At 52.9% G+C, this 236,653-nt stretch overlaps 9 protein-coding genes, 1 long non-coding RNA gene and 1 other non-coding gene across 21 annotated transcripts; 5 read left to right on the top strand and 6 right to left on the bottom strand.

The window, feature by feature from the left end:
• Positions 1–8,285: 8,285 nt before the first annotated feature.
• On the top strand, positions 8,286–22,802 carry CCNF (cyclin F). Its single transcript, XM_042798644.1, has 17 exons — positions 8,286–8,364; positions 11,621–11,775; positions 12,201–12,307; positions 13,232–13,299; positions 14,085–14,278; positions 14,636–14,689; positions 15,221–15,325; positions 15,895–15,972; positions 16,358–16,509; positions 17,159–17,323; positions 17,976–18,099; positions 18,476–18,656; positions 19,113–19,200; positions 19,730–19,829; positions 20,144–20,274; positions 20,458–20,627; positions 21,189–22,802. The coding sequence occupies exons 1-17, from the start codon at positions 8,352–8,354 to the stop codon at positions 21,650–21,652; spliced, it is 2,349 nt and encodes a 782-aa protein (XP_042654578.1). The 5' UTR covers positions 8,286–8,351; the 3' UTR covers positions 21,653–22,802.
• Positions 22,803–23,076: 274 nt separating this feature from the next.
• VRK3 (VRK serine/threonine kinase 3) lies at positions 23,077–31,796 on the bottom strand. Of its 3 annotated transcripts, XM_042798645.1 has the most exons (13): positions 31,695–31,796; positions 31,289–31,611; positions 29,849–29,901; positions 27,978–28,044; positions 27,141–27,225; positions 26,546–26,648; positions 26,114–26,206; positions 25,791–25,923; positions 25,074–25,194; positions 24,723–24,781; positions 24,369–24,377; positions 24,106–24,254; positions 23,077–23,419 (listed from the first exon to the last, which is right to left on the bottom strand). In XM_042798645.1, the coding sequence occupies exons 1-12, from the start codon at positions 31,772–31,774 to the stop codon at positions 24,106–24,108; spliced, it is 1,275 nt and encodes a 424-aa protein (XP_042654579.1). In that variant the 5' UTR covers positions 31,775–31,796; the 3' UTR covers positions 23,077–23,419. The 3 variants fall into 3 exon arrangements, with proteins under 3 accessions (XP_042654579.1, XP_042654580.1, XP_042654581.1); XM_042798646.1 differs by lacking the exon at positions 24,369–24,377; XM_042798647.1 differs by lacking the exon at positions 29,849–29,901 and having other exon boundaries at positions 27,141–27,220.
• Positions 31,797–42,056: 10,260 nt separating this feature from the next.
• ABCA3 (ATP binding cassette subfamily A member 3) lies at positions 42,057–72,971 on the top strand. Of its 2 annotated transcripts, none has more exons than XM_042798649.1 (31): positions 42,057–42,108; positions 47,057–47,161; positions 50,853–51,117; positions 51,675–51,802; positions 51,916–52,081; positions 53,455–53,714; positions 54,464–54,580; positions 55,128–55,248; positions 55,812–55,985; positions 56,623–56,804; positions 57,991–58,137; positions 58,510–58,639; positions 59,499–59,653; positions 60,527–60,682; positions 61,020–61,230; positions 61,530–61,680; positions 62,193–62,291; positions 62,492–62,684; positions 63,531–63,834; positions 64,176–64,449; positions 65,045–65,249; positions 65,750–65,969; positions 66,215–66,373; positions 66,903–67,075; positions 67,378–67,512; positions 67,647–67,841; positions 68,757–68,944; positions 69,050–69,220; positions 69,479–69,666; positions 69,775–69,848; positions 71,252–72,971. In XM_042798649.1, the coding sequence occupies exons 2-31, from the start codon at positions 47,108–47,110 to the stop codon at positions 71,381–71,383; spliced, it is 5,127 nt and encodes a 1,708-aa protein (XP_042654583.1). In that variant the 5' UTR covers positions 42,057–42,108; positions 47,057–47,107; the 3' UTR covers positions 71,384–72,971. The 2 variants fall into 2 exon arrangements, with proteins under 2 accessions (XP_042654583.1, XP_042654582.1); XM_042798648.1 differs by having other exon boundaries at positions 64,173–64,449.
• Positions 72,972–74,580: 1,609 nt separating this feature from the next.
• On the bottom strand, positions 74,581–78,287 carry MCRIP2 (MAPK regulated corepressor interacting protein 2). The gene is made up of 5 exons (XM_042798677.1): positions 78,144–78,287; positions 77,939–78,020; positions 76,063–76,190; positions 75,710–75,811; positions 74,581–75,057 (listed from the first exon to the last, which is right to left on the bottom strand). Exons 1-5 carry the CDS (start codon positions 78,193–78,195, stop codon positions 74,987–74,989), a joined length of 435 nt encoding a protein of 144 aa, XP_042654611.1. The 5' UTR covers positions 78,196–78,287; the 3' UTR covers positions 74,581–74,986.
• Positions 78,288–79,712: 1,425 nt separating this feature from the next.
• On the top strand, positions 79,713–79,783 carry TRNAG-CCC. Its single transcript has one exon. It is a non-coding gene; the product is annotated as a tRNA-Gly (tRNA).
• An 80-nt stretch (positions 79,784–79,863) lies between these two features.
• Positions 79,864–83,857, top strand: METTL26 (methyltransferase like 26). Of its 2 annotated transcripts, none has more exons than XR_006165862.1 (6): positions 79,864–80,133; positions 82,475–82,637; positions 82,753–82,812; positions 83,239–83,328; positions 83,552–83,630; positions 83,714–83,751. XR_006165862.1 is itself a non-coding variant. In XM_042798693.1 (6 exons), exons 1-6 carry the CDS (start codon positions 79,925–79,927, stop codon positions 83,759–83,761), a joined length of 627 nt encoding a protein of 208 aa, XP_042654627.1. In that variant the 5' UTR covers positions 79,864–79,924; the 3' UTR covers positions 83,762–83,857. The 2 variants fall into 2 exon arrangements, 1 of the variants encoding a protein (XP_042654627.1); XM_042798693.1 differs by having other exon boundaries at positions 83,261–83,328; positions 83,714–83,857.
• Positions 83,858–84,361: 504 nt separating this feature from the next.
• On the bottom strand, positions 84,362–87,215 carry WFIKKN1 (WAP, follistatin/kazal, immunoglobulin, kunitz and netrin domain containing 1). The gene is made up of 2 exons (XM_042798905.1): positions 86,994–87,215; positions 84,362–86,124 (listed from the first exon to the last, which is right to left on the bottom strand). The coding sequence occupies exons 1-2, from the start codon at positions 87,213–87,215 to the stop codon at positions 84,634–84,636; spliced, it is 1,713 nt and encodes a 570-aa protein (XP_042654839.1). The 3' UTR covers positions 84,362–84,633.
• A 4,106-nt stretch (positions 87,216–91,321) lies between these two features.
• On the bottom strand, positions 91,322–128,775 carry RAB40C (RAB40C, member RAS oncogene family). Of its 4 annotated transcripts, none has more exons than XM_042798516.1 (8): positions 128,700–128,775; positions 128,135–128,447; positions 108,566–108,626; positions 106,297–106,357; positions 96,726–96,803; positions 96,106–96,328; positions 94,333–94,527; positions 91,322–93,061 (listed from the first exon to the last, which is right to left on the bottom strand). In XM_042798516.1, the coding sequence occupies exons 2-8, from the start codon at positions 128,286–128,288 to the stop codon at positions 92,931–92,933; spliced, it is 903 nt and encodes a 300-aa protein (XP_042654450.1). In that variant the 5' UTR covers positions 128,289–128,447; positions 128,700–128,775; the 3' UTR covers positions 91,322–92,930. The 4 variants fall into 4 exon arrangements, with proteins under 4 accessions (XP_042654450.1, XP_042654451.1, XP_042654453.1 ...); XM_042798517.1 differs by having other exon boundaries at positions 128,692–128,736; XM_042798519.1 differs by lacking the exon at positions 128,700–128,775 and adding an exon at positions 128,536–128,562 and having other exon boundaries at positions 128,135–128,487.
• A 4,021-nt stretch (positions 128,776–132,796) lies between these two features.
• On the bottom strand, positions 132,797–170,475 carry PIGQ (phosphatidylinositol glycan anchor biosynthesis class Q). Of its 4 annotated transcripts, XM_032998383.2 has the most exons (12): positions 170,174–170,389; positions 166,957–167,142; positions 165,500–166,200; positions 160,154–160,285; positions 158,850–158,970; positions 153,265–153,391; positions 152,099–152,252; positions 149,412–149,523; positions 147,484–147,564; positions 146,354–146,468; positions 142,478–142,539; positions 132,797–138,033 (listed from the first exon to the last, which is right to left on the bottom strand). In XM_032998383.2, exons 3-12 carry the CDS (start codon positions 166,171–166,173, stop codon positions 137,881–137,883), a joined length of 1,731 nt encoding a protein of 576 aa, XP_032854274.1. In that variant the 5' UTR covers positions 166,174–166,200; positions 166,957–167,142; positions 170,174–170,389; the 3' UTR covers positions 132,797–137,880. The 4 variants fall into 4 exon arrangements, with proteins under 4 accessions (XP_032854274.1, XP_032854275.1, XP_032854273.1 ...); XM_032998384.2 differs by lacking the exons at positions 166,957–167,142; positions 170,174–170,389 and adding an exon at positions 170,421–170,475; XM_032998382.2 differs by lacking the exon at positions 166,957–167,142.
• A 12,014-nt stretch (positions 170,476–182,489) lies between these two features.
• On the bottom strand, positions 182,490–206,565 carry PRR35 (proline rich 35). Its single transcript, XM_032998381.2, has 3 exons — positions 206,452–206,565; positions 187,312–189,023; positions 182,490–186,268 (listed from the first exon to the last, which is right to left on the bottom strand). The coding sequence occupies exons 2-3, from the start codon at positions 188,931–188,933 to the stop codon at positions 185,341–185,343; spliced, it is 2,550 nt and encodes an 849-aa protein (XP_032854272.2). The 5' UTR covers positions 188,934–189,023; positions 206,452–206,565; the 3' UTR covers positions 182,490–185,340.
• On the top strand, positions 199,293–203,628 carry LOC122153961. The gene is made up of 2 exons (XR_006165821.1): positions 199,293–199,512; positions 203,461–203,628. It is a non-coding gene; the product is annotated as an uncharacterized LOC122153961 (long non-coding RNA).
• Positions 206,566–236,653: the final 30,088 nt, after the last annotated feature.

Raw genomic sequence — 236,653 nt, 5'->3', positions numbered from 1 at the left:
GTGACTATCTATATCCTCCCCATGTGTCTGGCCGGGTAAGGGATAACACTGCCCGGGCACAGGTTAACACTCCTCAGAGAGGAGAGCAAATGTCAGACAACGTGCATGGCTGTGCCGGTGCCTAAGCTCCGCTCCAGCCTCTGCCTTGCTAGCGACTGCTTCTCTCCTTGCTCTGATATCGCAGCCTCCTTCCCCATGGCCACCTGAGACCTTCCGGGCTCCAGCACCCCTTGTCTGCCTTGTGCAGAGACACCATCTCATGATGCTCAGCCCCGGCTGAGTGCTTTTTCAGTTCCAGACTTCATCTACAGGGACTCTGCATGTATCTCCCCCACTTGTACTTCCTTTCACTCCTCGAGCCCTTGCAATGACTCTAGTTTTGCTAAGTCGGGAAAATGTCTGGTTTACAGCTTTCTTCACTACAGCTCTAGCCCTCCAGAATCGTCGTCATTTATCTCTCTGCATCATCAACTCTCCACCCATTTCAAACTCAATTGAAAGCACATTTTCTTCCTTGCCTGTGGTTCCTAAATTATACACCCAGCTCATTTCAAAATATCAATTCAGAAACTTGGCAAGGTGATTATTAATAACAGCTCTGTTCTTCTCCGGAGGAGAAATAATACTAGAAATATGTGAAATGTGTACACAGTTGTCATTCTCACTCTCCTCTTTTGCCAAACACTCTGTTCTTTACAGGAAATAAAAACAACCCTACACCCAGTATTAAGTGGCTGAGACTGTAATCAGCAAGGAACCACACAGAACTAGGGCAGTATTCCTTCACATGTTCTGAAACTCAGGGTGCAATGAATTAGTGCTTGGCTATATGTAGATCAGCAGCACATACAGCCAAGCTTGACGAGCTGTATACACAGCAATCTGGAGCCCAGCTGGACCCATGCAGTTTCTTCATTCACTTGTGTGGAGCAGCAAAGTACATGATAGATATAAATATGTGTAGCTAGTCATGGCAAATTGTGCTTCAGCTATAATGAAGCTCTTCATTATTTTATTCCAAGACTTCACATGGGAGGTGGGCCAGGGCTTCCCAAGGACCCAGAGCTGCTGGGAAGCACTGAGCTGTGGTCTGGCCTGGAAGCACTGGGCTGGCAATAGGCTAGCTACATGGTTTTTTCCTTTTTTCTTTTTCTACCTGTACTTATAAAGCATGCAATAGAGTACTGGAGACTTTTTCATTGCCCATAGTGCCACAGGATGTGCACTGAAGCAGCTCTGGGGTCTCTCCCGAAGCAAACCCACATGTATGGGTGCTGTGTACATGGGAGAGCTGAGCTGGGTGAGCCAGGCATCCCCCCTCATCCCAGGTTCCCGTGCCATCCCAGTAGGAACCAGGGTTGTGCTTCCCTGATGCACATCTGGGAGAGAAGGCAGCTTTCCCAGGTCCTTTGGAGGATGAGGAGAGAACAGAAAGATGGGGTACCTCTAACTCCTGTGAGGGGAGAACAGAAAGATGGGGTACCTCTAACTCCTGTGAGGGGAGAACAGAAAGATGGGGTACCTCTAACTCCTGTGAGGGAAGGACAACAACAAGGGCCTCCCTCCCAAGGAAGGGAGGGAGAGAGAAATCCTCCAGGGATAGATTCATGCACAGAAGAGGATCTATGTTTTTAGCTTTGTGTCCTGGGTTTGAGTGAGTGGTGGGGTTTTTTGGTAGCAGAGGAAGGGGCTATAGGGGTGCTAGCTCAAACCACAGCACTTTGCCAAATAAGGAAGACCCAGATAGCAATCAATTTGTTTTGAGAGGAGGATAAAGTGTAAAAGGAGCTATAGAGGAGCTTTTAACTCTGAAGATTTGCCCTTGGAATCATACAGGCCAGACCTCTCCAGTGGCGTTTAGGGACTTGTAGGGAAAGGAGTGCTCGCACAGACAAGAGCCAGCTAGCTGCTCACCCTACCCAGTAATGCCGGTGGCTTCAGCTATCATGGGGCCAGTGCAACAGCCCCTTGTGATGGACACACTCCACCCCTTAACCAAACTAGCCGTGGTTTGGTACAGGCTCCAAAGGAGGGAAATCACTGGGCCAAGAACTCGTCTAGTTTCAATCTGTTCTCCGAAAACCCCCAAAGGAGCAAAGTGACACAGTGAGCATGGGTTCGTGCGGGCTGGGAACAAAGACACATGGTGACTTTTCCGAGATTCATTTATCAAGGAACAAAGAAAATTGTGGGTACAAGGGATCTCATGCATACCTTTCCCATCGCATGTAACTTGACTATGAGCCAACAGCTTTATTCCATAAATATGACAGCCTAAAGTGAGCCTTCTTTGAGCCCTCCCTGCTAGGCAGCATGGCTGCGTGGCGGTGACCTCCCCTTGAGCTGGGACATGTCTCAAGGTTGCTCCTCGAGGCAGAGAGACCTTTTACCAGTGATAGATCTTTGGTAAGTGACCGATATCACGCGTAACCTTGCAGTATGGTAACATTGATTTGTGCCTTGGTAGTTTTGAATCATTGTTCAAATGATTGTGCCATACAGTAATAGAGTGAAACTTGCCATCAAACTTTGTTGAGCTTTTACATCATATTTAAACATCATATTAAAACTGCTTTTGCTAATAGCTTTGATGGTGATTCTTTAAGCGTTCTAAATCACCCATTTGTGACACCATTTCCTGGCACCTCAGCCTCTAGGGTACTGAGGATCTGTGTAAAGTATCTTGAAAACGTGGAGGTTTTTTTAAATAAAAAGATATAAATTGAATGTCTCATATCAGCAAGAGACTCCAGAGGAGAAAGTCTAGTCACGGTATGAGCCTTTGGCTCTGTGCTACCACAGCCTGTGCTTGTCTGGCAGATAAAAGTACTGCTCTCCCTGCCCGCGTTGTGCAATCAGTTTTCCCAATTACTGCTCACTGGCTCCACTCCAGGTACCTCCCTCCCACACGAGTGTGTTTTTTTTAAGAAGTGATACTCCTCAAGTGCTTAAAATGCAAGAGCTTAAAGGGAATCGGCTATAGTTTGGAAGAGGTTGGCCAAGTTCCTTGTTTTCTGCTGGGCAGCTAAGTTTCCACTTGAATGGCATGGGAGTAAAAGATGCCCCCTGAGAGCCCCTCAAAGCGAAGCCCTGCAACCACCCAGGGGATGGGAAAGGCACAGGCTGACAGTGAGCCCGTCCCCTGGAACCTCTGGAGAGCAGTCACTGCTCCACGGCCTTCCCTAGGGCTGCCTGTGCTGGGTCTGACCATCACAGGAGGTGGGTTGTTACTGGACCTTGGCTGAGCCAACGCACTCCTTTCACACATACCACCTCCGGGACACAGAGCTGTCAGGTCCCACGAGCCACGAGCATCACTCCTCGTGCTCCCTTTCCCGTGGGTTTCCTGCAGCATGACGGCACCTTTCCCACGCCCGGTCCCCCCACACTGCTCATCGCTGCCCAGAGCCTCTGCGCTGCGCCCAGCGTGGCCCCTGGCTTCTGCAGCACTTTCAGGAGCCCACCGAGGTCATCCTCCGCTTCCCACGCGGCGCGGTGGGCTCTGCCCTGTCACGCAGCCTGGCCTCTCGGAATGAGGGCCTCACGTGAGCCAACACACAGGCACACATCTGTTAGCTGATTCACTACATCAGATGCTTGTTTCACCTTGTGCACTGAGACTTCAGAGGCAGATGGCAAGATAGCACCAGCAGAAATCACAGCCCCCTTTTCCTTTTCCTGAAAAGGAAAATGACGCTGCGGACCTCTTTTGCCAGGTCATTTGCTGCTAAAAGCTGTGTTCACTCTTCCTCTGCCTTGGTGGGGGCAGACCTCGATTCTGGAAAGCACTGCATTAACCTACTTCATGCAGATAGTCTGATTCATGGTCATTGACTACCATGGAGTAGTACTACCCATGGAAGGCAGTGAAATTACACACAGCAGTTCTAAGAATGGAAAAGATTTGTAAAATGTAGAGCTTCTCCTTCTAAAATACCAGTGCACTCCTTTTTGGGTTAGGACTTCTGCACCGAGATGTCCTCAGAATTGGGGAAAAAAAACAACAGCTGAAGGTTTGATATCCCATCATATGGGTTTGATGCCACCGCGTGGTAGTTTCCTTATTTGCAATGAAAGGTTTTCACTCGGGATATTTCCCACTCGTGTTCCTTATGAAAGAGAAATACAATTTGGAGCAAGGATGAAGATATTACAGATGTCCTGCTCTGCCCTTGCCCTTCACTGATGATTTGGAGCGCTGCCTCCAAACAGCACTGTTAATAAATGTTAGTATGAACTTAAAATTCACGGATTGCAGATTATACTCGGTGACATTATGCAGCAATACCTACAGGATAGGGATGTGGCCATTAGAGAATAAGCTGAGATGTCCTGACATAAAACTTGAGCCATAGCTGGATCGTCATTTAAGGACCTCAGACAAACACTTCCACCCAATTTGCAGCTAGATTTGCAGATTTGGAGCAGCTCTTTACTCCTCAGGAGAGCAACTTCCTTCTCCAGCCCAGTCATTATTAAGTGGTGCTAGGAGTGTAATAAAGAGCTGAGCTACATCACCCTTTTAAAAACGGGACAGGAGAAGTTACAAAGACTGGTACCACTACTGCAATTGAGGATTGGCTCTTCCAAGGGAAAACTGGCTCTCCTACTCTGTCACTAACTTAGCCTTATGACAGCAGAGAATGATTTTCCAGGAAAATTCCGAGCATTTCAGCCTTTCATCCAATAAATGGCCTATACTGCTTTTGTTTGCCTTTTGAAGTGTGGAACAGATACCATTTTACAACCGACTGAACATGTTCTTCAGATGTTATAATATAAAACTATCATGTTTATTGATTGAATAAACACGGACTATGTAAAAATTGTAGCAAAATGACTCCCTGTTGCACGCCTTTTTCCTAGCCTCGGGCATCCTCATGTTTGCAATGGCATCACATCAGACCCTGCAGAAACACTAGATCCTGAAGGCAGTATAGCTTGGATGTTGCTGCAGTTGAGCTAATTACTCTTGGGTTTCAGCTTGGCTAATTAACTTCCATGTAGCCCTATAATATTGCAGTAATTTTGTTTTTAATTCTGGAACTATCTTGGACAGTGCTAGTCTGGGGGGGAAAGAGCCTCTACAAACCACGCAGCTCCACCATGCAGTGTAGACATATGTCATTTTACTGTATATCTAAATGAAATTACTTTTGCAACAGAATGTAATGCAACCATTAGTGTTTAGGTGCTTGTCTGCAACTTGTTCACCAGACTGAACACATTCTGAATGTCTAAATTAAGCTGTTTGTTAACCCATTTGTTAGCTGGAGACAGTAGATGGGATGCTACATTCATATTTGTTTATATCCTCTTCTGTTAAGTCCTATTTGGCTGAAATTCTTCATCTTTGCTCTTTCCTTAGAATCTGCACATTTGAATCTGATCACAATCCATGTACAATTTAGGGTGGAAAAACAGACTAGCTCTAGAAAGACTTTCACGAATGCCCATCTGAAAAGGCTTAAAAGGCTGAAGTTGCTAAGACAGTGAGTGAGCAATAATCTGTGTAGCAATTAATCCTCTTTCTCTCACAAATGGACTTGAAAAAGTGCAAGATGATATTTGCCTGTTAAAAGGTATTTTCAGCAAATTTTCTAGTTTTGACAGGGGAATGTTGCTGTTGGCTGTGGACGTATTGCTTAGATCCCATGGTCTCAGGCCCTTGAATCTCTTCATAAGAGGGATCAACCAACACCTTGACTGAAGCTTGAGCTAGTGTGGCAACATCTCTTGCTGCCAGAAGAATCACAGGCTTGGCAGTATGGTGAGACTAAGCATTACACATTTGTGGAGTTTTGTTTAAATCACAGCAATCAAGGCAAACAAAATACCTTTGTTGTATTTACCCTCACTTCCACAGCCAACAGATGTGCAGGGAGCAAAGAGGCTTTCTGATTAGGAGAAACAATCCTCTGGCTACTCTTCAGTGGAGAAAGAGTCATGATAAATAAGAGAAATCCAGCTCAGGAGCAGGCAACAGTGATTAAAACATGAGCTAATCAGCCTTTCCATCTGTAGAGACCGAGTCTTAACTGTGTAATGCCTTCCTGAAGGAGGTGCAGAAGTGTTTAGGATGCCATATCCAACCTGACATCCAGTTGCCCATTGGAGAGGGTACAGGTTCCACTCCAGTCCTACCTGCCAGCTCCGGGCAGGGGCTGCAGACACCACAGGCTTTTGAAGATCTCGCCAGATGGCCTTGTTTAGGCAATGTGAGTCCCACCGCACACCGGTCAGCCTCTGGTCTGGTTTGTCTGTCAGTGATAAAACCGTTTGGATGTTCTGCCATCTGATCCCAGAGAGGACAAAACAGGCCAAAGTTTACTGCTTCTGAAAGTCTCAACTCCCACCTCCCTGTGCCCACCCAGGTTTTGATTATAACCTGTCCCTCAAATATAACCTTCCCCATGCTCTGCCTTCCCCTGCTGCTGCAATGTCTGGAAAGAATGGGATCTACCTGAGGGGACTCTGCACCTATGACTCAAGGAGCATCTCCTGCTGGTATTTTAGCTCTCCATGGGTAACTGATTATTCATGTTTTGTTTGCTGGTTCAACTTATTTTTGGTTGACAGAACAGCTGTGAGGGGGAGAAGAAATAAGGAACAAAAGCCGATGGCATGATTAACTTTCTAACTCAAAACACTTTTCAGTTAAAAGAAGCTAAATATTCCCTGTGCTCCTGGTACCGCTTTTCCACGTCAGCTGCTGCTGTGCTCCCCAGGAACATTATGCAGTTTTATGGATGGAGGCGGAGGTAGATCTGCATGGGAGAAAGCCTGTGCACAGCAGCTCATCCCCCGTGGTCACTGCACAGGACAGTGGGTCAACGCGAGGGGCTGCCAGTCCCAGCACGGCCAGCATTGTGTGAGCTCAGAGGGGTCATCTAGCCGCCCATGTTCAGCTTCCCCAGGCATCAAATGAGATCAGTGGTGAGATTTCAGAGCTATCCCAACCCCTTGTAAGGGTGCACGCACAGAGAAGGATCCAGAAGTTTGTGTTCTACCAGCGATAAGGGCTTGTGAAATCTAGGGTTGCCCTTAAGTAAAACTCATACACACGCTACCAGGAAGAAACTGCAACTGCGCTGGGATTGTCAGTGTTTATTCAAGGTAGACAAAGTCAGCAAAGCTTCCTGCCGCCACAAATTGTGACAGTCATTTTGTGTTTCACGAAACAACAGCTCCTCTTTCCGCTCTTTTTCTAAAGTCTTCAGGTGAGCTAAAGCAGTGACTGATTTTCCCTGTGTCGCTTTGTTTGTCTGACAGCCTTTTCGATACACCTCTATCGCTCTCTGCTCTTTGCCTTCTGTGGATCAGGGCTTTCCTCTGAATCCTTGACTCGGGTTTGAACTTTGATTCCTCATTGTCTTCCTAATTCCCCCTCACCCTCACGAAAGGCCAGGAAAGGGCAGGAGCTATGTGCTATGGAGGTACGGGGCGATGCTGCTGCTCAGGATATTAAAAATGGACAGTGGGCAGCCTTCCTCCAGCAGACGTCCTCCCTGCTGCTCTTGCTCCAGCACGGGATGCTCAGGGTGGAAATTAACTAGGTTTATTAGCGTTCCCTCAGCAGGTGTCTGGTGTAGCTCCCTCGCTGGGCAAGCCTAGGTGCCAGCGCAAGTGGCTGGGGGTGAGTGGCACTGCCAGAGGCAGGGGAGACTGCAGGCGGCTCGGCTGGGACCCAGCTCGGGGAAGGGAATCCCGGCCCACGGGGCAGCCCGGGCCAGCGCTGTGCCCCGCTCCGCGCTCCCCGCGGGGCTGACAGGGCCGGCGGGAACATGGCCCCGGCCCTGAGGGGAACGTCCGCGCGCCCGCACCTGTTGTCATGGCAACGCCCCCACACCGGGGCGGGGGGGGTGTCTTTACCTCGTACGCATGCGCCGCAGCCGCCGTGCCCGCCAGGTGCTCGAACCGCCAACTGCCGCAATTCGAATTCGCATCCTCGACGCCCAATCACGGCCTGCGGGGCGGGGAAGGAACCGCCCCTCCTCGGCCTGCCGGCCAATCACAAGAGCTGCTGTGTTTTAAAAAAAAAAAAAAAAAAGAGTGCGCGCAGCCGGTAGGCGTCGCCCGGAGGAGCGGGGCCCGCTGGCAGGGCGGGGCCTGGGCGGGGCTCGCCGCCTGGGCGGGGCTCGCCGCCTGAGCCTGCCCTGACCCGAGCGGAGGACTTGAGGGGGCGTGGCCTGGCGCGGGGGCGTGTCCTCCCGCGTGGAAGCCTCGCCCCCCCACCCCGGCGGCCGGTTCGGCACCGCCCCCCCCCCCCCCCCCCCCCGGCGCCCCTCACTCGCAGCCGGGCTGGGCGCGGTGGCCGGCGCACCCCGATCGCTCCCTGGGGACGCGCCGCGATGAAGGCGGGCGGTGAGTGCGGGCCCGGCCGCGGGCTCCGGCGGGGTGCCGCGTCCTCCCTCAGCTTCGAGGGGCCCCGCGGCGGCTTCTCCCCCCGCCCCGCTCCGGGTCCCTCCTGAGGGGGCGACTCTGAGGGCGGAGGGACGCGCCCCGAGAGAGCGGGCGCTGCCCGGGCACCGCTGCGACTCCCGCCGGGGACAGCGCGGGCGGCTGCGCGCCGAAATTCAAACGGCGGCGGCGGGGGGCGGTGCGGGTCTCGGCCCGGGGAAGAGGCGGGGGGCGCGCTGCGGCCTCCCACCGCCTCCCGCTTCGCAAACGGCTCTGCCCGCCCCCGCGGCGGCGGGTCGGCGCCCCCCGGCCGCGCTCCTCCCGCTCCCCCGCCCGAGGGGCCGGTGCCGCGGCTGGCGGCGGCGCCCGAGCGCTCCTGCGCTCTAAGCCAAGCGTTGGGAAACGCAGGCTGGGTGCGGGATAACATATCAGGCGGCTTTGGATTTGTTGGGCGCGAGCTGGTACGCGGGAAACCCCCATTCAAACAGGAGAAAAAGCAGGTTTTTTGCTCAAGGGGGGGGGGCTGAACGGCGGCACGGGTTGCCCAGAGCAGTTGTGGTGCCTCCATCCCCGGAGGCTCCGCACAGCCTGCTGTAGCTGACCCTGCTTGGGCAGGGCAGTTGGACTGGATGGTCTCCAGAGCTCTCTTCCAGCCTTAAACCACTCTGATTTTGTGAAGCGACAAAGTGAAGATTTCCCTGTACGGCTTCCTGGCTTTTGAAATTGAATTTCCTCTTCCCTGAGTTGCTCAAGTGCTCCACAGTCGTTCAGGTGTTCATGCAGGTTTAATTGCCACACCAGTGTAGAAGTTAATTTCTTTTTCACGGCAATAATACTGCTGAAGATTTCTCCAGAGAGGGGAAGAGGATACCAGTATTTGGCCCTACATATGCCAAATAGTTTTTATTTTCATGGGAGTAACTTTTTAATCAAATGTGTGTAACAGACAAGGTGCATGCTACTAGTGAGACATTGGATGCTACTTTGTATCAGGCTGGTGGTTCATTTCATTAAACCTGAAATGCTAAGGATGTTAATAGCATATATGAACAGAAAAATGCACAGTGGTAGCCATGGCTCGTGGACCCCTTAGGAATCTGTAGGATCCTCTTCAGCATCCTGCTGAAAGTCCAGATAACCTTCCCTTTGCAAACTGAAAACCCTGTATTAAGCAACTGAGTGATACAGCAAGTTTGCTTTGAGCAAATTGTCTGTAAACTTTGCATTGGCTATGCAGTCTGTAAGTCTGGATGTTTCCCAGTTCTATGGACTGGCATGCTCAGAGGGAGATGAGCGTGTAACTGGCTAGTCCATACGTTTTTTCCATTTGCTGCATCTGCAGCTGGTAAGAGCTGTTGCTCTTATCTTCTAGAAGAGAAATGCGATGTATTGCTTCTCCAGTCTCTCACCGAAGTTCTGCGTGAAGGACTGGAGATTAGTATGAGATCACGAGGCTTTCTGTATGTTAGGTTATAACCAGGAGGTGTTAACCACCTAAAGTAGAAGAGCAGGCCAAGTTAGGTTATAACCAGGAGGTGTTAAACACCTAAAATTGAAGAGCAGGCCAAAGGGGAAAAAATATTAATGGAGAATAATATTTGCCTTGTTGAAATCCTCTATCTTCACCTTGACATTTCAGCAACTTTCTACTTTCATCGTAAAAAGAGAGCTTGAGGGTTGCATCATTCTCTAACTTTATGCCTTTGACCTTATTAACTGGTGAGACTACGTAACTCTGACTTGGTTTACTTAGTAGATAATATGGGGTGGTTCGGTATTTGTATTATACTACTACCATTACTCTACTGTTTTCATTTACATCAAAAAATATTTGAACTAATAATGAACTAGTGAAAATAGGGTAAGCGTTGCTTGTTGCACAGTATTGGGGTCTCTAGTGGAATCTGTGTCTTTTATTAAACTTTTTAGGAAAGTCAGTAAATAAATTTCCCAAATATAATATCTTTGAGACTTAAACCAGATTTGAAAAATACAACCAAGAAATCCTCTGTAATAAAGGCCCTTACGTGGTCCTTTACTTTGCGGGACTCAATCTTTCACTTCAGTATTGGTTTTTTTGACCCCTCATGTTGGCAAAGAAAATGTTCGGCCTTTTTTTTTTGCTCAGAAATGGGCCTGTGTTGCTTGTACAGACAGCTCCTGAGAACTATAAGAGCTGACAGGGAAACGAGCAGCGTTGGTGCCTCCACTGCTGCGTGGCCTGGCTCTGAAAGGTACGGCATGAGCCAGGATTGATTCAGGTCCTCCTGATTGATTCAGGCTGCTCTGTGAGGGTGATCCTTCGCTGCCACTCGTGGGCTGGAGGTGGGGAATATGTTTTTTTTTTTTTTTCCCCTCCTAGCACCTTTCATTGATTTGAATTTCTGCTGTTTGTTAGTCAAAGTGCTGTGGGTGTTGGGGCTCTGGCGCGCAGGCAGGGGCCAGGTTCTTGGTGGCAGCAATCGCTGCAGCACTGCGGTATCCCCAGGGGATGGGAAAGGGATTGGACTTTCTACCATGGAGTATGAGTCTCTACCAGCTGGCAGTACTCATGCTCTTCTTGGTTTTGCCTTCTCTGTTACATCATTTTCTTCTCTTGGAGAATGAAGTGAGGGTAAGATCTGTCTTAATGAGGAACCGAAGATGCAGGTGATGCCTTACTCTATGAATGCTACAAGGTGGTGAAACTTCAAAAAAGGGGTTCCTGGTTCTTGGGGATCTTCCATGAGCACCCATGGCAGCAACTGGCTGCTTAGAGAGATGGGCTTTTGGCTTGAGCTGGTTTGGTGGGTTTTAACTTCATAATCCCTCTGGTCACGTTCCAAGGAGTGCTACCAACTGAGAAGAAAAAGTTGGGACGTAGGGGAGGTAAATGAAGTTGTAGTAGTGGCAGTTTAGTTAAACACAGTCATATGATAGAGTTAGGGCATGGAGGGGCTCTCCTCAATGAAGAGGATTTGAGCACGAGCCATCTCTTCTGAACTTTTTGGCTTGATTAACTAAATTGAATGAGTCAATTCCTACTTTGTGACTTAGTCTTATGGCGTTATCTGGCACATGCTAAATTTCTCTATGATTAATAGGTTTGAATAAGTGTCCTCTGCTGCAGTAAACAGGTACTCGAGTAAACGCATGTTTATGTACGTGTATACTCCGTTGTGCCTTTTTTCCTTGTACTATTCCATCACAAACTGAGGTGTCCTGTGTTTTTGTTTTCCAGTGATTCACTGTAGATGTTCCAGGTGTTTTTCTTTCCCTTCAAAGCGAAGGATAAAAAAAAGACCTCGAGTCCTGACGTTGTTAAGTCTGCCTGAGGATGTTCTGTTCCATGTTCTGAAAGGCCTTCCTGCTGAGGACATCCTCTCAGTTAGAGCTGTGAGTCTGCTGCTGCTTCCCCTCTGTCACGCACCATGCCTTACCTCTGCCCTTAGGAGCCAGAACAGCACATGGAAAAGGCTGGCTTCTTGTGTCAGAGTAAACCTGAACAAAACCAAAGAATATATATAGTAATTAGATTTTTGCTATCCCCGTAGCAGTTTTATTTCTCAGTACTCAAGCTTAAGATGATTACTATTTGAGTGCTCTTTGTAAATTTTCTGCAAGAATTGTCCAGCTAGATTACTGTGGCTGAACAAATTAGTTTGGTTTGGCATCTCTTGCCTTAATGGTGATTAGGGAGGTAATGAGCTATGATTAACTTGTGATTAATTAGTTGACCATCTTAAATTAGATTGCAAAGAACTATTTTTCTGTTGGTCCGTTTACTTTCATAATTATTATTTTACTCTCCCCCCTCGCAGGTGCACTCACATCTTAAATACCTTGTGGATAATCATGCTAGTGTTTGGGCATGTGCAAGTTTCCAAGAAATATGGCCTTCTCCAAACAATCTGAAGATGTTTGAAAGGTAAGCTTTAAGAATCAAATTTGTCTGACATTGTAGAAGAGGATGTTTGAAAGTAGATGTACATTTTTAATCAGTCCTCACTGTAAGTGGGGATCTGACTTTCCCTTTTTGTAGAAGCCTTTGCTTAAGGTGATGAAGAATTGTTGATTTAATGTCTACGCTGCAGCTTATAACTGCTGTCTCTAACTGGAGCAGGGCCCATTGCATATATCAGAGTTATTTCTCTTTAAAGGCATTAATATTCCCTATTAGAACATAGCACACTAAGTAAAATCTGTTACTGGTGCTTCCATATGAATGTGCAAGTGAGATCAGAGGCTCAAGAGCATAACCATATTTGTAAGTCTGAGTTGGCTTGGTCACTCCTTATACAAACCAGTGTATTGAAAAATATGTAAAGTTCAGTGTTAAAATGAGTGAAGTTTGAAAGGATAATGATAAATCTGCTTAAAGAGATCAGAGAGTGTTTTTTTATCCATCTGATTTGAAGGGGATTCATCAGTTTGACAGGATAATTGCTTTGCTTCTGACTATTGCTTCTTTGATGCATGTATTATGTTCTTTCTGAAGACTACTATGAGCACATCAGTTTGGAAGGGAGGAGCACAAGGCCTCGATGCATGTCCTTGAGGGTACAAGTACCAAAACGTGTTATTGAACTCTGGCATTGGGGATGTTGCCTGGGAATGAGGAACGGTTCCTCTGAATTGTCAAATTTTTCTGGACCTTGGAGTACAAAAGGGCTGCAGCAAGGAAAACCTCGGCATAACTTGTGTCTAACTTACGTAGTAAAAGCATGTGTGCTTATGGTTGGTGCTCACCACGTTCACAGCCTGGCCCTCACTGAAGTAACTTGTTTGAGGATGTGGGCCAGGAAGCACCTACTGATTTCAACCTCGAATATCTTTTCTGTTTCCCATTCAGGGCTGCTGAAAGGGGTAACTTTGAAGCTGCTGTGAAGCTGGGGATAGCGTACCTGTACAATGAAGGCTGTAAGTGTGGAAGCTTGTACTCTGATCTTTGAGGAAGATGGCATGACAGAAGGAAAAGTACATGAGCTAAAGGCTTATTTATAGATACTAATCAGACTAATTGTCTCATCAAAAAGCTGGCGCTTTTACCGGCTGCTTACAAAGCTATTTCTCCTGTGTCTCCAACACTGATGCTTTTGTACCCAGGTTCTAGAGCAGAGAAGTGCAGAGCCAGCTTGCTGTCCTCAGTGGGTGGTTTGGTCTCATTTACTACAATGCATCTTCAGTTTTACCTCTCAGTGCAGCTTAAGCACTGACCACTAAACTGCTAGGTGTTAAATGATAGTACAGTGCACAGTTCTTTTAGAAAATAAATCGATGTATAGCTTATGAATTCATGTTCAGAAGTTATTCTTCGTAAACTTCTGATCAAGCTTGGCTGCTTACCTAGTGTGATAAAGGTAACAAAAGAGACTGACAGTTGACAGGAGGGGCTTCTCTGCAGAGAGTAGCAGCGAAGCAGGTGACTTGCATACCAATTTGTACAGACAGGAGTTAACATTGCTTTGAGTGGTGGTATTTGCAGAAACCCCCCTCCCCAACTTAGGGTTCTATATTCCTAAAACCAGACTGTAGTAAGATTTTACTACTTTTGCCATCTCCATGATTTTTAAGGCTCTAAAGGGAAGACACTGTTCAATCTTCTTCTGACTGTATCCTATTGTCTGTCTTGGCCTGACTAAATGCCAAGTACATGCTGTGAATAAAAGCTAAATGATTTCTGGCTTTTTTTTTTTTTTGTTCAGTGTCCATCTCCGATGAGGGTCGTGCAGAAGTGAATGGATTAAAGGCATCTCATTTCTTCAGTCTGGCAGAGCGTTTGAATGTGTGTGCAGCACCATTCATCTGGCTTTTTATCCGTCCTCCCTGGTCCTTGAGTGGAAGCTGTTGTAAAGCTGTGGTCTATGAGAGTCTCAAAGCAGAGTGTCAGTTGGAGAAAGTAAGATTTCTTTCTGCCCTCGTCTTTAACATGGGCTAGCAGCTGCATCTAGTTATTTTGGAAAAAATATTTTTGTTTCCCCAAGGTACTCCTATGCTTTTGCTACTTAAATGACTGTGGATCAATCATTTTAATGAATTTATTGCCCAACTAGACTTGGTATATCATGAGTGCCGGAGGCCTGTACTGTGTCTTCTGAGACATTCAGTACTGTCTCAAAGGTAACAAAACATTGAGAAAAGCAAGGGGGAAGGAATGACTGAAAGGCAAACAGAACTGTAGTCTGGAATTACTAGCAAAAATTGCTATTATTCGTTGTTCATCTTTAACAATGCTTTATCTTAATGCTTTCTTCAGGCTCAAAAAGGGTCTATTCTCCACTGCTTGGCTAAGGTCTTGAGTCTCTTTGAGGTGAGCAGTGTTTCTGATTTTATGTGTTTGGGTACTTTTTTTGGTGATGCTAATGCTGTTTACCTTGATTAAAAAAAAAAAAAAAAAAAAAATCAGCCAAATTGTCTGACATTCCTCAAGTGGCCTAGGAATTTCTGCTCTCCTGAGTTTAATTTATTATTTGTTTAATATCAACGTAGTTTATTAAATTTTACAAATTGTTAAATTAATTTTGGCTTGGTCATGGGTTTGCAGTGTGTTCAGGTCTCAAAGGAAACCTTCCAGTCATAATGCATATTAAAAAAAAAAAAAAAAAAAAAAATCCTTCAATGGCAAGCAAGCCAAAAAGCTTTTGTCTAGCTGAGGAAAACCACTGCTTCCTGAGCGTGTATCTTCAAATGGCAGCACCCCTCATAGTCTGAAGGGGACTTGCAAATGATTGATTCTGCTCTGTAGCTTTCAGTACAGAACTCTTCTCTAGCTTCTGAAGTATTGAGATCTGGCATCCAGTTGGCTGGACAGCAAAAATACCATCATGCCCTTTGTTCTTAGGATGAAGAAAAAAGAAAAGAATCCCTTGAAATGTTTGAAGAATCTTCAAAGCAGGGTTGTTTAAACAGCTCCTACCTCCTTTGGGAAAGTAACAGAAAGGCAGCTGTAAGTAGTATTTTTTTTTTTTTCTCTCAAAACAACTTTTCACTGTAACGTCTGGACCTCTGTTACGTGCAATGAATGTACACAGAAGGAAATCGCTGTTCCTTAGAGATTATCTCCTTCATAAATAAGGAGAACACTAAGAACTCTCTCAAATGAACTTTGGTGTCTGCCTTGGTGTTAAAAACAAGTGAGCCTACGAGCGGTTGTAGCTGAGGTGCAAGCAGAAGTTCCTTCACACTAACGGCTAAAGGCACCGGCACTGCTGTCTAGTGATCATATGGCTCACTTGTGAGCAGGAGCGGGGAGGCTGCCTGCGTTGCCGTTAATAAATCTGCCAAAGCTCTCGTGTTGGAATCCCCAGTGACCGGTCTCACTTCCTCTGAGGCCGGGGGCAAGAACTGAAGAAAGTTTCTTAAAAACAATGGTGTCGCGATGAGGAACAGACTGGTTGCTGAAATAATGGATGTACCCACAGGCGGTGTCTTTTTTCTAGGTATTAGTACTACAATCCTTCTGTTCATTGTGTAAAGGTAATGGGCTTTGAAATCTGTTTATGTTCCCCTCCGTAGATGTCAGATCCTGGCAGATACCTCCAAAGTCTCAGGAAACTACGAGACTATGCAGCAAAGGGCTGCTGGGAAGCACAGGTAAGACTGACTTTTCCCAGGAAAACGGTCTATTCGCTTATTTCGATGCTGCCATTGTAGATTTAGACTCTTCCCTTTAGAAGTGGGGTCAAAATTGCTGAATAATATCAATATATGCATGTGTATTTACTCTGAAGGTCCCCCTCTTTTGGACGATACTGCACATTTGTGTACCATCTGAGTAAAGAGGCATATTTTGATGGACTTAGAAACCTGCTCCCAAATAATGTGTGCATTCAGCATTTAAGCCAAGCTAAGAACTATTGATTCAAGTGGTTTATAATGTTCATTCTCTGTATTCAGCAGCAAAATTACAGGACCATCCTGTGCTACCTTAGTTTGCATTTGGTAAAAAAAATACTTTCTTTTGTGTTGTCTACTACAGATAGCTTTAGCCAAAGCTTGTGGGAATGGAAACCAACTAGGATTAGAAGCAAAATCTTCTAGTGAAATGGTGGCTCAAATCTTTCAAGCTTCCCTTCCAATCAGCAAGCAAAGTATCTTCACTGTGCAGAAAGGAATGAATGAAACAATGAGGTAAAAACTCAGATCCAGGAGTCAGGCCACACAGCAGAAACCATTGCCTATTTCCCTCTACATCTGTAGAAGGAAACAAATCTAGAATGCGATCTGTCGGAAGATGGAATTTTTTTGCTTTCCTCTTCTGTGATGCATTATGTACAATCAGAGAAACACATGACATTTCTCAGAGGAGGTGTCGGAGCCCTTATTTCACGCCCCGATGACGAACTGAAATGAGGTGTGCGAGGTTTTTCCTGGACTGTAAGTTCTTGCATTTGACAAGACTAAGTTCTTCAAGAACTGGAGGCACTGTTTGACTTTTTGAAACTGTAGTTACTCTCTAGTTATCTTAGGTGGCCTTTAGCCTCTTAATTGATATGCCCTACCCTTTCCTTGTGCAAGTGCCTACTGTAGGATAATTTCTAATTCCATTTCACAGACAATTTAAGACCACCCTTCACCTTTCAGAGAAAAACAGGCCTCTAGTTGCAAATCCTTATCTCAGTGCAACATACCATTTCTCTGGAAATTCTTTTGGTGAAATTTCTTGGCTTGGAACTTTTGAGTGGAGAAGGGACTTGGTAACTAGGTGTGGGGAGGGTGTTCAGCACGGGTTTGAATGGCTTCTAACTGCACAGATTTTGTCTCACTCTTTCCTGTCTAGGTACATCCTGATTGATTGGCTGGTAGAAGTGGCTACCATGAAAGACTTTTCTAGCCTGTGCCTTCACATGACAGTGGGATGCGTGGATCGTTATTTGAAGCTGAGACCTGTACCTCGGGCTCGACTCCAACTTTTGGGAATAGCCTGCATGGTGATTTGCACACGGTAGGGGTTACAACTGGTGGACAGACGTGGTTATTGTAATCATTCAAATGAATTTCTGCAGCATAAGCTTTTTCTACCCCCTTGCTAATAATAATACTAGAAAGAATCTTTGGCTTCCTTCTACATTGACTGCTGCTTGAACTGTGTTCATGTACAAACACAATCTCTGCAGACGAGAACAAGACACACAATGTAATTCCTTAAACACGTTTTTAAATACAAAAAACAACTCCGTAGTGGTGGGATTGGTCTAATGTGTTCCATCAGCAACTGAAGACTTTCATACCATGTTAGCATGAGTAAGGAACAGCTACAGTGGTGGTGTTACATGGTTTAGTCTGTTACACTCAGATGAACCACGTGGTGTGGTGGGAAACTATTCTTCTGTGTTACCTTCCTTAATATCTTGCACCTTAACCTAGGAGAGGTTTCATAAATGAGGAATCAGGAATGTTCTAGTAGGTGGTTCCAATTTAAAGGTGGAATAAATGAGCTGCTGTTTGTTCTTTCCTGTGCCTGGGAAATTACATAATGAAGTTGTTTAACTCTTTGGTTATCTTGGGTGCATTTATCTGCCACAAAAACATTAGTGCATAGGTGCACAAATTCTTTTTATTTTGGGGCTAACTGTTGATATTATTTAATATTGCAGTTTCATCAGCAAAGAGATCTTGACAATACGGGAAGCTGTGTGGCTAACAGACAACACATACAAATATGAAGACTTGGTCAGAATGATGGGTGAAATAATTTCTGCCCTGGAAGGAAAGATAAGGGTGAGTTTGGAAAGTGGGTGGAATATTTCACCCCTTGGGCTGGTATTGAAGTCAGGCTGTTGTAATTAACACTTCTTATTATCCAAGATATTGGGGTTTTATGTGAGTGTTCTCAATCAGCTGTGAACACCATGCCTATTTCAGAGCATGCAGATAGAAAAGCCTCTGCCTTTCTGTAGAGATTAGAACTTAAGTTTTAAGGGGCCATTTATTCTTTTACTGGAGAGTGTTCCAATGTCAGTGTAGTTAAAAAAAAAAAAAAAAAAAAAAGAAAAGAAACCCTAATGAAATGAAAACAGCATCTTCTGGAAACAGCTGTTCTAAATCCTTGGTGCTCATCTTGTTTTTCCAACCTCTGTTCTCCTTTCTGCACTAGATACCTACCATTGTGGACTACAAAGAAGTATTGTCAAATGTAATCTCGCTGGAGAGAAGAACTCTTCACCTTTACAGCTTCATTTGTGAACTGTCCCTCTTAAACACAAGCCTTTGTGTGTATTCCCCAGCTCGGCTGGCTGCCGCAGCACTGCTGCTGGCTAAGATACTACACAGGCAAGGTAAGGAACCTCACCTTAAGTGGGGCTGTAGCATGGTCTGTCAGTCTGCCTTGCCTTTTTAGGGAGCCTTTGGGGGGGGGGTTTTTTGGAGTTACTTTGTCTTTAGGCAAGATGTCCCAATCACTTGGCTGGAGGAGAGATGCAGGGGAAGAGGGGAACAGGTATAAGACTGCAAAATGAAGAGTCTGGTCTATTTTATCTCTTAATAGCTATGATTAACAAGAGTATTAGCATCAGACTATGCAAGCTGTGTGTTTAAATGAGACTGAAGATTTCTATACTTAGGTATAACTTCAGTTTGGCAGGTAAACCTATACTTGAAGCTAATTGTGAACTTGGACTATATACAGGCACAAGCTTGTAAAGATGATGATCTTTATCCCATAAAAAAAAAAATCTGTCTGATTACAGAACTACCAAGCTTCATGAAATGGTAATATGTATTCTCTTCTCCAGCACACCCCTGGACCAGCCAGCTGTCTGAGTGCACCGGCTTCTCTCTTGAAGACCTGTTGCCCTGTGTGCTAAGCCTCTACCAAAAGTGGTAATAGTTTTGGAACTCTGCTGGGAGGGCACGTGGGTACTTGGATTCCTATACAGTCAGCCATTCCTCATGAAGGAGGTTGCTTTGGGAAACTGCCTTGCTCTCTCCACCACAAAGCACTAAGGCCTCAGGGCCAGTTCAGGGACAACTATTCTATTTTTCCCAACTGGTGGTGGCCCCAAGTTACAGAAAATGTTATGCTCCTCAAGGCTTAAGGGATTTCAGCTTGCCAAACAGCACTGTTTTCAGAAGACTACAACTGGCTTATTGGTGAGCTTCAGAAGGAGTTCCAATAGCAAAAGTAGCTCACTTTTTAAAAAGTACAAGGCAAATATCGTGTTTACTTCAAGGAACAGAAAAGGAATTAGATGCACCATGTGTCCTGGCTAACTTAGCAGCTCTGCTGAAACACCAACGTCCTTAGCACAGAGCTAGGATGGAAAGAAGGAAGGTACTTAAATTGGCAGATTCTGTTACCGTTGTTTCATATAATCCATTCTAAGATTGGGGCTTTCACCTTTCTTTACAGTTTCCATGATGATGTCCCAAAGGATTATAGGCAGGTGTCCTTAACTGCAGTCAAACAACGATTTGAAGATGAGCGTTACGAAGAAATAGGCAAAGAAAAGGTGGGTGAGTTCTTCGTCTTCATTTGCTGATATCTGACACCCAGAGCAAAGCTAGCATGTGGCAGGATGTAGTAAACTTCAAATAATGGGAAGTGGGCTCTAACTTTAGACTTTTAGAGGAGAGACTATCTAAATAAAGTGGTAGTTTTAAACTTGATATGTGGGGACTCTAACTGCTCTGAGTTCATGTGGGAAGAACTCACCGGGATAGATTTCTCCTAGAAAATAAAGCTAAGTAGCCTCCTCCTGGCTGTTTATTCCTTCTGGGAATTTCGTGGTCTAATTCTTACTGGCTCTTTATATTTTTTTTTTAGATGATGAGTTACAGCCAGCTCTGTTCATTGTTGGGTGTGAAACAGGAGGACCCAGAGCCCAGCCCCGTGCACACAAATGTGGTGGAAATTCACACTTTCCTTAGTTCTCCTGCTGGAAAGAGAACCAAAAGGCCAGTATAGCTCATCACTGTAAATGTCTCTGAAGATTAGCATGAGCCTTTCCTCCTCTCTGGTATCCTGAGATTTCATTCTTAAATATGATCAATTTTTCTGTAATTACCTTGACGTACCTATTAAAAGAGCTGGAGAAGACCTGACTTTTAATGTGGGACTCCTTTATTTTCTTGCTACAGGAGGAGGGAAGACAGCATTCAGGACGACAGAGGCAGCTTTGTGACTACACCCACAGCAGAGCTATCCACCCAGGAAGAAAGTCTTCTAGATAACTTCCTAGACTGGAGTTTAGATTCCTGCTCTGGTTACGAAGGTGATCAGGAAAGTGAAGGCGAAAGAGATGGAGATGGTGAGGGTTTTATTTTCCTTATAAAAAGCAGACAAGGGAATTACAACTGTCTTTTCATCTTTGCCTAAAACTGTTTCTCAGGCACCAGAAGCCTGAACTTTCAACTGAAGACCAGTTGGAAAAACTCTCCCCCTTCCCCAGTGGTTATAATTGTTAAAACTATTTTAGAGGTATATATCTGTTCTCTGTCTCTATACAGCTCCAGAACATGATGAAGGGCTTTGTAGCTGCTTAGCATTTTCAAAGTGAGACTGTTTTCAGATACTGCTGATGGTGGACCAAATGTGTTTAGTGCCTCCCTACGTTAGAAACACTGTATTATGTTTGTTTTGCTGACTGGGACTGGCTGTTCATTTTCCAAACAGCTCTTACTATCTCTCAAAACAGTCTGAGTGGGGAAAAGTTACTGTTTTAAACAAGGGTGAGCTTAGTGCTCTACCCTCCCCTCCATGTGTAAGTAGACGTAAGGTTTACACTCTTGTTTTTTTTTCTGCTTGATTCTGTTCTGAATGCCTGCTTGGTGTTGCCCAAATCAAAACTAAGTTTTTTATCATTCCCCAGTGACAGGTCCCAGTGGGATCTTGGATGTGACAGTGGTCTATATGGATCCTGCAGAGCACTGCTGTCAGGACTCCAGTGATGAAGACAACCTAGCTGTGGAGTGGGCTGGGCACGCGGCACCACTGCGGGAGGCTCAGCTGCCCGATGACACTCGCAGCCTTCCAGCATATCTCACTCCAAGAAATCCTAACCTGGAAGGGAGCTCGGGCTATTCTTCCGTCAACAGTGCCAGTCCTACGTCTTCCGTAGAAGGCAGCCTTGGAGTACCTCTCAAACCTACCTCAGCACTGTCTCTTGGCAGTGCCATGAACAAGGAGCCATGCCTGCCTCGTTACCTGGAGTCATGTTTACAGTCAGTCGGTGCTAGGCCTAGAGATGGCAAGTGTGACAGAAGGCAAGTCAAGCGAAAAAATGTGGCAGAACACAGTGAAGAAAGGGTGAACTTGGGCTTCTTCAGCCTCTGATTCCTTCATGCTCTTTCCTTTTCTAGAATTTCTGGAAACAGTATTTCTGGTGTAGTCACACAGGGATATTAGTGAATAATTGCCAATACCTCCAAAAAGAGCCCTTCCCCTCAACTTTGCCTACGCCTATCTTGTAATTCTGTAGCTCACTTCTGAGCCATTTCTTTCCCTGATAGCTGCCAATTCTCTGCAAATTAAGATTCCTCTCCACATATGAAATTTTATAGCTCATTTTTGTTGTACCTCACCAGTTTACTCCTTGGTGATAAAAAGGAACTTGTCATGTCCCTTGCTTTGCTGTGAGGCCTGGCAGCATAAAAGAAAGGAATTAACTTTGGTTCTCAAGTTACTGGATGTAACACTATGCTTGAATTCTGCCACTTGAAAAACCTTTTTGAGGTTGTGCTGCCTTTCCCTTCTGGCCAGGTACTGTCTCACTCAGCTGGTGCTTCCCCCTTCTATGTAGATACCATTTGCTGCACTGATACAAGGTTTTTATGGATACAATCAGGAGGTAAATGAAGGCTCAGTTCAGGTCTGAGCTTTTTTACCTACCTCTCAGATGGTTTTAAATCCCATTTGCCTCTGGCTCTAGTTGCCATATTTCCCTTGCCTGAAAAATCCTCCTTCTGTGCCTTAATGCTTTGCTGCCCAGTACTACAGTAACGTGATCTCTGTGAACTGTTAGTCTCTGCTGGACAGCGTGGTTGAACTGCCACCTCCAGCCAGTGGCTGAATTTCATTTCTTGTCTTGCACAGTCTTCCTTGCTCTTTCCATTAACGTGTCCTCAAGAAAAGCACAAATCACTTGAACACTAGAAACAGGCAGCAATGCACCAAGGGCGGCATATGCTTTTCTTAACAAAAATGAAATGTGCTGCTTCAGTAACTGTTTGAAGAAACCACCTACCCTCACCTCAGCCTAGCAAGCCTAGGTTAAAGCTCCTTCAGCCTGTGAACATTAGGAAAACAGCCTTTACAAACAGGTAGTGAGCATTGAAATATCAAGGCACAAGACTTCCAGGAGACGTTGCTGAATTTAACACTGGAACTGGACTCCATGACTCTTCCTTTGAAGTTACTGTGGCAGATGGCAACAGTTCAGATACACACAGTGTAGTGATGTTTTTATAAAACTTTTTTTACTATAGATGGCTCCCTGTCTTACTTCAGTGACTGGTATCCCACTGACATGGGTCTTGGAAAACAGGGGATGTTTGGGGAGGAAGTCAGAGTTTAGCTCTGAGACAAGTTCTTTTGATTAAGTTGCAGGTGGGACCACCTCCTGGCTACTTACATTAACAGCATGAGCTGCTGGGAGAACAACCTGCACAAGTAGCATCAGGCTCAAATCACCCTCAGCCCTACAGTAGCCCCACAAAGGCCTTGAACATGGCAAATAACCACTAGAGGGCAGCCTTGGGTGCTTGTCCACAAAGTTTATTACAAAACTATGTTACACCACTGTAGTTAAAAAAAAAAAAAATAAATCTCTGATATAGTTTTTGTGTGCTAGGCTTTACCCTTCTGGTGGCTACACTGCAGTTCTCCAGCTACTGCTTACAATGACAGGCCATGCAGGAGCATCTTTACATTAACTTGTTACAGCAGCAGCTCAAAATTCATTGCATCACATTAAAATCAGAAGAAAACACTGATAAAAACCTCTTTCAGTTCTAAAACAGGTAGGTGAAAGTTAAATATCTCTGGGAAAGGCCTCACATTGCAAGAAAGATTTGAACTCCTTTCCTGTAACATTTTCTTGATCTGAAAGAAAAGGCACAAACCAGAAACATTAGTCAGTTCAGTTCCTTCCCAGGAAGAGTAAATTAGGTGATGAGGAGCTAGCTTCATGTTCCTGGGGCTTGGTGCTCAATCCAGCAACCTGGGCTGATGCAGCCCTGGACTAAAACCAGTTCTGTCTCTATCAAGCCTCAATTTTTGAGGCGCCTCATGGATAAAACAGCACCTGGGCCTGGAGAGCCACCGCTTACTGCCACAGGCCTGAAGCAATAAACCCAGACCTACAAGCTGCTTTCTGCAACGGAAATGCAAAAGATACAGCCAGGAGCCTCAGCTGTTTTGTTTTTTTAAATGAAAAAAGGACCAGAGAGCATGAGTCTGCATTTTGTTAACAGCTCCACACCCCTGCAGACCATTCTCCCTTTGTTTTATTAACCCTTACTGTATTCTTCCAAGGGCAGGTATTTCTAGAAAAAAAAGAGAGGAAACACATGCTCTTAACACGGGCTAAGCCTGGCTTTGTGTAGCACTGGGCTGGTCTCAGTAGGGAATGCTGAAGGGCCCTCTGCATGACAGAACTGGGTCTCAGCTGGAGAGACTTCCCAGCCCAGCCTGCTCTGTCCTCACCTCCTGCCTGCAGCACCCCAGGGCTGACGGAGCCAGTGAGCAGCACTGTGCTGCTCCTGTGCTCACAAACTACTGCCACTTACTCAGGGCACCATTTTGATATCCACAGAGTCATAAGCTGAAGCTTTCATCTTTTCCAGTGCCTTCTTGAAGAGCTGTCGCAGGGCCTCATAGTCAGGCTTCTCCTCATACTGCAGTGCCATTACTTGCTGCAGGTAGCTCTGCAGGGCATCTGCAAAGCAAGGAACATCACTGCATGGAGCAGCACAGCAACTCCAGTTGTCTTTACAAAACTGTCAAATGGCTGTCTCAGACTGCTCTCCCTGCAGACAGTTCACCCATGCACCTTGGCCAGCTGCAGAGAAGGAAAACAAAACCAATGAATGATATGAAGCTCAAATACGGGATGGGGAAATGACCACTAGCCCCAAATATTCCATTTTTAAAGCCAGCAGAACACTTGCCTCTTCAGCAAGGCTCATGAATACAGATAACAGGCAGCAGCCCTCCTTGTTTTGCTGTAAAGAGAACAAGGGATGTGTTCACAGCAGGAGCCTGTCAACCAGTCGGTGCAATGCTTGGTCACCATGGCCAGTGGAAGCCACCCTGGGCTAGCAGCCCAGCATAGAGAAGGTTCTAGCTTCAAGTACAGTCAATCCTCCTTCCCTAAGTCCCACTGTCACAGAGAGCAAGCCCATACCTGGAATGGATCTCTGCCTGAAGCACAGTCGGAGAAGGCATTTCACATCCCCTCTGTACCTGGAACAATCAGTGCAGAGCACTGTCAGCTGAGAAGCAATAGAACAGGCACCTGAACATCCTGTCTTTGGCAACACGGACAAAAAAATAAAAAGGGCTGAATTCAGACAGTCATGTTCTGAATGGAGCAGAAATCAGGGTTCATCGAACACCTCTGGCCAAGCTCAGCCTTTAGGACAGGGTTTACCCACATCCCAACAGTGTACTATGACTGAGTGCTGCCTCTTCAGTCACAAAACCTCCCTCACTGCTTTCTGCTGAGCATTTCCCAAGAGTAGATGATTTCTCCTACTTTTCCTTCTTTTCCACCACCGTTTCTACTTTGTCCAGATCATCAGACCAAGGTAAGAAGCCACAGAGCCATTTCAGAAGACAGTAGCCCAGAGATTCCAAGTCACTCCGGCGAGATGGTCCTGATGGGAAGAAATATTCACATGTGAAAAACAGAGTTTGGGAGCCATCCCAGAAGAGGCCCAGGCTAGCGCCTCTCCTCCAAAGACGAGTAAGGACTCCAGCACTCGCTGCACAACCTTGGAAGTCTCTGAGGTGCCCCTTCTGCAAAACAGGCAGCCTCGTGAAGGGGCACAAGTGTAAAGAGCAGAAGTAAAGCAATGCAAAAACTTCATTAAGATCTACTCTGGGATATCAGTACTTCTGGGAGTCTGCTAACTCACACAGCTGAAGAATCGCCTCCCAGCCTCTGGAGGAAGATTTGGCCAGTCTGAACACTGAGAGAGAACAGTCACATCCCAACCAGGAAAGGAACTGGCTAATTTAAATGCCTTTCCAGCTCTTCCTGCTTCAAGGTCAGAGCAGAGCCTGCTGCAAATCTGTTCTGGGCTGGGATCCAGTCTGGCTTGAAACAGATCCCTGCTAAGCCAGCATGAAGCAGCTCTGTTTCCTACTCCTCGCACGCCTGCAGCAGCCAAGGCTCCAGATGGGAGGAGGAACATCCCTGCACCTCTTGCTGCAGTCACCGAGTGACCTGGTGTTGTGGTTTGAGACTCACCCGCTCCTTTATGGCTGTCCAGACTGATAAACTCCATCGTGCCTTCATGAGGGGTCCTGCTGCCTTCGCGCTGAGCCACATGCTTCCCTCCTGGGCAGTAACGGAACGCATAGCAATAGCCTGCTAGGGTCACCTAGACATCAAGTACACAGCTGAGCGTATGTGTGGTGTGAATTCTGCCCACGACCCTCCCCCCACGGCACCTGTTTGGAGCACTGCGTGGTCTGCGCTGCTCCCCACCCAGCAGCAGGAACCTGGGTGTTGCTCCAGCCCATTTCACAAGCCCACCTTGGCTGCCATTTCCCCGCAGCGCTGCTCCCTACCTGTGTGAGATCTGTTGGGTTCAAATAGATGTTCTCAGCTGTGATGTCCCCGTGCACATACTCGTTTTCATGAATGTACTCCAGGCAGTCTAGCTAAGAGTAAACAGAAGAGGCAAGCATGTCAGAACCACACGGACTCCTCCAGCTGAGCTGACCCCCCCCCAGCTCCCCACAGCTGTGTGAAGGAGCACAAAAAGCACCACACCTCATAGCCTCTAATTTTCAAGTGGGAGATTTCTCTCATTCTCCTTAACCCAAATTCCCTCAAGGTGACATATTGCTCAAAAGATGCCACTCAAGTTTACAATAGGCTCAAGAGATGCTAGTTAGAGACCCCAGCCAACCCCCTGGATCAGCTCTGAAACACCTCTGGAAGAACGTTGTAGGTCTTTTCTGAAGAAGTGTCTTAGAAAGCATTGGTTCTCTACATACCAGCCGGACTACAATCTGAAAAGCTGCCTTCTCCCTCAGTAGTTGTAAGCCATCGTTCAAGACGGACTGAAGAGTTCGCCCTAAGTCAGAGAACACCAAAAACCTACAAGAGACAAGGGCTTAGCATGTAGCAGTACCTACCTGATTTGGAAACTCTGCAACAGACACTCATCAAGCGATCCACCGGGACTAGACCCTCCCCCCTTCAACTCCAGGTTGACCTGGGCAAACATCTTCTCAACTTTTCCTAACAGAAAACTTCTTGAAAAGGACAGACGTGCTGATCATGTGTTGCAGATATACAGCCTGAGCCTCCATTTTGTGTTAAGCTTAGAAGGCAGGAATTAGGTGTCCCCTAGACTGAGACACAGAAGCAGCAAAAGCAATGACTTCACCAGCAACACAAGGACTGAAGGAAACAGGATAATGAGGGGCAAATCATTTGTTAATAAATGAGATGGAAGTGCATAAAGTTAGGAGCCTAGGGGAAAACGAGAAAAGGAATAGTAAACAGCAAGGAGAGGAGAGGGGAAGTCCAAGATACAGCAGTTGCAGACAAAAGAGCTCAGCTGTGCCCTTTGCAGAGGCACCTCACCTGTAGCTATCGGCGTGCAGTCCAAAGCCGACACAATTGGGGATTCCCAGGAACGGCACAGAGTGCCACTTCTTCCACTTCTGCACTAGAAGGGGAGAGAAGAGGACAGAGTGTGGCAGACGCTGCCGAGGAGCTCCGGAACGAAGGAGCTCGGTCGGGGATGCCCTGTCTCTGAGGGCCTGCTCTGCCCGGGGCAGCTCACAGCTGGAAGCCTCCTACTCACTCTGCCCCAGAACGCCAGCTTAACGTGCTGGGGCACTGGCATACCAATGCATGTAGCACTGCCGAGCAAGAGTAAACAGTAAGGATGCTGGGAATACTGGAGCAGGCTAAGGCATGTTTGCTATACGTTGGCAAAGGGCTAGGTAAAACAAGAAGCGTGGGGAGACAGAGGGATAGACAAGGAGATTTTTACAGTCCTCCCAGAAGTGCGGGTTTGACGTGAATTCCCCCATCACCCCTGTCCATGTTCTCTGGTCAGCTTTGCTCTTGCTCAGGTTTTTGGGTCAGTGGAGTAAATACCAGACAGCAGCTGACAGAAACGCCCGTGGAGGGGGCGCAGAAGACAGAGGGAGCTAAGGCAGGTCAGGCTGCAAGGCTGAACAGCTACCAGTGAGATCAAGACAAAGCACGGGTAGAACAAGAAAGCTTTAAAATCCCTGTGGTGTCCTAAGATAGTACAGAGGCTCTTGACCAAACTTCTCAGCACTGTGGCACTAACCAAGCAGTGAATTTGTTTATTCTAGCCTGGCCTTCTGAGAGACTCACATAACTGATGAGAGAGGGATCCAGTTTTCCTAACAAGCACTAGTCCTTGCCCTTCCCAGAAGCACCAACCTGAGCCTGCCTTTGCAGCTCGCTGGAAGAAATTCTGTTCGTTGTAGATCTTGCCATCTTTGACATCCTAAAAGAAACAGGAAGGAGGAACATTACTTCAGTCACGCCCTGGTAGAAAAGGAAACTTGGCCAAGATTGCTACAAGACCTTCACTACTCATTTTAAATAAAGCAACAACCCTCCTCAGCTTCCCCCACCCCAAAAAAAAAAAAAAAAGAAATCAAATACCAAGTCAGGAACAGAGCTGAGAGCAGAGCTCTGCTCTTTTGGTTCACTATTAATGCTGTGCCTAACCACCACAGAAACTCTGAGCATCACCACGGAACGAAGGAACTGCTGTCTCAAGCTGGACATTTCAAGAACTACCACTGACAGCTATCTATGGTTTAAAAACAGCTGGACAATGCAGAGCATCTGGCAGACTGAAGCAAGCTCTGGCCCCAAAGCCAAAGAGCTGCAGCATTTTATTCTAGCAGCCAGAAAGCGACAAAAGAAAGTCTACATTTGTGACATTTAAGTGTCTGGGTAGCGTGCTAACATCTTCCAATCCACCTTTTTAAATCAGCAAGCATTACTGTGCTTTTACTGCTGCTGTTATCAAGTGACCTGAAATGCATATAGTTTACAGTCAATATGTGTTTGCCTACGTACATGTCTATAATTCAGCATACTGCAACCTAAGTTAGGACAGATGCTAGTATGCAAGGGAGGAAGCAGAAGTTTTATATCCTAGTTGGTTTGATACCAAAGGCCTTGCCCACAACTGGCCAAGGTAGTTAGAGGATCAGCAGGTTCCAGATAAGACAAACGAGGATCTTTTATTCTGCACCTTGCCTGGTAAGCCAATCTGAGTCATCCAACCCAGGAGCCAAAACGCTCTCGTGTGCCATATCATGCCCCCCAGCCCTCTGCAACGGCTGGGCTGTGCTGTCAGATGATCACCAAGCAAAGCACCAGAAGGTGCCAAAGGTGCAAAACGGAGGAGTTGGGAGCGATTAGAGTTTCCCACCTACTGGTTCTAGTTTTGTGGCATGTAGCTGTCTTTTCTCATTAACACGGTATTCTTTCTCCATCCTCTTAAATGTCTCTTCTGACAAAAAGGGAGAGATTTTTCAAGTGCCCACAAAAGTGGGCACTACCAGGTCCCACAGAGCCATTAGTCAGCACTGGTTTTCCCACAGACAAGCAACCCCCAAGAGCCAAGGCAAACAGGAAAACAGTCTCTCTGCTCTGGCTTGTGGGTTACTGAAAATCAATCGACTGAATTTCCATGGCAGAACAGCTATAACTGGAAATAGCACATTTCTGGAAAACCCAAGTTATTGGCAAGTGCCTAGAAAGCTGGCTCAGAACTCCAACGATAATTAGTTGGATTTTAAAACGTGCTCTGGCCTTACAGAGTCTCTCTGCTGGTTCATCACGCTATCTCAGCACAGCTACCAAGTTCTAACCTCTCCAGTTTCCCCAGACTTCAGCAGGGTATGCACATACTTGCCATATAGGGGGAAAAAACAAAACAAAACAAACAGGTCTTCTGACACTAATGAATCAGTATCTCTACCTTATACCACCAAATTCAGTTTGGGAGATTACTGAGCTTGGTGGATCGAAGAGCCAGCCTTCTGAGATGAAGGCTTTTCCTTTTTTTAATCCTCACACCTATTTTCTTCACACTTTTAGTGGAAGAGCCAACTTCTGAGATCCAAGCAGGACTCTCTCAGGAAGTTATATCCATCTCCTAAGCTGGAAGAGGCCCCTGGGACCACTTTCTCTGAATTCCTTGGACACTTTTAGCCATACAGGACAAATGGGCCAGGCCCTGGACACAGTACACTACGCACTATTCCTTACACAAACAGATCAAAACTCACAAGTTTGAGGGAGTATCTTTGCTTTTGAGGGCAGGTTCCCGATACCGACTGTGCTGTGGAAGGATGGAACAGATGTGGTTACAGGAGCACAGAAAAGAAGTACTTGCAGCATCAGCTGCATCATTAAACACAACCTGTGCAGCTGACCTTTACTCAACCTCTCCTTCTTTCACTTGGTCTTTGCAAAAGCATCCTCTGTGCCAGCATCTTCCCAGATTACTACAAAATAATTCTTACCTTGCTCCAGAAGCACAAGCACCCCTGACATGCTTTGAGTGCAGTTCTGCTTAAGTCACAGAAGCATCTAGGCACGGCTACAGTAGTGGGGTGCTTTGAAGGTGGTATGTAAAGAACAAATCATTAGTAGAATCTCAAAGGCACCCCCAAAATTCATCTGCTGAGCACTCCCTCCAGCTCACTTCATAGTTTGTCAATTCTGTAAGAGATGGCAAAGTCCCTTCTGCTCTGCATGGATGTTAGAGTTGTACGTGGCCTTCCCTCTCCAAAAAGACTGGCATCCATTACTCGCCCCTGGGGTAGTTGTTCTTCTCCTGCTCTTAGGCTGACTGCTATACACAGGTTATCTGCTACTTGTCACCCACCCAAAAGGTGTTTCTAGAAAAGCACCCTCTACTGTAACAATAACAACATTGATTTTTCTTTTTCTAACACCACATCTTTTTAAAGACATAGGCAAATCCTCTGGCCTTTTTATGCAACAGCATAAGTAACTAAAATAAAACTAAAACCAAGTAACACACAAAGCTTCCTAACGGAGAAAATTCTTCCTAAAGTGTTTCCAAGTTAACAACAGAGAATAAGATCAAAATGTTTTCTTTGGCAGTTTACATCTAGACTGAAGAGAAAAGAACATCAGTCACTAAACAGCTGAGAAGCAGCCCAGATGACTTAGCTGTTTTCTTTTGGCCGCAAAACCAGGTTGAGAATCCCAAATTGACATTTAGTCAATACTGTCACCACCTACAACATCGGAACTCCAGTATGGTGCTGGCAGCATCTACGTTTTGAACATAAAAAAAAAAAAACAAAACAAAAAAGAGGAAGCGTGGCCCCCCATGGTTTGCATTTTGTCACGTAACAGAGCAGCCCAGCCTCGGCTCGATCTTGTGCCAGGGCTAACACCCACGACGGCCGGGCTGCCACAGGGCAGGTGCCCAGCGTGGGAATCGCTGCCGTCCCGGAGGACGCCCACGGACTGTCACCGCCCCCACTCCACGCCGCCTGCTCGTGGCGGATGCCGCCCGTTTAAGGGACATCCGACGGCTGCCGCCAAATCCCCGCCAGCGGCTGCGGGCCCGCACCAGGCGCCCAGCCCCACGGCCGGGCACACGCGGTGCCCACGGCGGGGCCCGCTCCTCCCCGCACCCCCCCCCACCCGCGAAGGCCGGGCCGCCCCTCCCGCCGCAGCCCCCACAGCACCTTCGTACATCAGCCCGCAGCCGCCCTGCTCCAGCAGCCGGAGCAGCCTCCACTGCCCGCTGCCGCGGTCGGTGAGGACCGCCTCGGCCGGGAGCGGCACCGCCGGGCCGGGCCGCGCCTTGCGGGGCGAGCGGGAGCTGGGCCTCGCCGGGGCCGCGGGGCTCCGGGCCTGCTGCTGCTGCGGCGGCGGCGGGGCCGGGGCCGGCGCCGTCTGTCCCGTCCCCTCCTCCTGCGGCGGCGGGGGCAGCCTCTCGCCGCAGGCCGGGCAGAAGCGGAAGGCGGGCTCCACGCCGCGCCCGCACTGCGGGCAGAACCGGCTCACCCTGCGGGCACACCGGGGATCAGCCGTCAGCGCCCCTCCGCCCGCCCCGCTCCCCGCCCGGCCCACCGCCGCCGCCGCCACCACCTCGGGGAGGCACATTCCGGTTCCGGCTCCGGTTCCGCCGCCTGCCGCCGCCCCCGGCCCCGCCGCCCACCGCCCGGCATCGCCCCGACCCACTCCGTCCCGCCCCGCGCATGCGCCGCCGCTGCGCCCGCGCATGCGCAGAACGCCCCCCCCGTCCCCCGTCCCACCCCCTCTCACACAGACAGTCGCGGCGGCCCCGGGGATCGCGGGGTGCCTCGGACACGGGTGGCCGTGGGCCGGCGGAGCCGCGAGAGGCCTGGGCAGGAGCCTCCCGCGTGGAGTGCGGGCCGCTGGGGGGGGGGGGGGGGGGGGTGTCACCTCAGGCAGGGGCAGGCGGTTACCCCAGTGCTTCCCTCAGGGCTCCAGCTCTTCGTCTGTTGCTTAAGAAATTACCTCAGCGGGCTGCTCAAAAGCGACCTTAGGACTACAGAACAGGTTCTCAGAAGTTAATGAGTGCTAGAATTAATCGGTCACATCGGGCTGGGAGCAGTAGCTCTATATTCAGTGTATACACCACCCTTTATGTACACTGCACGCCTATAAACCTCAAGCGTGCGCCATAAAAGAAGCGTAGGTGAGCTTGGGCCTCTCCCTTCTGGAGGGCTGAGGGCCAGGTTTGCTTGGGGAAGGTGCCTGGAGGCCCCACGGCTCCAGGGCAGAGTGGGGCAGGTGAGGTGTGCGCATCGGGGTCGTGCGGTTCCTCTTCCCGGAGAACGTCTCACGTGTAAGGATGTTGCTTTTCAAAGCCTGTTCCAGTGAGCCATCCGAACACCACGGCCGTGGGGTGCGAGCAGGAGCAAAGGGGAACTGGGAGGCGACGGCTCATGCAATGGAAGAGCCAAGTGGCAAGAGCTGGTATCACAAAAGCCAAGTGGGGAACAAGGAATGAGCTTGGCGTACAGCCGATGGGGAGAGCGGCGGTGGGAGGTAGACTAAAATAACACACAGGGGATCAACCCCATGCCTGAGCCCACCACAGAGCTCTGGGGCTTGGGGGAAGCGTCTCCAGACAACGTATTCTGCACAGACCTCGTCCTGCTGCGGGCTGGTCGCCCCTTCCCAACCCTTCCAAGCACCAGAACCTGTTCCTAACATTCACGAAGCACACGGAGGAGTCCCAGCAAAGCCAAAACTCTGCTGAACGACACTGGGAGGCTTGACACATGTTCAGGTCTGGTTTTGCAGCCTGTTGCTGGGATTTTTCTTTGAAGCATGTGGACGCTGTCAGGAGTGACAGGGCGGGTTGGCCGGGTTCTCACATTCCTCCCTACCACATTCATCAGGACACTGTGCTCTACAATCACTTCTTCATTTTCCCCTGGCATGGTAGGCAGCAGCAGGGGTGCACTGAATTGGCTTACCTTCATCATCACCCCCCCACTGTACAACCACCTTTACAGGTGCAGATGGCAATTCCTTTGTTAACCAAAGCATCCCCTCAGAATTTTGACAGAAAAGACGTGGTCCTTCATCAGTCTGGTTTGAATTTACCTTTACAGGCTGATGTGTGGTATTTTGTCTTCTGCTACATCTTGAATCAAGATCAACGATCATTGTACTAAAGCCCTCCACGGTGTCTGATGGCACTGCTGTGAATGCCTTATTTCAGCAATGATTTATTAAGCCATGCAGTTACCGTTTTGGGAGGGGGGGTAACTTTGTAAAACTGTTAATTCATGATCATAGCTCTGTAATTTTGTCAGTGGTTGCCTAGGGAACAATGATCACGACCTGATTACATTCAATTTGGGCAGAGACTAATCCATTCAGTAAACCAAAATAAACGGTGCTTTAAAAAGTCAAACCCCATAAAGACAAGAAAAACTCTGAGAAAAAAACGGTAGTGGGAAAAGGCAGACAGGAAATTGTGGAAAACAATTCTTTAAAATTTAGTCCCAAGATCCACCAACCTAGCACCACAGAGGCAAACCCCACCCCCCACCCTGCTTCAGTGGCGTATTGAATGTAACAATTAGCAATGAAAGCCATAATGAATGGATGAAAGGGGAAATAGATAGCAATCTTCTCCACTTCATAAGCAGTAATTTGCACCAGCAGTGCGGCGGGGCGAGCTGGGTGCCTGCAGTTACACTGTAGAGGATTGTGTTCGTGGACATTGCACCTTCCGCCTGGTCTCAGCTCAGCAGGAATTTTCTCCCTCTTTCCTGCCTCAGACATTGAAAATCAGCCTGGATTTGGGGCTGCAGAGCGGGACCGGCTCCTGGAGAGGCTCTGGAGAGCAGGACAGAGCAGATTCTGAGGTCGAGCTTTGCTGCTTTGAAATTTGAGGCTCTCAAGCCTCACGAGTGAGTGCGGGAGGCCCCAGTCTGGAGCTGCTCAGGCGCTGCTGGTGTCCCGAAGGGCTACCAGAGCACACAGGAGAGGGGTGAGGAATTGGGGAGTGCCTGGGGCAGGTAACGGGCTCTGGACACTGGGGAAGTGCCACTGGGCTGGGCTGCCCAGCGCAGCCGCAGCGGGGCAAGGATGGAGTGGGGACACCTGGGACAGTTCAAAGGCTGCGTCAGAACAAGCACCAGGGATCTTGTCCTCGTCACCCAGGAGTGGCCTGGGAGCATCTTGGACTTGCTGCAGCCCCAGCAAACCAACCCTCTGTGCACTCTCCTGTTCCCTTTGGAATCCATTTGCATGCTTGATCTCCGCAGCAGAGGCAGCTTCCCACAGCACGGCAATCCAAGGTTTGAAAAGTGCTTCCTCTTGTTTTAAACCAGATCCAGCCCCGTGGCGTTCTGCAAAGCTCTGCTCAAGGAAATTAAAATACTCTTTCCCTTTTTTCCCCCTCTTAGTGACCCCTTACCAGGTCCCTTTCCCGCAGACCTGCCAGGCTGTGTCCTGCACTGAGTCTCTTCCCCCGTGGGAGCTGCTCCATCTCCCTGCTCGGCTGCTTCTCCACCTCACTGCCCTGTCCTCTGCGAGCTGCCCTAGCCATGCTTGCACATCCCAGCAATCCCAGCACTTCTTTCCTAATGCCCTTTTCCCTTGGTTACTGACGCAGAGCGTGCAGGTAAAGCACCCACAAGGACTCCAGCGCCTCTTTCCTGAATGACAAAGCTCATTTAGAGCCCATCGCCACGTACGCACAGGGTTACTTTTACATTGCCTTTAATTTAATTATATTTCATTGCATTTCATGTCTGTCTGCTCAGCCACTTGACATCGTGCGATCCCTTTCCAGCTCTTCACAGTCAGCTTTAGATTTGGCCACCGAAATACTGTATAGCATCAGCAAGATCTGCTCTCTATTATGCATGTACTGACTAGCACAGGTCTGGGACAGGTCCCATCCGTTTATTCCTACCCTTGTCGCCTGACTTTTAAGCAGCTAGTTTACAAGCGAAGCCTCGCTGTTAATCCACCTGAACATCCTGAAGAGCTTTTGTAGAGAGATTTTTGTTAAAGTTCTGCAAATATTGTTATTTATATATCATCTGATTCACCATTATTTACATCTTCCATGTAATTCTAGCAAGACTTCCCTCCTCAGATCCATGCTGGACATTGCCTCAGCATAGCATGTTTATCCACACACATTCTCATGCCATTTTTAATTCCACCTTTCAGCAAATTTGCCCGGTACCAAAGCCAGTTAAGATCCCAGAGTTTCCTAGATCCCTGTTTCCTAGAGTCATCCCTAAAAATTAGTCTGGCATTTGCCATCTCCCTCTCAGGTGCTGGGGAGGTCGGGGCCCTGCTGCCTCCGTCCGCTGCGGGTGCGGGCTCTGCCCCAAGCATGCAACCAGCCCAGTCCCCCGCCAGCCACAGCGGGTTTCCAGCAGGCTTCCTGCTTCTGATGGGCGTGCAAAAATATATGGGTGCAAATTTTTATGTGGTGAGCATCTTACGCTCAAAATATACTTTCATCTGTGTGAATGTGGTTTTTAACTTGCTGGTGTTTTTGCTTCTTGCTGTTTTCTTGCTTTGAAAAATAAAATGCCAGGTTTTGAAGAATTTGTATGTTCTTTTTCTTAATTTTAATTTTACTATTTATTTGTATTCTGGCTACCTTGCTTTGCTGTTAAACCATTCTCCTGCAGTTCCCCACGGCGCTGCATTAGAACCTCTTTAGCTAGGAGCCATACACCCACACCAGCCAGACAGTATTGCCTTTTGTTTGCAAGTATTTTCCTCTCCATTTGATTTTCACTTCTTCCTACCAGTTTCTTTATTTTATGTAGTTCCTTCTGGCAAGGACAGGTAAGCCTTCAGAGGTTTTTCAGCCTTGGCTACACCCGTTTTACAGCACGGCAGCTCCTGACAGGGATGCTGAGTTTGCCTAGGCGGTGGTCACTGGCAGGCTGGTGCTCCTTCAGGCTGTGAGCAAGGGTCTGCTTCTTGCTGAGAACTAAATCAAGAGTTGCTCAAGCACAAGCCTGGCCATACCAGGTCCCATTAAGGCTCTGTCTAGCCCAGGATCCTGCCATCAGTGGTGGCCAGTTCCCAGGAAACAGTGTCGAGGCTGGGGGAGAACACACAGTGAAACTTCCCAGTGTATTTTCCCAATTAATGGCCCTGGGGTTTCACCAATGCCTCATCCTTATCTAAAACAGGCTGCTCTCCTCTCCCCGCCAGGACCACAGCCATCACGCAGCATTTGATCTGGTCCTAGCAGCCTGCTTTTTAAATGTCCCTTTTTTCTGGCTTTCTCATTCCTTCATCAAAGGGACAGAGTTATGAATTTACCTCTGAATGGTTCCCCGCCCCACTGCCCACTCATCTCACCCACCGACCTCAATTTAAAACCCCTCCTACGATGGTTTTCATTTTAAGTGTTAGCATGCTGGCACTGTTTTCCTTTAGCCAGAGCTCATTTTTCCTGGAGATGCTCCCTCTATCCTGAAAGTTTCTCTATTTTTTTTTCTAAGATAAAATCCAACCCACATAGGGAGCAACCTGCCTGCCCTCTCTTGAGTCAGCAGCACTGCCTGCCCTGGATCCAGCTTCCTCTAAAGCAGAGTTTTAGGTGAATTTTTAACACTGCCTTGGGCTCGGAAGAGGGAAATGTCTAATCTTTTAGGACAAGACCTGTCTCCCTCTGGCCTTTGTGTGCTGAGGATGGTCCACACTGCTGTGCCCACCGGGAGTGTGCAGGCAGCTGGGGTGGCAACAGAAAGATCCCTATCTCCTCCCTTTAGGGATTTCCTTGGTGTGGCTCAGTTGTGCTGTCTCCCTTATCTCATCCCTGGCTTCCCAGCAGGGTTGCCAGCAGCCCGAGCGCATGACTTACCAGATTTATGTGCTGGCATTATCTATGAGCTTGACAGAGCACCCAAAGCTGCCAGTTCTTCAATTGCTCCTAATGAAAAGCGGCTATTCCTTTGCATTTACACACCAGTTTGATCCTGAAGTGAAGTGATGGCACTTGTGCAGTGGTGTTACAGTCCCGGGAGGGCCCTCAGGAGCCTATCAGCTCCCATCCAGCAGCCGTGAAAGGTCCTGGCTGTTGGCACAGGAGGGCTGCCTGCTCGCCTGTGGGAGGTGGCTGTGGGGACACTGGCTGCCTCTCTGGGGTGAAGGGACAACCGCCCTGCCCTCGGCCAGCAGCTGGGCAGTGCAGGCAGAGCCTGCCCGCACCGGCCCCGGGCCGTGCTGCCTCCCCGGCTCCATCCTCCACCTCTCTGACCGCAGTGGGATGCTCACCCAGGCATGTGGGAGCAGTGGTAGCAGAGCTTTCCAGCCACGTCTCCCCCGTGGCTGGTGGTGCACTGGGGTCTATCAAAGGCACTGAGCTCTGTAACCCCCGGCAGGGACATGGGGACAGAGCAGGGACACCCCAGGGACACACAGAAGGAGGCTGGTGCAGCCAGAGACTGCGCCAGCTCCCTGCGGAGCACTGCCAGGGAAATCACACTGTGAGGACAGCAGGGATTGGGAAGAGCAGCAGGGGATCCTGGAAAGCTTCCTCCCACGCCAACCTTCCCAGCTCACAGAAATCTTCCCTGTGTCTGAGCACTGCAAGGGGAGTCTGTCTTCCCTCCACATCTCCCCAGCACTCCCAGAGCAGAGGGACACACTGGGAGGCTCCAACCCGGCAGCCAAGGCTGTGGGGCTGTGAGCCAGCATGCCTTGGGGGGTAAGGGAGAATGGAATTCACCCCTGGGGGAGAGGACCCCAAGAGATCTGGTCCTTGCCTCAACAAGCACCCGCACCCCAGCAAGGCAGCAAGGCTGCTTCGTTCCCCCGGGGGCGTGGGGAACAGCCTCTTCTCCCCGAGCCTCCGCGCTGGTCCCGCAGGCACGCTAAGCTGAACCTCTTCACCACTGCACCAGCGCTGCAGGTAGCAGGGAGGACGAGCTGCGGCAGCCCTCGGGGTCCCGCTTGGGAAGTGACAAGCACACATCTTTCTCTGGAATCAGACCAGACGCGAACCCCACGCCCATCCCTTCTGCTTTTACGCAGCCAGCGTTCCCAAGAAAAATGGTTGTTGCCAGCCTGCCCGGCTGTGCGGAGCAGATCCCTCTGCCTTTGGCCAGCAAAGATAGGAGCATTTGTGCCTTCACACACACACAAGCTGCTCTCCGACAGCAGCAAACCCTTGGTGTGGCACTGCTCACAACACCCGGGAGGTTGTGTGGCTGTGCGTGCTACCGGCACTGGGAGTCAGGCAGGAGCAGGAGCTCTTCTAGTGAGTCTGGGGGAGCGGAAGGTGCTGGATCCGCTCCCCCGCTTTCATGGGAACCATCATCCTGGCATTTCACTCCTGGGTGGGGGCGCTTGAGGGTTAAAAATGCCGGTCCCAGGATTGCACCATCCAGCACTGCAGCAAAGTTAAGGAGTGGGGAGACACTAAGACAAGACAGGAAACGCTCTCAGCAGAAGTTGGGGTGTTTGTCCCTGGTGGCTCACAGGCTGTGGCGACCCAGGGAAGCTCTCGCTGCGTGTCCCCGAGCCACCAGCTGCCCTGGAGGAAGGTGCCACCAGGCATTATGGGGTGTCCGCCCTGCTCATGCTCCCTCCTGCCCTCTCAGGGAGCGGCAGGGCTGCGGGAGGCTAGATGGAGGGCAAGGAGCAACGCAGAGATGGTGGCACAAAGACAACGGTAATGAACACCAGGCAAAGTCCTTGCCCAGATACTGCCCTGGGGCGGCAGGGCCACGGGGAAAGCAGAGGAACCAAAGAATAAATTGTTTAGTAACGTTCCTCTTCCCAACATCTGCATTTTGCTGCTGGCTGCAGGAGGTGAGATGAGGAGCCAGTGCCCCCTGTGCTGGGTCCAGGCCATGTGGCAGAGCTGGCACGGAGGCACTGGGGACTCACCGGCACGGGCCCCCCCCCAGCACCTCTGCCAGCCTGTCCTGCGTTTTGGATGCTGTTTGGATGGTGAAGAGCAAGCATTGCCTCAACGGGCAATGATAAGATGGTTTCCTGATGCCAGCCAGCACCTTTAAAACAGATTTAACCCTGAAACCAGTTACAGGGTGGGCAGGGCTGGGGTTTCTGAACCAGGCAGGTGGTCTGTAAGAGTGTGGTGGGCATCACCGCTCCCGGTGATGGGTGGCCCAGCGGCTGCCCCCTGGGAATAACCCCTGGGGAGATGGGGAGTAACAACGGACAACAAGGGAAGGTGGTGAAGTACAGCTTGAGGCAGTGATCTCGGGGACACACTGGCCACCAGCAGGTAGCAGGGGTGGGGTTGGCAGGCTCGGCCTGCCAGCACAGAGGCAGGTGCTGATGAGAGAGTGATGGGACATCTGAGAGAGGAACATCCCATCAAACAAGCGCTCTTGAGTTGCCTGATCCCCCCTCTGCCCTTTTCTGGCAGCATCCCATGGGTACCTCCTGTGGCCCTGCTCAGTCTGCCACCGTGTCTCCTGCTTGCTCCCGGTCCCAGGTGCGAGCTGAGTCACTGCAATGCCACTGCGCCTCATTGCAACATCTCCTGTCTTCTGTGCTAGGAGCCATGGGGAGCCTGTAAATACTTTCTTTGGCAAGACTTTTGTTTTGATCTAATCGCTCAGCTTCCTTCAAAGGCAGGCAGAGAGAGGAATTGCATGAGGCAATAGGGAAGGTCACGGGGAGAAGTGAGGCGGCTGTAATTGGGGAGGATCAAACCTGGGCTCCAGCAGGGGCGTGGATGGGTGGCTCAGCCTGGGGCTGACACGAGGCTCTGGCATGTCACCGCGGGCACCGGCTGTCTCAGATCCTCCCCAGGACCACAGTCACCTTGTGACGATGCAGCTGGCTGCAGGCACCGAGATGGGGCCGGGGTCCCCACGCTGCGCTGAGCGCTGGGGCGCAGACCCGGGGTGAGACCTTCATCACGCCGTTCCCTTTGCGGCTGCAGCAGGACGCGGTGCCTCACCGGGACAAGCAGTGGGGGGAAGGCAAACGCCGAGGTGACGAGCCCTCAGCCAGGCCACGCTTGGTGGGAAGGCACGTGCCACCCCCACGCCCAGCCAGCCTGCATTATTCACATTTCGAAGTGCACAGGTGGCTCTGCTGAGGGATGGCAACTCAGTGAGCCGGGCTGGCTCCTCCCTGACGCTGAGCCAGAGCTTGGCTGGGTGCTGCGAAGGAGATGAGTGCGAGCAGGAAAGCTTTGCTGTGGTCTGGTGGCTGCTCGGTTGTCCCTGGCTTCAGCTCCGCTGTTGTCTGTTGAACGAGCCAGGGGAGTGCGGGGACGTGGGTCCCGGCTGCGGCTCTGCAGGTGGGTGCTGGGTCTGTGCATCTCCCAGTGAAACCCAGCAGGAGGTGAGACCTGAGCACAGGCCGGGGGGGGACACTCCTGCAGCCACCCCGTCCAGCGCAGCAGCAGCGCGCCCCAAGCGGAGCACGGCCAGCGGGGAGAAACCCCGTGGGCGACTGTTTTGGGGCCAGACCCGGAGCTGTGACTCCCTCCCGGTGTCCCAGGAAGCCAAACCTCAGCTTTTGCCAGCTGAGGAGCAAAGCCACTGAGGTGGTGATGGGTCCCGGCGGTGCAATCACGGGGTGCCACACTCCATTCGTACATGACTATTTTTAAAACTGATATTGCTACTTCCGTCTCTCCCTTACAGAGACGGCTTCACCCTTGCCCTGGTTCTGTTTCTTAGTTTATTTTCTCCTCTCCCAGGGGCCAGACAGGGCATGGTGGATGACTACAAAACCCCACAATGACCAAGATGAAAAGATTGCAGGCGAAAACCATCTCCAAAGCAGTCACGATCAAAGCCATCACTGCAGCGTTCACCTAAATGGAGACACCCCCCCCCCCCAAAAAAAAAAAAAAAAAAAATTGCTTCTCTTTATGGTGTGAAGAAAGGCAGCAGCTCGAGGCTGCCCTCCTCCCCTGCCTGCCAGGTCACCGTGGCACCCCAAATATCCCCAGGCACTTCATAGCACCAGGCAGCCGCCCAAGCGGGTGCCCACACCCCTTGTTTACCCAGCAGAGCTGTGCTTGTCCTTGTCCCCGTCCCCGCTCCCCACCCTCCTCTTCCTCCTCCCTCTCCCGTAACGTGCCCACAGCAAACTTTCCCCTCTTTGGTGTTCCCGGCACCAGCAGCCGGGCTCGCTCCTCCAGCCCCTCTCCTGCCCACTCGGCCGCGGGGAGCGCAAGGCCACCGGCCTCTGCAGCCCCCCCCTCGCCGCCAGCGCTTTCATCTTTATCTGGAAGGTGCCACTCGGCAGCCGGAGCGGCCGCGGGGCGCGGCGTTCCCACGCAGGCTGCCCAGCCGGACAGGCCCGGGGCTGCCGTGCGCTCCCAAAACCCGGGGCAGGGCACGGTGCGGAGCGCTGCCGCGCGGGACTGGGACGGACGGACAGGCGGACACACCGGCACAGACCGTGTATGGGGAACCGGGGGGGGGGGGCAGCCCACGGGTCCCGCCGCAGCGCAGCCGTGCACGGCTGCTCACGCTCGCGGCCCCCATCAGAGCACGGGAGCCCGTGTCACGGGCACGCGCAGCCCCTCGCACACGCACAGTCGCCCACGCGTGGGCCCCTGGCACACCCGCAGACCCTGGCACACACACAGCGGTGTTCCCGCAAGCGCTGCCAGGAACACGCGTGGCAGCTCTGCACCGGGAAACACGCTCGTGTGAACACGCGTGTGCGCGCACACACACGCTCCCCCCACCCCTCCCCACCCCCCCCCCTCAATCTGCACACCCACGCAGCGCGTGTAACGCCCGGGTGCGCGCGCGCACACACACAGAGCAACGCGCCCACACGCGTGTGCGCACACGGTGACACACGCGGGGCGACGCACAAACGCCGGCGCCCAGACAGACGGACAGAGGACCCCCCCCCCCCCCCCCAAACATACCCCCCCACCCCGCCCCGTGATGACGCCCTCGTGCCCCCTCCGCGCGCCCTGGCCCCGCCCGCCGGTGCGGCGCGTGCGCGGGAGGGGGCGGGGCGGGCCGCGGGTGGGCGGGGCCGCGGGACGGAGCCGGAGCCGCAGCCGGAGCCGCCCGGCCCGGTGAGTTGGGGGGGGTGCGGGCACCGGACACCCCGGCTGGGGGGGGGGGGAGGGGTCGGGGGGCGCCGGGCCGGCGCGGTGGGTGCGCGGGGGCAGCGGCCTTTCCGCGGCGGGGCGGCTCCGCCCGGGGCTGCGGCAGCCTCCGGGGCCCTTCTCCTGGCTCCGCCCGCCGCAGCCCCCCCCGGTCCCGGTGGGTGCCCCCCCCACCCCGAGAGTGGGACCGCAACCCGCGAGGTCCCGGGGGGCGAGCTCTGCCCGGCTCGGCCGGCTCAAAGCTCGCCGTCCCCGGGTGCGGCTGGCGTCGTGTCCGTGTGTCCGTCCCGCCCTCGGGGAGCGGCGGGGCCTGGGGATGGCTCTGCCGGGGCTGCGCGGCGTGGGTGACCTGGGCATCACCTTCAGCCGGGGCCGTGGGGCGGGGGGGGGGTTGCTCTGCGGCACCCCTCCCTGTTGCACCATCGGGCTGGGACACCAGCTCCTGGGGGGCTGCTGGTGACCGAGCGAGCGCCCGGCTGTGCCCCGGCGCATCGGGGCAGGCGGCCGCTGCCGCACACGCGACTTTCTGAAAGTATAAATAGGCCGCAGCTCGGGTCGCCAGGGTCCAGGTGTGTGAAACCTTTTCTTTACAGGTTATTTCTGCAGCTGCTCTTTGCCTGTGGCGAGCGTGGCCCAAGCGCAGGTCGCCCCCGAGGGAAGGGGGTGGTGTTTGCCAGGGCTTGCAGCATGCCGAGGCAGGGGGTGGTTTGCACGAGGGTTTGCAAGAAAACCCCCGTCAGCCTTCGGACTTCGTTCCTTTGCCGAATCCATGAGGCCACTGAATTTGCAGGGAGTTTGGCCTTTGCAACTGCAACGGTATTTTCAAAGCAAAAGGTGTGACCAGCTCTGATGCAGCAGCTTCTTCCCTCCTCTCCTGCTGCCCGAGCGTGGAGGCTTGTTGTAGGTGTGATTCAGTCACCCAGGAGCCTGCCAGGCTCCCTGAGACCACCAGCCCCCTCCTTTTCTTGCTCTGGGGCAGTGACCAGGCCCCAAAACCAACCCCCCAGTTCTGCAAACGGGACCAATCCCTGGCATTCTTTGTGTTTACTTCTGTATTTTGAGGCCTGAAGTTCCCATCCGCGGAACAAAACAGATCCGGAGGGGACTCAGGGGAGCGCTGGTTTGGCAGAGGGCTCTGGGTGCTGCGTGCTCGGTGCCTGCGCTGGGTCGGCAACCCCTTGCACCCCGCTCGGCTTGCAGCCTCCTAGAAAGTTTTATTGCTCTGTTTGCACAACCTCTCACGCTGCGGTAGGTGGGGTTTTTATGGTCTGGCTGTGTTGTGACTCTTGCATCTCTGTGAACAGTGAGAGGAGGGAGAAGAAGCCAGCAGCGAGAGCTGCACGCTGCTGAGAACCTGTGGCTGGTGTGGTGGCCCCGGTTGCTTTTTGCAGGACCCGGCTGTAGGAGACGGGTCTTTCCGGACATGCAGGCATCGGAAATCACTCGCTCTTCCTGAAAATGCTGGCCAAAAAAAGTCCTTCCCCCTGCCATAGGTGCTCATGCTTTTAATTTCCAGCACAGGCGCTGCGGGGAGCAGGGAGGCGTTTCCTGCTCTGGCGGCAGTGTGAAAAGCACCCGGGTGCCGCCAGCCCTTGCCAGGTATATGATACCACCATGCCGGGCACCGTGCGGTCCTCGGCGCGGCCACAGGGAATGGAGGTGCCTGGCAGGATCTGCAGCTCATCTTCTAGGGCTGGCACGGTTCCTCTGCCAGTCGGTGGGGAGAAAGGCTGATTTCAAAAAAAAAAAAAAAAAAAAAAAAAAAAGAGGCAACGTCTGCCATTTCCAGGCCTCGTTTCTATGGGAACGGGACATCAGAAGAGCAGAGATGCGGCGAGTGCTCTAAAATAACTGCCAGCTCCCAGGAGCACATGGCCTTTGCTCAGCTCGCCCGGCCCTTTCCGCTGAGACAGTGGCTGGGGACGTCCGGCTCCCGGCGGCGTGGAAGTGGGTCAGGAGGTGGAATGCTGTGGCTCTGATCCCTGCTGATCCTCAGCCTGTCCTCATCTAAATCCACCGGCGGGAGAGCTCTGGTCCAGGCTGGCAGCTGGCACGGCCGCCGCATTATCCGGCACGGCTCCGTGCCGCGCTCGGCGGCATGGCAGGGACCTGTCCGGCTTCCACCCGCCTGGGTGGGCAGGCAGGAGGGTCTCCTTCCTCGCCCACCTCCCTGGGGATGGCCAGGGTGAATCTGTGCTTGTGTATTTAGGAGACTCTTCCTCCTGCTGCGGTCGGGCGTGGTGAGGAGGGTATTTCCAGCAAGGGAGACAGGAATTGGGTTGTTTTCCCAGAAGCTGGTGGTGATTTGTCTCCCCCTTCCTCCAGATCTCTGTCTGTGCCTCTTGTTGGGAAAGTCAGTCTTACCTTGCAGCGCACGGTGCTGAGGTCAGGCAGGAGAGCATCTCCGGAGGGGACAAGCTGGCCTGTCACCACGCGAGTAGGCAGGAGCATTGCGGGGTCTCCCCCGGAAAGGTACGAGCGGAGCCTCTGAGCTCATCTTGAACCCGCTGTGCCCAGCCCTCTTTTCCTGGCAAAGGTGGCCCTGGACAGGCCAGGGGGGCGGATGGGGACCCTGCCTGAACTGCCTGGGGTCACGGGCATCTTGGGGCTGATCCAGGCAGCACCTTCCAAAAACAGTTTTCCTTTTTTTGGGGTTGGAAAAAGTAATTTCTGTGGATGCAGAGCCTGGAAAACCGTTTTTGCTCTCAAATCTGGTAAGGGCCCTGTTGTAACTGAGCTTCTTCCTTCTGTCATCCTCCAGCGAGTGAAAGGTCCAGTACAGGTTTTCTTGGAACTCTTAAAAGCTTGGAAAAAACTTATTGACAAGAATGAAGTTTTCCGACTTTGTGTAGTGTTTGTGTTACCCAAGAGCTGCTTGACATTTTCTCAGGGACATACCAGTCCCCATGGCAGCCATAAGACCCGTGTGGGCAGTCGGGGGGGGGCCAGCTTGCGTTTGAGGGTGCGGCGGGGCCAGCGGCCAGGAGGGACTCGGGAGCAGGAGGTGGGATCTCTGCAAGGGCAGCAGCTTTCTCCAGCCTGATCTGCCACGTTTGTCTTCTTTAAAACAAGCCGAAAGGTTGATTCCCTGGATTTGCTCTGGATTCCCTTCGAGTGAGTGCACGAGGAAGGTTTCTGCTGCTGGGGGGGGGCTCGTTTGGAGGTATGTCGGATCCTGCTGAGCGCGGTATGGGGGTGCGTGGGGCTGGGGGACCTACTGTGGGGTCCTATGACAGACCGGTGGCATTTCTGCCAGGGCACGTGCGGACTGGAGGCCGGCTGGAGACATGCTGCTTTGCGGTGAGCTTGAAGGTGTTTAAGCTGAAATCTAGCAGCAGCCCCCGTTGCAAAGTCCCCTTTGCTGTTCCTTCCCCGCTTGCTGACCGGGGGGGTGTCTGACAGGCTTTTCTGGGCTGCAGGAGTGGACCACCTCTGCTTTTTCTCTGCCCAGAGGAGGATCCTTGAGCGCACATGTCCCTTGCAGTTGCAGGAATCTGACTTCTGCTCATGAAGTGGCTAAAAGAAGGTGGTTTTTTTTTGCTCTGAGAATACACTTGGGTTTTGGTTTGGGGATGGGAAGGCGTGTGCCAAGCCAGGAGGATGCTTCTGGAGGGCACAAGGAGGTAGTTCTGTAGGGCAGGCTAGGTCGATGGATGCTTGTTGCTTTCTCCGCAGGCCTGTGTGGATTTTAGCTTGCTCTTGCGGCAGCCCCCGGCTGTCGGTGCTTTGCTTGTGACGTGCATTTACCAGTCACCGATCCAGGAGTGAAAGTTGGGCGGGCTGGGTCACCAACCTCACCTCCTCTTGCTGCAGCACCCTAAACTCCCTGCTGAGGTCGGTGGGTGCTGGCTGGATCCAAGGAGCCGATACCGTCCTGACCGGGGCTGGAAGATGTGCTGTTGAGCATCTCCTGGGGCGTTGCTGGTCGGTAACGTGTCCGTCCTTGTCTCTGCAGCAGCTTTCGGTGCTGCTGGGCTTTGGAGCACAGGCTGTTGGAGATGAACCCGGCAGCTGCCCGCTCGTGGAGGCCGCGACAGGGCTGATGGGCGCTGCTGTGACCCAGGTTGGCCCCGTTGCTGGAGGGAAGAGGGGGTTTGCAGCGCTCGGAGCCCGAGGGGCTGCTGGGCTGGGGGCTGCCCCGTGTCCGGCAGCATGGGCAGGCGGCTCCGCTTGTGCCAGGGCTGCCCCTCCTCTGTGCCACGATGCCGGGTGACTTGCTGCAAGCGTGCAATCGCAGCCCGTCTCCGAGCGGGACAGCAGTGCTTTGTCAGGAAACGCCACTGCAAACAGAAACAAAAACAACTTGGAGGGATGGCAGATGCTTCCCAAGAGGGGGAGGACGCGGGTGTATCGTCCGCAAACACTGACCTTCCCTTCCGCTTCCCTGCCCTCTTCTCATCCTCCCCTCTCCAAGGAGAGTTTCTGCTGGGAGAGCAGCATTAGTGTTGCAAAACCAACGCGTCACGTTGCAGGAAGCGGGGGCACAACTTGAAATCTTCACCAGCCCCAAAATAATGGGCTGCAGGGAGTTTGGTGGCCTTCTTCAGGCTGGTGTTTGCTGTTCTGTAAGCCTGTGCTCCTGCTGCTTAAGGAGAGATATTCCCTGCCTGCTTGCTGGTGAAGGACCTGTGATACTTGCAGGTTGGGTCTCTCAACAGCAGCCTCCCTCTCTTGCAGCTCAGGTCGTGCCAACAACCGGGAATGGGTTGTGCCAGAAACAATGAGCTCTTACGGGTCACTAATGACCCTTGGAGAGGGAGTAGGACAGTTATTTGCCCGTGTTTGGGGCCAAGCCAGCTGTTGCAACATCAGGCTGGAAACAGAGGGTCGCCAGATGGGTGGGATGCAGGCTGCTGCCCTCCTGCCACCCGGGTCCACGAGCGCCTGGCATTCATGGCTCTCTCCTCTCTTTCAGCGTCCTGCGGAGCGGCGGCAGCAGCGGTGGTGGTCCCCTTCTGATGGGAGGATGGTTGTTCTCAGGCAGTTTGGGCTGCTGCTCTGGAAGAATTACATCCTGCAGGTAGGCTGGTGCCGTGCTCCCGGGGGGCTGCCTCTTGTCACCACTAAATGTGGGTCCATCAGAGCTTGCCCAGGGTCTTGATTCTCCAGCAAACTTCCACCATGGGCCCAGGGCATCTCCTGGAGGAAAACAGATTTTTTTTTTTTTTTTTTTTTGTGTGTGGTGTCCTGCTTTTGTGTTGGGGAGTTGTGGGCAGGGCTCCATGCTTAGTTGCCCCTGTCCCCTCGAGTGCACGCTGTGCCATTCCCCTCCGGCAGCCCAGCCGTGAGTTCAGCTCCCCTTCTCGTGGGGCCAGCTAGCCCACACACCCTCCTGTGTGATGGTGGGTTTCTTGAGCTATCCTGTTACACAGCCGCCTCTGGGGGTGCTGGTTGCTGCACAGTGCCTCTAAACCCACCGGGGGCCCAGGTTTACTCTTCCTCCCCTACTTTTTACAGCCCTCAGAAGCAGCTTCGGGGGGGGATCTTACAAATGTTAAACCACCATTGCCCTGACATCGGCTCCCAGCCCAGCTTTCTGTGTGGCAGCTGGCTCGTGTGGAGAGATTTTGGGAGCTCGGGGCCTCCTTGCCGTGCTGACTGGCAGCGTCTCGCCGGCTGCTGGCCGAGGCTGCAGCGCCTTTGAGCGGCGTGCGGGCGCTGCTGGGCGGATGCTGCGGCTCGGCAGGGCCCCGGAGCCAGCCCTGGCTGGGGGCAGCGGAAGAGGAGGGAGCAGAACGCGCCGCAGCCGGGCTTTACGCTTTCCGTTACCCTTCTGCAGATCAGCACGACGTTGCTTTAAAAAAATAAACAAAAGGAAGAGGGAAGGGCTGGCTGCTCCTGGCCTTGTGGCAGGGCAGGGAGCAGGCAGCAGGGCCTGGAGGTGACCAAAGGGACCAGCAGCGGGTCTGATTTGCAGCCCGGAGTGTGCTCTGTGGGTGTGTGTGATGGCCAGTCCTGTGAATCCCCCGTGTACACCCCAGGACAATCCCCCATCCCCTCTGCAGGGGAACAGCATCATTTTCTGGGTGTGCTCTGGGGCGGGGGCACCTCTTGTGTTTTCCAAGGCCACAAGCTGACTCAGGTCTGCTGTGGAAATACAGCCTGGAGTGTCTGCTCCTTTGAAGTCTCCACCAGAAATCACGCTCCTGATGACGGTGCAGAGCACCCAAGCCATCATCACCCCAGTGTGAAGATGGATTCCAGGACACGGGGCTTGTTCAAAGCCGGGGCAGCCCTGGCCAGGCAGAGGTGGTGATTATGGATGAATATCCCCGTCTCCTCTGGAATACGGCAGCTTAAATGACTTCAGCGGCAGCGAAAAGCCTGCCCTAGTAAATGAGTATTAGCCTGCGAGCTTGGAGAGCCAGGCAACCGTTCTGGAGACAGCCCAGGAGATTGAGAGAGGGTTAATACGATAGTAAATCAGCAGGAGGCAGCTGGTATGCCAGAGCTGCATTATAAAACCATCAGACATCTGCAGCATTCGCTTCAATGAGCGTGGCCTTTGCAAAGGCTCCTTTTCGCTGGCCGCGCTGCCGGGGCTGGCTGCAGCAGTGGCTCATCCCTGCCTGGGGTCCGGCAGCTCCTCCCAGGGGACACCCAAAGAGCGGTTTCCAGCTTTGGCAGTGGGTGCCGAGTGCCGGGGTGCTGCGGGGAGTGGCTGCGTGGCTGTGTGCCCGCAGGCCCCCTCCTGAAAAACCAGCTGAGAGCCAACTCACCCCAGCTACTGCAGGGGGGACTGTCCCCCTTCCTGGGAGGTCTGGGCTGGACTGTGCTCAGGGCTTCGTTCCTGCTCCACCGCAGACTGTGCCCGCCTCAGCGTGCCCCACTTGCTGCTGCTTCTCCCCCCCAGCTCCCCCCCCCGCTATTTGAAAATTAAAACCTTTTTCCATCGGAGGGATGGGAGGTGTAAGGCCGTGGTCAGCACAGCTTGACGCTTGGTATTTGCAGAGCTGAAGGAGCTTTTGTGGCAGCGGGGGGTGCTGGATCCAGCACACGGTCGGTGCAGGGAGGAGAGGAGCCCTGACAGCATCCGCACCCTGTACGGGGCCGGGCAGGAGGAGGTTTAACAATGCTGAGTGTGCAGAGATGTTGGGGAGGGGCTGCGCCGTCGGAGAAAAAAACAATGGCTGAGAGAGCGGAGTTGTGAGAATAAACCTCTTGGCGCTCCTCTTGCCTGGTGTTGCTCCTCTTTCCAGCCCAGGAGAGGAGAGGGTGGGAAACTCCTCCATGTCTTGTAAAGCCCATCTTATCCAGAGCCCTCAGGAGAGGTTGATGCTGCTGCTTCTGCTGTGGGCACGTGCTCCGAGGGAGCAGCCGTGAATCCCTGCGCCCAGAGCTGCTCCCTTGCTGCCGGGGACATCTCGGGAGGTGTCGCGGGAGCGGGTGAGGTTTGGTGTGCTGGGCTCGAGTGAAGGCAGCTGGGTTTGCAGGAAGGAATAGGGCGGCTGGGTCCAGATTTCACCTCTCTTACCCAGACCTGCCTGGCTGCTGCCGCTGCACCGGGCTGAGCTGTGCCCTCCTGCCCGTGGCGGGACGCCGTGTGCCTGGCCGAGCTCTGGGCCCTGCCTCCCTCTCCCATCCCCGCTGCAGCTGCGTGATGCAGCTTCCTCCCCTTCTCGAAAGCAAGCGTGACCTTTGCAGTGATTTTATGAGCACAAATCCATCAGTCAGCAGCGTGTCCCAGCGCTTGTGATAAAGCAGATCCCGGGGTTGTGCCTGGTGCTGGTCGGCACCGCTGCTCCCCCGGGTCAGAGGTGACCCCAGTTGCCCTGGGACGAGCAGAGTTTTAAGTGCTAATTAACCTGGGTTGGTGGTGGGTGTTAGTTAGGAAGTTTGCAGGAGGGGGAGCCCTGGGGGAAACTACTGGAGGGTTGTGCTCTGGCTTGGCTGCACAAGTGCATTCACCGGACTCGAGTTCATTGTCCAGTTGCTTGAACCTCAATTAAAAAAATGAAATGAGCCACCGTGTTTAGTGCAGGCAGGCCTTGGGGCGGAGGCTGAGCTTGTGGGTATGTTCTCGGTGCTGCGCAGGGGCACCAATACCTGTAGCCAGAGGCTCTGCGAGGTCCCATCCCGGGCTGGGGTGTAGAGCCCATGTGCTGCTCTAAACTTCAGCAGCAGAAAACGTTACTGGCGGCCGTAGCTTTGCTGCACTCTGCTCTGCCTCCGCCCCGCTTGCCGGTCCCAGCCTCTCATTTAGTTACAGTATTTTTAGCTCCCAGCCCTGTAAGTGTTGGGCAGGATTGTTCTGCTTTGGCAAAAGCTGCTCTCTTCGTCCTGCCGGCCGCGGCTGGTCCCCGTGGGACGGGCTCTCCTCGCAGGAGGTGCATCGCTGCGGTTGCCCGCAGGAGCGGTTTCAGCAAGCCCGGAGCGCTGCCTGCTCCTGGGCACAGCCCCGTTGCACAGGGAAAGGGCAAACGACCAGCTCAGCTCATTCAGACCCGGCAGCGTGGTGGGGAAGGCTCTGACAGAGGGTGGTTTGAGACCGAGCGGTGCTTCGGGTAGGGGACACCTTGGCTGGAAAGTCCTGAAGGATACGGGAACCAGCGCAGCGTTGTTCCTGGGCTCCGGAAAAAAAACAGGTTGTGAAACCTTGTGAAATGCAACAGTGCTCCTGCCGTGTGGCGTTTGCATGCCCTGCGCCTCGTTACTCCGTCAGATCTACCCTTCAGTGTTCACATCTTATTTTTTTGTAACCTTTCCTGTAGAAACGGCAGATCTTGGTGACAGTCATCGAAATCTGCCTGCCGCTGCTCTTCGCCGCCATCCTGATAGCCCTGCGGCACCGGGTGCACTCCATCAGCCACCCCAACGCCACCATCTACCCCCCCGAGCCCGTGGATGACCTCCCAGGTTTCTTCTACCGCCGGCACCCCAGCAATCCCTGGGAGCTGGCTTACGTCCCCTCCAACAGCAGCGCCGTCAGGAGCATTGCAGAGGCCGTGGAGAGAGCTTTACCCATCAGCATCAGAGGTGAGCAGGGGCCGGGGCTCCCACCCCAGAAATTAGCATGAATTTTTACTCTGATAAATCTTGATGCTCTATTCCTGGGATGCATTTCCAGAACTTCAAGGCAATGGTTTTATTTTTGTTTCTCTAAAGCTACAGGATTTTGTTTTGGTTTTTGCTCACGTTTTGTTGCAGTTTCCATCTAGAAAAATATTGCCCTACAATAGTTAAAGAAAGTGGCTGTCGCTTCCCCGAGAAAAAGTATTTTTGGAAATCTCGTCGCACAGAAAATTTTAGCGCTTCATGTTCCAAACTGAAGATAACACTAGGATTTTCTCTGAAAGGGGAGCTGACTGCCACCCTCGAGGAGGAGGGATCGCCTGCCTGCCCCGTGGTGAGGGGTACGGCAGCATCCCGTACAAACCCCCCATGCCTGGCAGCAGCGGTTGTTTCCCAGCTCTGGCTGGAGCGCATCCCTCGTGTCCTGGACCAAAGTGCTGGTTGTAGTGATGGTGGAGCTGGTGCCCGTGATGAGTTGCTGTGCTCTGTGCCCGCATCTCTGTTTTTCTCCCCCTCCGCAGCTCAGGGCTTTGCCTCGGAGCGGGACTTTGAGGAGTACGTCAAGTCGGACAACCGCTCGGGCAGCGTGCTGGCCGCCGTCGTCTTCAAGCACCGCTTCCAGCAGAGCACGGCCCCGCTGCCCCCCCAGGTGTGTGGGGCGGGACGGGGGGACACGAGGACGCCAGCATCCCCCTCCCCTCTGCCACCCAGACCTCTCTCCCTCGTGTCCCGCCTGCGACGCCCCTTGTGTGCTCCTTCCAGGTCAGCTATGAGCTGCGCTTCAAGTACAGCCCCCGGAACGCGCCACGGAGCGAGCAGACGGGGCTGAACCCCAACCTGGACCGGGACTGGCACACCAGCTACCTCTTCCCGCTCTTCCAGCTGCCCGGGCCCCGGGAGGCCAAGTTTGCTGATGGGGGGACGCCGGGTGAGGGCCACCTCTCCTCTGCCGCGGGCTATTTCATGGCCAAAGAGTTGGGTGTCATTTTCTGTACAGCAACTCGGCTCGTTACAGAGATTCACTGAGGCTCTGAGCTTTTAAAGAAATAGTTGAATTTTTAAAAATAATCAATTTTACTCTTAATTTATTATATTTATTATTTATCTACATTTTATCCTGTGACCTCTTGGGCACTGCTGGCCTCTGTGTATCTCTGCTGAGCGGAGTTGGATAAGGGTAAATTTTACTGACGTGAATATTTTTAGATTATTTTTTTTTCCTTTTATATTTTTAATGGAAAATTTATTTCAGGGTCCAAACTGCTCAGTGTTTATTGTGCTGCTTAAATACTTTAAAAGTAAATAGAGCAGTTCTGTGGTTTGAGCGTAGGTTTTTAAGGAAAGCCAAACCACTGACTGAGCAGGAGGCAGTGGGGACGTTGCCAGAGCTGGCGCTGGCTTAGGACTTGCTTTTTCAGGAGCTTCCTCTGTGGCTGCAGAGGCAATGTGTCCCTCGGTCGGGTTTCTCCTTCCATCATTCAATAACGATGTCAAGGAAAAGATTGAGAGGCCAAGAAAGTGGGCGAACGGGTTTTGCTCACGCTGTGTAAGTAAACCTGAGCCTGAGAGGACGATATCTGCTGGTTCAGGTGTTCTGCAGGACGGGGTGACCAGGGGCTCAGATCAATTCCCTTGCTACAGTGTTTGTTTAGTAAATTAGTTAACGTAAAACATTGTCCATGATCTCATATTCTTACTTTTTGCTTCTATGTCTAGGTCATTTTAAGCAACTAACTTTCAAAATGCTCATCTGGGGCTTTGTAAGCAGCATTTGAGTTTACATTCAAGTAACACGTGGCAGAAAACCCACCTAAAAATAAACTAGTTGAAAATTAAAAATCTGTCACTGTTTTCTCTTGCACGAAAATTTAAGCCAAATGTGTGAGTAGTGGGATATATTCTTCCTCACCAAAACCTGCATAGTATGTGGTATTCTCTTGCCTTACGAAGAAAAGGGGCCAAATACAAACTCAGTGACATTGGTGGTGGTTAACGATGATGGAGAATCTCCCCCCTTACAAAAATAAAGCTGTGCCTGCCGAAAGGCGACTGCAGTTTAAATTGAGTTTTCCTGCCAGCTGCTTTTAAATGATGGTTATGAAAGATTTAAACTGTTGTGATTTAAATCCTTCCTGAGCCCCTCTGTGTCTGCAGAAGCGTGTCGATAGTGGTGTTTATTTTGCTTTTTGTTCCTCCTTCCCAAACTATTCCACCCGCAAAGGCTGTTTCTCTCATCCCGCCAGTGCCTCCCTCCAAAACCCGGACCCATCTCTATTCCCTCGTGTTGTTTTCGCCGCGCAGGCTACATCCGAGAAGGTTTCCTGGCCGTGCAGCACGCGGTGGACAGAGCCATCATGCAGTACCACGCCAATGCCAGCTCTGCCAGCCTGCTGGAGAACATCACGGTGGTGGTGCAGCGCTTCCCCTACCCGGCGTACGTCAATGACCTGTTCCTCCTCGCCATCCAGAACCAGCTGCCTCTGCTGCTCATGCTCAGCTTCACCTACACCTCGCTCAACATCGTCCGTGCCGTCGTGCACGAGAAGGAGAAGAAGCTGAAGGTAACACTGGGTGGTGGGACATATGGGGGTGGTTCTCCCTCCGCAGCATTTCCCAGTGGGTGCTGCCTTGAAGTTAGGAACAAAATCCTGTGAGGTTCGGAGCCAGTAAGCAGGAGGTGGGGATGGCAGCAGATTAGCAAGCCCCAGAGAGGAATGTTGCTAATCCTGCTGCTGGGATGAGGCTGGGCTCTCCTTGCTGTGCAGCCAAGGGTGCTGGACTGAAGGGCTGGTGTTTCTCTTGGGCTGGAAGGTGGCTTGGAAAAAAGGGCAGCACGTGTGGCTTCAAGAGTTTTGTAGATTCGAGAGTTCAGTGTGTGGGAAGCAAGATTTTTGTCTTTTGAATGTGGAAACCCATGTGCCTGACTTGTGTCGTGGGGATGGTTGGAGCTTGGCTCATGGTGGTTGCGACAGAGGGGCTGAGTGTGCAGGGCTTGGCTTCCCAGGGGCACGGGCTTGTCCTGCCTGGTGACCGTGGTGGCCCTGCTGGCCCCAGCTGCTGCGGTTTTGGGTTCAGCTCGGCTCCCTGGGGAGATGTTCTCCTGTGGCAGTGGCACCCTCCAGGGAGGTGAGGGACACCATGAGATGCCAAAGACTGTGCAGGACCACTTTGATGGGACCTGGGGCTGCCACCTCCCTTGCCAGTGCTGCAGGACAAAGCCACCACCGCCCTGACCAGGGCCTGCACCTCGCCCTGGCTGTGCCCGCGAAGTGTGGGTGCAGCCCTGGGTGACGGCGTGACCTCCCTGCAGGAGTACATGCACATGATGGGCCTCAGCAACTGGTTGCACTGGAGTGCCTGGTTCCTCATGTTCTTCCTCTTCCTCCTGGTGTCCGTGTTTTTTGTCACCGTGCTCTTCTGTGTCAAGGTGAGTGTCTTGCCCCGGGCCACCGTTCTGTAGGCTGGAAGCTCTGTGCTGACACGGCTCCTCTGCCGTGGGCTGGACTGGACTGTCCTGGTGTCTCAAGACTCCTCCACGTGTGTAACGGGAGGCTGGAGTTGGCCTTTTCCACAGCTGGGTGGGCAGTGCTGCCCTTGCACAGCAGGGGTGACCCACCCAGGAAGGGGCTGGGGGTGGGAGCCCCGGGCACTCCGTGCAGAGCAGGACCACGCTGCTCCGACAGCCCTGTGCACCTTTGGAGGGCCTCGGGCTTTCCCCCCTGCTTGTACCCACACCATGAGAAGCAGGAGGTGGCTGCCTTGGTGCTGAGTAAAGGTGTCTCCTGCCTCAGACCCCACGTCACGTGAGGGCAACCTGTATTTCCTCCCATTGGAGGGGTCTAGGAGGGCCTGGGCTTTCTCACCCGTCTTCAGTTTGTCTAACCCATGGGGAACATCAGGTCTCAGCTGCCCACACGTTCCTGCAGCCATGGCCAGCTTCAGCAGCCCTGGGCGTAACCTGATTTTCTTGGTAGGTGAGCGAACAGGGAGCGGTGCTCACCAACAGCGACCCCACGCTGGTGTTCACCTTCCTCGCCATCTTCTCCATCTCCTCTATCTCCTTCAACTTCATGGTGAGCACCTTCTTCTCGAGAGGTGAGTCCCTCCCCAGGTGCCTCCTTGCGTTGCTGACCAGTGGGGCTGGAGGGTCGTTATGGGCCTTGTGCTGTAAAATCTTAGGTTCATTTTGGTTGGAAGGCAGCTCTGGAGGTTATCCATCCATCCTGCTCAAAGCAGGACCAGCTCCAGAGTTACGTGAGGTTGCACCGGGCACTGTGTTGGATAACTTGCTTTGACATGTGGAGGGGGACACCTTTCTTCCCTTTTTTGGCTGCTTTTTCCCCATGGTGCGTGGGAAGGGGTGTGTGTACTGTTGCTTCCCAAACCAGACGAGCTCATGAGGCAGGGCCTCATCTGGCTGTCTTGGCCCCAAGGTGGGATGGCCCCAGTCTGGGGTGGGCAGTGTGCTTCTGCAGCTGCCCACCCCAGGGCTGGGGTCCAGCACTGCTCCATGGCACGTGGGAACATCCTACAGCCCCCCTGTAGCCACACTATGGACAAAAGGCTTGAATCATCTTGGGTGGAGAGCTGGTGAGAAATATTCGGCGGCATCACCATATTATTGATGTTTTCTCTCCCGCTTTTCTCTGTGCTGGCAGCAAATGTGGCGGCTGCCGCTGGTGGCTTCCTCTACTTTTTCTCCTACATCCCTTACTTCTTCATCTCGCCCCGCTACGACCTGATGTCCCACAGCCAGAAGCTGGCATCCTGCCTCATCTCCAACGTCGCCATGGCCATGGGGGCACAGCTTATAGGCATGTTCGAAGGAAAAGGTGAGCAAGTGCCTCCCATCCCTCAGGAGAGGAGCCAGCCTTTTTTCTTGGCAGGTCGGGACTGGCTTGCATGTGGTATGAAGGGTGGAAAGAAGTCAGGGAGAAGCACTTCCCTGCTGCTAACGAGAGCTGGAGGGCTAATTGCTGATCGCTCCCACAGGTTGTATCAGCAGTGGGGCTCTGCCCCTCCAAACCCATGCCCCTGGCGGTCTGGGCTGTGCAAAATGCCATCATCGCTTCAATTACCAAAAAAATTCTGTTCTAATAGATGGGAATCCATTGCATTTCCTCCTTCCCAATATATATCTTTAATTTCTACGCTATTAAGAATTTGCTGTTGGTTCCAGCAGAGGCCATGCTTTTGCAAAGTGATGGCCTTGGTGGCAGTGGCTGGAGAAGAGATTGCTTCTTCCCCGAGCAGCTGCAGAGAACGTGATGAAAGAAGCATGGTGGGGTGGGGTGCCTCGAGATGTCAGCGCGCTTTCTGCTGCCTGTCAGTAGAAGGGATTGTAGAGCCATGCACGTGCTGCTCCTTACCGAGCAGTGGATGAGGACAGGGGATGCTATCCGACAGTCTCGGAGAACACTTTGTCCTTCTGGGGATGCGGAGGTGGGCAGTGCCCCGTGTGTGTTGCAGGCACTGGGATTCAGTGGAGGGACCTGATGAAGCCTGTCAGCGTGGATGACAACTTCACCTTAGCCCAAGTGCTGGGGATGCTGCTCCTGGACTCGGCACTCTACGGCGTGGTGGCCTGGTACGTGGAGGCCGTCTTTCCAGGGGAGTACGGCGTGCCTCAGCCGTGGTACTTCTTCTTGACGGTGAGCACTGCTTACGCACCCCTTCCAGCATCGCTTCTGTGCTGTGCAGTGAGCTGGACTAACGTACCACCCGGCCTCCAAAATCAAGGGGTCTGCCGCATGTCCTCGGTGAAGGCTGACGCAGCTGTATTTTTTTACGGAATACAAAACGCTTTCTGGCTTTAAATCTTTGTCCCAACACTTGGTGTGCAGAGTGTTCAGTATCTCCGTGCTTAAGCAAAGGCATTGGAGAGAAGCCCCAGGTGCGAGCAACCAGATCCAGTCATTTGAAACTCCTCGAGCGCTGCCATCTGGGTGGACCGGGGCGATCTGCGTCCCGCTGCCAGCTCCCACGTGCTGGTGCCGGGGGGGTGGGTGACGACTGTCACCCTGTCAGCCGAGCTGCCCTCGCTCTGCCAAGTCAAATGCTTGGCATCATCTTCAGCGGCTGTAGCTGCGGTGGTTACTGCAGCTCAGCTGGCTGCTGAGAATTCGTCAAGCCACAGCGACGCAATCAGTTCTGATCCTCTGGATGTATCCCTTGTTTGATCAGGAGGTTATTCCTCCTCCGCTCTAAATTCGTTATCCCAGCATGGTTTCACTCCAGCACCCTCTTTACTCCCTCATCAGCTAGACCAGAGTAGCAGAGATACAGCTGTCTGCCAAAAGTCACAGCAGGGTGCTGATTTTGCATCCAGGAGTTGTTGAGTTGTTATTTCCGCAGGGATTTAAGGTCCTGAATGCTTCTTTTCATTCTTAAAGAGCCTTGTCAAAAAAAGGCTGTAATTGCAGCAGCTAGACCTTGGGCTTTTTGTATTTAGTGTATGTCAAGGCTCTTGGAGGGCAGTGATCACTCATTGCACGAGCTCTTCTGGGCAGGGTGCTTCTGCCTGAGCAGTTTTGCTTCTCATCAAAGTACTGACCTTTTCCATGGGAATGAAGGTGGGGAAAAGCTGCCTGTGTAATCACAGGCAATCCTGCTGGAAGGGAGAATGAGGGGAAGGCAGCAGAGCAGGAGGAGCAGTTGCATCCTCTGTCTGACCTGCCTGCCAAAGGTGTATGTGCTGGTTGGCAATTCCCAGGCCAAGGAGAGTGGTCTTGGAGATCCCTGGGAGGCATCTGCATGGGAGGAGGAGGGTGGCCGAGGCTTTGGGAAGAGATGGTCTCTGCCTGTGCCTGAGTTTCTCTCTCTGTCTTCTTCCATCAGCCCTCATACTGGTGTGGGCGCCCCAGGACCGTCGTGGGAAAAGAAAAGGAGGAGGAGGAGGACCCCGAGAAGGCTCTGAAGAGCCAGTACATAGAAGAGGAACCTGCCGACCTCGTGTCAGGAATCAAAATAAAGCACCTTTCCAAGGTACCAACTGCCCAGCACAACACAAACACATCATAATGTTGTTTTTGTAAAAACTGCTGCCTGCAGGCAGCTTCCTTATAATTTCACTGCCCTCTTTGCCTAGGGCTGTGTTGCTTGGCTGCTGGAAGGCAGGTAAGGCTGTCCCCCAGAGCTGGCTGCATTTTGTTGTGGGCTGAAGTGTTAGGTACTTACAAGCGCGGTGGCATCTGTATTTAACCTGTTGACATCTGAATTTAACCTGAATTAAACCGGTTGTCTAATGCCAACAGCGTGTGAGCATCACGGGTTGTGTCTGCCGGGCGCAGCGGAGGAGGCAGATCTGAGAGCGCTTGCCTCGAGCGCAGCATCAACTCGCTAATGTAATCTCTGCAGGTCTTCAAAGTGGGAAACAAGACGAAAGAGGCAGTCAAGGACTTAACAGTGAACATGTACGAAGGGCAGATTACGGTTCTGTTGGGACACAATGGTGCTGGGAAGACCACCACTCTGTCCATGCTCACAGGTAAGAGCCGCATCCTGCTGCGGGGCTGGCATGGGGCAGGGAAAGGGCTGGTGGCTTGACTCGCCGAGAGGAGCTGAACCTCATCTCTGAGGTTGGGAAGGGGCTTTTGCTCTTCCCTGGAGCAGCTTTGGTTCACTGAGCTGTTGGCCAGGAATGCTGGCGTAGTGAGAGGCACATCACTGCCTGGGGGGAGGGAGGGAGGGAGGGAGGGAGGGAGGGAGGGAGGGAGGGAGGGAGGGAGGGTGGGGGTCCATGCTCAGCCCTCTCTGAGAGTGGGATCAGCTGAGGGGGGAAATGACAGCCAGTCTTTGTGTCGGAGAGCCCTGAGAAGGGAAAGGACCTGCTGCAGGATGGGTCTCTGTAGGCTTTGTCATGGTAAGGCAGAGAGGGCGTGGGCCAAGAGCTGGTCTTCATCGTTCTTGAAGTGCTGAGCTCCGGGCAGCCTGTTTTGACATGGTGGCCATGGTGACCTTTGGTCCCTCCGTCCCTGTCAGCTCCTGCCCGCCCAGGCTGCTCACGGGACCTTCCCTGGAGGCCTGCCCTGGCCTTGCCTAGACCTCTGCCAGGCCAAGGGCCAGGCTGGCCTGCCCGCTTCCCTCCTCGCCTGCCCGCTCTGGCAGCGCTGCCAGGCCCACCTCCTGCCTGCGGATGCCATGCAGCCCACCCTGCGGGCGGGAGGGCGCAGAGAGCTGCTGTGCCCCAGCTCGAGCAAGAAACTGCCTTGCTCTGACTTCTGCCAGAAAGCCACGGTGTGTGTGGGGGGGAATGCTTGGCAGGATCCCCGCCTTTCCGCCGGCTCTTTGCTGCCCAGGGTTATCCTCAGCCCTGAGCCGAGGCCGCTGCATCTTCCTCCTCCCAGGTCTGCACTCTCCGACGGGCGGGCAGGCGTACATCAACGGCTACGAGATCTCCCAGGACATGGTCCTGATCCGCCGCAGCCTGGGCCTGTGTCCCCAGCACGATGTCCTCTTCGACAACATGACGGTGGAAGAGCACCTCCGCTTCTATGCAGGGGTGAGCGTGGTGTCGGGGGGGGGGGAGGAGCGCTGCTGGGGCCCCGGGAGCCAGCCCTGGGGTTGGGCACCCTGCAGCCACCCTGTGGCTTCCTGAGGCTGGGAAAGCCTGGTGAGATCTGTCAGGCAGGTCCAGAGGAGGGTCACAGAAATGATCAGGGAGGGTGGAACACCTCTCCTGTAAGCACAGGCTGAGAGTTGGCGTTGTTCAGCGTGGAGAAGAGAAGGCTCCAGGGAGACCTTTCAGTACTTACAGGGGGCTTATAAGAAAGATGGGGAGGGACTTTTTAGTAGGGCCCATAGCAATATGGGACAAAGCGTAATGGTTTTAAACTAGAAGAGGGTAGATTCAGACTAGATACACAGAAGACACTTTTTACAAGGAAGGTGGTGAGACACTGGCCCAGGTTGCCCAGAGCGGTGGTAGATGCCCCATCTCTGGAAACATTCCAGGCCAGGTTGGACGGGGCTCTGAGCAACCTGATCTAGTTGAAGATGTCCCTGCTCAGTGCAGGGGAGTTGGATTAGATGACCTTTAAAGGTCCCTTTCAACCCAAACCGTTCTATGATAAGCAGAAGAGCCCTTGCCTCCTCTTCCCACCTCATCTGCAGGCAGAAGCTCCCTACTTGGCTGATGGAGGTGTGGAGAAGGGTCACAGGCAGCATGGCTCTGCTGAAAGCCCCTCGCTAGCTGTGCCAGCTCCCTCAGAGTCAGGCAGGAGTCCATCCCTGTGCTTCCCCACCTTCCTGCCCGGGTGTGGAGGAGGGAGTGTGGTGGGGTTTAGCAGCCGGTGGCCAATGTGGTGGGAAGGATCTTTGCCAGATTTGCTTACCCTGTGGGCACACTTAACCCTCCCTTCCCCCTGTCTGGCAGCTGAAGGGGTACCCACCCTCCAAGTGCCCCGAGGAGATCAACCACATCCTGAGGATCCTCAACCTGGAGGACAAGCGCCGCTCTCTGAGCAAGGCGCTCTCCGGTGGCATGAAGCGCAAGCTCTCCATTGGCATCGCCCTCATTGGAGACTCCAAGGCAAGCATCTTCAGCGGGGCTTACCTCAAACCTTTCTCACTGGGGCCAACATAGGTCCTTCTAGTGGCTCTGAAGCTGTTCCTCACTCATGGTAAGCTCGTAGGAGATGCAGGGATAGTGAGGAGGTGGTAGGAGCACCCCCACAAAGTGGGGCGATTCTGAGGAGAGTGCCCTGAGGCTGCAGTACAGCTCTGCTGCCTGGTAGCTGCTCCCCCAAGCCAGATCATCGCATGCATGTTGCAAGGTCAAGGCTCCTTCCGGGCCCCGGGGTTGCCCCCTCCTGCACTGCTGTGCCTCTCCCAGCCCTTTTTGACCAGCACCCATCTCCTGTGTGCAGGTGGTGATGCTGGATGAGCCGACATCAGGGATGGACCCAGCCTCTCGCAGGGCCACGTGGGACCTCCTGCAGCAGCAGAGGAGCAACCGCACCATCCTGCTGACCACCCACTTCATGGATGAGGCTGACCTGCTGGGGGACCGCATAGCTATCATGGCCAAGGGCGAGCTGCAGTGCTGCGGCTCCTCACTCTTCCTCAAGCGCAAATATGGTAAGGCAGGAGCAGGCAGGTCATGCTTGATGTGTTCTCCTTGCCAGGGAGAAGCAGGAGGGGGATATAGGGTAGGGAAGGGGACCCATTGCTCCTTGTCTGATGGCTGCTTGCTCCCTGCTGTGCTGTTCTGCCTCTTCTGAGGCCCATCCCCACGCTTGCTCCTGCATCGTGTCCGTAGCCCAGGCAAAGCTGTCAGTGCTCTACGGGTGCCTTAGCATCTCTGTCTGCTCCAGCACCCCAGGGCCAGACTGGGCTGCAATTTACCCTCCTCTCTCTTCTCTTGTGGTTCTGCCCAGGGGCAGGATATCACATGGTGATGGTGAAGGAGCCCTACTGTAACCTGGGGGAGATCTCCCGCCTCATCTGTCAGTACGTGCCCAACGCCACCATGGAGAGCAATGCTGGGGCAGAGCTGTCCTTCATCCTGCCGAAGGAGAGCACGCACAGGTAATGGCATCGTCCCCTGCTTGCCTCCCTGGGTGGGTCCCCTCCTCTGCACATGTTGGGGCACACACTGTCGTCACGGGCTCGCTGGAAAGGGGAGCTGCTCTCTGCATCAGCGCTGGCCTTAGAAAATTGGGTTCGGTTCCTCCTTTCACCACCATCCTCCCCCATGTCTGCTGGCACATCGCTCTCGTGCCCACCGTGTCACCGCCTGTGCAGCAGCTGGGTGGGACAGCACTGGTTGCTGATAGCTGGTGACGGCTGTGGGGTGGAGGGTGGCACAAACGAGGCAGGCTGGTTTGGCTCCGAAATCAAATATAGGGATAGCTGAGGCTGCCTGAGGAAGGTAGTAGAAGATGGAGCCCAAAAGCTGTTCTTGGGGTGCTTAGTGCAGCCGGCAGCCCCAGAGCTGGCTGCAGGACTCAAAACAGCCGCAAGACCAACCCAGAGGGTTTTAACCTTTGAGTGTCCCCTCTCATGAGCGTCGGCATCTAACGCCTCACGTCTCTGTTCAGGTTTGAAGCCCTGTTCACGGAGCTGGAGCAGAAGAGGGAGGAGCTGGGCATTGCCAGCTACGGGGCCTCGGTCACCACCATGGAGGAGGTCTTCCTGAGGTAGGCAGGGGGGAGGCTGGCCCCCCGTGGGGTGTCACCTGGCGCTGACCAGTCGCCACGTGCTTTGGTGATGGCTGTGTCCTGCACAGCTCTCCAGGACACGTGCTGGGTTTTGTTTCTTGGGTTTGCCTTCCCCGGCTCAGAACAGCTTGAACCTGTCTGGGTCTGTATTTCATCACCCCGTTTGCCTCCTGGCGCAGGGTGGGGAAGCTTGTGGACTCCAGCATGGACATCCAGGCCATCCAGCTACCTGCTCTCCAGTACCAGCACGAGAGACGCTCCAATGACTGGGCCATGGATGACTCCAGCAGCCTGAGCGGCATGACCGACATGACGGATGACAGCGGGGCGCTCATTACGGAGGACTGCTCCAGCATCAAGCTCAACACCGGGGTGAGTGCTGGGGGTGTCAGTGTGGCAGGAATGGGGAGAGAGAGAGAGCATGTGAAGGGGGTTTTTGGAGCAGGGTTACCAGGTGGAGCCTCCCCCATGGCTGGTCTCGTGTGTGGTTTGGAAGATCAAATGGGAATCTGCATCTTTAGGGCAAATTATTTTTAGGGTGGTTGGGGGGTGGTCACTGCCATACCCTTCATGTTAATCTTGGAGTCTGCAGAGATGCTTTTGAAGGGGTTCCAGGTGATCCAAGGTGGTTTTCACCTGCCGTTGCTACATCGCTTGGAATTTCCGGCAGGGAGATGAGAAAAACTATCTTCCTTCCCTTGCTAGGCTTGTGTTTCAGGTCCCTGGCAGTCCTTCATGGCCTGCTGCCTATGCGCCCGTGATAAATTTCCCTGCGCTTCTCAAGGGCATGTCTCAAAGGCAGAAGAGGAGAAAGATATTTATGGGTTTAAAAAAGCAAAGAAGGTGCTTGCAGGGGCCGGGCTGGGTTGCTTTGGCAGGCAGCTGTGTTGCAGTAATCCTATTTGTGAACTTCAAATGCTGAGAGGTGGAAGAAGGTAAAGGTCGTGGCTAAAGCTGCTTTTAACACCTGAGATCCCAAAGTGACTGCATCCTGTTGGGAAGCTGTGGAGTTTGATGGGCTGACTTGCTGTGCTGGAGTTAAGCAGCTGCCCTGCTAATCCCTTTGCAGGCTTGGCCGGAGAGCAGGCTCTGCTGCGGGCTCGCAGGCTACATGCAGGACAAGGAGGTGGTTTTGGGGTCGTTCCCCCCATCAGCTGCGTGGGGTGATGTCTGCAGCTGGCAGAGCTCGTGTTGACCTGACTTCTTCTCCCCTCCCAGTTCTACCTGTGCTGCCAGCAGTTCTACGCCATGTTCATGAAGCGAGCCATGTACAGCTGGCGCAACTGGAAGATGGTGGCAGCACAGTTCCTCGTGCCTCTGATTTTCACTGCCTTTGCCCTCATCGTGGCCAAGACCTTCCCGGGACCCAGGGACTCCTCCCTGCTGAGGCTGACTCTGGAGCCCTACGGCCAGACCATCGTGCCTTTCTGTGTCTCGGCCACCTCGGGCCTGTCGCAGAGGTTGGCGGAGCAGTACGTGGAGCTGCTGGAGGCCCAGCATCAGTCGCCGCTGGAGGTGCTGGGTGAGGCTTCACGGAGCACCAGCAGAGTAGGCAATGCCCGCCGGGGTGCGCAGGAGCCACGAGCTTCTCTTGCCAGGGCCCTCGGTGTGGGTGGCTCAGGTCCCAGCCGCAGTGTAGCTGACGTATCCCCTCGTACCCTCTCCCGCGTGGGAGAGTCCCTCAGTTGGCAGGACCCCTCCTCACCCAGGCAGAGCTGTGCTCTCCGTAACCCTGCGTTTGTGACCATCATCGGGGCTGGGGTGGGCCATCAGGGCTGGGGCTGCTCGGGGTCTTTTCCAGTTGGGCGCCAGGTCAGCTTTCATGGGATGGAGCCCGCTCATAACAGCCGTGGTGTCTAGCAGGTGGCCTGGAGGAGTACCTCATCTCAAGAGCCTCCAAGGAAGGGGGAGCCTTCAACGAGCACTACATCGCAGCTGCCTCCTTCGAAGGAGCCGGGAACCGCACGGTGGTCACCGCGCTCTTCAACAACCAGGCATACCACTCCCCGGCCACGGCCCTTATGCTGGCTGACAACGCTGTCTTCAGGGTACTGGCGGGCCCCAATGCCTCCATCACAGTCACCAACTACCCTCAGCCCCGCAACATCACCGAGAAGGCCAAAGACCAGCTCATGGAGTACGTCTCATGGCACGTCCCTTGCTTTCCTGCTAGGGCTCGTGATTTCCACGGGTGCAGATTGGCTTGGTTGTACTGGCGTCAGTGGAGGAGCCAGGCTGGAGCTTCTCAGATCCAAACATGGCTGTGATTATACTCAGGAGGTCAGGAGAGCAAAGCTGTGTAGGTGACTTACCTCCCTGAGCCTGACAGCCACGTCACCCCATGCACACGTCTCTGGTTGGGTATTCCCCTGTAGATGCTGGTTGGGGTTGGTTTTCCTTGGGTGCTCAGGGCAGAGAGGGCTGTATGGCCGTACACTTCACCAAATCCTGCATCCAGGGTCGCTGAACCCCACCTGCGCCAGAGGGGACATGCGTGGGACCTCGCAAAGGCAGGGCGGAGGTTTGTGGTGGGCTAGGTGGGCTGTGCACGGGCGATGCTCATCTCACTGAGGTGTGCTTTTATTGTGGGGTGTTTCTTCTGCGTGCTGGCTTGCTGGGTGAGCGTAGCCTCCACAAGAAGCACGGTGTGGGTGCGCTGTCCCACAACGTAGCCTCAGCGTTGCTTTGTTGAGCTGTCCCTGTCCTAACCTGCCCCACTGCTCTCCCCACAGAGGCCAGACCGGGTTCGCCATTGCCATCAACTTGCTGTACGGCATGGCTTCGCTCGCCAGCACCTTTGCTCTGCTGCTGGTCAGCGAGCGGGCCATCAAAGCCAAGCACGTCCAGTTTGTCAGCGGCGTCTACGTGGTCAACTTCTGGCTTTCCGCCCTGCTCTGGGACATCATCAACTTCCTCATCCCTTGTGCTCTGATGCTGGTGAGTCACCCCGGACACCACAATACCCTCCTGTCCTCCCCCTTGGGTGGGACCTCTGTGGGAGACTCTGCTCCTGTGGGAGAGCTGGGATGTGTGTGGGTGCAGGGAAAAGGATGAGGCCACTGGCATTGTGTCAGTTAACAGAAAGGACCAGCCAGAAGGCTGTCCCTTGGTCCTACTGGGAGCTGGGCCATGGCCAACCAGCTGGGTCAGCTGACTGCAGCCTCTGGCACCTGAACACTTGGGTGTGGGCGCTAGAAAATCTCAAAGACATGGGAGCATGGAGAGGAATTCCCCAGATCTGCCCTTCTGCATCCCAGTCTGCAGAAAGAGGGTTTTTCCCTTGCGGACAGGCATGGGCTGCTGGTAGGAACCATCCGTGAGGGGTTATCGGGGTCAGTGTGATGCTGCTGTTACCTTGCTGCCTGGGCTGTCGGGACAGGGAGACATCGCTTGTGGTCAAGACAAACGTGCATTCTCCTCACGCTGCTGTCCCCCAGGTGATATTCCAAGCCTTTGATGTACAAGCCTTCACCCAAGACAGCCACCTCGTTGATGTGATGCTGATCTTCCTCCTTTATGGCTGGGCCATCATCCCTCTCATGTACCTCCTCAGTTTCTTCTTCTCGGTGGCAGCCACGGCCTACACCCGTCTCACCATCTTCAATATCCTCTCAGGCACAGCCACCTTCCTTGCGGTCACCATCATGAGCATCCCAGGTGGGTCGCTGCCCTCTGTGCCTGCCCAGCACTGCACCCTGCTGCCACCAAGAAGATCTAGCCCCCCAAGGGGACTCTTGTCCCAGAGCTGTCCCACACTAGCAAAAAAACCCCTATGACAGTCCATTCTCACCCATTAAATGTGACAAAATTTGTTGGTTTTCCTTATGAACTTGGAAGTATCGGGCTCTTTCTCTAAAACCGGCTGGCTCCAATCTGTTGATCCTCCTGTGCTCCTCTTTCAGAGCTGGGCTTGGTGGACCTCTCCAAAACCCTGGATAAAGTCTTTCTCATCTTACCCAATTACTGCTTGGGCCAATGCATCAGTGACTTCTACCAAAACTACGAGTTCATTCAGTTTTGTACCTCCTCTGTTGAAGCCATCTTCATCTGCAAGGCATTCAGTGAGTCTCTGTGTTGGTCCCCATCCTGGCCATCCCACTGGGGCGTCTCTGTGGGGTGGGTGGTGGTGCTGAGCAGTACCGTGGGGCCTCTAGCCCAGCCTGGGCAGTAGCTCCAGGTACCATTTTAAAGCAAAAACTGGGCAGTGTAGGTGATCCAATTGTGGGGAATCTTTTCCTTAGTATTGATTTGGAGGAAAATGTGGGCTAGGGCAAGTTTCATACACAAGAAATCCCAGTCCCAAGAGTGACTTGATCGCCTTTGCATGCCTCCCCTGGGCATCTTCTGCCAGATCCCCTCCAGACCAGAATCCTCTTGTGGGAAGCATTGGAAAGAGCTGTGGGCAGGGAGCCCAGTGTGGGCTGGGATAGTGATGAGCGTTGGAAAGAGCTGTGGGCAGGGAGCCCAGTGTGGGCAGGGCTGGAGATGAGGCTGGCAAAGCTTTGGGCTCACAGCTTTCTCTGGAGCTTATCTGGCCCTCTCCGGTGTGTGAATTAATCCAAGTCTTGATTTTGTTCCATCCCTGCTCAGATATCAGTTATCAGATGAACTACTTTTCTTGGGAGACGCCTGGGATCGGACGATACCTGACCTCCTTGACCATCCAGGGTTTCTCCTTCCTCTTCCTCCTTTTCCTCATTGAGACAAACCTTCTCTGGAGGCTCAGAACTTTGGTCTGTGGCATCTGCAGGCGGCGGAAATGGGTGAGCTGAAGCGTGTTGGAGGGAGAAGTAAGGTGCCCTCCAAACCAAGCCTAGGAGTCCCTGCGAGCTGGAGACAGGCCCTCCTCACCTAAATCATCTTCTCAGGGAATACCCCTGGAGCAGGTTGCTTGGAGGGGCAGATTCTGTTGAGTGTATGGGTTGGCAAAAGGAGTGAGGTGTCCCCAGCAGTGGCAGATCAAAAGGGATGGATCCTGCCTGGGCTGGGGACACTGGAGGAACCGTTTGTCCCACAGCAGCCAGGTGGCAAAGAGTGGTTTTTTTTTTTTCTCCCCCCTGTTTAGGTGGCACTGCTGAACAGGGTGTCTGTGCTGCCAGAGGATCGAGACGTGGCAGATGAGAGGAAGAAGGTTTTGGAGTCTCCACCAGAACTGCTGTCATCGCTCAGTAGCCCTCTGGTCATCAAGGAGCTCACCAAGGTGAGGACAGCGTGGCCCTTCCTGAGCATCCTGCTGCCAGCCGAGCCGTGGTCCTGACGGGGCTGGGAAGGCCACCGCTCGCCTTGCTGTGCCGCCGGGCAGTGACTGGCATGGCTTGTGTGTGGGTCCACCAGGTCTACGACAGCCGGGAGTCCCTGCTGGCGGTGGACAGGATCTCCTTGGCCGTCAGCAAAGGGGAATGCTTTGGCCTGCTTGGCTTCAACGGAGCGGGCAAAACCACCACCTTCAAGATGCTGACTGGTGACGAGAGCATCACGTCGGGGGATGCCTTCGTGGATGGCCACAGCATTCTGGCCAACATCAAAAAGGTACTGAGGGCTGCGGGGTGGAGGGTGCCGTTACAAAGAGTCCTGTGGCTGGGCTGGGCTGGGCTGTACCACCTTGCAAGTGCCTCTGAGGAGGACACGGGTGCAGTTGCCAGGGACATTGTGTCCTTGTCTGGCCCAGATCACCGTTATCTGGCCACATGGAAACAGTCCCCTCTCCACTGGGATGCTAGATGCAAAACACATTGGAAGGCAGACCTCAAGAGGGTGGCAAACCCTTCATCAAAGGGTTTAGTTCCATAGTTGGAAATGTGAAAAATGTGAGGTAGTGATCACAGTCAGATGACAATTTCTCTAAAAAGAAGCGGGTCAAACCTTTCCAGACCCCCCCTGCTAGAGGTCTCCTTGCTGGGGTTTGCCCATATCCTTTGGAAGAGCAGGAGATGAGCAGGGGTCAGGCTTTCAGTTCAATCCCTGGATACCTCTACCGCTGTCGACCCCAGACAATGTCAGGCAAGGAGCACGTGAGGAGGGTCGGCCCTGATTGCTTCCTCCCCTGGCACTCTGCCTTCTGTTGGGCTTCTGTCTCCAGAGGAGACCAGGATATGGGAAAGGTACAGACCCTCCAGTGCTTTCCTTCTCCTGAGAGCCTGGGCCACCTGAAATGGCCCCTCACAGTGAGGAACCAGCTTGGGAAACGCAGCGTGAGACCACGCGGGTGCCGCCCCGAGGAGCGCTGCCTGCGCCCATCCCCGCCAGGCCAGCTGCTCCACCCACGGGGGAATTTCCCTCTTACTTCACCCGCGGTTTCAGAGCAGCAGCTCAGTCCCCAGTGCTCTGAGCAAAAACCCCGCAGAGGTGCAGCGAATCCCCGCGGCTGCCAAGGCACCTTCTGGCTTGGACCTGGCGGAGACCTGCCTGTGAGCTAATCCCCGCCGGGTTCCTCGTGCCCCCAAGGTCCAGCAGCGGATCGGCTACTGCCCGCAGTTTGATGCCCTCCTGGACCACATGACAGGCCGCGAGACCCTGAGCATGTACGCCCGGCTGCGGGGCATCCCCGAGCGCTACATCGGCAGCTGCGTGGAGAACATGCTGAGAGGGCTGCTTCTGGAGCCCCACGCCGACAAGCTCGTGAGGACCTACAGGTGAGAGGAAACGTGGAGACACCCCATGTGCTCTGCCCCTTGCCCCGTGGGGCTCTCGCTTTGCTCATACCGGGTCTCTCTCCTCGTTCCCATCCCCTCCTGCAGTGGTGGTAACAAGCGGAAGCTGAGCGCTGGCATTGCCCTCATCGGTGGTCCCCCTGTGATCTTCCTGGATGAGCCCTCCACTGGCATGGACCCCGTGGCCCGGCGTTTGCTCTGGGATGCAGTGACACGGACGCGGGAGTGTGGCAAATCCATCATCTTCACCTCCCACAGGTGACACTTGTCTGGGCAGGGCTTGGCAGGAGAGATCGGGGAGCGACCAGGAGCGTGGTGGGGTCCAAGGGGTGGAACCCACCTCCAGAGCTTTGTGGTTGGGCACTGCCTGCGGCCAGCAGTGGCTGGTTTTACCCAAATCCCCCCGCTCCGAAAGCTCAGAGAGGAAGGAATCCACCTCCAGCTCCTTCCCAGAAGCTTCTGCTGTTCCACCTCGGTGCTCCTGCCCTGCTGAACAAGTCTTCTTCTGTCCTGCAGCATGGAGGAGTGCGAGGCCCTGTGCACGCGGCTGGCCATTATGGTGAACGGGCAGTTCAAATGCCTGGGCAGCCCCCAGCACCTGAAAAGTAAGTTTGGCAGTGGCTACACCTTGCTGGCCAAGACGCGGAGTGAGGAGGAGGGAGAGCTGCAGGCCTTCAAAGCCTTCGTGGAGAAGACTTTCCCAGGTACCGTGAGCTGCTGGAGCGGTTGCCTTCCAGAGGAGGGCAGGATGCTGCTTGTGAGCTTCAGCAAGCTTCCTAACTCTGAGCCTCTCTTTGCTCTGTCTCTCCCAGGCAGTGTTCTGAAACATGAGCACCAGGGCATGGTACATTATCACTTGACCAACAAGAACCTCAGCTGGGCACAGGTAAGGGGGTGCTGGAGCACGTCGCACCGTTTGCGGGAGGAGGCTGGAGAGGCAGCCCCTATCCCTGCCCCTTCGCGTGCTCTTGATGCTTTGCTTTCACACTCAGCTCATCCTTTTCTTCCAGAGCCACTCTCCGCCCACAATCACGGTGATTTAGAAAAAAACAAGCTAATTAAAAAGTGGATTTTTTTTCTCCCTGACCCTTTCCCACGTCCTGGTCCAAACCTGCATGCGCGGGGTCGGTGTGCGAGCACCTGGGACAGGCGGTGCGTGCTGAGCCGGGACCGCTCCGTCCCACCCCGGCCTGGCTGGCTGCGACTGCAGCCCCCCCAGAGGGAAACCAGGGTCTGCCTGGGGAGCAAGAGCTGGTTTTGCCGGTTTGTACATCTCAAAATACTCCGTGAAGGCGCGGGTGGGTGCTGGAAGGGGCATCTTTGGTAGTTGTGTCCTTCCCACCCCCCATCTCCCTGCTGGAACGTGGCACTGGGGGACACAGCACGGACCCACCGGTGCCTCCGCTCCCGGCTGCTGCCCCTCAGCCCGAGGAAGCGTCGCACGGCCCGGCGCCCGGTGCTGTCCCACCCGGGGCTGTGGGTGCTGGCCTTCCCGAGCCACAGACCCTGCTGCACCCCAGCCCGGGGATGCCTATAAAAAAACATGTATATATAGTAGAGAACTATCTGTATATACTATATATATATATATACACACTATATATATACTATATATATATATATACTATATATATACACTATATATATATATATACTATATATATACTATATATATATATATAAAAAAACATCTAGGTATACTGTATACAGATAGTTCTGTACCATATATATATACACACTATATATGTATACTGCATATATACTATAACTATATTGTATGCAGATAGTTATAAATAAATAGTATATAACTATATGTATTGTATACCAAAATATCTATGTATGTAGTATACAGGTAGTTTTTATGCACAGTATATAGAGAGGGGGGTTTATATGTCTGTATACTATATACAAATAGTTATGTGTAGCATATAATACTATTTAATTTTTATATATTGTATATATATTTTATATATAATGTATTGAGCAGAAACCTCGGGCTGGGATCCCAGCCTGGGGATGTATATCAAAAAACGTACAGAAGTATGTATGTATGTATCATATACATATATATATGTAAAATTTATATACACACATGTCTTTTTAAATAGGGTCAGGTACTCTGATAAAAAAAGATGCATCTCCTGGCTTCCCGCCGCCCTCCTGCCAGGGAAGGCTTCGCTTCCCCCAGGTCTCCCCGGAGCAGAGAGCTTCCTCTGCTCTCAGAGCTGCGGCCCGGGGGTTCTCCTGCAGCCGAGGTGCCCTGCGGTAACGGCCGTGCATCCCTTGCAGGTCTTCGGGGCCTTGGAGAAAGCCAAAGAGAAGTATCGCTTGGAAGACTATTCGGTGAGCCAGATATCCCTGGAGCAGGTCTTCATGAGCTTCACTCGCTTCCAGCACTACACAGAGGACAGAGGGAAATGAGCAGAAGCCCCCACTGGTGCCCTTCATCATGGACTGGCCCTGCTGCCTATACATAGTATATATAGAGACAGTAATTTATATATCGGCGTGTCTTAAACAATGTATAAATGTAAGAAACTTTTCAGCGGGGAGAGGGGAGAGGATGGCGTCGTATCGGGAACACAAGTGGTGTGTGCGCAGTGCGTGCCACCGCAGCGCCGGCACGGCTCTGCGTGTGCGTGTGACACTTCCACTCTCCAGCCTTCATTCCCATCTGTACAGAGAGAAAAAAAAAAAAAAAAAAGCAAAAAAAAAGCAAAAAAAAAAAAAAAAATAGCCCAAGGAGCAGGGGGAATCCTGGATGGGTGGCAATGGGTCCCGGGGATTGGGCTGGCGGAGCAGGATGCTGCCTGCCCCCCTTCTTCACAGCCCACTGCCCGCACCCGTCAGGACGCTGCTTCATGGCCTTGGCCCGCATGTTGACGTGTATCGTTAGGTGGTTTGCTCGTGGTTTAACAGGAGGCTGTCAGATAGCTTAGATCCAAACCGTTTGCTGGGTTAATTAGGATGGGCTGTGGTTGCCCCTCGAAGCACTTTGTGTCTAGCCGGAGGGGACAAGGCGAGCCCCCCACCCCTGTGTGTCCCCTGCGTGGCACGGGGGGAGGCTCTGGCTCCTTTAACCTCTTGGAAAACGCTTGTCCCCTCCTGCCCAGGGGTGGAGGCAAGGCCGTCCCGAGCCGGCTGTTGGGAGGGCGGATTAGGTTGATGGAGAACTGCTCCGTGCTCGGTTCAGCGTGTGCCGGGTCCAGCTGCAGCGCCGGCGCTCGGGCTGAAGGCAGCGAGGGGTGAGAGGTGCCACGGGGGACGCTGCCGGGCTCGCTAGTGAATCCCTGGAAAGGTTTGACTGCTGCGCAGCGGGCCGTGCAGCCGCGGGACCGGCGGTCGGGGGGGCCAGCGATGCTCTCCCTGCGCCCCTGCCCTGCTTTGCTCTCCCCGTACGCCCCGCGCAGCTCCCACCAGAGCACACCCATCCCATGGGCGTCCATCCCTCGTCCCCGTCCCCGTCCCCTCCGCACCACGCCGGGCTGCTCTGGCAGCAGGCGGGGGGCGAAGGCACTGGCCTGCCCTTGCCCGGCCGTGGGGGATGCTGCTGGGCACGGCGCGTTAGGCACCAGCGCTGCCCAGCTCGCGCCACGTCGGGGGCAACAACTGGGATTTCTTTTTGCTGGTTCCCAGTGGTTGGGTTGCTTTTTTGTTTGTTTGTTTGTTTGTTTTAAATCCGTGTTGATTCTTGTCTGTCCTTAACTAGTCCCTGTGTCACCTGGGGGCAGTCCCCGTTGGGCCGGCTGCTCCGCGATCAATGCAGAGCTATTTGCACTATAGTAATACACACAATTGCACATAACTAAATGAATTAATATTTATGGCGAGGGGTGCTGATTCCCTTCTAGTGATTGCATTGTCAGGGGTTGGGTTATATTTTTGGGTTGGGTTTTTGTTTTGTTCCTGTGACTGACTCATTCTTTCCTGTTCCATTTCTGCCCTTTGCCTAATGTTGTTGTTCAAAACGATGGTGCATCATGTTACTAAGAATTTCCCTGGATCTTAACGACGTGTGGTTTTGTTAGTAAGCAGCCAGCAGGTGAATGGCATCCCTGGAACACCTCAGAGCCCTTCAGAGCTGCTGGCAAGGAGGGTTTGCTCCCTGGGAGCATCCCTGCCAGCAGCAGAGCCAGCTACTGCCAGGGCCACCGTGCAGTGAGAAAAAACCCAGCAGCAGCAAGCTTCCTGGGGGCAGCACCTGTGCAAGAAAAGGGGGGGGGATGTTTGCTGGTGGGAGGGTGCCTGGAGCTACCAGGAAATTGCTGGGGCTCTCATTAACTGGGTTTTTTTGGAAGGGGAGATAGGATGCAGCAGAGCCTCTGGAGGAATGGGAAAGTGGGGGGTTTGCAGGAGGGCAAGATGCCAAAGTGCCACAGGCTGGCACCACCCCAAGTACAGAAGCAAGAATCAGGACAGCCAAGACCACACACTCCCCCCCCACCAAACATGTCCATTGGGGTGCTGGTGGCCCCCCCTCGAGGCTTGCTCCCGGGGTGGGGAGGCACAGAGGCAGTGTAAAACCCCTGCCGTGCCCACAAACAGCACGGCAGAGCTGGTGGTAGAGGAGGCAAGGGCAAAGATAGATAGCATCTCCTGGCACCAGCCCACCACCGCCGGGGGCAAACAAAGAAAGTCTTAAAGCAGCGTTTCGTGGTCACACAGGGCTGCGCCAACCCTCCCCTCCTGCTGCGGCCAGGCTGCAGGCTGTGCATGGCGCTGCTCGCTCCCGTTCAAGTTCCAAGCACCTTGCCCAGGTGCCCCTGGGGGGGGGGGGGGGTGGGGGCAGGCTGCAGGGCCAGGATCGCTCCCCCGCTGGGCACTGCTGCTTGGGCTCAGCCGGGTCACGACTGCTGGTGGCAAGGCTCTGGCCTCCCGGGCTGTGCTGGCCAGGTGGGATGGGGGTTTTTTTTGCCCAGTGGGTGATTCCTGGCCTCCTTTAGAGTCAGAGCTCCAGCCCTGGTGGGCTTGGGCTGTTCAGGCTGTCCTGGCCTCCTGCTCTGCCTTACAGCAGAGCAGATGGGGGCAGGAGGAGGTGTCCTCCAAAACCTGACCTGGAAGGACCCAGTCCAGCCTGGAAAAGCTCAAGGGTTGTGTGTGCCTCAGGGGTGAGGCTCCCCATCCCTTCCGCTAGCAGGCAGCTACAACACACCCTCTCAGCCCATCACTGCACCCCAAGAGCCACAGGCAAGGGGAGACCTTGAGCTTGGAGCTCAAAAGGGCTTTTGTCAGAGCAATGTCAAGGGCCTCTCCGTGGCAGTGCTGGGGCTGGCCCCTGGCACCTCATTCCCGCAGCTTGGCTCTGACCCACAGCCAAGGTGCTCAGCCCCATGCCCATCCAGCCCCCTGCCCCAGCCCAACATCCACCCAAGGTAGCACCAGCCCCTGGCTGAGCCCAGGGAGATGAGGCAGCACTGGGGCAAGGATGCAGCTCCAAGGAAGACAGGGAAATGCTCCAAGTGCTTTGCCTCCAGAGCACTGTGGCACCCGCTCAGCCAGGACTCAGCCCCTGCACGGGCATGCCCTGCTCCACACCAGCCCAGGGCACGATGTGGCACCCCAGCCACTTCACCACCTCCGGCAGACACATCCTCCCCATCCTGCAAATGTCTCTCCACTGGCAGTTTCAGCACTTTATTGTCTGGCGGTCCTGCTACAGCACCCTGCTGTCCTCCCCGTGGCTACCGCCGTGGTGGGGGATCCGCTCCCTCGTCCCCCAGCACAGCACTGCAGTGTCCCTGGGAGCTGGGGGGGGTTGCAGGAGGTACAGCGGTCCAAAAAACTGGCACTTAAGGAATCCTGGCTGGGGCCGCACGCTGCTCCTCCGGGCTGGGCGCAGGGAGGGGGCGCATGGCTGTGGTCCGGTCCCGCTGCCCTCGCTGGGCTGGCAGCACGGGTCACTTGATTTCGGTCATCTTTTTAAAACGTGGTTCTAAAATGCCACTGATTCTGGGTTCCAACCAGATGCTCTCAGCTTGCTTTCCTCTTAAAAAAACAAAACCAAACCCAAACCTTTCTTCCCTTTTATGAGCAGTTTTCGATTTTGGCCAGAAATTGCTGTGCCCACCACTCCTCCAGGTCGATGGGAACAAAGTCTGAAAGAGAGAGGAGGGAGAGAGCGTGTAGCAGAAGAGCTGGAGAGCAAGCAGAGCTCCAGGTGTCCCCCCCATAAGCCATACCATCTGCCACCAGGAAAATAAGACCCCAAAATTTCCTTCACACCCAAGCGCTTATCCCCAGGCTGGTTTTACAGGGACCTTCTCTTCTCGGTGACATCTCGGCTGCTGCAGGAGCCCCCAGGCTGCACTCACAGCCCTTGCTCCAGCTGCTATCGGAGAAGCACACTGCTCCTGTTCTCGCTGCGCTCCGGCTGGGTCCTGCTTGGCCGCAGGAGAGGCAGGTCCCCACAGCAGGACCCGGGGGCTCCTCTCCAGCACGATGCTGAACCCACCTCGGTGGCTGGAGAAGGCATGATTTCCAGAAAAGTCATCAAGGGGGCATCCCACTTGCTTGGGCTCCTCTGATGGGGCACGGTGGGACATCCCCATCGCAGTTCCAGGGGCCAGCTGCCCCCCGGCACAACCTGAGCACCAGCAGGACAGACCCAACCCAGGCCCTCTGGCACATCCAGCACTCGGATCCTCCTCCTCCCATCGCAGCCCTGCTCAGGCACCTAGCTGAGCCCACACCAGCTCATTGCACCCCTGAGCCCGCTCCATGCAAGCGCCACGACTGCTTCCCACTTACTTTTCAGTCCAGGGTTGGGGTTTTTCTCTACATACTGCACGGGGCCGCAGGCGCTCTCCCCACTCCGGCTGCCGTCCAGCTGCTGCTCTACCTGCTGCCAGGCTGGGGTGGGAAGGAGGGAGGGAACAGGCAGTGGATGGTTTTGGGCTGGGGATTACCCAGCCCCAGGGGGGGCTGCGGGAGAGGAGCAGGAGGTGGTGCGAAGGAGGGCAGGTACCCAGGCTGGGGATCCCATCCCTGCCCCCGAGGTCCCCAGCGTGATGTGGCTGCCTCAGGAGGGACCCCACGTGCTCCAGCACCCCTGGGATGCAACAGCAAGTGGGTGCCTGCCCTCGGGGACCCTCTGCCCTCACCTTCATAGATGAAGCGGACGTTCTCCTCGTGGGCCAGCGTGTAGCATTCCTCAGGGGCCGAGACCTGCTGCGGCAGCACCTGTGGCCTCTTGCCGTTCACTCTGTTGAAGACGAGTTTCTGGGCTGGGCTGTCAAGGGAAGCAAAGCAGGGGTGAGGGGGGCAGGCAGCTCTTCCCGCCACCGTTTGGAGCGAGTACAGGGGCTGTCCAGCCGCTCCTGGGTTGTTCTGTGGCGTGAACGCTCACCCACAGCCCCAGAGATGCCAGGGGCACAGTCGCAGCCAGCCAGCCCTGCTCAGCCCTGTCCCCAAGAGCGGGGACCAAAAGGGACCCAGCCCCCCTGGGAGAGAGGGCTCCCCTGCAGGGAAGGGTACAAGCAAGGGCAGCTCCCCGGGGAAGAACACACGCTACCCATTTCCCACTTATCCTCCGGCCCTGGCACAAAGCGCAGTCCCTAAAATAAAAAGTCTGCCACCCAAATTGCTGAAATGTCAGGAAAATGAAAGTGAAATCCAGTTAGGCACTGAGCAGGAGGATGTGCCGAGGTGACACCCCCCTCAGACCAAGCACCCAGGTTTGCTGGAGCAGCCCTGGCCCCCAGCACATCCCTGAGATGTCCCAGGACTGGGATGAAACTCTCTGCCAACCGGGAATGTCCTCGGAGCTGGGATCCCCTCCTGAGAGCAGGGCACTAAAACCAGCCCCGGCCTGGAAACAGCAAAACTAGGCAGGTCAAAAGAAAGGTTTGGGGTGAGACTTACTGGCACATTCAATGCAAAACATCAGTATTTTGGCTTTTCTGCCCAGCTTTGGGGCAGGACACGCCTGCAACGGCCATGTTTCTCACAGGACAAAGTCTAAGGGGCCCTGGGAGCGCAGATGGGTTATGATTTGCGGGGCAAACGAGACGCAGAAGAGGCAGCCCCTGCCTGCACCTTCCCTGCCAGCTCCATGGGCAGGGTAACACCCCCCCAAACCACGCAGGGTTGGGGGGGCACCGGGCGGGCATCCCGGCCTGCTGCAGGCAGGGCAGCAACCCACCCAACCTGCCCGCAGGAGGGGAAGCGTGGTAGCAGCAAGGTCAATTAATTAGCAAAAGGTCCCAGGAGGGGAGGGAGCCGGAGGGGGGGTGGGGGGGGTGGGGGGCTTTTCTCATCCGTTTCTTGAAGACGGAGGGAACATGCAGAGGGGTGCGTGCCCCACAGCCCTGCCCGGCTGGGGTTTGCACCCCAGCTGAGAAAACATCTCCTCAAGAGAAGCCATCACCCCTCCAGCTGCTTAAAACCCCTCCAACGTTTACCCAACAGCTCCGGTTATTTCTGCTAGAAGCAGAGAGTTTCACCCAAAAACTATTTCCCCATCGCTCCCGCCCCCCCTTTCGGGACAAGGGTCAGCCGCCAAACCCCACCGGGGGCCACGGCGGGAGGTGCAGGGCTGCGGCCGGGACCCGCCAACCCCGGGGACCAGGCGGTTCCACACGGGTCCGCGGCGGGGTTTGGGCACCCGGTGGCCTCCCCCCGGGGCTTGCGGCGTGGGGGTTGCACAACTCAAGGCCCCGGGACCCCCCGCGCCTGCCAGCCCACTGCTGCCTGCACTTTGCCCGCGGCTCCGGTCACAAAATCCCGAACTGCCCCGGGACAGAGTTGGGGGGGGCAGCAACTCCGGTTCCCCCGAGGGAAGGGCCCACGTCACGCGTCTCCGTGGGAAGGGGACTGCGAACCCCCCCCCCCCCCCCCCGGCGTGTCGCGGTATGCGGGCACCGAGAGACAGCTCCCCCCCCCCCCGGTCCCCGTCCCCGCCCGCCGCCCCTCCCCCGGCGGCGCGGCCCGGTAACCTTTCCCCAAGGTCACGGCCGCCGCCGCCGCCGCGGGGCTCACCTGGGGGGGGGCCATGCGCCGGGCTGGAGCCGGCCCCGCAGCTCGCCCGGTTTGCTGCTCTCCACCGCCTGCTGCGTGGGACCTGCGGGCGGCGGCGTGGGGGGGGGGGGGGTGTGTCAGCGTGGAGAGGGACGGTGCCCACCCCCCGCCGCCAGCCCGGCCCCCGGGGTCCCCACGCCGCTCCCCCCCCCCCCGGCCCCGGTACCTGTGCGGCGCTGCGTGGCCAGCTTGCTGGGGCCGCGCGTCAGCGTGTACATCCTGCGGCACCGGCACCGGCCCCGCACCGGCACCGGCCCCGCCGCCCCCGCCGAGTGCGGGGCGCGCCCCTCGCCGGCCCTTTAACGGGCCGGGCCGGCGCCGCGACACGCCCCCGCCCTTAAAGGGCCCGCGCGGGACGGGACGGCGCGGGTGGGTGGGGAGTAGGCACACAGAGGCGTGGGATGGAGGCGCGTGTGGGAGGTGTTGGAGGCGTTGGGGTGTGTGGGGGACACGCAGGCGGGGCGCGTTGTGGGGCGGGGTTGCACACGGGAAACGCACACGCGTGAGGACACGCCGGGGACACAGGCGGGGCACGCTGAGGGTGGACGCGGGACGTGGCGGGGGGCACGGGGACACGCAGGGGTCAAGCAGGAGAGAGGGCAGAGGGGGCCCGTGGGACACGGGGAGGGGGGGGGCACGGGCACGCTGGGGACACAGGCGTGGACGCGCACAGGAGGCGAGCGGGAGGCGGGGGGGGACGCTGGAGCCGTGGGCACACGTAGGACCCACGCGGGGGACAGCAAGGGGGATGCGGAGGGGCTGAGGTGCCACCGCCGTGGGGACAGCGCCGCGATGAGCCTGGCGATCCCCAGCCACGCCCCCCACGAGCGCCCGGGAACCTCGTGGGAAGGCGGCGTGGGCGGTCGCGTCCCGGCCGTGGCGGGGACCTTCGGAACGGGGAAAGGGCGCCGGGGTCTCCTCCGCGTGGCGGGGGGTGCAGCCCCGGCTCGTGGCTGGGTGGCACACAGGGGTTTGGGGGCAGGCCGTGTGACAGACCCACGGGGGGACTTCGGGGATGCTCCAGCCTTGCTCCAAGGGCAGCGAAGCCACCCCACGACGGTGACCTTGGCCTTTCCAGCCCACTGGCCACGTGGCTGTGGTGGCACAGCCCTGCTGGGGTGGGGGGCAAAGCAGGGCCCGATCCTGCGGGGTGCCACGCACCCATGGGTGGCTCACGGGGGGGGGGGGGGGGGAACCCCCCGTGACTCCCCCCAAACCCTACAGGACGCGGCCCTCGTTACTGCGCTTAAATGCAACTGTGACCCCCAGGGACCCCACTACCACCTCGTCACCTGCTCTGTCACCCAGTTCCCCCACTCCAGGCCTGCCCAGGGCTTATCCCGTGGGCGCAGAGGCACCGCTTTTCCACGCGTGGAAGCCCTGAGCCGCGGCTCCTCGGGCTCTGCCTGGACCCTTCCAGGCGCCCATCCTTAGCAGGAGTGATCGCTGAAGGGGTGGAGGCGGGTTTTGCCGCGAGTCCCGTGTACCGGATTATTCAAGCCGCGGGGGTAACCCCGCTGTCCCCCACCTCCGGCTCCCACGCATGCCGATTTTCCTGGGGTGTCCGCGCGGAGCCTTAACCCCGTCCTTCTGGGTGTGGCGGGAATAGGTTGGGAAAGGCCCACGCGTGGCGGGAGAGCGGTAGCACCCGCCATCCCGCGCCGCCCTTGGCGCTCCGGCCCGCGGTCACGCGTGGGAAGGCTGAGTGCCCGCGGGGCGGGGTCAGTGCGCAGCCGCGCCGCTGGTGTAGTGGTATCATGCAAGATTCCCATTCTTGCGACCCGGGTTCGATTCCCGGGCGGCGCAAAAGTGCCCGCTGTTCTTTATTTTTTTTTTTCCTTTTTCACACCCCCGTGGGAGGCTCCACCCGCGGTGCGTGGGGGCGGGTCTCCGTGAGGGCGGCTGGGAGTTGTAGTCCCCCCGCTACGGACACCGCCCGCTCCAGCCATGCACGCGCCGGCGGCGGCGGAGCGCAACAAGGGCCCGATCCTGGAGGTGCTACGGGAATACGCGGGGTCCGGCACCCACGCGGGACCCGGCGTCCTGAGGGTGCTGGAGGTCGGGGCGGGCGCGGGGCTGCACGCCGCACACTTCGCCCGGGCACTGCCACAGACCCGCTGGCAGCCCTCCGACATCGACCCCCGGGCGCTGCGCAGGTGAGTGGGGGTCGCGGCGTGGGGGGGTCCCCGGGGTGCACAGCCCGCAGCCCCCTCCCCTCCCCACGGACCCACGCACGGAGTGCCCGAGCTCCCCACCTCGGTGCTGTGTTTTATGCCAGGAAAAACCCAATATCCAACTGCCCGGCAGCCCTGCTCGGTGCTTTATTTTTTTGCAGGAAAACCCCACTATCCAACTCTCGGATGAGCCAGGCTCCCCAAAACGGTGCTTATTTTTTTTTCCAGAAAAGACCCAACACTGAACTCTCAGACAGCCCAGGCTCCCCTGCTTGATGCTTTATTTTTTCCAGGAAAAACACAATATTCGACTCGTGGACAGCCCGGGCTCCCCAAGTCAATGCTTGCTAATTTTTTTCCAGAAACGCCCCAATATCCAACTCCCAAACAGCCCAGGCTCCCCAGCTCAGTACTTTATTTTTCCCAGAAAAGCCACGATATTCAACTCTTGCTCTGCCCACCCCACCACGGAGCGATTCCCGCCTGCAAAGCGCCCGTCCACGCGTTGCTGAGTGGCGGCCGCCCTCCCGCTCCCCGCAGCGTGGTGATGCCGGGCCCGGTGCCCAGCTCGCCGGGATGCCACCGGCAGCTCCCACCCGCGCGGTGGGTGGCTGGCAGCCCGCTCCCGGCACCGCGCCCTCCCGGTGAGCCATGTCGGGCTGTGTTTATTTGCTCTGCGTCAGTGCGCGTGGGTCTGGCCGTGGCCAAATGCCCATTCCAGGCGTTGCAAGAGCTGGGCTTCTCGGTTTCCCTTCGGGAAACAAAAATAAATCCCAGCTCTGCAGTGCAGGGAGGAATTCCCACCCCCCCCCCAAAAAAAAAAAATAAAGCTGGTGGAGAGGTGCCGAAGTTGGCACCTGTCCATGCAGCCGGCATCCTGCCCATCCATCACCTCTCCAGCAGCGGCACCCAGCGCACGCCACCCTGATTAAAAACAGGAAGGCCAGGAGGCTGCGGTTCCCTGCTTGGGAACTGAGAGCTGGCTGGTGAGTGCACCAAAAAGGCTGTAAATCGAACCAAAATCACATGGTACTGGTGCAGCGGTACCGGCGGTGCGCGGGCAGCCTGGGCGCAGGGCTGCAGGCAGAGCCGCGGGCAGCCCAGGCACGTGGGTGCTGATGGCATGAGCACGTGGGTGCAGGCAGCCCGGGCACGTGGGTGCTGGCAGCATGAGCACGTGGGTGCAGGCAGCATGGGCACGTGGGTGCTGGCAGCATGAGCATGTGGGTGCAGGCAGCGCTGCAGGGAGAGTGGGTGTATGGGTGCTGGCAGCCCTGGGGTGTGGGTGCAGGCAGCCTGAGCACGTGGGTGCAGGCAGCGCTGCAGGCAGGGTGGGTGTATGGGTGCTGTCACTGCTGCAGGCAACCCCAGGGTGTGGGTGCGTGCAGCCTGAGCACGTGGGTGCTGGCAGTGCTACAGGGAGGGTGGCTGCATGGGTGCAGGCAGCATGAGCACGTGGGTGCTGGCAGCATGAGCACGTGGGTGCTGGCGGCACTGCAGGGAGGGTGGGTGTATGGGTGCTGGCAGCCCTGGGGTGTGGGTGCAGGCAGCCTGAGCACGCGGGTGCTGGCAGTGCTGCAGGCAGTCCTGGGCATGTGGGTGCATGCAGCCTGAGCTCGTGGGTGCTGGCAGTGCTGCAGGGAGGGTGGCTGCATGGGTGCAGGCAGCCTGAGCACGTGGGTGCAGGCAGCATGAGCACGTGGGTGCTGGCAGCATGAGCACGTGGGTGCTGGCAGCATGAGCACGTGGGTGCTGGCGGCACTGCAGGGAGGGTGGGTGTATGGGTGCTGGCAGTGCTGCAGGCACCCCCAGGGTGGGGGTACATGCAGCCTGAGCACGTGGGTGCTGGCAGTGCTGCAGGCAGGGTGGGTGTATGGGTGCAGGCAGCCTGCGTGCAGGCAGCTGGGTGGGCAGCATGCTCTGGCTGCTCTGTTGAGAGGCAATGGCAAATTGGGATTTTTTTTTTTTTTTTTTTTAAGGCACTGGGGTCCCTCAGTCCTCGTGCCGCTGGTTGACCAGCTGCTGCCGGTTCTCCAGCTGCCTGTTGTAAAGCAAAGAGCTCGGTGATACCAGACCCCCCGCACTGCGCGGAGCCCGCCCGCCCCCCCTCGCCCCAACCCGGGCTGTGTTACAAGCACAACCTTATTATTAGACATCAGAGCCTCCACCTGGAAGATGTGGCTGGCAGCCAGTGCAGACAGGTTGCAGGTCTGCCTGCTGCAGGTGCTGGTGGTGGTGGGGGGGGATGCGGGGGGGGGCGATGCCGGGGGGGCCAGGCAGGAGATGCCCCGGCTGGGTTTGACGTGGGGTTTGGTGCCCACAGCATCGCCGCCTACGCGGAGGCCATGCGGGTGCCCAACGTGCTGCCCCCCATCCTGCTGGACGTCTCGCAGGGCTGGGAGGCGTGGGGGGGCACCCAACCCGCCACCCTCGACCTCCTCGTCAGCATCAACATGATGCACATTGCGGAGCTGCGGTGCACCGAGGTGAGCGGGGCAGGGCTGGAGCCTGGTCTGGGGGTCCCGGGGCCAAGCCGGGGGGGGTGCTCCTTGGGGGTGTCCCCAGCCCCCTGACGTGGTCCCCACCTCTCTCTTTTCCCAGGGCCTCTTCAAGGGTGCTGGGGTGCTGCTGAAGCCGGGAGGTGTGCTCTTCACCTACGGGGTGGGTGCTGCTCGGCTGAGCACCCGTCTTGGTGCGGGAGCATCCTGCCGGGCACGGGGTGTCCCTGAGGATGCTGGGGGGGGGGTTTTAGGGGGGGGGGGCAGCGCAGATGGGAGGGCAGCTCCAGGCATGGGTGTGGGGAGGGGTTGGGAAAGTGGGGTGGGGCTTGGGTTTGGGGGGTCTCAGCTTTTGAGGGCACATGGCCGGGGGGGGCTTTGGCTTGTTCGCTCCCAGGACAGAGGGATCCTGCCCTGGGGAGGGTCCAGGAGGGCCCGCGGTGGGTGACGGGTCCCGTGGTCTCTCTCGGGGGCCGTGTCCCATCTCGTTTGACTTCTCTGTGTGGTCGGGACAGCAGCCTGTGGTCTGGGGGTGGGGGGGGCTCGGGGAGGGGTGGGGGGACACACACACGATGGCTTGTGCCTGCAGCTCCAGCTTCATGTCCTGGCAGCCCTACGCCGTGGATGGCCGGATCAGCCCCCAGAGCAACGTGGACTTTGACCGCAGCCTGAGGCAGAGGTAAGGGGGGGCTGGGGGGGCCCAGGGCTGCCTGTCCTGCCTGCAGCCACAGGGAGCTCCCTCCCAGCCTGGTCCTTCAAGATAAGACCTAAAGCAGCAGCCCCTTCCCCTCCCCCGCCACCTCCAACCTGGGGGCACCCTCAGGAGATGGGGATGCTTCGGGGAGCACAGGGCAGGGATGTCTGTCTGTCCGTCTGACCCACTCCCCCCCCCACCCCGGCAGCAATCCCGCCTGGGGCCTTCGGGACACGGCGCTGCTGCGGCAGCTGGCCGAGGCCAACGGGCTGCGCCTGGAGAGGATGGTAGGTGCTGGGGTCTGGGGGGGGGTGGGGATGGCCCCTCTCACCAGTGGGGACCCCCTCGACCCCTGGCTCTGTGCTTCCAGGTGGACATGCCAGCCAACAACAAGAGTCTCATCTTCCGGAAGCAGTAATCTGCCCCGGCGGCACCTCCCAGCATGGCAGCCCCCCCCCCCCCCCCATTGATGTCTCCTCAGTGGGTCACAGTGTCCCCTCACCGGTGCCAGCTGGGGACGGCAGTGCTGGGACGGTGCCCCACTCCCCCCAGCCGGGGCAGGGCTTGGCTGCTGGGCTGGGGAGGGTCCGTCTCCCCCAGCCCCTCCGGGGCTCCCTGCCTGGCCCAGAGAAGCCACCGCAGCTGCCACGGGGGGCATAGGCACGGGGCAAGGGGGTGGGGGGGGCATGGAACAGCACCCCCAGGCACGGGGGAGACTTCTTGCTCGGTGCCAGATTCCCTGGAGCACACTGTGCTGATGGCACGGGGACCTGACCCCATTCCCCTCCCCGGACTGTGCTGCTGCTCCCCCTCAATAAACTCCAGGGCTCTGTCCCCCCACTCCCAGCAGCTCTCTGATGCTTTCAGCACTGACGCTGCGTGGGGAGTCATCCCCAATCCCCCCCCCGCGGCGCCAATGGGGGGGTCAGATCCTGCACCGGGAGCACCCGAGGGTGCTACACTGCGCCCGGAGGGTTCGGTGCAGTGGCAAGGTTTTTATGGGTGGGGGGCTCTTGGCAGTTCTCCCACCCCTCCACAACCCAACCCAGTCCTTTATTGCTGCTAGCTGGGCTGGGGAGATAAACGGGTGGGGGGGCACGTGGCAGATAAATTACAGGGGAGGTGGGAGCTGGGCTGGGGCTCAGTGTGGGGTTGAGGAGGAACTACACGACAGCAGGAATCCCTAGATATAAGCACTGGTGCAGGGGCTCCCCCAGGCTGCCCCTCTCCCACCCCCCCCCAAGGTGGGTCTGCGGGCCCCCCCACACACACACATCGGCACGTCCCAGCCTAGTCCTGGAAGCGGTTCAGGAGGTCGCAGGTTTTCTTCTCCATCAGCTCGTAGATCTTCTTCACCCGCTTGTCGTTGGCCGCCCGGACGTAGCTGCTGGGGTCCAGCGTGGCCATGCCGTCGTGCACCTCGCCCATGATGATGAGCGGCCCGTCCTCCGCCGTCATGTTGGGGCAGGGGCAGCTCCAGTCCATGTCGGTCAAGGTCACCTCCAGGTATTTGATGTTGAAGAACTTGAGGCCCATCTTCTCGTCCTTGAGGACGTCCTCGAGGGCGAAGCGGGCGATGCCGGAGTCCTGGTCCTCCACAATCTCCATCAGCCGGCCCACGATGGCGAAGTCGCTGCGGCAGAGGCTCAGCACCATCTTGCTCTTGAGGCGGCAAGCCTTGCACTGCAGGCTCTTGGGGAAGGGGCAGACGTCCTCGCAGGTCTCCTTGCTCTCGAAGTTGTTGGTGTTGCCCTCGCAGCCGCCGTAGACGAAGGAGTGGCACTGCTTCAGGAGGTGGTTGTACGCCCAGCGGGGCTCCCAGTTCTGGCAGGGACCCTGCACCATGGGCAGCAGGCAGGTGGGGCGGGCGCTGCCCAAGCAGGCAGCCCGGCACTCCTCGTAGGTCTCAAAGTGGTTCCTGTTGGCCCCGCAGCCCCCGTAGCGGAAGGTGAGGCAGGAGCCCTGCTTGGCATCGAAGTGCCAGCGCACCTCCAGGGCCTCGCAGCGCCGCCGGTCTGGCTCCTTCAGGCACTCGGCGCTGGGGAAGGGCTGGGGGCTGCCGGCCCGTGGGGTGCCCCCTGGCTCCCGCCTGACCACCGACAGCGGGAAGTCGGCGCGCAGCAGCCCGGCGGCGTTCCTGGCCGTGCAGGTGTAGATGCCGGCGTCCTCGTGGCGGGCGTTGTAGATGACCAGCTGGCCGATGTTGGTGACCACCACATTGCCGTACATCTGGTCCGGCCGCATGATGAAGTTCTCCTCCCGCTCGCTCTGCTTCTCCCAGGTGATGTCCGGCCGCGGGCGCCCGCTGACGTCGCAGCGGAAGCTGACGGTGCCGCCGGCGCGTACCGACTGGTGGAAGGGGTTGCTGTAGAGGGCGGGGGGCACCGGCACCTCGGGGCCGGCTCCCGGCGTGGGACGTGCCGTCGTCTCCTGGGGCACGGGGCTGGTGTCGGGCCAGGTGAAGATGTGCTTGCAGGGGACGGTGGTGAGGCGGGTGCCGCGCAGGCACGCCTCGGCGTCCATGTAGCACTTGTTGTAGTAGGTGAGGCCGTCGGAGGCGCAGGTGAAGTTGGGCTCCTTCTCGCAGCGGTCCTTGCACTTGCAGACGGGCTGCCCGTCCCAGATGTCGCAGTCGGAGCCCTGCTGGGCGCACACGAAGCTCTCGCACGAGGCCGCCGGCGCCAGCGCCAGCGCCGGCAGGCTGCCGTCGGCAAAGCGGGCGGCCACGCAGCTCCGCAGCCCGCACACGTTGGTGCAGCATTTCTCGAAGCCTTCACAGTCCTGGCCGGGGCAGGGAGAGGAGATTGGGGGGGGGGGGAAGGACACGGAGGTCACTGCCTTGTGGGTGTGGGTGCCGCTCCAACCCCCTGCGGGGCTTTTGGGTGGGCAGGTGTCCCCCACGCGCACCCTCAGCATCACCGGGCTCCCAGTAAGAGCCAGAGCACCCCAGCATGGCTGCATTGGCCCCAACCCACCCCCACCCCCCCACCCCCCCCCCCAGGATGCTTAGGGGTGCACTGCAGTGATGATGGCCCCTTCTCCCCCCGGCAGACAGTGGCTCACCCCTCTCAGCTTCTGCTGGCTGAGGGGAGGCAGAACTCATTACACAGATGAATTGCAAAAGAATCCCCCTGGGTGGAGGCAGCCCTAACTGGGGTGGAGGTGCTGGTGCCCCTGCTCACCGCGGTGGAACCGGGAGCCGGGGCTCTCTGGGATGGGCAGCCTGGTCCATTGGTGGGCTCCTGCCCTCAGGGGAAAGCGGACAGGGAGGGGGGGAGATGGGGGAGGCTGATCACTGCCTGATGGGGGTCCCTGTCGCAGCACACCCATCCCCCTCGTCCCAGCCCCTCAGCTGGGTGGGAGCATCCTGGAGGTGCACGGAGCGGGTGTCCTAGCCACGGGGCATGGCCTGAAGTGGGGTGTGGTGGGGGCAACAAGCTCTTTCTTTGCCTTGGGGGGGGGGTCCCGGGGACCCCTCATGCCAGCTAACAGCAGGGGCTCTTTTTGAGGGGGGGAGAGGAAAGCTGCTGAGCCCGTTGCACTGAAACAACCGAAACAGCCGCACCACCAGGCACAGGACCTGCACCCCAAAGCATCTCCCTCAGGGAGATGCCCCCCCCTCCCTCCCCCCCCCCAGTCCCCCCACTCACCTGGTCGGCCTGGCACTCCCGCTCGCAGGTGCTCTGGGCGTCCACCCACAGGTTGGGGTTCAGCTGGTTGGGGCAGACCCCCAGGTGCCGCGTCCTGCCCGGCTGCAGGCTCAGCCCGGCCGCCGCCGCCAGCAAAGGCAGGAGGAGCGCGACGCCCATGGGGGCACGCTGCTGCCCACCCGCTCGCCGGCCCCGGCGGCCAAAATTCCCACGAGGAGGCATCTGGCCACCCCGTGCCGCCGGCCTGGCTTGCTGGCGAGGGCTCGGGATAAATCACATTCAGGATGGAGGGGACGAGGGAGAAGGCGGGCGGGCGGCGGGGGGGGACAAAGGGGAGGAGGAGGAGGAGAGGACCAAACCTCTGCCCCTTCAGCACGCCCAGCGCCTGCGGGACCACCGGCGATGCCGCCCGCCGCCTCCATCCATCGCTGCCGCTCGGGTCTCGGGGCGCCGGGGACACGGTGGCAGTGGTGTCCCTTGGCGAGAGGGGCTCAGTCCATCCCTGGCTCCCTGCCGGCCCGGCGAGCGGGGCGAGTGGGGTGGAAAGGGAGGACGGGAAGGTTGTAATCTGAATCCCCTCCCTTCCCACTGATGTTTCTGGGTGTTTGGAATGGGAAAGGCGCTGACCTCAGCCTCTAACCCCGGCGAGCCCAGCGATCGGCTGGGCAAACACAGGGGGAGATCAAAGGCAGAATGCAGAAAGTCTCCAAAGAGGGAGAGTGAAAGGAGGCGGGACACACACACACACACACACACTCTCAAAAAAAAAAAAACAAAAAAAAACCCAACCAAAAAACCACCCGGCCCACGGAGCTGAATTCCTGCAGGATGAGAAAACAGCCAGAGCTCTGTGGTCCACTCGGACAGGGCCACAGGCAGGGAGGCACTAGGAGCCCACGCTGCGGGACTGCCGGGGATCCAGGCTGGCCCGGGAGCCCCTCACCCCACACCTCGCCTCTTGGCTCCCACCGGCACCACGGGCAAAGGCAGCCCCGTGCCTGGGAGCGGGGCGCTGGCACCCGCCCGCATCCACCCCGTCGAGCCCCGCTCGCCAGCCGCCATCCCACGAGTGCGGCCCCCGCGCGGGACCCCCAGCTCGCCCGGCGGGGTGGGTGCCCCCTCAGCCCCCCCCGGAGGGGCTCACCCAGCCCCGGTGGCAGGTCCCAGCCCTCCCTCCCCGCTGATTTACAGCCAGGCAATCTTTTTTTCTGAGCTGGCAGGCAGCGCCTGGCCGTGCCAGACCCCGGTGGGGCTGCTCCGGCACGCTGTGCCTGGGCTTCAATCCCGCCGCTGCCTCGCCGAGCACGTCCCGCAGCCGGCCCTAAGCTGGCAGGAGCCGGCCCTGGCTCCTCGGCCAGATTTCCCTAATCCCCGGTGGAGACTGACCTGCAGCAGGAACATTTCATGGCATTTTAGGAGCATTAACTCTTCCAGCACTGGGGAGAGCCACGGCCCACCCGCCTCAGCACCGAGGAGGGGTCTGCGGCTCCTGGGAAGCAGCAAGCCCACCCAAGGGGGTTTTGCCCCGGGGGGGGGGGCAGCTCAGCACCTCCAGCCTCCCCTCTGCAGGTCTGCAAACTGGGGGGGCCAGGTGGTGGAGGGGACAAAAAATTGGGAAGAGCCTTTTCTTGACATTTCTGGGGAGGAAACCAACTCATCCGCCCCCCCCGAGCTGGTTTTGCACGTACTGGTTTGGTGCTCCCGCGGTCTGTGGCTGCTGGGGGGCAGTTTGGGGGGGCCCCTCAGCACTCGCCACACTGGCACGAGCGGGACGCAGCCGCCGTGCCCCGGCACGCTGACCTCCAGCCGGTGCCACTGACACAGCGCCGCGACCTGCAACTGCCGCCGCTTCCCCCGCCCGAGCGGCTCCCGAAATCCCAAAGCACCGGGGCAGGCCTGACATCAGCTCGCCCCGACCATGCGTGGGGGGCTCGGAGCGTGTCCCAGCGGCTGTGCAAGGGGCTCTGGTTTCACAGCCAAGCAGCCACCCAAGGGTCCGGCCAGCCCCGGACACAGAGGGGAGGTTACGCTGCCCCGGGACACTCGTGGGGTGGCTGATGAGATGTTTTGCAAACAAGGAATTGCATCAGGACGGCCCGTCCCGGGAGCTGCCAGGGGCCGTACCCTTGCCTGCCCCCGGCAGCCTGGAGCCCCCATGACCCACCCAGACGACTCCAGACACTGTCTGCCGGCAGCAGCGTTATGCAGAGAGATCCTCGACCCCCCAAACCCACCTCGCTCTGGCCCCAGGAGGCAGCCTGGGGGCACAGAGACACTTTGGGGTGTCCCAGGGTCCTTCCGAGGGTGCTGGTGCAGGAGGGAAGGGAAGGCGGGTAAGACAAAACCCGGCTTTCGTCCATCCCCACGCTGGGGTCCGTGTGGTCTAAGAAGATACTGACGCTGGTGTCTGGGTCGGCTCCTGCCCTGGCAGCCCCCCTCCAGAGCCAGGGGAGCAGCCCCCCATGTTTCACACTGGAGCCCAACCTCGTCCCCGTGTCACTGAGATCAAAAGCGGCGAGGCTGGGACAGGCGCCCGCCGAAAACTTTTGCCTTGGTGGGACGAGGCTCGTCTCCGAGGGGTGCTGGATGCTGCGCGGTTGGAAATGCAGCTCTCAACAACTTGAGACCCTCACCCCAGCACGGGGACACCCACCCGGCCTCTGCTAGTGCTTCGGAAGAAGGAGGAAAAGGAATTCTGCCCACCCTGGACCAAGCCCACAACAGACTTCCACCATCTAAAGGCTTCAAGCAGCCGTAACTTCAGCCTCTCCCAAACTGCCTGCCTCCACGCATCCACTGCACCCCAAAACAGGGCTTTTGGGGGGTCACTTTCAAAGATGCCAGGCACGGATGGGAGTTTTATGGCTCAGCTTCTCCCTTCAAGACAAGGGAGCGCAGGAAGCGGCTCGGCACCCCGTCCCGGAGGGAAGGGCACAGCGCCGTGCCCGAGGGCTCCGGCCCCACCATGCATCCTTCATTTTCAAGCATCTCCGGTGCAGTCAGATGAAGGTCACCAGTTCTTCCCAGCCTTCAGGGTACAACCCCCACGGGGGACAGCAGGACCAACCCAAGACACCCTCAAACCGGGGCGGTGGGTTCGGAGAAACGCACGCCACTAGGAAAGACCTGAACCAGCCCGGAGCAACCTGCTCCCTCCTCTTCCTCCAAGGAACAGGGACCCCTGAAGCTCTTCCAGCCTTTCCCCCTGACGTTCAGGCTGCTCAGCGTGTTTTCTTGCCCTCCTCTTCCCGAGCAGAGACAGCTGCAGCAAAGGCAGCCCCTGCTGCTCCAGCGTAATGGGCTCCGGCTGTCCGTACCCCACCTGAAACCACACACAGCCTTTGTTTCGGCTCTGCTGCCCAGAGGGAACAGACACTTCCAGAACCCCTCTGCAAAGGCAAAAAAAAAAAAATCTCCATGACTCTTCCCTGACCAGGCTTTCACCTTAGCTCCAGGGTTTTCCAGGCTGCAGACACTATCTCATTTCCCCCCCCGTGCCCCCTCCCAGCCCCGGCAATTACGATTTAAGCTGTTAAAACAAGCGTGGCCAGTCTGGTACGAAGTGGAAAATCTGATCCTAGGGAAGCAAGCAGGCAAGGGAAAAGGGAGGTCAAGGGGAGGTGGGCTGGGAGCGAGAGAGAAAAGGATCAGGAGAGGAAAAGTTTCCCTCCACCCCAGGAGCAAACCCTGCTTCTTTGGGGCTCCTGGCCCCAGGCGATGCCTCTGAACACCAGCCCCGGGGACGGCCCAGCGTGACACGGGGGCTCCGAGCCGCCCGCGGCATCCGCCCCAGCCCAGAGTCACGGTTATCCCAGGCTGACTTTCAGCTTGGTCCCGTCTGGGTAGGATGGGTGAATGGTGTCGCAGCAGCGGGTCCCGGCTCCCCCAGGATCGCCTGGACCCAAAGAGGTGATTTAAGGCTTTGACTGTATCTGCAAAACCCATCCCCGGGTAGCAGGGACTGTGCCTAACCCCCCCACGCTGCTGGGGAGTGCGGCTGCCCGCAGCCACCTCGGACACTGAATGTGTTGCAGACTAGTCTGCCTTTCCTTAAGAGCTCCACTACCCCAAAATCAGCAATTCTGCGGGAATCAAGCCTTTAATAAGAACAGATTTAGCTTCCGCACGTATAGAGAAGGGCAAAACCCCACCAGGGCCAGGAATCATGCATTTTTAAGACTCCCCAGAAAATGTTATACCAGTTATTCTGTGGATGATCTGGACGTGGCAACACACACCTGCACCACAGGCAGCCCCAAAGCCCCAGTTTTAGGCAAAAGTTTTTCCCTTCAACCTCTTCCCAGCCCACAGGAAAATTGATACAACTTAGCCACCTTTCAATTAGTAGTTCAAAACAAAACAAAAGACTTTAATTTATACAAAACAAAACCATGTATAATCGGTTGAACAACATTGACTGTACAAAGGAATAAAAAAATAAAACGATAGTCCAAAAAAACAACTCAGGAATGGTACAAGTGTTGGAGAGCAGCTACACGCTAGTGTTGACATCAGATGCAAGAATCTTTTTCTTTTAAATTAAAACAAAACCAAAACAAAACGTTGTTTGCTGAGCAATCACTCCAGATAAACCTTTCATCCTCACTACAGACAGGATCTGTTGAGACCTTACGGGGGGGGGGGGGGGGGGGGGGGGGGGAAATCAACCACAGGGAAAAAGGTGGAAGGTGGTGTCACACGTGGCAAAGCCAAACCAAGCAGAGGTACATCAAGTTCTTCTAGCCATGCAGCAGCTTTGTGATCTGAGGAAGGAAACCTTCATCCCTCTCCACCCCGGTGCCCGGGGGCGGGCAGGCTGGTGGGGGGGCCCTGCGGTGCCCGGAGGAGGTTTTCCAGGAGAAGTCGCCTTTTGTGGTGCCGATCACCTGTTGGCCGTATATCCCCGGGCTGCTGAGCCAGCGATTGTCTTCTGCTGTGTGTTAAGTGATGGGAAACAGGTGCCAGCCGTCCCAGACAGGTTCTCGAAATCCCCCGGCCTTCACGCCACCGCGCCGAGCTCGGCTGCGGCTTTGCTCTTGAGCCAAACCACCACTACAAAGGATTCTTCTTCCCGCTCCATCTGCCCGGGGTTTAATTCTCTCCTCGCTCATTTGAGCTGGGCAATAAAGCAGGCTAGAGACGAGCCAAGAGACCTGTGTTCTGTTCTACAGAGCGGGGAGGGGGGAAGGCTCCTTCACCTCCCGGGTGGGCGCGGAAGCAAGGGGAAGGGATGAGCCCCTGCAGCGCTGCCTGAACAAAGCGGGTCCGTCGGCCGCGCCGGAGCCGCTGCGGCTTCATTCTGCCCATGCAATGCAACCAGCTGCTCTTGGGGGTGGGCGGGGGGGGGTGGGGGAAGAAGGAGAGCACGCCCAGGCCTCGAGAAATTGCTAACACCAGGAGGAAGATGGCAGCACTATCCCGCCTGGTCTCCTCGCTGAGGAGGAAACCGGCCCAGCACGAGGAAACGCAGTTCACTTTCTACCACACTCACTCACGATCTACACGTCCTGGCCACCTATACGAGGATCTGCCGACATAACTTAGTCCCAACTGCCAAGCCCGACGTAGCTTTTGCAATGGGGGCTAGGCGCTATTTCTAAGTTTCCAGGTGAATTTCCAGCACAGATCAGCCATGGGACGAAGCCAGGGAAAAAAAACGCCCTTGGCTTGACACAAGATCTTCTCCCACAGCACGCGTGCATCCCAAGCTCCCGCTGCTGAGCACGCATTTCCTCTAAAATCCAGGAGTGGCCCTACAGAGCAAAGCAATTTGCTTCCCCAATTCCCTGGCGCTGCCATCAGAGCCAAGCGCAATTGCCACCACTGGACCTGGGGGCCGGGGTCTGCCGTTTCCTCACACAAACCTCTTTCGCCTTCCCAGTCCCTGGCTCCTTCACACTCCAGTGGGAAAAAGCTGCTTCTGCCCTTTCCCCACTTTCATCCAGGAGGAGCCGCAGCGGCGCTAAGCGCCGGCAGAATGTCTTTGGAAAGGCAAAGCAAGAAGCAGCCAGGATTCGGGGGCTGTTGCGTGGGGTGGCGTCGTGGATGGAGGGCTCCGGAAGCGATGGCTGAGGTTTTGCAGCAATAAGGGACAAAAAAAAAAAAAAAAAAAAGATAAAAATCAGAGTTTTTCCTCTGCTTTAGGCACGATGCTTCTACTCTCTGCTCCTCAGGCCCCTGTCAGCCGTTCATCAGAAGGTGCAAAGCGAGCAAGGCATCAGTCTGTTCCGAGAGCTGCCTCTTCGTCCTGCCTGCCAAAACCAAACCCCGAGACCTTGGCCTCTCCACTCTGCCCCTCGATCCACTGACATCCCACCCTGCCTTCCACACAAGTTTTAGGGAATGATTGGAATAAAGCAGCTTGGGGTAAGTTACACACAAATTGTTCTTCCTTCTGCATATGTAGTATTTAAAAAAAACCAAGCGTAAGCCCAGGTGGTGATTGAAAGTCTTTTAAAGCATTTGTATATTTTCATCAAAATCCTCCACTTCTCCCCCTTTGCTGACACTGGGAAAGTTAATCCAGTGCCTGTATTTACATGGCTGCATAAAATTTTCCCTGACTGCTTCTTAAAAAAAAACCTTAAAAAACAAGTGAGATAGATATATATATATATATGTATAATATTTACATAAATAAATGAAGAAGGCAAGCAGACTGCTTTCTTCCCCTTTCTAATCGGCCAACTCTTGCCTTGTTTTCTTTTTCTTTTTTGGCAACAGCAGGTTAACATCCCAGTGAAAACTGTCGTTAGATTCCTGTTCCCATTTCTTCTTTTTTTTTTTTTTTTCTCCCTCCATCCCACAATCACTATTGCACCAGCAATCTGTTCAGGAGTCCAAGAGTTAAAGTTGCAGCACAGACTCTCCTTGCCTACTCTCTTAAGCCTCTCAATCTTCCATTAAATCCATTTCTCCATTGAGACTGGATGAGCTTTTTTTCCCCCTTCCCCCCCTCCCCAACCCGGCAGCTGCTGAATTTTCCACCCCAGGCCAAAAGGCAAAGCCCAAAGCATTCTTGGAGGGTCACTTGGCAGAGTCCTCCCCCCCGCCAGCGCTGCGAGATCCAGCCTGCACCACGCTTCCCATGTGAAGCCAAAACGTGAGCACATTCCTAACGCTCGTGCGTGCCATCGGAAAAGCGACCGCGGCCCATCCGAAAGGATCCAGTCGAAAAGGGTTAAGTGTGCAAACAGCTGTACATTGGTGGGTGGGTGTGGATACGTTAGAAGCTCACGGGCGCGTCCATCCTGCTAAGAGATCTTGCAGTTGTTGCGTGAGCAGTTCTGTGGGGGGCTCTGGGGTGGACGAATCGATTTGGATCTCTTCAAGCTGTTACCTTTGCTGCTGCTCCCACCCCCGCTGCTGGCCAAGGAATACGACCGGCCGTGCATCATCACTGCGTTCATCCCGTTGGCCATCGAGAAGGATTTCAGGTGACTCTTGATGGTGACGGGCAACGGCAGCTTGTCGATGAGGTGGACTGGGGTGCAGGAAACGATAGCTCGACAGCACAGGTCCTGTAAGCTGAACACTGGTGGGAGAGAAGACCAGACAGTCAAGGGCCAGGAGATTTCAAGGGCTGCCTTCTCCCCACAACTATTCCTTATGCTGCACAGTTCCTGCTCCTTTGGGGAGAGATGTTAATAGTAGTTGCATAGGAGCCTTGAATAAGGAGCAGCTTAGTTAGGGCAAAAGCTTGGGAAACCCAAGGCAAGCGCTGCTGTTGAAGGTTAGTGCTTTTCAAGGTCAGCACGGGGCTTGGACACTGCCACTCTTCCTCTCTGAGCACTGCCCAGGGCAGGCAGTGCCTTGCTCACGTTCCTGCCAGACACTTGGCTTCTCAGTCGACCGTTTGGCAACCATCAGGCCACTGCGTGGAAATCAGGAGGACGCGCAGAGCCCCAGAGCAGGACAGTCTCACTTGGGACCTGCTCGGGGAGCAGCAAGGCACGGCGCTGGCTCTCTGCAGCACGCCTGCAGCCACAGGGATCCCACCAAGCCAGACCACCCTGCCCTTTCGGGCTCCCCAGCGTCCTCTTAGCTCAGTGTCCATCATGCGAGCCTGCTTTGGGAAGTCTCCTCGGAGGGGATTTCCCAGCAAGCAGCCACAGGAGGGCACGCTTCCACCTCCGGCCTGCCGCAAAAGCCACGCTGCTGTTCCCAAGCTGGCAGCCCCCAGCCACTCCCCAAAGCAGGCAGGCTCAACCTGCACCCCCCCCTCCGAAGCAAGCAGTGCAGGCAGCCAGTGCAAGGCAGCAGCAGTTACAGGTCCTGCCTCTGGACGAGGTTCAGGAGAGCTCTGCGAGCACAGCCCAGCTCCTGCTCCCCATCCCTCTGCGAGCTGGAGACAGTGGCATGGCAGCCAGGTCGGGGGGCAGGGGCCCAGGCAGGCAATTTGGTAACTGGGGCTGGCAAACAGGATTTTCCCTCCCTGGTGAGCAGGAGCTGAGGATCCATGTGAAGGCAGGTCACCCCAGGAGCGCAGATCCCCTGCTGCTCAGACTGCCGGGGGGCACACTGCTACCTCCAGCCAGGAACCTGACACCTAAGCCTATTTTGCTTTCAACTCAACAGGCTGAGCTGTAAGGTGGAATCTGCCCATGGTTTGCCACGCTGCAGCACGTGTGCCTGCATATATGGCATACAGCAGGGATATGATATAGCCCCTTTCAGCTCCTCGGGTTGAAAGGCAAGGTCTTTCAACCCAAAGCAAGGGTAAGGACAGGGGTGCTTATGCTTGGATTCATCCCACACAGCCATTTGATTGAAGTACTTTCAAGTTGTGAGCTTCATTGCCCACAGCCTCATCCAGAATAGGTGGAGAGGTGTGGGATGCCCCAGAGCAATTCAGATCCCAGCCGTGCTGAACTGCCCTCTGGAGCTGCCCATCCCTCACCGCTGCCTGCCGGGTTCCTGCGCTAATACAGGCAGCTTGTTGTGGCTCAGCTTCGGCTTGTCTGACCCGAAGCGTTTCTCCGTGTCAGGTGCTTTCAGATCCCACAGTTACTAACAAACACACCTCCCACGTAGGCAGTCGGACCTACCCTTCCACATCAACCCAGACAGCTCTCCTGCCTTCCCCACACGGAGCACCCTCCTCACCACTGACCTCTGTTGGGTCTCCAGATCTTCTCCATGCCGTGCCGCATGAGGACGATACGGGACAACTCTGTGAAGGACTCTATGACGTTGAAGTTGCACAGGGGGCTGACCTCAAAAAACGTCATGCAGTTCTTCTCCGCGTAAGCCCGGGCCTGCTCCGTTGGCACCTGCCGCTTGAAGGCAAGGTGAAGCCTGTTTCCCACCAGGATCCGAGGCACACCTGGAGCGTGCTTAAAAAAAAAAAATGAAAGTAGAGAAATCATGGCTTGTCCTTCGTAAAGGCAGCCTACAGCCATTATTCTGCTTAGCTGCAACAGCAGTGAAGGGCAAAGAATTAGAAATTGCTCTGTGACCGAGGGGGACTGCCAAGCAGTACTACTACATGATGAAGACTACTAATTTATCCCCGCCGCAGTCCACTTCAGAGGGAACCTTCCTATCTTTCTTGACCCTTCCCAAGCCCTTTTCTATCACTTCGGATTTATACAGAGGTGGAGGGCAGACACTCGTCCCCTTGCTTTGCTTATTAGCCGACTGTCTCGTCCTCACGTCAGAGGTGGCACCTCAGGTGATACCTTCCCAAATTTTTGCTACAGAGCACTGCATGTATTCTTCCATTCAACTTACCTCATCTATCTCCTTTATCCATCGGTCTATGCCATCGAAGGACCAGCGATTAGTGATGTCGTACACCAAAAGAATTCCCTGGTGGAAGAAAATCGGGAGCAATCAGGAAGTTTCACAGTAGACAGAATGGAAGGGAGACACGCCTGAGAGACCACCTTCATGTGCAGAAACCAAAAGGCTACGGAACAGAACACTGCTTCAGCTGCACTAGTTGTGTGCTTGCTAGAGCAAAAATTGAGACAACAGGCCTGTACTAACTCAGTCCCAGACTATTAGGGAAGGTTTTACTCCTGTTTTGGCTTGAACATCCCCCAAATCATTTCCAAAGCAGCAGTCTCTACAGAGGAGGAGGAACTGCCTTGGTGACTGTATCTGGAGGAACAAAACATGCCTTCTGCCTGTCACAAATCTGATACAAGTTCACTGAGGCAGAAAAAAGTCTTTTTCCCTTCTGCAGAAGGGCTGCATTCAGTGGTAGGATGATGAAGTTAATAAAGCACACCCATCTTCAGCATGTTTTCCCCCTCCGGAACCTGTCTCATTCTGTCATCCCTTTGCTGGCAAGGAAGAGGTTGAGTGATGCCAATAAGCAACCCAGCATCTCTGCAGGACTGAGATCTCATGACCAGGATCCATGCCGGGCTCTGCTGAGGGCAGCTGGCGTTGCTAATTGTCACTGCCACACTGGCAGAGAATAAGCACAGTACAGCGATGCTGGCAACCCCGCAAGGGTCACATCAAAGGTCTCGCTGTAGGACCTTCCCCCCCCCCCCCCCTTTCTTCTGGGAAGAGAGGTACCTACAGCATCCTCAGGCCCATATCCATCTTCCCTGAACAGCACCCACATCCACAATCCCAGTCACCTCTCGAGGTGCAGCACAATGATGCACTCAAGGCCGAGTTGTTTTGTTTGTGCCTGAAGCTGTGACGACACAGAGCAGCACCTCTGAGAGCCTCCACCCTTGGCCCGGGCCGGGCTAGCAGGACTCGGGGCCATGGCCAGACTGCTGGCCACCACTCAGCTCCACAGCAACTTGTATCAAGTGAGCTTTTCTCTAATCAAAGTATTCCTGAGGACACAGACAAGGAAAGTAGGCTATGCACGGCCCTGCAGGCACACAAGACAATGCATCAGGAGCTGCCTCTCAGTACCGACTGGGCACATACAGCATTTAGAGGATTGTCTTCAGCAGCAGCTTTTCTGCAACTCTCCTGTTATTTTTCTGACTTCTTGTCACTCTCTTCTTTGCAATCAAGGACATTTCAAGTGACAACAGGCACTTCAAGGTTACTTCACAGAATCGTAGTTGAAGATGCCCTGAAATGGGAACTAAGGAGGAACAGATGATCTCACAATGCAAGAGGAGACACTGCAGCTGGGAACACAGCACCAGATGAAAGGTAACCCAGCAGCAGTAAGACTAAGCTAAGGGCAAAACAAACCAGCCCACGCTAGCCTCCAGGATAACAGATCATTTAGCAGCAAGCTCAGCAGAACCAGTCTTCTCTGAATCAGGGGTGTCCTACAGGAACAGCCACCCCCTACAGCAAGTCCTCAATGCAAGAAAAAGAGACCTTAAGTTGGCAAAGGGAAGTCTCATCTGGCAGCCCAGTCCTTCCTAGGAGATATCAAGATACAGCCCAGTGAAGGAGTGAGCTGACAAACTGCCTAGCATCTGTCCTGGTACAAGTCAGGGACCGCCAAGCACTCTCACATACCAGTGGAGTTGCTCCTTTACTCACTGAAATGGAAGATCCACTACACAGATGGGAAACGCAAACTACCCAGTCGTCCCAAAACACAGCTTTACAATATTTGCTGCTGCCAAAGCCCGTGATGAGCTGGGGGAAACCTGTACAGAAGCCACGTACATGATACACCTCAAACTTATGAAAAAATGATCATCAGCGTGAGATCTGGAGCACATGGGAATGATAAACTCCAGGGCACCTGAGCCACAAAGGCACCCGAATCCTCATAATAAAGACATGTTCTGAGCTGGCACTTGAAGCATTCCCCCCACGTGGAAAATGAGCCTTTCTGAGTGTGCTGGGTGTGACTCAATGCTGTTTGCCTTTCTCTCACAGCTCTTTCAGAATAAGCAGCTATCACAAAGCCTGCCCAATTTTATAATTTTTATAATCGGAACGATTCTGATTCTGGAGCTTTATCCCCAGCCTCATCGCACAGCTCTTCCACCCCAGGCAGTCGCTCTTCAGGTGAAGATTTTCTGTCCTTGCCGGCCCTCCAACATCTATGCATCTGTGTTTGTACCATTTGCAGAAAGGCTCAAACATACAAAAAAAAAAGAGAAAGGGAGAGGGTACAAAAGGAAAGTCACGTGTGGTGGGTTGGTTTTCATGTTTGATAGCTCAACATCAAGAGTAAGCGCTTCAAAGTTTGGGTTTGAGGTTGTTCCGAGGGACCTGACGATGAGTCTTCATAATTGCAGAAATATTTGTGGGGTGGTGAGAGCAGATGCATCTTCAGTTCCCTCCAAGGAAAGCCTGGAGCTCATGCACAGAGTCCATAATTTTTTGCAGTGTCATTTCTAGAACAGCCAAAAAGCTTCATATTCAAAAAGAACTGGAGGTTGGTTTTGTTTTGGAGAAGAGAATCAGTTTCTTCTAGGTTTAGACAGGAATTTTTAATTACATAAAAAAATATCACAAAACCAAAGATACTGTTTTTTAAGAACCCAATCAAGAGATATCTACTAGCAGGATACATCACATTTTAAGTGCATTTTAGGAAAAAAAAAAAAGACTGAGCTTTCTTTTCTTTTTTTGTTATATTTGTTTTGACTTCTAGCTTCCAAGGCTGCACATGTGAATGAATGAGAGTCAGGAAACAACAAAGCAAAAAGTTCGATGACCCCCTTCCAAGACAAACTGCCAGTAAGTTAAATAAAGTCTACTTATTTTATTTCTGGATTGACAAGTTCCTTTAGCCAAGAGAAACAGACCCAAGACCTAGGTTTGTGAAGATTGTTTCTGCTAGAAATAATGCTCTAGGAGGAGAGAGTTTTTAAGCTTGCTGGCAGCTGCAGCCTGGATCTTCTTTAAATATGAATAAGGATAAAACATCAGCAAAAACACAGCCTCAAGTTCACAAGAGACAACACGCAGCTTGCCAGGTACCCTCCAAGTCGTAACACAGCTTCATGCATGCATATTTTGAGTTAAGATTGTCAAGGAAAGCTTCCCAAAGGTCAGAAGACACCAAGGCCAAGTTGGCTAATGCCCTGCCTCTGCCCTCACCCTCCCCAGCATGGGTATTAAGATCAGCTTTACTGTAACTCAGCAGAAGATGGAGGAAGCAGTCTTAAAACCTCTGGCCAGCTCACGGCACTGCCAGACAACCTCATGTTTCTTCCAAATAGCACTGGCATGCTCCAGACACCACATTTCTAGAGTGCACATCCCAAACACACTTTTTCATTACTGTTTTCTCCCCTAGAGAGAACAGTACACACTCATGCCTGCAGACAGGGAGCTGGCTCCAGCTCTGCAGACAGTTCCAAGTTAGATCTGTCTTTTTTTTTCATTTTTTTTTTTTTTAAAAAGTCTCCTTTGGAATAATGTGCACAGAATTTTAATTTACTCAACTAGACAAATGATCAGTTTCCCATTTGCAGCCTAAATTGTTCTCTGAGTGCCTAGACGGCTGTCAACACCATGATATCTCCATACCTCTTAATTTTTAGTTTCACAAAGCACCTTTGTAAGCACTATGTACCTCAGGTTCCCACAGCGTGAAGTGAAAACCCGCACACCCAGGTTTCTCAGATGAAGGGTATTCTGTACCCCTCACCAACCCTCCAACAGTCTTTCTTCTTTTTTCTCCTCAATCTGCCTACAGGCTTCTGTGTGAGGTGGAAGAGGACTGAACTCATGCCCAGACCTGTCTTGGGTCTTTTCATAACTGCTTTTCAAAGTTCATTTCCACTCTGTTTTTGTTCAACGCTACTGGGACTGGCATGACCCTTAGCATACCAGCATCAAATTTCCACACGAGTACATCATGTAGTAAACAAGGAACACAGACAGATCATCCCTTATTGTATCCAGCAGCTCATGTGGACTCTTAGTCTGCCAAAACCCAAACTTGTTTTCATCAGGAGCTTACATGAAGATCTGCCCACACAACCAAGGTGGAGGGTGGGGGGAAGTATCAGCTCTGGCTGTTTGCGCTAGGTTTAGACCAGATTTATAAGCAATAAGCTTTTAAAGGTGAGAGAGAAGCAGCATGCTCACCCATCAGTGCAAAGCAGACTTCTCCAGAAAGGCTTCTCAGATGCTTTAGGAGCTGGATCTCCAGCTGCTCACACAAACACACAAGAACTCTGCTGGGAGGAAAAGTGCTTGCACGACTGCCAAAGACCTCACCTCGGTTTGCAGGCAGGTGACATGGTGGCCAGGAAAGCATCATTCGCTGGTGTTCTCCACCCATGGAAAAAAAAACTGTTGTTGAAGAAGCCTGGAAGGCCCCCCAGACGGGATTTCTCTGGCCCCCAGGATGAAATAAACCATAAACAAAAGATTCAGTGCTAATGGCAACCAGAACACTTTGTGTCTCTCCTGCCTGCTCTTTCAGAGCCACGTTTGGTCATGTCTTTCCAGCTGGCACCTTGGACCTTGGCTCATGAGCAACTACATCCTGCTGCCAAACCATGTCCCAACAGCACAACACGTTGAGGGGGTTTATTTATCACTGAGCTTTTGATAAACATTTTGGCAGGCAGGGCAGACTCCTCCAGCAGCGGGACAACCCCGTCAAAATGACCTGATGCAGGTAGGGTATTTGCTGCAAACAAGAAAGCCATAAGGTAGAACAGAGCCTACATCTCAGTCTGCTGAGCTGCCAAAAGAGCCACCACCTTCCTGCATACTAAGAAGCCCTGAACAGGATAAACAGCAGCTACTCAAATCACCTGCCTAAGCAAAACTCAACAATATTCATTATTGTGTTAGGGCTGTAGCTTTGCTCTAAGCTGAGAGCATTTTTCAACGATTCCTGTAGATGGTCTGAAACTTCATGAAGGACCTCCTGTATCACACTGTCTGGGAAGAGTTGGCAAGCCACATTTTCAGAAACAGTTTAAATCACTAGCACAGGAGGACATCAGAAATAATACTAGCACTGCTTCTTCCTCGCTAGATCAGAAAGCGGCACCACAACTCTCTTTCTCCCCTCTGTGATGACTCTTGGAATAGCTTGCATTTGCTCACAGCAGCCAGAAAAGCCACAGCTGCATGCAACACTTGAGATCAGTGTGTCAGCTCTGCTGTCGGTGTGATTGAGACCTTAAAGCCAAGAAGAAAAAGCCAAAGAACAAAGTCCAAGAGCAAAACAAAAGCTTTTTGCAGCACCTTTAAGCATCATTAAATACCCTTCACCAGACCCTATGCTGTGACAGTATAAAAATTCTGCAACACAGCAAGCTCCAGACACCCCGAGGTTCTGCAGGTTGCAACACTCCTGGGTTTCCACCTCCACCCTCCCCTGGCCCTGCATCCACCATGATGTGGCCAGCACACTCCCCCTGACCTTCCAGTGCCTAGAAGGGGATCCCAGACACAATTGCTTCTTTTTTGCCCCACAGTGAGACCCTGAAGCAATGCAGTCAGGACCTGCTAGCCCAGCAGACCCTAAGAGGGAAGAGATGATGAAAGTAGCTGTGATAAGAAAGCAGAAACTCAAACCCCAGGGAAGCAAGAAGAGAAAGGGAGGGGGGTCCCAGGCACACCAAAATGCCACAAGCCTCCACCTTGAGCCAAATTGCTCATTATATACCTAATGAGATCAGATCAGCTAGGCAGGGCGGAAAGGCAAGACAGATCTGTCATCCTCACAGCAAATCCTGAGGCAAACGTGGCTGGTCTGTCTTGGCTGAAAGAAGGGACTGGTCCTCATTTGAAGCCAGCTCATCAAGGGCAGTGAAGCTATTTTCCTTTAGATATTTTCATGAGGAAGAAGTTCCTGCTGAACATGAAAGCCACAGGGCTATGTACCCAGGCAAGTGGTGTAGAACCTAAATTGGGGAAGGCATCAAGGTACTCAAGGAGAGTCCTTTCACTGGGGAGGAACTAGCCTGAAGTCTAGACTGAGCAATGCACGAGGCTGTGCTGTGGAGGAAAGGAAAACTCCCAAGAAGGTCTGCTCCCTATTTGGAGACTATTTTTCCACTTTGCAATCTCTCCAGGGTTTACCTCAGAAGACTTAATTCTTATCACTACACTTGAGAAACAATAAGGTGCGTGTGTAGGGGGGGGAAAGTCAGGTGTGCTTCCCTTACTTGAAGGCATTTTTCATACCAAGTATTCTCTTAAGTGCTGGCTATTCAGATAGACCCACCCTGTTCTCAGTCACCTCTGTAAGGGCTGCCAGGTTGCTGAGGCCAGCCCCTGCTCCCACAGCTGACCCATCAAAGCCCTCCTCGGAAACTCCTTCTTCAAGCTACCCTTATTCTCTTCATAGGAGGCTCAGTTCAAAGTCTCAGTCCTCTACTCAATGAAAGCTTTTTGCTCATTTTGAGCGTGAAGGTGCATGTGGCCAGTTTATACCAATCCATTCTCGTACAAATACCACACCGCACTTTAAACAGAGCTTTTCCCACCCTGGCATCTCTCCTCTTTGCTGTATTTATTCTTCCTGAGCTTTTGGCTCGTTAGGTTAAAAAAAGCTGTTCCTCTTGCCTCCAATTGGATTTGCATCAGGCTTCCTACAGCAGAAGTCTCGAAGTCTGATGATACCGAGAGGAAAGCAGACAGCTGAAGCAAGTGAGTCGGTATAGCACTCAGCATTAAATACATCTACAAGAAATTAGAGAACTTGAGAGCATTTTATCTCTTTTACCCCTCGAGACCACACTGGGTTGTCTTCATGCTAATGCTATGCCATAAGTTAGCTTCTGCATACTGAAAATAACTGGAGGTATTGAAGTCCATTCTTGCAGTCATACAGACTTTTGTTATTCAAAACAAACAGTCCTCTTGCTTTGGTTAACCATTAAGAGTTTAAGTTACTTTCCTCTTCCATTGAAAGATGTGGTGAGTTATTTAAGAGAGACAATATCTGTATTCCTGCTAATACAGGAATATTACGGTACTGCCACATGAAAGCCAATCACTTGATGCTGAAACCAATCCAAATTTTATTTCAAGCTAGCTGGAGAAGACTACAAGAACTCCAGCTATTAGTCTTCAAGAGGCACCCTCTTTTCACTGTGCTCATCTCATGAACAGTATCAGAGGTCAGAGGAGATACTTCACTTGGGAGCTACCCCTCCCTCCCACCAGGCAGGCTTGCTTTTTAGGGCTTGTTTTGTTGTTTTTAAGGGTGAGGGTTGACTGTTTCAGCAGATCAGGATGCAGGCGTCGCAACAGCACTTTGGAAAAGGCATCTGCTGAACAAGCAGAATGCAGACCTTAAGGAAAAGGCGTAGGTTACACCTTGGTGTGCAACTAAGCACCATACCCCAGCATTCAGCAATAAAGCATTCACATTAAAGGTCCTGCTCCCTGGCTGATGAGGTTTATTGCGAACGTCTCTCAGACAGACACCTTGGGAGGGGGAAGCAGATAAGATAGGTGAGGCAAGCCTTGCAGATATTCAGGTGAGAGTTCCTAAAGCAATACTGATAAATACAGAAGGGCAAGATGTTGTCTCCAAAGCGAATAAGATCAAGAACTTCATTTTGAGGAAGATTAATGTGATCCATTTCAAGCTTAAAGGTCAGACAGATACATGACACCTTATGTCATCCGGTGTCAAACGTAGTGCCAGGGAGAACAGGCTGCAGCCTTACAGCTCTTCTGCAGTTTCTAAACAGATGCATACCTGTGTCTCCATCCCGTTCAAGTATTCTCATCGCTACTTATTTCACCTTTCCAGTCTGCCCCAGTTCGCTGTATGGTGGCAGCAGCTACGAGTTCTGGCGTGTGGGTGCAGGCTCTGCTGGGAGCAGTCCTGTGGAGCCACAGCACTTGCTCCGAGGAGCTCGCGTCTACACAGAGGGGAGAAAGTCTTCTGTACAGCAGTTTGGAAAAGCAGGTCGTGCTGCAGACAGGGGTAAAAGCTCTCCAATTATAATTCTGGACACATGAGCTGGAAGCCTGCTGCTTTATATTCCCAGTTTGGTCTGGGCATGTGACACAGCAAGGTCTCAGAAAAAGACTGACCAAATCTAAGTTATGTGGTCATCAGAAAGCCACACTGACTGATTCTGTTCGTTTATAACTGGTAAGGGAAGTGACATGGTCTCAGGCCCACGGGTTACATTAGGATTGGAGCTCTAGATTTTTCTGAAAGGGCAGAGAAAAGCTTAAAGATAAACTCACACTTGGGACTGAGCATGCGAATGGGAGATCCTGTACTCTCCCACTGCAGAAGGCATGCTCTAACACTCCCTGCCTTGCACTTCTGTAAGCACTAGGAAATTGGCCTCCACTTCAAAGGAGCTGCCTCAAAGCATCCGCAACCCCAGAGATGAACACAAACAAGAATAAATGAGACACCAGAGGAGATATCAACAGCACATCCCAGGCGAAGTGCTCTCACGTCTACAGCACAAGTGAATTGGCAGGAAGTCTGAGAGATGGATTTTGCCAGTTAGCAAAGCAAAGGTCTACAGCTACAAGGAGCAAAAAGCCAAGAGCAATAGTGGCAAGAGCTTGAATAAAAGTGGCAAAGTTTCCCAAAGGCTGGGAAGCTGCTAGAATACTGGCACAGTCGAGGAGGCTGATATATAGCTTCCGACTCTCAGAGTCTAAGACAGGAGGAATTTTCTCCAAAGTTTTCCAATTTGGAAACAAAAGGGAAAATACGGTAGTTCATTTAACTCAGGGAGACTTTATCCTGGAGGGAGCCTGTCATGTTACTAAAAGGACAACAAATAAGGCTGTAAGAAAGCGCCATTAACTAACAGCAATTTTTCAGAGGACCACAAGATTTTCCTGCTGTTCAGAATCTAGATGCTATTCTGGAGCAGGGCCCAAAGAAGAAACTCAAAATGTAACACTCTGTCTTATGTTTTAAAGAACACACTTTACGATCCAGTTGAGCTGCTCTAGTTTCAAGTCTCCATCAAACATGCAAGTAGGAGCCACCCTATTTTTGGAACTGACTTGAAGGCAACACAGACTGGGAGAACTCCACTGGGAAAGCCGGCATCATATTTAAACAAATTTGACAAACCTCAGAAAGTACGAGCTCCCACATTAAAGCTTAGGCAGATCGACAACTAGAATTTCCTTGTCCTTTATCACTCCATCTTCTCAGCCCTTCTCTAGAAGCTAAGAAGCTAATACTGAGTGTAGTCTGTAACAGCCCTTTTCTGTAGGAGTCTAGGAAAGTCTGTCATTCACTCCTCTCTCTCCCACCATTTCATAAAAACAGAATACCAGGCAGTGAGACGATACACAGGGCGCCTCTTGGCATTTACACAGATCCCATCCTTCTGATGTTTGATGTGTTCCTCTTCAGAGCTCTTTACTATGGCCCAAAAGATTTTTAGAGCCTAAAGGAAAAGCAAGTGTGTCCCACCAAAGCACTGATAGCAGCACTTACCTGGGCTCCTCTAGAGTAGGATCTGAAAATTGTGCAAAATCTTCCTTGCCCTGATGTGTCCCTGCAACAAAGAAAAGTTATAGCTATGAAATTTGGAGAATTGAATCCCATACTGAACATCTTCTATTGGACCTAAAAAAAAATATTAATAAAAAAAAAATCAGTGTTGATCTTGTCAGATTTTTAGAAAATGCACAGTACCCGAACTGCTCTGCACGGTGGTTTTGGGGAAGAATTGGTGGGTGCATCACCACTGTTGGTTACAGTCAGACACGCTCCAGAGGTCCTCACTGTCGTTGTGCTTCCCACGGAGAAGGTACAAACCAAAACCACTCAGATTCAGCACTACCTTACCATGTACAAGGATGTAAAGTCACTTTACTCCTTTGGGCAAAGGATTTTCTCTCTAGTTCCCTACAGTTCATGGGAGTTCAAAGTCAGAGTGAGACTACAGACCTCTCCTAGTCATGGAGAACAGCTGACCTATTGTAAAATGAAGATAGCCACTCAGTATAGAAGAAAGTTTTGCACTGTCTCGTTTCACTGATTTTTCCAAACATGTTTCAACCCAAAGTGAAAGGAAGTATCTTTATACCCAGATTTCTGACAGACCTGGTTGATCACACCCTACACAGAGCTCAGGAACAGGCCTAGGGAACAGCATTTCTAGCCCACCGAAACAATAAGGGGCCATTCAGTCACTATTATTTGTCCTGACTACAACTTTTGACGTGGCATAAATAAGTTTGACTACCTTACCAGCACCTCTCAGTGCCTGTGGGAACATCTGGGAGAGTAAGCCAGAGCCCAGCACCCTGATTTAACCAGGATATGCTGAAACATGTTAGGGTAATCAGACACCTTATGATGTTTGTCATATCTATTCACTGGGCCAGGTAAAAGACGCGTTAATGACCACTAAGAAGCCTGATGAATCCCTCAGTCCCAGATTTGCACCAGCTATATCAAAAAAGGCACTGACCTCAAGTTCAGGACAGTCATTCTTTCAGATCTAAAGCTTCCAAGGATCATACTGTTTGTCCTGGACATCAACCTAACAGTCTGTGCTTACATCTCCTCCTCCCCCAACAATCAAATACAGGGTTGCAGGAGAAAAGTAATGGTAAAAGATTACACCAAGGCATCATAAAGCAATGCTACCAGCTTTTCAGGTCCTGTGCTGCTTCTCCCGCTCAAGAATTACAGTATAAAAAGAAGAGGGTTTCAAGAGGGAAGCAGTAAGTAACTACACACTTGGGGCTGAAATGTTAAAATAGACATCTTACAAGAGAGACAAAAGAATATAAGTGGCACATATAAGCATACCAGCTAGAAGAGATAAATTAGCTTCTTCTGTTCTTTTGTAAGAAAAATGAGGACATTCAACTTCAGAGAGCAAGGGTATAATTAAATCATGAAACCATACATTGCTAGTCAGCCACTGAGGCTAACATGGCATTCCTTCCTATTTAACAATTCACAGAGATTCCTAATATTCCCGTTGCTTGACACAAGCATTGGTAAAGGGGCTATTTAGCTTCATGTTTGAGGGCCTGTGCCATTCCCTACTAGATCCAGGTGAAACCCAGAATAGGGGCAGGCTACCCATCCTTCCTCTTTCATCCACAGGATTGCTGTGTCAGCTTCTCAGCAAGTTAAACCTCAGACAAAGCTCAGCCAGAAGGACTCCAGATCTCACTGCAGTGCTGACAGATAAGGCAGGGGTCACCCCTCCCATGGAGCATCCTCTCATCGCCATCCCAGTGTCAGGTCACTCCAATAAGCCCTGCTCTCCAGGGGTTTACCATCCTCTGACACTAACTGTGAGGTCTATTCACTGCTCTTGCTTTAATTTTCTCCTCAAGTTATCGAGAAGTATCCAGCTTCTGTAGGGACTAAGGGCTTCACCCATTTTTGTCCTCCTCCTTTCCTATTCTCTTGTCTGTATTTCTCATCCTAGGATTTCAGGAAAATCCAGTATTGCTTCCAAAATAATACTGTTGCCTCAGTGATTGAGAACTGTAAGGGAACATGGTCAGGTGTGACAGAGAGACTGAAATTGGGCTATTCCAGCAAAGAACAGCATGCTGTTTGCACTACTTAATCAATGGAAAGCTGTCTGGTTTGCTAGAGTAACTCGCTAGTAAGAACAGCTAGCAAGCCTCACCACATGCCTGGGGATGCTCTGTGCTCTCCGGAGCTTGGCACAGCGCTCCACTAGCAGCACCACAGCCCCTGCTCACCAGTAAAGCAGCTCAGAAACACTCACCAGAGTTCCAGCTTGACCCTTCTGCCATCCAACAAGATAGTAGTGGTCTTGTAGTCAATTCCTGAAAGGAAACCAATAAAAAGCTGAGCAAACACTAAGTAGGTCTTCAGAGACGGACAAGAAATCTGCTCTGCCCACCCAAATCTATCATTTCATGTTTACAGAAAGTGATGTTTTCTTCCCCTTGCTCTATTGTGTGTTTGCAGAGGGCTACAGATACTTCATAGAAATAGACCTCTGCTTCAAGGCAAAGACTACTCTTGTGGAGCTCTATCCATCCTCCCTAAAAATACAGTTAATCCCTAGATTGCTTCTTACTTCTCCATCGTTGGATGAAATCTGTTAGGACCCAAGCTGTAGGACACTCAGCGGTCTGTAGTGTTATCCCAAGTGACAGTGTTACACTACAGACTTTTGGGGGTCAAGCCAGAGATGAACAATATAGAAGCATCTCTGCTAAGTCAGCCCGCAGACCTACCATCTCTGAACAAACATCACTGCCTGAAACAGTCAAAGGACATTTTAGGAAGTGGGTGATACTGAAAGCCTGCCCAGAGAATGCTGTTTCCTCCTCTGAGCAGCTCTCGGGGGTGTATCACACAGGGTCAGATAAAGCAGAAAGCACTCCCCCTTTATCAAGGAGCCGCTTCTCTTAGAGCCACAGGACCAGAGCAGCAGCAGACCCTCCAAACCACACCACCAGGCTGTGCTGAGAAGCGACTCGTTCGCACAAGGAGTCCCCAATATCTTCAGATACACAATGAGTTTATTAAAAACTGGGAGCCTGTCTCACATTCAGACAGAGAAAAAGTTTTAAAAAAAGGGGGCAACTCCACTTGAAAGCAACACGTCCAAACTGAGCCAAACACACCACGGCCCCAGGCACAGGAGGGAAGAGGCAGGAGAGCACCTCCCATCTCCTTCCCCAAAGCCTGGGCTTGGGAACAGCCAAGGGGCACCAGGTGTCCAGGAAAAGCAGTTTCTCTGCAAGCTCCAGTTAATAAGCTTTAAGTGTCTTGAAGTTGCTTAAACAAAGCACCAGGCACCATTACTGCACACCCACTAAAGCATAAACTGATTTACAATTGTCTTTAATAAAGCAGAGTCACTTCACTCCGATTAGATCAACTTTATTTTTTTCCTCTTACCAACAGATATCAAACTTTGGATCTATATTAAAAACCCACCATTGTGTTACAACCTGTATTTTCCTTCTCCTGCAAGGAGAACACTGCCCCAATAACCAAACAGACAAGTTTGTCAATAAAGTAAATGGATTTTCTGTGTCATCAGCAGGAGCTCCCCGTTAGTGAAAAATAAATTAGATTTCAGCCTTCACAGGGTGCTATAAAAAGCGATAATTATCTTAAATTCCAACTATTTCCAGTGCTTTATCAAAGAAAATAGACAGTTTACATTTTATCTTCCTGCGGAGACAAGTGAATGATCTGTATTTATTCTCAGGCAGATATAAATCTGTCTTGTCCCCAGGGATGGTGAGCAGTAAGTAGCAGGAGTAAGTCTGCTCTGAAACCAGGAGGGAGCATCCACACATCTCCCTCCCTTCCTCGGCCAGTTCCTGAACCAGGATCGTCCCCTGGCACAGGCTGGTGGGCCGTTAGGGATGAGGCTAATTAAGCCCACTGCCCTGTTTCTGATGCAAAATGCCCAGAGACTCTGCTCCACACAGAACTGCCCCATTTCTCATAAGGCACAAGAGCCTCCTGCAAGCAGATAATCCTCAGCATCCTCCGTGCCAGCAGCCCAGGCACATGAGTGGAGCAGTTGCATGAAAGCATCAAGGAGGGGAAAAGAGAGACAGTTTTGGAAGCAGAGCACACAGGCCATGTGCTTCCAAAAACACCACCACTGTGGTGAAATGAATCGCTTGACTATCAGCTTTTAAAAGTGAGAGAAGTTCAGCTTGATTGGAAAGAGAAGAAAACTCGTTAATGGAAACACCAACCACACAAACCCAGAAATGTCTTTGTTAGGGGTCCATGCTCACAGACTGCCCAGACAACACCCCCAATGTGGGGAACATGGGTTCCCTGTTGCAAATATACATGACTCAGTTACCAAAGCAATGTTTTAAATACCGATTGCTTCCATGCCCATCTGAAACTACACCACATACTTTAAACCAGAGCAATGCTGGTCCTTGGGCAGAACAACATGGCCATGACCAAAGCAGGCAACCAGCAGAAAACAGCACTGGAAAACATCCTGAGCTTCTGCTGCAACTTCTCCTTGCTCCAAAGATGCTCAGGGAAAACAAACAGGCAAAGCAGAAGTCCTTCATAGTGATGTCTGTGCTCAGAAGAGAAGGTATGAGAGATGGAGGGAAGAAGCACGAGGTGCATGGCTGTACCTGCCCCTGCAGATATCCCTTCCCGGGGGACAGGCAGGGATGGCAGCCCGTTGCTTGTGTGGGAAAATCAATAGAGCTCACCATGATGGAACGGTCCTGGCAGACTCTCCAGGCACCTGCTGTCCACCACACATGATGTCAGATGCTGAATGCAGAAGCACAGAGAAAGGAAAGTACCAAACCTATCTCTTCACGTTTCTAGGCAGCTGCCAGTCAACTGGTTTTGCTGACTGGCCTCAGGGCAGTCTGTGTCTCCGTGCACAACTTCTCTCCTTGGCAGAGTGCTGGAGGTGAAGGGTAAAAGCCTTTCTGAGGATTACACCCTTGAGGTACTGCCACAAAACTGGCCTGAGGAATTCACATACACTCGAGTTAAAAGCAAAGCCGTTTTGATGTTTTATTCTAGGCTACAGTCAGCACTTAAGCAGTACCTGGTAATGCAGGTTGAAGAACAGTGATACACTTTTTAACCTGCCTACACCCAAACCAGGACGAGGGACTAAACTTACAAAAGCTTTTTGAACAAACTCTACCTACAAGCTCACTGGTAAGAACACTGTGCAACTGCAACATTTTGGAGAAAATTTCAGCTTCCCTCTTGCGTAATTCAGTGGATCAGGAAAGCTCAAAGGGACTCCCTTTAAAGCTTGCATGCAACATTTTTTTTTTTTTTAATCTTTTTTTTTTTAGCTGGTTAGCACTCTGAGCAGGACACAGCTTACAAGCACTGCACTCCCATAGAGATGAAAACTTGCAGTCAGATGCCCTTAAAATCACAGGACCATCACTGGCCACCTCACAGCTGGTACCTTACTATTTTAGCCCCAGTAACACACAGCAGTTTCCCATGACGTCGCCCAATACACACTCCCCCCATTTACAGCTGACAAGGAAGTGGAGCAGCCCAGCTCGCTTTCCTAGGCCCAACCTACAGCTCAAGCTCAGCCTTGGCTTCCCCCTTGCCCCAGGGACGTGGGGACAGAGGTCCACAGCCCCAGCAGCCACTAGATGCCACCACTGCACAGAGGCTGCTGGCAGCGTCACCCCGCCGCACCACGGCTGCTCATCCGCCCCGGCGTTTCAGGCGGCTCAGATGCCAGTAAGTTAAGGGAAGTTTTGAAAATTTGATTTCTGTAGTTGACAGGGTTTCCCCCACCTGAGCATCATCTCTGCTCGCAGCTAAGCACAGCTCATTTCGAGACTGACATTTATTCTCTGCCAGAACGTGCTTTGATGCCCCGGAAGGGATGCGTTGCTACAAACCCTACGCGCTACTCCTGTCGCACACGCAGCGCCAGCAAACCAGACGACCAGCAGCTGCCTCCACAACCCTGCCCGGCCCTCGGGGCGCACAGCACTGGGGGAAAAGAAAACAGTCTTATTTAAAGCTTATTTTATATCAACCGATCTCTTTCTTGACCAATATCTAGCATGATGCAACAAAATGAATGAGGCTTGGAAAACAAGTCTGGGCTGCTCTCTCTAATTTAGCATTCAGGCCGACTCCTCTGCTATTTTTCCAGTCCTGCTTTAGACTCCTACTTACGCTGACGCCATCTCAAGCCCACTTCTCAAGCAGCGAGCTGACCTGGCACAGAGTGCTCTGCAAAGCGATCTGCTGTCACCATGCCTGATGTCAGACACCCAATTCCCCTCCACAGAGCTGGGTTTCACACTCCCGGGCAAGACTCCAGAGAATTCCAAACCTTTATTTCTTTTGCCAATTGGTATAAGGAAAACTTAAGAAAGCAAGCCATTTTCCCATGGGAATACACAGGATGTGTTATAGGAAACTTTGACCTCTTCCAAATTACTCATGCAGAACACAGCACACTTTGCATCAGTACGACCTGAAAAACCCCACACCCAACCTCAGCTTAGTTAAAACTTTCACCCAAAAGATTACACCTGATGTGAACAGGAAAAGTAGAACCCCTCCAAGAGAAATAACAATTTTCTTCCAGCTCTTGATCCTACTTTATATCAGGCTGTCAGTCCCCCTTGCTCTTGGGAATTTATGGCTGGAGAAAGGCATCCCCCCACTCTGCCAAGCCCCTGAACTGTATCTGCACAAGCGGCAGCACACCGAAAACACAACAGAGGAGCTGGCAGGCGAGCAGATATGTGGAACTGGAAGTCACACTGGAAAAGGTAGAAAGACAAGGGAGGTAAGTATTTCATGCTACTCTTAGGCTCTCCCTTTAAACAGATCAGTATCTCGGGAAAATTGCTTTAAATAGCTCCAGTGAACAAGGCTCTATAAATATTTACTACTGTAAGCACAGTGGCTCTTGGCTTTGTGTAGGTCTTTGTTTTAGAGAAAAGGAGACAATTTTGCACTTGAAGACTCTCAAGATGACTGTGCTATAACACCTGGGCAGGGGACCAGAAGGGTTGCCTCCCCTTAAAAAGGCAGATTTGAGCAGAACCTTCCAGCAGTAAGAGCAGCACATGCCTTTTTTCTCCTTTAGCTTTACAAAGCGATCCTCACTTAGTGCTGGGGTGAGAGCGATGCCAGCTCTCAGTGTGATGCCAGAGCCAATACTGCATTTTTAGGTTATTGGTCCAAATCAAGCATCCTCCTCCAGAGATGCTCTAATCATCCAACCCTCAACCAACAGCTTCACTGCACCTAGACAAAAATCAAAAAGGTAGAACCAGGACTCGCCTCGTGACAGAGGGATGAAGGGACTGGCCCCACATAAAAGCAAGCCATCAGCAGGTTTTCCTGTGACCTTCCTCAAAGGCTGGGCTGCAGGAGGCTGGCAGCAACATCTCCAGTTTGCATCTGCAGTGTCTTTAAGAACATCATTTATTCATAAATCTGGGGCAGAAGACAATCCAGGTGATGTTCAAAAATCTCTTCCCAATAGAAAGTAAAAATAATTTAAAAAAACCCCGGTGCACTCAAATGGAACACTGATATAATTTTAAGGCAAGCTTGCTTTCCTTCCGAGAGATACTCATCACTTAAACTCACAGTTTGTGTGAATCAGATTGGCCAAAGATGCTTTTGCCACCTCATTTCTTAAATGAATTGTTTGCTGCTTGTGGGAGCTCGGAATCCACCACCTCACTTTCTGTTAGTCCACCCACAAGAAAAACCAATGCATGTTATTTGAACTTCATTAAAAAAATAATTAGTTCGTCCAGCTTACAGACATGCGCTGTATAATGCTACCTCAGCTTCTTTTTTTAAAAAATTTTATTTTAAAAAAATTAAATTAAACTGGGTTTCATTTATTTATAATTCAAAAGTAGTCAACCAATCCATTTGCAAAGTGATATATAAGGTCAAGAGGCAAAGCTAGAGATGTACAATGATGATGTGCCAAGGCCAATCCTTCACTCAGTGCATTATATAAACAAGAAAATAAGATAAATTGAGTAGACTTTTGTTACCTATTTGACTAATGCTGCTTTTTGGCAGATTGTTATTTCATCTATAGACATAATTACACCAGAGAGGCTCCATTCTGCAACTCTTCTAATAACGATGGCATTTGAGTCTGCAGAGGAGGACTGATGAGCAAGGTGTGACTGATCTGTCAGCACCCCTAGAAAAACTCTGCTTTAATGGGAAATTTTAACACTGGCTCACAAGCCATCAGAAACACTCCTCATGCCACCGCAGTGCCTCACCCAGCAAGTCTGGTGATGGACTTTCATCTGTGACTGTCATCAGTAGAGCCAAAGCCACCACACCACAACTGACTATCTGAAAATTCTGGATTTTCCCCCAAAGTGCTCCCAGACTCTTCCATTTTCCTACAGGTCATCTGCTCAGCTGAGTCCAGAAAAAGGTCTCGGGCTTCTTAAAAAGTCGTCTTAAAGGTTTGCAGGTTTAATGCCACACTAACCAGAGACTGTTGGGAAGAGGGGAGAGCATAGGCCTGGAATAAAAACAATGGAGAATACATGTCAAATATTTAACTTGCTGAGATTTCACAGTAAACTGGAGTAACTAGCTATGAAGGGCTGGTCATGCTGCATGGCATTCAAGGGGATCCTCAGGAGAAAGTGATGTAGGTTCCTGCAAGCAGCTGGCAAATAAATAACCAAAAAATGTAAAGGCATGCCATTATTATAAAACAGGCAAACACTGTCAAGAGCATCAAGCAAACTCTGTTTCTCCTGGGGCAGCACTGAAAATACCTTCCAATCAGCATGGTGGACTTTACCGACAAGTTGCGATGAATTTGTAACCCAAGTGCTGAGGCAATCCTTACTTAATACACAAGGAAGGATCAGAAGTCATAATCACCCAGCGTGCAGCTGATCTTAAATGATTGTTTTCATTGCCACAAAGGTAGATAAACACCAAGAAACACATTAGCGTGGGTCAATGGATTGTAAATATTTTTCTTCCTTCCCTTTTGCAAATGAAAAACATTAAGAACGAATCTTGCAGCAAGGACTCCAAGAGCTGTGGTGAAGCAGAGATGGGTAAATTTGGTTTATAACCTACATCACCAGTTCAGACAACACTGTGCATGCCAGCAAGAACACCATAGCCAACTGTGAATTTTCAGGAGAACGTAAACTATGCACAAGAGCCCTGTCCCCTCCCTGGTGGCCCCTTACCAGCCAGACTCACGGGTAGCTGGACCAGGCTCCCCAGGACAGCCCTGAGGGGGGTCCAGGCAGAGCGTCCCCTCCTCCGAGACCCACTTGCAGGGCTGGCAGAGCCTGGCTGGGTATCGGTCGGGCTCCCCAGCCTGCCACAGTCCCTTGGCGCGCCTTTGGGGAGGTGCAAAGAAGTTTTTTTTATCATGTAAGCTAGAAGTCGTCTTTCTCGTGTGTGCGCAAAACGCAAGCTGCTGAAAGATCCCTCCCTCTCCATCCAAAGGGCTCGTGCCAACCTTCCAGCTAGATCAAAAGAGGAAAAACCAATCAATTAATCTGCAAAACCCAGGATGGTGACCATGCCTCTGCCTGTACAGACTTCGTAACTGGAGCCTTTCTGTGCTCTAGCATGTTCAGTCTAAAACCATTAGCATAAAAATTAATTTATCCCAAATGCCAGCAGTAACTGAGCAGTGCCCAAAGGTGACTTTATTCCACCAAGTCTCTGAGTGTCTGACTCGGCCAACATTTTCATAGGGGCAAATTAATGATGAAAAGTAATAATTGTTTCCTATAGGGCAGCAGCACCATCTCACATCTGACAGCAGAAAGCCCGAGGGGCTGGTATGCCACAGTGACCCCAAAACCAAATGAGTGGGGATGCCCCCATCCCTGCTGAGTGCGGAAACGAGGCAGAAGCAGCAACCACCAGCCAAGTGCCACCCCTAGCAACAAGATGAAGAGAACAAAGGAGGGAAGAGAAGTGCTGGGAGGTCACAAAATTAAGGCCAAAAGGTGGGTGCGGTAGCTCCAGGTCTGCAATGGGACATGGGAGCAGACCAGCTCAGGAGTAAGAGCATCATTCCCACTTCCAGGCCTCGAGATGCAAAAACCCCACCCCAAAACCAAGGCAAAACCCCACAGACCACCCCCCACCCATAACTGAGCTACACTCCCTTGTGGAGCTGACAGCATGAATTTGGACAGCAAGGACACTGGCACAGCAGCTCGCAACACTGCCTGAACCAAGACCCTACCTGTCAGGTTATTTCAGGGTGAAATAACCCCCCACCCACAGGGTGTTATCCACAAGTAGCATTCCTGGCAGCTGTCCTCTCCAGTGCCCGGCTTTGGGGGTGTGCTGGGAGCTGCACACAAGGTCAGGCTGAGAGGGATAGAGCTACTCCAGAACAGCTTCACAGCCCACTCCTGCAACACAGCCAGCACCGTACAAACTCAGTGGCTTCTCTACAGACTCTTTGCTCAAACCAAAGCGGACACTTGCCTCCTGGGAATTATTTTCTGGCAGAACCGTATTCCGCAAGACGACAACAGTTATCACCCCTCTCATCCTCATCACCATGTTCACACGGTCCCTCTCATTGCACCCCACATCTTGCACCTTTTCATTTAAGAAGTGTTTATGGCGAGATGTCATTAAATGTCAACCTACAGCTACTGACTCAGGCAGCCAAGTTGCTCCAAGAAGCAGAATATGAAGCCAGGACACACTATGAGTGGAGTTCACGATGCCTTGTTTTGGAGAGGGTTTTTCTGTGCCTTCACCAGCCTATGAGTAAAACAGCATCCAGGGCTGAAGACTCATATCAGAATTGTTTGCTCGTGGGCAAAAGCTGATACAGGAAGACTTGTTGATTCATTTCTAGTCAAACAAGGCAGAAGGGTATGGAAATTACAGCTGGCCAGGAGTTGCCAGCTGTTGAATGCATGTTCAAAGCAAACAGGTTTTGCACTGCAGTGTGCAACAACTGAACTCATTAGTCCAAGAGCAAAATTCACTCCTAGGCAGGAGGCAGCTGCCTGGGCCAGCACCCAAGTAACTCATGCAGCGAAGGACACAGGTATTCAGATCCTCAGATTTGAGTTATTTAAAAAACGGGCAGTAGCATCGGTAAGTAGAAGACCCCACCTTCCACTGCAGCTTCTACTATTAACTTAGAGAAGTAGTTATTTTCTCCGTCATCTGCAAGTGATACTAAATCATTCAGAAAAAATGTGGTATGAGCACATAAACACTAGCTAATGAAAAAAGTGAATTCAAGCTATTCAAATAACAACCGATGAAGTCATCCGACCTTAAAAAGTGTGTACAACAGCACATTAACAGCAGCACTTTAGCTAGTCAGCTCAGAGCTGTAAGCCACAGAAAAAATCCCTTCCAAACAACACATGAGCTCATCAGTTTGAGTCACGCATTCAATTACCTTACTCTTTAGATAGACAAACAACAAATTATCCTCATCAACAACAGGGGTCAACAAAACATATGCTTTAAAACAAAGGTGGATTCATTCCAGGTCTGTGTCTTTTGGTGTTAGCATTTACCTCGGCAGTATTACTTCTTTGTTTTAAGCAGGGCGATAAAAGTTCCCGAACAGCATCGCCACAAAACACGCCCAGCTCCTGCCTGCAGAGCTGGAGCTGGGGGTCAGGAAGCATGTGCTTTCACCACCACGTTCCTGTCCTGCGTTGTAGCTGAGAAGCCGCCTTGCGAACAGGCGGAACTGATCAACAGGCCCCGGTTCTAACTGGGCACACAGGAGACCAGTGCCGCTCCAGCATGGTGCTGGCTGGGGGACAGGGGTAGATAGAAGCCATCTGCTCAAGCCTTCGTCATCTCCTGCTCACATGGCAAACACAAAATCCACTCTTGCTGCACAACTCAATGGGAGGTAACAAGGAGCTTCGCATTATTTAACTGCGCAGCCGAAGAGTTTGAGCTGTTTTGCGCTGAGGAGTTCAGCCCTGCGCGCGCGGCCAGGAGCCCACGTCCCCACACGAAGCCCAGCACGTCACACGAGCTCCTGCCAACTCAAGGGAGCTGCTGCAGCACTTGGCAGCTCTGCACGATACATCCGACAGGCTGCCAAGCACCTCATACTGAGACATATGTAGAAACAGAGAGAGAGAGCAAACACCTTTCAATTATTTGAAGTTACACAAATTTGCAGATTATCTCCCAAAAAACATACTCCATCTTCCACTCATTCCCACCATATTTCAGCTGAGAGTGCTTTTGATTTAGGCTGGAAGCCTTTCACAAAAAGGCTGCTCGTGTCAGTTTGTTCTCAGGCATCTTCAGCTACAGCTGAGGGCCCATAGCTGGGGATCTGGGACAAATAACTGCTCGTTTGGTTTTGTAACCCACCAAAAGCAAAATACTTATTTGGAGACCTCTAGGAAGCCCAGATTTGCAGAAGACTTCACTCCTCCACTGCCTGCTCCACAGCCCAGCAGTGTTTCAGCAGCTATGTGGTCCTCACACAGAGAAACTCTGTTCTGGGCTCATTTAAGGATGACAACTGCATCTGAAAACGGCATTTGGAGCAAGAAGCAAATCTGTTCCTAAAGCTTGAACAATTTCAGCAGACACCCGGGAAGCCACAGAAACAGTCACAAGTCAGTCCAGAATTGGGGATGTTAAGTGGATTTGTGCTTTAAAAGAAAATCAAGAATGATTTTATGCACAGAAGTGACAACAAACAAAAGAGTTTTTTCATGCTTTGCAGTTCAGATCTCCATAAAAACTACACAGCTGCACACAGAAACAAAGACAGCCTATGAGGAAAATCAGAGGGCACCATAACAATCTTCATTGTTGCTAGATTACCGTACAAACACCAAGATACACTTGGAGACCAAAAAAACCAAACCCCACAGCACTCAAAAAAATCCAAGTATTAGTCCAAAACACCTTCAATATCCTGGCCCTGCAGAGGTTAACCCTCCATCTCTATGCTTCTGAACATTGTGCAGGTTAATACATGGCAAATATTGCTCTACAGCATTAGACCTTCGTGGCATCACCGCCATGCTGACGCGTGTGCCACCACGCACAAGATGCCTGGCTCACACGCAGGGCTGCACGCCTGCCTGGGGATCCTGCACATGGACAGTTTCCTATCGGCAGCACACGCGTCCGCAGCCCCTCCTGCCATCCACACCCCGCTACTCAACACCATTTGGCATCTCCAGGTTTTGCCATTTAAAGGGTCACGTTGCAACACGCAACAGAGACAGCCAGCAGTGCCGCAGCCATCTCCAGACTGACACTGTACACCCAAATGCCCAGAAAGAAGGCTACAGCATTTCAGCGGAGTGTAGACAGGTAAAGCACCACGTGCCTCCCGAGCACAGATATCTACAGAGCTCCCAGAGCAGCTAGGGAGAGACCACTCACCATAAATTTCACTGGCTCCTGAATTTGGTCTTGCTGCATGGATCACAAGCCCAATGCTGGGAAAGGATTGCTCCACGCCAGAAGCATCAGTACAGCTGCTAACACTGGTCTCACATTTCGGTGTGCTGTTTCCAGCTGTAACAAGTCTCCAGGGACGTGACCTACAATAAATTGCTGTGCACACTCAAGAGCCCCTCCTTACCCTTAAAGGGTCGGCTGGCCCTACTAGCAGAGCAAGCACCCCTCTACACACCTGTACAGAGTGTGCCGCATTGCAGCCGCTCCACAGGCGCTCTCAACAGCCCAAAATCATGTTTTCAAACCCTCCACACTCAGCTCCAATTTTGGAGCCTCCCAAGTCCTCTCCTCCTCCTGACCTACAGCTGTTGCAGGATGAAGATCGCGCCCCAGCTATCCTGGCAGCAACTCTGAAGCACGACTTTTGCTGCTACCAGGAGAAAGCTAGCATTTTGCATTTTTAAAATAGAAAAAAAAAGTATTGAATTTAAACCTTGCAATACAGATGACACCTACAAGAACACAAGCATGTCTTGACCTAAAGTGGCATTTCTCAGCAAACACACATTTGTTATCATGGTGAGCGGCACAGATTAAGCTCTGGCGTTAGGTAAGATCAACCCAGCAGAGTTTCACCTCCTTGTGCCACAGCACAGAACTGCGCACTGTCTCCTGTACGGATTTTACCATCAAGTTACTTACGCAGCTTGACAACATAGGAAAAATAACAGCTCTTGAGACAAGAGATGATTTAAAATTAAGTAAACAGGACAGGCAAAATCGTGAAAGTGTTTTTGTTGGTTTTTGGTCCTTTTTTAGTTTGGTTGGGGTTTTTTTTCATTTAATTGGGTCTCCTGTCCGCTCAGTCTCCAGAACCAGGGGCAAAAGGGATTACACCCTGCTGCTGTTAAAACTGGTACAGAAGGAAATGGAAGGCAGGCTAATTTCTGTGTACATGATGGGATGTGTGCAGAGAGCAATCATTTACATGAACAGGAAAGTGGTATGATAAAACCCCCCAAATGGGCCAGGGAACTCAGAAGCTGGGCTGGAAAAGAACTTAAAACGGCATCTTTAAAAAGAAATTTAAAAAAGAAAAAAATTCTGCATTTAAAAGGAGATTATTCCAGAGATGCACAGCACCTTCCATTAAACTGCCAGTTAAGTAGAGTCCTTCAGTGTCCCCTTCTGCCTGTCTCCTCCTTAACCACTGATGGATAAACAGTAAATATTTCATTTGAATCGCGTGAGGATCTTTGTCCAAGTTCAATGAAATGGCTGCAGCACTGCACAGCACATACAGGACATTAATCAGTTCAGGGGTTATAGTTATAAGAAAACAGGTGTCAAAGTTTTAAAGTGGTATCATATTGTCTGGTTTCCCAATGGGGTGATGGAAATGAGACAAAGAGGAGGTAGAAAAGAGGAAGATCTAAAAAGCCATGGCTACGTAAAAATGCTCTCGGCAAACAGAAGCCCTACAGGAACAAACAATCTCTGAGCTGATGTTGCAACCTTACTATTACCACAACTTTTGCAGAAACAAAAAGACCTCTTCTATGGGGGACCTTAGCCTTGAGCCACAATCCCTTACAGGGGAATTCTCTTTCAGGTGAGTCCCAGCTCACAGCGTTTAGCAAAACAGAGCTGGAGATGTTCACATTGGAGCTTCCATCCTCCTCCTCCTCCTCTGCCTGCAATCAAATAGAAACTGGTATGACATAATGCTTCTGTATCACTGCTTGTTTCGCGCTGAGCCTGGGTTGCCAGAAGAAAGTGAAGGGTAAAAGGAAAGAAGAAGAGACTTCAGAAAGCAAGGTTATAAAACCTCAGCTCCAAAACCTAACCTCACAGCATAGCGATTTTCAAGTGCAAGGGAAAGATGCTCTGCTCTTTTGAGAGAGGCAGGCCGCCGGAGGAAAACATGCCAGGGAACAGCTGGAAACAAAAGCTGAAGGAGACGGGGTGGAGAAGGAGACATTTTCCATGGGCTTTCCTATGTGGCTTATATATCAAAACAACCAAACGAAAAAATCCACACACCAAGAGAAGTGGACAATGCCATCACGGGATCTCAGCAGAGCAAAACCTACTTGCTTTTTAAAAATAAGAAAATACAGAGAAACTTTTAATTCCAGTTATGAGAATAAAATTCCACCCATTTCAGATTTATACTGCTCAGTTCACACCACCTTTGTGTATTTAGGGTTTAGAAACACATTAACAGCCATGTAAAAGCAAGGCTTTTATACAGGGGATTAGAGGTGGCGGGAACTGCCCAGTGCAATTGAGAACTTTGCAGAATAACTCCCCAGCTTTAGAAAAACACAACAAAGACAACCCTCCTACGGTGCTGTGCATCCTTAATCCTGACTTGAGAGAGAGCTAAAGATATTAAAACATGGTAGGTACTTAGTTTGGGATTTGGTTTTTTTGGTTTGGTTTTTTTTTTTTTTTGGTTTTGTTTTGTTTGGGTTTGGTTTTTTTTTTTTGTTTTGTTTAAGTTTAAGACATAGCTATTTAGGCCCACATCAAGCAGAGATGGAGGTTCAACACTGTACATTTGGAAATATCTTTCACACAAATGATAAGTAGTAAAAGTAAACGATGGAGAAGTAAGAGATGCTGGAGCTGTTTCTCAGCCAAAGCTTGCTCTGATGAGATCAGTTTTGTGTCCCCGATGACAGGGAAGCAAACATCCCTGAAGGACACTGATGCAAGTGCTGGCAGATGGGGAATTGCTGGCTGCAACAACCACTCTCCACTCTGAAAGCCATCAAAAGAGATTTCTAGCAGCACAACTGGTGTGGTCCATCTGAAGCATTCCCCGCAGATCAATTCTGCAGCCACTACAGGGACTTGATGGCAAGGCTGCACTTAGAACATTTTGCATCAATCCCCTTTGCATCAGGGTGCTAAAACCTCAAAATAAAACATCAGTCCAGTGAACACAGTCAGGCCAGAAACCAAACAGCGGTTTCTACCGGTGTGCAGCATCCGACACAGCAGGCCAGCCCAGCTGGATGGCTCGTGCCTACCAGCCACAGGGACAACACTGCTCTGGCAGGCGGCAGGAACACACCCGGCAGCAGCTGGCCAGGTGAGGAGGAGGAGGCAGCAGCAAAGCAGCACCTGGATCAAGGTTTCCCTCCCCACTGATGCCAAAGAGAGCCCTGACACGCTGCAGCAACACCGGGATGAGCGCTCAGCTGCAAGCTCAAAGTTTAAAGCAGAACTGCTCGGCCACACCCTTCATTAAGGCTTGGAAAGAACGAACCAACAATGGCAAACTCCGCAGCAGCGTGGCAGGACCTCCAGCCAAACACGACAGCAAGCGCAGAGGCTGAGGACAAGAAGCAAGAGACCATCTCCCTGGTCAGTCTTGGAAACTTGACAGGCAAGGAGAGGAAGCATCGAGCAGCATCCCCTCACACACCCTCAGTGGCAGCGAGGAAGAGGAGGCAAGGAGTCCCCTTTCCTCCATCCCTGTGGACGCTGGTTGTGGTACGGATGATCTCCTGGTTGGCAAGTAACTAAGACTGCTACAAAGCAAAGGAGAGCAGTTTTACAGGTGCTGTTTCTGGATGCATGATGTTGTCTGAGGGGTCACAGGACATACCGAGAACGTGAATGCTGCAAAGACAGACTTGAAAAGGACAGCTTAGGGACCTCCAAATTTAGACAGCTGTACAAAAACAACCAGAGGGAAAAGGCATCCAAAGATGTGCGTCACTCAAGTAAACAACCTGGTAATTAAACAGCAGTCATGAAGTCCCCAGGCAAACAGCACTGGCTGGGAGGGTCCTGGCCACCTCCAAGGGCTCAGCAGTGTTTTCAGTCACTCTTCGTTAACATCGCCTCTCCCTGCCCGGGAAGGGGCACGAAGCCACACTGCCCCAGACCCTGCTCCTTGCACGGGCGCTGAGTCGCAGTGGGCTCACTGCCCCTGCTCAAAAGCTGAATTCCCTGCACTTCTGCTACAGGGGAAGAGCTCTTGGGAAAAATTCAGTTTTTATCCAGACCATAAAACCTGTCAGTAGCTATTACAATCGAGCATTTAAGTTGTCTTTTTCCTAACATTTCCTTGGGTCTTTGGGTAGCAGTGGGGTAACAGAGCACCTAAGCATGGTGCTCGAATAAAGGCATTAAGCCCTAACTAAAGGATGGCATTGAAACAAGGCAACAGGGCTCACTGCGTTAGGGCTGGTTACAGCACCAACCCTGCAGCAGGGCAATGCTTTAATTTTAGCTTTCACATGCTCTTTGAAAGGAAATCACAGTGTGGACATAAGGCTTCATCCTCATCACTTTCTTAATACAAGCTGAGGACAGGGAAAAAAATAAAAATAAAAATCCATCCCCCTTCCAATCAAAGCCATCTGCTCAGAAACATGCTCTACTCTTTCCCTAACACACGTTTCTCCTTTCCTATGGGAACAGCAGCAGGTGAGGGGGAAGGCTGTCACAGAAAAAGCCCTCCATCACGTGAGGATGGAGCACATCACATTCACGCCTGTGTGGTTAGACCAACCCCGGCCCTATTTCTGATGCACATGGGGCACCATCTCACAGGGCAGCAATTGCACTCGTGCCTCCCGTGCAAGGAGTCCTCCCCTGACTCACCCAGTGTTGATATTCTCAAGCAAGCCAAACAAACCAGCTCGGCGAGATCATTTCAGCACAATCACATGAATATCTAGATATTCGAGAGTGGATGTATGACATAGTAGTGACAAAGCCATGGGTCCTGCAGGTGAGGAACAGCCTTGTCTTCCTTTTGCAGGACACGTACACCACTCCTACTTTCACACACCGCATCTCGTTGTCCAAAACCACCCTGTGACCAGAGACGTTTCTGTCCTGCTTCTGCACTTGGAGAAGGATAAGAACAGACCCCAAGCAGGCAATTTAAGCACTGAAGTGACAAGTGATCTGTGTAGTTGACTTTTAGCTGTGAGTAAGGCACGTGGTTTTGCTCTGAGTCAGTCTTAACACCTCTGCTCACAGCACAGGGACCAGAGCAGCACTCCCCTGTACCTCAGGAGAAGGACCGAGTGCTGAGAGGAGAAGGCATTTGGGGGAAAGGCAGGATTTTCAGTTCCTGAGTGAGGTCTTCCAGGTGTTAAGAGTAGCAACTCTGAGAATGGCACCCTGCCTCCACCACTGCAGATCTGGGGAGTGGGGTGGGTGAAAGCTGGGACGGAGGACAACACTGGAAGCTCAAAAGAAAGAACCATAATGTTCTCCCAAAAGTCCACATTTTCAACAAAATACTAGTTATATGGTTTAATTTAGGGCCTTTTGCAGCTGGCCAAAAGAAGGCAACTCAGTCACAGGCCCTCCTGGGGTGGGAGGTGACAATATCCAGCCATAGGACATAGACAAACTCCCTGCTCTGCACTGGGAGTGCTTGGTCTGATGCTCCTGGAAACCGATACACTCGGTAACTTCAGCGTGAACCTACTAAGAAACACACAGGTGATAACCAGACCTCAAATTCCTCCTCAAAACACCATTTTCATGTCACCAGAAATTCTGTAACCAGTGCCCTTGCAGCTCAGGTGCAGCAATGGTCAGGGCCCCCACTCGCCTCTTACTGCAAAGGCCAACGGCAACTAGGGAGTAACAACCACCTCTACTTATACAGACCAGATTCATTTCTAACAGTGATTTAAATAAAGGACATTGCTAAGGTCTTGCTATACACAATAGGAACTGCAGCGTCTAATTTAAGACATGCCTGATTTAGTATGAGGTGCCAAGCTATAAGGCTGTGTTGAGAAGTGATGCTTCTGCTCAGGGATCCTGAACAAGGACAAACAGAAGCCACTGTGATGTTTTAAGAAAGACTCGACTCATACCACATCCAAGGCTTTCCGATACTGGACGCAAGCAAGCAGAGGCTGCCCGCTGCTTCCAGCTGATATAAAGGGATGATAAAAAAAGGGCTTTCTCATGCCTTCATTGCCCACTGTTCCAACACCCAGACGCCTACGGAGAAGAGAGGAATCCCTCAAACCCTGCTCTAGAGGCCAGGTGTCCAGCAGAAGAGCAGCAGCAAAACTACAGAGCTTTATTTACAGAGCATCATTTTAAAGGGTATGCCTTCACAGAGCAGAAAGGACAATCCGTTTCACACTGCATTTCAAAAACCTGTGTCAAAACAGCTGTAATTGGCCAACAGCATGAGGGCAGCAGACCCCAACAAGACAGAGAGCACAGGCACCACGGCTTTACTCCTCCCCACTGGAGGTTAAGGGAACTGAGCTTGACATGAGATGTCCCAATCACAAAATCAACCTAAAGCATACTCCATTTCACACTGATAATGGCAAGTTCTGTTTTCTGGACAGATCAAATCCAGTATTTGTTTCAAAATGGGACGTGGGGTCTGTGAGAGGAGGAAGACACACTTACAAGTAAAAGATTTACAAACAGAACCCCTACATAACATTCTAGCGTTGCAGTTTTGGGACAGCATCAGGCATGTGTCAAAAAGGAAGCCAGGCACTAGCTGTTCACAAAAATCTAAGTGCCTTCACATCAGGGGATGGTCTCCGTCAGGGCCGAGTGAAAACACGCTGGCAGAGAAGTACGCTCTGTCACTATGCACATCCCAACTGCGCCAGAGATGGAGGGAGTTTGATTGCCAAAGCTGTCAGGAATATCACCAGTATCAAATTCACTCTGGTTTCAGAGCTACTCCATCTGATTATCCAAAAGGCGCACAGCTTTGCAGAAGCAACAGAAGCAGAAACTATCAGAGCATATATTACTGAAAAAAACAGTAGATGACCTAATTCTCTAATTAAGAATGGGTTCAATTGCCCACAGAAGACAAAGGAAGGTTATGAAAATATTAGTTCACTGAGATTTCTTTTTCCAGAAGATAGATGGTGGTATTTTGTTGTTATAAAACAGTGGGTACGGAGACAAAGCTTTTATAGCGACAGCTGAAGTCACTGTTCTTTGGGTTTTATGTATGTATCAAAGGACCCACCGCACACTCACTCTGCAATTGTACTTATTACTCCTGCATTGCCTGCTTCAAAACAGCAGTCAAAACCATTTCTATCAGAAAACAATTCCAACTTTAACACTTTACTTAAAACAACAACTCCGTTACACTCTTCATCCCTTTCTGCTTAGTAAACACTAACCCCAAGGAGCAGCTCTACAGCTCCCAGATGAGGCAGGTTCTTCAGAGAGACAAACTCTCTTCAGGGAAGCTTAAAAGCACCAAGCATCTCCTCGAAGGCAAATCGCACCAGCTCATCCAGACACCCAAGGAGATGAATGATACCACAACCTTCTAGTTCCAGAATCTGCTGCTCTCATGTCACAAGCAGCCTGACTTCTGAGTCACCACCTCCCCGTAAATCTCTGCGGAGCAGGTGTGTGCTTGCATCAGCTCCTGTGAAGCTGGTAGCAGCTCCGAGGACCGAGCATGCAGTCAGGAGCCAAGCCATGCCTCTCCTTTACACTCTAAATTCAGCTAGCTTCAATGCAGAGCACTGAGAAGCACCCAATTCCCCCAGATTCCTGCTTATAAGGCAAAACTAGGCGCCACCTGCTCCAGCCCTGGAGTCAGCTGTGGTGATGATGCAGGGCCTGAACTGAATCGCTTCTGTCGAGCCCTTAGGGATGTTATTTTGCATGGAGGCCCAGGGGGGGGAAGGATGACAGATTGAAAACCACCCCAGGACCTGCACCCTGCCAGGTTGTGTTATGCTTTAACTGCAGCGGGGGGACGCAGGAAATAGCACAGCGCCACTCCTTGGCTCTTAATTACGGTCTTGTGACACTGTAGTTAATGGTCTGTCATGGGCTCCATTAGAAACCTTGATGTTTGCAGGAGGCGGACCAAGCTGCGCTAGCAGTAACCAAGTGAGAGCTCTGGCCTGGAAATAAAGCTCCTGTTCTTGTCTTACAGACACTGCTTCCCCTGGCTGCAGCCCGGTCCTGGTGTTAATGCTGATGGTGGTCAGGGGGAATCAGCTCGGCGGTGGGGTGCTGGGGGGAAAGCTCCACTCGGGAAGGGTCCAGCCGTGCCGAGGGCTCTGTGCATCCAGGGATTGATTACATCAGACACCGACCCCTCTGACGCCTCTCTGGCCAAATTCGCCTGCAGATCTTCAGGATTTCTAAGGAATGACTGCGGCCTTTCTGCTGCCAGCCACGCAACCCCTGATAAACCACGCTACGCTTCCAGTCCATTAAAAAAAAAAACAAAAAAAACAAAAAAACAACAAAACAACCCCCCCCCCCAAAAAAAAAAAAAAAACCACTAAAGAAAAAAATCAAACCAAGCCCTCCCTCCCCAAGGCCGGTGTCCCCTCCCCGGGAGCGCTGACCCCTCGCACGGGTCCCGGCGCTGCCCGTTACCGGGCTGCCCTGCCCCAGCCGTCCCTACCGTTGCTGTAGGCGTAGGGGGACTCGGAGGCCCCGTCCTGCAGGCTCTCCAGGATCTCTCCCTTCCCCACGTCGCTGTCCCCCACCAGCAGGAACTTGAGGAGGTAATCGTAGCTCTTCACCGGGCTGCCCTGGGTTCCCATCCTCCCTCTCATCGGCGAGGGGGCCCGATCCGCATCCTCCGCCGCCCGCCGGCCTGTGGGGGGGGCTCCGGCCGCGCTCCCGCGGCCCCGCCGGGCCTCTTCCCCCCGCCGCAGCTCACAGCCGGCCCGCTGCCTCGCCTCGCATCTTCCGCCGAGGGACGCGCTGGGGACCTGCGGCGGGAGGAGGAGGAGGAGGAGGAGGAGGAGGAGGAGGAGGAGGAGGAGGAGGAGGAGGAGGAGGAGGAGGAGGAGGAGGAGGCGGTGGGCAGCGGCCCGGCCCCGCCGGCTCCTCAGCGCCCCCCGCCGCTGACAAAGCCCCCGCGCCCGCCCGCCCTCACAATGCGCCGCCGCCCCGCCAGGCCCCGCGGCCCGAACCCGCCCCGCCGGGCCCCAGCGCCGGGCTGCCCGCCCTCACCCGCCCACCTCCCCGCCGGAGCGCCCGGGACCGGGCCGGGCCGCGCAGCCGCCGCCACCGCCTCCGCCTGCCGCCCGCGCCGAGGGAGAGGCGGCGGCGAGACCCGCCCCGCGCCGGGCTGCCCGCCGCTCCCATAGGCTCAGAGACGCGCCCGTCAAATCCCACCCCGCCCCGGCGCCCCCCCTTCCAGGCTCTCGAGGGGCGGGGCCGGCGGGGGGAAGGGCGGAGCGGCTGCAGACTACAGGTCCCGGCGTGCCTTGCGCGGGGGCGGCCGCGGCAGTGCGGGGCGCGCCGTAGCAGAGCATGATGGGACAGCGAGTCCGAAGTGGGTGGGGGGTGTGTCATGGCGGGGCCCGGCCGGCGCAATGGGGGGCACTCAGGTATGAGGGGGGCACCCAGGGGGGTGGGCATGCAGGTGGGGGGGGTCATCCATTTATGGGGGTCATCCAGCTGTGGGGCGGGCAGACAGGGACATGGGGAGAGGGGGGGGCACTCAGGTATTGGGGGGCATCCGGGTTGGGGGGGGGGGAACCCAGGTGTGGGTGATGGGGAGGGTGGGAGGCGCATGCGCCCCACTGTCGGCTCTGGGGTCAGCCAGCACCCAGGGAGGGCTGGGGCGGGAGAGCTGACATCCAGCATGTCCCCAGGGGATGGTGACAGCCCCAGGCCGTGGGAACCAGGCTGAGCTTTTACCCACGAAGGGCTGCGGCACCAGTAAGCACCCCCACCGCCCCAGCGGCACCCCGCTGGGACTGGCCAGCCTCCAGCGGAAACCTCTGCGAGGTCCCGGCTCCATGGGCCCGATTCTGCAGGATCCCCGTGGGCGAGGGTCCCCTCCCTGCTGGCATCACTGACAAATCCTCTCTGCTCCTGTCCCAGTTTTAATGCCCTCCCGTCTGCCTTGTGCTGGGAGGGCACCAGCATTTATCTCATCCTTCCCTGCTGCCTGCTATGAAGACACCCCTGCACAGCCCCGGTGCCCCAGGTCCCTCTGCTCCTCCTGCCTTTTCCCCCCATCCCTTTCCATCTCCTCCATTTCTATGAGCCTGGGAGCCCAATCCTGAGTGAGAACCCCCCCCCCCCAGCTTTTGTGTAACTGGTGCTGCAGCTCGTCAGCACAGGATCAGGGCTCTTGCCTTGCCCGTGGCTCTGGGCTCAGCGGGGCTGATGGCAGCCCTCCCTTGGGCTGGTGAGTCAGCGCCTCTGCTCCGCTTTCCTCCAGCCCCCGCTTCTCCTCCTCCTCCTGCTCTGCTCCCGGCCCCGTGCTCCTCAAGTTCCAGCAGCAGCAAGACGTCTCACTTTTATAAAATAATAATTGCTGCCCAAACATGCCTTTTACTGCATGGCTCATTCACCTTCTCCCTTGGGGATTGCTCTGCTGTCAAGCAAAGGGCCAGGACAGCTGTGGCCACAGCCACGTGGATAACCCCCATCACCGACGACTTTGCCAAAGACGCCCCAAATGTGGGGCTGGCAAAGGGGAATCTGTAAAATGGGCTGAAGTGGGGTGGGCAAAGACCAGGCAAGCATCAGCTGGGAAAGCCCGAGCAGCTCCACCATGCTGGCTGGGCAGCCAAGTGGATTTTCCACCCTCGGAGGTGACCGACTGGCAGGATGCAGCACCAGGGACTGGACAGTGATGAATGCATCAGTCCTCAGCCAGCTGAGACACAAGCTCTGGGCACCAAGATGCCTCATCCGAGCGCCCCATGGGGTGGCAGGACCCTGCTGCCCTGTGGCTCTGGGGACAAGGGACCTTCCTGTGCTCCAGCGAGCTGCACCCAGCACCTCTGCCCCTCAGGTGCTGTGCCACATGCCAGAGGGCGATGCTCTGAACCTGCTCAGCCTGGGGAGGGCAGATGGTAGAGCTCTTCCCCCCGTGTTCACAGGGTGAGGGGAGATGGCAGAGCTTTGGGGTGAGGGGCTGCCCCCTGCAGTGGTCCCAACCTGGCTCCCCCCCGTCTCCTGTGGCCTGAGGGCTTGAGCACCCTTGCTGCCTTGGAGCCACGTGGTAATAAAAACCTCTGGGGGTTTTGGTTTGATGAGGGGTTTGTATCCCCACGGGGTGAGGAGCGTAGCCTCATGCTTAGTGCTGCTCAGTTTGGTTTGTCTGCATGGCAGGGGCCAAACGCAGCCCCCTCCATTCCCCCACCTCTGTCCCCCAAACAGCCCAGCTCATCCAGCTTCTGCAAAAGCAAAATGAAATAGCGGATGTCCTGCTGATTTTATCTGGAGCTGCTGCTGCCCCCAGCTGCTGCCAATGGCATTCCCCAGGGAGCAGAGGCTCCGAGGGTAAAGCCAGTGGAGAAACTCCCACCCCAGGGCCCAGCCCTGGATGGTGAAGCAGGGGAAGTGGAGACAGGGGGATCTGTGTGTGCCCAGATTCCCCAGGAGGAGAGAAAAGCCATTCCTATCATTTCTGTCCACCAGTCCCTTGGATCTAAAGCGGCAGGGAATGGGCTGGAGGAGGATGATGGGCGGGAATCTCTTTGATTTTGTTTCTTTTTCCTTAGCCTCTGGTTCTCAGTGCTGCCACTCCTCCAGGGCCAACCCCAGAGCCCTGGTTTATGGCTCATTCAAGTGATTTCTCACCTCCTTGGTGGGATGGTGGAAACCAAAGTAGAGCCCAGACTGATGGGAACCATCACGAGAGAGGAGCAGCGCAGAGCAGGCAGTGGGGTTGTTTCAGGAGCTGGCGGCAGGACGCTGCAGGAAGCAGCAGCCTCAGTGTGAGGCAGATGGGTGACTCTGGCAGAGGATTGCTGTGGCCTGGGGACATCGTCACGGCCATGCATCCAGCTGGCTGTGCTTGACACTCGTCCGCTTCACCGCTGGGCATGGCACATGGCAGCCATGAGGCTCTGCCCGCCCAGGGAAGCTGCTCCTTCAGACAACCACCAGCAACCAGTGGTGCTCTGGGCCTCCTTGGGCAATGGCACGCTGCAGAAGGCAGGCGGGCTGGGTGCTGCTAGCTGGGCTAGAGGCAGCTGGATGCAAACTGCACAGGGAGAGGAAGAACAAAGGAAAAAGGAAGAGAAGAGGATGAGGATGAATGCAAGGGTGTGACTGCTCTGATGTGATGAGGAGTAGCGGCAAGGCACCCATCATTCCCAGGCACAGCTTGTGCTTCTGCTCAGACTGAACAAGGGCTGCAGAGGCTTGTCCCCCTCCGCCCTGCCCCTCACGCTGAACAGCAACACATCGCATGGGTAGGCTCACAGAAAACCAAAGAACCCCTCAGTGAATCATAGGGAAAAAAAGAGCTGGAGGAGCATCACCTTAACTGTCTTGCAGGCCCAAGGCAGGATCCACTGGATCAGGGCTCCTTCTTGCAAGGGTTTCACGATTTGGCCTTAGCAGAACACTCTCAGCTGGATGAGGGATGAAATACCTTCTGTGGGTGGAGAGCAGAGATTGAGTAACTACCCGGCCAGGCCTCAGGACGGGGGCGAACAGCCCGCTCAGCCAAGTCGAGCCCCCAGCAGCCGCCCCGCCCAGTCCCCGTGGTGGTGGCAGCAGGTCACACAGGTGCTCAGCCACGAGTTCAAGAGGGAAGAGCTCGACTTTCCTCCCAAAATCTTTACCTAGTGAAATCAAAATCCATTTAAGTTCTGATTAAAAGGTTTAATTCACCGAAAAAATCCACACCTAGCAGCAGAACAAAGATCTTCATCCCTAAACTCAAGCACAAGCACCTGCAACCGGTACACACGGAGCCTCTTTGGTCTCAGCTGTGCATGGACCTGCCGACACAAGCTCTGCTACACTGCCATTGCTCTGCCAGCACTTCTGTCTGCAGAAACGGGACCGTGAGGAGCATGAAGCAAGTCTGTTTCCTGAGCCAGGGGTTGTTCCCTGGACTGGCAAGCTGGACTGCTGCATTTTAAATCAGGGATGGGATGGGAAGGAAGTCACTTTCACATGGTGTTAACGGTGACATTTTAAAACAAACAGTGTGTTGCTGTCACATGAGCACTTTGCTCCTGCTTAACACCTGGTAGTTTATGTGAATGCAAAGAGAAAATGTACCAGTGCTTTTCAACCAGCACATCAAAGTTCCTCATTAAACTTCACATGCAAACACACACACACACACACTTCTAACTAAACTGTAAATGTTTCAGTACTCTTTTACAATACTTTATTTAAAACCAGAAAGCATTGTAAGTAGGAGGATTGATTACAACAGTTGTGAAGTTCTCACAAATTTCCCCAATGCCAGACACTTAAATAACACTACGGATGGGAGATGTGCGCGCAGCCCCTCCCTGCCCCTGGTGAGCTCTGGTGCTTCCCTGGGTAAGCGACACCCACAGCACTTCCACCAGCTCCTGAACCCCATCACTTGCCTGGAAATGAAAGGTTTACCTTCTGTCGCCTGCAGCACTCGTAATCACGTGTATTCTCCTCATATTTAGCTTGCTGAGACAATACATGGGCAGTTTGGGCATTCTTGGCTTGAGGTCCAGGCCCAGACGTGGATAAGGATTGGAGGTGAGGCTGCCAGCTGAGAGCCGAAGGGGAGAGACTCTTGCAAGCAGCAAGCTGTTCCACTCCCACTGCAAAATGGTGAGCCAGATGCAAAGGTGAGGGGCACTCTTCTCACCCAGGAAGGCAGATTAGCTGCCCACATAAGGTTTGGATTGCTCTTACGTGTTTATCCCGCACAGTGGGATACAACCCAAAAGCTCCTGAACTACCTGGGGCCTCATGTCATGTGGATGGATGACCTGAGATGCAGCCACATCCCATCTGTATTCACAGCGCTCTGCCAGCGATTGCCCACGCAGAGCCTCAGAGCATCACACAAAGGCCCCTGATCCAGGCAGACGTGCGTGCCGCCCGCTTAGAGCTTTCTGCTCCTCATCCCCCAGTTTCCTGCTCAACGCAGTGAGTTTGGGTGGAGAGCAAGAACTCTCTCTGCTACCAGGTCCAGAAAAGCCAGCAAAGAGCAGCAGGCAACCTTCTCTAACCACAGAGGGCTTAGATACCCCCTGAAAGGCAAAGGGACTGCTGAAGAGTCCCTGAATAGGGCTGTTCAGGGACAGAGACAGCATGCAACTGCAAACCTTCAAAGTCACTGAAGATATTTGAGTTACGGTGTCTCCTAGCTCAGCGTAACACAATGACAGGATGAAAGGCAATGGGCATGAATTGAAACACATAAAATTCTCTCTGAAGAGCAGGGAACACTCTTTTACTGCAAGGGTGACCAAGCACTGGCACAGGTTGTCCAGGGAGGTGGCAGAGTCTCCATCCTTGGAGATAATCAAAAGCCATCTGGACAGAGTCCTGGGCAACCAGCTTTGGGTGGCCCAGCTTGAGCTGTGGGGTTGGACCAGATGATCTTGAGAGGCCCCTTCCAACCTCCACCACTCTGTGATTCTGTGATGGTGTAATCAGCAGGTCTAAGCACTAACAGTAAATCCCCAAGGACTTGGGTTCAGCAAGAAGATGGGTGTTGTGGCAGCAGGATCAGACAGCACAGGGCAGAAGGAAAGGAACTCATTATCTGCATGATGACAAATCAGGAGATTTTCCTGCCTTAGACTCCTGAGACTGTAAGTCAACATATGGATAATACATACGTGCAACGCTCTTTCTGTGGGCCTGATGGTACATTCACATGTGCCAGCAGAACAAGGCACAGTCCAGCTGCAGTATCAGGGAAAACTCCCAAAACCATAACCAGGGCCTTCAGTGCACTGTAATTACTGAGATTTTCTTTCAGCATTGTCACATGCTATTCTGGTTAGGAAAGGAAAGTATTTCTCAAAGGCAGAATTTCTACCTAGGATGGAGTTCTGCATGCAGTGAATCATGTTTTCCTTCAGAAAAACCATGCCTATGTAAAGAGGCACATCGAGTGTTGTGCCAGCACTGGCAACCATAAGGTGGAAAAAATAATAATAAGGAAATGCAGTATTAAAAAAAGTCTTCAAGATTACAGTCTTTGAATGATGTTTGGCAAAGACTGCTTGTTGCCTGCTATAAGGGGTGTGTGGTAGGAATCAGAGAAGATTTGAAATCTTTAACTACTTCTCATCCAAGGACTGATACGGATAATATGGATCTGAGGACAAGTTAGAGCCATAACCTTAGCAGCAGTCTCTTCCCTGAGGAAATGTCAGCGCTGGGCCAGTCTGTGCTGCTGTGGAGGATGATGCTGATCCCAAATTCTAATTAGAGAGATGACACAAGGTCAAATGTTCCTGAGCAGGATGTCTGCTAAGTTGTTGAAATGCCTCTGCGCAGAATCGGAAAAGGGTGGGGGAAGACTATTTCACAGCAGTGACTGGAAAGGAAGAGGAGAAACATGGCAAATATCCAGCAGAAGAAACTCAGAGGCTCAGATAGCATCAGGGGCAAGAGGAACGCCATGTATGAGAAACAGTAAGACAGCTCAGGCACCGGTTCTGTGTGACACAGAAGAGCTGCACCCACAACGGGCTGTCATTTCTCAGCTGGGCTACTCGAGGTCCTCTGTGTCACAGAAGATTCAGGCTCTTGGGCTGGAAGAGGAGCTTTTTCTCAGTTTGATCAGCCCCGGAGTCAGTATCAGCCTTTAGTAAACAGACCCAACACTGAAACTTCTAATATGTTTGGCAGATTCCCAATAGGAAGGTCACATTTGCTGGTCTTCATGTCTCTGTGGCTTTCAGGTCACTTGATCCCAAAGGACAGCCACGATTAGGACCATCGTGAGCTGTCTGGTCCCATGGAAAGATTTTAAAAGCCAGGATATTAGGAACATTATTTTCACAAGACCAAAAATAATAAAGTTTCTCACAGCAGTCAGTAAACCAAACTATGCAGGCGTGGGAGGAAGCAGGGGAAATATCATTTAGTAGGTCCAGTGGAAACATGAGAGGGAGGTAAAGTGTAAATCTGCTGCACTGAGTGCCACGTAAGGATAGGTCTCCATGACTGACTTAAGTTGAGGTGAGAAACATTTTTCAGACCATTCATCCACTAAATGGATCACAACCCGGAGTTATTCACACCTGGAGTGGGGAGAAATACTTGGGCTTCGATATTGCAAGAGAAGATAATCCTGTATTTGTACATGATTTTTAAGCACTGATCATCAAAGAAGAACAAAGGTCTCTTCAGTTTCTGCAGCCAGTGATGTCCCGGCCAGAGCATGCGGTGGCAGAAGGTGGTGGAGGGCTTTTGCCATGCTGGCTTTCTTCAGTGATGTGCCCTTCTTCCCTGGATCAAGGTAACAGGACGTCCTCTTTGGGTAGCAGTGCTCATATAATACTGCCTCCCTTCACGATGTCCTTAAGAAAACTGTAAGACCTTGGCAGCTCCTGTGTTTGTCTGCTGAGGAATGTCTGGACCAAGCACCTGCCTACAGAGCTTCATTTTCTCCGGATCAAGCTACGACTGAAGAGGCAGTGGCTGCACCACGAGAGGCTTTGAGCAGCTACAGACAAACCAAATGTATCCGTCCAGGAACATCTTAAAGCAGCAGGTCTATAACCCCTTCTCCTCTGTGACAGCTTCAAGTACATGGATGAGTCATGGGGCTGGGGTAGGAAACTCTCATCCTGCCAGTGGAAGTGCTGACTGAAGGCTACTTAAAGCCCAGGGCACCTTGCCGCGACTGCTTGCCTTGCCTCCACCTACTCCCAATGGAATACACAGGCAGCCTTCCAGAGAAGGGCTCAGCACTGCAGCCATGACAAATCTTCCTCTTCCTCCTCCATCCTTGGTTCCTTGGAAAGAGGAGAAGGGGGCAGGATTCAGCACACCTCTCACCTGCCAGTTAATGCAGTCACTTCGGGCGTGCAAAGCAGCAGCAGGGGACAGTGATACTACATCATTGTTTCATCTGGGGCGAGAGGAGCTACCAGACCTGGAGAAAGCATTCTTTTGGGTAACAATTGTATGTAAATGTCTACACAACAACCAAGTACCCAGTGGGACATCACACTCTTGTGCACAGAGGCACTATCCCCAAGAGAAGGAATAGAAGACGCACATCAAAATGAGCACACAATCAGACTGGGACACAGAAAAGCCAAGCACTGCTGCATGATGGAGGTAGGGTCCAAAGCAGGAAAACTCTCCTAAGAGAAAGGTGTCTATAGTTTCAGGGAAAGAAGTGGCTTTAAATGACTCATGTCTGAGATAACTTTAAAAGCTCCTTGACTATTAGCAAGTGCAAAAGATGAGGCACTACATGGCAAGGCTCTCACCCAGGCCCTGAGGAACAGGGGGACATACTGACCCTGTAAGGGAGCGTGGCACACGCTTCCCTGAGCTGGTTGAGCTGTGCAACAAGCCGGGCTGCTGCAGTCCTCTGGCAGACAAACCAGCCAGAGCTGGACTCAGAAAAGCTGTGTTTGCCTTACATTGCGACTAAGCGAAGAAGCCCTGAGCCTTGGCAGAGCCCAGAGCTCTAAGCTACCATGGCTTACTGCCACGTCAACCTGAGCAGTCTGGGGTCTGAGGCTGCGTGCTCTGCACTTTAGTTCTGGTGTCTGCTCAGGGCTCAGCTCTCCCCAGAACACTACTTGCTTTTGAAAAACATGTAGATGAGACCATATAGGCACAAGTGTACAGCAGTTTGTTTTTCTGGGCCTCCAGCCCCACTGTTTCTATGCTTAACACCTCCTGGTGCTGTGGGGGTGAATCTAAGCCAACCCCAAAAGAAAAGCATAAATATTCTATGTACCCAGACAACCCCGCTGTACAGTTCTCAGTGTATGACTCTACAAGCTGATCTTCCATCTTGGTTTTGATCAGCTGGCTTGAAGGCTGAAGCATAAAAGATCCAAAATACCCTTTGGCAGAATGTACCTCAGCATTGTGGCTTTGAACAACCCGAAGGGCTATTTTACTATGGCCCCGTGAGCTCACATGGAAGGATATACACATCATCAGGCCATTCAGGAGGTACTTCCTCGATTACATGAAATGCTGGTTTCATGAGGCACTAATGGGTTTAACCTTTTGCTTCAAAAATAATCATTAGCATATCACACAAACACAGTGTTGGGGAAGAGGAAAGTTGAAAAATAATATTTAAAAATACTTGCCTTTAAAAATTCAGCCCCTCCCATGTTACCAAAATCTAATTAAAGGTATCTAGCAGTCGCTGGCTCTGAGATGCCTTTGATCCAAAAGCATTAGGATTCAATGTGTTTTTCTGACCAAGTGTCTCAAGTTCTTTTGCTGTCTTTAGTCCTGCTTCTCTCCTTTGTGTTTCCAAGGGTATATTAGCTCTCCAAGGAACAGCTTCTTGCAGAGAGATGTCCAGGAATCCTTAGGGTAACAGCTGTAGGTCGGCAGCCTGTATGTCTGTACCACGCTGCCATATGATAAAGGGTTGATCTGTGAGAAGAAGAAAAGAGGGTTAACAGCAACGAAAATGTGTTGTAGTAAGAAACACAGGCAGCTGAGGAGGGCAAGTGTGATTTTGCATAGCACTGGCCTCTCTTAAAACATCAATACTGCTACTCACAAAGCATTAAGAACCCCTCTCTGGCTAGCTAAAGCCGTTTAGTCTTTTACAACATCCCGAAACATTAACAAATCAAGCTTGGCAAGGGGTTTTATTAGAATCATTTTCAAGCAGAGAAGCAGACGCAAGCACCAGCAGGATTTGAGTGATGCTCATTACACAAGGGTGTGGAACTGTTGCCTTGTTGCGTTAGGAGGTTGCAGAGGCTGGAGGATGCCTCCCACTGCAGACAGCAATACTCCACTGTGAGTGCGCTGCGACTCTTAGGAACTCCTCTGTAATGTGCCAGTTATATGGCATATCTTTTATAGACCAACTGCTTTAATGTGCTAAGCCCTCAGCCCATAGCTATGCTTTAAGGGAAACCTGGTATCACCTGATATCCACCCAGTGGAATCGAGTCCTAGCTGAACAGGATGCATACCACACAATGCCACGCAGGGCTGCTCATTACCATTTTTAATTAAGTCTCCTTGGCTGAGTTCATATTTTTAAATCTGATTTCAATCACCATCCCAAGAATGACCACGTCTGGAGTCTCTGCCTACAAAACCTCATGGCCTCTGATTATGGTCACAAAGTTGCTGTGTTGACATTTTGAAAGATAGGAGAGACAGGAAGACACGTTAGCTGGAAAAAGGGGTGACAGAAGCACATCTGATTATGGTCACAAAGTTGCTGTGTTGACATTTTGGAAGATGGGAGAGACAGACAGACATGTGAGCTGGAAAAGTGGTGACAGAAGCACATTTGACCTTGGGAAAGCTCATTCCAGTGAAGTCTTTCAGGGTAGACAGGTGAAGTCCAGAGGACTGATCCAGTCTGGCCAAAATCTGATGCATGAAAAGGATTGCACAGCAATAGATTGTCTCCAAAAGAGTAAGCAGATTACACAGAAAAGATGGGTCTCAGAAAATGGACCATGTGAGATGCCAGGGTGAGGAGACTCACAGAGCTAGAGGAAGCTCGGACAGTGGGGAGCAATGGAAGGACATCCTCCTCTAGTGAAAGGGTCCAGCTATGCTGGAACCAGCCAAGCAGCTGTGTGAAAGGAGACCATAATTCACAGTGGAAAATCCAGCCACAAAAAGGAAAGAGAGACAGCAAAACCCACGCAGGCAGTCACTGTTATGTCAAAAGCTGAATATTCCTTCTGTCCACTGAAGAACAACCAGTTCTCTGGGCGTTTGCCTGTGCCACCAGTTTGCTTCAGCTGTCTGGTGCTCATGGGGAGGGGAAGGATGAACTCAGAGTGCCTACAAAAATGGAGCTCTGGGAAAGGGTGATTAAGCAAAGGGTTAATTGGAATTAATCCTGGAGACCTTTGTCAAATTAGTTTCAAAGCACAACACTGCCAAAGCAGAAGGAGAAAATGCCTGCACACAGAGAAGCATCCCTATGAAGTTTAAGAAAAAGGCCAGGGCAGCACCTCGCACAGGCTGAGGGAAGCCAAAGAACAGGCAGGCCCAGTGTGGTCTGGCTGTGGAACATGGACTCATTAGCAGATATTAAATGGGTCCCAAACAGATTCACAGGAAGCTAGTTCTGAATGCAATCCAAATGAACATTTGTACCCGAAACGGAAGAGCGGAGCTCATACCACCGGTGGTATGTCTATCCCAAACTCATGCAGCCCATATTTCAAACACATTCTACTTCCTAAAGGCCAAGGATCAACCACGGCATTTATGGGACATTCTGCATGACTGTAACCAACTAAGGTTGCATTGTGGTCATAGACAGTTAGCTAAAAAAAAAATAATAACTAAAAAAAAAAGACCAAGGAAACCTGCCCCAAAACAAGCAACAGTGAAACCTGAGTAACTCATTCTGCCTATTTCCTCAGCTGTAGGCAAACCAGTATGCTTTAAGTGAAAACATGCTGGGGGAGGATAGAAACTGCTGCTATACCAGGGAGATACAGTGTGTGTTCCTTTGACTATTAGCTACGTGGGCTGGAAGGTTTGGACACAACATTTCTCGTTGAAAATCATCCCGAGGCAGAGCGGTGATACCAAGGGGTAACACTTCCCTACTGAGAAATAACAAGAGATGGTTTTACACCCAGTGCAACATGTAAGTCTGCCTCTCCTATTATAAATGGAAACAAACAAGCAAAACAAAAGCAACCGTTTATGAGGGAAGTAGCAATATGAGTTCCTTTTACGCAATTTCTGTAGTCCTAAGCTATAGTATATACTTATATAATATACATCCTTTGTTTCATAATGGAGATGTTCCCTTTTCCCTTCCTCTTTTGCTTAACCCTTTTCAAAGCAATTGCTGTGAAAGATGACACTTATAGCAGAAGGTATGCAGGTGAATCAAACTCATCGTGTCTTCTCACTGGGCTATCAGTTCAGTTGAGCCACACTGTCAGAAATATTTCTTCTTGTGCACCAAAATAAATTATTTTAAACACTAATGAAAATACTGAACTACGTAAGGCTTCCGGGAGAAAATTAAGTAGCATTTGGCATGGAAATATCATCCCCCAACCTCCACCTCCTTGTGTCTGGACTTTGCATTCTAGTGACACTATCTTAAAAATAAAAAATAATCAGTTGGCCGAACCACCAGCTCAATGTGATGCTCAAACCCAGCATTATTGATTTCTAATCCATTAGCAGTGTCCCGAAGGACAGCTGTGAATGTATCAGCCACCTATAGCTTAAATTATTTTGGGCATAGTTACACGCATAGAGCCTTGCTTCCATCAAGCATGGCTCCAGAGGGCTACCATATGGGGAGGGGACAAAGCCACTGTGAAATTTCTAGAAAGGAACATCATCACATACCATAAATAAGAATTTTAGCATGTCACTTAAAAACAGGCTTTTTAGAGTGTCCTCTCAAAAGACCTATGAGAAAGTGGTATGTTCAGCAGGATTTCTGACACAAGCCCATTTTTCATTTCCACCAGCACAGAGGAAGCAAAAAAGAGCCTTTACTGACTCTCTGCTCATTATTGTTTGAACAGAAGGCCATAGGAGACATCCACTGAAGCACTTTCACCTCTTGCTATGATGACTTATGCTATATTCTAGATAGCAAAAGGATCTTTCTGCAGTGGTCCAAGGAAAATTCATCATATTCATATGGCTCACTGCCTCTGCTCTCTAAGTCATGATCTTTTTCCTCTGGAGAAGCTTATCCACCTCATCTCACAAACACAGATGCCAAATTCTCTGCTCAGAAGCCCCCGTGCCTTGTCTTTGGTGTCTGATTTCCTTTTTATGGAGTCTTCTGGCCTTGGAGAACGACAGATTTTGGTTCTTACACTACTACTCTGCTGAAAGACAGGAACTGGGAAGACAGCATGCTTAGGAACTGCTACTTTTGCTCTAGAAGACATCTGCTGAAGGGATTCCCTTTTGAATTGCTGCTAGCGGGTGTGTTGGTTCCATGCTAATCTGACCTCTGCTGAAATAGGGCTGGACTGGTGATGGAAAAAGCAAAAGAACTGGGAACCGCAGTTAATTCCTTCCCATACGCTCCCCCAGCGTCCAAGTGTTCTTTATAAATTCTATACACTACTTGCAGACTCTCCTCATAGGATGCAAAGAGCAAGAAAAGAGACCCTGGGATATGGCACTACTCCCTCAAAGTCAGGAAATGGAAATTTCACAATCACTCCTGAAAGTGTAATGAGAACTTCACTGCTATCATCACATCATTTCTTTTCAGAAAAACATTTCCTTTAGTATCTCTGATGACAGAGCATGGAAATATGAGGGTACAAAAGCACAGGTAAGCTTTTCCTACACACCTTGCCAGAGCAACTCAGGAGAATAACAGGAGGCCCTTCCCTCTCTTGTCTCACCCACACCCTCATCCTGCTGGCATCATGGAGCAGCCAAAGCTTTTCAACACATCTGGAGGGCAAGACCTTTTACTGGTCCTTCATTCTGGATGGCTTGGCTGCCGCCTTTTGCTTCTCCCAGTGTTCAGTAATTAAGGTGAAGCTGCACAGAGCCAGGAAGCGAGGTCATAATGACATGAAGTCTTAATTCCAGAAGTAACAGAGCTCCACGTTTATCAAATCTTTCACATTTCATTTCACACCATACAGGACATTGCATTTATTCTAAACTGAGAACTGAAGCAGGGTATTAAAAAGAAGAGAAAGCAACAGCCAGCCATCGAAATGTGAAATGTATTTCCCTTGCTTCAGCATTTCACTGCTGAGATTTTTGAAGTAAGGGCCTTTCAGTGGACCAGTTCCAGAACTGCTACAGAAGAGAGAAGGGCCTTGGGGTCAGTCTGAGGGGAAGCCTGCAGCAGAAAGTATCATGGAGAGCACTAGTAGCTTGCCTGCATAAGGAGCCGAAGAGGTTTTCCATCCTGCTGCTCAAGGACTCTGAACTTCACACCAGCTGAAAAGAAACAAAACAAGGAAACCAAATTCATGCTTGGAGAAAAGACCATGTCATTTACTGCTCAGCTCTGCTGGCTGAGCACTGATTTTCTAGAAACAGAGTCTTCAACCTTTCTTGACTTGTGAACCCTTACACATTTTCAACAGGAAGCACAGATTCTCTCTATAGTGGTTTTAAGCATAATGACAAACAATGTGTTTCTCTTAGCTCCATTAAAAGCAGCCCTCTGACTTCCAGCTTGAAAATGCAGTCCTAAAGCAAGCACAAAGCCTCAAAATCAGTCAAACCTGATGATGACAAAGGGACTGGAAAGATCTTCCTCTTTTCCCAAACCTCCATCAGAACGGGAACTCCATGTTAACAGCAGGCAGAGAACTCACCTTTAATTTGTGCTCATGTGGGTACAGCACATGTGCAAAACTCTTCTTTCAGACTAAGGGAGGAAAGTGGCTGGCCTAGAGGCATTAAAAATATTTCAGAGTAATCACTGCCTATTAATTCCAACATTCATATGTTTTTAACATGCTACCAAACCCCATCAAACCTGCCACTTTTATATCTCCTCTTGGATTTGCTACGTTTCCAATACTGTAAAGATAAATAGGAAAGATTTCGGATTGCAGTGGTGACATAGTGCACATGGACATTTAATGCAATGTTTCAAACAAAGGTAATAACTGGGACTAGAGGGGCAATTTTCTTTGAAAGATCTTGAATCTCTTCACAGAAATAAAATGAATCCATCTTCTGTAAACCTGTCCTAGCCAAGTGTGCCCTTGTTATTCCTTTCAGCAGGTCAGAAGATGAGGCAAGAGTAATGCAGTCATCTGCTACAGATCAAACAGTGACTCAGGAGTACAAATAGAAATAAAACTTCATCTGTGTAAGCCTCATTGCTATAGCATCTATGTGACTTGCACATTTATAAAACGAAGTCTTTTCTCTTTTTCCTCAAGCTTTGAATTAATTAAAATGATACAGTTTACTCCTTGGACAGAATGTTCTTGTCTAGCAGAGAGCTCTGGTTTAAACTCTCTTCCCAAATCCTAAGACCTTTTCTGTACAGGACAGGAAGAATGTAGCTGCCTTTTGCTGGCTTATATTGAAACATGGGCTTCCCCATTGGCTTCAAAAAGAAGTTTGAGTACCCTGGGTCTCAATAAGCAAATGTGCTGGATGACAAAAACTGTTCAACATGATTCACTGAGTTTTGGCTAAGGGGAAGTGTCTAAGCCATTCCAGGAACTACCTTTCAGGCAGGCAATTTGTCAGAGAGACAGAAACGAGTGGGCACTGAAATTGCAGATATGTGGTTGAGCGCTCTGAAGCCTTATCATAGGAACAGTCCCGCAGACCAGAAAACGCTGCTTCTGTAGGTCATGGCTACACGCTTCCCTTCTACAGCTGCAAGCCAACAATCTCTTAATTAGATCCATTGTTCAAGAGTTTTAAAATTCTAAGAAAATACATACACAAAAAGGCTACACATTTATTTTAGAATGACCTACAGATTACCACAATGCTCAGGAGTCTGAGCAATTCATTTCACAGAAAAAGCAGGAAGGCTCGGTCTACTGCAGCTCAGTCTAGCAGAGAACCCTGAACTATTCTGTGATTGCCAGCCAACTCCAGAGCGCCAGGTTCTGCTTTTTCCACATGCAGGCATTATCGATGGCACAAGAGAGGTCAGGACATGAACCCATTTGCTTTGTTTCACATGACAGCACACTAAAGCAAGCTCACTTCTTGTTTGTATTTCAGTAATCATGGAGACACCACCCTGACAGGTCCTTCAGAACCATGACAAAACTTGCCCCAAAGTTTCTGATGTGAACATTGGGAAAAGGGGAAAGAAAAGCACAGAGAAAATGAACTGACCTGTTCATGATCAAACAATATATTGGAAACGTGTGTGTGGGTAAAATTTGAGACCCCTGAACCTCACTGCTACACCTTACTTCACACTATAAATCAACACCACAGTGTGCCCATCCAACCAAGGTGGCATCCCTCAAGCTGACACTGGGCAGACAGAACTCTTGCACAGAGGGTCTCAGCTTTGATGTATGCACAAAAGGCTTTTTAAAGTCCAAGGTATTTCACTTCAGCTGTGTGGAAAGAAAAAATGGATTTTGTTTCTGGTGTGTGGATGGCTCGTTCACCTATCATGGCCCAGGGTTCATCAATGTCACATTCTGTCAATTCAGAAACCGAGTCAAAGAACTTGGGAGGGTACACGCCATGACTGAACTGAGTTGAACTTAAGCACTGCACTAACCCCTTGCTGACAGGAAAAGCTATACACTCATGTTGGTAGAACTATCTTGATGGTGCCTGTAAAATCAGCTGCCATAACATATGCCAGAGGATGTTTTATCCGAGTTCTGAGACTGAAAATGGAGGCAAAACCTAAGCAGTGAGGACATCAGGTGATGTGTACTCTCTAAAGTCCTTTGAATTTGATTCAACTGCTCCATCTGTTACCACTGCAATGACACATTTTTGCACTGGGGCAGGAACACAGGCTGCAGAAATTCTCAGAGATGCCTCTTCATCTAGCGGGCAGCATCGCACTGCAGTGTTGCCTTTCTTAAAACATTTAAGAGAAGCAAACAAACAGCCAACAAAGAATGTACGTCAGGTGACAAACTCAACTGAGAAGACAATCCTCTGCCCAGTTGGAGGCTTATTACCCTGCAGTGGGTAAGCAGGCTGAACAAAACTGAGGAGCAGTAATCTAAAACTGAAGGGAATATATGGCCTTACATCTTTCAGTGGTAACAAAATTTTCTTCTGCCCTACAACCTGCTGTTTACTGGGTCAATTTTCTTCAGCAGCAGCCCCTGTTCTCCACAGACAGCCCTGAAGGGTTAAGTAGTTTCTGCCAAGAAATTCATAGGAACCTGCTGAAGGCACACATGGAACAGAGTTGGTAACATGGCTCAGCTATACCTTCCCAAAATCGAACCTGGCACTGCTCCAACAGACAAAGCTGTTATCAGTTGCCTCAAGCTTCCTTTGCATTTGATGACTAGCCTTGGTTTAGTAATGATCAAGCTCTTTGTTATATTTTAAATTCCTGCTGCATGCTCTTCAAATGGATGGGAGATAATAATTTAGATGTGCTTGATTTTAACTAAGATTAACCATAGCTGCTGACAGTTAAACCCATCCTGAAATGACCCCTTACTCTGGTGCCAACCATGGTTGATGGTTACCAGAAGTGGAAAAACAATGAATAGTTTCAAATGGTGACAGATCAGTCTCAAAGAAAGAATGATCACCTGAAATCTACCCAGAGCTCTGAAATTAATCCAAACACCTCAGCTCAAGGCTTCAGTTAGTCAAGTCAGCATAGAACCGAAGCAGTTCCATTGATTCACAGCCACTGTAGAACCAGCCCTCTGAAACAGCAGATTTTCCAAGTATTTTTGTAATTTGGCTTGTTTCAGAGTCCAAACCCCCAAGGTTAACAGCTTGTTTAACTCTCACAAGTTCTACCTGATCTGGTACTCTAGAACTGGAATCAAAAGATGAACTCATTTATCAGGTGCTTGTTTGGATGTTACTTTTAGTTGCCACAGGCTCTGTAAAGGTGCTCCTGATTCTGCTTCAGCATCAAATTTCTTTCCACTGATATCCTCATCCTGCTCCTTGAAGGAATTGGTTAAGAGTATGGACAACTGCACGCCTTGAGCCTTTGGTTCTTTCCTGCCCCCCCTGCTCTATTCAGAAGCTACCCATCTCATCAAAATTAAATGCATAATGCAAGATCCTTGAACTTCTGCATGTGCAGTGCTGAAGGACTTACCTGCAAGTCTGTAGGATCTGCAGAGCCGAAGGATGATTGAATAAAGAGGCAGAGAGTCAATCAGGTCAACTAGCAAGTGTATCAGGCCTTGCACAATCACCACCAGTAAACGGAGCTACAAAGAAACAGTTTAATAAGAAAATCTCTGAGAAACAGGAGATGCAACACTTGCAAATTCATGAGCTGATCTGCAATCTGACATTGTTGTGTGCTAAGCTTAAGTCTCCCAAAGTGGGTTTGATGTCTAGAAATGCTGGGCATCCAGACCCTGTGTGAGGTTCCTTGACAATCTCAGCTTAAGGGTAAAACTGAAATGAAGCCCCTACAGTTGCAGAAGCTGTGACCTGCAAGGACATGACAGCTATTCTGCCTTCCACAGTAATAGTCTAACGAGGAGAATTCACATTTCCATTTCTAGTAAACTCCATCACTGTGTTATCAGTGAATATAAATTTTACTCTCTCCAACAGTGAACTGAAGTAGCTTTCTTCTGCCTGAAGAAACCCCATGTAGAGCATCTAAGCAAGAGCAAAGCAGTTCAGAAATGAGCTTCCTGCTCAGTGTTGTTTTGTCCCCTGATTAAAGCACCTCCTTTTGTCAGACTGCATTTATTTTTGCTGCCAAGCTCATCTGGAAAGAGAGGGCTCAAAAAAGATGCTGAAACCATGTGATGGCCACTGCCTGTGGAAAATTTTGCTTCAAGCAGGCCGCAGAGAGGACTGGTCATATTGGGAGAAGAAAAGAGAAATAAAGAAGTCCAACCCTCTGAGCAAAGCCTGGCTGAAAGCATTTAACACAGCAAGTTAATTTCCTGAAAAAAAAAGTTCTGGATCAAACTAGTGGGGCCATCACCCCAGACACGGGATGGAAAGATAAAAAAAAAGACTTCTGAGTGAAAGAGAAGGGAACAGCTTGTCCCACTGACCAGGATTTGCTGGGAATTCCCTTTGAAGAAACACAAACATGCATCCTGAATTCTACTTGCTTGGCCTACATGGGCTGTGTGAGAATTCTTCCTGGGACACCCAGACAAATTTATATTTTCTTTGTGGATGACACTGAATGACTAGGAAACCTTTTTTAATATCTCAGAAGACAGTACGTGACTAGCTTCAAGGTTTAAACCTTACCAGGGTAAACACCAAATAATACAGTGCAGTTGTAGGCAGGAGGAACAGCAGGATTGTAAATAGCAAAGTGCCAATAAATAACTAGGGAAAAAAAACACAAGCAATTATTAGCAGAGCAACGGCAAAATAATATTTAAAAAACAGGAAACTGTGAGACAATGAAAATTTGCAAGATTCATTAATGTGGTTTTTTACTCCCTATGTAAATAACATAGTTACCTTGAATATTTTCAGTACTTCTCTCACTGGGCCTTTTTAGAAGGCTCCCTATTACAGGAGAACGTTTGGAAAGACAAATAAGTTGGATCCAGACATCATCTTTTCCTCTGTAGACAATACTCGAGATTTCCTATTTCAGGTCAGCTTCCTTAGGAAACAAGACTAGCACGATCATGTCATTTGTCCATTCCATATCCCCTAAGTTTTAGAGCTATTGGTCAGGTTTTACCAGAAAAATGTGGAAGGGTACAAAGAAGCAGAAAATTGGTAGGGAATTTTGCAGAGGAATTAGAAGTATTTTTGTTCTTCCTTGTTTTAGCAGAACAAGCACCTGGTGAAAAGCTGACAAAATCTGGTTGATAAACATTCCCAGCAGCAGCTGGCTGGTCAGTCCAGCCACAGGACTTCTGCCTCTTGCTCAGTGGGAAATGGGGAGAGAGAAATAAGCTGGAGCTACTGGTGGGGGTGGAGCAATATGCAGAGGATGAAGGAGAAAAAAACATAGGAAAGCAGGTGTCATTAGCTCCACTGCCCACAAAAAAGTTATTTTTATTCTAGGTCAGCCCAGCTGGCATAAGTCTAACTAATTCCAACTGGGAGAAATGCAGATTTATGACAAATAGGGATCTGACTCTTCAATTTTCAGTCACCGCTTCCAGAGCAGAGAGGCCACAGGAACACAGGGCACTGCCATTTCTGCAAAAAGAGATCATGGCCGTGGTATATTATGAAAGAAAATAACCCAGACAGCCATGTCACAGAGGTGGAACAACACCCAGCTTTACGCACGTAACCAGAAATAGCTCATAACCCAATCCATTCTCTTCACAGCAGTTGTTTCTCCCCTCCTCTGTAACATCTCCAAAAGTCTTTTAAGGTCTGCTTTGAATGTCTCTTCCCAACCAGGCCAACGATGTAATTCCCACTGGTGTCCAGAGCAGCAGGATGAAGCCTGAAGTGCCAAACCAGCTCTCCTCAAAGTACACTGGGATTGAGCCCTGATGCAAACTGTCTTCCTGCCACGGAAGCTTTTAATCACCAAAGAAACAGAAAAATAGCTCCTTCACTGTGGTGTAAAGAGCACAAGGTTATCTGCTGCAATGGAGAGAGGCGCACTGGCCCTGGAAGTTACCAAATATGACTGTATTATTTTAGTGACATTTGCAACTGCTGGCATGGAGTGGTCCAGGCTCTGCTGAACTTTTGCATGGCCTTTCAGAAATTAAAAAAAGCTTACAACTTTTGACAAAAAAACTGCCCCTGCTGCTTGAGCGAGAATGTGTGGGCCAAGCTCCAGCGCAACGTGAATGAAACGGGGCCTTTTAATAGAAACGCTGTCACGTCTGTTACTGTGGCAACACTGCTGGGCACCACTGTTTAAATTGCCTCCCTCCCCCATACCCACTCCTATGCTTCAGGAGCTGTGAGCATCTGCAGCACCTGCTGCAGTTCACCAGGGTGCCTTGCAGGCGCTCAGCATTTGCCAGAATTAGGCCCCCTGAACCCGCAGAGAAGTGAAGGGGTGCTGCCGGGCGGCAGAGTCCAAGCATTTGGTTGCAAAGCCACGGCTGCAGAGTGCTGGGGCATGCACTTGTTCCGGCCACAACAAAGCCCCCCGCGGCTTCTGTCACAACAGTAGCCAAAGCAGGATAGGATCGCCTTGCTCGTGGGCAGCATCCTGCACAGAGCCCCTGGTGCTGCAGCACTACCTGGTCCAAGTCATAGGAGCAGGAATCCACTCGCTGCCGGAGGACGTTCCACTTCTTCCCACGGAACAAGCGCCAGAGCGATGACAGGCCGTAAATCTTCAGGCAGTAGAGCCTGAGCAAAGAGAAGACGCTGTGCATTAGAGCTGCGAGTTCCCAGAGCTGCAACACAAAACAGCTGTCATCATGACGCCCCTGCGCCCACTCACCGCAGAACTCAGGGCGGCAAAAGAAATCAACCCGGGAATGACGCGGATAAAATACTAATTGCTCAGTCAACCATATTTGGGCTGGCCCCTGGCACAGGCAAAGCAGGCTGCTGCCGACAGCTCTGGGCCACTGAAGGGCAATGACCATGCCATGCCCCAGAGCTGTGGCAAGGCTCTTGGTTTCTGCTCCTGTTGATGAAGAGGCCAGCATATGGGAAGTGGCGAGTGCTGCTGGAGGGTGGCCCCTATGAGCAGCAGCAATCGCCAGCCCCATGCCACCACATTCCCTGCAGCAAAAGAAGCAGCAAGCTTAATCCCCCGAGCTCACCTCTGTCTCTCCAGCTTAGATCTGCCCCGTCCCCCTTGCTTCACACTCCTTTCACAGCAGGAATAGCCAAGGTCTCACCCCTCACACTTCAGTCAATGCAATTCAATTTTGCCTCCACAGCACAGAAGAGACAAGGGAGAGGACTGGAGCCCCTGCACCTTCTTTAGTAAAGCACAGCTTCAAACATTCCCTAAGAGTAGGAAGAGATCAACTAAATGTCTGGTGGCCCCTACTGCATCCTTTCCTTAGGCTTCCATAACTTGGTGTAAAACACTTGGAGCTACTTCCCTCCCAGAAAAATGGCAATGGTGAGAGAAGCCTGGGGTGATAAGAGGTGGGAAAGAGACACCCTAGTGAATAACATCAAGGAAGAAAGAGCCCCTGGGATGGAGAAGAGGCACAAAGAGCCTTGGGCAGCAGTGTCCAACATACAGAGATATAAAGAAAGGGGACACAACCGACCTGCGGGGCAGAACAGAGCCTGAGAAAAACCGAGCTAAAAAAGCCAGCTTAGTTAACCAGCCTAGTTAAGGCATGGAGGCTGCTCAGATTTCAAGGCAGCATTGTGAAAGCAGAGGCAAGGAGTCTTATCCAAGAGAAAAATCTGGTTTGAGGAACACCAACTGCTTCAAGGAATTGGCAGGGTGCCCCCAAACTGGCAGGCACAGCTCGGTGCACTAATCCTTAAGCAGGAGGGTGCCCAGGACAACTCCTCCAGATTGCTGGTACACACCTGCCCTGTGGCTCTGACTAAGGCCACCCACTCCCCCGTGCACCCCGACATGACACCAAGCGGGTGTTCCTGCTCTAGCACCCGTCCCACCTTCCCTGGCTGCCTGCACGCACATGCCCGCTCTCCTTTCACTCTGCGGTTTGTTTCAGAAGGGGGATCTCAGGCTTTACCAGCACCCAAACCAGCAAATTCTTCTGCCAGCTGTAGGAACGCACGGTGTTGTGGTGGCTGTGTTGATGTGGGTGAATGCTATCCCTTCCTGACTCTCCACAGGAGGCACCTGGCACAGCAGGGGCAGTTTGATGCCAGCGGCAAGACAACATATAGCTGCTTTATACTTCAAACAGCCGAGGCGGGTAGGCTGGCTCCCTGCAGCTCGCAAGGGACAAGCAATCAGCTGAGAAAATGCTCTTCCTATTTCCACTCTCTGCACAATTAGGAGGAGCAAGGATATCCTCATGGACCAAAACAGAGATTCCAGTAATTAGAGGTGTTGGGAAGAGACTCCCCACTACTGACATTACTGATTGTGGGTGTAAGCCCCATGCTCACAACTTACCTGATTCATAAATCATACCTCAATATTTCTAACCATTCCCTAAACTGCCCATAACTAAAGTTCCACTATTTTTTCTCTATTTTGCAATGTAAAGCCCCCTGCTCACAGCCTGGGGAGGAATGACGACCACTCTCTATAAGCCAAAAGTTCCTTGTCTCTCATCTCCTTGGCAAGAGCAGCTATTCTCCAGTGGCCTGTGTGGCTCCTTGCTGCTGCATGTGTTAGTGGAGGGCAGGAAGAGAGCACACTGGTGGGCACTGTTTGCACAGTAACCCCAACATGCCCCAAAGCCCCCTGCACTCCCACACACTCTCTCAGAGCCATGGCCCAGCTCTCAGGCCGTGGGGCTCTTCCGTAGGTCCAGACAATGACACCAGGATGGTGTCACAGCTGTGCTGTAACCCCAAACCTGTCATCTGTGCTCCATGATGTAGACAAGAGCCTCTGAAGTAGGGCATGGGGAGGGACTTTGGGGCTTCTCTAGAAATACAAGAGTTCCCCTTTCCTCCTCCTCTCCTCCAGTTCCCCTCAAAATTACTGGGTAGGGTGCAACTGAAAAGAATACTATAAGGTTGAATCAAAGGGATGGGGTGAACTGATTTCTTGTTCTCTGCCTGTCATGTAGTTTTATTTTTCCAGGTCACTACCACAATAAATAAATATTTTAAAAGCAGAACTGAAAGACAGGTTGCCTGTAGTACTGTGGCCTTCATTTCTACATGTATAAAAGATTGCAATAAATTAACTGCTGGCTAAACTGCGAATTCAGGAGAACTACACCAGGATTGAATGCTCCACAAATTAGAGACGTGGCCCTTCTCTCCAAACATACCCAAGACACAGCCAGGAGAGATCACCCACCTGGCTCCGTAGACATAGAAGCAGTAGATGTGGAAGGTCAGAAGGGCAATGATGTCGGAGAGGATGCAGAGAGCCACAGTCAGGCCCAGACAAGCCGACAGACCAACGTACCAGAGGATCATCTCAATGAACGGGGACATCAGGTGAATGTAGCCTAGTGGACATTGCAGGGTGTCAGTATTTGACTGAGACATCTTCCTGTTGACACTCTCAAAAGACTGATTCTCCCCACCCTAGAACATTGCTTCAGAAATCATAGCCATGGAAAAACATGGAAACAAAACTGGAAAACTCCTTAAGATGCCATCTTCTGTTTAGAGGGATAACAAAAACTCTCTTTCCCCCAGGGTTTCTGTCCAGATGTAGTAGCTCTGTGAGGAAGGGAAGCACATGCTTAGCTTTAACAGAGCAGTCACCTTGCTCCACACGCAATTTGCTTTTCTAGATTTGTGTCCAGGTTCCTAATTGCATTTTTAACTGCACACATCAACCTCTTCTGCAATCATTCCCCTTTTCTTGCTATTCCCACAAAAGCCAGCCCATATGGCTTTTGTAAAATAAACCAGTGTGGAGGCATACAGACTCTTTCATCACTAAAGTGAAGCAAAGTCACAGAAACAAGACCATACTTGATTGGTGGATAAAGTAAATCAGTATAATAAAGTAAGGAGTTCACGTCCATCATGACTGTACTCCTTCATCAAGACACTTATCAAGGATAGAAGAGGTCTGTTATTTCAAGAAGGGACTTGAAATAATAAAATTGCACTAGGCTGAAGTCAGTGGTATGACAGGGTTGTCATTTGCATCTTGAGAGCACACTCCTCATCCCCATCCTATCAGCTGCCTCTTCCACGGCAAAGATTACAAAAACCTACGTAAGACCTAAAGCCTGTCCTTGGACACTCACCACTAATGGCACCAAGTAAGCTCCGTCGTGATTTGCACTTCTTGCAAAGCATCAATACAAGCACTTTATTTAATACGCATGACTTCCTTGTGTGGGAGTCCAACTTTGGCTTAAGCTCCCACAGCAGGAAGACTCACAGACGAGTCTGTACTTGCAGTAGTGCATTTTGATTCATTGTTCACCTCTAGGCAAACATTAAACGCTTGGGAGGGAAGAGATAAAAAGGGAGGCTGAAAAGTTAAACAATTGCACTTACTAATCCAAAGATGAATGTGGTAAAGGAAGAAGCGGCCCAAAACCTGATCCAAAGCTCGGTTCATTTTCAGTCCAGCTGGTGCTCCCATTAGCCACTGGAGTAGGTCCTGGAGCTCTTCAGCTACGTGCTACAAACACATGGAAGTAAGGCACCTGAGATAAAACACTGCTACTGCACTGAGCAAGTCCAGCGCACTGTACGCGATGCCCCCTCCCCAGTATTCTTACCACACCCTTCAAACCAATGGGAAAAAAATAAAATTCAAACAACTACTTTCCAGACAACTAGTTAAATCAGAAATGCACCTTTATGGACTCTTTACTGAATCCAAACATAACAGCAGAGAGGAAGCTGATCTACTTAAACAGTCTCAGTGCCGGGCACACAAATCTAGTGTTTGTTTATGGCCACCTCTGGTAGACTCGCACAGTATGATTTCTTGGTGTCATGAGAGTTCTTGAAATAGATGGCAAATGCTGGTGCACAAATTGATTTCTTTGGACAGTCAACTGAAAAGTCACAACTGAGCAAGAAAGCTAACTGTGGGGAAAGCTGTCAGGATTTTAAAATGGGGAAGATGGCAGTGCATCTATGGGCAAAAAATGTTCATTTTTACAAATAAATAACCAGTATGTGTTTACAGCAGGGTAGAAAACACAATTCTATAAATGTATTTTGTACATAAACAAATTTTCTTGATACTGTGTGGTGTACTAGGCAAGCTTAACCATGCCGTATAGCACTGATCTTGCCCACCACTATCGTGTCTCTCTGCAGGCTTCATGGAGAGATACTGATGGCATCCCACTGAAAAAGAAGCCCTCTGAATCACTGAGAAAAAAGCCTAATCAAGCTCGTCCCCAAATCACTGAGGGCTTTGACCCACAGTTTCTGGTGATTTAATCCCAGGCTGATGTTATTTACTGATTTTCTCTCTCCACCCAACTACTCTGTTGGAGGTCCCCCTTGCAGCTGACAGGGCAGACGATGGGGTGGCTCTGCTCCTCAGCAGTTTGCACCCGACCTACTCACCTAAGCTGAAACCAGCAGTGAAGTCCATTTACCAGGCTGTGAACTGAGGCAGCTGAGAGTGGTAACCTCCAGCAAACAGATGGGGAACATACCTGGAAGAAGTGACCTCTCACACTGTCCCGCATGAACAGAGATTGGGAGTAAAAGCCTTCTACCTCTGAAAATCCCACTTACAGTCAAGTCCATGCAAATAAATTCACGGCACATGGTGCACATGTAAAAGAATCAAGACTGTTACCTAAAGCTGATGATGCACTGTAGCCTACTTGCCCCATCATTTCCAAGGAATGATTCCATGTTATTTATTAACCAACAGGATCCTTGCAAAATGAGTTTGTAAACATTTACTTTTAGTATAGTAGCAAAATTAAGGGCTCCAGCTTCAACTTATCCAAAAGGATTGACTTTTTATTTCATTCGTTTTCCCTTTGTCTCACTGCAAGGCAGAACTGATTTGAACCCATGGATTTTTCCTCTGTGGCTGAGATGCGTTAGTTACTTTATAAATAGACTGTTTTTAATATTTAAAGTGTTGGACTGGTAACTTAGAAAAAGCATTTGGGGATTTTAATGAAATATTTAAATGCTTGAAAGCAGTCCTTCAGCAAGGCTGTTTTTCAGCACTAAGTACTTCCCGAGGCTGCCAGTCCCAGAGGTGATACTAAATTCTGACAGGGGCATGTAGCTCTGGGAAGCTGCCCTAGCCTGCCATTATTCAGCTGGGCATAGCATTTCAAAACATAGTTCTAAGGCATAACCTTTCAGGTTGTTTTCCAGCTAGATATTTTAGGACTGATCAATAGCAAGCAGAATCAGAGAAGGTGACTGGGAGTCCAATTCTCCTGTTGCAGTCATGAATACCGAATGTGGCCAGTATTAATAAATAAGATACAGTGAATTGGAAGTGTTTCATAAGGGGTGTAGGGACATTACCAAACCGGAGACTAAAGCTAACATGGTTTAGGAGAGATGACTGTGGAAATACTTTCTTTACTGTCCTGCTCTCCTTTCGAGTCTCCATATGGGTCTCACGGCGATGTGAGACGGATGGAGAAGGAGACAGAGCACGCTGCGGATGGGCACCACGGGCACCGGGAAGAACAGGGCCAGCTTCCCGAGCAGAGCATCTAGTGCAAGTCAGAGCAAGCAGAGCCAAAGCACTCCTCATCAGACACATTTGCCTATCAGTCCTTATCAGACACATCCATTGCAGGCGTTTGGGGCTCTAAGTTATACTATTTTACAAATTAACATCTAAGAATATTTTCCAGGAAGTGTCCTTTCTGCTTGCTTTGTTTATAAATTAGCAGAATGTGACTGAACAGGAACTTACATCCAATTATCTCTAAGCCCCAGTAACATTTTTGGAGGCACGATCTATGATAAATATTTAACAGTTTCAAAGAGATTACAGCTTAAGAAAAAGAGACATCAGCAAAGATGAAAGAGGTGAAGTTAAAAAAAAAAAAAAAAGATGGTTTATAAGTAGTTCTTCTTTTTAAAACAGACAAATGTAGCACTTTGAATTGGGTATTTTTGAAAGAAGGCTGTCTTGTGGAAGGCAAACCCAAGGACAACCATTGGGAAGCATGGTGGGAGCAAGAGGAAGGAGGAGGGTAGGAGTTGTGAGGGCACCTACAGAGAGAATATTATTCACATTTTCCATTCTTGGATTTGAAAGCCTGCTCCAAAAATCAGTCCTTCATATTGCATACTCGCCAGTTACTCCCTAGGTGTCTCTGAATCACATCTGCCTCATTTACTGACAAAAGTAACTTGTTATTACAGTCAGCACTGCGCAACTCATCAAGCTGGGAAAGTGGGAGCTGCAGTCAATGATGTCTTGTGCATCATCAACAATTGCTAGCTAAGTGCTGATTTGAGAACCATTGTATCAGTGGATGACGAACGACGGCTAGAGAACACGGCTCAGTCCACACGTCAGCAGGCTGAGCTTGTGACCCTGGCAGTTGTTGAGAGACAACATAACCTACCTGCATCTGCTCCCTTCCAGAGAGAAGTTTTCTAGGAAAAAAATGAGCACTGTCTCCAGACCCCACACAGCTACAACTTTGTCAATATTAAAATCAATTAATCAAATCAATAAGGTTATAGGCTATATAAGGTTAGTTTGTCAATATTAAAATCAATCAAATTAATAAGGTTAAAATAAGGTTATGTATATAATCTTATAATATATAATAATCTTCTTATAATATATATAATGTTCTATTTACTAACAGATACAGAGATGCAAGGTCAATACCATCATCAGATCTGGGGCACCTATCAAAAGCAGACTAGCAAGGAGCATTAGGGAAAGAAAACTAACTCATTCTGCACATGGGAAAGTTTGCATTACTGAACTTGGCAACACATAAGCACTTGAGAAAGCCCAAGTGATGGGAATAATGCGTACCAGATGGACACTCAGCAGCAAAGAGGAAACCTACTGCTGAATGGCTAAGGGGAGATTTTGCTGTCATACTGGAAAAGAAGCGGTTCTGGCTTGCCCACCACATGCTGAAGTCACTGGTATATTTTGGGATCACTCAGATCTGCATTTTTTAAGGCCTGTACATAATGCATATAAATCAATGCCCACTGAAGGCAGAAAAAGGCTGCCAAATGATTTTATGTCCACAATCTAATATGCTTGAAAGAAGAAAGTAAGGCTGGAAAGTAAGAAGAGTTGCAAGTGGCCTGAACTGATAAGGTTGGAGAAGCAGAGAAGAAAGGCACTGACTGACTATCTGGCCACTCACACAGGGAGGAGTTGTCACTTCCAGGAAAGTAAGTAAACAGCTCTTGGTGATAGCAAGGTAATGAAGTCCACACATGTAGGAGACATGGTGAAAATAACTGAAACTATGATGCGTAAATTGAGTGACAGCTGAGCTAAATTACCAAAAGAGGAACGAATGAACAACTCTCACAAGCAAGCCGACCCAGGACAGGTGCTGGGAGTGGATACACCTTGAGCATGGAGAGCATCCATCTGCCAAAGACACTGGGCAGATGGAACCCCTCCTGGAGCCACCTGTGCAAACAGGAATGCAGCCAAAAGCCACTTCCTTGCAGACTTGTTAAGAAATCAGCTTTCTGAGAGCTGGACACTTCCAGTAATCCCATAGGGAAATCTCTAGAGAACTTAAACTTCTCCAGCTGAAATATCTGTGAGGGAAAATACTTAGGAATAAGACTTGGAAAAATATTTTTAGTATATAGCTCAAATACAAGAGCAAGTGTATTCCAAGAATTGTGGTCCTTTCTACCCCACCACTGCTGCTGAATAGTGTCTGCACCAACCCTTAAAACATGCAATCCTTAAAAGTTTGACTATGAAAGATAACAAAAATAGCAATAATCATGATCCATGGCTATCCTGGACACTCCATACGCACTTTCTGAAAGCACAGCATGTACAAGAACAATCAGAAACCTATAGCTTGTAACAACTAAAAGGTTAGGCACAGACCAAGCAGATCATCATCAAGAGATATGTGAGCTCTTCCCAAGAAAGACAGCATAAGTAGGAAAAATAAATTGCTGCTGGAATTCTCTGATCAGAATAAAATTCCTCCCAAACAAGAAGCTGGTGAAAGAGCAAAGAGAGGACATTCTCCAGCTGCTAGAAAGAAACCAATGGAAAGATCCACCTCCTCTTCCAGAAATGAAAGGAAAGTGGGCAGAGAAAGGATTAGGCTGTGCAGCTGCATGACAGTGCTCAACACTGGCTGCACATGTATTCCCAAGACACAGAAGCTCTTAAAACGGAGCTAACTTCAGATTAGTGGTCTAGTCTCCAGCCTCTGAAGTACATTATATGTTCCTTACTGCCACTAAAGAGATATATTGGAGTACTGTGCCTAAAATGAGCCACCAGAAGAGCAGGATAGTATGAGTCATGCTTGTTCTTCGTGAATTTATGCTGATGCGGAGGGATTGTAGTGGGCAAGAGGAGTTGTGTTTGAGAAAATCACTGGACACAGCAAGTTTTCCTAGTTTACCATCTGTATACCAGAGCTCTTAGGATTTCAGGTGTTTGTATCGTAACTAGCTAATGCCTTTGGATTTTCCCATGAAATTCCTCATCACAAGCACAGCTGCACTGTTTATCAAGTTTGACTTTTCAGCAGTTTACCAGGTTCAGTTCAAGTTACAGATTTTTTTTCCCCCCCAAATGCCCCACACAGACACAACTTGAGGACACTTCTTCTTGACTCCAGAATAAAAGCATTCTGGTTCGGTAGCCACTCAATCTGCAGCTGCAGAGCTCTGCCCGAGCCATAATTGCTACTTTAGGAGCTGAAGCAACCCTCTGGTAAACGTCTAATTACTACTCACTGCACATGCAAAGCAGAGCTGTGTTCCTTTTGAGCAGCCCCAGCAGGCTTGGTTTGAAGATCTCACTGTTCTTGAGGAGACCTAAGACAGGACTCTCTCTGAAATCTTTGTGTGTAAGGCATTGCCTCCTTACAAGTACCCCCAGGCATCGAGAGCTGGTCAGTACCCACAGCAGGTGAAAGAGAAACTGCTTAGGCCAGACTTACATCAGCCACAGGGATAAGAGTGTCAGCAAGGTGACCAATTCGGTTCTTTCTGTACAGCCAGGACACCAGCAGTATCCCCAGAGCCACATCAACCAGCAGAGAGACAAAAATGTTGGCTTTCCTGCATGCAGCATAAAGAGAAACAGTGTTATAGAAAAATGAAGGACAGTGTTTAATGTTTCAATAACAACTGTCGGTTTCACTCACATAGCATCTTTAACATCCCAGGGATACCAGGACAATTTACTGAAAAGGCAAGGTGTAGAGATCTTTTGGTTTTCACTGGTGTGCTGCCACTTCTGTGGCCAAACATGGAGGCACTCAGAGCCTGCCACACCACAAAATCTTTTTTAGTAAGGGGAGCAAAGAGTGGGATTGAAGCTACAAAGAGGAATGTTAGACAAAGTGTATATATATACTCAGGGAGGGACTTACCAATGCTAAGGGCACCAGCACTTGGAGTATCCACGTTCAGATCAGATGGCTTTCCAAGAGGTATACTTTAGTTGAACTCCTAGTCAATGTAATAAATAGTGTTTCTGGGTACATATACCCAGAAGGACTGCTGAACTGCCCCTTCACTGCTAGAGTTTCTGAATGAAATTCCATGACATGGAAATTCAGGAAATTAGATTAAACAACCATAGTTACTTTTGGCCTTCAAATCTGTTAATCTATTTTAAGTGTTCCCTGGGAGTCTATTACTGCAGGATCAGAGAACCACACAGAACAAGACTCGCTGTGTAATGGCCACAGGGCATTCAATATCTGTCTCAGATCTCTGCCTCTCCCTGTTCCACTCACTGTGCTGCATGTTTGCTTTTTCTGTTACACTGACTTTTTTACTGCTGTTGGAATCTCTGGTCTGCAGTTACTGCAAGGAAGATTCCCCAAAAGAGTGGGTAAAAGAGGGGATCATTTAAACCTTTCTGCTCTTAGGAAAAGTACCACTGAATACTGATTGCAGTTTGTGGTTAACAGCAGCATATGTGAAAGCAATGAGCCTGTGGGAGTAGTGATAGCAAAGCACTACACAAATGGGTGCAGTGCAAGCTTTCCGTGGGCAAGATCCTGGTCACCCTTCCCAAGCAAGGGAAAAAAGCACGTATCTAGCAAAAGGCATAATTAATATAAACAGAGTGTGGAGTAAAGATCTGGAAACTAGCAGGGTGTAGAGCAAGCAAGGCAACATGACACGGTGCAGTGAGGACACCGTAGTGCTGTGCAGGCACAGGATTCATGGTTTGGGTTCCCCAGAGGAGACAGCACTCGAGCAAAGGTGTGGATGACTCTGTACTCCATACCTCATTAGCTGAGTCTGGTTTTGAGCCTTCTTGTTGCTGCTGATGACCTGGAGGTGCTGCAGGCGATGTCCCAGCTGCTCACAGGTTGACAGTTTGCTCCATAAGAAAGACAAAGGCCAAAACTTCAGCACCCTGCAGAAACACCATGGGAATGTCCCCTTTTGCTTTTGCCATATAGCAGGCTGTCCAGCATACAAACTCCATGCAAAACATTCAGTGTAAAGTTAAGGTTGTGCTACTGGAAATGGTGTCAACACATTAGCATTAAAGAATATTTGATGTTAACTACTCTCTTAAGGGTTAACAGTATTAAGGCAGCACTTCCAGACTAAGACATCTAAAGCAGACAACCCAACCTCTCATTTCCATTCTGTAAAATGTTTTGCTCTCCCAGGGAAGCCAGAAGGCAACCCTCATTCCACCCTGTGCTTTGGGACACACCGCTGGGATTGCACAGTGCTCTGAGTCTCCAGGAAACTGAAGTCAAGGCAGTTGTGTGTACAGTGCAACAACACAACATGGTGCAACTGCTTCATAAAATCCAATATGACTAACACAAGTCTCTATCTAGTATGAGCTTAGTATAACAAACAGCTGTGTTCTCCCTGCAGTTTCTGTCCCTTTTTTCCCCTCTTTTATTTTTCTTCCACTTGATCCTTTTCTCCTTTTTTTCTTTATGACTTCCAAATTCCTTTCTCAGGGTCTTCATTTCTATCTTCTCTTCACTGCCTTGCCAAGGGTGACCAGCATTATGTAGATAACGCGACATTTAGCATTTAATTAGGTTTACAAAGTTAATATCCACATTAGGCTTGTAGGGGAGGAAATATTCATGCTTTTTTTTTATGACTCAGAAGAAAAGTACTGAATGATGCTCTATTATTTTTGGGAGTTACTTTTATTACCACACAACCTATAAAGAAAGGAACGATGGCAATTTGTGTACTTTAAAATGACGCCACTGGATGCAGGCCAGTCAAAGAACACACAGTAGCGGTACAGCAACACAAAGCACCGTGTCTGTTGTAGGAAATAAATTCTGACGTGGACATAATTTGCATCATTTTTTTCCTGCACAGAAGGGCTGTTTCACTATTTTCACAGTGTTTCACTGTTTCTTATTAAGGATCCAGGAATCCATGCTCACTTTTAGTCACTTCCTTTCACCTACTCTCTCTTACTGCTTTGGCATGTTCCTTCAGTTTACATTAATTCCAAACGCTAAAATTATTCCTGGTATCCTGATTTGCTTTTGAAATTGTACAGCTGTTTGGATCATTAGCGAGCGTGGCCCGGAGGTGTCCCTGCAACTTGTGCATGCCTCCCCCAGATTTCATCTGGAGGAGTTCAGCCTGTTGGCCAGCAGCAGAATGCCTTCAGGACTGGTCAGGATAAAACGCAGGATGGGCAGGCTGGGGCTCCAGCTGCCATTTATACATTTCACACAAATCACAAGGGTATGGCTCGTTCAAATCCTGATCAGTTCACTGTGGTTGCTATCCCCTTCCTCCCCCTCATCCTCCTGAGCCCTTTCAAGCATCCTTTGTGGAAGGTTAGTCAGCTTAATAAACAGAGTGCTGAAGTCCCCCCTTCCTCCTCCCCATTCAAATTTCAGACACACTGGTTTTGAAATACACGCAGTGTACTGTGAATCATGCTTCTTAATTTGAGGCCTCCGAGTTACTCAGCTCTTCATTACAGCCTCCCACCTTAGAGACAAATGAAAGCACTGTTCTTCAGCTGACTTGTCAGGAGGTGATATCTAAAGTGGCGGAGGAAAAAGCACCATGCAGGGGAGGGAGACTTGGGGGGGCGACAGCACCGGCCACTGATCTCAAAGACCTGGGTTCGCAGATTCACCGAGGCACAACTGCAGATGAGTTTTCTCTTCCCATCACATCCTAGCCCAGTGGTTACAAATTCTGGTGTGGCAAACCTTTGCTGGAGCAGAGAATTGCACTTGAAATGCAAATAAAGGGGAAGGAGAAACACTCTACCTGTGTGGTTACGTACAGATGGCTGAAGGTGAAAAATTACCAGTCAAACCAACAGCTGCCAGACCACCTCAGTTCAAGAAAGCAACAGCCCTGGGGCCCTGTGCTAAACACTCACTGGGCTGACAGTCTCCCCATCCTCTCCCAGCAACATGTATCTTACCATTCACTGCTGCACCATAGCTCCCCAAGGTAGAGGCTTGTGTGTCACCCACTGACCAGGCACCCCTGGTGAAAGGAAAGGACAGGCTGCTGCTCTCTTCTGCCTGAGGAATGTCTTGAACGAGTGAGAATGATTTCCAAAGCAGCCAGCAGCAACCCCAACATGGGCACTCACTGCAGCCTGCAATGGGTAGGCACATCTCCTTGGCTGAACTGGATGGGCCCAAAAGACACGGCAGAGGTCTGTGCTTGTCTGTACTATGACTGACTCTCTCTTCTTATCACTGAACATCAAGAGAACAACTTCTATTCCACTTACTTTCTTTGGAAAGTAAATACATACACATACTCATTTAAATAAAAATACAAGCATACTGCAAAAAGCTCAATATAATAGTTGCAGGATGTGCTACAGTAACTTTCATCTCTAGGAGTCCTGAGGAAGAGAGCCAAAAATATTTCTTGCGTGGTCTCCTACCCCTGAGCATATCGACTATGCATTGCTATAAATGCTCCCACTTGTTTTCACATTATATAGAATAGTTTTCAGAAGTATAATGGAAAACCAACCAAATAAAAAAAAACCAAAACAAACAAACAAAAAAAAACCAACCAACCAAACAAACAAAAACCAAACAAAAAACCCAGTGACATATCACTGCATTACTGAAGCAGCAGGAGATCTTTGGGATATTTCCAAAAATAAGGAATTTTAGCAATAAATTAACATAGTCAGCATAAGCATTTCTTCGTTTTACAATTCAATTTTTTTTCCCGGAATGAGAGTGGATTTTTCAGATATCAGATGAAAAGCAATCTTTCCAAATCTGGATCACATGCAAATATTAAAGCTCCATTAACCAGAACCCCTGGCTGTCTTTTTGCTCCTTGCTAGAAACTGCAGAAACAGTGTCTCCCTTCTGGATGAGGAATCAGAGGTCATGCTGTTTGTGAACAGACTTTTTCAAAAAGGAGCACACAGAATTTATTGCCTCAATACTAAATCATCCCGATGTCCCCAGCAGCACACTAGAGACCTTCACCGGTAATGGGAATCCTCCACACAAGTCCTTCTGAAAAGAGAGTTGCAATGTCCACCCCTTAGCACGAGGTGGTGCTGAAGAAATGCCTTAATCTGAGATGTACAGGGCTCCATTGCGCTGGGTAAGCTTGCACGGATGCCAGCGCCCACTTTCTGAGATTTCTAACCCTGCTGCCCGGCTTCCCCAGCGCAAATACACGACTGTGGCATATCCAAAAACGCCCCAAACCTCCACAGCCCGACAAGACATCACTGATCTCTTTCTTTAGGTTTTCAAAGCTGATTATCCCTTAATATCACAAAAACCTGGGAAAGAAAGAAAGACGTCCTGTGACCAGAAGGAGAGAAGATCAGGTAGATCTTATTTTATGGCATGTCCTGTCCCAGCACAGGGAGGAAGGGACTGGAAGGATGCCTGCATGTGACATCTTGAACCCTCCCTGCCTTGTGCATGTTGGCACAAAGGAGGTTGTACCACACATCACGTGCTAAATTGAACCACATTACATTAAATGATTTAGGAGGTCAAGTGGGAAGTTTGTTATAGAGCTGGTACTAATCTCTGTTGTCCATGACTGGTATTTTAACACACCTGTAAGGTAAGTAAATATAATGCTGATACTGTGGGTGAATAAAACAAAGCAGAAGGAACGCTGTGTCTACCTTCCAAGGTTAAGATCAAGTTCAACCTAGGTTTATGCACAGCAAACCTTCCATTTTGCCTGCTGGCACGTACAACTGGCTGCTGCTCTGGCTCAAAGCATGCATACTGGGTTTAGGAAAAGCTGAAATCAGAATAGTTCTGGATAAGCTGGGTAGCATCTACCTGTGCCCAACCTGCCAGACTGAGCTCAAGCTCAGTTATGCTTAGCCTGTGGCCTTCTGGAGACCTGCAAGGCTTGGGCTTAACTTGACTTTAAGCCTGGTCTGAGTCCTAGCACCGATCAAGGTAGGCAAGTCTGACCTTAAGACCAAGTGCATACACATAAAAGGATCATCCTGTTTGTTGGTAGTCACACACAGTCCACTGACAGACAGAAAAAGGACTTTCAGAGCTGACTCCCAATCTTCTACCCGAACATAATGTTCTGACTTAGTTACCACTAACAAGCATTAATGCATAGTTGGTGTCTACCAGGAACCAGTGGTCCCCGACTATATCAGGTTTGGGTTTGACCCTTAACCTCTTCGAATCGAGTAATCCAAAACCAGACAGTTTTCCCTTTGTGTACTAAAATGTGTAACCCAACTGCTCAGAAAAACCTTGCATAAGAGTTTCACTGTAATTTTTTTATTACAGTATCATACATCTGGAAACTTGCTAGAAGACTCTGTTCCCCATACCCTTAGGCTGTACTTGAGAAGACTTATCCATGAATACAGTAGTAGCTGTTATCCAAATTTCATCAATTAAAGTGTCCCCTTGCAGCTTGGAACCTGAACTCCACTCCCCTCTCTGGTACAACCTCTCTAGGCACTGACCAGATGTGTTACTAAGCTTTGTACACAGAAGCTTCTCCCCTTCAAATGCACACAGAATTCCTCTCTGGTACAGAATTCCTCTTTAGAATTCCTCTTTCCTCAAGTACTTGCCACGCATTACATTTGAAGCATCCTATTCAGTTTCATGATTGTGACAACAGGATTGCACCAAGGATTCTCACAGACTAGCATTCCCCGTAATGTGTTATGAGGTGCCAAGGTTGCAGCACCACTGTCTGACAATGTATTTAGACACACTCTTTGCTGATCTTTCACAGTTGTGGAAGGATTCATAGCAAAGAGGGAGTAGGGAGTCCCAGCTATCGAGCCATTAAGGAGATACTCATGTCATTCTGTCAGCCATGGAATAGCTGGAAACCCAGTGGGGCTGAGCTACCCCTGATACAAACTGGGAGGGGATCAGTGCCTCCCCAGAAAACCTCCCACCTCCTTGAAGAGTTCTACCATATTTGAGGGAGCCTTTAGCCTTGTGTTTTCAATGGAGCTCCCTGAACTTTAATAGCAGCTCTGCAGCAACTCGTTTCCAACAGAATGATTTTGTATCGACTGTATTTCTCACTGGGGTTGAGCAGGAACCCTGAAAACGCCTAAACACGAATTACATTTCCATGCGAAACATAAGCTGGCTGATGTCACATCACTTACCGGCTCCTGCAGATCCCAGAGATAAGTGAAAGCAGGAATGTCAGCAACATGCACACAGGCACAGAGGCCTGCTTCATCAGCTCCACGATTATACTAGCTTCGACACCATCCGACTGCCAGTGGGTCAACTTGATGGGACCATCATCGTATCTGTCCGTCATGAACAGTATCTTACTCTTTGCAACTGTGTCAAAAATGGCAGCAAGCTTTGAAGCATCCTCTGCCTTGTGGTCAGTGGAGGCAGCTGTGTCCAAAGGGGGATGTAAATGGGAAAGCAGGACTTTGCGCTGGTCATAGTACACTAGGATGATTTCTTCCTCCTTAGGGCTGTTAGAGTGTTTCTGAAGGGTAGAACAGCTCCAGAATTTGTTGTCTCTCTCTTTGCTTATCTGAATCCATGGCTCATGGGAGAATATTGTCCCAAGGTCTTCCAAGAACTCACTCAGACTCTGTTCTTTCTCCTTTTTGCTGTTGCTCCATGAGCCGAGCACAGAAACACTGACTTTAGTCACTCGCTGGACTTCACTGAGGTACTGCTTCACCTGGACAGGAATAAAAGGGAAATGGACCACGGCAAGGATAACAGCAGAGTTCTGTTCAGAGATCCAGCGGCCGATCAAAATGCCACTTTCTGCCGAAGAGCAGCACGATGGAAAGAAGACCTTAAGCACCATGGCAGCAATCCTGGATGAATGGTACACCTGCCAATAAACAGACAAATAAAACTTGAGAATGCAAGGAAAATTTGAGCTGACTAAAATCACTGGTGAGGAGGCCCAGTCAAGTTTTAAAACACTAAGCCCAACCATTCACCTCTGCACTGAAACTAGATAATGACGTTAGTGACAGCCAACAGGGATTTAGAAGGTTCCTGACAAGCTGCAGCCTTTCAAGTGAGGGGCGTCAAGCCTAGAGTTTCTCAGCAAAGCCCTTTTCCCAGTCTTGGAGCAGTGTTTCACAACGGTACGCTGAGAGGCACAGCCTGTCAGACCGGCCAAGGTCAGGAATCCATCCAGCCTCAGATCTTGGATCTGACACCAGATGCATTCGAGCACTTCCTAGAGAAGGGACTACATCGTGGCACACTGTGATGCCTCTGGGGAATATTTCCTCCTATTACCGACAATCAAATATTGGTTTATGCTATAAAGCCATACAATTTTAGAGCCTCCTTCATCACCTAAGAACCCACAGCTGTGCTCTGCAACAACCTCACTGAACAACCTTGGTCAAGCCGCTCACCTCTTCTTGTCTCGCTCCCCTCATCTGGAAACAGATGATAATTTTGTCAAAAGGCACTATAGTGATTAACCATTTGAAGTTTATGTAGTAATTTTAATTCATTAGATACAAGATCCAAAAAATGGAGAAGCATCTCTGCTTTATCAGTGTTCTTTACCTACAATATTTTTCTTCACGTCATTGAGAAAACATCTCAACAGCTTTCTAAGACTTACAAAAAGGAGCTTTGAGGCAGTTGACAATGTCTCTTTAAATAAGGTGGAGGTTTCTAACAGAAATATAATTGCAGTAAGGAGGGCGCTGGCGCAGAACAGTCGGCATCCGGCACCCGTTGTCCTTTCTCGTCCTTCAGCGCTTTGTTAGAGATGTGAAAACTCCACAGGCCCCCGAGGCTGGCTCCTCTGCGAGGGACCCAGTCAGTCGGAAAGAGCAACACAGAGGGTATTTATAACATCTAGAGAGGACGTGCAACATGGAGGTCCCTGGTGGGTTTGGTTTTCTCTCTTTTTAATAAATTGATCTAGTTATTCTCATCATTTGGCAATTTGATACACCATGGAGGAGGCAGTGGGCAAGCAGCAAAGGCAAGTGATTAACCTACTCCCAGCCCCACAGCCCTGCCAAGTGCAGCAGTAGGACATGTCTGCTCACGGATGAGTTGTCAGCTCCTCAAGGGAGCAAGCTGAAGTTTCCTTGGTGCACGTTTCACTCCTCCGATGGGAAAAACACCACAGTTGCAGTATTTGCAAGGAGTAATGATTTTTTTCCCTGGGACTGAATTTTCCCTTTTACTGCAAAACTGCAAAGCATGCCCCAAGACTTCCCCTCAAACAGGTGTAAGGGTGCTCGTGAGGGATTTTGTTCGCAGCATGCTGCTGGCAGCAGTGTTTGCAGGTGCTGAGGGCACTGAGCACCATCCCTTGCTGCCCCACAGACCCTCCAGCCCACGGTGAGACTTGGAGGCCACAGAGAGACTTCCATCTCTCCCTCTCTGACCAGAGGGATAACCTCAGATGTGGAGTCTGTGAGGAAGCAGGACCTCAGAAGAACCTCCAATAAAATATGTTTTTCATAGAATTGCAAGCCTTCAGAAGCGGAAGGGAAGCAGAAAGATATATCACAGGAAGTGTAGAAAAATGGCAGACGTGACACCCTGAGACTATAAGGGTGCAGGACATCAGGAGTAGGAAGGACTGAAGACTTGCAGTAGAACTGAAAAAGGTCATCTTTCACCAGACAAGTCATTAGACTCAAATGGACTGAAAAACAATACATGACATCCAAGCTTGTTTTTCACTTCTGTTGAAATAGCTAAGACTCAGGTGTTTTGTGTTTTGTTTTGTTTTGTTTTTTCCTGGAAGACCATGAAAACACTGAAGAACACATATCCTATCTAAAAGAGTTGATCCTGACACGCATAGGAAACTTTGGTGAAAATCAGCTAACAGACACAATTAATTAGATTGGTCCTTAACCAAATTTCAAATAAAACCTGTCCCCTACATTTTGTTCTTCTTTCTTTTAGAAGGACTGTGGTTTGTCCAAGGGTACTGGCCAAAATAGTCTTCCTTTCACCACCTCTCATACTCCCTTGCCTAACTCAGATTATTAAAGAAACATTATCAGGTGAGATGAGATTTGCTTCATGATTTAGCTTTAGGTTTGAAAAAGGATTTTCATTCTTTTTCTCCAAGACCCACAGACATATTCCCAGGAAAAATTAAATAAATTATACACATACAGGGGCTCTGAAAGGAAAAATAACAGATTGAACATGTCAGGAATGCACATACACACATATGTTCAGAAATTATTTAAAATAATATAGATTTAGCTAGAGTGATAACATTCTAGCTATATTACCAGTACCAAAACTTTACAAGTGACATTTACCAATAACTGGATACTCTAAAAACTTAAATTGAGCTGGATATTTTAAAGAACACAGAGAAAAATGAAGAAAATAAGCACTTGAACGAGGTTTTTCAGTATTTCTATTTTAATTACCAATGCTATCACCAGCAATATTGGGCAGATAACTTTTCGAAGTTGATTTTTTATTCTTCTTTTTCCTCAAGAGATGTCATAGTTGTTTGAGAGTATCGTGACAAGAGACTTCCAGCGTCTCTGCATGGCTGTCCTTCTTAAAGGTGTGTCCATCCACTGGACATTTCAGAGAAGCACTATCAACAGACTCTTAATTCAAACATTGATTTTTCACTGAGATTTTTTTTAAAGACAGCCACGGTCATCTGGGAAAACACATGGAAGAGAAACACTTCTCATCCTTATCTTCTCTAGTTTGTGAGATTTTCCTCTTACACCTTCCCCAACCTTTTAACTTAGCTTAGTTTTAGGCAGCTATAGTTCAGGTTAAATAATATCTAAGAAGATCATCTGTCCGTTGGCTGCTGCAGATATGGCAGAGAAGACTCTCATACAATTTTTAGGATGTACAAAATATCTCTCCGGACACCCAGCAGTTGAAAACCAGCTGATCAGCTACTCATTTGTTAATGTGGCATACAGCAGTAACCAGGGAACAGGCCTGGGAGCTCAGGCTGCAGAGCTGGTATTCCCAAATCCATGACTGGTTGTACATCTTACTCCACTCGTTTCAACAGACTGTTTGAAATCTAAAGTTGACATTTTAAATGTCAACACAGTCAACTGTTTTTGCTGCTAATTTTAACAGAAATATCCTTTGCTTAGACCCTGCTCATAAAGTGTCTAAAGTCTTCTGGATCTGCCTATTTCTGCTGGAAACCCCCAGCCTTCCCCTGAGATGCCACAGATCATCAACACAACAATCTCAGGCACAGCCAAACCAACAACGGACACTGCCTAAAATGCATCACGCAACCAACAAACGAAGAAAGCACCCCAGGAGGGAGTAACCTCAGCATTTTAGATAGAAAAGCAAAGGTGACGAGCAGGACGCGGCCCCAGCCCCACCACAGAGGCTGCCCTGTCACCACCAGCCATGCCAGGGGGTTCCAACCCACGCCACGCCCGAGCATCCCAAGGGCTTTCCACGGGGTTTAGGGCCACCAGGAGACACAGAAAGCTCTGACGAGCTGGCCACGGCTGTCGCAGGGGAGCGGGAGCAGGGCTGACTCCCTGCAAGGCTCATCAACTTCTTGCTCATCCAGAATTTCGCGGTTTCTGAAGGTGACCTGAGGGCACAGGTGGGCTCCCCGACACCCCTCGCTCGAGTCTAAGGCAGATTTCACCACCGTCCCCCGGCTGCCCCTACAACGCCTACGGGACCCAGCCCAGGCTGCCGCGGGCTGAAGCAGCCGGTACGGGCTGACGCCCCCGGCCCGGCCTCGGCGGGGGGGAGCCCCGGGGCCGCTGAGGGCCGGGAGGGCCCCCGCAGCCGGGCAGGCCTGCGCGCCGCGCTCCCCCCCGCGCCGCCCCGGCCTTGCCTACCGCCCGCTCCGCCGCGCCGCCCGCTTCCGGGGGCCGGGTGCTGGGAGAAGCCGCTGCGCACCGCGGCCGACCCGGCCGCTGCCGGCAACCGGCCTCCCACGTTCCGCCCGCGCCGCGCCACGACCCGGTGCCGGGGCGGCTCAGCCGCCCTCCTCTCTTCCCTTTCCCCGCTGTTTTTTATGGCCGCCTCGCCCAGCAGCGTGGAGGCGGCCCCGTGCCGCCGCGGCGGGGCTCTGCCCCGGCTTACCCGGCAGCGCTGCTCGCCGGAGGCTCCCCACAACGCTCTCCCGCGGGGCGCGGAGCGGGGCCCCTGCTCAGCCGGCGATAAGGCTCGCCCGGCCCTCAGATGTGCCATCACCGGGCCGGGGGCAGGGCCAGGGACTCGACTTTCCTCACGGGACCCCCTTGTCCCCCATCCCCAAAATCCAGGGACTCGCCTTTCCTTGTGGGACCCCGTTATTTCCCATCCCCAAAGTCCAGGGACTCGCCTTTCCTCGTGGGACCCCGTTATTTCCCATCCCCAAAGTCCAGGGACTCGCCTTTTCTTGTGGGACCCCATTGTCCTCCATCCCCAAAGTCCAGGGACTCGCCTTTCCTTGTGGGACCCCGTTATTTCCCATCCCCAAAGTTCAGGGACTCGCCTTTCCTTGTGGGACCCCATTGTCCTCCATCCCCAAAGTTCAGGGACTCGCCTTTCCTCACAGGACCCCGTTCTCCTCCATCCCCGCCGCCTCCGCAGCCCTCGGCCTGGCAGAGACCCCCGGGTGCAGATGCCAGCGCCGGGAGCTTCTCTCCTGTGACCTGGCAGTGGGTCGGGGCCGCGAGGGTACCACAAGCTCTGGAGGACGCTGGGCAACTTGAGGGGGTCCCGCATGGAAAACTGAGAGCAAGTCTGGAGGTGGGGAATGCAGACCACACAGGGGTGGGCTAGAGAAAAAGTTTGTTTGTTTGGTTTTTTTTTGTTGGGTGCCACAGGATTGGAAATAAGGTGAGGGAAGATTGGTTTTCTGGGAGCTCAGGTGAAGGGAGGGGATGGGACAGGCTTGTCACTGTTCTTGCAGACGACACAGGCTCCTTCCCAGCTGCTGGGCTCGCTCCAGGGGCTGCCTCGCTCTGCAGGGAGAGCAGGTCTGGGAGGGCACCACAGGGTGTCCATCGACATTTGCACTTGTTTCAGGGCCAGGAAGGAGAAAGGGTCTTCTCTGGGGTTTGTCTGGGGTGAGAGGTGGTGACTGGACTCAGGTCTTGCATATCAGCAGAGGCTGAGGACTCATGCAGCACCATGCTGGTGTCAGGGGCTGGAGGGGGGAGAGGAAAACGCCCTTCCTTCTGCCACCACACCCTGCTCGCCTTCCCCTGGCCTCTGCTGATAAAGGCAGTGGCTGTGCCCACCTGAGCCCTCCTCTCCGGGGGGAGAACAGGACGGCAGGGCAGGCTCAGCCCCAGGACCGTGGTTGGTGTGAGCAATCCTACATGCCCATATACAATTTACTCCATGCAGTAGTTGTTGCTTCCCTGTAGAGGTCAGGAATGCAGCACAGAATGAGTTACCTTCATTTTACCACTCTCCTGAAGTCTGCTGCAAACCCAGAGTGCAGGATAGACCATGACTGCCAGCTCTGGCCTGGCCTTACCCCTCCAGTCATGCTCTGGCATCAGGAAAGTGGAACCATGGCCACATAAAAACAGTGTGCGGGGAAGAGAAATATTTATATTATCTTTACAAAAGCACACAAGGATTCGAGGGCCTGGTGATAACAGGTTTGCCAAGGCACCAATGCGTGGCCAATTCTGAGCAATTCAGTCCTCCTTTAGCTACTCTGGTGGATCCAAGAGACTCAGAGCTGGTCTAGTCCTTGCTTCTGCCATCTGGAGAAGCTGGAGGGCAATAAGGCAGTCAAGTATGGGGACAATGGCCAGCTATGGGAGCAGTGGAGCTCACAGCCCACCAGCAGACCCAAAGCTCAGCGGGGTTGCAGTGGAACCAACTCCATTCCCCCCCTGGGAGTTAGGCTGGGGTGACCCCATGCTGCCCCAGGGTTGGCAGGGCTGTAAGGGGGCCTCACGCAGTACTTAAAGACTTTGACACAGTTGTCCCCTGCATCTGCCACAAAGAGGTGCCCGAAGGAGGAGCAAGCCACGCTGGTGGGCCTCCGCAGCCCTGTGGACACCAGGCAGATGGGAGCCCCGTGCTCTGGGAATAAGTGGACGGTACGGCGCTGCTCATCTGCCACCAGGATGCTGCCATCCACATCAATGCAGACCCCAGCTGGGTTGCCAAACTGATGTCCGTGTTTGCTGCTGAGGGAGCAGAGGAGCTTACGGCTGCTCATGAAGACCTTGACGTCTCCGCACTCCTCACTTACCACAAAGCCTCCGTTGGGCGCTGGACTGACATAGCGAGGTCCCTGCAGGTTGGGGACTGAGTGGATATTGAGTGTCTTGAAGGCATGGTCCAGAGCAAAGCTGTGGACTTGGCCTTGTGCGTAGTCTGCTACCAAGATCTTGCCCATGGAGTCTACTCCAATACCCCTGGGGGAACCAACCTTTCTGATCTTTATCCATTCCCCCTTGGAGAGGCTGGTGTGAGGGTTGAAGACCCAGATGGCTCCATTCATCATGTCGGCTACAGCCACCATTCCCATCCGAGTCACAGTCACATCTTCTGGCAAGAAAGTGGTGCGTTCCATCCCCGTTTGCTGGCAGGGCAGGGAACGCAGCGTTTGGCCTGTGCTGCTGAGGACGTGGACCCAGGGAGCACTCTCAGCTGTCACATAGATGGAGCCATCCAGGGAGCAATGGAGTCCACTTACTACCCCATAGCGGCTGCCGGTGGGGTTGGGGATCCGCCGGACCAGGTTGTCCTGACGATAGTGAAGGAGGTTCTTAATGTTGTCCAGATCTCTGCACAGGCTTTTGGCCTTATCTGCCAGCTGGTGGACTTGGTGCTGCGTCACCATGCCCATGCCACGCTGGCTGCTCAGCAGCGGGCTGGCTGTCTGGAGCGTGGCGATTGACTTCAGCTGGAGGGTGTAGATGGTTTTCAGAAGCTTCTCCTTTTGCTGACTGGTCTCCAGAGTGTAGTCCATGACAAATCTCTCGTCCCTGTTTGGGGGAAGCAGTAGAACCATTACTGTTCCTGACTGCTGCCATCTCTGGGGACAGGCTCTGAGCTCAGTTGCTTGCTGTCTACCTAAGGTCAAGGTGTTGGTGCTAGTCTGGATTCACTCTGATGCAACAGAGACCAGATCATAGCCCTGCCAGCTAATTACATGCTCAGGATATAAAGACAAACAGGTACTACGGCACAAAAAGAGTCAGTGAGCTGGATCTGAAGCTAGAGGAACCAGCCAAAATGGTCCATTGGCTTCAACAACAGCTTGGCTGGTGCCAGATCTGGCCTGAGGATTTATGTGTAAAGGAGAGCCCAGTGTGTGAACACACTGAATGGGATCTCCAGTTCCTGAGATTAGTGGCTTCTCTCAGGCCTTTAACACCTCTCAAGGCTCTTTGCTGTAAGCCTCATCTCTCCAAACCATGCTTAGTCCATGCTAACACTAGAGACACTGAGGATGGCTATTCCTCCACCCACACGTGGGTCAGATGTCACACTTGACCAGCGCGTGTCTTTGGTAAGGGCAGCCCCCTCCCCATCCAAATAAGTTCTTCTTGAAACAGCCAACAGCTTGTCAGGAAGAAGAAAGGAGGTACTTCTCTGAAGGACACGTTCAACCTACACGGTTTTTTCAGATGCAAGAGGCACCATGAAAACCACAATTTCTCTTTTACCCACTCTCCCTCTCTCTTAAAACCATAAGGAATGAGTCCCCCAAAAGACAGAGATGACAGTCCAGCTTTGCTATATGCTCTCCAGGGCCTGGCTGGAGCACAGCTCATAGAACACTGCCAGGAGCTGGCAAGAGAAATGTTAAGAGAAATGTGGCCTCATTGAAGTTCCTGGAGAGGCGGAACTTTGCTTTAAATGCAATTATAATTGATATTATAATGGACACACTTGGCTGTTCTGAGTTGTTTGAGAGCCACCACTCCACCTTTATCACCCCGTGGCCCATGATTGCCTGGTATGATGTGTTCCATACTGCCTGCAAAAGCAATGCTTCCCCAAACCACAGCTGAAGGAAGCTGTGCTAAGTTAAGGCATACTGGGTGCAGATTGTCCCTCCCGTGTGCAAATACTGCAATAATCTAAAAATCATCCCCTGAATATTTGCAGAGCTATCAAATGCAAACACGTGATGGTGGGGATGAGTGTGAATACAGAGAAAATCCAGTTTCTGCTGGCTTTAGGGCCTGGGAACAGCTTTGCCACCTTCTTCCCCAAAGTGGTTGTGCTTTGTGTCTCCAGCAGCAGAGACCTGCTCGGTGGAAGCAAGCCCTCCACCGTGCCCCCATGACTGCTTGTCAGGGTCCTCCTTCAGAGCCAGACAAAGTTCAGAATCCAAGAAACTGGATTTTATGGATGGGGAAACTGAGTCACCACCGCGGAGCCGATGTGCCAGCTGCCACACACCCAGCACCAGGAGTGTCCACCTCACCTCCCACAGCTGCCATCAGACCCTTGATGGTGCGTCCTGAGCCAAGCCTGAGCTGCTCATTCATGGGTCTAAGCCCAGAAGGAGGGTCCCGACACTGTCCCCAGCACAGCTCAGGCCAACGACCACAGGCGTGACCAGGAGCGCAGCTCAGCAGATCCCGTACCTCTGTCCTGACGTCCTGGGGGCTGCCTGTCCTTCCCTGGCAGCGCTGCCCTCACACCAGCTCCATCCTGCTCCCTCGCCGGGCTCAGGGCAGCGGGGCCGAGGGATATTGTGTTGTTAGTGACGGGCAATTGCCCTTGAGTCTGGGTAAACACAAAAGCTCCTTGTGCTGACAACCAGAAGCAGCAAGACAAGGGCTGATATGCGCGGGTTTTATTCCCTGCTGGTCTCATGCCCAGAGAGAAGGTGCCTTTCCTCCAGGGTCAGTCTATGTCCCATCTACCTGCTCCTGCCAGAGAGAGGGGAAGCCCCAAGGTGCCCAGGTGCAGGAATGATTTGGGGCTTTTTATGTAGAGGCAAAGTGGCTGATTTGCTGCACCTCACCCTTAGTGTGAGACGCAGCTGCTGGAGTGGGACTGGGACACTCTCACACCTTGAATTAGGGCTCCTGCCTTGTCTCACTGCTTCTTTGCTGCCTCCCCATGTGCCCCCAGACTGGGCATTGTGTGGTTGCGTGCCTCAGTCTCCCCACTTGCAAAAAGGAGACTTGTGATTTTTGCTGTGTCAGGCTTTGAGATCCAGTGATGGAGAAGTTCTAGGAAGAGGCAGGTCAGCAGGGACTCCTGGGCACAGCCTTCCTCTCTATCTCCATGCTTGTTCAACCCTGGCTCTCCCCAGCTGGGCAAGGCCATATCTGGAGTTTATGATGTTGTTTATCTGTTCAGCTCAAACAAAGAGGGTCAGGAATAAAAGCAGAGTCATCTGGGACCAGCCTGCAAGGGGCTGGTCAGAGCCTGCCCTCCCTCCCTGGCAGTGCTTGCTCAAAGCAACTTTGCCTGCAGTGAGCTCAAAGCATCTGCCTTAAACCTGGCCAAGGCATGAAGAAGTTTGTGTCTGTTCATTACTCAGATGGGCCAAAGGTAAATGAAGTTTGTATCAGACTCCCTCCACCTTTTGGGATGCTTGGAGGGGCTGTATGTGCCTGGTCCTTCGGACAAAGGAAGCAGGTTGGGGTCTGGCTGGCTGCAGGAGCTGCGGGATGGGGATCTGACTCTGAAGCCCCAGGGCTGGGTGCTCCTCTCTTGGTGTGTTTAGGGCCATTTCTGGTCCTGTATCAGTGTATCCCTGCAGCTCACACTGTCTGGGAGGTTGATTCAGACCTATTACCAGCCAAAATTGCAAAAATAACTTGACATGACAAGTGCCTGGGCCGCTCCATCTGAGCCTCAGCAGGACGGTAGGCAGCTTCAAAAACCATCTCCCAGGGCAACAGGGTCTGACCTTTTGTTTCGCTGTTTTGCTCCATCACCAGGATAAACAAACACAGCCTGGCCCTGGGGCTCCCGTTCACCTTTCCAGGACCATGGCTCTGTCACAACCTGTTTGAAAGCCACCCCCAGACCCCAGGAGATGCCTGTGTCATGGCAGGGCACAGCCCATGCCCACGCCAACACCGGGAGCTGCAGGGTTTAAGAACGAGAGCATGGTCAGGCTGCTGGCACTGGAGATAAACTAAGGGGAATAGAGCTTGGGTCCAGTTCAGGCTTTCCTGAAGCATGTTACTTGCAGGCTTTAGTGGTGAACTTCTCCCTTTGTGGCTTTTCCTCTCCTGGCCTAGGGACAGCAGCTCCTGGTTGAGTGTTCCCAAGGGACATGCAATCCCTGGGTTTCTGCCAGTCCCTGTGCCCAGGGAGACAGGCACGGCACCCGCCTGGCACTGTACATGTGTGCTGGGAGCCAGGAGGAGACCCCATAGGATGAGCCGATGTCATTGCTACCTAGTCACAGGCTTGTGGAAAAAACCCCCAAACCCATCCACTGAGAATATTTCCCCACCTAGAGCACACCTCTATGGCTGGGGAGAGGGTCAAGGGGACCTGGATGTCCACAGTGTCAGTGGAGTGTTAATTGTCGTGGGTGCAACAAAACCCTCTTGTAGCTCAGGTCCACGCTGGACACCAGAGCACTCCAGCCCCAAGGGTCCCATCAGTCCCCAGCCTGCTCTGTAAAACCGTCAGCGCAGAGAGGTTTTGGCCGAGTGCTGTGTTTGTTTGCTGGGAGCAGAAGCGGGTGGTTGTGGGGATGAAGGGGGGTGGCGGGGGGGTGTGTCTGGCTGGCTGGGGCTGGACCCAGGCTTTGCACCAACGCGAGGTGGCTCCATCTGTTCGAACAACCCAGGGGATGATTGGCCCTAATAATCAAAAAGATGCAGTACAGCGTGTGTGCATGTGTGTGTGTGCAAAAAAAAGTGGTGTCCCAGGACTGCCTGCGAGCTTTCGGTGGGAAGCTGGAGCATCCACTGCACAGCCTCACGCAGAAAAACACGATCTCCAGCCTGAGCAGAGTCCCTGTCCTGGCTGCAGGCCCCCCTGCCCCCCAAGTGCCCACAGTGCCCAGCTGGGGACAAGTGGGGGACTTGGGGGGACACTGGGGAACAGTGCTTTTGGAGCCTGATCCCCCACTCAACCTAGGACTGGGGCTTCCTAAACCCACTCACGTGGAGGCGAGAGCAGGAATTTAGCTCCTCTTAGGGCATCACAGAAATCCCTCCAGGAAATAAAGTTGCAACTACTCTGGTCCCTAAAACTGCCCTGCCACAGTCCTCTGTCTGGTATGGGCACCCCAGAATCCTCACTGCTGGTTAGCTGATTAATGGAGAAGATTCTCCAGGATCTGATAGGGGCTGAGCTAATGCCTTGGCTTCTCCCTTGCTCTATTCCGCAGCCTCCTGCTCTCATAAGGCTCACAAGAGGATTAGGAAGTTAATCCTCTGAGACATCAAGCTCCCTGTTGTGCCTGACCAAAAGGGCCAAAAGCTGTGAAGCACAGTGGGACACTGGCCCAAAGCCCCTTTCCTGCCAGGAGCAGCCCCATGGGTGAGTCCCAGCTGGCCCTGTCAGCAGCTTCCCCATTGCCACCCCCTTCCCCACCCGTCCCAGGCACCAGCCTGTCCCCGGGGCCATGGGAGCCAGACAGTGGTCCCACCAGGCTGGCTCCCTCCATCCTGCTCTGGCCTGGTTCCCGCAGCCTCTACGCACTGGTGGTGGGAGGAAGGTGAAGTGTCCTCATGTCCTGGCAGAGGACAGCATCCTGAGGCCATATGGGAAGTGGGAGATGGACAGAAGCTTTCTGCAAACACACCACCATGCTCAGCCCAGTGGGAGGGCTCTGGAGGTCCAGGGACACTGCTGAACCCCAGGGGCACTGGTATTACTGGAGCAAAGCTACGTGCCAAAAACATCCTCTTTTGGATGGTACTGGGCCATTTGGTATTCCAGGAAGGGTTGCTCCAGCTCGTGGCGAGGAAGCGTGCAGGCTGGCACACCGGTGTGCCACAGGCTGGTGGGCACCGGCTACAGACGGGCATGGAAGCAGCTGTACTTTCTGCTCCCTCTTCCCACCCAAAATACAAACTGTCTACATCCTTGGGAACCGCAGATGTAAAACCAGGGAGGAAATAACAGTGGCTGTCAGGGTTTGGCCACCTGCAGCCCCAGATCTGGAAAAATGATGTGGACATGTCGCTGCCTGAGATGAGGGATCCAGGGCTGCCCAGGCACCACACCTGGCCATGCAGATGCTCCTGGGTCTGCAGGCAGCTTCTGCTTTGCAGGAGTGTTTCTTCCTTCCATCTCAACCCTTTGAATCTCAGCATCTTCCCCTGCACCCCCAAGGTACAGCAGCAGGGAGCACCCAGCCCTAGTGCCTCGGCATCTCCCGCATTGCCTCGGTCCCAGGAGCGTGGGCCCCCTTGCGTGCACCCTCCAGGCAGGGGAGCGGGCAGGCAAGACAGGAGCTGATCAAACATCACTGTCAGCAGGGATCTCACCCCACCTTAGCCTGGTGCCCAAGGGAAACCCTCTCCCCCATCAGCTTGGCTGCCTTCAGGGAGCATCAGCCCTGGTGAGAACCAAGAGTGCTGTTCTTACCAGCCTCAGCTCTTTTAAGTACTTAAACCCTCAGTGCTTCCCTCCATGGGCCTTTGATCCAACTCCAAGGCAAGAATGGTTCTGCCCTTGGCAAATACCCAGGGAAACTATCCAATCCATTTGGAAGCACCCAGCGGCAGGGAAAGGAAACCTCCAATTGCAGTAACAGATGGGCAGGGGGGAAAACGCAGCAGGGAAATTTTGTTGCTTTTTGTACTCTTCTTCCTCACTCAGAGCTGAGGAGATGGGGTAGCTGGTCCTCCACACTCGCCCACACTGGCTGCATGCCATGGTGGGATGGAGGATACAACCGCTACCCGAGCAGCTCTGCAGCTGCTGTCCCCCGGGACTGCCCTGCAGGTCAGTGTTCTTGGCCGTTGGGGGTTGAATTGATTGTGGTGGATTTAAAACACTGCAGCAGTGTCCCAGCAGAGCCAGGGGACAGTCACCAGGGCATGGCGAGATGGCTGGAGGCAGTGACACCACCACGGTCACCGTGATGGTGAGGGTGGTGAGGAGCAATAGTGCTGCTGCCACAAACCGCTGGGACCAGAGGATCCAAGATGAGCCACAGGGAACGCGTGGGTGATGCTTTCTGGGCTGCCTGAGCTCTGCTCCTCTTCCTCCCACAGAGAGGACCCCAGGAGGATGAGGAGGACTTGGGGTTCTGCCACAAGAGCTGTAGTTTGAGTGAGAGCAGGTGGCTTTGCCGGCTAGGCTGCATTGCCCTTGCAGATCAGCCCCCCTGCCAGGTCTCAGCACACTGCTGCCTCCCTGGTGTGCCACCAGCCCTGGGGATGACATTTCTGCCTTGAGGGCAGTCAGCATCTTCCCCTGCTTGCTCCTAGTATGCGGACACTTCCAAGCAAAGGGAGGGTCAAAGCTGAGAAGAGGACTGAGGAGGAGGCAAAGAGAATGTTGTTCCTCCTGGCACTGCTAGTACTTTCTAGGACACCTTGCTTGGAGTTTCTGAAAACACCATTGCTTCTTACTTAAGATCATGAGGAAACTCCCCCTGGCATGCAGCCATATGGCAGAAGGAAAACCTTGCATGCCTTTCCCCAGCTGGGAAGTGCAAGGTGGGCTGGGACAGGCTCCCTGGCACAATGGGGACCCATTGGGGGCAATTCCTGATTTGTGTTCCCAGCATCAAATTCCTCCCAACTTGGTATCTCCGCCTGCCCTTGGCTCGCAGTTAAAGAGGGTGTGCTGAACTCAGCCCTGCTGCTGCTGCAAAGCCAGTTCATTACCTCCCTCCTGCCCGAGACAGAGCAATTCTGCTCCAGGTTGTCTTTGCAGCTTCACACGTCTGCTCAGAAATCTCCTGGCCGACCTTGGCCCTTCTTTAGTCCACGTTTGGTAACTTTCCACTGCTCGGAGCTCTGGCCTGCCCACGTTGGGGTAAGAGAAAACTGGTTGTGCTGGGCAGGAACCACTTCTTGTCCCCAGCTGGTTCCACCTGGTAGCCCACCGTTACGAGTGAGCGCCCAGCTCCCCAGCCCTGCTGCAGGTGGGTCGCGGGATGCACCAGCACGGCCAGGCTGGGCAAGACGCAGCAGGCAGGGCACCTCAGCACTTGCCTTCCCCCTGTCATTTCAGCCATGGCCTCCGGATTCCCGTGGCCCCAAATCACTTAGATATCCCCCGCCCCAGCTGTGAAACGGTGTGTGCAAGGTGTTAACTTGCCCTGGCATCAAACATGTCTCTGTGCCGTGGTGCCACAGTGAGCACCCTGCCCGTGTGTGGCAGCACACTCTTCCCCTGAACATGGGGTTGGGTTTACCCCATCTTTTACTTGTGGGCAAACCCCCAAGAGTGTTTGCAGCTCCATCCCTCGGACCGTGGTTTCCCCTGCCAGACTGGGGTGCAGCGGGAGGCGGTGATGCTCACCGCAGCCCCTGCCATGCTCTGTGCAGCCCAAGGACTGTGGCTCTGCAGTGACTGTCCTGTTCTAGCTTGGGATCCATCCCCAAAATTTGCACCTGGCCCTTTGCCACCAAGCCGGGGAAATCAGGGGACACAGCATTTTCACAGGGTCCGTGGGATGTTCCCACCTCATGCTTGGGGCTCATGAGAAGCAGGCTGATGTGACATCCTGCCATCCTTCCCCACAAACTGTGGCCCTATCCCTGTGTCCCGGGGTGCCTGGGTTGCCCCTGCACTGTATCCCCTTGCTGTTGACCCCAGCAGCGCATCGAGGCAGAGCTCACAGCCACACCATCCCAGCTGCAAAACTGGTTGAGAATGCAGCAGACCCACCCTCCGTGTCCTCAGTTCTCAGCTTCCCTGCGGCCAAGTCCTTGTGCTGATGGGATGGGGAGAACAACGACCTCCTCTTTTATAAGGAACCTTGAAATCTTGTTCCTTTCACTGCCTTGCCCAGATAAGCCTTCCCTGAGGGTTTGTTTATTAGGAAACTTCCCCCCTCTCCCAATCCCTGAGCTCTCCTTTGCTCTTGAACCCGGAGGAGAAGGAATACTGGAGCAGAAGCAGCTGTACCCACCTGGGGTTAGAAACCCATAAATGTTGTGCAGCTCCATTGACCAGGAGCTGCTGGGCTCCGAGCTGTGCCTGGGACCTGCTGTGACCCGGTGTCCCACCAACCCTAGGAGAAGGGGGGCTGCTGGCCTCGGCAAAGAAAGGGAGGGATTTGGCTGCTCCAGCTGTCGATTGGGACTGGTCTTGGCTTGACAAAAAAGTGGGGGGGACATGCAAGTAGGGGGACTTTGGTCAAGCATGACCAAGAAAGATGGCTATCAGGTGGGCATGCCATAAAGGACAGGTAATGGCTCACTATCAGATGCCTTTAGGGTGACCAAATAGCCGTGTAATGGGCCCTGTGCTGTAGTGGGCTGAGGGCCCTGGGGGTACAGATTGCAGACTGGATAAGCTACCTGGTAGTTCAACTCCCATCCATTATTTAAATGCAAAGGTAAATGCTTTCATCTTTTCAACTGGAGTGGTGCCGCCAGCTCAGCCATCTCCTGAAAATCCCATCCTGGTGGCCTGAAGGCAGGAGTCCCTGGGCAGGGGACTGCCCTGGACAGCCATAGCAGGGCAGAGAGGGCACCCATGCCCTCTTCGGGGGTGCCGCTAGCACCCCTGGGGACAAGGTGCAAAGGGTGAGTGGCAGAGTGGCACTGGGGATGTCGGACTTCACCCCACACCCTCCTCTCTGCTCTCCTCTGCACCAGGACCCAGGCTCTGGTGCTCTGGCCTGGTGGCCCAAACGTGGCAGCTTGTCAAGGGAGCTGGGCTACCTCTATCCGAAAGAAAAGTCTGTGTGGGTGTGCACGGACTTCTGCATAAGGAATTAGGACTCTCATGGCTCCTGTGAGGGAATTTCTCCTCCTGATGACTGCCTGCAGATTTAATGAACTGCCCCTCTCCCCAGCACAGGACAAGCCAGTGGGATCCCAGTGCTGATCCAGCAGAAGAAAACAGTCAAAACCCACCCTGTAAATACTGAGCATGTGCAGCCAGCATCAACATCTGGCCACATTCTGCTGGCGGCTCACCCTGAGCCTCCAAAACCCAGGGGGTGCGTGGCTCCATGATGGAGAGCCATGGCGTGGGGCCGCTGCAGGATCCGGCCAGAGCAGGCAGGGCTCCCCGGAGAGGAGAACAAAACAGACAGCAGCAACTCTCCTTCAGAGGTTTTCCCTTTAATGGTTTGATTTTTGTTTTGTACATTCGTAAAACTGTGAACAATAAATACTGTGTGATCAGCTTCCACCTCGCACTTGCCCCCCCCCCCCCCGGGCTTTCTGCAGAGGAGGGGACCGGGAGTGATGGGGCAGTGGCTGCTGGCACTGGCTCTGCTCACGGGAGAGCTGCCTGCTCGCAGCGCGGGCACCACGGAGCAGGGCAGCATCCCAGCTCAGGGTGGCAGGATGGGGTCAGGGACTGGGGAGGGAGAGGTGACTTGTGTACAGGCAATATCTCAGCTAAAAAGGGGTGAAAGGCAGCACTGCCTGGCAGTCTGGGCATGGATTTACTGCTGAAACCCAGGGCTGCAGGTCACAGAGCTCAGCTGCCCCTCTGGTGTCTTGGACCTCCAAAGTGCCCAAGTTCAGATGGAGATTTGCTAAGAAAGACAGCGCGATGCCTAGGGTGGGGAGGAGATGGGGCTCCTGAGTGGGTGGAAGGACCTACATGTTGTCTTGTTCCTCAGAGGAAGTAAAAACTGGGTGGGCAGGGAAGGATGTCATGGGAAAATGGGGCTCCAGCTTCTTGGCTGTGCCTATGGGTGCCCTGCTGTGCACTGGATGAGGGTCCCAGCATCAAAGATGCACAGAGGAGCTGGTGTAGGGGACAGTAGGGAGCCCTGAGATACGGGAATGGGGAGGTGCTGGCGTGGGGGACAGCGGCTGCCAGGGCCGTGTTGAGTGAGGGACCTGGGAAGGGGTGGATGACAGAGGTGCACAGGGTGGGAGAAGAGGCTGAAGGCTGTTGGGAGTGGGTAATGTGAGCAAAGTGCTTGGTATGGAGGGGGCTGCTGTGCTGATGCTGTTATGGCATCCAAAGATGACAGCTTTTTTCAAACCCACAAAGAAAGGCCCGACACCACCTCCCCTGGGCTCTGGGATAGAGGATCTTGCACCCAAGCTCTGGCGTCTGTTCTGGTTGGGTTTCATGACTTCCAGTTGAGCCTTGTGGGGCCAGTGCCATGCTGGGAAGCAGCAGGATGTGGCCCATCAGGAAGATCTGGAGCTGGCTCAAAAGGACCACGGTGCTGGGCTGAGCATCTCTCCCTTTGAATGCTTCCCCACCCCACACTTTTCTCCAGAGAGGAGACCAATAACTCCACAGGCTTGTGTGTCCTAAGCAAAATCCTTGAGTGAGAAATAAACTCCTTTGATGAGATGGAAGCTTTGTTCATCAAAGTACTTAGGAGTCCCAGGTCCCATGTGTGGGCTTGCCTTCTTCAGCCACCCGCAGTAGGACTGTCTACTTTGTGTCTAGAGAAAAGCCAGCATCTGAAGCTCCCTTGCTGTGTTGGGTAGGTCTCTTATTTGTGGCTTTGTTTGCTGTCCTCTTTGTCCTGTCCTCCTGCTCCCATCCCGGCTCTTCTCGTTGCAAAGAACAAGCCGCAAAGAACAAGCCACAGAAAAATCCACAAAGAACAAGCCAGTGAAGACCCTTGGTGCTAACAGGAGACCCCACCATCTCCTGAACAAGGTGTGTGGATGGGAGAGGAACGGGTGTTGGGATTTTCCAAGGCGAGGAGAGCACATTGTACCTGCCACAGTGGAAGGGAGTCCAAGAAATCCTGGTCCAAGCATGGGGACATGGTGAGCCAGAGCAGATGCCGCTCAGCAGGGTGGCAGGGGACAGGGAGTGCCCTGTGGTGGGTACCAGCCTGCCCAACAGAGGCAAGAGCCCCCGGCGAGCACGGAGAGAAGACGGCCTTTTGGGGAGGCCAGCATTCATCCCGCAGGCAGCAGGCCCCTGCCTGGACGGTTGGCTCTCCAGTGCTCTGGCTGAGGGGTGGCCAACTTGGGGCAGGCCAAGTTTGTCCCTTCACAGTTGTTTTTAAGGCCTTTGCCCCTTGAGCAGCGGGGTTTGTGGCAGCATCATCTCACCCGTTTTGCCGTCCCATGTGTCATCATTTGGAGGATTGGGACCAGTGCACAGGAGCTCATAGGAGCCGTAGTCTGCAGGGTTGGGGCCTTTGTTAGGAACGTGCATCGTATCTGCATGGGGAGAGGCCACTGGGGCAGAGGGAGGGAAGGTCCTTTTTGTGTAAAGACAAAAGAAGGAGCCGGACACTGGAGGACCAGTAGGCAGCAAGAAGTGCCCACAGCCCAGCAGTCCCCACACATGGCAAATGCCCTTGGCAGGAGAGCTCAGGACCCAGGTGTGGAGCTGTGGCAAGGTTGCTCCTGTGTTGTCTTGTCATTGTGGCTGGGAGGCTGTTCTTGTCTCCACAGTGTAGAAAGTCCTTGGCCTCTGGATCAGTCCAGCTGGGCATACAGTTCTGTTCTGTGACCCTCAAGACACCATGGGGCGAAGCCGCCGTGTCTTTGCTCTGCACAAGGTGACAGCCACAGTCTGAGCACAACCATGGCTGGACCGAGGCTTGGCCTTGCAGATGCCCTGTCTGTGGTCCCTCCCCTACCCACAGATCACGGGAACTGGGTTGTAAGTCCCTGAGTGACTCTGATGAGAGGGCTGGATGAGCCTTCTGCTGAAAGCCTGGTGCTTTTAGCAGTTTTCTTTTTTTTTGCCTGCTAGTGACTTCGCTTTCTAATGGAGCTCCAGGACCAGGGAGCTGAGGCTGTGGAGCATGCAGAGCCCAGGAGCACCAACATTGATGGTGGGGTAGGACAGGGACTGTTTTTTTATACCTTGTGGAATCATCTGGGGGAGCTAGCTGGGACCCCACTCAACGTGGCCCCAGGCAGGCAGTGGTTAAGCTTTCATCCATGTGGAAGAAGGGGGGGCGGAGAGGTGGGACACGAGGAAGGTGAAGCATGAGGTGGTCACTGAGATCCAGGAGCTATCGAGCAAGGTGGACTTAGGGGTCAGCATGCAGAGGGCTGTGGACACACACCGTGTCTGTCTCGCTAGGAAGGCTGCAGGACAGGGAGCGCTGCATGGCCCGGCAGCCCAGGGGCCCATCCTCAGTGGTCACTGGGAGCTGAGGGACCTGCGTGGTGCTGGATCGGCCATCGGAGCAGAGCAGGACACTGGAGTCTGCCTCGCACTTGGTGGTACGGCTATAGTAGGGCTCCATCACGTGCCGGAGCTCCAGGGGCATGGTGAGCGGCAGGACCTCAGCCTTGATTACAGCACCCAGGTGGACCTCAGAGGAAGACGCCCGGAGGCTCTCGGAGCGGCTCATCTTGATCAGCAGGTCGATAGTTTTGTTCTCGGCTTCGAGGAGGCAGTTTGGCAGTCCCTCCCCATCTCCAGCCTCCCCAGTGGCCACACATTTGTTGAGGGCCCCTTCGTCTTTGCCGTGGAGCTTCTCACTTCCCAGGCTCGTGTTGCAGGGCTCCTTCTTGGCCTGCTGGATCTTCTCCGTACCTTCAGCTGATCTCTTCACCGAGAGGTCCAGAGGCCCCTCATGGGGTTTGGTGGCTTTCTCCAGTGCCTGGTGGATGTGGTAGAGCTCCCTTCGAATTTTGACCAGCTGGTCCCTCAGCTCCTTTTGCCCAGGGGTGTCCTCCTTTGCCAGATCAGATAGTTTTTTCTCCACCTCTTGGTACTCTTCTAAGGTTTTGGACAGGTCCCCGATAAGCGCAGTTGTTGCCTCAGAGTCTGTCATGGTGGCAGAAGTCTCTTGGGGTCTGCTCTGCTTGCAGAGGCCATGGCCCAGGCCAGCACCCCCAGAAGGTGCAGTGTCATTGCCCCTCTCCGGTTCCTCAGGCTGGCCCGCGAGGACCTCTGTGTGCCAGTGGTCCAGGACCTTGGGGATGTGGCCAGGGTTGGCCCTTGAACCACTGCAGAGAAGAAGTGGATACAATCAGCAGGAAAAGAGATAGGAAAATCCTTGGGCATATATCCAGAGCCAGCACTGCCAGATTCAACCAGGGTTCCTCCACTGCCTGCTGCCAGCGTGAGGCCCTTCAGAGAAGGGCTTTGGTCTGAGCATGCAGAGCCCTGGCTGGACCTGCTCCTGGCATCGTTCTCCCAGGAGGTAGATGGACCCTGACACAGGCTATTTCGTGACAAATGGAGAGACCGGTCTGGGGAGATGGTACTGATAAGTGATCCCACCTCAGCTAGCCCAACCTGGATTCTTCTTCTTCTTGGAGCACTGGAGAATGTTGATGGAAATGACCATCCCACAGTTGGAGGGGATCTCTCCAGCCAGCCTGAGAGCAGGGAAGAGGCAGGTGGAGATAGAAAACCATGGAGAGCTTCTCCAGAGAAAGCTCCTCCAGGTGCCAAAAGCAGTGGGTTTTACAGTGACATTTTTCTTGGAGCCACAGCTGGACTTGCACAACCAGGGGAGGAACTGAAATTTTGTTAAAAGGAGCTGTGCACATTTCTAGCCCCAGGTAAAAGGAAATATTTGGAAATGTGACCCTCCTTCTGGGCTTTGAAACCAGAAGGCAAATCAAAGGAATGCAAATGTGTATGTTTAAAAATAAGCAATAATTGTTCCAGCAACCCTGGAATAATCTGGGGGCTCAAGAGGAGATTTCCTGGTGCCTGGGGAGCACAGGTCCACACCGCACAGACACCACATCACTTCTGTCTCTGTATAAAACAGGAGGAAGTGAGGGACAGCAAATGGTGACGTAGCCCAGGTGCTTGGATACACCTGAGGGCTATTCAGGTCCTTTGTTCCTTGAGAGCAGAAAGCCCTGCTCTGAGTGGGCATTGGTATGGACCACCAGCCTGGAGTGTGCTCAGCCCTTGGAGACTCATCTCATGATTCAGGGGCAAGTGGGGGGATCAGAAACATGATGGGATATGAAGATGATGTTTAGGGCCAACCAGATGTGAGGGAGAGGCAGAGAGATCACAGGTGCCTTACCTGTTCTGGTAGCTGGGTTTTCCAGGCATCAGCCTTTCGGGTCCCATCAAATCCAGCCCATTGGCAGTGAACTTCCTCTTCAGGGAGTTGCCTGGAGGGCTGCTGGTCTCCAGGCAGGTCACCACCGGTAACTCTGTCTTCCGGATGCTGCTGGGGGTGAAAGCGCCATCCTTCATCCCCACCATGTTTTGGTAGAGGTCAGTGGCTGTTTTTTTGTGTAGGTTGTTGAGGCCCAAAGCTGGGTTGCTTTCCTTCTCTTGGGACAGCCATTTCTCCTCTTCTTCCTGCCCCAGCATGACAGGATGGCTGAGCTCAGAGGCTGGCTCCTCTCTGACACTTTTGGACCAAGGAAAACCTGTCTTCAGAACTGGTACCTTCAGCAGCCCTGGTTTGGTTGGCTCACTGGGAGGTTTGGCTTGGGGTGGCGTGGGCATGACAGAGCCCACCAGCTGCTGGGCTTCTGGCTTGCTGGAGGACATCTTGCTTTCAGTGGAGCCAAAGGTGTGGTCGAAGAGCAAGGGGTAGTAGAAGCGGGGAAGGAAGGCTGACCGCTCGGGGCTCTGCAGAGGCTGGAAGTGGGAGGCATGTGGGTGCATCAGCTGGGCCGTGGAGGCCAGGAAGGGCAGCTGAGCCAAGTGTGGGTGTGTCGTAGGATTGTTGGCCATGGTGGGGCTCAGGTAGGAGAAGAGACTGGGGTTTAATGGGTAGTTAATACCCAACAGTGAGAGGTTGAGGCCCTGAGGTTCGTGGTATTCACTGTAGGCTGGAGGAGGGTAGCACGGAATGATGTTGCTGTCAGTACAAGGTGGGGAGACCTCAGGTGTGTTCCTCCTTTGCCCATTTGCCACCAGCTTCCACTGCTCCATGAGGATCCCGCTGCTGGCCAGGCATTTCTTTGGCACTTTGCAATGCTTTGGCTTAGCATCTAGGTCTGGGGAGGCCATTTCCCTGCTTTTCATGACATGGTTCTTGAGGGAGAAGACATCCGTGATGATGAAGTCGGGCTCTACCTCCTTGCAAGGCTTGTCCCTCTTGTTCTTGAAACCGAAGACCAAAGTGTTCACTTCTGGTTCAGCTGGGTCACCTTGGCAACCTGTCTCTTCGTTTTTCTCTTTCTTCTCCCCCGCATCCATCTCCCTCAACAGGCCAGCAACATCCTCCTCCTCCTCTTGGAACAGGCCACCGTCTTCAGCAGCCCCTTCAGCAGGCAGGATCTCCACCCCTGACATTGGCTTGTCCTCGTGGCCGTCCCTGCCAGAGGCCTGCTTGGTCCTAACCAACCCTCCCGACGTGGCCGAGGAGTCACATCTCTCCTGCTCGTCCTGCCGCCCGCGCAGGCGGGAGGTCTCGGTTGCGTGCAGGAGCCGCAGCTCTGGGTGGAGCAGATTGCCCTTTTTATAGGGCCAGTCAGACTCAATGAGGAGGGAGAGGGAGTTCTTGCACAGGCTGTACTTCATGTGGTTGTAGAGGTGGGACTTCTCCATGCAGGTGAATGGGCACTGGAAACATTTGTAGTTATAGGGCTTACCCCATGGCCGTGGGATGTAGTGAGGCTTTTTCGGCTTCCTCTCCTTGTGCTTGTAGACTGAGGTCAGCTTGCAGCCCAGGTCATCCTTGGACATGGTGGTGGGTGCCTGAAGATGGTTCCTTGTAGGAATGGAGGGGCACAATGTGTGAATCTTCCCACGCCTCTCTGGGAACCACTGTGTGCCCTGGAAGGAGGAGAGTATGGAGCTGGTGAGTTGTGCCTGCAGCTCCCTGGGGAGATGGCTCTGCTCCGTGGGCCCCTCCTGGCCCCAGGGAGCAGAGTTGCTGGGACCTCGGTCTGGAGATCCCGTGTTTGGGATTTAAACCCGGGCCAGAGATGGAAGTTTTGCCCAAACCCTATTGTGTGCCCGTTATTAACCCCCTTCTCTCAAACTGCCCCAGAGAAAAAGGAAAACAAACACTATTAAAGGTGTTGAAGCTAAACCACCTCGAGCTGACATTGAAGTGCCCAGGTGACTTGCCTGCCCAGCTAGAGCCTCCCTGGGGCAGCCCCAGCCCAGCCCAGGGACAATTTCCCTGCTGAGGAAAAGAAATGAAAGAGAAACCTGCCCACGGCCCCCAACACTGCGCTGAGCACAGACCTGTGTGGCTTTGCCGTCTCCTGGGGTGCCGCAGTGCTGGAGCCAACCGAGAGCTTCCAAAGCTCATCCACCAAAGCTGGTGCAGAGCTGGGCTAAATGCAGATACCTGCACATGAACATGCAGTCATGGTGCAAAGAGGACAGTCGGATGGACAGATTGGATGGGGAGAGGCTGCAGACTTACTGCCTTTAACCTGGTGGTGTTGCTGGAAACACGGTCCTGCCTCCCCGGCTGGGCAGGGCTGACCCTGTCCTGAGTCTCCATCCTGTGCCAGGACAGGGGTAATCTGGCCTGGAAAACCAATCCAGGCTAAAACACACCTCCCCACTTCCACGTGTCTTCCACAAGATTGAAATGTCTGGGAAACGTCCCCCACAGCCCCCCGATGCAGGGCTGGCCCTTGTGTGCTTCCCAGTGCAGCCTCCTTGGAGACGATGGGGTCACGCCTGTCTCTGGGAGCAGGCAGGGGAGCACAACACCCCAACTCCTTGCCTCCCAGAGCAGTCGGATCTGCAGAGGCTCCACACTCACAAAATTGGGCTCCTCCACAGATGCCCAAGCAGCAATCTCTTTGCAGTTGCAGGGCACCCAACACCGATACACGCACCTGCGTCACCCCTCCAGACGCTGCTTTGCCCTGGAGGGACTTGCCAGTTTCTTCTCCATTAGAACAAAAACCTGCATTTCTCCTGGGGAGGGCAGGGAATTTGAGGCCTCATTTTGTGTGAGCGGGGCTCATTTCTCAAGGGCCAAATCCTTCCCCCATGTGGCAGGTCCTGGGGAGACCCCGCAGCCAGGCTGGCGTGTGGCTGCACAGCCCGGGAAGGAGAAGGGGGCAGCCAAAGCTCCAGATTGCCACCGATGTGGCAGCTGGAGCCATTCGGGGAAACGATCCGCTCCCTGGCTTTTGTGAACAAGGAGACGAGTTTTGCAGGATAGGAAGGGAAAGAGCACTGGGGCACGCTGAGGCTTTGGGCAGCCAGGACTAGGAGCTGCCCGGGGGGCAGGTCCAGGCAGTGGCTCAAGGAGGTGACAGCCCCTGCAAAGGGCATTGCTCCCCACCGGGCCAGAACGTGCCCAGCCCAGCCCAGCCGTAGCCCACATCCTTCTGCACATGGCCCGGGGGGCTTCCCCATGGGGCTGGGGAGAAGAGCATTGCAGCTCCTGGCGGGGGACGGGCACAGCAGGGCTGAAAAGCTGTGATCAGAGTGGGATGGGCAGGGAAGGGGCTTGCGTGGCAGCAGCAGTGCGCTGGGAGGTGGGTTGCCGTGCGGCCCCGTGACGCTCCCCACTCCCCGGCGCTGGGTTGCACGCCTGCTGCAGACAGCTCCCCTCGGTGAGCCCACCTCCTTGGGGCTGGCTGCTCACCCCACAGCCCCCTGCTTCCTCCCCTGAGCATCCTGCTCCGGGTACACATCGCTGCTCTGGCCGCAGCTTGGAACACCGCGTGCCCTCCGGGAGCGGTGGCCCTGGGGGCGGTCCCACCAGCCACACGCCCAGGCGGAGGCTGCGCTGGGCTGAAGGATGCTCCGTGCTCTGCTACCCAGCCTCCTCACCACCAGCACTGAGGAGCATCACCTTCCCCTGGGAGCACTGTGAAAGCATTTGTGTGATGGGAGAGGGAATTACCTGCATAGGACACTTTCCACTTTCTTCCTGAGGTTTGTCATCAAATAGCAGAGAGTATCTCCTGCCTGCGATGGGGACAAGGAACAAGACAAGCTGTGGCTTCCCCAGTGTGGTGCAGGAGCCTGTGGGACAGGCTGAGCTGCAGGCAGGGTTTGGGGACAGCCCTCTGCATGCCCATGTGTCAGTTGGGCTGGAAGCTGACCCTGCTGCTAAGATCTGGTCTTGCAGAAAATAGGCAAAAACGTCCCCTAGTAATGAACCCGTGTCCCCTGGGATTTTGAGGGGCTCTCCAAGGGTGCAGACCTGACCTGCAGCAGCCAAGGCTGTTTTCTCCCGTTGCAGTGGGATGCACAGGCAGACCTCAGGGCCTCCTGCCTACAGGTTCACCTCAGCGAGTGACAGCCTGCCCACCTGCCCGGAGGGACACGCTTGTCGTTGAGCCCTCAGACACTTTCTGTGTGCGTCACGCCGGTGAGCCGTGAGAGCTCCGCACACCCGCTGTGATGCTCAGGGGAGCAGAAGGGATGCAGCAGCAGCTATGCAGGATGGGGTCCCTCTGAGCATCACTCCCTGGCTCCGGCCACCACGCCCGGGGTGCCCCGAGTATCCTGGATGTGGCTGTGCCCTGGTCCCCTGCCCCATCTCCTCGTACACCCACCCTGCTGCAGGGCAAGAAACAAAGAGCGGCTGAGCGGGGAGCCGGGCGCCTCGGCCCCGCTGCGATGCATTCCGCCTGTTTGCAGGTCAGTTGAACAAACATTTGCTGTTTATATGCCAGAGGCAGATTAAATCTTTGCTGGGAGACTGGAACTGGTTGTTCCATTCCTGCACACCTGATCCTCCTCCTCCAACGCTGCTGCGAAAGCCCGTTCGTTCACCTCCCGTGCCTGGTGATGCGGGGGACGGCGGGGAGCCGTCCTACACGGGACAGGCAGCTTCCACCTCCCTAACACTACAGAGAGGAACAGCAAGGAGAGGAAAGAGCAAATAAAAAGAAAGGGAGAGGGTGGGAAAGTGCCCCGTGTGTGATCCAGGCAGGCTCCAGCGGAGCGGAGGCATCCCCAGAGCCTGATCAGGCCCTGCGGAGCTGGGAGACAGGCGTTGCGGCTCCTGGTTGCTGAGCAGTTCCCGCACCAGCAGATCTTCGTGGTCTGCTGAGTCTCTCTCTGCCACAACACATTATTTCCAGTGGGCTGTCAGCTGCGGCGGTGGGGGCTGTGCCTGGGGGCAGCGCGTGGCGGGGACCGCGCACCTGTGCCTGGGAATTGCAGCATCCCTGCTCTCCTCCCCGGGACCGCTGAGGGGAGGGGGGGGGCACAGTCAGATGGAGGGAGTGGAGCAGCAAGGGGAGAAGAAAAAGAGGGAGAGACAAAGGGAAGGAAGAAGGGAGAGACACCCAGGAATGAGATCTGCAGTCCCCAGTGCTCCAGGATGCAAAAAATCCCAGCCCCAGACACAGGGATGCAGGGAAGTACATGCAACCATCGAGGCAGCTGAACTGGATCACACCAAGAGTCTGTCTAGCTCATGACTTTAATAATAGTCAAAAGCAGATGCCCAGGATGCAGGGCGAGTATCTGTGGTACTGCTCCCATTTTCCTAAACCCTCAGCCATCACAGTGCAGACCTATAGCAGCGCACGGCGGTGGCCCTCCCCACCATGAATCCGCCCAGGCTTCTCTGTGGAAATGTTCAGCCCCCAAAGTGTTCTGCGGTGGGGAGCTCCTGACACACTGTGCAGAGCTTCATCCTTCAGCCTGTTGGTCCCCACAAGTTTTGTGTGATGCCTTCCCCAACTCTTTGGCTGGAGGAAGCAGCAGCTATGGTTCCTGTCCACCCTCCCGCCATGTGGTTCACCAGCACACCCCTGCTTCACCATCTCCTTTCCAGGCTGAAGCTGGACATAGGGCCAAACCCTTCCAGACCTCTTCCCCTTCTCTGAGCCTCCTTCTGGTCTGCAACAGCCGTTTGCAGTAAGGGGCTTGGCCCGGCGAGTTTCCTGCACTAATGCAAACCAGCACTGCCACCGTCTCCACCCGTAGGTAGGCATACCCATGCCCACCACTTAGGAGAAGGAAAGACAAAAAGACTGCTGAAGCGCAGAAGTCTGGTTCAAAGACAGGTCGTCTTCAGCGTGTGTCCCCCTCAGAGAAGCTCTGCCACTGTGAACTTGTCCTGATCTGCTTTTGCAGAGCCCCAGGAGTTTTTCCGGCTGGAACACAGACCCCATCTCTCACACCGATGTCCTCCCTTCTTTGCCACTATCCTCCAAGTCCTCCAGTGCTGCATGTAGGCTGCCAGGGAGCAGCAGCGCTCCCATGGAAATTGTCTGCCCCCGACCTTTCCCAGATAGCTGTAGGACATGGCATGGAGGAAGGGGCTCAAGAAAGGCGCTGAAGTTCTCCACTCGGTGATGCTGGGATGAACCTGTTGCCTCACACCTCGTCTGCGGTGCTCCTGTGACCTCTCACCAGCCACAGGAGGGATTCTCACCCTGCACAGGTGGGAATTCATTTGCAGTCTCCTGCACCCCCCGACACCAACTGCAGGGACAAGTCTCCCCTGCACCTACATCCACCCAGCTGCTTCATTCTGGGCTGTCCAGGTTGCTGGTGCTCCCAGGGCTCAGCATCACACCAGTCTGTGTGGCCCTGGCGTCGCTATTTGTCAGCTGTCCCAGGGAGCAAACTGCCCTGATGGCCATACCAGGGTGGTACAGGGGGGAGCAGGGGGAAGGTGGCTTTTCTGTGTGACCTCACACTAACCCCGCAAACCATCCATTCCCTGCCATTACCCAGACTCTCACATTCTGGTGCTTCCTGTGGGGTTTTATCCCTTTTTCGCCAGTGCTGAGGCTGGAGCAGCCAGACAGGCATCGTGGGGAGGGAAGCGGGTGGCAGCGGGGAGCCACCGATCAATGCAAACCACTTTCCCTACACTACATGCTTTTGCCGCAGGGACTGCTTGGCTATTAGCAGATATTGGGTCCCTTTTTGTTTTCATAGCCTGGGGTTGTGTGATTTGAGCTTTTAAGCGTTTATCGGACGCTTGGACGAGGGCAATTGGCCATGGCAAAGCAGCAGGATCTCAGCAAGAGGAGGGAAGCCTGGCTGGTGGGGCCTGGGAGCTCTGCATCTCCTGAGCCTCACCCTATACAGCTGCTGTGTGCTGAACCGCTCTTGAAAAATAACCGTATGAGGCCGCCCTGCTACCTCCGCCTTTGGGGGTCCCTACATCGGCAGCTTTGAAACTGTTCCCATCTCGAGATGTGCCTTTCTCTGGCTTGCTCTCCATTGTTGCACCAAAATCTCTTCTCTTCCCAGAAAGGCCTGGGGTTTCCCATCTGCCCCAAACTGCCAATCCTTCCATGTCTGCCCACCCACCACGTCTTTGTGTGTGAAGCCCAGAGGCTGTGACCCGTGTCCTGTAGCTCAGTGTGGCTCTGCTGCCAGGAGGGTTCTTCATCGCCAGTTGCATATCTCCACATGTGGGGTCACCAAACCATGTCCTTCACATCCCGGGGGCAGGCCAAAGTCAGAGTCATCCTCTAAAAATCTGGTAGCATTTGGATTCCCAACCTCTAGTTTTCCAGCATTTGGAGGGATCTGGAGTTTCTGGTTGGGAGAGCTCACGTTCCCTTCTCAGGCAGCTTTTGGTAAGGGTCACCTGCAGACCCAAAGCCAGTCTGTAACCCTTCCCAACCACCAGCCCAGACATGAGGTGGCTTCATCTTTGTGAGCACTTTTACCTTTTGACGTGTGGGCTCTCTGGGATCACCTGCCCAGCCTTGGAGTGTCCTTCAGGTCAGATGATGAACTTACTCCCTGCTGTGTGCCAGAGCCACGTCACCTTCACACATAAAAGTCTTCCCTAATTTGGGATCATAATCTTCTCCCTTCTGTGCACTTGTTCAAGAGGTGTTTCTATGTCTCCGGCCTCTCCTGAGCTCCTCTCCTTCTAGCCTCCATCCCCCAAAAGCAGCTGTCTCTCCCTGAATCTCAGTTAGCCTGAAGACTCCCCAGGGCATCCCCAGCATCCTGTGAAAAGTACGGGTGGTGGCAAGTGCTCAACCAAGTGATGATGGGTTGGAGTCATTGTCTTCTGCCTGTGACACACACAACACAACTCACAGGCTCCTTGAGAGATGAGATCAGGCCATCACAGCCTCCAGGCTACTCTCCAGAGATGCGAGGGTCCTCCACCTCAAAACGCTTTCCTTCCACAGCCTTTCCTGCCGCAAGCCCTTTAGGGGAAGAGATGTACATCTCCTGGTAAGGAGATGTAAAAGTGTCTCTCCACATTATATCAACCACCTGCACAAGCTTGTGCCTGCATCCCACTACAAGAGTTTCCTACGTCTTCCTCCACCTCCACTTCTACCTGCGAATGGAGCCCCAGGAGACCACAGGCTCCCAGCCGTGAAGTCAGTGGCTCAGTGGCAAACAGACCTCCAAATCGGTGAAGGCAACATCAGTCTCCAAATGAAAATGGGCAGCTGGGTAGAGGGGAAAGTGTCTGTGTGCAAGCCAGGAGGGTCAGCAGCATGGCTCGCACTCCGAGGTACACAGAAGAGATGGTGTCCAAGGCTGGCATGGTGAGCAGGGGAGGAGGATGAACATCTGGAGAGAAATGGGAGGTGCTTGAGAAGTGCATGCAGCTGGAATGGGAAGGTACAGTCCAGCTCTCCTATGTGGAAAAGTCTGTGTCACGCTTATGATGTGTGCAGGGCTTCTGGAGGTTCAAATGGCACCACAGCGTTACCTTCCCTGTTCCCACGGGCTACAAGGGTGTTTGATGTAGTCACCTTCTTGCTGGACATGATATGCTGCATATGAAATATTTCCATAACTCCTTCCAGTTTCTATGACCTCTGAAGTTTCTTCCCCCACTTACAGGTTTCCCCTCCTCTTGCCGGTCTGACAGCCCAGAAAGGTGTCCCGCTGCTCGTGACCACTGCCCCTCCGGAGGTGTCCTCTCAGCCTTCCACTGGGCAGACCTGTGGGGATGGTGGCACGTCTCCAGAAGCCCCTTCCTCCTGGTCACCTGGGCCCACCCCCTCCCGTGTGCTGTGGCACACAGTCCGAGCAGGACAATGTGGGGCTCAGCTCTGCGCAGATTCCCCAAATCCACCTCTTCCTCCTACCACAGACCAAGCCACGTGAGGGTCCTCAGTGTGGACACAGACACTTGATCATCTCTTCTGCCCCATCGCAAGCACAGGTCCCCAGGCTGACAATGCACCCTCCCACCCTCCCTGCAAAGCAATGAGCTGTGTCACACAACGAGGTGCATTTTGTCACCCCTTGTCCCAACACTCCATGACCTTCCCAAACCTCTGCGGTTAAGTTCCTCTGCACCAATACTTAGAAACGTTCCTCTCCTTTTAGCTTTCCATTTATCCTTGGACAGTTCACACTCCTTAAATGTGCTGGGGATGGGAATGATAAGGAAGGAAGGAGATCTCCTTTGCTTTGCTTTTGCTGGCCTAGCAGAGCCCAGCTCTCATCATGTGTCCTAAGACACACCAAAGGTGGCCACAGTTTCCTGTCTTGATATAACCTTTCTCACATCCTGAGCTCTCTCCCACAGTGTACCTGCTGTGCTTGTACAGGAGGCAGGAGAGATGGGCCAGTGTCCCTGGGCCAGTGTCACCAAGCAGAGCTCTGCTGGTGGCAGCCACCCTGCCCTCATCTGGGCTCGCCCCATGCAGCCAAAGAGCCTTCCTCAGTGCATCCCTGGGACATGGACCTGCTAGCAGGCACACTCATTCACTCCCTCCTTCCTGGTGGACCCTCCCGCCAGCCTGGGAGGGTGGGAGTGGGCAGGGGAGGGGACCACAGGTCACGGGGGACAGACCTTGGCACAGGCAGACTACACCCCTCCTTCTTCTTGGCTGGGATCCTGGCTCTCCCAGGGCGATCCCCAAAAGTTCCCTCCTCCCCTAGGTTAGAGGACAGGTATCTTTTTAGACAAAGCATGGCTAAGATGGGGCAGTGATTTCAACCACCGCTAGAAAAGGGGTGGGGGGGGCCTGTTGCAATGCTGTGCCCACACCTGAGAGGACATGGGCTCATCCCTCCCAACCTGCCAGCTCCCGGCACTGGCAACTGGTGATTTTAGGATGCAGCCAGCAAGGGAAATTTTTAAATCCTGAGGAGGTCTAACCAGCCACCAAGGAACTGCCGCCTTCAAAGGACTGAGTATATTTAAGCTAAAACCCAATAAACTAAACTGATGCACCAGTCTGGCAGCAGTGCGTGCAGGGCAGACTGCGGCACTGGTACAGTTTGGTGACCACATCCCTGAAATCCAGCCCGTTGTAAAACCCATTTCAAAACAGCACCAGTTAGGAACCTCTCCTGCTTTTGCCTCCTCATCCTTAGGTGAGCACAGGCAACTCCACCTGCTCAATGAAAAAAACAAAGGGGAAACAGTTTGCTGCTCATCGGGAGAGATTGGGAAGAGCGGGGAAATTGCAAAGCAGGAGAGATGGTTGGGATCATCTCCGGTGAAGGTGTCAGAGCTGAACCAGCCAGAAGCCCTCTGGCAGGGATGGGATCGCCCTGGCTCTGGGCCAGCAGGCAGGGAGACCCGCAAAGTCTGCAGGAGAGAAACTCTTGATTTTTCCTGGGGGATAACACGCTCCCAGCAGAGAGGAGGGAAGCAGGAGGGACACGGCCCTGGGAGGAGGCTGGCCAGCGGGCACCCCGAGCACCGCAGGCAGCACTTCTCTTTGCAAGCCGCTTTGCTGCAAAGATTTCTCCCTCCCCAAAACACATATTTAGTCTCGGGCAGGAACATTTGTGATGCTGTGGGCTCACCTGCAGGCAGTGGACGCCTCTGCCTTCTGACTGCTTCTTGATAGGGAGGGGTGTTTGGTTGGGGTTTGTTTTATTTTTTTAATGCAGATCAAGGCAGCTCGCAGGGTGATGCTGCCTGGTGGTCTTGCTCCCTGTGTTTCCAGCTCCTTCCCCGGCAAAAAAACAGGCAGAGTGGCTCATCCCCTGGCCCCGCACAGTGGGCAGCGTTTGGGCTGCAGCACAGAGGTGGGAGCCGAGGGATGTCACTGAAGGCGGGGGCTGAGATGCTGAGTGGGCAGGTGGCACTTGGCCACGAAATCACCCACCAAGGTCTGTACTGGCCGAGGAATGACCAGGAGGAGTAATAACGGCCTGAGGCAAAGCCACCGGGACTTTATTAGCTGGTGCATAAAGCGGGGAAGGCAGCTCATTAACCTGTGCGGTGCCGCAGGACCACGCGAGACGGCTGTGCAGCCGCGCTTTTGCGAGTCCCGGGCTGCCCGGCGCTGAGCGTCGGCAGCACCGGAGGGTGCCGGGCCGGTGATGTTGGGAGCAGCTGCTGTGAAAGTCCCCGAGATGCCTGCATGGGAAGGGGGGTGACTTTCTGCCTCCCCCGCTTCAAATCTGTCCTCCTCCCCACCCCCCCACCCCCCGCCCCCAACTGCTTCTGGACCGAGCAGGGCTCTGAAATGGCTGGGGGGCTTCAGGAAAGGGTGAGAAGACCCAAGGGGATGGGGGGGGTGATACATCCACACCCTCTCGTCCCAGATTTTCACAGAGGGGAACCCAAATCCTCTCTGTAGAAGTGGTCCAGCAGGACAGGGTGAGAGCAGGGTGACCCTACGTAGCCGTGCAGGCAGCACCCAACATACGCCCAAAAACTCTCCCCATCCTGGTCCCAGGATTTGCCCCGTTATGATATACATCTGGGACTTACTGACCTGATTTCCTTGCCCTTTTTTTTTTTAAAAAAAGGCTCTGACTGCTGTGAACTGTTCCTCATTACATGACCTCTCGATTTAATTGCTGAAACTACTGTAAACACACATTCTCTAGTGTAAACACGCATTCTCTAGTGTGAGGAGGTATATTCCTAGTCAACACCATTAAGCATTTCAGTATCTAATCTCCTCTAACAATTCAGCAGTTCAGTTTAGTTTTCGCTTTCATTAAGAAGGGTTTAGAGGAACAAAAATACGGATAATATGGATAATATTGTCTTACTGCTAAATTTCACCCTTCCCCTCCATTTATATTTCTTTTTCATAATTGCAAACACTTATCGTGCCTCCAAGCCTGCAGAAAAGCACTGCTCTTCTTGATTATTATACAAACACGGAGATGTAAATACGTTAAAATTAATCTGCACTCTGTGCCCACTCCGGCTGGTTCCCAACACATTGCTTCATTTTTCAGGAGAAAGAAAAGTCAGACCTCTGCAACCCACCACACGGTCTTGGGGAAACCGTCCAAAATCCTCTGCAAACTTCCTATTGTCAGAGACTCGCGTGAGCAAATTCCCAGCGAAGGCAATCGGACATGTCATTAGGAGAGCAACCCAAGCAGAAAGGCCCCATATGACCTCCCCGGTGCCGAGCGCCTTTAATAATAAGAAGGAGTTACGAGGCTTGCAGAGAGACTGGTGAGTTGGATCAAAGATCATCACTTGGAAATGATCGCGTCCCTGCACCCAGCGGTTTCCCTGCCCGTTCCCGCAGGTTGCACATCCCCTGCCCAGGTACCGGCTGAGCCCCTGCCTGCAGCACGGCACCAGGCACCGCGGGAAGGCTGGGCTTTTTTTTTGGGGAGAGTGCAAAACCGACAGGAGAAGGCAGAGCTTTTAACGTGGGGGATGTTTCCCCCCTCCAGGTCCTTGGTGGGTTTGTCTTCCCCTGCCCAGACCCGCAGTGAGACCCTCGGCTTCCCCCAGCACCTTCCACCCCCTGCCCACTCCACCCAGCCCCGAAACAGATTGAAATGTCAGGACTTACAGCTCGGCCCCCTTTCCTGTCGCAGCTGGGTCCCTGCTCGGGACCGGGAGGCTGCGGGGAGGCTGGGGGAGCGGGGCGAGGGCTGTCCCCCCCGGCTGAGACCCAGCATTCCCAAACCCCGCCGAGGCGGGGGGCAGGTGACGCCCAAAACTGCTCCCGAGCATTTACAGGCTTGTTTGCAGGGAACATCAAACTCGGGAACAGAAGCGCCAACCCAGAAGTCATTCCGCGCCCCCCCCACCCCCCCACCCCCCCTCGCCGTCCCTCCCCACCCTCTTGCTTGGTCTCATTTGTACCGATTTGCCCCGCAGGCTTCTCGCTGATTTGCCATGTCCCTGGCAGGGCTTCGACTGGGGAGGGGGAGCGGGAGCCAGACGGGGAGCGGATGGGGGGGAGCCAGCCATGGGGAGGGTGGTGGGGAGAGGGGTAGGCCAACAGGAGCCTGGCTTGCCAAAAGCAGTTCAGACCTAGAAAAAGCTTTAATGTGCACAGACGGAGCAGGCTGGGAGCAAAACCAGCTGGGCTGGAGGAGAACGTGCTCGTCGAGAGGCTGGTTTGGGGCTGGGTGCGTGCGCGGCCCAGGGCTGGCTCCTTGCTCCAGCCCTCTGCCCCCCAGGGGGGAAGCAGAGGCGGGAGGGGGAGATTAGATGTGAAAACTCCCCTTCCAATGTCAACTTTCCCTATCGACGAGCGACGGGCAGGATGCCAGCCTGGTTTTCTCCAGAATTAATCATTTACCTGCTCCAGCCGCCACCCTTGCCCTGACAGCTCCTGCACCACGTCTCCAGCGCAAGAAATGATGGGTCCCCTTGAGCTGGGACAACCCCACCAGCATCCCCACCCTGTGCCCATCCTGGAGCTTATGCCATCGTCCCCACCCCATGCCCACCCTGGAGCTCGTGCCCTGGGATCCCTGTGTGGGGCTGAGCACCGTCACCCCCGGAGAGTAACAGAAGCCCCCCCATGGGGGTGATTCAGAGCTTGGGTGCCCCCCTTCTCCCCTTGCAGGTCCCTTTCTCCTACAATAGTGAGCCCCAGGCCACTCAGTTTTGGTGGCTAGTACCCAGCTAAGTGTTGGCCCTGGCTGAGAGGACCAGGGACAGTTGTAGCCTGAGAAACCTCTTGCAAGATTCTGGATCTGGCCCAGACATCCGTGTCGGCCTGACCCTGCTTTGCATCGTTTAACGCAATTCCTTAAAATCAGACCCTCCCAAAGCTGCCCAGGCGGGGGGCCCTGGCTTTGCTCTTGTCCCCGAACCGTGGCCCTTCCCGGGCGCGTTGCAGGCAGCCGGCCCCAATCTGCCGTGGCGCAGGGCCACCTGTGCTGGCTGCCCACGCCATCTGCGAGGGGGGAGGTCGGGGGGGGGGGAGCCGGCTGCCATCCCCCCCCCACCCCCGTGCGGGTCAGCGAGCAGGGGGACAGCCGGGAGGGGGGGGGGGGGGCACGTCTGACTCACTCCAACCCAGGGTGCTGGCACCACCACCCAGTACCCAGCAGGAGGAAGAGGAGGGGATGGCGGCAGCCCCCACCCGGATTCCTCCAGGGATCTGCTGCCGTGGGGCCGCGGGGGGGGTGTGTGTTTCTGAGACCGGTTCTGACACAGTGGTGTCACAGGGGGAGCAGCTCCAAGCAGCCCTGGGAGCCTGTTAGCAGGTGGGAGAAGCTGGAGATGGCTCTGATCTGCCCTCCTGCTCATGCTGGTGGCAGCCGCCGTCCCCCCAATCCCTCCCTGCTCAGCTCCCGGAGCATCCCAAGAGCTGCACAACCGCTGGAGCTGGGCACCGGTTCCCTCCAGGAATCCCCCACGGGCGCTGCGGCAATCGCTGTCCTCCTTGCAGGGGACGTCGTCCTTTGATGAGACGATAACGGAGCCCGCCCTGCGCCTTCCTACAGGTAGCCGGAAAGTTTTATTTGTCACCGGCTGCTGGAAAGGTCACGGGCGTCCTCCTCCCCCTTCTATTTCTGGCCTGTGCCCTTTCGCCATCAGAGCGGGGAAGCGCTCCCGTCCGCTGGGCCCCGGACGCGCCGTCTCGGTGCGGCCGCATCCCTGATGCCTCGGCCCCGGAGGCGTGAGGGTGGGCTGTGGGGACGATGCTCTGCGGCTGCCCGCCCGCTGCCCACGCCGGCTGGGCTCTTTCCGGACCAGAAAAGCTGCTGCGGGGCGATGAGAGCTGTGTGAGGACTCGGTGCCATCGGCTCCAGCCCCGGCGCAGGAAAATAATGGGAATTTTGGGATGCAGGCAACGCGTGTGATATTACTGGAGTGTCCTTGCTGCAAAAGCCGTGGGACAGGGCTTTGGCTTCGGGTGTCACGGGCACAGACGTGCTGAAGCAGCCTGTGCTGTGCCTGGGGTGGGGTGGTAGGGGTGCAGTGGGGAGTGTGGGTCTGGAGGGACCCCAGGAAATGGCGAGCCCTTGCCCAGGGGGTTGGTCCTTCAGCACACACACGTGTGGGCAGGCAGCTGCCAGGGGCTCTCAGCATCCCTGCACAGGCTGGGCTGGCACCAGTGGTGGGAGGGAGAGTCACGGGAGCACTGGCGAAGCATGGGCTGTGGGATGCTCCCGGGTCTTACTGGTGCCACCCAAAAAAGGGGAGCAAAAAGGGGACACCCCTCGCAGGCAACAGGAGACAGAAAAGGCAGATTTGCCCTGAAAATTACCCTCTGCCCAAACCCGTCGAATTTCTTCCTAATTCTGAGAAATACCCAAACCTTCATCTGAGCTTTTCTCCCCTGGGGGGCCAGGTAGGACCAGCTCAGGGATCCACTGAGCTTCCTGGCCACTGTGGCCTGGGGTCACCCCAGATGCAGCTCTGCACGTACAGATCAACTTGCAGCTGTACGAGGAGCCCCGGACACCCTTTGCACCCCGGGGAGGGCAGTTGTGGAACCCCATTGCTACCCACTTCATCCTGGCACGTCTTGGGAGGGTTGTGACCCCAAGAAGAGCTGCAGAGGAGCCCAGCTCCCATTTCCAGCCTCCCCAGCTTGCCCAGACAGTGTTGTACCGTTAAACAGCCTCGCTGTACAGAGCCCAGACTTTTCCAGCTCTGGGCCAACCCGAGGAGGCTTAAGAAAAGCCCCGGGGAGCTTTTTCATGCCTCTTTGTTCATGGAGCAAAGATATTCCCAGCCCTGAATCTATAGATTGGCCCTTAAACTAAAACAACCTCCGGGGACCAGAGAAACAAAAGTAGATTTTGGCTGTGGTTTGTTGTGTTTTGTATTTTTTTCTTTTTCTTTTCCTGCGTAGACAGCCTTTGCCCAGGAGGGGTTAGCATGAAAAATGCATGTGGGGATTGGGGGAATGGGGGAGTGTTAGGAAGAAGCTATCGATCAAGTATCTCTGAAAGCCACACAGCTGTGCCAGCCCTTCCCAGCGCTCCCAGTGCCGGGCTCGGTGCCCGCCCCCGGTTTGGGCTGAGGTGGCTGATGTTGTGCCCAGGAAACCGCCCCACATCCCGGAGAGGAGCCCACGCTGGAGGGTGATCGGCTGCCTCTGCGATTCCTGCCCCGCCTGTGGCTCCCTCCAGCCAGGCTTGCAGCTTGCTCCTTGCGATACAGCACGTCGGAAACGGCGTCCGTCCCTTTTCTCCCCAGATCTGAAGGATCCTCCTCCCAAGCTCTGCAGGACCACGATGAGGATCTACTGAACAGCAACGGCTCTGCCCTCTGTGCCTACCAACCCACCCGCCAGCCCCATACCTCTGTACCATTCTGCTCCGGCAGATCTGGAATAATAATAATAATAATTGCAAATATTAATGAGCCCAAGCCTGATGCAAACACAGACAAGAGCCCAGTTGCCAGGATGGGTGACCAAGCCCACCTCCTGGCACGAAAAGAGCAAGCTGAGGGCATCTCTGGGTCCAGCAAGCGCTGATGCTGGCAGGAGAGCAGGGACACAGGTCCTGCTCCCGGCTCTGGAGCTGCACTGGGTCTGGTCCCACAGGGCTGGTGTTCCCATACAGGCAGTGCCCTCACAGCTGCCTGGGGGCTGTAGGTGCCACAGAAAAACCCAGGGTATGATCCCGGGGGGGAAGAGCAAGGCACTGCAGGGGTAAAACCTTCTCCAGATTCTCCTTATCAAGAGTGGGAATGTCAAGGGATGGCGCTGGAGTGGATGTTTTGTGCTATTGACGTCCCCGCCACCAAAACCAATACTGCTAGCCAAAACCAGTCTGGGGAGAAGGGGCAGGGCTGACTTTAGGCTTTGCCTTGCCTGAAAGTGCCCTGAAATTTGTCCCAAATTTTAAATTTGGGAAGGGTGGGAGAGGAGAAAAGTGGTGAGGAGAAAAGCAGTGGGAGATGGGGATGGTCTGATCCCATGACAGGAAAAAAAATCCCTGACATCTTTGCTTGTCCCTCTGGCTGGGCTCTAGCGTACGGTGCTGGGCACCTCCTGCTTCACCAGTGGGCACCGGGTGGTACCTGCTTTGCCATCACTTTGCCTGATTTTACTCTGCTCCTGTGATGCGGGCAGCTCCTGGCCCGGTGGATACGGCTCAGTACCCAGTCGTGGCTGGGATTTGGCAGTGGGGAAGCTGAACTCAACTGGCTCAGCGGGGGGAGAGGAGGGGGCTCAAAATAGCTGGGGATGGGGGGGCGGGGGTGTTGCACTGGCTTCATTTGAGTGGGGCAAATCTGAAAGCGTTTGCCACCAGAAAGGGTTTTCATAAGTCCATCAGTCGTTCCCTTCCCAGAGCTGAGGGGACGCGGCCGCCAGCAGCCGCTGGCCGGTGTCATCTCCTCGCCCAGGGATGTGGTCCATGGGCAGGGGACTCCCTGAACCCCTGCCAGCTCCTCCTGTGCTGCCCGATCCTGGCGACACCGAGCTATTGAGAGCAATCAGATTTTCCCCTCCTCACCCAGGAAAAGCTCACGACACTAGAGAGACAGTTTGGCCCAAATCATTGACGGTGTGGCGGGACGCCTGGCACAGACCCCGGGGCTCCCTGCCCCATCACTGTCAGCCCCCCATGACACATCTCTGGCCCCCTGTGTCATGGGGATATCGGGTCTTAGGTCCGTAACCCAACCTGGTCACACGCAATTGCTTTCAGAATCGGCAGCTCCAGCCATGCCCGGAGACCCAGCACCCACGGGCAGGGTGCAGGGTGCTGCCTGGGCACCCCCCTGTCCCAGTCTGGTGTGGTGGGGATGCAGCCACCCCTCTCCAACCCGTGCCACCCCACAGAGCTGGCCCCGCTCGCAGAGATGCCTCTGACTGAACAGTGCAGGTTCTCTGAGTCCCCTCAGCTAATTGCAATCTTAATTATGATCAGTGACTGGTTTCTGATGCCCCGATGAAAAGCTGCTCCCCTTGGTATGGGCATAGGAGGACTGCAGCGAATGCTACCACTGCACCAGGCTGACAGGCAGGACTGGGGGATGCTGAAGTGCACCGACAGGGAAACTGAGGCACGGAACGAGGAAGCATCCTCAGCCTGGCCTCTCCCTTGCACACACAGAGCAATTCTATCATCTGTGCACTCACTGGGGGTATATAAGCAGAAATGGCCCGAAACATTCACTTTAATGATTTTGTTCCTCTTTAACCCATTTGTAATTATGGTTGTCTGTTTTGCCTGGATCTGCAGGGGCTTGCTCAATTCTGTGAGTTCACAGAGGTTCCCAGCCCCAAATACACAGCCGGGGCTCCTCAGTCCTCACATTGCCATCAGACACAGTTGATACACCAAAGAAAACCAGAAAAAAACACCCCACTATAAACTCAGCGTGGCCACGGCAAGCACGTAGCTGTTGCTAGGATTATTTTCCATTCATCAGGACACAGACTATCTCAGGCACGAAGTCTGTTCCCCCACCGTGAGGATGGGTGTATGGTGTAGGGAAAGCCGCAGCAGGTGGGCTTTATAGACACCACCCCCCCCATACATACACATATGCACACACACAGACACACGCACAGACAGACGCTCACCCGGCGCGCTTTGTTTTGCATTTTGCCACCGCGTTACCTCCAGCCCACATCCCCCCATTCAATCCCGGCTGGGAACAGTTTGCTTTGCAAAGGAAATTCCAGCGCAGGAAAGTGAAGGCAGCCAGGCAGGCACTGGAGGCAGCGGGCTGAGCAAAAGTGCTTTTTAAAGTTGTTTAATAATTCTTTGTTGCTCCTTTGCAAAAGGCAAGGGGAGCCCCAGCGCGGCTGGGTGGGATGGGACGGTGCCCGGGTGGGAGATGTCTCAGAGCAGCCGGGCAGGATCTGTGCACTGCCCGCAGCCCAGGCAGACGTCGACAGCAAGAAATACGAGCAAACAAACCCGCGGCTTATTTGGGATGCTCTCCAGCTCACAGCGTCGGTGTTTGCAGAGAGAGAGGCTGAGGCTGGGCTCCGCCAGACCCAGTCTCCCACATGCCTGACTGCCGTCCTGAACTCTGACTTACACAGGCACTGCTGGCACCAAAAAAGGTTAAAAAAATCCCCTCTAGTAACACTAATCGCTGCCCCATCCTGCCTGTCTGCACAACAGCCGGGTACTGCTGCTCGCTGGCAGGAGCCAAGCGGGTCCCTCGCACCTTCCCCCTCCCCGGGACAGCCTCCTGGGGAAGGAGACAGCGAGGACTTACCTGCACGCAGGACTTCTTCCCTCTCCGCGGCTCTGCTCTGCCTGATGTTCGCTCTGTGAAAGTGGGAAGCGTTTTAGAACATGCAGTAGGTTATATATTGTCTGCAAGTCTGGCCCTAGGGCGTCCATCAGTTGGTCTTGCTTTGCTCCTGCCCCTATATGGAAGATGCATCACATGCTCCACAGCTCCCAGCTATCAGCCTGGCGAAAGGGGAAAAGAAGAAGGAGAGGAGAAAAGGGGAAGAAAAAAAATTAAAACGATCTTCATCATCATGAAAGAGGCAGAGAGAATTTCTCAGTGGAAAACCCACCAGCCAGAAATCCCTGCCTGACCCGAACTTTCCCCGCTCTCCTTTTGTTATCCCTGGCTCCCAGTGGCCCCCTTTCATCTGCTGTTCAAGGCCAGCGAGATGTGAAGGCGCCTTCGCCTTGATCCCGCGCCTGCCTCGCCGCTGAGCAGGTGAGGGGGCTACGGCTTCGCTTCCAAACGCCGCCATCCACCTGCAGCTCTCTGGGCGCAAAATATTTATCCCTCCCCAGCAATGCCCCCAGTGCTGCCAGGGCTTGCCAACCGTCCTCCTCTAAACACACCCGGAGACCAGGTCCTGGGGCACCAGGGCCACCACGCTGGTGCAAAGCTGCTGAGATGGCATCTCCTGGAGTGGGGTGCTGGCCAGGAAGAGCTCTGCGTGGTGTTTGGGACCGGGGCAGCCCCCTTCACCCATCCAAGGGAAAGGGGTGCAGGTGGGGAGCTGCTGACCCAGTCAGGCGTGCGCGGGTGTCCCGGCCACCCCCGCGGTGGGGACGGTAAAAGCAAGCAGGAGGCTTGCACCGACTGCCTTGCCAGATGTCCCCAGTGGTTTAAGGACATTTCTCCAGCAGGACGAGAGAAGTTTCCCCCCTCTTCTCTGTCTCCAGCCTCCCCAGCAGCCGGGGTGCGCACCCGGTTGTGCAGAGCAGGGGCTGCAGATTGTGAGCAGAAATTCCCGTTCCACCACCTTCTCCGCCAAATTTTACCCGGTGGCTTCTCAGCCCTCGGTGCTGCTGCCACCACCCCAGCAGCTCCCCACAGCAAAGCGCCAGTCCTGCTTCTCTGCTCACCTCCCGTGCCTCTCTGCTGGGAGCCAAGCAGGGTACCTCAGTCTCTTGGTTTGGGTAGGGCATTCCCAGCTGGACCTCCTCCGGGAAAGCACTCCCTAAAGTGATGTCTCTGGGACAGCCCAGGAATCATCACCCCAGCACTGTGGCTTGGAGGTCCCAGCAGCCATGGGGGTGACTCGGCCTCTTTGCCGAGCAAGCCTGTCCTTGGAAAGGGGACACCAAGGTAACGATGTCCCTCCCAAACCCAGAGTCTTCCCTGGAGCATGCCGTCTTCTGGTGGACTTGGTCACCTACAGCACAGATGAATTCTTTCTCTGTCCAGAATTATGGGTTCCCGTTTTTCTTATGAATACGGTGTTTCCTTTTTCAAGTGTTTTTCTTTTTATTTGTATTTTGTTAAGGTTCAAAACCTAAGAATTTTTAATTAAAAACTTGTTTTGCTTCCTTCCCAAAACATCCCAGCCCGGATTAGCTGGGCTGATAATATGCTCACAAGGTGTGAGACCCTGCCCGCAAACCTGTATTTTTCTGACCTACATTTCCGCCTCTTCAAAAATATTTGGAAAAAACATAGCATTGTGCCACACTACTTGATTGAAACAATCCCGGAACCTTGGGTACGTCACAGCTGAACGTGGGAGAGCGACCCTCCATCTCCAGCTGACACAAACGTGGGGAATTTTACTTTGTGGTGGCATCTAATAGGACCATACTTACATGGCATCTGGAACTGAGCCCCAGGAGGTCGTGGGCAAAATTTCCTTATAACTCTGTTAGGAGCCAAAGGACCAAGGTTCAGGCTGGTAACGTGTCTTCACAGAAAGGTCTGTCTGGGCAGAAGGCATCTAGCAGGGGTTGTGCCTAGTGCCTTCGGTTCATCAGAGCTGGACTGAGTTGAGGTCTCCTACCTTGGAGCTTGTGCATCCAGCCTGCTAAAGCTCTTCCTTAGGCAACCCAGCCTCACCAGTTCCCATCTTTCTGAGGACCGCAGGGGCAAAGTCCTGGAGAGGCCAGTGCCAGGTCTGACCATGCTTTGTCCAGATGGACCATGATGTCCCCAGAGCCACGTTCTGTCAACATAACTGCTTCTCACACCCCTGCATGTTCTGGAGCCTTGCGATGCCACTGTAGAGAGGCCCAGAGCAATGCCAAAACGGCTGGTCTTCCCAACCTCATTTAAAATAGCTGTGTCAGAGTAAAGGATGTGACCCCAGACCACCAGTCTCCAGGGACTTGCTGCCATGTGGCAGGCTGAGGGTACCAGATGAGATCAGAACCTCCTGAGACTTTGTAAGAGCTCATAGTTCCTTCTCTGCAGCAGAAGAGCACAGTCCTCTCTCAGGACCCTTCTCATGGCCGCTGCTGCTAGCTTATGCCCTGGGAGATCCCATCTTCTAGGGTCAGACAGCCCTATTTAGAGATGGTTTGATGAAAAGTTACCGGTGAATTATTCCAGAGGCAAAGTAGGTCTTTGCCTTTCTGGGGTGCTCTCATCAAGAGGGAAATGGCACTGTGCTTTCCTCCTTAGTTTCAACTGCGCTTGGGTCCATTTTGGCCTCTTAAGGTTTTCAGTGACTCTTTCAACAATCTTGAACTTGCAGTTCTGATGATGGAGTTTCTTGCTGGATCCATAGTATTTTGCAACACATGGAGATGCTTTGCCAGCTTTTTCACTGAGCAAGTGCCCTACCTTCCTTCCCAGGATCACCTTCCTATCTGAATAGAAACCTTCATCTCATGCTGATGCCAGCTTGACATGACTTCACACTAAGCTAGAGGTGCCCTTGCCCAGATAACAGAGCTGTATCCAGCCCTGAAGATCAAAGGCAACACACTTGCCGGACAGACTCTCTGGGCCTGAAACCTGCTGACTACTTTGAGCCACTACACAGACTTCATGACTAGCTTGATGGGAGACACCATTCTTGTTGCCGAAGGATCCAGAAAAGCTGAGTTCTGATAAAAACTCACGCTTTCTCTGTGTCTTGCTGAGGTTCCTACTCAGCAGACTCAGACCACTCCAAGGGGTTGGGAAGAAGAGTCAAGGTATCAAAGCAACCGGGGTAACTAGTGTCCTTGCATTTCTGTAAATCTTCCTGTATTTATGAATGTCTTATAAAGGCTTTGGAAGGGAATGGGTGAGTAGACCTAACCAGGAGCTTCAGGGATGCAAAATCCACCAGGAGTTACTAAATATGGAGGAATCATGCCTGGTTTGTAAAGTCCCTCAGCTATGACTGGTCAAAATCTTGGAGAGTATCCAAGAGAAGTGTCATATAAGTTTGCTCTGCTTTTGTCCTCTCCCCTGGGTTTCTACTGTTGAACACCACCCAGAGACCTCACTAGAAGGACTTTTGGCAAGACCTTGTGCAGCTACTGGGTTCTTGTGTGATGTGGGACAGAGCTCAGACACTGAACAGGATGGGGAAGTCTCGGGTCAGTTCCAGAGGGGCCTAGATTATATTGCCTAGATCTAGTTTAAACTTGCTGTTTCCCTTTTGGGAAGAGTTATTCCCTTGACCACAACATTCTGCAAGTCAGATGGACAATTAACAGCTGTGCATATCTAGTTTTTGAAAGGAAGTTTTTTTTCTCTGAGGACCAAAGGCAGAACCAGTCATGGAATTTAGCGTCTCGAAGATTTTGTTCTTCTGCGCAGGGCTAAAGGCTGTTTCCTCTGTTTTGCTTTGTCTGTCCAACTGAAAGGCCCACATGATGGGTTTTGCTGAAGGCTCAGGTGTCTACATGTCAATACATAGGACAAGTAGGGGTGGTTGGGACCTGAAACTACAATCCTCAGCCTGGCTAAGGGCAGAGGGCTTTGTTCTCCAAGGAGCCGACCTTGCCTAAGTCAGCTTTACCTTTGCAGCTGGCCTCAAGCTGGTGAGAGGAACTTTCATAGGAAATGTCAGAGTCCCATTAGGGCAGCCTGCCCCACTGCAGCGTGCAATGCTGGGGTGGAGAGGTGGGGGGAAAACCCCTGCCAAGAGGGGAAATTTCCATACCGCTGTGTAGGTGTCGTGGTTTAGGCCTGGTTGGCAGCCAACCCCAATGCAGCAGCTCTCTCTCCCTTCCCCTCCGGCAATGAGAAGGGACAGAGAGCCAGGCTTGGGGTTCGAGATAGGACTGGGATGGGGGAAAATCCCCCTTTTATGATCACGAGCAAAAGGCAGACTCGTTAGGGGAAGAAAAAAAGAACATACATTTATTACAGATACCAACAACACATAACAGAGTAGGACAGTGAGAAACATTGCCACATCTTGAGAACACCTTCCCCCCACCCCTCCCTTCTTCCTGGGCTCAGCTCTGCTCCCGATATCTCTACCTCCTCCCCCAGTGGCGCAGGGGCAGGGAATGGGGGGTGCAGTCAGCGCTGCCACTTCCTTCATGTTCGGTGAGGTGAGTGTCCAAAACTTGTTCCTCCTGCCCCGTCGTGGTCCCCCTTTCACAGCAGACAGTCCTCCACAAACTTTCTCTGACTTGAATTCCTCCCATGGGCCGCAGCGTTCCCCACACTGCTCCATCGTGGGTCACTAACTTCCTCCGACTGGATTCCCTCCCACGGCTGCAGCCCTTCCCGAGCTGCTCCGGCGTGGGACTCCCCCGCATGCTGCAATCCTCCCAGCACTGAATTACAGCAGTGGGGCTGCCTTTTCCCATGAGACCCCGGCCTTTTTCGGGCACAGAACCTTGATCAGCTGAGCAGGAACAACAGGCCACAAATCAATGTCTGCTCCACCGTAGATCTCCATGGGTGGCAGGGGGGGCCACCCTGCCATCTCCCCACAGGATACAGGGGGGTCTCTGCTCCGGCACACCTCCCCCCTCCTTTCTTCCTCCATTCCTCCACTGACCTTGGTGTTCATGCAGCTGCAGCAACTCCTCCTCACCAGTCCCACTGCCCGTCACCACGTCCCTTCTTAAATACGTTATCGCAGAGGCGCAGCTGATGGGCTCAATTTCCCAAACAGAAATGGATCTGACGTGGAGCTGGGGGAGCTTCAAGAAGCTTCTCACAGGGGGCCGCCCTGATAGCCCCCTCCCCTGCCACCAAAAAACCCCACCACTCACTCAACCCAGGACAGTGGGTCATAGGTAACTGAGGCCATCCTAGGTGATGGAAACCATCCTCAGTGATGGAGGCCACCATAAGTGATGGAGAAGATAGAGAGGCCTGAAGGGGCTATCGCTGAAAAGTCTATCAGCTTTTGCTGTGACAGAGGAGCTCAAGAGGCTGGAGGCAGCTGCTCTGACAGAATGAAACTAGAGCCCATATCCCTCCCTCCTGCAATTAAAAAGGCAGAAAAGGGGAAAAGAGCAGCTTTGCTGGTGACCTTTCCCTCTTGCAAATCTCAGCCCGCCTCACTTCATACACCAGCATCAGGAGCAAACAGCCGGGCTGGGACCTGGCAGACCAGTAGTGGCACAGCACTACCCAAGGAGGTTGGCGGGGGGTGTGTATGTGTGTGTGTGTGTGTGTGCACACCAGAGTGTTTGCTTTCTTCCAGCCTGCAGGCTGCTTCGGGGAGGGGGAGCGGGAAGGGTTAGCTTGCCAGCTTCTCCCGAGGTCCACTGAGAGGTGTCTGTAGGGCTCATCTCGAAGAATGTCAGAGTGCATGTGCTCCGCGAGACGGCCTTTCAGAAGGCATCAGTCCCGCTGTCACGCAGTGGACCACAAATCGGGAGTGACAGCTGTCTCCGTGTGCACCATCCATCTGTGGCAAATGTGTCAGCTAGCTGAACACTCCCGAGGAAACTGCTACGGAGCCAGGAGAGGAGGAGGAGAGAGAAAGGGGGAGTGAGAGAGGGGGGAAAAAAAGCAGCAGCAACAGGGGTGAAGACCAGCAACACGTTAACTCAGCAAGGCCAAGGGTCCTAAATGGTCTTGGAAGAGAGAGGCAAGGGGCTGTTGTGTGGTGGGCACCTCCACCGCTCTGTGAAGATGCCCACTAAATAACAAGCCCTTTGCCCTCCCAATTCAAGAACCTCAAAGCTCTCCATAAACATTAATGATGCCATAAAGCTGTCCCAAAAGGTGGTATTATCAGTAATGGTACCACAGTGGAGGGAGGAGGAGAAATGGACTTGTCCAAGACCATAGCTGAAGGTGCAGCAGACCTGGGAAGAGGATGGAGCGGTCCCAGCACCGCCCCAACCTCTTGCTGCTGCTCAGGGCCAAGGAATGGGTCAGGCACTGAGGACACAGCGAGACAGCGTAGCTGTTCCCTCCTCTCCTCCCACAGATATCATCTTCCCCTTTTCTCCTCTCCCCTCTGGTCCTTTCTGTCACACTGAATTCTTAATCTTGGGTGAAATTGGTGCTGATGGGAAATCGCAGCCATGGGAACTGCTATTGTTTTACCATTCGATTGAAGCAGGTACCATGCGGTTAACAGAGAGAAGTCACCACTTCCCTTGACTTTCTCTGCTCATCTCATTCAGTTGTGCTTGAAGAGGTGATTTCTTGGGCTGGAAGAAACTCGGTCGTTACAGACCACTCACTCTTTAGATGATACTAAGAATGTCAGTTCACCTCACCTGGCCTGTGTTTTTGATACGTTTCCAATAATACGTATTGAGATCCTCTATCACAAATTTACCATGAGCACGAAACAACCTTGGGATTGTTGTACCAACTTTGGGGAGCTACCTACTAAATTATGCATGAACTGGAGTCTTCCTAATGGAAAGCTCCTTGGAGTATTACCCATGTAATCCCAGAAACCAAGGAACTGGAAACACCAGGCCGCCAGCCATAGCTATGCCAGCAGACACACACATCTCATCACCCGCTCTCCCTCGAGACTCAGCAACAACATGACTCTTTCTGCAGCTGAAAACTCAGTCTTCATTTTTGGACAAAACCTATGTGTAGGCACTTTCAGGGCTGGTTGGAAGTGGGCAGATGACTTACCTCTTTCCAGTGGAGGTAGGAGGGCACAATTAGAAGAAGAGTGCATAGCAGAGCAAGCTACGGGTCTTTCTCTGTAATTATCTCTACATTATGGTCCCAACTGTGGACTCCAAATTCAATTGACAATGGTAACTGGGTTGTTTCTGGTCATGGATGGGAGCACAGGAACAATTTAATTTCCAGCCTTAAGTTTTCCAGCATGACATGAATGCTGCAGAGAGGGAATTTCACCAACACCAGGCCATGAGTTGTGTGACCATAAAAATAGCAGTTTCCCACACCAGGTCCCAAATTTGGGCCAGATATCTCCTCCAACCTGGGGGGATTTCCTGGCTTTGAGTGCTGCCACAGAATCTATAAAGCACTTTGTCCATTCTCCAGTATAGAGTAGAATAGAATAGAAATAGAATAAGAATGAGAAGAGAAGAGAAGAGAAGAGAAGAGAAGAGAAGAGAAGAGAAGAGAAGAGAAGAGAAGAGAAGAGAAGAGAAGAGAAGAGAAGAGAAGAGAAGAGAAGAGAAGAGAAGAGAAGAGAAGAGAAGAGAAGAGAAGAGAAGAGAAGAGAAGAGAAGAGAAGAGAAGAGAAGAGAAGAGAAGAGAAGAGAAGAGAAGAGAAGAGAAGAGAAGAGAAGAGAAGAGAAGAGAAGAGAAGAGAAGAGAAGAGAAAGAGAAGAGAAGAGAAGAGAAGAGAAGAGAAGAGAAGAGAAGAGAAGAGAAGAGAAGAGAAGAGAAGAGAAGAGAAGAGAAGAGAAGAGAAGAGAAGAGAAGAGAAGAGAAGAGAAGAGAAGAGAAGAGAAGAGAAGAGAAGAGAAGAGAAGAGAAGAGAAGAGAAGAGAAGAGAAGAGAAGAGAAGAGAAGAGAAGAGAAGAGAAGAGAAGAGAAGAGAAGAGAAGAGAAGAGAAGAGAAGAGAAGAGAAGAGAAGAGAAGAGAAGAGAAGAGAAGAGAAGAGAAGAGAAGAGAAGAGAAGAGAAGAGAAGAGAAGAGAAGAGAAGAGAAGAGAAGAAGAGAAGAAGAGAAGAAGAAGAGAAGAAGAGGAGAAGAGGAGAGAAGAGAAGAAGAGAAGAAGAGAAGAAGAGAAGAAGAGAAGAAGAGAAGAAGAGAAGAAGAGAAGAAGAGAAGAAGAGAAGAAGAGAAGAAGAGAAGAAGAGAAATAGTTCAGTTGGAAGTGATTGACAACAACCATCTAGTCCAACTGCCGTCCTTCCAAGCGTTCATCAGCAGGACCCAGATATTACAGCAAGCCAAAGCTCCTTTTTCCTCTGAATTCACTGGATTTTCAAGAAAAACGTTCCAACAAAGGAGGCATGAAATCCCTGGCACTGGTTAGGACAAGCTGGACATCTCCCTCACCGCTACGGCGTGGGCGAGGAAGTCCCCAAAGCAGAGGCAGTGACATTTCCATGTTGGTAGCCCTGTGCAGCGGGCTGGGGATGTTGATGGAGCAGAGGAGCTCAGCCGACGGGGCAATGAGGAGGGTGCTGGGCTGCCCAGGGAGGGGAAGAGGGAGCACCACAATGAAGATCAGTGATCTCAACTGTTTATGCAAAGTCATACGAGATGCTAAAAACTCAGTGCAGTTAGATCTCATTACAACTAGTTACGTTTCAATTTAAATGCCAGGATAAGCAACATAACACTCCTCCTGTTGGATTTGAACAATAATCACTCTAGTAGTGCTTATTTATAACATTGCTTAACACCAAACCAAGCAGTAAATGTAGCTATAATCACTTAGGAGACAAGAACCTGCCAACCAACAAAGCCAGTGAAAGGTGTTTCCATAGGGAAAACACAACAAAGACACTCAGGTAATTCCCAGCTGGTTTCCAACACCCAGGGTGGTTGGAGAGAGAGTTGCACAAGAAGATAAATCTGCAAGTTCAGTGACTGAGCAACCAAAAGCCATGTTTTTCTGGCAGAGGTGAGTCTCTACTTAAGAACGGAGGGGACAAAAACATTGAAAAAGCGGAACAGTTTACAGAAGGGTTAATTCTGTAATTCTTAGCCAACTAAGGACAGTTGGAAATCAGGGCAGATGAGTTAAAGAAAGCTGTGGAATAAAAATTATCCAAGGAAACGTGGGAAGGTGAGAGCAGAAGCAAATATAGTCCCAGCATAAGCTGTCATGGGTAATAGAGCATCACGAATCAGGCTCTAAACAAGTGACTTCTTCCATATCATTAAAATTGCAGCTTCTCTGATTGCCTTGCTGACATTCAGAAGGTGGAGTGCTTCATCCCCATCATGTATTCATTTTGAACGTGTACAAATGATCGCATTAGGGACAAAACACAGGAGAGTCAGGCTGGATCAGATCAGCAGGATGCTGCTCACTCTTCAGTTGGCTCCCAAAGATGTTTCAAAGAATAGATATACAGATCTTCGAGGGACTTCCAAAACAGCAGCGAGTGGCATCTTAATTTGGGTATGGAAACCTGAAGAACAGAGTGGAAGAATGAGAACAGTGTAGTAGCGTTCAAGAGGAAAACATGCCATTAATTCAATAAAGTAAGAACTGCTCTAATCAAAGATATCTGGGACACCAATTTGAGCAAAGAAGGCATAGCCAATGATCTGATTAATAAGAAATTGAAAGCTGAAGTCTTTATTCTGTTTGTGTGAAGCTACTCTATCTTGTATCTATATCGAACACATAGCCAGTTATTTCATAATAAAATCTGGGCAACCAAGACCACTGGAGAATGTGTACTTGCCCGGAAAGCACATTAACGGCGTGGGTGTAGATGTGCTCAGCAACTCCAAGAGAGGAACTGTTGGCTTTGCTTTTCTATTCAGGGGTTGGGTCTCTTCAAACCCCTCCATCCAGGAGTACAAGAGCTATGAGAGGCTCTGCGCAAGTCTGTGCCTTCCCAGTTCAGCTCACCTGGTTTTAGCATCACTTGTACCACATCTTCCAAAAGATGATGCTGGACAAAGACATCTGAAGTATTTTTACCCATCTGATCTTCTGTTTCATCGCTGTTAAATATTTTCACGGATGTCCTGGTTGCCACAGGTCTTTGTTTGGCAGGGTTTCACGGGGGCATGTGACTTGCACATCAATAGCGCTCCTCTTGGCAAGTCTTTTAGCTGCTTGTTCTTCTTTTTTCCTCAAAACTGTCCTGGGACTGAGCTTTGGTCTGTGTTTGGTGACCTGGCCGTCTTCCTGGCAGCTGGGAGAGATGGAGCCACCAGTCTGCAGGACTCTCGCTGCAGACAGAGCTGATCCTGCTGTCTGCCTGTTGGGATGTTCCCTCTACCTCCATCGAAGCACAGCTATCACAGGCACATCTCTGACTTCTGGATCTTGCCACACGTACGAAGGTGCCCAGTAAATTTCACTAGCCCGGTAAATACCCAGACTCCTTTCAAAGCTGAGCATGTGGCAGGGCACAATCTCCTTCACCCTGCCTTCCCTCTCTGAGCATGTGGATCTCACACAGCTTAGGTTTCTGATGAGGGACCAAGCTGGGGTATCACCCCCCTTCCTTGCAAAGAAGTGTCCTTGCTGGGGAACATCCCTGGCTGGATCCTAGAGTCGCACTGTTCCACGTGCTCATTTCCAGCCCTGTCTTCCAGGGGTCTCCTTGTCAGTCCCAGAGCCACAAGAAGGAACAAAATGAGGCCTTTCACTTCTGCATCCCCTTCCAGAGCCACTTCCTTCCAGCCTATTCAGGAAGGTCTGCAACATCTCCTCTCAGCTGCAGGCTGCCCCTCTCTTCTGCCCCACGCCCAGCTTTCTGGGGATGACTAGCACATGCCAGATGCAGGATCTCCAGCCAAAACCCAACAATCCAACCAAAAGCACCGCAGATGTGTCCCTGTCCAACAGCAAGGCAGAAACAAAGCTCCGAGCCCTGTGCACCCACCACAGACCCCATCCTCCCCAGTTTACCTGCTGCCACGGACAGCCTGGGTCACCGGGACAGACCCGTGCAGTGCCTCGCAGTGACAGTGGCAAAGCAGGCGGGTCCTGCCCGGGGGCGAGGGTGTCCGCTCGATGCACAGGTTACTCTGCGCTGCCTTATGGAGTGAGGCTGCCTTCAGGAGACATTAACACTGAGGCAGGGAGAAGTAACAACAAAGGGCTCTGAAGACGTCCCTTTCATGCCTCAAAAAGTCCTCCCTGGGTTGGGGGGTGCCAAAGCCTGCACAGGGCAAGGCTGTGGACAAGAGTGAGACTCTCACAGCTGAAAAATAAGAACAACAACAACAAAAAATAATCAGAAGCAGAAAAATGGCAAGAATTCCTACAACCTGCCTGGGACAGTTTTACGCAGGTAAGAGGAAGAAGGAACCAGGCTCAGAGGCAACAAAGGTGGTTGTAAAGGACAGAAAAAGCTGTGGTGTGAGCAGCTTCGGCCAGGCAGCTGCTCTCCTGGGTTCACATCCCACTCTCTTCCCACCTCACTTTTGCTCCCATGCCTCTGTCCCCCAGGCCACACTCCTGTCCCCCAGACCCATTCATCCCACATCCCCCAGCTCGCGGCGTGACCTTACCATCCCTGCCCTCTGCCTGTGGGACCTGAGACAGCATCTCCGGGGATATTGGTGCTGGTTAACTGGTCATGCACACACTGGTTGGCCTGGTGGTGGCTCTAGAAGTTACTGGTGACTTCATGCAACAGCATTTCTTTGGAAATGTGGGGCAAGACTTTGGGTCTTTCTCTCAGACTAAGCTTCGCTAAACATCTTACCCCTTTTGAGATTTTGACTATTTCGTCTTATTTGGTTGAAATGGAATCAAGGACTTGAGAAGATGAAGACTGGGACAGCCAGTGTGACTGTGTGAACCTTACTCCTTTACAGCAGCAAGCTAAAACCACGGCACTACATTCAAAGTGGAAGAGTGCCAGTGGATAAGCAGGAGCTGGGAACAGGGAACAGGGATGAACTGGCAGGAGCTGCCGTGTTGCTCATCAGACATCAGCACCTGGCAAATTCAAGGGTTGCAGGAGCTATACAACAAGGAATTAGAGAAAGGCCCATGTCAGTTGACACAATCTGCAGAGAACAGGCTTCCTTCAGCTCATCTGACACATTTTTGGATAGGATGAAGTTTGGCCAATGATGAGAATATCTCCGTGGCAAGCTTCTTTGGAAGTGCTTGGTCTGGTATCATGCAACGCCTTGATCCAGAAAAGAGGAAAAAATAAGAATAACCTGCCGCATGTTGAACAAGACAAATCCTGACCTGGGGACATGAGCCAAGAAAGGAGTTAGCTCTGGCGAGTTGTGTCCAGGTTGTCGCCTTCTATGCTCCACCACTCAAATGCTTTTTAATCTGCACATGGAAATCAAGTGAAAAATGGCAGAGTTGGAGGCAGATGTGAAGATGTGAAAGCAGCAGCAAGGGAAGAGGGCAGGTCTGGCTCTCCTGGTACTGCAAGGTGCCCCAGGTGGACAGCAGGGAAGGGAGCCCCTTGGGAGGGGAAGGGTGAGGAGGGTCTGCAGGTGTCCTCACCCGCCCCCCTGGGCTGCTCTCAGTGCTCAGCAGGGCTGATGGAGGCTCTGCAGGGTGCAGGGGGTGAAGGGGAGAGCTGTCACCCTTCACCGTGACCGACCGTGGGGGGCAACGTGCTGCACTGCACAGGGTTCACCTTGAGTGTTGAATGCAGAGCCCTGGTAACTTCGAAGCACCAAATGTGTACAAGGTAATGGTGAGAGCCACACATCGGAGAGGAACGGGAGAGTGAGCAGCCAGGGAAGAAAAAAAAAAAAACAAAACCAAAACCAAATCAAAAAAACCACGTTGGCTAGAAGGTGCTTTACAAAGTATTTATGAGGTGTGCTCTTTAAAAATGGATAAGCTGTGCAGTGAGACTGCAGAACTACTGCAAGCACCAGGGACGGGAAGCTTTGCTGCCCAAGGAAGGGCAGGACGAGCGAGCCTGTGCGTGGGGAAGCAGTGTCCACATCGTGCCCTCGCTTCTGCACAGCCCCCGGCGGGCTGCGGGACCTGCACTGAGCCCTCGCACTGGTTTACTCCCACTCAGGATCCAGGTTTTGAAAGGGAAAGCATCTTCCAGCTCTTTCCTCTGGGAGCTGGAGCAGCTAGGCTCATGTCCCACCCATCTTGAGGGGCTACTGTGCCCAGGGTGAAGCCACTGCTGTCTCTGCAGAGCTTTCTGCTCCCTGCAGGGAAGGGCCAGCTTGCAAAAAAAAAAAAAAAATAGGAGTAGGCTTGGACTGGAGCGCTGGACACCCTCCGTCTTTGGCAGCAAGATGCTGCAGGCCAGAACTGGCCGTAGGCTGGATGAGCCAAGAATAGCAAAGAAAAGGTACAGCATGCTTGGATACAGCTTTGGAGGTAGAGGAGGGAGGCAGAGTTTCGCAGGGCACAGAGGAGCGTTGGGAGGCAGGCTGGGACCGGTGTGTCGGGCGAACCGAGCGGCTATGTGGGGGCTGCCACGGGGCGCAGAGACCTGCCTGCTCCTGGCACCCTTTCTGCAGCACCCCCGCACCCCGGGACCCGCAGCCAGCCCCACCACCGCGCCGGCCGGTCCTCCCCAGGCTCCCCGGCCCATCGGCGCGGGCGGCGCCACGCGATGTGGCGTGGAACAGCTGCTGGGTGCAGCGCAACATCCCGCGGCGGGTGATGGGGGGGGGGCTTGCTGTTGTACCTGTGTGGGCTGGGGGTCGTGTGTCCCCCCCCCCAGCCCCGGCTTGCAGCCAGCTGACAGGGCGTGAGAAAAAGAGCAGCACTGTCAGGGTCCATCAGCCATCCTGGCGCTGATGGCCACGGGGAAAGCGGCAGAGCGGGGAGCGTGTGCCATGGTGGAGGTGGGAGGCAGGGCTGGGGAGGGACAGCCGTGCCTCCTTGCCACCCGTGGGGACGGGGCAGGGTCACTGAGGGCAGGGGATGTGCCCTGGGTTTGTGTTTCCTGCAGCGTGCCACACCAGCAGCTCTTCTCACGCTTGGAGGGATGAAGCTCATAGGAGGTAAGATGAGAGTGGCTTGGGGGGAAAGAGGAGGAGGAGGAGGGTGAGGCAAAGCCAGCAGGGCCTCCTGGGGACCCCATGTCCGTGGGGGTGTGGGGAGGGCAGCAGCCTTGCCTGAAAGGATGCTCCCATCCTGTTGCCAGCCACAGGACCTGGTAGTCTGGACACCTTGGAAGACTTTGGGTCAAAACCCGCGTAGTGTCCCACTGCAATGTGGCACAAACACTGCATTTCTCTCTCCTTCTCATTCAAACAACCTGCTTTGTATGGGGCAAGTGCCCCAGAAGAGAAGTGGCTTCCAGCTGTAAGTAGACGTGAAGGTCAACAAATTAACTAGAGGCACGGCTCAGCCTTCTGGAAATCCAAGCAAAGAAAAGAAGAAAAAAAAACAGATATCAGTGGGTGAGATCCTGCCCTCTTGCCCTCAGCTCGGTGACAATGCTATGACAGTGCGGAGGAGTTTGCTTCAGTAGCTGCCATAGCTGATGTCTGGAGAAAGCAGTGGATGGGAACGCCTTTCTGCAGCTGCGAGCTGATTTTCTGCAACCGGAGCTGAGCTGGGCCACCCAGAGCAACCCTGAAGCGTGACGGTCCCCCTGGCAAAAGCCACAGGAAGAATACCTGGAGGAGCCAACACAATGAAAGTACAAACATGGAGCTGGGAGTATGTGACGGGATGTTAGAGCGTCCTGTAGCTCTGCTGCTGGAACGTTGTCACTCCTGCTCTCCTGGGGAGAAGTCTTGTACTGGGACACTGCCTCTTGTTCATGTGCCGCTTGAAACAACCCCCAGAAAATGGCCTTTTCTGCTGAGACTTGTGTGGTGAGGAGCAAGAGCTGCTGCTCAGGCAGGCACTGAGTCAAGGGAAAGAAAGTCCACCCGTCCCACCCCCATCTCTTCTCCGTAAAAGCATCTGCTTACCCCTCCCAATTGCCTCTCCCAAGGGTCTGCTCTCAGCTTTACGTGGGTATGGTTCCTAGGCAAGTCTGGGCAAAAATCCCAGGTCACGCTCATGTCAGACAACCCCCCAAAGTCCTTCAAATCTTGTCAGAGCCTTTATTGTGTCTTCACCCAGGAAAATGTTCAACCCTCACCATCACTGGAGGAAGTTTAGACTCCAAACAATTCCCCATGAATATCACCTCCATAAGAACAAAATGACAGGCATGATGACTCCTGCTGCTTGCCTTCCTCAGCAAAATAATCCTAGTAATCCCAGGAAGAAAAAAAGGTCCCAGTCCATGCAGGGAGAGCAGTCTGAGGACTCGCTCTCTGAGCCTCCTACCAGAGACGCTCAGCAGCCTGGGGACACCAGCCCAAAAGAGAAACATCCTCATTTACCTGGATGAATCACTGTTGTTGTGGTTGCTGGATGGGCTGTGGGTTCCGGTTGTGACTGGCCAAGCCTGGATAAAAATTATTTGTAGAGACCCTGCAGCTAAGCCCATGAGCACCTGTACAGTCTCACTTGGGACCACAATTTCCATGGAAAGGCTGGACGTTGCGGCTTCTCCATACCTTTGTCTCCCTGCTCCATCTTTATCATGAATCTTTTCACCAGTTTAAAGGGTGAAACCCCGTTGAGCTGACCCATGACAGCCCAACTTGTAGAGATGGGTTTGATGATCCAGAGACCTGGGTGTCATTGAGACCCTGGCCCTTTTCCTGCAGGCCACTGAAGCTCCTTCAAGCCAGCAAGAACCTTCAGTCATTAGAAAGGCTGGATTGAAACTAATTGCCCCAAAAGAGAAAAGCTCCACATCCCATCCCCAGACCCCCAGGCCTTTAGGATTTCCATAGGCAGCATGAAATTAGTAAATTGCTATTTGTGTGATTTCCTAGACCTTTGCCCATAGGACATTTTTATTCTGTCACATAATGTAAACTCCAGGCTTTGGATGATCAGAGAATCATAAGTAACTGGAAGAAGAAAGGCAAAATGTAACCTGGTCTCTAGGAGAGCTGCAGGTTCCCCAGAGCATCTTCAGGGACACAGCACTGACCCGCAGAGCTGAGACAACCACCCTGCTGCAGCACTGACCCTTCTTTATCTGCTCCTCCTGAGCACATCAGTTTCCCCCCACTCGCTTATTGCTAGGAAAAAAAAAAGTCGTCATGATTAACAGCAAAAATTCTTTTTTTTAGGAAAAAAAAAGTCATCATGATTAACAGCAAAAATTTTTTTTTTTTTTTTTTTTTTTTTTAAATTATGACAAATGGATGGATTTCATGGCAAAGCAAGTCTCTGCAGATCCTCATCCCCCGGTGTCCATTGGTCTGCTTTGGCCACTCAGATCAGCCCAGCAGCATGTCCCTCCCCAGACTGGGATGGCACTGGGCAGTTGGTACGGGTCCCTTTTCTAAGGAGTGGGCAGCGTGATCAGCCAGCCGGGTCAGGCCCTCGTTACGCTCGGTGCCGTGCAACGCTCCTCAAGGGACTGATCCAGCCCCAGAGCGCTTGCGAGCTAAGTGGGTTGGGTAAGGATATGCCAAGGGGTCTGGTCACCTGGGTTTGGTGTTGGTGGTGCCTTTGCCAAGCATGGCACAGCGGGGTGGCACGGGCCAGAGGTGAGGTCTCTGCTGGAAGAGTGAGGACATGATAGGAAGATGCCCATACGTGCTGGTGAAAGCCCTGTTTGGCCCTTTCCCACCTTTGTCAATCTTCTTTATTTCAAGGTCACTCAACTCAGGTACAATCTGGTATTTCTAGTACCTTGCTCTGGCCAGCATTTAATTTAATGGTCCAAATAACAATTCAGAAACTGGGGCGGACAACCATCTTTGGAAACAGTCCTTGAAAGCAACCCCGAGTGCAGGGATGCTCCTCGCACTGGCCACAGACAGGGGAGAATGCTGGCTACACACAGACCTCTACACCTCCTTCCTCCTCCAGATGTGAAGCTGTCTTATCCCCCAGGGAGCTCACCAGATACTTTCATTCCAGCCAGTTCCCACCAGCAGTAACAACGGGACACCATCATATCCACCCTCTGCTCAAACGAGACCTGAGATGTGGAGCTCAAGTGGAAGACTGATGTAGGACCAGCTTCTCTTGACCATGAGATACTGTTGGGGAAACCTTTTTAGAAAGGCTGAATACCCTCACCTCTCCAGACACCTCTCCTTGACTTTGTTTCAGAGCAATTCAAAACAAAATCTAGAAACTCCCCAGCAGCTCCTCTCTCACCAGAGCATGGCTAAAGGGACAAGCAGACTATGACAGCCATTAACCATCATGTGTCTCTGCACTACTAGTATTTGCTCAGATGGTACAGACATGGAAGAAGACACACGAAACATCTCTTTTACTCTCTGACATGATGTTGTCAGAGACAAAGGAATGATGGACTGGATGCACATGCTGTAAAGGAGATCTCCAGCAGCGCATGTCTCCAGTCGGTGGACACAGAATAATTAATGCCTCCCAGGGTGTGGTTCATGAACTCTCAGGTGTTTCCACTGGGAAAACCAGTATAAACTCAGCCCTTGGAAACAGGGTATGCTCCATCTTTTCAGGTGGTGATATCTCCCCTCTGGAGGCTGAAGAGCTGGCACTACGTCAGGACCATGCTTTTGGGGACGAGGCTGTGGATAGGTGCTGCTGGTAAGGGCAGTGAAGGTGGCTGGTTCTCTAATGGGTGCTGGTATGGGTGGCTGATCTGCTGGCTGCTCTGCTGGGACTGGCGTTAAAGGAAGTGTATTAGTGAAGGTCAGTTTGGGCACGGGCGCTGAGGGCCTGGGGGAGGTGAGGGCAGCTGTCCCAGACCTTGATGAGGAGCAGTTCTGGTGTTAGTGCGTGTGCTTCGATGTCCAAGGGTATCAGTTGCCTTCTTCATTCCTAATTGTTGTGGTTTAGGCCTGGTTGGCAGCCAACCACAATGCAGCAGCTCTCACTCCCTTCCCCTCCGGCAATGAGAAGGGACAGAGAGCCAGGCTTGGACTGGGATGGGGAAAAAAATCCCCCTTTTATGATCACGAGCAAAAGGCAGACTCGTTAGGGGAAGAAAAAAAAGAACATACATTTATTACAGACACTAACAACACATAACAGAGTAGGACAGTGAGAAGCATTGCCACATCTTGAGAACACCTTCCCCCCACCCCTCCCTTCTTCCCGGGCTCAGCTCTGCTCCCGATATCTCTACCTCCTCCCCCAGGGGCGCAGGGGCACGGAATGGGGGGTGCAGGCAGCGCTGCCACTTTCCTTCATGTTCAGTGAGGGGAGTGTCCGGAACTTGTTCCTCCTGCTCCATCGTGGTCCCCCTCTCACAGGAGACAGTCTTCCACAAACTTTCTCTGACATGAGTTCCTCCCACGGGCCGCAGCGTTCCCCACACTGCTCCGTCATGGGTCACTAACTTCCTCCGACTGGATTCCCTCCCACGGCTGCAGCCCTTCCCGAGCTGCTCCGGCGTGGGACTCCCCCGCATGCTGCAATCCTCCCAGCACTGAATTACAGCAGTGGGGCTGCCTTTTCCCATGAGACCCTGGCCTTCTTCAGGCACAGAACCTTGATCAGCTGAGCAGGAGCAACAGGCCACAAATCAATGTCTGCTCCACCATAGATCTTCATGGGTGTCAGTGGGGGGCTGCCCTGCCGTCTCCCCACAGGATACAGGGGGATCTCTGCTCCGGCACACCTCCCCCCTCCTTTCTTCCTCCGTTCCTCCACTGACCTTGGTGTTCACGCAGCTGCAGCAGCTCCTCCTCACAAGTCCGACTGCCTGTCACCACGTCCCTTCTTAAATACGTTATCGCAGAGGCGCAGCTGATGGGCTCAATTTCCCAAACAGAAATGGATCTGACGTGGAGCTGGGGGAGCTTCAAGAAGCTTCTCACAGGGGGCCGCCCTGATAGCCCCCTCCCCTGCCACCAAAAAACTCCACCACTCACTCAACCCAGGACACCAATGGACAGGGAACTCTTGGCAGTGTGGCCTTTGTGAAGAGCAGCTGATGCTAACCCATGCACTCGCGTGCGTCCCACCACACTGGAGAGGTGAAGAGGCACCTCTTGAGGACTTGCGAACAGCGCAGGGTGATGGAGGTGGGAATGGGCTCAGGGATGCTGCAGGAGGTGTTTCTTCTCAGAAGGCAAAAGCAGAGGGTACAGAACAGCAGGAGGAGCTACTCAAGGGAGAGGAGGAAGGTAATGTCCTTTCATGAACTGTTCTCCCAGGTCTAGCCTTGCATATGTGCATATTAAACGCACACCTTCTGCCCTGGCTTCTAGTTCCTGAAGGCAAATAGAAAGGGATTGCCAGATTAGCATCCCAGGTAGCTGGTGAGTGGGACAGTTCTCTAGGCAAACCCGAGAGATGCTGCTATATTTTCCCAGCAAGCATGAAAACAGACTGATATGAGACTCATCTCTTGACCTTCACGCAGCCGACCGACTCCATCCCCAGTGCCCTCCCACTGCCACCCCTACCCTCCACCCCATTTAGCCTGAAGGTGCCTGGAAAAAGGTGAGGAGCAGGGAGGAAGCTCTCTGGTCCATTGATCCCACCTCTCCAAGGCACAGTAGGTGCCTCGGCACCATTAGAGTGGCTGGTTGTTATTGTCGTTGCTGATTTCTGTACTCTTCCGCCTCTTTCTCCCTGACTGGTTTGGTGGCCCTGTCATTACCAGGTTTCCCCAGCTGCCTGTCAGGGTCCTACTGGCCTCAGCGTTGCCTCAGGCTCTCGGATAACAAACAAGGCACAGAAGAGTTCTTGGGCTTCCACGGCCTTAATTAGCTGGTGTCATTTTAGGGACGTGTGTCCTGCTGGCTGCAAGGAGACAAAGACAGCTCAGGAGGCATCTTTAAATGCATCCAATTAGAGAGGGCTTTAGAGACGAGCAGTCAGCTCCCCAACGCGCAGGGGCCCCTGCCATAAAACCTCAGGTCCTAACTGGAGACTGATGGCGAGTTGTTCTTCCCCTGGTGAACACAACCATCCCTTCAGTGTGACTTGTCACTGCTGCTGCTCTGCTGGCCTTCATGGCTGATTTTACACCAGCAAAACTGATGGTGGAACCAAGAAACCTGCAAGCGAACCCTAGGGTACTCAAAGCTTGGAGAGGTGCTGACGTAAAATCAGTTTGTGTTTTCTCTGGCCTGTTTACACCAGTCCTGGCTCTCCAAAGGAACTGCTGCCTGGCGTCTCTGGACAAGGTACAACTCTCCTGTCCCTGCTTCCTTGGCAGGATTAGCCCGTGTGGTGACAGGCTGATGATCCCAATGACCGTGTTGCCTTCTCTGCTGGTTTCTTCATAACCACGATAACCTGTTGCTGAGATGAAGCCCAAGGAGATACTTTCTTCTTAAGGAGCCACCACTCATGGACGGCCTCGGCGGGCTGTGCACTGTGGGGTGCCCACCACAAGCACCTCCTCACCACTGCAAACAAGCCCATGCCCAACAGGATCACCAACTAGAAGGCACCCTGAGGTCCCACCGAGCGTCGGCGGCTGGCTGATTTCCCGTGAGCGGCTCCATTGGCATTAAAGTGACCTAAGTTGCCTTGAAACCAAATGAGATGCCAACGGTGGAGCAAAGGAGGGAAGTAAAAACCGTGAGGGTTACAGGGTGGACTCTGAGATGTGTTTGTTTTTCCCACAGCTGTACGCAAGCGTTTGCAAAGCTGCCACGGGGAACTCTGCATCCCGATCAGCCATAAACATCTCCAGCCAGACACGCACACGCTCAGACAGCCAGGGCCTTCCTGGTTACAAAGGTGAGCTCGTCCCTTCTCCCTACCCATGTCCTGGCTACGACAGGTCACCTCTGGAACCTGCCTGTCCCTCCTGTCTGAGGAGGTCCCTTGGGGGCACCCATCCTCCACCGCTGCCCCGAGCCCTCCCCTCATTGCCGTGCCAGGGAGCAGCAGCCACCACCACCCCTGCAGCCCCCACCTCTGCTTCCCCAGCCCCCCCTTAGCAGGAGGCAGCTTGGTCAATAGCCTCCCCTGGGGCTGAAAGCTGGCACTTAATACCTCCTGGGAATGGGATTGCCATCCCACCCTGAGGTCCTGGACACGGCGCTGGGGAGACCAGGCTCTGCGGTGGCCGGGCTCTGCGGCGGAGGCAGCCCAGCTCTGGCCTCTGGCTGGCCTCCCAAAGAGTTAACGCCAAGCACCAGCCATTAATATTCTCACTGATAACCCCAAATACCAGCCCTGCACGGCTGTCGCTTTCATTAGCACTGAGAAAATGAGCCCTTCAAAATAGGACAGGCAGTTGGGGGGGGGGGGGGGGGGGGGCGGCGTGGGGAGGAGGGCTCTGGGGCCAAACATGTGATTTTCCATGCGATTGACGGATATTAAACCGCCTTCCAGTGACGTCAGGGGTCGCTCGGGTGATGCCAAAGGATTCCCCCAGCCCCTCTCTTGGCCCCGAGCCCCCCACCCCTCCCTGGGTGGGTGCCCCCCACCCCGGTGCTGCCGAAAGCCCCGGTGCCACCCGCGCTGGGGTGCTGCGCTGGCGGTTGCCCCGAGCGGCTGCGTTTGGGGAGGTGTGCGGGGCGGCTGTCACATCGCATCAGCATCCCAGCCCCGGCGCGGTGACTCGATTAAGGTCCTTCGCCGCAGAACCGGTTAAAGAGTCAGCGAGTCACTCAACCGGCTGGGCAGAGCCAGGGGTGGCGCGGGCACCGTGAGGCACGGGGACCTCCCAGGGATGGGGCCGGGGAGGAAAGATGGGGTTTAGGTTTTTTTTTTCCTTCTGAAACGCAGAAGGGAAAGCGAGATCCCTGCTCGGTGTGTGAGAAAGTTCATCTTTCAAATAAACCCTCGAAGTGGTGCTGAGCCTGCGGCACCTCAGATCTCCTAAATTCTGCTTTACCACGCGTATGCCCTGTAAAGCCAAGGCCCCAGGGCAGGGCTGGGGAAGGCCAGCTCAGCCAGGGGCCAGATCCATTCCTTTCTCTATCACAGCCTCTGAGGGGATCCTGGGGAAGTTGCCAGAGTCTGGATTAATTTTTTCAGCTGTTGCATCTTCCAGTGTTTCAGCTGCAGTCATCCCCTCTGCACCCCACCTCCCTGTACCTGCAGGGTGCTCCTGAGGCCAGAAAAAGTGATCTGATGTGATGGGGAAACTGAGGCAGGGACCAGATGCTTGAGCACATGTGCTATCCAAAGACATGATGGATGGGTTTGAGGATTGCCATGAAGCTGTTGGCTTTGTTTGCACCAGAGGAGCCACAGAAGGAGCTGCTGTTGCAATGAGGAGCGTGTCCCATGGCTGGACACATATTGCCGTGACAGTCTGGAGGTACTACACCAATTTGTGGCACCTTGTCTCCATCCCATTCCCATGGTCCGTGGTGAGGAGCCAGTAGTTCAAGATGCAGAGCGTGTGCCAAGGCCCTTCTCCCACCTGGCACCCAAAAGACTTGGCTGGTGAAGACTGGGGAAAAAGAGGCTGTTCTGGTGACAAACAAACCTCCTCACCGCTGACAGCCACCTATACTGGGCTTGTGGTTCACCTCTGGTACAAAGAGGCAACGTGGTCCTTGGGATCATCCTTCCCTTCCTAAATGAAGGGACTGAAGACACTTGTGTTCATTCCATGCCTAATCTGGGAAATGAAGATCCACTTTTACCCATGCAGAGGGAGGGCAGCCCATGGGTTGACCAAGACAAACCCATCCCTGACCCAGCATGACATCTCTGAAGGTAATGAAAACCAGTCATGCTTCAAGCTTTCTGGGCTACACAGTCCTGGAGGACACCACCATGGGTGCTTGTTACAGGGACACCACTGGTGGGCCCCAAGAGGCCTGAAGAGTCACTGTTGTGTTTTGGAGGGGACTGGAGGGTTGGACGGAGCAGAGCTCCATCCTATTTTGTATGGACCTTGCGGTCCTGGGGCTGTCCAGGCACAGAGCTACCCCTGCTGCCAGCCCCCAGCCTCCTCCTACCCTGGAGAATGGTGCCCTGGCTTGTGCCTTGTGCACGCCAAGGTGACTGCATGTTCCTCAGGGCATCCTGCAGATGGGCTTGTCCAAGGGGTCTTATCCAACCCCCAGCTCAAAGCCTACCCTGTCCCTAATCTTTAGGGTGCTCTGCAGAGCTTGTCTCCTAATCTGCCCAAGGAGTAGCTGGCCCCGGAGAGTCTCCTGGCAGCCAGGCGTGGGAGCTAGCACGGGATCTCCCTGGCAGCATCCTGCTCAGGGGGACAGGGATGTTCCCAAGGCAGATGACTGACGGAGGAGTGGCACCCACACCAAAATGAACAGCAAGGTGGCATGCGTCCCCCCCGGGAGACACTGCCGGGGGAAAAGGGTCCTGCAGCTCGCTCCCTGCCACTGCTGCCTTCGGGCCGGTGCCCCTGGCACTAGGAAGGACCAAACCTGGGGATCAGGAACCCAAATCCCGCTCTGCAGCACGGCTGGGGCCGGGGCAGGCTCTGCCCGTGGACCCGACGCTGTGCTCAGCCCTCGCTGCGGAGCAGCCGGCAGCCTGTGTGACAAGCCAGACCAGCATGGTGGATGGCAGTAATTATCGTGCCGCCCACAGCTGAAGGGGAGCATATGGTAAGGAAAAGGAAACTAACTTGTATTTTTCCGCACCCCCGGGCTCAGCCTTTCTGGGGCTGTCACAGTCGATTTGTGCTGCCTGAGCTGTTTCGCCCCAGCCGCCTCTGCATCCGGCAGCTCCCTCCCAGGCAGCGGCGAGGCTGGTGCTCGGCACTCGCGGCTCCCGCAGCCCCTCGTGCCGGGGAAGCCGGCCAGCAGCTCCGTGGGGCGTGAGCAGCCACCGTCCTGCTCCCCGGCCCCGGTAGGACACGGCCAGCACGGTGCTGGGGCGGCGGGTGGGGAGCTGGACCACGCGTGGGGCAGGTACCTGGGCTGATGTGATGGATGCATATGCAGCCACACGGTTAAAAGGGCACCCTGGGGTGCAAAGGACCCTGGCCGGAGCCTGACACCCACCCTGGCAGAGGGCTGGGTTTGGGGAGATCTCTCCTGCAGCCCTGGGGTATCCATCAGCTCTGTGCTGTCTCCTGCAGGCGGGTTGCTCCCCACCACAGCTCCCCTGCAGCCCCCAAACTCTCCGACACAGAGCCCTCCCCGAGCCGCTGCGCTGTGCCACAGGCAGCAGTTCCTCTGGGTCTCTCCACCGCAGTGACGTCCTGCGATGATGTGGCACCTCAGGTGGCCCCAAGGAGGCCTGGATCTGGCCGAGGGGAAAAGCTGCTGCGTTAATCCAGAGGTGCCTCCCATTCATCTGTCCAAGCACCCTTGCCAAAAGCAAGCTAGAAAATGGTAGATGCAGCGGGCAGCTTTCCTTGCTTTAAGCACGGTGGTTTTCATGCCAGCTCACTACCAGTGGGGACTTTTCAGGTGTGGGGAGAAGGGCAATATCTCTATGAAGCTGCCAAGAGGCGTTGGGGTGGCTGCTGTGCCATCCGGGTGGGCAGGTTCACGTTGGCCATGTCGGGAAGAGGAGGGTACCGATGCTGCAGCAGAGTTTCTTCAAGGGTCGTGAGCCACGACGCGTCGTGGTGTGGGGCTGTGCGAGCAGCCGCCTGGGCAGCCTCGCCAGCATAACCGCAGACTGGTTGCATCTGCCAACTGGGCACAGATTCATCCCTGGAAAACAAACTTTCATTTTTCATATAGAAAGGGAGTTCCCAGCTCCTTTCCAGACTCGATGCTGCTGCCAAGGAACTCCTGGAAGAGACTGGACTGAGCCACCGTGTCTATGCAGTGTGATATAAAACTGGTTTTCTTGACTATTGCCTTTGAAGCCTGATGTCTCACTCTTACAAGGCAACGTCTCAGGGGTCCAGTTTGGGACCAGAACGTCTGACAACGGAGTTGAATCTCGGGCGAGGTGAGAACCACTCAGTCTGGCTGGTTTGAGACCTTTGCAGGATGCAACAGCACAGAACTCTTCAGGGTGCTGTCCTGATGTGAAATACCAGATCTGGTCACCCAGGCACCTTGTCTGACTCAAAAAGAGAGGATTTTGCAGAGGTCTGATACACACAGGTGGCTGCTGGCCACAGGATGCAACATTGGCATCCAGGGAGGGTTGTTTATGTCTTTAGGAGAAAACTTGAGGAGCAGGGAGAGCTCAACCCCCACCAAAACCCTCAGCAAACATCAGTAGAATGAGGGGAAATGAGGAAAACACGGGGCTGCTCGAGCGTGCTCTGGAAGCTGCCCTTCCCACAGTGGTGGTCACCTTCCTGGGTTCGTTTTTTCCAGCTCCCAGCACTCATACAGCCAGGAGCCCGTGGCTGGAGAGAGCGGCCACCGAGCTCCTTCCCCTCCTCCAGCAAGACCGCGGTCAGGAGGCTCCCAGGTCTGTCCAGCTCCATCCTGGGACAGGGCACTGCAGTCCCTCTCGGTCCCTGGGCGTCAGGGGAGGGTGGCACGAGCAGAGGCTGGTGGTTTTCAGCACGTGTCCCTCCACAGCCCAAAGAGCCGCTGACCTCCCGGGCACAGTGCGAGGCCCATCTGTCGCGTGAGCCTCTAGCCCGGGGACAGATTGCACGACATGGTCCTGAGCATTGCTCAACGCTGGGGCCGCATCTCCCGGGCACGGCCGGCTCCGGACGCTCCCCTCCACTGCTACGATACCCAACCGGTGCCTTCACCCCCCCAGACAGCAGTGGACTCCCTCCCACCCCCCGCCCTGCCCGGCTGATTAACATCCCAGTTATGCAGATAGAGAAATAAAAGGGGGCTGTGCAGCTCCTCGGCTACTGGACAATGCAGGGCGGAAGGATGATGTGCACAGATAACAAGAGCATCAATTAGTTTCTCTCTAACAGCAGGAGGAGGATGGGGGGCTGTTGGGGAGAGGGGGTGTCATCCTGCAAGTGCAGAACCAAGAGTCCCAGGACTGACTTGGCCTGAGGAAGGTGAAGGATGCGGCCGTGGTGCAGGCAGCCCTCTCCATGCCCATGTCCTCTCCTCGTGCTGGCTCTCGCCCGTCCTTCACCTTGCGTTTGCCTGCAGGACCCCAAAAATGTAACCCTCACCCCCCAGGCTCCCTTCCCATTTCCTTACCTAGCTCAGAAGCCTTTTTGGAGGAAAAAAAAATGATTTGGGGAAAAAGCCCCAAACCCAAGCTCAACTCCTCCAGCCAGGGGTGACTAGACGGGAGCGGTGGGGTGGGCGAGGAAGGAGAAGACCCTCGAGAAGCTACGGCTCGGTGCCTCCTCCCCCTGCGGGGCCCTGACCTCCCGTTTGCCTGTCAAGAGCGAGCTCCGCCACCGAAACACCCCCTGTCAAATTAGTGAGTCAGAAGACGTAAGAGAGACCACCGCTGCTAATTTGTACATTAAGTGGTTCTGACAGAAATATTTCACAAGTGAAAAAACAGAAAATGTGCCTCAAGACAATGTGCAACTTCCGTACCAGCAAACTTCTGCTTAACTGTGCAGTGCCCGAGGAGGGGGGACCCCCCGCCCCGACGTGCCCCGGCGGGAGCACGAGGATGGTTTTAGCCCCAGGAGCTGCTCCTGGAGCGGCTGGATTGGGCCCTGAGCTGGGGGATCACGGGCAGGTGGCTGCAGCCTCACTGAAATGGGAGGGGGGGGGGACACAGAGAGCAGGTCCCTGCACTGCTCCCCATAAGTGGGGAAAGGGCTGTCGAGGTGGAAGGGGCTCAGTGACAGCCCCCTCCTCGCTCTGGGGAGGGATCCTTCACAGCACCCCTCCATCACCCACTCTGCTTTCAGCAGCTGCCCGGGTCGGGGTCTGCTCCTTCGTGCCCTCCCCCCCGCCCCCAGCCCCAGGGTATGACCTGCTGGGACTGTCCCCATCGTCACCACGTGGGCCAAGCCGTGGGCCACGGGCTCCAGCCACCCTGCCGGGAAAAGCCACTGGTGCAGGCAGCCACCGGCGCAGGCAGCTCCTGACGGCGTCCAGCCCAGCCTCACCGCGCCCCGAGGGAGAGCACTGGGTGCTGAGGAGGGCTCAGCACCCATGGGAACACTCCTGAGCCATCCCGTCCTGCTGCCCAGCACCGCCGTCTCCTTGTCCCGACAAGCAGGTGACGGTCACAGCCGTGGCCAAAGTTGGTGGCCAAACCCTTCTTGCCGAGCCCCCCGGGGGGCAGGACCCCATCTGAGACGCACTGAGAGCGAGCGGCTGCCTGCCGGGGATGCCACGTGGCCCCTCACCGTGGCCTCTCACCCTCCCCTGCCCCGTCCTCTCCTGCGTGGGTGCTGGCCAGGGCCGGCACCGCTGCGTGTCGGGGCGCGGGTGGGAGCAGGCGCGGGGCTGAGCCGGGTCCTCGGGCCAGCAGCATCGAGCACATGATCTGTTGTGGCAGCTTCCCTGCAGCCTGGAGCCAGCCCCGAGCGAGCGCTGATGATGGCTTTAATTGCTTTCAGATTCGATAGCCCAGCCCATGACAGCCCAGGCGGCGCGGCCGCCGCAGCCCCAGCTGTGCCAGCCAGCCCCGGACCCCCGGCGCAGCCCCTCGCCCAGCCGCCTTCGGTGGGAAAGGCCGGGCAGGAGGAGGAGAGGAGCCGCCCTGGATTGGGGCTTTCTTTTTTGTCCTGGCAAAGTTTTCTCCATGGCCTTGCTCGTGGTCCAGGTGGGGTGAGAGCCTGCATCACCCCCCGGAGCCTTGTCCCTGGGGAAACCCAGCCAGCGGACAGCACAGCCCCCCCTGGATGCAACTGTGAAGCCACCCGGCCATGTGCCACCGTGACCCCCAGGTCCCCCCTCCCCGTGAGTCCACAGCAGCTCCCCTCCCCAAGGATGCAGCTCTGCTGTACCCCCACTCAGGGCCGGGGGGAGATGTCAGAGGGTTTCACTCACCCATCGGAGCTGGGGGTGCAGCAGGGGGGTCTGTGGGGGTGGGGGGCCCAGACTGGCCCTCTCTTGGTGGCTGTGTACCTCCCCCCCCCCCCCCCCCCCACCGCTGCCTGCATGGCCATGTCGGGGGGGGCTGGGAGCTGTCCCCAGGGCAGTGGGGGGGTGCCCAGGGCTGACCCAGACCTCAGGGGGATTCTCCTCCATCAGAAAGTCCAACTGTCCCAAACACCAGGTCCTCACCCCACTGGGTGGTGGCTGTATGAGGAGCTGGGGTCTCCGGGGTGGGGGGGCGAGGGGCTGCTCAGCACCCACGGTGGAACCCATGAGCTGGCCCCGGCTCCGTGGTTCCTGGGCTTACATCCTCCTCCTCCTCCTCCTCCTCACCGCTGCAGGGCTCGGAGCTGCCTCCCCCGGCTCCAGCCCAGACCAAGTCAGTGCAGGCAGCTGCCGGCAATCTCTCTAATGGCTCCCTGCCTGCCAGGCAGCGGGGCGTGCTCGAGGGGAGCGGGATGAGCACCCCAGCACCCCGAGCTCGCCCGTGCAAACGCGGCGCTGCAGCAGTGCTGGGAGTGCAGGGTGCCGGCCAGGCCACGGGTCCTCATTGAGTGGGACCCAGCCAGGAGCCCTGGCCTCAGCAGCACCCGCTCCCTCTGGGGGTGCCAGGGCGGGGAGGGGGTTTCCTTGCAGGCAGACCCCCCCCACCCCCCAAAAACCCCAGCTGGGTGTCTGCAAGTTGGGCAGCAGCAGCTTGCTGCGTGGGAAGGTGAAGGCTCCTCCATCGCTCGCGGGAGAGCATCACACTCAGCCGAGGGGGCCGGGGCGGGGTAGGGGGGGCTGCTCACATCCCCGCTCCGTTATTGCTGGCAGTGCCGGCGGGCCGTCCGGGGCGAGGATTGCATTATTGACGAAGGGGAAGGGCAGAGCCCGGCGGTGGCGGGGGCTGGGCCCCCTCCTGCAGCGCTCAGCCCCGGGCAAAGCGCTTTGCCTGCGCCCGCAGAGCCGCAGAGTGGGCAGGGCTGGCCTGGGGCAGCCACCGCAGAGAGCTCCGGCAACGGCCTGTTCCTGCGGCTGCGAAACATCCTCCCTGCCCGGCATGAAGCTGGGCTCAGGGCGCCCGTGGGCACACCCTGGGGAGGGTGACACGGGTGGGCAGCAAATGCCCTTGCAAACCTCGCTCCGGCACCGGCGCTGCAGCTCTGCCCCGCCTCCCCCCAGCCCGGCGCAGTGCTTGGTGCTGCTCTTTTTTTTAAGCCTCCCTCTGTCTCTAGGCGGAGATTTGTGGCGTAAAATGCACAATATGTTCTATCTGCCCTGTGGGAGCCATAAAATATTCACCAGCAGCTCCCATTATAGTCAGAGTGCATCACGGAGAGCGCTCAAGCCCTCCCTCCCCGCCATGCTCCCTCCCCGTGCAGCCGCGGGGTCCCGGCGGTGCCGGTGCCAGGGCCTGATGAGCAGCCAGCACCCGCCTGGATCCCTCAGCAAGGAACCCCGTTTCCACCTCCAGACCCATGTTTCTACCTGAGAGACACCCCCCCGGGGCTCGGTGGGTCGAGGGGTGGTGACCGTGCTGATGGGCCAGCAAACACCTTCGCCCGCCCGAGCATCCTCGGGGTTGAAGGCAGCAGCAGCAGCAGCAGCAGCCCCGCGCCTGGAGGGACCCTTGGGGCAGGCAGCGTGGTGGGCTCGCCTGCCTGCCCCACTCGGCCTGTCCCACCAAGAGCAACCGGGCGTCCCCGGGGTGGCTCGTACCGTCCCTTGGCTTTTCGTAGCCACAGCCCCTTGACTGGGGTCTTACAGCCGTGCCGGGGCCCGGCGGGACAGCCCCTGCCTTCGTTGTCACACACGTGCTCCAGCCTCCCCACTGTTCATACGGGCCGGTACAACAGCACTCTTCCTCCCCGTCCTGCTGTCCGTCCTTCCGTCCATCCTCCCTTTCTGACCCACCGCTCTCAGTGGCCGTCCCCATCTCCCCTTCAGACCTCAGGCTTAAGACGTTACAGAGTCAAGGGACGACAAATTTACTGAAGCAGCACACTGCTCTGAAGCAGCTGTGTCAAATACAACTTGATCTTTTGACACGCAATTTTATGTAATTATTAAGCAGCTGATGCTGGCTCAACCCTTGAATCACACGCTTTGATTTCACCTCCATCCCTTCCACAGCCACACCACTGCTCTCAGCCCAGCCGGTGACCCTGGGGGTGTCCTGAGGGTGGTGTCCCGGTGGCAGCGTCGCCGCCATCCCCGCGCCTGCTCCTGGGGGATGCCGTCCTCTCCACGCACCAGCCCACCCAGTGCCCGGGTGTCCCCCAGCTGCACCGATCTCCCAGCAGGGCAGGATTTGGCCCCGGTGTGCTGGCGGGCGCGGGGCCCACCGGGACGTGGCTCCGGGGAGAGCTGTGGCCCGCGGGAAAGGCAGGGCGCAGTTGCCCACCTGGGCTAGCCAGGCGGCCACCACCAGCTCACTGGGCTGCC

The sequence above is a fragment of the Tyto alba genome, unplaced genomic scaffold (genome assembly GCF_018691265.1).
Source record: "Tyto alba isolate M040663 unplaced genomic scaffold, T.alba_DEE_v4.0 Super-Scaffold_28, whole genome shotgun sequence".
Taxonomy (NCBI): domain Eukaryota; kingdom Metazoa; phylum Chordata; class Aves; order Strigiformes; family Tytonidae; genus Tyto; species Tyto alba.
Note: the sequence above shows the minus strand (reverse complement) of the source record. Positions and strands in the feature narration are given on the sequence as shown.

Bases quoted from the DNA above. Each gene is read 5' to 3' on its own strand.
- RAB40C (XM_042798516.1), bottom strand. From the start codon at position 128,288: ATGAGAGGGAGGATGGGAACCCAGGGCAGCCCGGTGAAGAGCTACGAT. The intron at 96,329-96,725 runs GTAAGTTGAATG...TTTTTTTTTAAG, and splicing joins GGATAAAGGAGATAGATGAG to CACGCTCCAGGTGTGCCTCG. The intron at 93,062-94,332 runs GTAACAGCTTGA...GCAAAACCTCAG, and splicing joins GGGTGGGAGCAGCAGCAAAG to CCATCGCTTCCGGAGCCCTC.
- METTL26 (XM_042798693.1), top strand. From the start codon at position 79,925: ATGCACGCGCCGGCGGCGGCGGAGCGCAACAAGGGCCCGATCCTGGAG. The intron at 83,329-83,551 runs GTAAGGGGGGGC...CCACCCCGGCAG, and splicing joins GACCGCAGCCTGAGGCAGAG to CAATCCCGCCTGGGGCCTTC. The intron at 83,631-83,713 runs GTAGGTGCTGGG...CTGTGCTTCCAG, and splicing joins GGCTGCGCCTGGAGAGGATG to GTGGACATGCCAGCCAACAA.
- CCNF (XM_042798644.1), top strand. The intron at 13,300-14,084 runs GTAAGTGTGGAA...TTTTTTGTTCAG, and splicing joins GTACCTGTACAATGAAGGCT to TGTCCATCTCCGATGAGGGT. The intron at 16,510-17,158 runs GTAAAAACTCAG...TTTCCTGTCTAG, and splicing joins GGAATGAATGAAACAATGAG to GTACATCCTGATTGATTGGC.
- PIGQ (XM_032998384.2), bottom strand. From the start codon at position 166,173: ATGGTGCTTAAGGTCTTCTTTCCATCGTGCTGCTCTTCGGCAGAAAGT. The intron at 158,971-160,153 runs GTATGGAGTACA...TGCTGCATGCAG, and splicing joins AACCAGACTCAGCTAATGAG to GAAAGCCAACATTTTTGTCT. The intron at 149,524-152,098 runs GTGGGTGATCTC...CTCTTTGCTCAG, and splicing joins TTCTATGTCTACGGAGCCAG to GCTCTACTGCCTGAAGATTT.
- ABCA3 (XM_042798648.1), top strand. From the start codon at position 47,108: ATGGTTGTTCTCAGGCAGTTTGGGCTGCTGCTCTGGAAGAATTACATC. The intron at 51,803-51,915 runs GTGTGTGGGGCG...TGCTCCTTCCAG, and splicing joins CGGCCCCGCTGCCCCCCCAG to GTCAGCTATGAGCTGCGCTT. The intron at 56,805-57,990 runs GTGAGCACTGCT...TTCTTCCATCAG, and splicing joins CGTGGTACTTCTTCTTGACG to CCCTCATACTGGTGTGGGCG.
- MCRIP2 (XM_042798677.1), bottom strand. From the start codon at position 78,195: ATGTACACGCTGACGCGCGGCCCCAGCAAGCTGGCCACGCAGCGCCGC. The intron at 78,021-78,143 runs GTACCGGGGCCG...CGCCGCCCGCAG, and splicing joins GGCCACGCAGCGCCGCACAG to GTCCCACGCAGCAGGCGGTG. The intron at 75,058-75,709 runs GTAAGTGGGAAG...TCTCTCTTTCAG, and splicing joins CCCCAACCCTGGACTGAAAA to ACTTTGTTCCCATCGACCTG.
- VRK3 (XM_042798645.1), bottom strand. From the start codon at position 31,774: ATGCCGGGCGGTGGGCGGCGGGGCCGGGGGCGGCGGCAGGCGGCGGAA. The intron at 25,195-25,790 runs GTGAGTCTCAAA...TCTTCCCATCAG, and splicing joins GGACAGCCATAAAGGAGCGG to GACCATCTCGCCGGAGTGAC. The intron at 24,782-25,073 runs GTAGGAGAAATC...TGATTGTTCCAG, and splicing joins GTGGTGGAAAAGAAGGAAAA to GTACAGAGGGGATGTGAAAT.
- WFIKKN1 (XM_042798905.1), bottom strand. From the start codon at position 87,215: ATGCCTCCTCGTGGGAATTTTGGCCGCCGGGGCCGGCGAGCGGGTGGG. The intron at 86,125-86,993 runs GTGAGTGGGGGG...TGCCCCGGCCAG, and splicing joins GGGAGTGCCAGGCCGACCAG to GACTGTGAAGGCTTCGAGAA.
- PRR35 (XM_032998381.2), bottom strand. From the start codon at position 188,933: ATGTCCAAGGATGACCTGGGCTGCAAGCTGACCTCAGTCTACAAGCAC. The intron at 186,269-187,311 runs GTAAGGCACCTG...TCTTCTCTGCAG, and splicing joins AAACCCAGCTACCAGAACAG to TGGTTCAAGGGCCAACCCTG.